This window comes from Neopelma chrysocephalum, unplaced genomic scaffold (assembly GCF_003984885.1).
Source record: "Neopelma chrysocephalum unplaced genomic scaffold, ASM398488v2 Primary Assembly neopelma1_79, whole genome shotgun sequence".
Taxonomy (NCBI): domain Eukaryota; kingdom Metazoa; phylum Chordata; class Aves; order Passeriformes; family Pipridae; genus Neopelma; species Neopelma chrysocephalum.
In genome coordinates this window covers 3,514,976-3,803,333 of record NW_020897740.1, presented here as the reverse complement: position 1 = coordinate 3,803,333, position 288,358 = coordinate 3,514,976, and the positions used below count along the sequence as shown (strand labels likewise).

The 288,358-nt window shown below is 39.1% G+C and overlaps 8 protein-coding genes and 3 long non-coding RNA genes across 39 annotated transcripts in view; 8 read left to right on the top strand and 3 right to left on the bottom strand.

Annotated features, from left to right (window-relative positions):
* Positions 1-9,134, top strand: part of PLK4 (polo like kinase 4) — a 14,365-nt gene extending 5,231 nt beyond the window's left edge. The window contains exons 6-16 of the mRNA XM_027689991.1: positions 527-627; positions 1,797-2,170; positions 2,609-2,713; positions 3,097-3,199; positions 3,653-3,802; positions 4,377-4,507; positions 4,905-4,999; positions 5,379-5,517; positions 7,067-7,204; positions 8,102-8,208; positions 8,532-9,134. Of these exons, the coding sequence (XP_027545792.1) occupies positions 527-627; positions 1,797-2,170; positions 2,609-2,713; positions 3,097-3,199; positions 3,653-3,802; positions 4,377-4,507; positions 4,905-4,999; positions 5,379-5,517; positions 7,067-7,204; positions 8,102-8,208; positions 8,532-8,631 (1,543 nt within the window). The 3' untranslated portion in view covers positions 8,632-9,134. The remainder of the gene's footprint in view (positions 1-526; positions 628-1,796; positions 2,171-2,608; positions 2,714-3,096; positions 3,200-3,652; positions 3,803-4,376; positions 4,508-4,904; positions 5,000-5,378; positions 5,518-7,066; positions 7,205-8,101; positions 8,209-8,531) is intronic.
* Positions 9,135-9,957: 823 nt separating this feature from the next.
* On the bottom strand, positions 9,958-20,571 carry MFSD8 (major facilitator superfamily domain containing 8). Of its 2 annotated transcripts, none has more exons than XM_027689994.1 (12): positions 20,444-20,571; positions 18,958-19,043; positions 17,936-17,979; positions 16,691-16,931; positions 16,342-16,455; positions 15,563-15,707; positions 14,882-14,940; positions 14,184-14,292; positions 12,946-13,080; positions 12,474-12,577; positions 12,116-12,375; positions 9,958-11,397 (listed from the first exon to the last, which is right to left on the bottom strand). In XM_027689994.1, the coding sequence occupies exons 1-12, from the start codon at positions 20,542-20,544 to the stop codon at positions 11,182-11,184; spliced, it is 1,614 nt and encodes a 537-aa protein (XP_027545795.1). In that variant the 5' UTR covers positions 20,545-20,571; the 3' UTR covers positions 9,958-11,181. The 2 variants fall into 2 exon arrangements, with proteins under 2 accessions (XP_027545795.1, XP_027545797.1); XM_027689996.1 differs by having other exon boundaries at positions 16,342-16,404.
* Positions 20,572-20,781: 210 nt separating this feature from the next.
* On the top strand, positions 20,782-40,470 carry ABHD18 (abhydrolase domain containing 18). Of its 6 annotated transcripts, none has more exons than XM_027689961.1 (15): positions 20,782-20,915; positions 23,621-23,768; positions 24,188-24,296; positions 24,761-24,784; positions 26,350-26,434; positions 26,909-27,009; positions 28,724-28,802; positions 28,889-28,973; positions 29,735-29,762; positions 31,680-31,818; positions 33,903-33,992; positions 34,274-34,375; positions 35,262-35,640; positions 37,541-37,703; positions 38,378-40,470. In XM_027689961.1, exons 3-15 carry the CDS (start codon positions 24,205-24,207, stop codon positions 38,427-38,429), a joined length of 1,419 nt encoding a protein of 472 aa, XP_027545762.1. In that variant the 5' UTR covers positions 20,782-20,915; positions 23,621-23,768; positions 24,188-24,204; the 3' UTR covers positions 38,430-40,470. The 6 variants fall into 6 exon arrangements, with proteins under 6 accessions (XP_027545762.1, XP_027545760.1, XP_027545761.1 ...); XM_027689962.1 differs by lacking the exon at positions 20,782-20,915 and adding an exon at positions 20,955-20,973; XM_027689959.1 differs by lacking the exon at positions 23,621-23,768 and having other exon boundaries at positions 20,807-20,915.
* Positions 40,471-44,098: 3,628 nt separating this feature from the next.
* LARP1B (La ribonucleoprotein domain family member 1B) lies at positions 44,099-79,636 on the top strand. Of its 9 annotated transcripts, XR_003535319.1 has the most exons (21): positions 44,333-44,760; positions 52,208-52,269; positions 53,016-53,075; positions 55,379-55,547; positions 56,977-57,120; positions 60,108-60,251; positions 60,355-60,523; positions 64,345-64,489; positions 64,677-64,851; positions 65,641-65,813; positions 65,976-66,347; positions 67,226-67,346; positions 67,887-68,092; positions 68,483-68,589; positions 69,101-69,258; positions 69,582-69,726; positions 70,235-70,344; positions 70,565-70,692; positions 70,879-70,927; positions 78,007-78,104; positions 79,260-79,636. XR_003535319.1 is itself a non-coding variant. In XM_027690011.1 (20 exons), exons 1-20 carry the CDS (start codon positions 44,532-44,534, stop codon positions 78,036-78,038), a joined length of 2,898 nt encoding a protein of 965 aa, XP_027545812.1. In that variant the 5' UTR covers positions 44,333-44,531; the 3' UTR covers positions 78,039-78,606. The 9 variants fall into 9 exon arrangements, 8 of the variants coding, with proteins under 8 accessions (XP_027545813.1, XP_027545812.1, XP_027545811.1 ...); XM_027690011.1 differs by lacking the exon at positions 79,260-79,636 and having other exon boundaries at positions 78,007-78,606; XM_027690010.1 differs by lacking the exons at positions 78,007-78,104; positions 79,260-79,636 and adding an exon at positions 71,008-72,680.
* PGRMC2 (progesterone receptor membrane component 2) lies at positions 76,192-88,871 on the bottom strand. Its single transcript, XM_027690016.1, has 3 exons — positions 88,497-88,871; positions 78,635-78,790; positions 76,192-77,909 (listed from the first exon to the last, which is right to left on the bottom strand). Exons 1-3 carry the CDS (start codon positions 88,822-88,824, stop codon positions 77,812-77,814), a joined length of 582 nt encoding a protein of 193 aa, XP_027545817.1. The 5' UTR covers positions 88,825-88,871; the 3' UTR covers positions 76,192-77,811.
* A 257-nt stretch (positions 88,872-89,128) lies between these two features.
* LOC113970766 lies at positions 89,129-101,127 on the top strand. Of its 3 annotated transcripts, none has more exons than XR_003535325.1 (3): positions 89,129-94,306; positions 94,859-95,003; positions 95,777-101,127. It is a non-coding gene; the product is annotated as an uncharacterized LOC113970766 (long non-coding RNA). The 3 variants fall into 3 exon arrangements; XR_003535324.1 differs by having other exon boundaries at positions 89,129-95,003; positions 95,777-98,764; positions 99,144-101,127; XR_003535323.1 differs by having other exon boundaries at positions 89,129-95,003.
* Positions 101,128-111,894: 10,767 nt separating this feature from the next.
* On the top strand, positions 111,895-133,961 carry LOC113970767. Of its 2 annotated transcripts, none has more exons than XR_003535327.1 (7): positions 111,895-112,006; positions 117,990-118,102; positions 120,676-120,754; positions 123,182-123,253; positions 132,038-132,103; positions 132,411-132,500; positions 133,829-133,961. It is a non-coding gene; the product is annotated as an uncharacterized LOC113970767 (long non-coding RNA). The 2 variants fall into 2 exon arrangements; XR_003535326.1 differs by having other exon boundaries at positions 111,919-112,052.
* A 4,923-nt stretch (positions 133,962-138,884) lies between these two features.
* LOC113970768 lies at positions 138,885-140,123 on the top strand. The gene is made up of 3 exons (XR_003535328.1): positions 138,885-139,236; positions 139,428-139,568; positions 140,075-140,123. It is a non-coding gene; the product is annotated as an uncharacterized LOC113970768 (long non-coding RNA).
* Positions 140,124-159,387: 19,264 nt separating this feature from the next.
* JADE1 (jade family PHD finger 1) lies at positions 159,388-238,969 on the top strand. 9 transcript variants are annotated; one of them, XM_027689978.1, is made up of 12 exons: positions 192,283-192,320; positions 193,696-193,802; positions 198,998-199,075; positions 214,206-214,288; positions 217,741-217,898; positions 220,959-221,146; positions 227,549-227,760; positions 228,789-228,956; positions 229,525-229,641; positions 232,194-232,718; positions 234,292-234,409; positions 235,279-238,969. In XM_027689978.1, the coding sequence occupies exons 2-12, from the start codon at positions 193,727-193,729 to the stop codon at positions 236,166-236,168; spliced, it is 2,613 nt and encodes an 870-aa protein (XP_027545779.1). In that variant the 5' UTR covers positions 192,283-192,320; positions 193,696-193,726; the 3' UTR covers positions 236,169-238,969. The 9 variants fall into 9 exon arrangements, with proteins under 9 accessions (XP_027545785.1, XP_027545781.1, XP_027545783.1 ...); XM_027689979.1 differs by lacking the exon at positions 192,283-192,320 and adding an exon at positions 192,357-192,527; XM_027689977.1 differs by lacking the exon at positions 192,283-192,320 and adding an exon at positions 193,133-193,152.
* A 2,590-nt stretch (positions 238,970-241,559) lies between these two features.
* SCLT1 (sodium channel and clathrin linker 1) lies at positions 241,560-278,868 on the bottom strand. Of its 4 annotated transcripts, XM_027689986.1 has the most exons (20): positions 278,599-278,863; positions 275,527-275,588; positions 274,552-274,621; positions 273,405-273,460; positions 272,920-273,037; positions 272,041-272,163; positions 269,271-269,336; positions 266,743-266,813; positions 262,801-262,891; positions 262,538-262,629; positions 261,716-261,893; positions 258,166-258,264; positions 257,589-257,660; positions 256,849-256,923; positions 256,174-256,319; positions 255,596-255,788; positions 254,067-254,263; positions 244,930-245,008; positions 243,762-243,857; positions 241,560-241,811 (listed from the first exon to the last, which is right to left on the bottom strand). In XM_027689986.1, exons 2-20 carry the CDS (start codon positions 275,544-275,546, stop codon positions 241,749-241,751), a joined length of 1,905 nt encoding a protein of 634 aa, XP_027545787.1. In that variant the 5' UTR covers positions 275,547-275,588; positions 278,599-278,863; the 3' UTR covers positions 241,560-241,748. The 4 variants fall into 4 exon arrangements, with proteins under 4 accessions (XP_027545787.1, XP_027545788.1, XP_027545790.1 ...); XM_027689987.1 differs by lacking the exon at positions 243,762-243,857 and having other exon boundaries at positions 278,599-278,864; XM_027689989.1 differs by lacking the exon at positions 272,041-272,163 and having other exon boundaries at positions 278,599-278,864.
* Positions 278,869-278,995: 127 nt separating this feature from the next.
* CUNH4orf33 (chromosome unknown C4orf33 homolog) lies at positions 278,996-285,625 on the top strand. The gene is given in 7 exon segments (XM_027689990.1): positions 278,996-279,111; positions 280,599-280,782; positions 282,030-282,039; positions 282,808-282,858; positions 283,048-283,099; positions 283,208-283,410; positions 285,046-285,625. Coding segments are annotated over 6 exon segments (567 nt in total). The 5' UTR covers positions 278,996-279,111; positions 280,599-280,601; the 3' UTR covers positions 285,116-285,625.
* The last annotated feature ends 2,733 nt before the right edge of the window (positions 285,626-288,358 follow it).

Below are 288,358 nucleotides of genomic sequence, written 5' to 3'. Positions count from 1 at the left end.
AAAAACTGGTAAAAAAAAATCTTTATAATTTTTTGGATTGACTGTATTTTATATAAATTCAAATTGTTTTAGGTGGTGGGATTGGCTACATCTTTCAGCTGCGTATGTGTTATGCTGAATGAGATCCACTGGGGTCGTGGGTGTCATGTCATCACTATCTTCTCCAAGGCTGTTTTCTATACTGTGAATTAAGAGCTAGATGTAAGAGCAGCCACTGCTGGCAGCATTATCAATAGCTCTTTTTGTCTGCTCCAAGAGCGAGTGCTAACAGGCTTAAATTTGTGCTAAAAATTAGTAATAACTTTTCACTCCATTTGGAAACAATGTTTTATTTTTTTATGCTTTACCCAATGAACATTCCCCTGGAAAAGAAGCATGTTCTATGCTGCTTAGAGCTACAAAATGCTACCTGCATTTCTTAAATGTTCTAAGAGTGTTGTGCTTTCTGCAGCTGTAACATTATACCTTTCGTTGTGCAAGTGTTTTTGATGTAATCTTGATTACATGTGTAACTTTTATTTTGCAGCTCGAATTATCTCTGCCCGATGAAGCCCCAGGTTGGTTTATTAGAGCAGAAGTCCCAGGCTGAGACAATGCAGCAGTGGCTTGGAAGCATGCAAAAAAATGGTGTGTTCCTTATCAGTTATGTATTTTTGCACTCAAGTTGTAGTAGTGACTTGTAACAGTTTTTGTGGGGTTTTCTGTATTTTATTTCTTTGTACATTGAATTGAATACTTAGTTTCCTAAAACGAAATTCTTATTTTCTATTAGTATTTTAGCAAAAACAAAAGAGGAAAACAGAATTCTAGAACCTGCCGTAATTATTCGGTTGTCACCCAAAATGTGTAAGTGTAAATACATGACAAAAGATTAGCAGGTGACTTGAAAGCCCCGTTAATTTACACGTGCAAATACACCTTAAGAAAAGATGAGACCTCAGTGACTGAGAAAGATAAGAGGCTGCAGAAGGAGAGGTGGAGGAAAGGACAAAAGAGACAGAAGGGAAGGAGGTGTTGTTTGTCACGCATCGTTACATCGTTTGCAAATAATGTAATTTAATCATTAAAATAAACCACAAGTCTATTCTGGCCTTTTTGCTTTGATATTACTGGACTCGTTCCTTTCCTGTCTGCAGGGAATTCGAATCGGATGACATATGGTCTGAATAATCCTGTTTCACTTTTGTCCCTTCTCAACTGTTCAGCCACATGGCAGGAGGAGTGCAGTAGTTTCGTGGGTGAGGTGACAGTTGATCAAGGACTTAAATATCAAAACTAGGAAAGCACTTATAGGAAGATTAAAGATAAAAATAGGTTTTGGTCTAGAAATAAAACAACAGATTTGGAGTATGCATTTAACATCTTGAGTACTAAAACCCCTGATGATAAAACATTAGTTAGATAACCTACAACATGAATGATGCTTGTTACTAGTGCTTATCTGAATGGTAAGTAAGCTGTCTTTCAACAGATTAAAGTAATTCTTGTTTAAGAATCTATTTGAAATCTTAGTATTTTGTTTATAAATGGTTTTTAAAAATTGATATATGAAGACTAAAGACCATCGTAAATGAAATCTAGTAGCAGCTTTTTTTAAGTAGTGCTGGAATTTTATTAGCAGTGGTGTTGATTGGTACTCAAGTCATAGCCTGATAATTTGGACTGAGGAATCCCATTCTTCACTTAAATAAAGCCTTCTAAGATGATCTTTTGAAAAGCTTTTAAAACCATAATAGCATTTTTTCCTTCTGGCTGTGACTCTTTGAATCTACAATGTACCTTCATGATGCTTTCAGTTCCTCTGAGACCACCTGCAGACCTAACTGGCAACAGTAATGCACATGGAGGGTTTCGGTATCATCTGGATGTGCAGCAAGATGCACCAAGAAATGCATGGAACACCTTAAAAGATATAAGGAATCATGATGCATCTGTCGACTGTCCACATTCTTTAAACCAGAAAAACCCAAAGAAATGCATCCCTGGAGTTCTCTGCAAATCTGAGGAGTTTCAGCCATCTCCCACATGTGGCCTTTGGTCAACTTCAGAACAAACCCAAATGTGGGGCCAAGAACCACCAGCACCCCAGAAACCTGCACTGCGAAGTATTGTGTCACCTCTCAACGCTCGCAGGCTGAAACCAATCAGGCAAAAAACAAAAAATGCAGTGGTATGTTCTTAAAATGGGAACAATTGAAATATTAAATATAGTGCAACTGTCTCTTAAAAATCACTTGGTAAACTAGAATCATTTGGTTTTAGGAAACTTAATTTGTAATAATTTAATTCAAAGTTATATTAGTAAGATGCATCTTAGTTTTGGCATATAGAATACTTACAAGTTAATACAGCTGACCTGTCTGTGTTTGATTTGTCACTTAAGAAGCCACACCCTCAGTGACCAGGCTGACACTCTTCAGTCATGGTGAAGCGCTCTATTTTAATAGCACTATTAACAAAAGTTACTGTAAGAAGCATTTATAAGTTTGCAATGCATTCAAGGAAAAAGAAAAGCATTTTTTTAAAGCATTTGTGGAAAAAAGTGGTATCTTGCCTTTCCAGAAAGTAACGGTCTTTTTGTTTTACTTGTATATTTAATACGTTTTAGGTGAGCATTCTAGATACTGGGGAAGTGTGTATGGAGTTTCTGAAAGAACACCATTCACAGGAACTTGTGAAAGAAGTTCTCAGAATATCTTGTGATGGAAATGTGGTGAGTATGTTTTGGATTTCTTCAGAGATATATAAAGGGCTTATAGTTCATTCAGAGGGTTTGTTTTTTATTTAAGTGATTATTTGTTTTGAAATCCAATGTTCATATATGCACAGCTGTAAACTTTTTTGTAAACTATATTTGTAAACAGCCATGCAAATACAGGGAGCAAGCAATTATTTCAGAGCAAAACTGGGCTTGACTTTTGGAATAAGTGAAGTATTGTTGAAAAAGTGCTGCTGTTAAGTAATTACCTAGAGAAATAGAGTGTTCATGGTAAATCATGGTAATTAATTAAACTGTGACTTATTTCTATATCTGTTAAAAGTACAGAGTGCTGTAGTAAGTGGCAACTAAACACAGTTTTTGTTCCCTTTTTGTAGATTGCAGTTTATCATCCAAATGAAGGAAGAGGTTTCCTTCTTGATGACAAACCTCCTGCTTCTTGTGAAGGCACCTGCATATATAATTTTGACAACTTGCCAGGTAACCTGAAATTTATTTTAAAATTACGACGATTAATGTGATATTTTAAGTGAACCTTGAGACTTTATAGCTTTTAGCCACTACTTTTCAGATAATTGTGAAGTAAAACTCCTTTTAGAATAAGATTCAAACTACAGTTTAACTGGAAACTGTTTTGAAACTTCACAAGAAAGTGTAAATCCAGAGGTTTTAATGTCTTTTATATGGAAGTTCTAAGGAGTCGCCCCTTTACAATGTAGTGCACTAAAATTAAAGCTCTCATAATCTTTTCCTCGTTCATACTGGGAGCTGTTGGTAGAAGTGAGTTTCTTTGAACATACTTGTGTCAAGAACTTAAATATTACTCAGAAACTTCAGCTATCAAATACATATTTTAAATTACTTATCTTCAAGCTGGTGCACAGTGTTTAATCTGCTAACTCTTAAAAACAGTTTTTAAATTTTCTTTTTTAGAAAAGTACTGGAAAAAATACCAGTATGCAGCCAAGTTTGTGCAGTTGGTAAGAACAAAAACCCCTAAAGTGACGTTCTATACAAGATATGCCAAGTGTATGTTGATGGAAAATTCCCCCACTGCAGATGTTGAAATTTGTTTTTATGATGGTATGTATTAATTTCTGCAATTATGCAAATAGTTGGATATTAGAGCTGCACTAAAATATTGCCAAACACTAAACAACAATCACTTTAGTTTGAAGAAAATACTGCACTATAAATAGGTTTTTTTTATCCACTCTACCTTTATTCTAGCACTTGTAGATTAGTTGATTATTCATTATTTCCTTACTTCAGGAAGTACATGTTGCCAAGGTGTTATTTATTACCCCTAGTTTTTATTCATATGCTCTTCTTTGCATCTACATTTGATAGTTAACCTGCTTAGTGAAAGGCATGTCCCTAATCTTCAAGCTTTCCACTGTTAACTGAGGTAATAGTTTTACCAAGGACACTCGAGGAGAAAGCAATTGGTTGCCTTTTCCTATCTAAGTATTGATCTTTGGCCATAGAGGGCATTCCATTAACATCACACTTTATTTCTGCCAGACACAGAACTCATGTAGGAGTGGTTTTACTTTTACGGTAATTCAGTCATGGAGATACGCTTTAGTAGAGTAGAATGTAATGACAGAAATCTGTACAATTCACACTAAAAGTTGTTACATTTTTTTTTTTACAGGAGCAAAGATACACAAGACAGCTGGTATAACTCGTGTGATTGAAAAATCAGGGAAATCGTTCACTTTGAAAGGAGAAAATGAAGCAGGGTTGAAGAAGGAAATACAAGTTTATATGGATCATGCAAATGAAGTAAAGTGTTTTACATAGACCTTTTCTAGTGCAAAGCAGTTTCCTAAACACACAGTTTCCCTTTCACAAATGTGCTTCCAGTGTTGCTTTTCATATTTTTCATTGAACTATTAAGAAGGAAGGATGATGTTTTTGGAAGAGCAAATGTCAATGTAAAGGTAACAATAACAATGCCTCATAAATAACAAAGGCTGAGAGGAAATTCTTCATAGTGTGTAAAGGAGGTTTGCCTGTCTGGTGAAAGGATTAAATAGAACTGATGAAGCTGCTTTATACAACTTGAAAGATTCAGTACCATTGAAATTTCCTTGTGTGGGCTCACCTGCCACACTAAACATGTACGAAATACTTAGACAGTTCTCAATTTAAGACTTCATTAAACTCCTTCTAATTTCAGGGACATCGTATATGCCTTGCTTTGGAATCTGCTGTTTTGGAAGAAGAAGAAAAAAGGAGTGGAAGTGTTCCATTTTTTCCAATAATTGTTGGAAGGTAGTATCTTTCACTTGAAAATACTTAAGTATTTGAATATTCCCATTCAGCAGCCTTATGCAGCAAACGTTTGCAGAAGCCAAGGTTGCTTAACAGAGGCTTACAGTCATTAGCAAATATTAACTTAATAGCATGTATGAACACCTTATTTTCGACCTGCAGAACCTCCTTTGATATCGAGATAATATGCACTTGTGGATTCAGACAAAACCAGGCCAGCAATTAGCACATGTAAAAACAATTCTACAGAAGACTACTGCTGTGCTTTGGACAGTCTGTAGTGAATTGAAGGAATTGAAGGAAAAGCTACATCTCCTCACATGTTTCTTTAGTCCCTTTTGGGCAGACTTTTTCCCAGTTTTTCTCATTATTTTTCCAGAAAACCTGGCAATACTGAATCACCACAGGCTGTAACACCTCCCCTGTTGGACAATATAAACTGTTCAAGAGAAGCTGTGGCACTGGATAGAAATAAGGTTGCCAGTTCTACTCCAGTTCAGACTCCAAACTGTAATCCTGTAAGTACACAAAACATACCATGGAAACTACTCTCCTGGAGGAATTCAAATATCACTCTTTCATTTGAACTAATGGAATTACATTTGTATGGATCTAGGCTTTTATTAGCCATTTGTGAACATATTGACTAGAAATGTTGACTTTGATTTCAATTAACTTTTGATACCTGGATTTAAGATCATTGGAAAAATCAGAATACTCCAAAACTTTACCACAAATTCCTCCTAGGAACAGAGTTTGAAAATTACTTATACAGCACAGTCTCTGATTTGAGAGCTCCTCAGTGGTGTATATTGAATGGTAGTCACAAAGGATATGGGCCCTTGAGGCTGTTGTTCTGGAATAATCGAGTGTTAGTGTGTATATAAAAAAAGGGTAAGTGAAAACACATGTGTAGCCAGTGAGGCTTTGTGAGCAATTTCATCTAGTTTGTTTAAAAGACCCACCAAGCTTTGGTTCCTGCATCACAGCCCTGATAAAACTTCCTCAACTGACTGGGGAATAAATAAATAAATATATATATATAGGGGTCTCGGCCCGCTGGGTTTGTATCATCTGAACTTTGTTGAATCTACGTCAGTCTGCATCTCTGATCTTTGATTGTGTAGCTCATGTCGTTAGTGCAGAATCTGACAACTTTCACTTGACTAAAGTGAACCTGACAACAAAAATTCCTTAGGGCTTCAGTACTGGTATTGATTTTCACACTGACTGAAGGTTACCTATCATTGGAATTTTAAGTTGAGGGTTCAACATTCAAACTCAGTCTCTATTTGCCATACAGCAAACACTTCAGTCTTTAAGAACTATATCTGTAGTTTCCTTGATACTTGAACTAGATCTGTATATCCTGAGGTACAGCTTGTTGTTTCTTCCAGGTTCCTGTAATTATCTGGATTCTGATCTCTTTCCTGACCAAACTCTCCTATTTGAGGCATTCCCTGATTTGCATCTTCTCACTGAACCTGAATCTTAAACACTGCTAAGCACAGCACCTCTTCTCTGCCATCTCTGTAACTGTGGGAGGAGGTATCTGAGTAGTAGAACATGTTCCTTGTAGGGAGTAGTTGTGGTGTTGTCCTAAAGATCTCCGACGTTTGATCCTCTGTTATTCTTAATTCATCGCTTTTGTCTCTCTAAACCTATAACAGATTCTGTATGTGCTACAGAACCCATCTATTGATGTTTTATGTTCTAGTTTCCAATTAATAGCAATGTCTGTACTTTTGTAAAATATTAGCTGAGTGGTCATCTGAATGAGGGCTGCTTTATAGTCTAATGTGCTGAAAATGTTCTGCTGAAGCTAGACAGGGTTTTCTGACAGCAAAACCACAATTGAAGTAGAAAACTTAGGGAAAGCAATTCCTTTGTGAGTACAGGGAGATGTCCTACAAAATCTGGTGGGGATTTTATACTGTAATGCTGTTAAATGAAGCATACAAGCTAAATCTGTCTGTATATATGAACAGGTGGTAATTGACCACTAAGCTGGTACATAATCAGTGGGATTAATACTAAGGCTTTATTCTGTGCATCCCTGGATTCTAGGTGGTGTATGAAAAGCCTACATTTATGATTAACACTGCTGAAACTATGTGCTCCTCTGTTCATCAAACGGAATGCAGTCCAAATTCAGCCCAACTTGTAAAATCTGTCTTCGTGAAAAATGTTGGTTGGGCTTCTCAGGTGAGAAATTAATACTGATAAAGGAGGGAAGTCTGTTCTTTTTTCCTATTAAATTTGAGATGTGTATTTGTCAGTCATTAACTTTAAACTTGATTTGTGAGGAATCATTCAGTTGTGCTTTGCTACAGTTTAAATCTAAAATGTGTATGTGGAAAGATGCTTTTAAATAAGTGTCTTAGATAAATACCATGGTGAACTACATAAGTAGAAGAAACCAAAATAATTGTTTAGTATTTCAGTTACCAAAATTTTTCTGTGGCTATTATTGCCTATTTCAGTGTCTTCCGTCATTTAAATTTGACTCTAGTAAAAAATTGAGACTGTTAAAGTTGTCTGTTCACTAATATAGATGTAAAGGTGTCATGACAAAGAATTTTTAACACATGTACAAGATCTGTACAAGAGAAATGAATCTGCCTCTACAACAGGAAAACCTGTTTCCTTACAATGACATTTTCCTTCTGCTTTTCTGTGGGAGCAGCTTTAGGTTTAAAAAATCTGGCAATTCAGATAAAACTTCCTGTCCTAACAGAAAAAAAGTTTGCTTTATATATATAAACTTTAAAGTGTGTATAGCTGTGAACTCTCACAAATGGGCCTCTATTTTATGTTTGTTTCTATTCAAAATTTCTTAAGGAGTGGTTAAGTTAAAGGTAATTCTTTAACTGTCATTGACAAGGATGACTTAAAGCTGAGCATCTGAAACCTTAGGAAGTTTACATGAGACTACTTACTCCAAAGTAGTATCCATGCAATCTTTATCTTTAAAAGACTGACCATGATACCGAAGTACCTTCAGCAACTCTGAAAAACTTTCAGCTTCAATTATTAGAAAAATTCTAGGTATGTAATTTTGTATTTCATATCCTCAAACCATAATGCAACTTCTCTCATTAGCTGACCAGTGGAGCAGTGTGGGTTCAGTTTAATGATGGATCCCAGCTGGTAGCCCAAGCAGGTGTTTCTTCTGTCACTTACACATCTCCAGATGGCCAGACAACCAGGTGAGTCTGTTCCTGCTATAAAATAGTCCAGGTAATGGTCAATGCAAGGCTGATTTTGGTTTGTAAATATTAAAACTTAGCTTTTCAATGACTTCACAGCTGATTAGCTTCTGTAATCTTAATAAAGAGAAGTACTCATAGATTTGGCTGAACTCTGGATAACAAATGCATCTACTTGATCTCCAGAGAACAGCCACTATTTATTTATAATATTTAAAACAGGAAAGGTGAGAAAACTAGTGTTTTGAAATAATTATATTGTTTTAAAATAAAACAAATTATTTAAGCATCTGCATTTTTTCTATGCTGCTTTGCCTCTCTAGGTATGGAGAAAATGATAAGTTGCCAGAATACATCAAAGAGAAACTGCACTGTCTGTCTTCTATTCTTGTGATGTTTACCAGTCCAGCTGGTCCTCACTGATTAAAGCAAACTGGGTGTCACGTCACGAGACCTTAATAAACTCACTCATTGACTTTTAAGTGAAGTGACTGATCTTACTCAGCTTATGCAGAAATTCTTCTACTATCTGATAAAAAGGTAGGAAGGGTTGCTCTGTTTATGTATAGCAAATTCTGTATAAAGTATCATACAAAATATGTTTTTTCATCAAAATGATGGATAAGCTTGCTCAAGCAAAACTTTGAGCAATTTAGTTCTTGACCGCATTAAGTTTTTGGAAATAATCTGAATCTGTTGTGTTTTTTTTCTTGCCCCACTGCTTACTCAGTGTGAACAGTCAAGGAAAATGTATCTGTGCTGTTGAAGTATTTGTAAATAACTTATATTTTTATGTGTTACAAGTAATATATGTAAATATGTATATGTTTTGTAACTTGTTTTTTATTTTTTTGTAGCAGCAGCTTAAACTTCCCTGCACAAGCATTTGATACAAAAAAAAATAAATGCAGTGGTAATTGTCCGGATCTATTTATTTGTTTCATGATCAAGTGAATGGTGAGAGGAAAAGGCTCTCAAAGTATTAAGCTCAACTTACAACAGGAGCTGAGCTGGTATTTTAGAGAAAATCATATGTTGGGAATTCAGGGCTTGGGTGAAGCTTGGGAAGAAACAAGTCTATAACTGTTGCACAAAGTTACTTCTAACTTGTTGAACTAAAAAATTGTGCTGTGCTTTGTATATTCCGTATTTTACTCTGGCCTACAGATCACTAAACCCAGGAGCACAGGTGATAGGAAAATAAACACATGCCATAGTAACTGATTGGGTTTGTTACTTGGTAGGAATTATTAACTTTAGATACCTTTACCTTGTCTTACACATTGAGTCACACTTAAAACAACTGAAGTAGCATTAACAGTAGCATTTTGCTTCAAGTGTGCCAACACTCCTGATGGTGTTTATATCTGTACTTAAATACTCTGACTTCCTTCTAAGGCAGGAGAAAGTGGGATCCAAAACGGTGCTGGTAGGGGGAGGATGAAGAGTTTCAGAGGAGCTGGTGGTGGCTACATGCAACCACAGCTCAGCTTAGACCTAAACAAGCCTTGATTCAAGTCAGTTCTCCTTATTCATCTAGTGTCTAAAAGAGAGAACGTGGATTACTTTGTCATGCCCAAATCAAGGAAATAGCTTGCAAATGAATTTAGCATTACGAACATCAAGGAAGATATAGAGGTAGTACTTACTATGAATTAGCTTATAAAAGTGAAGTGCTTTCTCATAAGCTTTTGTGATTCTGCAGTAGGAAAGTCCTGAGAGGGAATAAGACTTCTGTATTTCCTTCAGTCAGTATTGGAAAAATCATCTTTTAATTCAGTAGTCTTTTAGTGTTTGAACAACTGATTATGTAGGAACATGTAGGAATACATAATTACACTTATTACATTCAATAAGCATCAAATAGTAGAGACATTAAACAGCAGCCATGACTCTCATTGCTCCAGTGAGTAATTCCGTTTTTTTTTCCCAGTAGTATTAAAACAGCTAAAATCAACCCGTATAGAAAAGCTTAGGCCCTACTATGAGGGAAAATTACAATTTCACTTTTTAAAATAACCTCTGAATAATTAAAACGTTGGAAATTCCTGTCTCTTGTACCTTGTTATCTGTATAAGTCTAAGAGTAAACACCCAAGGAGTTTTCTCCTTTCACTTAATTACTAACGCCCGCTCAGCACACTGCATTCATTCTCACAAATGACAACAAAAGTATAAAGTATTGTGTTTAGTCTTTCCTTCTTGTAGTTAAGAAAAGCTGTGCATATTTCAGCTTGGGGCAGGTTATCTTTCTTACTACAAAAAGGCAATCAGCAAAACAGAAGAGGAAAAATTGCACATATGGTTCACCATGGTTCAAATAACAGCTGCTGATATTAATTTTCAATGGCTCTTAACCAACTTAAAGACCCAAACTACTGGTGCAGAGGGCATCTACCTTCCTCTACACTTTTGTCACACTTCATTTGAAATCCTGGAGATGTACTAATAGGTGACAGGTTCCAGAATCAAACAGTCTGTATTAACGAGTGCTTAACAAGCCAACAAACCAAACACCAGAAGGTTTGCTCAAGTAGTGATGTCTCCATACAAAGTGCATGCAGCTCAACTAACCTTGCAGTTACAAAAGAGTTACTAATCCTGATTCACAGAATCAAGATAACATTTTTTTTTACTTCTTCCTGGAAAGGATGGCTGTAACCTGTGACCAGCTGCATTCAGTGCACGGGTGCATCATTTAAACTGTAAACGCATCAAATGTGCCATTGTACCGATCCAATCTGCCACATCCCTTCCTCTGCTGCTAGAAAAGCAGAATACAAAAGCTCTACTGCAGCAGGTGTAACCATACCCTGGGATATGAACAAGTTATGTATTCTGTCAATGCATAAGTACAGGTGTACAGCTGTTAGCACACGGCCAACAAGGTCAGTGGTTATGTACTCCTTGTTAAAAAGCAGTAATAAACTAAGTATTACTTCTGGTTGGGTTTACTTTTTTTTTAAATACATATCTAACAATTCTCTTCTTGCATCCTTCCGTATCTGACAGAAAATGCAATTAGTCTCTTGTACACTATCTCCAAGAGTAAGAGAGAGAGTACAACTACTCCACAGATTAAGCTAAATGCCCAGCGTGGTCCCAGGTGAGTGTATATTTGGCTCACAAAAACAGGCCCAAGTATTCGTGCTCCACTTCCAGAGGCAGTTAACCATCCCATGTAGACACCCTACAGCAGATCAAAAGCTTAGGTTAGTGATACAGGAATTATTTGGCTTGCCAGTAATTCCAACCCATTATCCTAATCAGAAAATGTAAAAGTATTTAAATAATCACTTATCTTTCTTAACTCTTTAAGATACTGATTACTTTGTTTCCAAGAGTAGTGCTCAGCCTCTCTAAGCACTAGTTCAAAGGCTCCACTCATACATACTCTACAGCTTTCCAATAAAATGCATTCTGGCTCAAAGCATTTGGCCTCTTTCACCAAAATATAACATGAAAAAAATGTAAAAAAATAATAAAATTTTTTGTTAAGCAGTAATATCAGCTTGCTAGGTGTTTTACCACTATAAAATGTCAATAACTGGGGGCATTAGTAGCATTTATACAATTATAGTCATACAATAAACTTAGTAAGAGGAACATTATTCCATACTGATATTCCAAATATATAATTAGTTGTTAAAAAAATGATTCTTCCAGAAAAGCCATGAAATTTTCACATTCTAAGATGTGCATAAATAGCATAAGCCTTGCTTTCTAATTCCTTTAGGGACTTGCCCTGGATTTTAAGAGATTAGAGTTCCCGCCAAGTTCTACCCTGGTTGAAATGCACTATTATTTGGCTGATGCCAAAAGGAATTTTAAGTAGACCCCTCATTCTAATGAAGAGGGTGTAAGTCTTGGAGAGCAAATGAAATAAACTGTTTAGGGGTCATGCTTACCTGAGGCTTTGGTCCTAGGATTTTTGAGTATAAAGTGTAGGACATGACATTACAAACAGGATAACCCAATCCTATGAGCACATCAGAACTGAGGTACTGGGCCAGGTAGACCATGGGAGTATTGAGGCACCAGGACTGTGTGAAGGGGCAGCCCACGGGTTCTGCTGTGTGGTTGGATGGCAGCTGCATCTCTTGCAAACTCCAGAAAGGCATTAACATTTCAGTGGGAACTGTTCTGGGAATGGAGTTATTCTTTATTTCTGTAAAAATAAGTTATCCATATAGTTAAGAACAAAAATACAATAAAAGCTTTAAAAAACAAAACTATGAAGATGGGTTAGTGTGACTTGAACTATACCTTGCCACTGGATATTTGGTAGTTTCTTCCCCCAAGGCAGTAAGATAAAGAATCCAACCAAGACAATCAGTAAGCCTCCATGGAGTATGGCACGCTCACCAGTCCTATCCAACAACAAAATTGCAATTAAATGTATAATTTAAATTAAAATTTATGTCGCTGCTAATGACATAGTCCATTAGTTTGTAGAAATGATACCTGACCAAAACATCTGCAAGAAAAATTATAAAATCACAGTAACTTAAAACCTGTTTTTCTTAGGATTCAAGTGTAAAAGACAGTCAAGTAAGGGAGTTATGTTAACAGAACAAAGAACAACCACAACATCATGGCTGTGCCAAAATTGGAAGCACTTCACTATCATAGTACACCCAGACTCATTACCAAGTGAAAGATTAGAGTAACAGAGATTTGGCCTTGCCATAAAGCTTTTTATACTTACTAACATAATAAAAAAATTCCGAAAACTTACTTTTTTGATAGCGTTTTAACCACCATGAAAACAATAACTGATTCAATGCCAATCGCACTAAGGATTATTCCATTATAAAAAACAGCTTCTTTCCTTGTCCAGGAGTACATATCCATTGTCAATGGAGTAGCTATACTAAAATGACAGAACAAAAATACAGGAATTAAAAATAAGCTGCTTCTATACAGTTGTTTCCATACACATATTGTCCCAAATATCAAACACAGTGGTATACAAACCTTTCCTCTTGACGGACATATCAGAAAACACAGGCTAATTATAAAATAATTCTGTCATGCATCATCTATTAAAATTAAATTCACTAGACAAAATTCACAACTGCATTACAGCAGCCATACTCTGAAGCATCATTAATCTATTTCCAATAGTTCATGAAAAGATGATGGAGTTAAAGCCAAGCCAGAGTAATAGAGACTGAAAAGAAACTAGACCCTGTGAGTATAAAAATAGTAAACTTTTAATATTGTTTTTCAGTTTTAGGAGCCAACCAATCTCTAGGAACTCAGTTTTCTAAAAATAATGTAATTAAGACATTATTTAAAATATGAGCCATATTGTAAAGGAAATTATAGCCGTATCAGAGCTCAAAAAACTTGCAGAATAAGTTATATCCTCAAAGTATTTTGTAAGTTAAAAAAATGAAGTACACTTCAGTTTGAGGTAATTTTGTTATGTTTTACTTATTTTCTTACACACAGCAAATTTGGGAGTGAATATCACCTCTTCAGGTAAAAAAAGCCCAGTCATATAAAATAGTGTATTTAAGAATACAATTGCATTAACTATATGAAACAATTGTTTTAATTATTACTGAAGTAAGAGAGTCACTGAAGCTTTTGGAGCTAATCAGAATCATACTAAGAAATTACACAAAATTAAAATAAAAAGTATAGAACAAGATACTCAACTGAAGACGTGGTTTTCTCTAAGGATTTTAGGCAGCCCAAGTTAAGCTATCTTTTTTAGCACACCTAAGAAATTGAGGATATGGGTTTGTCTCCATTTAAAAGCTTTTCCTATACCACAGACTGTACATATTTTTATGCTAACCTTTAATTCATTACTTTGTATCAGTACATATCAATCTGATTATATATGGTTTTGGACTTATATTTATGAAGAGTTGGTTAAGAAAATGAGTGGAACAGAAAAGACTTTATATGCACCCCCAATCTAACTACCTTACAAGTGTTTTGAGAGAAAATATACAAACTTACGTTTCAAAGACAGCAAACACAAACAAGATGACAAAGAAGAGAACATTGAGTGCTACCACAGCAACATGGTCAACATTTCCTTCTGTGTCCTGATCCAGGGCATCATTTTCTGCAACAGAACAAAAGAATTATCTAAACTGCAAGCTGAGCTTTTTTTTTACCACCACAAATTACAAACAGTAATGATTTCTCTAGTTTCTTAAGTATTTAACATGCAGGTTGGTGGGCAGCTAAAGCAGTTATATTTTGACAATCTAAGTATAAAGTTTTTAAATCAAAATCGACTTGTTGAAACTTCAGTTCTTCTGACAATTAGAGAAAATTATTTCAAATTGGTTACCCCATCTGGTTTCCTAGTGACTGACAAGTCCTGAATGACAGCGAAATAAGCAAACTACTTTAAATATCTTATCAGTGGAAACCAAAACACTTGTTGCTCTTGCAAGGTCAAAGCTACACAGAAGAATTCTCAGTGAAAGTCTAGAAGGATCCATACAATTTTCTTTTTTCTTCTTTGCTACCTGACAGCACTATGGATACAACATGGATGTGAAACAATTTCTGGACCAGTCAGAGAGACATGTAGCCTATTTTCCACTTCAAGTTTCCAATGCATCAGAATACTTCTAAATGCTTAATAATAAGAAAGTACTTCAAAATTATAATCACACAAGAAGTTTTCAAGAAAACATAGGTACCTTCTCCTTCAGAATTAATACTTTTGCATTGCCGTCCCATGTCATCCACTCGATGCTCCCTAGAAATTTAGAACTGTTTTCATTAATACATATATTTATTTGATCTACTGTTGAGTCAAGTTTCTATTAAAATAATTGTTAATGGCATCAACTTATATGATAATTATTCCCAGCTCCCTTAAACATCATCTGTGAAGCTTACATTTGACTGCAGTGAACACCATCCTGCTCAAGAAAGAAAATATTCTAGTGAGAGATTATCACATATCCATATGCATCTACAGTAATGGGATAATTAATAAAAATCCCCCCTCAAGATTCTTAAAGGAAAGACAAAGACAGTGAGATTCCTACAGACAAGCCAACCTTATTTCGATTTAGATAAAAAACATGGGCAGGAACCATCAACACTAAAACTATATCAAGGCTAAGCTACTCGTCCACTACTTTAACTTTTTTAAGCAATTTACATTCTAACTGTTAATATCACCATGACTGATTTATAAGCATAATGAAAATATAGATATTAAAGAATGTAGAAACACTGAAAAAATAAATAACAGCTTATATTTTTAGCACTCCAGATTTCAGTTTATTTATTACTCTTCCTGCTGAGCAGCATATTCTTTGCTACAAATTACCCACAAAAACAAGGTAAAAATTTTTTTTTTACTTGATTACCTGAATATGGCAAAGATGAGAATAATATTAATAACTCCTAAGAGAGCTCCAAATAAAACTGGTGCCGTATACATGTTCAGCTGAAGACGGATTAATTCCCACGTTACTCCTTCTTCTCCAATAAGTGTAAAACATGTCTGAAAAACTTAAAAACATAAATGTACTGTGAAAATCTTGAGACTCATTAATATTAGAACACATGTAGAATAAACATATAAAACTGGATAAGCAAAGTTGTTCTAAGTGCCAAATAAAATTTAAATATTATACTTGTCAAACCTCTTACATTTTGAGAATCCTACTCTAAATAAACTGATGGATGCCAGTGGGGTCTCAACTAGCCAGAAAACTACTTGGTTACATAAAGATACACTGTATAAATAACATTATGATACTTAAAAGAACTGAATTCTGAGTGTACTAAGGGTTAATTTTCTTGGCAGACAGCTGATTTACTTTTTTCCTCTTTCTCCTACATGAAAATCTTTGGTCCTGGGAATGGAGTATTCCTCGTGCTAAGGGCAAACTAGAGAGAAAAGAAGCATGGGGGGGTTAAAATTAAATTTTAAACTGGAGTAGTGCAATTGAACTAGAATGTTTCATTTACATTGGCATACATGAGTATGGATGACTGTATTGATGACTATTTATTTAATTCTGATACCATTGACAAACTATGTCTTAATATCCCCACCATACAGCTGCTGAGGATTCCTACTTCCAATGCCCAATTTCATCCTAATAAGAATTAGAGAAGTGAGGAAGAAGATATGCCTTACCTGGCCCTAATATGAAGCCAACTGCTTGGCAGGCACTGGTGTTGGCCATGGCACTTGTTCTTTCTGTAAGAGAAGTGGCACCCGCAATATACGACCGAACTACAGCCACATTTCCTTAAAAAAAAACAAACAACAAACCAAAACCAAGGAAGTATTCATGTAAATATTAAGTTATATTGTTAAAATCTTGAGTGACATTTATTTTAGGAGTTTTTTCCTTATTTTGCAAGAAAATAAAACCCAGAACTCTCCAGTATTTTTACTACTGGTACTGAAATATGATGTTAACTATCTCACATGAGAGACAGAATGTAATAATTTTCAGAAAAGTAAAGTCTGCTGTGGTTACCTGCTCCAAATCCCACGAGAGCACGTGCAGTCAGCATGTAGTATTTGTTGTGTGAGTGAGGTACATGGACATAGGCATAGAGACAATTAGCAGCTACTGAAATGGCAGTTGAAACGACAAGAGGTTCTCTCCTGGGCCTGTAATTGGACCACAAGCCGAACAGGGGAGAGGCAACCATTTGGCCAATGCTGTATGAAGCTATAATCCAGCCCAAAAAACTCGCGTCTGCTGTCGGATCGATCTGCAGAAACACATTAATCAGTACTGTGGGGGAAGTATTACAGTGTTTTATATTATCAATAACACTCTTTTAGAATTAGTACCTGGAATACCCAAGACTCTGTACTGTAATACTTTGTCTGGGGCAATAAACTTTGGATAACTCTCTCTGCACCAAACCAATGCTTTGCTACAGAGACTGGAAAGGGCTCACTTGCAGCAAACTCCAATAGATTTTGTACAGCACTGCTGATGTTCTAGGCTACAGACATAACTTAAGCAGTACAGTAGACAGTTTACATGCCAGGAGCAAGGAATCACTTCAATCATCTCTGCACATGCCCGAATCTGTCCTGATTTACAGGGCTGATAATGAATTTTCTTCTGAAAGAATTCAGCACCAGCCTCACTTTTAATGGTACCTCTAGGACCCTGCTCAGGATATGTTCTTCCAGATTTGCATTTGAAACTGCCTTCTGCAATTCCAGGAGCAGTAAAATCCTAGCGCAGATTAAATTAAAGTTTTAGAGACTTTTATGCCACTTTTAACAACGCAACAAAGAGGTGAAAAAATCCCATACAAACTAAAATCACTATCCAGGAGCAATGGCAATTCCTTTTTAGGAATATCAAAATCTATGTGCAACAATGTGACATTTACAGAGCAACTTCTACCTCCAGCTTCTTTTTTTTTTTTTTTTTTTTCCAAAATGCAGACAAGTCATGTATTGTGTTTTAATAAAGGGATTTCTATTGATTCACTCTCCAACAAAACAGTGACATGATACTGGAAAACCAAACATTTCTGGATTATGATGTACCTTTTATCAATTCAGGAAATCAACTGGCCAGATTTTTAAAGAAATAATAAAAGCTGTCTAAGTGGATGGCAGAATAAAAGTCTCTTATAACCACACACTTCCCTTTACTTTTTCTTTTCCTAAATAAAAGCCTAAGTTTTGTATCACCTACTTTCTGAGCACAATTTTTCTGTCCTTACCCGTGAAGAAAAACATATTTACAAACCTTTTGGAGATATGGCCACACAGACATAATTACAATTGAGAAACCTGTAACACAATAAAAACATAATTGAAGTTATTTTATTTGCCATTTTTATCAGTACTTTGCTTTACTGAAACAGTTATTACAGGTTCATTCTTATGCCTCTATGTGTATTATAGTCTAAACCTGTGCATCAGTTTGTCATCTGAAAAAAACTATGCATTATGTGCTTTTTTTAAGGAGTGATAATTCCTCCCAACAGAAGGAACTATTTTTAAAAGGTCATTTTATAGGTGCATACACACTAAACAAAAAAACTCTCAATGGAAAGACAACAAGGTCCCCAAAGAAAAAAGAATTTCTTGATATACTGACATATCTGTATTCATTAGTAAAAGAAATTTTGATTCATCAAATTAAAAAAAAAAGTTACTGATATATTCTATGATATATTCAAGATAATTTCTAGGCCCACAGAAAATCACCACAAGTCAAAAATCAACAGAATTCTTGTTTCCAGGGGGATCTATTTAGAATACAACGGTAATTTGTTCTGCAGTGGAGACGCAAAGTCCTGTAGGAGAAAACAAGTTTTGATACATATTTTGAAATAGATAACATATATTCCCATAAAGATCTTCCCTCTCAAGAACTCTGCATTATTTGTTTTTGATCCCTGTAATTTTCACTTTGAATGATAAAACCGTGACCTTTGTTATGTTCAGTTCCAAGCAATGACCTTACCTTGCCACTACCTTTTACCCCCCTGTTATGACTATAACAGAGTCATAAACCATGGATTTATGTAATATGTCACTTAGTCTCAAAACAGTTTTATAACTTATCTCATTAAATGTAACTTTCTGTTTGATTTGCTAGTCATGCCTTCTCTTTTGAAGAATCACAAATGCTCCTTTTTGAGGTTATAAAAGAGCAGTAGCGTTAAAGAAGGTAAGTAGTTAAAATCTAGAATACCCTGTAATTTTCAAACCAAAGTATATTCATTAAACACATAACATTTAAATCCACATGTGTTTACTCACCTACACTACTGAGAAACATTGTAAGGTACATAATCCAGATGGATCGCCACCTGCTCTTATAATGCTCTTGATTTTCCACAACATCCCTGTTTTCAAACCAGAAGTCAAGAAAGAAAGAAATCATTATCAGATCCTCTTCTAGTTGGTCCCACAGGACATTGAAAACATTTTTCACAAACCTCTCAATACAATTGTGTGAATTGTTATGCAGGAGTGGATTTCTGCTCAGCAAAGACTACAAAGAATTTTTTTTTTCTAAAAAATACTAGACTCACAAATCAAAAAAATAACAGAAATGCTATCACATAACAAATGTTACACAAAGAGATTTTTATCTAGAGAGGTCTTCAATTCTGCAAACTCCTTGTACAGACACTTTGGAGCATCACAGATGTCATATAAAGGCATTAAGAAGCGTGAATTAAACTATAAAACCCCAGACATCTATTCACAATCGTGACCTTGAAAGAACCACAAAATTCAACAACTATTGATTTGAATAAAAGCTATGGCTGGTCTATTCTCACAATGAGAAAATAACGATACAGTGTAAAAGCTACACTGTGTAAAAGATAAGCTGAAGACTGTAGGGGCTGAAAAAAAATTAAAATACAAGTTACAAACTTAAAATAATCTCTGTCCAAAAGACGTAGACTTAGGTTATAGAGGCCTGAACAGTTTATAAACACAGTTTATATAGGTCATACATAGACTTAGGCATGTCTGCAATTTTAAAACTAATGTAACTGTGACTAATACTAGTAACATATTACTGGTATCTTAGTATTACACTAATCACAGCATGATTTGTATATTTAATTCTTCAGAAATGTTTACAGCATTTAAGTGCCTTGGTTCAATGATACTTTAACAACACAAACAAAGTTTCTAAATGTACTTTGCCATCTTATTGCCCATTACGGATAGGGAGAAATCTGCCAAACACATGCAAATGCTGTGTTTGGTTACTTTTGAGACCTTAGTTACACCAAGCTTCAAGTTTGAGAGCGTTTCAGCACAGACCTTAAAGCAAAGACCCGCTCGAGTTTTGCTGTCAGAAGGAAAAAAAAACCCAAGTGACCAAATCCTGCCCACACATGAAGGCTGATATTAAACACCCAGACTTCTGCACCACTGTTTCCGTGTTTTTTAGGGACTTCTCGAGTGGGTTTGTGTTCTTCTAAAAAGAGAAGGAACCAGCCCCAGCCGCGCTCCCGCTGCCGGGCCTGGGACGCTCTTGAGACCGCGGATCCAGGCTCGGCAGCGCCTGGGGACAGCGGCTAGGTCGGTTTATCTTCCGGCTCCTCTTCTCCTCTCCTCAGCTCCTCCGTGTCCATCCCCCGTGCCGGGAAGCATCCTCAGGAGCCGGGCTCCCCGTGCGGGGCGGGCGGGGAAGGGACTCGGCACCCACGGGCGGCACCTCGGGTGACTCGCGGGGGTGTCGCCCCAACGCCCGGCGCCGCCTCAGAGCAGAACGAGCCCCTACCTGCTCTCGTTCTCCTCCTCCTCCCCCTCCGCCGCCGCCTCTCCGGCCCCCAGCAGAGGTTCCCTCCCGTCCGCAGCCGCCGCCGGTCCCGCAGACGCCATGGCCGCTCCCGGCCCCGCGGGCCGCCAGAGGGCAGGCGGGGAAGGCAGCGCGCCCCCGCGTCCCCGCCACTGGGGGGCGCTGAGCGCAGGGCCCGACCCCGCCGAGCCGGGCGCGACACGAGAAAGGGGCGGGGCGGGCGACGGTCACGCGCGCCGCGGAGGGGCGGGGCCGGCGGCCTCCCGCGGGCGCTCGGCCTTGCTCGAGCGCTCGCGCGTGCGCGCCCGATCACCCGCACGCGCGGGGCGCGTTCCGTCCCGCCCTTCGCCCTCCCCCCACCCCCTCCCCCGGTCCCTCCTCCGTTCCCCCCATTCCCGTTTCCGTTCCTGTTCCCGTCCGCCCATGTGGTGCCTCAGCACCGGCAACGCCTCGGGTGAGCAGCGAGTGACCTTCTCGGGACGCGGGGGTCGCCAATTCCGTCCGCCCGCCCAGTGAGCAGCGGTCGCGGTGTCCGAGCGCTCCCACTCAGAGCAGGAATCGCCGGGGCTCCCCCTCACGGCACTGCCCGGCCCCGGGGGCGGGCTCGGGGTCCGGGGGGCTGAGGGGGCGGAGGGGCCGCGGGTTTCCGCGTCCCGCCTTCCGCCGCCCCTTCCCGGGGGCGCTGGGGTAGTTCTGGGTCCCTCTAGGGCGGGCCCGGGGGAATTTGGGTTTGGGAGCCCCACCTGCAGCCCCAGTCAGCGTCTGCTGAGCCCTGCTGCTCACGCCCCTGGTTTCGGTCCCCTTGTTAATGTTCAGGCTCCTCTGTGTCCGTCCTGTCGCGTGGAATCATTGTGGGGTTTGTGTCTGATTTGTCGCCGTGACTTCTCTGTGATTTCTTTGATTTTAAACAATCATTTCTTCTATCCGAGAAAAGGACCTGGCGTTAATTGGAAGAGATGTTTTTAAATAAAGTCGTAGGGTAGGGAAGTTAGGGATTCAGCCTTCTAAAACAGACCTTCGTGGCCTTTTCAGGTTGACTTCTTGTTGGGAGCTGTTTCACGTCCATTTATAGTATGGAAGCAGCACTCTGGGCTGTCCTTATGTACTTTCCAGGGGTGTTCTTGTAGCTGAAGTTGCTTGCACTGGATAGAAAGAGATGGCTGACATTTTATGTGTTGGATTTTGAATGAATTTTTGTGTCTGTTTCTATGAAATAAATGTGCATGCCAAAAATTTATAGTTGCTGTGCAGCATGAGAGTTCTGGAAGCAAAAACTCTTCCTAGAGCAAGAGCCTAGTTATAATTTATTTTTAGTTTTCCTTGTTGTCTTCTCTGTAAAACGCAATTTTAAAACAAAGGGGGGTTTTTAGCGGGTCACTTCTTACTGTGGTTTTTTATCTGCTGCAATTTCCACTCGCAACTCACAATTATGTAAAGCTTACCATGATAGCAGTACATTCATTTGAGATTCATAACACAGATAGTGTCTCTTGGGCTACAGAACTCTGCAGCATCTTTATCACTGCTTCCAGCTGACCTGTCTTACAAAGGGATCGGGAGGTGACAGGTGTGCTATAAAGTGGTGGAAATCCAGTCGCATTCCGAAACAAGCTCTGCTGATTCTTTCATCAAACTCTCACTAATACACTCGTTAATGTGAAGTTATGATCCTTCAGCCTCCAACAGTTGGATTTGCCTTTTCTGACAGTAAAAGTGTTTGTAATTGCCTTTCCATGTAGGTGTGGATGGGCAGTGAGAGAGGCATGTCCTACCCTTTTGTTACTGAGATTAAAAATTTGGGAGGATGGCCCCTATTCTGTCTTAATAATATTTCTGAGAAATTCTATACAACGTACTTCATCTACTAGAAATATGGGGGCTTTTTGTTTTAGTGTTTCCTGTACTCTTTCCAGTAGTGGTTTAATTTTGATTCTGATTAATTGAAATATCCTGAGTTACTTCAGAGTCTTCATTCAATCAGTGAAACAGAGGATGAGGCAATCCTTTTACCTCAATCAATGTTGCATTTAAATATAATGCACTTGTCTAGAAAGTTGTTTTGGCATTCCCTCGGTGCAGCAGACAGCTTGTCAGGCCAGACTTTGAACTCAAAGGAAAATCCACATCTTCATGTCTTCTCTCTTGGTTGGCTTTTGTTTTGGAGAGGATTTAAAAACAAACAAACAAAACAACAATCAACCAAACAAAACATGCAAGCATGCTTTGTTAAGCATCAAAACATTGAGTTTCCTTTTCACAATTGCTGGCAAGCAGTGTACCAATAGAACTGCAAAGCCAGTTTTAGTGTATTTTTGGCAACATAGATTTACTCTTGTGTGTTCTTGCTCTGAGCTGTCTTCCCAGCCTCATAGAGGGTCCACTCTGTTGCTGCTCCTGTCTCTACCACCCAATTCTCTTCTAGCACCCTGAAAATACCAAGCTATCCCCCTTCTCCAAAAAACAGAGGAGAGACCTTGCAGCAGTGAGCAAATGTTTCCCATCTGACACCCCAACAGTCTGTGAAATCAATGGATATCTCCAGAGCGGGCAAGGAAAATGATTATATTGAGATTGTGATTCTATTAGACCAAGCAGATATGGATCAGAATAATGAGATTACACAGTCAGCTTTTTGGGTCTAGTGGAGTAGGAACTAACAATTTCTATGTTTTTAAAATAGAGGGTCCCCACTTTGACTTTCTGATCGTTTCATGTATTTATTTTTGCCCTGTAATGACTGAACCGTTGTGGCTTTCTAAGATACTTTTTCTAGTATTCAAGTACCTTAAATTGTCTGTAATTTCTACTTTGATAGTAATTTGTTCTAGGTGTTAGAGTTCTCTTTTTTTTTCTCTATATTGATTCTTGAATATTCATTCTTTAGAACTGCATATGAATGTTTTTATTAATCTGACCACAATTTTAACTTGTTATACTCAAACAAGTTTACTTTAAGAATGATCGTATTAGAGTGTGGCAGAATAAATGCATTTGGATTAAAATGAAATTAAAAAACCCCACACAAATTAAATTACACTATTTTGAAGTGTGATGGGGTTATTTAGTCCATTTAGTATGGAGGGATCTGGAAATACTAGAAAATTACTGAAATGAACTTATTAACAAAGTCTTTGATTATTAAATCTGTTGTTTTCTTAGGTGTACACAGATCCTGGACCTTTTTTTTAATTGAATAATCTGTATCCTGCTGACCAAGAAACCAATTTTGAGTTCTCCTTTTTTGTTGTGGTGGTTTTTTTATCCTTCCCCATTGGAAGAGCTCAGTAGTGGCTCCCTGTTCACTTCAGTAAGTATTGATTTGAAAATAATAGCTTGCCTAAAATCTCATTGGACTTAGCTATATTTGATCTAGAGTATTTGCTGAAAGAGAAATGATACTGGCAAGGATTTGGATGGTGTGATTTCTTTCCTGAAGGGAGTGGCAGGAGCATCACTTTGAAAACCATAAGAAATGGAGAAAATTGGAAATGAATGGATAAAATAAGGATTAGGATATGTGTTTAAGACACCAGTGAAGACAAGGTTACAAAAGTAACCTTTCTCTGCAACAATGACTGGAACTATGTTTTCTTTCTTTCTTATACATGAAAAATTAAAAATGCAGAAACCAAAATAAGAAACTACTTTGTGTTATAGTGAATGAACTTGCCACTCATGTTAAAAACCCATTCTAACTATCTTGTTTTTACCTGTGCTTTTTTATAGATGTCAGTTTGCTGCTAATGGGTGTAAGTAAATTAGATGTCTTATACAGAAAGCTCCTCCTCACTAAACTTTTCATCAGAGGATGGGGAAAGCCAGAGGATTTGAAAAGGTGACTTGTTAAAAAACAACACAAACACTACTTTATATTAAAAGAAAAAAAAACCCCAAACCTTGAAGTATAAACAGTTGTTACTATCCTGTATTTAAAATACCAAAAATGTTCAAGTTTGTTTTGTTCAGGAAATCATGTGTTTCCATACCGAGGGTGTAACTGGATTTAAAAGAAGTCTTAAAGGGATTTGTTAAATGTTTCTGTTTAAAGAGGCTCTTCTTGAGAGAATGGGTGTCCAATTAAATTTTTCACTTATGCATATATGATGACATACTTCAAACAGCATCTCTGGAAGTGTTTTGTAAAAAACAAAACTTGCTGAATATCTGCAAAGGAATTGTTCTGTTTACCATGAAAGAGGATCTCGCTATCTTTCTGTAACTTCCTAATGAATTTAAAAAGTGTTAGATTTAATCAGAAGTTTCTCTCATAGCCCAAAGTAGTAAACTCTTTCTTTTTAGATGTCTTGAAAGTAAGAAAAAAATGTATGTACCCCTCAATTTTTAAGTATTTCATTATTTTTATTAATTACTATTGAGAGTAACACCTGGAAGTTAAGGACTTATATTCTTAAGTGTAAAAATGAAGTGACGGAATATATATATTCTGCATTGTGCAGTATTTAAATAGGAAGTGATAAATCTACATTTAATAAGCTATTTTTTATGTATTTGAAAATCAATAAAGAAAACTTGAAATAAGATTTTGTGCACTGTGGATAGCAGTGGAGTTATGGGGGAGTTGGTTTTTGCTTTTAAATTCAAGTGAAAGATCTGATCTAGAAATGGCACTTGGTTTGCTTTGTGTATCTGTCTCCAGGTGATTTTTCTCTAAAGTGGCAGCCTTTCCTGCAAAATGAGAATGTTGGCTTTTTTAAAGGTTTAGTTTACTTGTGTTGGAATAACCAAGAAATGTGGGTTTTCTTTTGTTTGCAGCATTTCTGTATTCTATTCTGTGTGTGTAATCAAAATGGGACATTTTAATGTTATCAAACCCTAGGTGTAATCTAAAGATTGATGTGCACACCCTTGATGTGATGAATGTTAAAATCCTCATGCTTTGTTCTCATTCGCAAGAGTTGAAATTCCTCAACACATGCAAGACTGAGCCTTCAATAGCCTCCTAACTACAGAAAAAAAACCCATAAATGCAATATTTTTAGAGGGTTTAGTGTCAAACAAAACATCTCTTCATTTAGCTTGCCCTCCACACTCGAAGTCTCATACCTTTATCCTTATTTTCTCAGAAATATTTAATGCACTTGCTATTCTGTATAAGAAAAGCAAAGGTTATATAGTAGAGCTGTTTTTGATGTGGTGGTAAATTGGATTTTCTTTCCATCCTTTTGGTTTTTTTCTGGTGTTGGCAAGGTGAACAGGTCGTTCCTCTTACACTGTTAGTCTGTACTTTTCACCCAAAACTGTTCCCTTTGATCAGGTAGCCTGTATTTACCACCATGAGAATGAGCGAGTTATTCTTGGCGTAGAGTATTTAGGGTTGAGAGGGCCAGTTTGTGGACATCTAGTCAAAATCTCTGTTTAAGACAAAGCTGAATTTTGTTTCTTCAAGTCAATTGTCACGTCATTCATTTGAGTTTTAGAAGTCCCTTGAGGATGAAGATTATTTATAGTTTCTCTGGGCTATCTTCTCATATGCTCAACTATGAAAAAAATCTTTCACTGTGCTCCCGTAGGAATTTGTTACATTGCAACACTCAGCTACTGCTTCTTATCCTCTCACTGTACACCTCTGAAAAGAGTTTTGTTTCGTTTTGTTCTGTGTGGCTCTGCAGCCCATTTAAATAGCAGAAGAAAGCAACTAGATTTGCCCCTTAACCTTCTGTTTCCCACCAAGGTACCTGAGCCTATTTGCTTTAATTTAAAAGCATCCTTACATTCCTACCCTATGGGAGCCTGATTATTATGGAAAGCTGGCTTCATAACTTACTTTTTTTGTGGCTTACTTTAGCTCCTGACATTTGATATAAATACGTCTTCTCTTTTTTTTTAGATTAAAAGCTGAATTTTCTCTACTTGTTTCCTTTCAACAGAATATTTGAATTCAGAAAGATTATTGGAAACAGGGAAACATGCCAGACTCTGGTTTCAAAAGATTATCCAGTGTTTATTGACAAGGTACTTAAAAGCAAGATATGATAAAATGTAACTAAATTTGTTTTCCTGCTGGTGTATAAAGGTGAAATAACTTGATACTTAACAGGCTACTTTTATAGGCTACTAGCAGAGGATGGAAGGAAACTGAGAGACCATGTCTGTACAGATACTGTTTTATTTTTTTTCCCAGTAGTACAATAGTTGGGGAGTGGGATGTCAAATATTAAAATTCAAAAAATGTTCAAAACTTAGTATATGTTTAAAATGGGACACCATTACACTTTTCCTTGATTCCCTTAAATAGTCATTTAAAAAAAGCAAATTTGGAAAGAAATCTTTTGACTGTGTTGATAACATGTATCCCTGTATTTGAGGACTAGACCTCATCTTTGGGTTTATTTACATAAGTTAATTCTTCTACTTTAAGAGATTTGATTTCAGAGCAAGTTAAACACTGGTATGATATATATTGCTATCATCCCATTCTGTCTGTAGGTTGAGGGGCAATCTGACTGTAAAATCCTTGAGGGGCACTTCATTTCCCCCTTGGCACATTGTGTCCCAGGTATCCTGCCAGTCGAATCTCTTGTAGCAAGGTAAGAGAAACAATGAGGTATTTCCTATCTGAAATTAGTGCTGCAGAGAAGTGAGAATGGTCTATAGGTAGTTTTATTTACAGACTAATTTATTTATGGACTAATTTAAATTATAAGCTAATTTATTGCAATGCAAATTATCCATAAAATATTTCAAAAAGGGTTTTTTTGTACTAATGTGTTAGATTTTGATTTCAAAAGTGAAAATAGATCTTATTCATGTGATAGCTTAATCTGTATTTAAAAAAAAATCCATTAGCAAAGTATAACTCTTTTGGGTGGGTTTTTTTTGAGTGTAGAAATTATATTGCACAAAGCTGTGTAATACCCTTGTTTTTTTGAAATTGTTTGTTTTTTTTCCCAAATGAGTGAGATGCTGGAAATGAGGGACAGTAGCTGTTTTGTATGTAGCAGAAGAGGCTTTTTCTGTGAAAGCATGTTATATTGTATTTGAAGGAACCATTCCAGCTTTCCATTTACATTGAATACAAAAATATTGTATGTGTGCTGAAGTAGCAAGTTCATTTAATTGTAGCGAGAGAATCTGATGCCTTTCTTACTTGGCAGGCCAAAAAAAAGCCTTCTCACAGAAAGCTGGGTGATCCCTAACAGTGATGGTTTCACACTAGCACTGCTTTGCAGTTAGGGACTGGGTTTGGAAAGGGAGCCTGATTTCTGTTTGCATTAAGTTTTTAGCTAAACTGTCATGATGGATTTTTTTTCCCAAGCTTTGTTTGTTTGCTAACTTAAAAATTAAATGTAAAAGTTTGTCAGCTGAAGTTGATACTGGCATTGTAAATTTTGTCAGTAATACTGGCTGGTGTTTTTGTGCGCTTAAGCATGTGACACTAAGGAATGTGAGAAGAAGTTTTATAGTCAAGATACCAGTTCTATTCCACCTCTCCATTGGTCAGAGAAAGAAACTGTCTCTTAACATTATTGAACTAATTACTACCATACTGGAAAATACAATATGCTGGTTGTTTCCTTATCTGTGTTCTCTCGTATCTTGTAGCCAAGTTATGCCAACTGTTACTTTGGTCACTGTTGTGTCAGTTTTGAAATGCTGTACAAATTTCCCTTCAGATGGTTGTGGATTGTATGAATGTTCTTTCCTAAGTGTAACACTGTTGTAGGTAACAGTGCTCCATCTTGTGGGGAAAATACTGGTGCCTCAGAAGTGATTTTTTTTCCAATAGTTAGACTGTAAATAACTTAAGTAGCAGCTGAAGACGTTAGGTGATGATGTTGGGGGTATAGAATAGCTTTATGGTTTGTATGTTGGGGTTTTGATTTTTTTTTTTTTAATGTATTGCTCATCTTAATCTTCAATTTCAGCTGTTGTGCCTTCAGGAGAAAAATAGCAATGCTGCCTAGGAGAGCTGGACATGCTTATTTAGGCTGCTCTTTATCTGAAGTTCCATTTCTCCACTCTGCAAAATTTAAATTGTGATGATGAGGTAGTAGTCTTTTTTAGGAACATGATCTTTCATCTTGGCTCCTTTTCTTGTTTGGCCTTCCTTCTGTCCTACTTTCAGATTCCTTTGTTTGCTGAATGTGTTGATGAAAAATGATGTTGCTGAATTGCTGGCAGTTTGCCTGCATGCATTACAAGTACTTTATTATGTCTTTTGGGATTTTTTTTAGATTAATTTCTCTTGGTGCAGCTTGTAAATAGATGTACTTACTCTACTAAAATAGATGTTTCTCACAGATTTCAGTTCATCATACCCAGAAGATGGAACAGCAAGCACAGACCTGTGTGCATTCATTTAGCGGGCACTGGAGATCATGTGAGTGTGTAAAATGTAAAATTGATTATTACTGAGAAATTAAATAATCACATTTTGTCTTATATATATTATTTGTACATCTTTAGCACTTCTGGAGGAGACGGACACTAATGGCAAGGCCAATGATTAAAGAAGCCTGTATGGCTTCCCTGTTGCTAGAAAACCCTTATTATATCCTTTTGTGGAAAACACAATAGTTATTATTAATGTTCTGTCCAGAAGGTAAAAGACTTATCCCGCTGGCAAAATATGTACTTTTTGGACCTATTTCCAGTGGACTTTTCAGTGCATAGAAGCAAAGAAAGTACGGCCACTGCATGAAACACAACGTGGAATGCAGTTAACATAATGAGCTACCTTTACACCAAGTATGGCTTTTCTGATTTTTTAAAAAATGTCTTATGCAGCTTCTTCCTGTATTCATTAAAGTTGTGATCTGAATAATGTGAATCTTTTAGCAGTGACTGACTGAGAATTATGCATTCATTCCATGCCATACTTTAGATGTAGTATGGATCTATTAACGACAGAAAAGAAAGTTGTCTCTCCTGCCTTCCATTCTCAAATGCAATTCTTCAGTACCTCAGGTACTTTTGAGAAACTTACTACTGGCACTTAAAATTTGAGTTTTTTTTGAAAAACAGTTAAGTTTTGTCCTATCATCTTCTATAACAGTGTTACTCTGTTTTATTAAATTTCTGGTCACACTTTTTTTTACCCATATGCCTGACAATGGTAAAATGTTGCAAACTACATCATTAAACTACATTGAACTTGATTAAGTGCCAGTTAAACACTGGGAATGTAAATTCCAAATTTCAGTTAATCCATGCTATTTATGTATGTGATTTATTTTATTTGATTTTTTTGTTTTGTTCTAATGACCAGTTTTTATATAGTCTTTTTTACTTTCTTTAACTGGAGTCTTTTACATGGCTGTAGAAAACCTAAGGATCAAATGTAAGTATTACTTTTACATTTTTGGATACTGTCTTTTTGAAATAATGCTTTTTATTTTCTCTCAAGGAGCTGAAAGTTGTCTAAACTTTGATAGCTTATTAAGAAAAAAAAGTCCAAAGAATGGACCACTTGTAACCTGCTAATGTGAAATTGTCTGCTCTTTGCTAAACTACTTTGTTTTTTTGTGTTAGGAGATCACAGGCATCAAGAAAGTTTGCACGAGATGAACTTGCAGTATAGAGTGAGATGCAGACACGTTCTGTGAATAAAAGCAAGTGCCACTTTATTTTCCTGATTCACAGCTGCACATGTACAAATGCTGCAGTTATATTTCAGTCAACTATGAATAATTTTTGGTCAGCTAGTGTATTTCCCTGTTATTTTTATATGTATATATTGCTAATATTTTGCTTTTTCAAGATATTTTAAGAGTGTACTTAAATTTTAAGAATTATTTTAAAAACAAATATGGTGTTGGTTGGTTTTCAGGCAGTGGAAGCCATGCAATATTGAGTATTTTACAGGATTTGTTCCCTCAGTCAGTTTCTTAAATGTGAATTTAGAAGCCTAATTAGGTGGTCCTGGTTTTTTTGCTTTTCACATTGTCCAAGCCACAGAAGTATTAACAGAATTCAACAGAATGTGTGTCTGGGGCAAAGCTGTGGTTTTAGTCTCCCAATATTTCTTAAGGTCCAAATATGAGTCGGTGTTTTAATCCTTTTTAATCCTAACTTTGACATTTAACCTGAGTAGAAGACACAGAGAAGGTGATTTATGAAGGATTATAGCAAAGTGACAGGAGAGAGTGTGTGCTGGAATACATCCATTGGTAGGTTTATTTCCAGTTATTGTTGGTCCGATGCAGAAGAATAAATTTAGTAACTCTGTTCTCAGTTGTCTAACATGTCATCTTAGTAGTTGTATGATGCAGAGAAAGATCTTTTCCAAGGGGGGTGCGCAGTCGAATACCCCAACAGGTAACTGTCACTCTTCAACACAGGGTTACACAGCAGCAGTGGTTTTAGTTAATACTCTGGTAACAGTGTTTAATAAATACAGCAGCTGGAGAGGGCTCAGGAATCTCATAACAAAGCTGTAGGAAAGAATTCCATTAGCCTGTAAATGCTGGTCTGCAGCAGCTATGTTCATTTCTGTGTGACTTCACAACAAGCTTTGTCCTTGTGCTTCAGAGTGTTGCAAATGCGATGGTGGCATGCTGGCAGGAGAGGCCTGGAGCCCTTTGTAACCTGGCTGTGATACACAGTCCCCCTCCCCAAATTAGAGGTCTTTTATTTTTAATCCCTCTGATGGTTCAGCTGAATAGCTTCCTTCTTTTTTTGTGTGTCTTCTGTGTTTTAATGCTTTGCAGTACACTACCTGAATTTCTCAGTACCGTGACAAAATTCCCACTTTACAGTTTCAGTCTTAAAGTGACACTGATGAGCACTTCCAGAGCTGACATACTGATTGCTCTTCAGTGTTGTGTACAATTTTTCAATGATGTAAATAAGGTAAATAAGAAAAAAAAAAAAGATGGTGTATGTCTAGGAGTATATGTCTAGGACTGTATCACTTTGATTCTATTTCAAAAATATCTGTTATAACTTCACAGGACAGAATATTATTATTAAGGAGAAGCTAATGTTGATAATGTCTGTTTCCAAAAGACCAGGCTGTCAGTGATATTACATTAGAAACTTAGCAGTTGCCTGTTTCTAGTCTGCATTTGGATGAAAAATTGCACGTGCCAGAGAATCTGGGCTTGCTTTTTCACCTGTTGAATCAACAGAAGTTCAGCTCCAAAATTCTCTGGGATTGTGATTAAGCTTTGTACAAAAGTATGTATAGAATGACGAGAACTGTCAGAGTCTAATCTTGGAAAATAAATACTGTATTTTCCTTTTCTGGGGAGAAAAGACGGTCATGTTTAAAAAATGTCTCGGACCTGTTTGTGATGGGAGGAGCTCTAATTCTAGAATCGGCAGCTCTTTTGCACTGGCTAGAGAGAGAAGGCTATGGACCGCTAGGGATGACTGGAATATCCATGGGAGGACATGTAAGCTTTTATATCTCTTGTTCAGTAATTTTTGTTTTAACTTCTCATTTGATCGTGTAGCATTCAGAAATAATTTGTTTTACAGTGTTGATCTCAGAAGTACTTTAAAATAAACATTTAGAGTCATGAGAAACAAATTGTTGGCAATTCTCATGTTCTGTGGTGCTGAATTAGTATAATCCTTAATAAGTACTGACAAATCATGGAGCCATCTCCTGGCAGGCTTAATAAGAATATAAACTTCTCACATAGTTGTTTTTTTTCCACAAGGGGGGGCAGAAATGTTATCTGAAAGAAAGTCTGCACTGATCGATTGCTGATTCTCTCTCTTTTTCTCCATTCTTCTTGCTTAAATCTTTGTGTTGTAATGCACTGTATGAAATGCCCCCTCTTTGTAGGCATGTTGTGACTGAGGTGACTTTTGGTGTCAGTTCTGTTCTCGACTGATCTCTTTTTTTCCCCTAATCATTGGTATTGATCAGACATTTCTGTGATGAGGTGGATAATGTTTTCTGTATGACACTGTGCATATTCAGACTAAACCAGCAGTGATGCTTGAAAGACTAATACACAAAATAATACTGCTTGTGTCTCCACAGATTATGATGGGTCTGTAAGACAGAGGTGCAAAGCTTATTAAAACAACATACCTTTGTTTGTCTGTTGTTAGGACCTAAGTAAATAATGTTGGTAATGGTAGTGTTTACTGAAAGGGAAATATTTTCCCCTAAAGCACAACTTTATAACTCTTAAATGTCCATAAATGTACAAAGCACCTTTGATTTACATAAATGTCACCCTGCTGAATCAACAACTTTTGTATTATTCCTTCCTTGGCTTATTTGTAAGCTGTATTGGCCTTCTCAGACTGGTATATGGAGCACTAACCATGCACGACAGTTCAAATGCTGTGGTAACAACCAAATTCTATATCCTGTACTAATGGTTATATCCAGCATGGGTATAGAAGGAGGCAAGATCTGAGAAAAGTGGGTTTGGAAACTCCTTTGAAATTTTTTTTCTTAGTCCAGGAAGATACGTTTTTGGTTAGTCCTGACTTACTTACAGGACTTCTGGTACAATTTAAACCAGTGAAATAAGTGAAATTTGATATTGATCCTCTATAGAATGTGTTTTACAAGGGAAGGTAGGTAGCATTGATTCAGTTCTTCTGTTGGGGAGAGCTGGAACAAAAAGAAAAGAAGTCAGACTTTCTGGCTATTAGAACATATAGATATGTGGTGTTCTTGTAACTTTTATTAATAAAAAATAATTATAGTAGAATTATAGTTCAGTTGTATAAATCCATTTATTAGAATATCTGATACAGAGATGGGGTGTTTTGTATTAAGGGGTTCTGTTTAGAGCAATAATAAAATAAAACTTGTCAAGGACATACCATATAGGGAACTTCTGTACATTGAACTTATTTGCTCTGTTTTTTTCTGGGATAAACAGAATATTAACAAAAATATGTTCTGAGAACTGATGTAAAAGTAATAATTTAAACTTAATGGACAGAAAAAGAGTTCACTTAACGACTTAACATGCTGAATTACTTCTCCTTCATATTTTGTTTCCAGTATGCAAATTTCAAAAGTATAGAATTTTAAATAGCCCTTCTCATAGATTGACTTTATTATGCCTTGAAGTAAACTTGCAAGAGCTTGATAAAAAGCTTTATAGATGTTTTTATAGCTTTAAACAACTAATATCTAGTATTAATTTTTATCATTATTATGATAATTAATGTAATTACTATTATAATTATAATTATAATTAATGGGGTTATAATTATAATTAATGGAGTATTTAGTTAATATTCCATTGGGAATTCTTACAAAAAAAAACCCTTCAGCTTGAAATGAATCCTATCCAGAGCAATGCTTATTAGAAAAATCACTGAAGAATAAATTGTAACTTCTAAATAGGTGAAAATATATCCAACTGCCACAGTCCTTAACTGCTTTGGCACTGTGTATTTGATAGATACTATATAAACAAAGAAACTGAGGATGAGAGAGTTCTTTCTAGCATATTGTGAATTCAATGTTAAAATGTGTAACAAGTGCCTTTGATTCTAGATGGCTTCACTGGCAGTGACAAACTGGCCTAAACCATTGCCATTGATTCCGTGTCTTTCCTGGTCAACAGCTTCTGCAGTCTTTACTACGGTAATTAACATCTATTTTTATTAATGTTATTGCACGGTAATCAGAAACGTAAGTTAAAAGGTTTGGGTTGGCCGCAGGGGAAGTGAGTTTCCATGCCCTGTGTTATAATGTGTGCTTATGCTTTGATTGCAATAATTTTAAGTGCTGTCTGGGAACTTGAGTAGAATTCCACTGGGAAAATAAGTCACAAGGGGAACAGATGAATTTTTTCTGTGTATCATTATTTTAGAGTGATCTCTGGGTTTTACTTGTGTGCTTGATGCTTTTGCTTATTATCTCAGGGTGTGTTGAGCAAGGCAGTGAACTGGAGAGAGCTCGAGAAACAGTATTTTACAGAAACTGTTTATGAAGAAGAAATAATTCAAATGCTTGAATACTGTGGAGTAAGTATAGTTTATTTTCCTGATTTGCTAATATTTACATGTGCAAATCTAACAAATAATGTAACTTCTTTTTACTTGCACTAAAAGTGGACAATTGTTAGCTAAAACATACCTGCATGTTGTTTCTTTATGCTTTCGATAAATTTAATCTTTGAAGGAAAACCTGAAAAATAAAGCTAATATTTTGGTTGTTTAGTGAGTGTTAAGTGTAGCCCTTGCTACAAGTTTTTCCCGTGACCACACTTAGTGTAATCTGTGACATAAAATGTGTTCAATTGAAATTCTAATAATAACTTTTTTTTCCTAAGATTCTTTGCTTTGTGACAGTTCTCTTTCAAATATCTTACAACAGGAGAAGAGGAGCTGGGGTGGAGATAGTTACTTGGGCACTTACCATTTTTAAGTCAAATACACTCCAGAACACTGATGGAGAAGACAAAATGAAAAGAAGAAACATTTCAAGATGTTTATAACTCTTGTGTCTCCCTAGTATTTAGAGACAGTTGATTTTTCAGGCCTAAACCTAACATTAGACCTGGTCACATATATTTATTTTCTTATCATTTTGTCATGTAAGCCTAAATTGTGGTAATTACAAATTCAGTTTAATACAAAATGAAAAGCAAATTTGTTTGTATCATAAGCTACCATATATATAAGTAATTCCTGCATTTTTTAAGATGATAGAAATGTAGAATGAAATTATCAAGAGGTTATGGTGGTCAGGATTTAACTGAGTGACTTGCAAACTGGAAATAACAACTACTATAATCAGTGCTTTTTATATCTTCTTAATTTTTTTAATAATGAGTTCATCTTAAAAGTAAGATTAACCAACTAGTTTAAGGGAGTAACCCTTAATAAATGACCTTTTGTCTTTGTTCAGACAGATTCTTTCAAGATGGGACAAGATTTTGTTAAAAACTTCCCTGACAGTGTGCACAGTCTGGAGGATATGGATGTTACCTCCAGGATATTCAACCTTGAGCCCATGAGCACTACTGTATCTAAAGAAGCTGTTCACAGCTTTGCCACAAATAAAAGTACTCTAAGTGCCTCTTCAGAAAGACTCTTAATACAAGATGCTCCTAAAATGCAGTGCATAAATCAAACATTTTCGACCAGTAGCAGTAGCAATAAAAACTTAACCAGCCCACAAGGACGCAGGATAAATACAAGAAGAAAGAGTGACACTTTACAGAGAGAATCCATAAGGTTCATGAAAGGAGTAATGGATGAATGTACCCATGTAGCTAACTTCTCAGGTATGTATCTATTTCTTTCAATGTGCGTTTTGGAAAATTGAGTAAAATACAGCGGAAGAGAGGTATTTTCATAATTCTCCATGTGTAAACCTGTGCTGGCCCCTTAGCTGAAATATGGAAATATTGTGAGCATTGTTCAGTAATGTCTGTTTACCACTCCATTTCGTAATTGTTTTTCTGTTCCTTCTTGATGGCCAACTAATGGCACAGTGAATTAAAAATTTGCTTTTCAGTATCTTTGCTCATTTCTCCTCTGCCTTGCTGTGCTCTCCTCAGATATGAGTTAGTGCAAATTTGTATTATCTAAAAGAACAAAACACCTGTGCAATGTGAGTGATACCTAGAACTAATCTGCTAATAAGGTCTTTCAAGTCAGTTCCATAAGGCAGAAATCTTATATCGACTTCAGATAGAAAGTAGCCTAGCTGAGAACGAAGCTTGAATGACACTGCTAGACAAGTGTGACCAGTACAAACACGCAGAGGTCCTTCTGTGATAGTGCAGCCTGGAGAATATAGTTTCCCAGGACAGGCATAGCATATAGAGGGAGCTGTAACCCAGCCTTCCTTGGCGTTTAGGACAAATCCTTTACACTGCCTGCTTGCAGCAATGCAAAAAAGTGCTTGCTTTCTAGAGCTGCCTGAAAGGGTTCTCCTGGAGTGGAGGTTTGGAATTGCTTTTGTGGCAGTCCATTCAGACAAAATGGTTCAGCTGTGCATGTACCTGCTTTGACTTTTGGTATTTAGTAATCCACTGGTAAATATTAAAATAAAATAAAATCTGAAGACCTCTACACTAGAGTAGATTTCTTGACTTGGATCACTGCTTGCCAGAGATGTTTTATGACAAATACTGGTGCAGTGCTTCCCTGAAAGCTTTCAAAGTTATGTCAGTAGACAGAAAAAGCCCTTTAAGCTTTATTCTAAGTACTCACATTCTTGTTTATCTAGACTTATCCAGGTATCACTTGGCTAAAGCACTGACCTTTCTTGAAACTTAAGAGGATCTGTGATCCTAATGCACTAGTCAGTGATGTGCTCCTTCCTGTCAGTGGTCTCTCAGGTGTCAGTCACGCTCTAGGAGACGTTGCATCCCCTGCCAGGGTATCCTTGAAATGTGGCTAGAGAGGAGCTTCAGAAAATCTGCCTAACATTCAGATTTCATGGCAAGTGGAATGAAAGACTAGAATCTATCTTAGCATTGAGTGTTGTCTATACATGATGAAAGAAGGAAGGGTCTAAGTGATTTGTGACACCCCATTGCCAAACGTCTTGTTTGGTCACTCTTTAACATACCGCGTATAGTTTTTTCTTGAAGAGAGGAATGTTCTATGTTCAACATCATTTTGCTGTCATTTTTCTGAACATCATTTTGATGTTGTTCCTGTTAATAATCTGATTGGTGCCATTCTGGTTATGAATAGTAAATATATATAACAGTATGTTGGGATTTTTATGTTGCAGCTAAACCATGTAGGAAACAGAAAAGAAAGTGAACATATGCTGCACTTTGTCTGACATTGTATTAAAAGTCTTTTTTCCTCTCCTCAAGGAAAAAAGTTTACATAAAGCTCTGTTGAATTTCATAGTTCTTTTTGCTGAAAAAAAGAGATCTCAAAGAACTGATGTGGATGCTATAGAGTTTTGTTGATAAGAGGAAAGACAATTCTCCTATCATTCCTCAAACACTTGTGAAGTTTTCTGCTTTAGGGGAGGGAAGGGATAGGATGTTTGTTTTTCTGCTGATAGCCTCACTACCGTAACATCAAAAACCAGATAAATTCTATTAAAGCTTAGAATAATTTAATTTTTTTTAGAAATAGCATTTTTGCAACAGAAATCTTAGTTGTCGTGTTTCTGTTTCTTATCTTAGATGAATTCAATTTTGATTTGTTTTTTAGTTCCAGTTGACCCAAGTTTAATCATAGTTGTACAAGCCAAGGAGGATGCATACATCCCTCGTACTGGGGTGCGCAGTCTTCAAGAAATCTGGCCGGGGTGTGAAATTAGGTATCTGGATGGAGGTCATGTCAGTGCCTACCTCTTCAAACAAGGACTCTTTAGGTAAAGTGAACAGAAAAGTTTAAAAATAGTCTAGATTTTATTAAAATATAAGCTTGGCTGCAAATGAGTAGTAGTACTTGCATGAATTCTTGCCTTATAATATTAGGTGTTGACTTTCTAAAGACAGTTATATAAATCAGTTATATAAATGCAGTTCTGTTTCTAAATGCAGTTCTGTTTCTAAAAAGTTAAATACTTGTGCTGTTAATTTTAAAATATAAGGAATTAGACTGTACATCCCATTTAGGCAGTCTAAGCAAAAACAGAAAAGAATAGCACTATGTCAAGTCAAGGTGTACTGACCACTAGTTTATTGCTATTTAAAACTTCAGCCTTATTTTATGATAGTTCATCAAAAATTGTAAGTTATGCATGTCTTTGACCCATTTTCTGATGCGTTTGAGTAGAAAACTAATTCATTAACATTTGCACTCGCATTATAGTTGGTAAATAGTCCCACTCATTCCTGAAACATAAATATATTACTGAATTGAAGTGAGAGATCCCAGAAATAAAGGAAGGAGAAAACACTACCTGATATCACATTTTTATTGAATGCTGTTTTGAACTTGTGTGATAGCTTTGTATATACATTTGTGAATATATAAAAATACACCCCTTGTATCTTCCCTTTCCCAAATTATACAAATGATCTTCTTTTTACCTTGTTTCAGACAAGCAATTTACGATGCATTTGACCGGTTTCTTCAGAAATATGCTGTTTGAAAAATCTTCATAATGCATTCAAACTGATCTCATTTGTAATTCAGTGTACTGGAACTCGTATTTGGAAAATAAGCTGTTTGCAACATTGAATAGCCACTGACTTTGGCTGTTGTAGGTAACAATAACCAGAAATGGTGAAGTACCAGCGTTACTTTCATTTCAACCCAGTGCCATTCTGACACAGCTGCTTCAGCATCACCTGTGAAAAATCAATGGCAGCGTTTGTCAGCGTTCATGTACTTTGTGTCTAATCAGGTTGTGTATTCCTTGAACTCTGAATCAATTCTGAATTGTGTGTCAGTGGAAAATAGACCAATCCAAGTTTTGAAGGAATGTAAAATGTGCTGTACAGCTAAGCTGCTCTCTTGTGTTTACTGTGTTTCTGGTTTGTTCCATATGCCTTGGTTTCCTCTTGCTTCCTTGTGCCCTTGCTACTCCCATTGTATTGTACTACAGCTTTGCCAGTGCTCAGCCTCGTGTGTTTGTCACTGGTTTTCTCTTCAATTATGAATTGAAAATGAGCTGTAATAGGAGGGGCAGCATCTAATCTTGCAAAAAGAGACTGTGACAATTCGATGAAAAGTGAGAGAGAGATGTTTTCATTCAATACATCCTTGAAGTTTTTCTGCCACTGAAATAACCGTGCCGTTCCAGAAGGATCATGTAGCAATTCATCAATCAGGTTCACAAAACTGGAATAAGTGAAAATCAAGTGTCTGGTTATTAATTCTTTACATTAATTCAGTTGGATAACAAAAATGTCTAGATTTTTTTTTAAAGAATGGTAGAAGAGATAGAGATTTCATCATTTACAGTGGCTGCTTTTAGGCAGTTAAATCAATAGCAGATTATATGGTGCTATGAAGACCTGCTGGAAATATTTCAACAGAAGTCCTTCTTAAAGTACACTCAGTGCTGATATGCAAAATACACTTTCATTGTATAATTTTAAAAATACGTGAGACTAAATGTTTTTAAAACAGTTAGGTTTGCTCCTTATTTTTCATCACTTGGTTTTTTTTAAATCAATGGAAAATAAAGAAATTCGGATCTTGAACACACTTAAGAATAAAGCCTCTTTTGGGATCAAAAATGCCAACAAAATACACTATCGTATAAGGTTGTCATGTAGTGACCGTATGTGGTATCTCTCCATGTCTTTTTTTGTGGTAATCTCCTGCAACATTCTCTTAAAGCCAATTCACAGAGAGGTTGAAAACTGGAACACTTCAATATTAATTTTAGTACAGTCATGACCAGGGTTACACTGAAACAAATTGAAAAACCCGACCATTTCTCAGGATGTTCAACTTCTGCACCTTTCCAATCAAGCACTTTTGATCTCCATGGTTAGTGTGAAGATTTTTAGTAGGCAGAGTATGGAGCAAACAAAGCTCGGTTTATGTATTTTCTTGAATTTTACTCTGACAGGACTAATAACTGTGAAGAAGTCATGGTTCACTTGAAAATCAGGTATGTTTAGGTAAAACTGAAGAGCAACAATTCATAATAACCCAAATTATTTAAGATACAAATTTGCTGAAAATGCAAAAGAAGTTCTGCTCTTTTGGAAGTGAAATTGCTTCTCTCAAGGGGTTTTTCATAATTTCTTTGGACAGCATTGGCTTTGTATATATTAGGAGCAAGCGTGAAGTGACTAACGTTTAAATACAGTAAACACCAAATATTGGAGGGTTTGAATTCAAATATAAGTTTACAAATTTAAAATTGACAGCTTGAATACTGTACTAAGAGATTTACAAGGTTTACAGTTTACAGGCTCATTCATCAACTAAGAGTGCTTTACAAGACTACTCTGCTGTTCAGCAACTTTTGTAGCTCTCACATTTTAAATGTAATTGTGTGCTTTTTGTCCTGTTTCTGTTGCAGCTATGAGAAAGGGAGATATGTGGTGGCAAGGGAAAGGGCTTGAATAAATGCAAGAGAGAAAAGACAGATTTTGTAAAGGCCAGGAGTAAGCACAAAAAAAAATCAACTACGCTACAAAGTATAACATGGCAAAGTAAATATTTTCAAAGCGCACAATACTGGGAATTACACAACTGATGGGAACTTGACATCCTGAGGTTAGTGTTCCAATGGTATTAGTAACAAGGTTTAACTTATCCAAAGGTCATTCTATTCACAGATGAAGATTTAGGCCAGTGCCACTCCTGGTTGTGAGTGTGTCTTTTGGGACAACTAGTGAAAGACTGGTTTCTGACAAGAATGAGAAATCACACTTTGCTCTGTAGCTAAAGTCGTGTTGCCAAATATGTAAGCATTATTTAAGAAACTTCTCAGGTTAGAGTAACAAAAAGGAAAAACGAGCTCTGTGATCTGTTTCTGCCAGTTATCAGACACAGGGAGCTATTAGGTGGTCTGTGAAGGGGGGAATCTTGCTGTGTACATGTGTTTAACCTTTGGAAAATTGACTTTTTAAACCAGATTTTAAGGTTAAAGCCTAAGAAAGTATAAATAATCCATTTTGATGTTAAAAGAGAATGTGATTTTAATCCAGTAATTGCATGAGAGAAATACTGGAATAAGATTCCTGCACTAAATCCATGTAGCAGGTAAGCCATTCTGTATGTCTTAAACTTATTGTAAAGCTGGCCTTGGTGATTTTTTGGTTTTAAAGTTTTTCAATAAAAGTCCTAAAAAACAGTTACATGTGAAGGGTTTTTTTTCTTTCTTGTTAACAGGTGTTCAAAGTGCATCTTGCTGTCATCCTGTAATCCTTTTTATTCCTACTAGAGCTGTAGCACAAGGAGAGCAGTTAATCTACAGGACGTGATAAAAGCTTCCCATAACAAACACTGGTACTGCTTTGATGTTTTTCTACGTGCAGTTCCTAGTAAAGAAAATAAGCTTGTATCAGCTAATTAAGATACCGTTGTGATTCCAATTTTATACTTGCCAGTGCCTTCATTGTGCTCGAATTTCCCAGACTAATTTAAAACCCTTTCTACTTTTAAAAGTGTCCAAAATACATACAACTTTTGGCTGCTGTGTTCCAAGCAAGGGTACCATACTAAACTTGGAGTGGGTAGTTTGCTTTGTCTGCATTAGAAAGGACAGGCTTAGGGCAGAGCAAGAGGTTGAATCTGGTGTGTTATCCATGAGTAACCCAGGTACACTTGTTTGGTGTTTTTGTTTCTCTTCTGGCACCTGATCATGTTCTGGAACAGAACATATCTAATAATTATCAAATGGAGCTTCTTGTACTTTCTTTCCCCAAATCAAAAAAAAAAAACCAAGCAAAAAAACAACCAACTCAAAAGGGACTGCTCAGGAATTTTTTTTAGCAAGGATAGATCACTTGTGTTTTATTACTCTAGAAAGTCTGCAGAGAGGTAACATTATATGACAGAACGGAGTTCTGTTGCTTTTCCTTATGGGAATGTCATATGCATGTATAGATATACTCTCTAAAGAGTAGAAAAGTGAAAATCCTTGGACACTCTGAATACTATTTTGTCTTGGTAGTTGCTAACGCTTTGAGGCAGCTATTTTTAAAATTTATTTATTTATCTTAATTGTTTCTGTCCTTTTTTTTTTAATGTTGATCTTAATTACGCTTGGTTGGGCAGGGAATTTTATTTATCTTAAACTGTCAGGTTCTCTGTCAGCTTGGCTGTAATGATAAGTTATACAGTATGGAAAGGAGGTTCTGTATGGTCTGTACGCATGTAATTCCTTGTGAAGAACTGTTACACGAGTAAAATGCTGCTATTGTATGGAATGCTGTAATTTGCATTGTTTCCTGGTACACTTGGATACTTCCACACAAGATAAAACATAAGCGTTAAAATGTGAAGTGTGTCATTAGAGATTGTTATTCTCTTGTGGTGTAAATTAGCCCCTTTTCCAAATATGAGTATTTTAAGTACTGTGCTCATAAAGGAAAAAGTTTTGCCAAAGAAGTTTGACTTACACTGCTAGAAGGTAACAAGAGTGATGCTACACAGTGGACAAAGTGTTAAGGATGAGTCTTAGCAACTGTAAAAGCTTTTTATATCCTCTTCAGGCTTAGTCCATCCCATAAAGGTTACAGTAAGACATGTCCTACCCCAGAGTTAGCAAAACAAGGATGGACAAAGGCTCAAGTGCCATGTTACTGCTCACCTTTAGTGCTTTTTTGCCCCCATATAATTACCCCTTAATCAGTTTTCTTTTTTCCTGCTCTGTTCAAGTTCCTGCACTGCAGTATTGCAGTGTTCCCAAAGTCCCAACTGGCCTGCTCATCTGCTTCCTTATTTTCTAACACTATGGGAAAAAAAGGAAACAGGAGGTTACTCCCCTTCTTACCAGTCACTTAGGTAGAGCCTCTGTACTTTGATATCACTCTAACCTCTGCTTAACTTCTGAGTTTGGGAAACCAAATAAAAGATACAGAAATTGTTTTCAACAGGTAGTGTGACTGATACTCCTGTTGTCAGGACTGTATGCAATTGGCATGTCCCTGATTAGTAAACTTATGGCATCTGAAAAAAAGCAAGTTCTTACTGTCAAAGAAAAATGCTTCTAAGGATTTGAAGATTTGCTGTAATTTTAATCATTCTACCTGTAATTTTAGTCATTCTACTTTTTTTCTTCTTTACTGACATAAATTTAAAAAGAATACATGTGTCACTTTCTGTACAATAAGTGCTTAGAAGCACTAGTGATTTTTTTCTCTATTTATGAGAAGAGAAATTCCTCTAATGTTTGGAGCTTAAATCTGCAATTACAGAAATTTGATACTTTCCTCTACGTGGTTTGCTCCTTGTAGCATAACAATTGTAGTAGATGTTTTAATTTCAAGCCTTTACCACAAAAGGTCATTAATTTTCAAATATCTTGAACAAAGCAGCAAGCACCTGTTTTTTTTTTGTTTTTGAGGTAGGCCTGGCCTTCTGTCAGGTGATCTGATCTGCTACTGTACCCACAGTTACCAAATAATCCTAAAAACTGTGTCAGCTATGATGGGCATTTGTTGAGTTTTTGGTGGGCTTGTTGTTTATTTTTCTGATGAAGGGGTAAAACTGCACATAATCTCGTTAGAGCAATGAATAATATTACTCCAAACAGAACATATTTTGCTGCTACAAAAACCAGGAAACTCAGCTACTTGTGACACTACTTCAAAATGTTTGCCTCGCTTTTTAAAAGCCTGTTTGAGAATTTGCTTAGTTCATTGAAGAAGTGTTGGCTCCTTTTTGGTTTTTTTGAAAGCCCTTTTGTAAGAAAGGGATTAAACCAAGAGACTGAATGAAAGAAATGGGAGAGGAACGGGTGTCTTAAGGTGTAATCAAGGAGAACTGTGGGAGCACTGGGAGCTGGCAAAGAGGGAAAGGGGTGATTAGGTGTCATGCTGCAGTGGCTTTCCTCATCCTCTGATCACTGTGCTTCTGGGATAATGCAGCGGCGGAAGTGTGGGAATGACCTCCAAACAAATCCAGCAAGCATGGTATGAGTACACATGCTACTATGAGATAATTTCTGGGAGACTTTTGGCAGAAAGTAGAAGGGTAGAAGAGAGATGGTGTGATGGTGAAGGTACCTGTCTGGTGGAATGTTTAAATAATGTGAGATTCCCTTGCTGCTGGGACTCCAGTATGTTCTCACGTGCCTTTGAACATGTTCTGTAGGCTGTGCCACTCGAAGTGCTGAACCAGAGAAGTCCCCTTCGCATCAACGAAATGTGTTCATCCTCCTGGTGCATATGGAGACCCTCGTCGCGTTGTACAGGTACGGGCCAGGCCTAGCGAACCGAAATGTCCCAAAGGCCCTGGAAAACCGCCCGGCCCATGAGCTCACAGCACACAGGAGAGCCCCGGGTCCCTCCCCCGGGCGGGCGGGGCCGGCGCGGCCGAGGCGGCGCGGCCGGAGTGCCGCCCGTCCCTCGGCAGGGCCCCGGCAGGTCGCGGTGCCTCTTACTCGCACCCTCGCTCGCCCCCTGCGGCCGCAGGGAAGGTGGAGCTACCGGCGCTCGGCAGGGCCAGGGACGCTGACTGCGGCTCCGGGGCGGGGCGGCCCGGGGAGGAGGCGGGTCCCCCTCACCCCGCCTTGGGCTCCCCGCCTCGGCCGCCCCGGCTGCGGCCCCTGCGGCGGGCGGGCATGTCCGCGGCGCAGGTGTCGGAGCAGCGGGGCTGGAGAGCGGCGAAGGAGCCCCGGCGGCCCGAGCCGGGCTCGCCCCGCGGGGAGGAGGCGGTGGAGGAGGAGGAGGGCGGCCGGAGCAGGGAAGCCCTGGCGCCCAAGGAGAACGCGTGGACGCGGCGCAGAGCCCGGCGGGACAGCCCGTCCCCGCCCGCGGGGGCAGACGGGCGGCTCGGACCGCAGGAACCAGGTGCGGCGCCGGGGGTCGTGCGGTGCCTTTGTTGAATCGGGGTGGTTTTGGTTTTGCTTTTGGTTGCTTTTTGTTTTTTGTTTTTTGTTTTTTTTTTTTTTTTAGGAGCGAAAGGCGCGTGTTTGTGGGCAGCGGAGCCGGGCCCGGGCGCAGCGCGGCGGGAGCCGGGCCGGGCGCGCTGTGTTTGACATACATGGGCAGAGGAGGGAGGCGGACGGGGCGGGTGGACGCGGGGACACGGCCAGGGAGAGGGAGCGCCGTGCTGGCTGCGGGTCGTGGGGGTTGCGAATGGTCCGGTGGTGACCTCCGGCCGGCCCCTGGTGCTGGCAGATAGAGCTGGTCACTTACTCGTCTCGTTTTGCCTCTCTTTAGAAATATCGCTTTGCCGCAGCGCTTTTTTTTGCTAATTATATAGCAAGGCCCTCGGAACGATCCGTTACTTGGTTTTGGTTTCGAGAAGATTTGGGTTGTGGAGGCTTTAACTGCTGGCAAAAGCAGGCAGTTTGCTTGCTCTCGGGATTCAGCGTGTTTATGTGGAAGGAGCGAGAGTAGCCACGGTATAATTTTCTGGCCTTTAATCACTGCATGTAAGATAAAGCTGCTTTATAGGCACCACACTGACTGAACAGGCATATGGCTTTATAGAGTTGGTCGTCAAAGACCCGACTTGAAATTATCAGGCTTTATGCTTAGGCAAGCAAAGAGTTCCTAGAAGTTAGCAGCTTCTTGGAGTATTGTTCTTGGCTGCAAGTAAACTGCTGACCTCAAAATAAGTGTTTCAACCTGCGCTTCCTGAGAATTTCAGTCTCAGCACTTGTTCCTGAAGACACCTGACAAACCTTTTTGTGATCTCACACTTTTATCCTTGAGTTAAACACATACTTCTTCACAAAGAGAAATATATAATTTATAGTTGCAAGTATACAGGTCAGACAGACAGAGACTACATTCCAGATCACAAAATCTCTACTTACCTGAGGAGCAAACCTTTTGGCAACATATATACTCATCTTTATCATATTGACTGTTTTGTTTGTGTGTACTGACACACTCATAAGTACCTATTTATGCAGAGCTTCCACAATCCAGCTTGCTGGGTAGCAGCTTGTGGTCTGGTCCGTTCATGAAAGAAGACTTGTCACTCATGTTATAATAATGAGACATCAGAAGCATTGGGAAAGCTGCTTTTGTTGCATTAGCACCTTGTGTTTCACCTCTGTAAAGTTTACTTTTCCATTAAAGATAAAGTGCACAAATAGTTGTTGAAGGAAGGAGAAGGCAGGAGGCAGTGAGTTCATAGACTCACGTTGTGTAGTTAATTTGTTGATTTTGGAGAACTTTAAGTTATTTTTCTTCTGCAAAAAGTTGTGCTTACCATTTATGAAATTAATGTTAAACTGAGTAGTTGCACTAGAACATACTTTTCAGTGGCCAAGTGTGTAACTGAGCAAATAAGGGAGTCAGTGTTGCTGGTATTGGCATCCGTGAAAAACATATACCAGGGTGTGTGCTTTGGTTTGACCACCACCGAAAGAACCATGAGGTAAAAGACAAAGCAGCTGATCTTTCCTGGCTGTTTGAAGGAAGGAATTGCCATGTGCCTCCACCTGCAATAAGGGATGTATTTTGAAGTAACTAATTGCATGCTGGCAAAGCAAAATCTGTCACACCAGGCCCTTATGAATGTTGTAGTATGGAAATTAGTCATGTGAAATAATAAGTAGATGAGCAGAAATACTACTGGGATGGAATGTAAAACTATCCGTAAAGAGGATAATAAAATGTAAAAGAATCTCACATCAAAGCAGTGACTGAATCCTGTTTGACTTGTTGATCCTGGCTTAATTTGTTGAAAGTTTCCTGAGAAATGCACATATGGTATGTTCAGTGATCGTTACACACTTGAGAAAATTGACCCCAGTCTGTCATCTTTGGACTTTCAATTTAGGATGGGATTAGTTTGCAATAGAGGCAAACCTGTTTCTTGTTACTGAAATAAACTGTACCGCCGCCTGACTCTAGAAGGAAAATGTAATGTAAAAGACTTAAAATTTTGGCAGAAGAATTTGGTGTTGTTACTACCACCTGACATATTTTTGTCTCAGATACATTAGTAGGTTTTAATAGTTATAGTAAACCAAACATCCAATGCAAACATATCTAAATTGTTCATGGGATGCTTGTTACCACAGTGTTTCTGACTAGGTCTCTTGTTAACTTCTCTTTTAAGCAGAATAATTTCAGAATTATACAGCTGCTATTACATCCTAATTTGCATTTAAATCCTGGAGAAAGACTTGTATCAGTATAAAACTGGTAGTGAAATTAATAGGTTTCTGTCTAATTCAGGAAGAATTGTTTCATTGGAAGGGTTGTTAAGCATTGGAACAGGCTGCTCAGGGAGGTGGTGGAGTGACACTCCAGTGGAAGTGTTCAAGAAATGACTGATTGTGGCACTTAGTGCCATGGTTTAGCTGACAAGGTGGTATTCAGTCAAAGGTTGGACTTGATGACTTGGAGGTCTTTTCCAGCCTTAATAGTTGTATGGTTCTAGTCCTGGTGACTGTGGACAGAGGGAGTTAGATTTTGCATAGGCTGTCAAATGATGAAAGGTCCTTCTGTGCTGTGCCTTCCTTCCCTTGTCTCCCATCATAGTGCACAGCCAATATATTGCAGTAAGTTTTAAGTTCTTCAGGCTGAAACTGTGAATTACCTATCTGCCACATAAATAATTTGCCCAGGGTGAAGTTCTTGAAATAATTTTATTTCAAAAATTCTCTCACCTCTTTGTTTGATGAAACCTCAAGCATTGCCCTTTTTGTAAGGTTGCAGAAGGGGATCTGAATGACGAGTTCTCTAGTCTTCATGTGATTTGTGTAGCTGATGTGGGTCTCTAATGACTTATTAGATAATTATTCAAAAATTGTTTATGAAATTTATGAAAATATTCAGTGAAGCAAAATACTTGTGCTGCTGAAGTGGTTAAAGTGGGTTTGCTTCCCAGTGTGCTTGAATGATGTAGTTAATTAAAAGAAAGCACACATTTCATTCCTTTATTTTGTGCTCAGTTTGTCTTTCTTCCTTGCGTTTATTTCTGGGCATCAAAGAATACGTTTTATCTGTTTGATATTTTGGTAACAGAACTAGTTCACTGCAGTGCTATTGTATAAATTAATTTGCTTTAGTCTGATAGCAAAACAGGTAAAAGTACAGTTTAGAAAAGACATATGAGTTGCTAGGAATGGCAAGCTTTGGTTTAATAAATTTGTAAATTATCTGATTATCAGGTTTTTTGAGTGTATCTAAGACAGGTACTCCCATTAGTTCTTATGAATACACTGAATGTTTTAACAGCAGCTTCTGAAAATTATTCCAAGAATTATCAGAAAGTACAGCATAGACAGTTACCCCAACCCTGAAGGGATTGCAAACATGATCTTTACAAAGCTGCTGTCTGTATTTTAGTTGTATATAACAGCATGTGTGATTTTGTATGGTAGGTTTTGGGGTTTTTTTGTTTTTAAACTGGAGACCTTATGAGACAGAAACCCACCTCTCTGTGCTCTAACGTGTGCTCCTTTTAGACTGTGAAAATTTGGTAGAAATTGAGTCAGAAGTTGCAGCTTTCTGTGAAGAAGCCAAGAAAAAAACATGTTGAGAAATGAAATATGAGGAAAATAAATAGTATAGTGGTGAATCAATCATGTATTGTGGATTTTTTTTTCCCTATTCCATGTTGTATTGAAAAACTGACTGGTTTTGAGCAGTGGAAGGATGCAGGTGTCATAACTCACTGCCTTGATTAGTTGTTCAAATGGTGTGGAGAAGGTAAATCTTAATGTAGTTTTTGCTATAAAATGCTAGAACTATTGCAGAACAGGATGTTAGCATAATCACTGGGATTCTTTTATTATTTTTCAGGCTCTTGGCTCTAAATCCATGGTCTAGATTTAAATTATTAAATTCTCCAAGGGATTATTTTGCCACATTGGCAATACTTTCACATTTATCTGTTAAAACAGTAGATTTAAGCATAGCTTACCTTGTTTAAAAATGGAATATACTGTCAAGTTTCAAACTGAGCATTGAAAAGAAAATGTTACACAAGTTAAACAAACATGTTCCACTTAAGTTTTGAAGAGCTGTTTTGCTGGGTGATTTCAGCTGCTCCCTGAAGGACTTCTGGTATTTATGTGATGTTGTTCCTTCACAAAAGGAAGCCCACGTGCAGTCCAAGTAAAAATAAAACTTGAATATTGTCTAGAAAGTCTTACAGCATAAACTGTGCTTGTATCTGAATTAGAATGTGTTCCACCTATTATGAATAGACTTTGCTTTCAGAATAAATTTGCAATATCATACCTCCCTATTCATCAGGAAAAATTACTTGCTGACAAGTTATTTGCAGAGCTTCAAACCATCCATTCTGAAGTCCTGCTACTGTAAGTGTAGTTTGCCTTGTGATCAGTAGTATTTTGGGGTACATCTTAAGTACAAACTTTGCTTCTCTTATCTCTGCACAGCCACCCAGTCTGCTTTTCCTTCTCAGTTGTCATTGTCCTAGAGGATTGCTGCAGTTTTGGTGGTTCCAAAATTTATTTTTCATTTTTCAGACCTGTCATTCGATGTGTCTTTACATGCTGCCCTTGGCATGTTTGCACAGCCACATCTTTCTACAGAAAATACTTTGTATTAGGATGGTCTACTAAGAGACTTGGAAGAACCATAATAAAAATGGCTTTGAAAGCTGATTTCTGTTTTCATGTGGATGGCATCTTTACTGGATGGAGTTCACTGATTGAAAGGAGATTATTGGCAATTAAAATGCCTCATCCTTGACTTTATTTAATTTCTCCCACACCCTCAAAACTCAGCTGAAACCCAGCAAGTCATTGAAGATAACTGAATTCTTTTATCAACACAGCATGCCACTAGTAAACAGATTCCTTGTACCATATGACAGAATAAATCATTTTAATACAGTTAGGTTGGAATAGTTAGTGAAATAGTTTATTTGGAAGGACTTATTGTATTCTGCTGGAGCCATGTACTAAAGGTGCCATGTCCGAGTACTCAGCGCTGTTATGTGATGTTGAAACCAAACCTGGAGTGATGTTAAGCACAGAGCTTTTATCTGAACATGGCCTAGAGTAAGTTTTGCCTGAACAGTGACTTTAGGTTGTTCATGGCAACAGAACAGATGTGACCTGGGTAAAACCTTTAAGTGATCAGTTGTTATGTTCTTTTGCTCTCCCACCCTCCTTTTTTGTTTTTCCTGCCCCTTTATCTTCCCTTTCATGCTTCACACTAAAATCCAACTCCCACGTGATAAGTCCTAGAAAGCCAGCCAGGAAAGATCTCTTCAATTTATTTTTGAGCATGGCTCTTTTGGGAGGACAAGGAACTCTGTGGATTTGTTGTCAGGTAGGGAAGTATAGAGTGTGATGAGATATCAAGCCTTTGAATTCAGAAAGGGCATCATCAACCAGGTGGTGTGTTGCCTAATATTAATTTTCTTTTTGTTTAATTTGCAAATGCATCTTCCAAGTCTTAGATTACTCCATTCAGATAGAAGAGATTCCTTAAAACAAGTTGAGTCTCATTCTACTCTATTCAGATAGCCTCTTCTGCTGCCTGGCATAATATCTCATGACTAAGATAGTGCAGCAACGTTGAGTCTTAAATTTTTGAATCCCTTGCTACGCCCTAGTGACACACAGAGTAGAAGTTCTGACAGAGCAGTCCTGCAGCAGCAATTTTAACTAAAAGTGCTGTGAGATGGAAAAAGGGCTTCAGTAAGGTAATTGGGCAGAGATGTGTGTTTACAGCTGTGCTATGGCCAGTCGGTTTACCTGTACAGGTAAGTGGCAGTTCTGTTGGAGAAAATTACAAATTTGTTTGCTGCTCCACCTCCATAGCCGTTTGTCTTGTTTTGTTAAGGCAATTAGTTTACTGTTGAATGACAAGTGAAAATTAGGATTACACTATCAGTGTATGTTTCTAAAAGCTCTCAGTCTAAAGTTAATTGAGGCTGAATGACACAAAAGAGGCAGTTTGGGGGGGTGTGTTTTGTCTTTGTTTTAAAAAGAAGATCTGTAGAAGAGGCAAATTCTGCTGGTAAATGATGTGGCCAAGGTGAACAGGATTCACTGAGTTCACGTCCTTTGAGATGTGCAAGTCGCATGTAGTATATACATGAAATATAATTTATATAACTATAAATTATATTAAAATTTACTGCAGAATATGGAGTATGCATTAGTTTGTGCTTCTAACATTCGCAGTATATTCCAGGAAGCAGGCAGAGAGGCTTTTCAGAGTCACTGAGGCATGAGGGTGGGGTTCCCAGTGTGAAGCTGTGATAAGGAGGATTAGTCACTGGATGTGAAAGAGATAAAGGTTGAGGAGGTGATGTTATCCCTGTATAAAATAATCCACTCGTGATATTAGTCATGTTCAGTGTTTCAAGCTTGTCTTGCAGTAAAATACTGAAGAAGTTTCAAGGAATGTTTGTGACCACTTCTGTATGGAAAAACATGCATTGGGATAAGCAGGCCTTAAGAGAAGTTAGGAGATGGTTTCCTCTTAACTGTCAGTTCTAATCTTCAAGAAAAATTGCCAGGTACTAATGGGTTTTCTTCCCCTGAATTCCCAATGCAAAAAGTAGAACGCAACTGAGAAGGGTAGGGAAAAATTGGACAGAATAAGAAAATCAGAGTCATATACAAAAGGGTAATTGCACATGTGTTAAGACATAGAAAGTTTAAATAGACTTTTTTTCCCAATGTAAATTATTGATCCCAGATTGTTAGGCCAAATATATTTATCATAAACATATCCATTGTGGAATTTGGGCATTCAAATTTATCAGTCTTAAAGTAGTTTTATAGTAATTTTCTCTTTTAATTTTTGTTTTAATTGCCTTGGTTTTATTTTGAGCTGTATGGCTAAACTTTATTTGGCATTTGAGTAATTACTTATAAAAGGAAATTACTAGGAATTTGGGAATATGTAATTGCTTCTATGGGTTTTTTCATGCATGCTTGCATAAGTATAGATTTCATAAATTCTGTCTTATAAATATAGCTTCTACTAGAAGCACTTCTTAAATGTGTTTCAGGGGCTTACTGTCTTTGCTACTTCTTAAGTTAAAATACGAGCATTTTGAGATAGTCTCGACCTTGTTAGCTGAACAAATGCTTAAATACAGTGTTAGGCAGTATCTTGTACACCTGCTTTTCAAGAGTATTTGCACTTTTTATAAATGTGACTTTTTCAGTGTAATTAGTGACTTTATGGAAATGTTCATTGACTTTGATATCAAGGCCTCAAAAAACCTTTGGTGTACTATGATAGATGGTTAAATAGAGTTGTTAACATATACCTTCCTTATTCATTTAAAGTGCAGTCTAATTCTTCACCTGAAAATATTTTTCTTCCTTTTCAGAACTAAAAAATTCCACTGTAGTTATAAAAGCAGCAAAACCCAGGACAAGGAAATGCAGCAAGGTTTGTATTTCTGGCTGTAAATATTCAATATGGTAAATAGCTGATAGTAATGTAATAAAAAGATAGCAAGGTATTTTGAAGTTACAACTGGAAGTGTTATGTTCTACTTTGGTAATAGATAATTTTGAAGACAGAGACAAATAAAAAAAAAGGAAGGGAAATTTAAAATTAGGAGGGATGCTAAATTGATGTATGTACAAGGAATAAAGAAAGCACTTTTGATTAAAAAATTAATAGGATTACATAAAAATGTGAAGGGGCTGCAAAGAAACAGCATCATTTGAGCACAAGTGGTGCTAGGTTGGTTTTGGAAATCCTTTTTGCATATTAAGTAATTTGTGTCCTTTATGTGCATAAAATTACCATTATGACAACAAGGAAACACTGAATCTTTTTATGAAAAATTAAGTTTCTAAAATTTTGTACAGCCACCTTTTTTTAGGTTGGTCCTCAAAGGTCTTCCAAAAACTGAAAGCCTTTAGCAGCAGATACCTTTAAATCAAATAGGAAGCTAGGTGTAAGACCACATTTAATCTGACAATTGTTTATGTGTGCTCAAAAGTCATAAGACCTCTTTCAAAATTTGTACATTTGTCTTCTGTTGTATTTCTTGTTTTTTAAAACTGCTACTTCTAACCTTTCTGCTCCAAGGGGTAGTCTGGCCATCTGAGTCACAACTGATGTTTTTCATGTGTTAAAAAGGACTAAATCGAGGAAGTAATATAAACTGTTTCTCATCTTTACAGGGTGATGATTTTGGTGATATCATGAACTGGCCGACACCAAGTGAAATAGCAAATAATGAAGTGAGTATCCTTTGTTATCTTCAGTATTATTTTTTTTTTTAAAGCCATGTTGACTTACCTGTTTAATACTGTTCTCCCCAGAGCATGCTTTTGGTGTTATAGGGTTTCAGCACAAGTTTTGCCAATAATTCAGGATACTGTTGTGTGCTTGACTGTCAGCGTTGGTACTGGAACCTTCACAAGCCCATACCATACACTCATTAGTGGTGTACCATGGACGTGCAATGTGCCATATTATTTACTCCACTGTTTTAAAACTTTTATTTACCTTTTCTGCAGTTTTCATCTGTTTATGCGCAGATGAGAAGGCCTTTGGAGTTGTGAACGTGCTGCCCTCTCTTATGGCTCAGAATGCTTTGTGCCTATTGTCTTAAGACAGCTTAGTTATCCTATTCCTCTGGTATATTTCCCCCCCTTTTGGATTTTAAGTTAACATCTATTCCATCAAATTATCTTCCTTTCCCTTTATCTCAAGCGATAAATGCATAATATATTTTAGATCTCTTCGATGCTATTTGAAACAAGAAGAGAGCACAGATTATTGTGTGGTGACATTTCACTTTCCTGTAGTTCTGCATCAGCATCCCTGTGATGCTTTTACTGTTTTCTTGGTGAGGGAAACCAGAACATTTGGGTTCATGGATTTGGGTTCAATGTGCATTTTGTAACTGGAAGTGTCCAAATTCATGTAGTGTCTGTAAAACAAAATAACCCTTCATTTGTATTTAAACTTAATTGTGTCTAAGGGAAGGCTTTGTGTTCAAATTAAATACAGTGTAGTACAGTGTAGTACTGCAGCATCTACTGTATGTACTCCAGCAGGTTCAAAGCTGTCTCCACAACATAGGAAAATTCTTTCCTTTGGCAGAAGCCTCCGCAACACTTCATTTTACAGGTAAATATTATAGAATGGTTTGGGTTGGAAGGAACCTTTAAAGGTCTTCTAGTCCAACCCCTCTGCCATGGACAGGGACATCTTCCACTAGACCAAGAGGCACGGAGCCCCATCCAACTTGATCTTGAAAGTTTCCTGAGATGGGGCATCCACCACCTCTCTGGGCAACCCGTGCCACTGTTTTACCACCCTCATCATGTAAAATTTCCTACTCTATCTTGTCTGAATCTACTCTCTCTTAGTTTAAAACTATTTCTAAACCATTATCCTTGCCCTGTTGCTACAGGCCCTGCTAAAAAGTCTGTCCCCATCTTATAATCCCCCTTTAAGTACGGAAAGGCCACAATAAGGTCTCTTTGAAGCCTTCTCTTCTCCAGGCTGAACAACCCCAGCTCTCAGCTTGTCTTCATTGGTGAGGTGCTTCAGCTCTCTTAGCATCTTTGTGGCCTCCTCTGGACTTGCTTCAGCAGGTCCCCATGTCCTTATGTTGGGGTTCCCAGAGGTGGATGCAGCACTGCAGGTGGGGTCTCACCAGACTGGAGCAAAAGAGCAGCATCCCCAGCCTTGACCTGCTGCCAAATGCATTTGGTTTCTGGGCTGCAAACACGTATTGCTGGCTCATGTCCAGCCTCTCATCCACCACCACCACCCCCAAGTCCTTCTCGGCAGGTCTGCTCACATTCCCTTCATGCCCCGGCCTGGATTGATGCCAGGGATAAATTAAACTTCCCACTCTTTGCTAAAATGCTGGTCATTTTGCCTTCTTTGAAACCTCTTGTTCTGTGGGATCTCTGGGAAGTGAAGATCTGCAGTATGCTGGCACTACTCAAAGGCACACAGTTCCCAGTAAATGCCATATTCTAAAGTGGGAAAAAATAAATCTATAACCATACACCTCCACATCCTCTGATCTTTGGTTCATGTTCTGTTTTAGTAGAACAGAATTGTAGGAGTTAAGATCTAATGGCTCCTTATAGTTTACATGAACATTGGGCTGTTGAGATTGTACGGCACCATGGGGATTTCTGATTTACCATTCAGTATTCTGTGAGCACAGCTTTTTAAAGATAATCAGTCTGGAATAGTGGGGACTGATCAGAATATTTCTTTCTTTCCTATGAAATAAATTTTTATGTCTAAAGGATTGAAACGTGATTGTTGTGCACTCTGTAATTTTATAACTTCTGTTAAAAACTTTCTTAGTCTAAAAATTAATTTTATAGTCTTGCCAAATTAGCAGAAGATAAAACTATTTAAAGTGAGACTTCACAAAACAGTTTTTAAAACTCGCCCTGCTGAAGAGGTTGAGAACAGGTAATGATAAAGGAGTTTTAATAGCTAAAGGAAATGCTTGCCTCTTGCTATCAGCAGCTGTACTGTCAGAAATAATTACCTGTGTCTCTTGCAGTGTAAGACTGTAGGTCACAGTAAGAAGCCAACAAATAGAAGAGAAAAGGAGGAGAAATCTGATCAAAAAAGCAATAATGGAATCAAGGACAATGCAGAGGCAAAGCCAGATGGTCTGGCAGATAACACTAGTGAAGATGAAGCTCAAACTAACAACCAAAGGAAAAAAGGTCAGTGTGGGCACTGTGTATATAATGCAGTAAGTCACTGTTGATACAGTTACATTGATTCCAGTTGAATGACTTGATGAAACTTTTCATGTTTTGCATTTTCTAGGTGATAACAGAATATTTTCTGCTTTCCACTAGAAAGCTTAAACAAGGCTTCCTTTCTCAGGTTTTGGAGTGTTCTGTTTAGTCAAGTAGGAGTTCTGGGGGAAAAGCAGCTTGTGTCCTGTTTGTGGTCCTTGAAGATCTGACAATTTCTTGAAGATTTTAGCATGGCTGTACAGTCCATTACTGTCTCTCATATGTTTATTTTCCTAAATAGGTAGCACTGTGTTAATTTAACTTTATATATATGTGTGTATGTGTGTGTGTGTTACTATATATACTAACACTTTGGTTTTCATATTCTACTATTAGCTTACATGTTGAAGTTATTTGAAAACTAAAGCAGGTTATTTATTTCCTTTTGATCCAATCTGTTACATTAAAAATGGGAAACAAACCTGTATCTCATTTAGTCAGGAGATTGGAGTAGGCTGGAGGAACAGTGGAGAGAGTTTCAAGATCTTGCTGCCATCAGCTGCTTTTTTATCTTGCTTCCCAGATGATGTTTTTCAGATCACAAAGACCCTTGCTGTTTAGATTTGTTAATCTTCCTGTATATATTGAAAAACAAATCCTCTACTGCTTTTGATTTTTTCAGTCTAAGTGGAAATCTAAAGCAAAGCATTCCACAGGTACAGCCTATTTTTCTTTTTCCCCCCATGTGGAAAGCACATTTTATGTATTTACTTATTTCTTGGCTACAAAAATATGAAGCCCAATATTATAGTTAAATAAATTTAACTATAATCAATATTATAGTTAAGGAAAAAATAGGTAGTGGACATTATAGGCCAGGCTACAACAAAATAAAGCTTTGCTAATGATTTTTGATGCATGTGAATGAACTTAATCTGAATACTTTGAGGTAAAAATGCAGTACCACAGCTAAATTCTCAGGAACATTTTTATGGTTTGTGATTGAAATCTTTATTGCAGTGGTTAACTTTAGATGTTATTTTGTTACCTCTAAATTTCATATGCAAGTTGTGAAATTATATAGTAACATATTTACTGTATACACTTACATATACTATAAATTCTTGGTAATGGAGCTTACATCTGAGAGTTCATTAAATGAAAAGGTTCACCTTTATTTTGTGTATTTAAAGGTTAGGTAAGGTTACATTTCAGTTTGAGAAATTCTTATATACTGAATTTATTATTTAGTCATTCATAATATCCTAAAAATTCCATGTTAAACTTCTCCTGGTTTTTAAACTTTGAAATTAACTGTTACTGATTTTACATAAAGAATTCTATAGAATCTTTTCAGGAGCTGAAACCTCAAGTATTAGTATAATTAAGAGTAATATATTAACTTTTCAAGGTAACAAGCAGAAATGGGTGCCACTTCATTTGGACGATGTAAGGTCAGGCAGCCAAGAAAGACCAGGCTCTCGAACGAGTTCCAGATTTCTGCTGGAAACAAACAAGTCAATACCACATAACAACAGACGGAATGAAGCAAGAAGTAAGTACTTCTCAATCTCTGGGTCTTGCTGTTGGTGGCAAATAAAGTATAATACCACGTGAGCTGGCAGTTTATGTTGAAACTTAGCTTTGCCTACACTAAGTAAAACCTGGTGTTTATATTTCCCAATAACCAGCAGCATATATTTTCCTCTTCAAGGCTCCCTACAGAATCTTGTCCCACAGTTTTACAATGTAGAATGTTTGGAAATAGCCTTAGAAGGCATCTGCTCTGTCCTGCTCTGCTGCTATTCCCAGAGCTTGTTGCTACCAGAGCAACTGCTTGTGGAGCTACACTTTGAACTCTGCTTTGGCAATTCTACTGATGTCGTTTTTACCTTTAAGCTGGACCTCAGTTCCATGACCTGTTTCTCAGCATGCCCATGTGAAAAGTTGCAATACCACCACAGCTGGTACTGTTTCAGGACATCAGGTGTTGTGACTATAGCTTGTCAGGTGGCAGAAATCATAGGCTGAATGTAAGTCTTTGGTTTAAGTTTTAAAATGGCAATATATGTTAACAGTTTAAATGTTTGCTCATTATAATAAGTACTGCATGCTACTGAGATGGTATTTATGAAGTCATTTTAGGAATGTGGATATAAGGGTTTGATCTGGATGTCTGAGGGATAGACAGGGGAAGGATTTTTACCAGTTATCACTTTCTTGAGCAGTTTTTTTCTCAGGATGGTCAAATGACTAAAAACCTGTAGTGTGAACTTTGCCTCAAGGCTCTAGTGATTTGAGACCAGTTTCAGTGTGAGAGAACGTAGAACATCTCTTGCTCTTTTCAGAAACGTTGTGTTTAAATTAAAAAAACCATTTCAGGCTAAATACAACACTTGCTCGTGAAGGTGTAATATGTGTCTGAGCCACAGGTGCTCTCAGGGTGCAAAATTTAAACTGATTTGGGAAAATAGTTCAAGTAATACATACGCATTTGGAATCTCTAAGGTGGAGGGCAACAAGTGCAAAGGTCAACATTTCCAGTGAGACACACACATACAGATTATGATATTTGTAAATTCAGAGTCTTATTTGACAGAAAATACGTGACTTGAATACATGAGCATACATGTGTTGTAGGGTTCATTAAAAATAGTAAAACAAGATGTTTAATACAAAGAACCATATCTTTAGTCAGCCCTTTCTTAAATTTAGCAATTCTCATTTTGATCAAGTAGGGGCTGTATCCTCAGCATTCCTCTGATAAAGTGGTCCCTTGGCATCTGGAAGACTACCAATTACAACTTAAAGAAACTTTAAGCAAAGGTCACTAACTGAACATGGAAGTCTCTGACAGTGTTAGGAGAAGAGAAAGAAATTGTGTGAGAGGGGCTTCCTTTTCTCTCATGAGTGAAGTGAGAATTACACCTGTCCCTAAGTTTTATGGTGAGTGGAACCAAGGTCCCTGGGGTCTGGTTTGGACCTGCTTGTTTTCCTTTCTTCTGCTTCTCCCTTGCCCTCCCTTGCTATGTTCAGACCCTGTATTTATATGAAAACCTTACATGTATTCTTACAGACTAGTCTTAGATTTGTGTGTGTTATCAAAAAGGCCTCTTTAAGTAAAAGTCTTGGTTTGGGGTACGACCAGCAGAGAGCAGACTGTTAGATGGGCAGAGTCAGGCAAGCGTTAGGCAGTGGCTTCTAGGAACAGAAAGGAGACTCCAGAAAACCATTGACATGGGAATCCCATCCCCAGTAGGATCATCAAGAGCTGGACAAAGGAATCAATTCACCCTCAGCAGTTTGCAGATGACACCAAGTTGAGTGGTTGCCACACCTGAAGGATGGGATGCCATCCAGAGTGGACAAGATCAAGAAGAGGGCCCATGGGAACCTCAAAGGCCAAGAGCAAAGTGCTGCACCTCCGTCAGCGGAACCCTGAGTATCAACACAGGCTGAGGGATGACCGGATTGAGAGCAGCCCTGCCAAGAAGGACTTGGGGGTGCAAGTGGATGAGAGGCTGGACATGAGCCAACTGTGTGTGCTGGCAGCACAGAAAGCCAACTGTATCCTGGGCTGCATCAAAGCAGTGTGGGCAGCAGGTCGAGGGAGGTGATTCTGCCCCTCTGCTCTGCTCTGGTGAGACCCCACCTGCAGTGCTGCACCCAGCCCTGGGGTCCCCAGTACAGAAAGGACATTGACCTGTTGGAGAAAGTCCAGAGGAGGCTACCAAGTTTATTAGAAGGATGGAGCACCTCTGCTGTGAGGAAAGGCTGAGAGAATTGGATTTGTTCAGGCAGGAAAAGAGAAGGCTTCAGGGTGACCTAATTGTGGCCTTCCAGTACCTGAAGAGAGCCTGTAAGAAAGACAGAAAGGACCTATACAAGAGCATGTCGTGACAGGACAAGAGCAAATGGTTTTAAAGAGAAAGCAAGTAGGTTTAGATTAGATATTAGGAGAAAATTCCTTACTGTGAGGGTGGTGAGGCACTGGAACAGGTTGCCCGGAGAAGCTGTGGATGCCCCATCCCTGGAAGTGTTCATGGCCAGGTTGGATGAAGCTCTGAGCAAACTGGTCTAGTGAAAAGTGTCCCTGCCCATGGTAGGGGGAGTTGGAACTGGATGGTCTTTATGATCTTTTCCGACACAAACCATTCTACAATTCTGTGATTTCCAGCTGAGAGTCGTCTGCAGGAGGAGACTGTATTCTCATCATCATTCCTTCCTGTCCCATGTCGATCATAGGTTCTGTGATTCCTGAGCTGGCACCAGAGTGTCCGGTTGCTTCAGAAGCATTTTGGATTGACTGCCAGTCAAACCCATTTACTCCTCCGTATTGCTAACACCTCCTGCCTGACTCACCCTCAGGCATAGCTGGCAAACCTTCCCCTTACTCTCTTGCAGCTCAAGCTCTGACCACCTGTCTCAGCCAGCACAACTGGGTCTATGGATTGCCTGGGTGCAAGCTGAGAACTCTTCTGTTACAAGGGACTTCTTGGCACCATGATGTTTAATTGTGATGTGCTTTTTTTTCTCTTCAAGATTGGCGTCGTGATAGAGAAAAGAGAGATGACCACGATGATGTGTGCAGCGTGAGGAGTGAAGGTGGCAGCATCCGAGGATTCTCCAGAGGCAGAGGAAGAGGGAGAGGCAGAGGAAGAGGGAGAGGCAGAGGAAACCATAGCAGTATGCAAAGAAATAGATACTTAGACAAAAATTTAAAACTGTTTATAATGTTATTGTTTTCTTTTTCTAATGTTATTCTTTTATGTTCTCCTGTATTTTGAAGTGAACTTTGAGTATTCAGTTGGTTATCAAGAACTGTACGGTGAAGGAATTGACCAAGTATTTCAGCCTGAGCTTAACAGTGGTGTGATGTATTACTATGGTGATGGAACAGGAGTGCAGATGTATTCTGTGGATGAAGCACTTCTCAAAGAATATATAAAACACCAAATGTAAGTAGATTGCTTAATGTATAAATATTTTTAGAGATCTAGTTAAGATAAAATAATTCATTTCAAACACATTTCAAAGTGTTGAATCCTTATCCATATCAAGATGGAGATTAAGGCATCTCAATTTAACTTTTTGAGTTAACTTTGACCATTAGCAGTGTCAGCTCAAATTTATTCACTGTTGGGGTGGAAAAACTTGAGTAATGGGGAGGAATTTTAAGGAAGCTGTTCTGCATCTTGTGCTATAGTCTGGCTTTAACTTGTATACATGTTTTATTTATGGTACACAGCCCTTTTTATGTTGTCATGTAATTGAGATATGGATGTCTCTGAGCTTGTGCTTTTGAGTACTGTTGGTCTGTTTGCCTATAAAGCTCTTCTTGGGTGACGTTTCCCTTATTTGCTCTCAATTTCACTTTGAGAAGTCTTGTTAGTTTTATGTTTTCAGTGTGTTTCACCTGAAACATGTAACTGAAAGAGAGTAGTTTTGCAATGATACTTGATTTTTCAATAATCTGAAATGTTTACTTTCTCGTGTACACCATTAGGCAATGAGAAACCATCTGGAAGACTGATTATCACCAGGAGACAAGTCAAAAAGGGCCTGGAAGCCACTAGTTCATTTTAAAGAGACAGTTTCCACCACTGGCAGATATTTCATCCTCAGTACTTGCAACAGCATTTCTCTGCGATGCCTCTGTGGTGGTTTTATTGCCCTCGTATTCCATACAGCAACTTGCTTATTTTATTCTCGCTTCTTTTGTTGCAGTTGACGCAAAAAGGAAGAAAAAAAGCCTCTTTAAGGGCAGAAAGTATCTGACATGTGGCTCTCAACTTCAAAACTTCTATTGCAGTCTTTTTTGTTACTCTTGCTGCCAGGCCCCCCTATGAGACCTGACAGTGGACATGTACTCCCATGTCAGGATAATCGGCCTGCACTGTCCTCAGACAAGTGGGGGAGGAGCACAGCCACTCCACTGTTGGCCAGATTTCTGGGCATGCAGTGTAGAATCCAGACCTTCTAAGGTAGGACATGACGATGTCCCCCTCTGCTGAGAAAAATGTCAGTTACGGCATTGGTCACATCTGACTTCTGGGTATATTTGTATTTTATTTTAGCACCAAGAGGTTGGCAGGTGTTAATAGAAGACTTGGCATGGCTGGCTAACCACAGCCATTGGTAGCTTGCCTGATATGAACTCCTAAGGCAGTTTGGTTATGGAGTTTGCTTTCCACGAGAGATAGAGAGAGAGATTCTTGAGCAGGTTTAGAACATAATTTCACTATTTTTATGCTCCTTAAGAAAAAAGTTCTTTTAATCTATTCACTTCTTTTATCACATGAAAAATTATGGGAAACAGACTTTATTCATCAGTTACCTATTGTTAACCTCTAAATGGAGGTGGCTTTGTCTACCTTTCATAATTTAGCTATAGAATATTAAAGTGACTATGCCAAAGAAGGAAGTATTTACAGAATAAAGTTACACAAAACTGTTAGGTCTCAGAGTTCCTAATGGAGTCCAAGATAAATTAGGAGATATATTAAAGAATTGAGATTGAATCCTAGTGAATGGATAAATTTTAAAAGTTTACCTGCTTAACAGGGAAAAATCTGAGAGACTGTGTCCAACTGAATTGATGTGTAATTACAGGAAAAAAACACCCTGCTATCAAGCAGCTTATGCTTGTCCCAGGAACCAGCTCGATGTATTGCATACAAAAATATCTTCTATGTTCTTAATTACAGGCCGAAGTTGTCAGCCTGAAAAGTTTCAGTGCTTAGCAGCTCCTCAGTGTGCAAAATGCAGAACTCTGTTTAAAAGTACTCTTGCTTTAGAAAATAAAGAAATAAATAAAAGTTCAAATATTAATTAAAGAATAAGCAAATGGATTCTGAGAAAAAGGAAGAAGAAAAAAGCTGGAGGGGGTGTGCGTGTGTGTGTGTAGAGGTTTGTCCCTTTACTTGGAGCAAACATGTGCATTGTCTTCATTTATCATTAATGGTCTTCCACATTCCTTTTTCTAGAGTGATGGACATCAAGTGAGGCAGTTTGAGTCAAGTTCAGTCATTGTCCATTTCTGCTTGTGGAATTTTTAACTAGGTGAATCGTTACAAGATTTTACCTTTACTGTATGACTGTAAAGGTAACGTTAGTGAAATGTTGGTATATGGCATTTGTGCTTGCTTATCTTCTAGACTGGGAGGGGAAAGGAATGTAGCAGCTCAGAACAGTAAATAGGATATTCTTGAAGGCAACTTACTCTTTGTGCACAGTTGCTTCACCGATCATACTTAACTCTGAGTAAGAGCTTAATTCTCCAAAAGCCTTATTCCCTTCTCTGTTTGCTTTGATTTAGTAGCAGTGTTTTCATTTGTCCTGTCTTGTTGTTCAACTTTGAGACTTTATATTCATTCTGTCTTGGAGCTGAGTGTTGGTTGGTGCTAATAACACCGAGGTCACCGGCCATTCACTTTAGAGTTGGACTCGATGATCCTTGTGGGTCCCTTCCAACTCAGAATATTCTGTGTGTGATTCTGTGTGTTTCATATGGCCAACTTTTGCTTCAAATTTCTTTAACTACAAAAAATTAGAGAAAGAAATGATATCAAGGTGCTCCTTAGGTCAGTGATGGCTTTGAAGTGCCCTCCTCTTGGTAACTTTGACCTTGATCTGAACTTCAGTGGAGAGACTTAGTTTTACACTTTGTTGAAATTAGAATTATCTTTATTTGCATGTGTTACTTTTTTCCTCAGCATTTTAATACCCTCTTGTTTTCTTTTTGCACTACCTCTATTTTTATGTCATAGAATTTTAATTGCTTTCTGTTAAATATTTCCTACCTGCGTTTTCCTGAACGCAATGAGGAGTAGTATTCCTTGGATGTAACGTGCAAAATCACGGGATGATGTGTAAGCTCTGTGAAAGGCCTAGATTTTAGTTGTCATGATTAAATTGGGGGTTTTCTCAATTCCTTTTCCTAGAATGTTTTCTCATTCCCTTGCTCTGTGTGACAGATCATGATTTGAATTCCTTACTTTTTCTCTTCACTAAGTGTAAAACATCTTGACACCCTGATCATTTCCTAGAGCAGCTTCATTGTTGAAGATTTGTCTTTCTGCTGTTTGTCCCTCGTCTCTTTTGTTCTGTGGTATTATCAGATTCCTGAAATGTCCTATCCCTCTTCATACACTAATCATCATCTCTTCTTTTAGACTTTTTTTCTCCATGAACTGTTATGCCTTTTGGTACAGTTTCATGACAAGTACAGCATTACTGTTCTTGTTTTCTCGTCTTCCCACAAGCATGCTTGATGATTCAGAGTATATATATGTGCCTCAACACTCAGATAGGATACTTAAACATTCTAATGCACTGGAAAGTGAGACAATAAAAGATGCAGTTCAGGATGAAGGTGCACTGATACTGCTGTGTGGAAAATAACTTATGCCCTGACTGTAAGCAGTACTTGTCCTTCATCCGTATGGAGGCTAAGAGAATGTTGTTTCCTTCTTTTCATGTAAGTAATGAGGGAGGGGGTGGGTGAAAGAAAAATGGAGCGTAGGTTTTGGTTATGTAGTTCATATATGCAAATGTAACAAGGCTTTGATTTGTACCCTTCTGTGCTGTGCTGGGTCAAAAGTCTGTCTTACTCTCTCAAGCATCCTTGCTGCTCTGTAAGTCTTACTGAAAAGATACAACTGTTGAAGAATGATTTTGTCTGTTTTTTAATGGAAGACTTTATTAAGGAATCTGAGTTGCTATTTTGGGATTTTCTTTAACCTATAATAAGCTCAGATTTGTATGTTTCGTTCTGCAGTGAGTATTATTTCAGCACAGAAAATTTGGAAAGGGACTTCTTTCTGAGGAGAAAGATGGACCAACAAGGATTTCTGCCTGTTTCATTGATCGCCAGCTTCCGTCGGATGCAAGCTCTGACTACAAATGCTGCACTCATTTTGGAGGTAAAATCATTCAGAAGTATGTATGTGGGAAGTTGCTTGGTTAATTCTATGTTGCCATTTAAAGTTAGTGCTATGAGTTAAGAAAAATTTCTGTTTGTAATGACAAGGATTTATAAAGAGGCTATAAATGGCCAAGTTGTTGGTTTTTTTCTTTTTTGGATGGTTTTAAAGTATGTTTGTCACGCAGGCCCTAAAGGACAGCACAGAAGTTGAAACTGTGGATCAGAGACTAAGAAAAAGGGTTGATCCAGAAAAGTGGCCAATTCCAGGTCCTCCTTCATGCAGCCTGCCTCCAACTGACTTTTCTCAGCTCATCAATTGTCCAGAATTCATACCAGGACAAATTTTTGGCTCACATACTGGTAAAGGATTTACTGTATAGAAACATAATTTTAGGAGTGTCTGTCTAGCTTAGGAAATTTGTCTCCTGATACCGATTTCACAATAGAAGTTGTACATTTGGTAATGGTTTATTCAGCTGATCCGCCTGCCAGCCTTGCACGTGCAAAGTCACATGGCTGATGTGAAGTAGATCAAAATGTCTCTTATGTGTTATGGCTGTGACCATTTGCCAGAATATAGAATGATGGACTACAGTCCTGTAGAATTTCTAATATTAATCTTAAGTTAGTCATAAAATCTGCTTCATTTTCGTAGCAGCTGAAAGTTGACTCTTTATTTGGTGGATCCTTGTTTTGGATGGGAAACTCATTGACATTATTAATAGGGAGATGGCTTTGTTCGCTGACAACCCTTGGCAAGAAAGTTTTTTACTAAAATGTTGGCTGGAATTAAATGGGAAGAATGAAGATGGAGTTATGCACCCATGCATGGAGATAGAGAATGGCATGGAGAAAACACATCTCTAATGATGCTGCTCTTGTTTTCTGAATAACATGTAATTTCTCACAGACTGTTAGAAACTTTCCATGTAAATAAGTTCTTAGAATTGATTTGATCCTGAAATGTTGCGTGAACTGTGAAAAGCTGTCTCCTGAAAGTGAGAAGAAATTCTTTGATCACTGTTAACCAGAGAGTTAGAAAAATGGTAGCTGTGGTTAAAAGAAAGACCAGTGAAACAATTAAAAAACCAGCAAAACAAAACCAAAACAATCCACAACAGGAACTGAACTACTGTTTTCCACTACTAGAGTCTGCACCGAGTTCTCCAAGAATGGGAAGCCCACTGAGTCCAAAGGAAAACACTGAAACAAGTAATTTTCAGACAATGTCTAAAGGACTGTCTACAAGTTTGCCCGATTTGGACTCGGAACCTTGGATAGAAGTGAAGAAGAGGCATCGGGCATCCACAGTCAAACTAAAGGTAAAATCAAAGCCCTTTAAGTTATTTTTAAATAAACAAATGCCAACTTTGAGACTATACTGTAAAACGAGATTTTTCACATCAACATATGTGATACTTGATAATGCAATACAGTTTGGATAATCATTATCCAATTCAAATATAAAACCTTTTCCAATTTAGGAAACTGTTCCTATACCTGATCAAACAGCAGATCAACACAAACCACCCCCACCTCCAGAAGAACAAGAACAAGAAGAACTTGAGTTTTTGTTTGATGAAGAGATGGAACAAATTCAGGGTCAGAAGAATAAATTTACTGATTGGTCAGACAGCGATTCTGATTATGAAATTGATGATCAGGACGTAAACAAGATTTTGATTGTAACACAGACACCACCATATGTGAAAAAACATCCTTGTGGAGACCATACTGGAAACCATGTGTGCCGTGCAAAAATTACATCAGAACTTGCTAAAGTCATTAATGACGGCTTGTACTATTATGAACAGGATTTGTGGATGGATCAGAGTGAAAATGATGCCATGATGAAGGTAATTCTCCTAATTTTTGACCTGAAAACCATGTCTGTCCAAACAGTTCCCAAATTAATTTCAGCCATCTGCTATGTAGTTGTAAAATGCTACAGAAAAGTGTCAGTAATTTGCAGCTCTGTTGAATTATCTATACAGTTGAAAGCAAACTCAAGTTTTCCTTGTCACAGACTTGACCAAAAACAATGAATGAATATTTTCTAGAACTGTTTTTAACATTTTGGACATGGTTCAAGTTTTCCAATATTTTCTTGTTCTTTGAATAGTTTGTTTCATAACAACTGCAAACCCCTACCTAGTGGGGAAGAGAGCACTGGTCTGAGATGAGATAATGATAAGAAAGTAATACAGTAATTTTAAGGTAATTTTATATTAAGATTCTGTTTGCTTTGTAGTTTGTTAGAATGATGGTTAGAATGGAGTTACCTAAACACTAAGTGGTGAGGGGAAGGGGCTTTATCTGTGCACAGAGGTGAAGTAGCTTAATGGACAAATGGAGCATGTCAGTGCAAAAACAAGCTGACAAAGATAGAAATGAATGTTGAGAATAAGAGCAAGAAATAAACATAGAATTCAGAATATGGATTTTTTTTTTTTTATTACAAAGGAAATGGACCAAGAAAACCAGCAAACATGAAGAGGACAGTGAGAAATAGCAAACAGCAAGAGAGAATATGTTTTTTTGTTGTTATGGTCTTGACAATGTTTTAACAAGATTTTTCACGCACAGCATGCACACACACACGTCCCACCTGAGGCAGGTGCATGGGTACTTGAGTGTTAATTCTGGCTTACTTTCTTTTTATGAAATGCACCTGTTTCTCAGGATGATCTCTGTTACCCTGCCTTGCATTTAAAATTTGCTTTCTCTAATTCAGCAAGAGATTGAGAACTTTAAGAAGCTAAACCTCATTAGTAAGGAAGAATTTGTTATTCTTGCACCAGAAATGGCTGGTCCAACCCAAGAAGTTCCTCCCAGACCTCCAGGGTTACAGAAAGGTAAGTAGAAGTATTTGCTTTTTAGAATCTTTAGAATAAATAACAACTCTGTAGGTATTTTAAGTCTTTCTGCCTGTGTAATATTTTAATTTTGTTTCAGTCAGCAGTCTAAGGGGCTTTTTCTTTGCTCACTTTTCAAACTGTCAGCTGTTCTTCGGTAGCATTGTTTCCATTGAATGACACGATGCTGATATTTGTACTTCTCAGGATACCTATGACCATCTGAAGGCAGTGGTCTGTTTTGTTGTCACTACATACCAGCACCAGGTGCTTTTTGTGTAATTTGGAAATTACAATGTGTAAAGTAAACTGATGTTGTGCAACATTTTATAGAAACCAGCAATTTTCTGGGACACGGGGATGGAAGGAAGTGAGATTAGAAGAATTTGCTACTTGTATCATAACCTTACTGAGCAGTCACAATGTCCAAATCTTATCTCTTAGTGGTAGTATTAACATTTACTAGCTTACATACTAATAGCATCTTTGAAGTAGTTTAATAAAACCACCTCACTTTCTCCTTCTTGCCTTCATATTTAGCAAAAGAGCTGACTTGTAACATCCTAAGTATTGAAGTACCTCCAAGAGCAGGAATAGCTCGATCACTGCCAACAGCAGTTCCAGATTCCCACCATTTTCACGCTGGCTTCATCCCGCGACCGCCTCGCACCCCAAGGCTACAGGATCCCAAAAAAACACCCAGGTTCTACCCTGTTGTTAAAGAAGCACGATCCTTTGATATAAAGGTAAATGGAAAAACATACTAAAAAAAAAACAAACACAAAAAGCCTATAAAACTCATGTTAGTGCATACAGTTTAACAAGAATTAAAAGGCAAAAAATTAAATGCTCGTACTCTTTTATAGTTTTATCTCCAAAATGTTTACCATATTCAATTTTTTTTATTTCTAATAAATTTTTTCTGAGTTTTCTTTTTTAAAAGTCCTTGCTGAAAGTTTAGTGCCTAAAAATTTTTGATTTGTTACATAAGTCTAACCTTTAGGTTATGAAACTGGAGATTTTTAACTTTATAATATGTTAGATAATAGAATATAAAATTTTTAGATCTCTGTCTTAAAAGGGAGAGAATGAGTGAAGTCAATTTAGGGAAATAAATCCTTCATTTACTTCCTTAGACTCCTAGAAAAAGAAAAACACGCCACAGTACAAATCCTCCCTTAGAATGCCACGTTGGTTGGGTGATGGATTCCAAGGACCACAGGCCTAGAACTTCCTCTCTGAGGTAATTTTTTGTTGTTGTTGTTGTGGAAAATTTGTTTGCAGTTAGTTCTCAGTTCTCATAGATAAACAGGATGTGATAAAAGACAATTTATAAATATAGTGGAAGCTAGGAAAAAGTAATCAAGGACAAAAACATGGAATACAAGGCTGGCTGGAAGCAAGCTAGACAGACTGGTGTTCATGTTATCCATGATATAGCAGCAGTAACATTACTTGAGGCACTGATGTTCACATCAGTGACTTTGCTTTTAAGCAGTCATTTAAAATCAAGCATTAAACAGTAATGTTTAATTATCCTTGTCCAAAACTGCCTCTTTTTTTGACATATTAGCACAAAATCTGATTTTCTTGACGTGCATCCAAGATCAGATGACTGGGCCCCCAGCAGGCACTGTAGCAGTCATCAGGTGACTGCACTACTCTGACAACCCTTGCATAGGTCAGGATGGGTGAAAACTGATTCTGTGGAAAAGCTGTTTGTGGGTCAGAAATGTGTTGGCTTTTTTCTTCAGCAGTTCCAATGCCTCGCCTTCAGAAGGAGCACCACTAGCAGGTTACGGCTGTACCCCAAACTCTCTTCCAAAATTTCAGCACCCCTCTCATGAACTGTTAAAGGAAAATGGCTTTACTCAACAGGTGTACCACAAATACCGGCGGAGGTGTTTAATGGGTAAGCTGCTCCATGTACTTCCTAAAATTTTAGGTAGGAGGTACCAGGTGTCATTTGATACCAGTTTTCTTCACATTGTTCTTCATCCTTAATTTTTCTTGGGAAAGGAAAGCAAAATTTATTTGATGCCTCTATTTTAGAAACTCTGCTTTCCATTTGAATTTACGTTCCCTGACAAAAAAAATACCCTCCAATCTGAACTGCAGTTTCTGGAAGGTCTTGTGTGTGTGTGTGTGTGTGTTTATTAAAGGAAAAGCACTTGAAAATATTCTGCTGAAGATTTAAAATAGTACTTTTGGTTTCCCCTTTATTTTTTCTTCCAGAGAGGAAACGGTTGGGAATTGGCCAGTCCCAAGAAATGAACACACTTTTTCGTTTCTGGTCCTTTTTTTTGAGAGATCACTTCAACAAGAAAATGTATGAAGAATTCAAACAACTTGCTCTAGAGGATGCAAAAGAACACTGCAGGTATTTTTTTCCTGGAAATTAAAAACTGTTGAGGCCTTACCATTCCTTTTAATGACTGAAGGTTATGTATATCTGAAGTGATTGTTTTTAGTATTGCCTTTGACTCTTTGTAAATCTTTAAAATAGCAGTGTGTATAAGTTATTTTAATAACAAAAATCAGTATATATTTGTGTTTTGCAGATGAATAGCTAAATGTGCAACATTTCCTGACTTGCAATCAGTCCTGAATGCCACAAAATCCTGTAACTTGTTGACTGTGACAAGTCAGCTCTGTACTAACACTCTTAAGATTCTTCCTTCTGAAGGTGAAGACATTCTTAACCTCATTCAACTTGTTCAAACTGGTTCTTGCCTTACAAAAATACCGGAAAAAATGACCACAAAGGAAATTGCTGCTGCCCATTAGCTCTGGGATATTATTCCCTTCCTTTCTCCCAGTTCCTCCACCTCTGTTTCTCCGAGCCAAAGGGACAAGGTACATTTTTGTACTTCTCTGTTCTGTTCCAGGTACGGCTTGGAATGCTTGTTTAGATTTTACAGCTATGGCTTGGAAAAGAAATTCAGACAAGAAATATTTGAGGATTTCCAAGAAGAAACAAAGAGGGACTATGAAGCTGGTAATTATCACAGGCCTGTCACTACTCACACTGGGGTAATGTTAGTTGGAGATAATCCCAGTTCCTTGGCACTGACTTGTTAACTAACCCAAGCGCAGCTTTTTGTTTGTATTTCTTTTGTCTTCAGTTCTCCCTAAACATATAGTTACCAGTGAATAATTAAGATTTTAATTAAATTTGGTATTTGTAAATTGCTAAAATTATCTTCTTCCATTACTAGGTCAGCTGTATGGACTGGAAAAATTTTGGGCTTACCTAAAATACTCTCAGTACAAGACTCCAGCCGTTGACCCTAAACTGCAAGAATACCTGAGTAAATTTAAGAGACTGGAGGACTTCAGGGTGGAGGTAAATTTCAATACCTATTTTAAATAAATATTTTTACTGCAAGGTAATCTGAAAACAGTCCGTGATTTCACCAAAAGGCAACTTGACAAATCCTAGGGGTCTAATCCTTTCAGTCCTTTAAGTCTATGGAAAGGCAAAATGGCTTTACAGCACAACACCTAACAGGCTGCCCGTGTTTATTTTCAGCCTCCTATTAGTGAAGAATCTGGCAGAAAGAGACCAGTTGCTGCAACAGGTGAGGATTCAGGTCATCGCAGACATCAGTCTAATTCTTCTAAAACACTTCCTGCCACTAAACCCACCACTCCCTGTCAGTGCCAGGCACTGGGAAGCATTACCAGTGGGAATACTGTGCGAGCATCCACGAGCTGTAGCAATGCTGCCACGAAATCCATAGAAAGTGATATACCAGAAAAATAGACTGTGGATGAGCCTGTGCTCTTGAGAATCAACCTTGACATCACTCTCTTAATTTGGAGATCTTCAAGGCGAGCCAATCTACTACATGATTAAAAACCTATGGAATGACAAAAGAATTGGATTCTCTGTTTCACAGGATGTAGTTCCAAAACACTTACCCTAGGAGAGTTGCTCTTGGTTATGGGATCATCGGAAGGATCCTAGGGAAGATTCTTTGGCTTCAGTATTGCTTTCCTCAAGCTTTTGTTTACAAAGAACTGCATTCCTTGCATATGCAAAAAATACTTTGGGGGATGCCTTACATTTCAGCTCAGATTTCTTAAAAAAGGTAACACCCATGTTATTTACTATGCTTTCCTTACTCAGATTTCCCCATCATTTGTATTTTACCAAAGCAAAAAAGATTACATTATATGTAGAATATTAAATGGAAAGGAGGGATCTCTCTGATTGGTTTACTCTTGAAGCTAACTATCAAAAAGGATGTTTTTGTGAAAAAGCACTCAAGAACACGCAGCTATATATGAAACTGCATTTCTGGATTCTGTTTAAAGATATAGTTTCTATTTTTTTCAGGGTCTCCATAGTTGGCATTTTATTAATTATGGAGTTTGAGTGGACATAACTGGGATAGTTTTGCAGATATTTCCTTCAGTACTAGTTCTTTAATAACTCAAGGAACAAAAAACTACAGGGGAAAATTAAGCTTTTGATTTCATAGTGTCTTAAATTAACATTCAGCACCTACATTTTGTGCAGGTTGTTAAAATAGCAAACTATTCAGATTATTCTGGGCTTGAGAGGTGTCTTCATTTGAATTCTCTTATGATTATGAACTCCAGTAGGAGAGGCATCATTTTTAAATTTTTTTTTCTCCATATTTCAAGTAATAATTAGTTTGGAGGGAAATGAAATATTTCTTGTAAATTTTATTTGCTTTATTTTGCAATATCTGAATTAAATTCTGCTTAAATTGTGCTAGCTAAGCGTAAATGATTTCAAACAGGTCTAAAGACAATTCACTGAATGTAAGTTATTCAAATACAAATCCATTTTTATAGCTGAAAGATGGGGATGTTTACATGTCTTACTAACTTCATTACTTTGTTTTTAAAGACTCAGAAAGAACAAAATGGATAACTTACCTCTTCCAGGAGTAGGTGAGAGGAATTCCAGCTTTTGGTTAGTTAACTGCAGAAATCACTCCAGTTAACTTCAAAGTTAAAAAGTTCTGTCTAGCACAGATGCCTTAATCTGACTGCACAGCTATGGATGGGGTTTTATTATAACAAGACTGTTAATTTTTCAGTCATTGTCTTGTGAATCTCACTGAAACAAATGATGGATATTTGCATTGAAAGGAATGGGTGGTAGCAGTGACCTTCCTACAGTTTCTACCATTTCAATACAAAATCCAGCCTTTTGTCAGTGGCCTGTTTCTAAATAAATTTAAACAAACATATACCAAGATTATAAGTAAATATCCTATAAATATGCTGAAGTGACACATCTCAATCCTATGTTTGATCCATGCCTTTTGCTATCCATGAAAATGATGCAAATGTAAATTTGGACTGAAATTGTATATACAAGTAATAAATTTAAGATATTTCCTTTCACTTTTTCATTGGAAAATGTGCAGATTAAGCTTTTAGTGTGTGTTATTTTGTGATTATCCTCAAATATTTTATAAAAACAACAACAAAAAAATCCTAATTGTGTTGTATATCAACTTCCCCCCCCCAAAGTATGAAGAAAAACAGCTTGAAAGAGTGTAAGGGTGTAGATTTGCATGGGAATTTCTGGTGCACTGAGGTATTGTGGAAACCCAGCCTGTTAAGGGCTGAAGTGGTTCTTGGGATGTGAGCCAGCTTTCTTCAAGTTCAATATTGATTTGTTTTTGCCACATGACTGGGTATTTTAGAAAAAAAACCACTACAGGTGAGTGATAAGTATGGTGGAAAGCAAAGAGAGTGAATACTTTACCTGAGAGAATGAATACCTGCTGCCCTCTAGAATTGCTTGGTGTCCCTTTAGTGGCGTGGACAAAAACACCACCCAAGTCCATCCACAACTCTGGCTGCCTTCCAGGAATGCCCCTTTCCCTTCCCATGGGCTGGAATCTTCCCCCTCTTTGCTTGCAGAGAGGTGGAAAATACAATACTTACATTGCTGCTTGTTTCTCTATCTGGCTTCAGTAACTGATGTACCTTGTTGCAAGGCCATAAATTTGTCTCTGAACATGCATATGTGTGTGTATCCAACATCCCTTCTGATGCCTTTTAGGTCCATTTAATCCAACCTTGACTTGAGTGGTTGTATTGTATCAGTGGTCTATTACTGAAGGCTCAGCAAGTCTTGGACCTTTCCTTGTCTAAAAACTCTCCCGTGTGCTTCTTGAAGACTTCCTAGATTTGCCTTCATTTCTTCTGTTGAGAAATGACCATACCAATACTTCAAAACACTACCCTGCCTAAACTCAGGAAGATTCCTGTCATGCTCAAAATATTGGATTCTAGAGGATTTTTAATAGGGAAGGGAAAACTCAAGCTGGCTCTTGTTCCTGATGGAGACTAGATATTTTCCTATAGTGAGCAGCAGTAGCCTGGTCTGTGTGACTGATGCTCCTGAACTGCAACAGGGATGTGGATTTCTGGGGGAGATAAAGCATTAGAATGAATGGAAACCAGTTTGTATTCACAGCAGCCTCTACTGTGCAGCCTTTGCTACAGGCACTGCCGAGGTGACAAATGACACTCCCTTGGCTCCAGGTAGAGGAGACTGAGCATAGCCAATGATCTTTTCCTGATAAATCCCACAGCTACATTAGGCTTGCTTGACCTGTTGTCTTAAGAGCTTTCTTCTCTGCTGTCTTCAGCCTCGGTGCTTTTGGGGTTTTGGGGAAACAACCCTTCACCTGTATTTGAGCCAACCCTGGCACACAGGTTCTATAAAAGCAACCTTAAACCCAGTCTGTGAGCACCTCTTAGGAAACATTCACCTTTAACTGTAAATTAGAAGCCAGTAGAAAGATTTAGCAGTAACATTCATACCTAATTATTTATTTGCTTTCCATATGTAAGTAAGCCTTCAAAGCTTCCTTAACTTATGTTAAGGAGGAAAGGAATAAACAGCCAAATCTTTTGTACTATTCTACACAGAGGAATAGTACCTTTTCCTAGAGGAAATAAAACCCCACAAACTCTTACTGTATTATCAAAGAGACTCAAACAAAGCCTATGCAAGGTTTAACTGCTCCCTGACCTTTGCAACGAAGACAGTAAAATCAAACTGATTTTGCAGGAAGAAAAATAAGGTTAGAAAGTGGTTTAGAACTAAGATATTTAAAGTGAAGCAAGATCAGCAGAGTGCCAAACTGATTTTAGATTCTGTGTCCCAACCCTAAAGGATAGAAAACTTAAACCTCAGCCAAGGAAAAGTAGATCTAGCTCAGTAAAAAGATACAAACGAGTACAAGCATGTGAAAGGATAATTCTGTAGTCCTTACTGGAAATTCAAGATGTTCAGATCAAGTAACAACATGGTAAATTTTTATTTAAAATCAAGAAGGTTTAAAAATATATTTCCTGCCATAATGCAGCATTTTTGGGAAGCGGCATACAAATGAGGCAGAAGTGTCAAAACAAACGATGGTTCAAACTAATTTAACACTAAGTCTAGCTTAGGAAAACAAGTCATATATTTAACTGAAAATGTATTTTGTTCCTATGGATGATGAGAAATTCTCCCTTCAAGACCCTCATGTTGCTTAAACAAAATTTAACAGAGTCAGTACCAACCTGCCCATCATTTTATTTAACAATGAATTTTGACCAAGTGATTGACACAAATGTTCCAAGGATGAACGCCTCCATCAAATTATTATAGCAGCTGCACTGAAGGTTGGATAGATCTGATGTTATTCTCAATTATGCTTTGTATATGTCAACTTTTTATATATATATTAAAGCTACTCTGTGCTTTAAAGCACTATTTTTTTTTTTAAGATTATCAGCTTTAGATCACTGCTGACTTTGTATGTAGGACGGATGACAGTAATTTAAATCCACTAGACATCAAAATACAGGATTAACTCTATGCAACATTCTGCTGCCATGGTGTAAGTTTTGTATACCTCATAGTTACCATTAAGATGTTTCAAAACAAAACTCATGCTTTACCCATCTTGTTCAGCCAATCCTAAAAGTTAAATTTTAAGCATTGTGCTTTTAACACATTTTTTAAAAAACAACAGAAGTGTACGTAACTACCTTTCTTTCTCTAGTAGGAAGCTAGTACATCAAGCAGATATAAGCATGATGAACAGCTAAAGCTATGCCAGATGTAGCAATACTAATGGCTGTAATGAGTGAAGAGCAGAGAAACTCAGTGTTAAGAACCTCCAGCCATGACTTTGTATGGTACAAGCTGTAACATGTATGTGTATTTTCATGCGTATTTCACCAAATACAATGCGGAAAAAAGTATTTATCTGATTGTCCTATGAGATAGTTGGGTAAGCTGCCTTTTCCTGCTCCACAACTAGACAATCTGGATGCCATGATGAGGTGCAACAGCTAAAAGTGAAAGGCATACTGTAAATGTAGGGTAAAACCTTTTATAGTGAGATTTAGTTAAAAGAAAAAAACTTCCTAGTGAAGCATCCAGATATAGAACTGGTGTTTCATTACTCCTAGCCCCTGTCCTATGGAAGGAAGCTTTTATTTATATTGTTAGCTTCCACTGTTCCATCTAAACCACATATTTCTGTGGTTAGTTACAGCAGCATGCCCAGCATTTCAGCAGAGTTAGATGATTAGCAGACACTCAATCCAAGCCTGGATCTTGTACTATTGCTCAGCTTATAACGATGTGACCCAAGCAGAAGCCAGTGCTTACTGAATTCACACCTCTCAGAACTGTCCAGCCTGAAGAGGACCCTGCAGCCATAACTTTTATGGAGAAACAGCTCTACTTCTGTTACTTCTTCCATGCTAAAACTATTCTATTCCAAGGCTGGATATGCAAGCAACAGCATTCAATCTGCCTTCTAGGACACTTGAGTTACACATGATTCAGCAGAGGAGTTTTTGTTTATTTGTTTCATTTACATCAATATAAATCTCTTTCAGTCAAACAGGAATAAAAAAGTAGTCAACTCTGGAATTTCACAGTTTACAGTTCCACAGAATGTGTATATATATAAATTGTTACTGTAGACTTATTACAGGTGAAATCTGCAGAGGTACACAGACATAAGCCACAAAGCTGCTGTTCTTGTCCTATTAATGCCATGAGACATATTCCTTGTACTGTACATTACACTGAGTTTCTAAAATGCTTTATTTACATTACTTCTTTTTCCCCACCATAAATGCATTGGCATAGGTTTACTCTCTTAAATACAGCTTACCTGAGTAAGTCCTCAAGATTCCTCAACACCTGGGACTTGAAAGGGAAAACAACTAGACAAGGAGCAGTATTAATAGTGATGGATGCTTCACATATCCAAGACTTCTTCCCCTTTGTATTCCATCATTTCCAGCTCTGCTTAACAGCTACTATATAAAGTCTGACAGCACATGTGGTATTGTACATGCTTTATTAAAATGGTACTTGTATTTACAATATCTGCAGAAACAATCCCTCCCACATCTTGCATTCAGACAGACACACACACAGACACACGCGCGCAACGCCCCTTCATTCTACAGGGGTGTGAAGGCTATGCTCCCAAAAGTTAGGCAGCTTCTGGAAAAGGAGGAAGGGTGACTTTTTTGTGTGTTTGTAATTCATTAAAAAGAAGCATGGGAGTATGCATTTGGCCATCACAATGCTAATTTAAGTATATGTAGTATTAACATATGGCAGTAACACTGAGTATTCCTCTTTTACATTCTATACACAGAATGACATCAAGGCTTTCCAGTCAACAGAACATTCCAACTTCAGTCTCAATGCTGCTTGTAGTGACTATGAAACCACAATTTGGGGGCTGTCCCTTAAAACAATTCAAGTCTATGTAAGCGAAATAAGGCACAATTAATATTTGATTTGATTTAGAGGATGGGAAAAGGGGGGAGAGGCAGGCTTCAGATAATAGTTGTTGCAGAGGAAACCGTTTTATCCAATCCTTCTGAGAAAAGGATGAACTTTATCCCCATCCTAATCTACATGGACTTCTCTTAGAGAACTGAAGTATTCTGCTGAGGCCACTAACGCCCACATACAAAACAAAATTGGAAATTCACATTTTAGCACCAGCTTCAGTAGTCTAACCTACTGCTGCTGATGTGCATGAGTACATCTTTCTTTAATGCTAGAGGAGAAACACACGAAACAAGATTCAAACCTTCCTCTGAGCTTGAAGACTCACATCTTTTAGAGAACTTGTAAGATACACTACTTGAAGGCTTCAGCTTACTGATAAAAAGGAATAGCATTTTTGCCTTTAAATCCCTGGCCCCTCTTCCCTAATGAAGCCTAACCAGACATTACAAATAAACTGCAAAAAAAATTTGGCAGCACAAAGAATGTCTAGTATTCAAATCTTCACTTGTGAGTATATTATTTTCCTTGTACAAAACCTGTTGAATGTTTTTCGCAGCAGATGAACTGTACCCAAAGATGCAGGACATTCTGTGATGGGGATAAGAGGTTGCAGTTCCGAAGGCCCCTGACTTTGGTTGTTTACAAAGTTCATTCCTGTTTAGTGTGATCCTTGGTATCTTCCTCATCTGTGTATTCTGATGGTTCTTCCCCTGGTTTTAGGAGTCTACCTACGTAGTCATATTTTTCTGAAAGAGAGTTATGATTCCATTACAATCAAATACAGCTGCATTTGCTTGTTAGCTTGGACTACTGCAAATTCACTTTTTCTCTTACACACTACAGTTCTTAACCTGAATCACTGGAATTGGTGGTAATTTAGCAGCAAGCTCAGCCTCCCAAACCATTCTTTCTACTACTGCTGCTCCCTTCTTTCTCTAACTGTGAGTACTTTGTTTCTGTTCTCCCGCAGCTGATCAGGCAAAGCTTTGTCACTCAAGGGCTGAAATTGCTGCTCTTCAGTCCCTCAGCCTGTTTTGATTTCAGTCAGTGTGAAAAATGACCCTCCCTCCTGACGCATATTTGTCAGAAATTATTTCAAGACAAACTTGTTCAACCCTTTATGCTAAAACAATCTTTAGTCCTAATTACAATTCCATGGCACCCAAAGCCAACAACCTGCGAGCGGGAGTTCCATCAGCTGATGAGATTTGAGAGTGAAATTCTGTTCTGAAGAGCTCAGAGAATAGTTTTCTTGTCTAAAACTAAAAGGTTGAAAGAGATTTAGTAAGATATAGTGAAAGGCTCTCTATGGAAGAAAGGCCTGAATTCCCTGGTCTTTTCTAAACGAAGTTACATTGCATTAATGATATTATTGTCAACATTTCTTTAAAAGCTTCCCAAGCCCAAATCAGTCATTTTTATTAAAAGCATTTCCTTAAGCTAAAGATGTGCTGCTAATTTGAGAATTTACCTTTAAATTGCATTTCCCACTCTCTTACACTTTCCATCTGTACAGCATTTAAGTCCGATAGGTCATCATATTCATCTCTGAGTGCATCTTTATCTAGACAGAAAGTTGCTAGTCCCCTGGAGGCATCTCTGCCAGCAAATATTCCATATGGACCCTCTGAAAACAAAAAGACAAAATTGATGCCTTCAAGTCTTTGTTTATGGTAACCAAATCTCTGTTCTTTACATTGTCTGCCCAAGCCATAAATTAAAATTCTGCAGTGATTGGAAGAGCAGCAGTTTCAATGCCACGGCTGTTCGACATTCAACAGCACTGCAATTCAATCTTTAATGTCACTGGGAGATAAAGTCTGCTGAGAGAAGCAGAACCAGGAAAATAACTTTGAAGGGATATCTGGAAAAATCCCTGTCAGTTGATGCACGTCAGTGGATGCAAATTCCAAAGGGACCAGAGGCTGGAATTCAAAAGAAATGCACTTCTATTAAACAAAACATTGGGTATTTACAAGTCAGGCATTAACAGAACCAAACTGTATAGACATCTTCGTTATTATAAATAAAGGAATTCATTATTATAAATAAATATAACTTAAGACTGCTAGTTAATAATTTCACTTCACTTATAGAACCACAAGAACTTTCTACATCTTTTGGGACATTTCTTACTTCTGTGGAAATCTCCTCACTTACTTTGGGCAGCAGATCCTCCATATCCCTATCCTGTACTGCTCTTGAAAACAGCACAAATTGTCACGTTAAGAATATAAAGCAACTACTTCCTCTGTACTTTTTGACCAATGCAAAGCAGCACAAATATACCAATAAAATTTCGACCAATGACTAAAATAAGTATTATTACTAAGAGAAATGGATGATTTGCAAACTAACAACGTTCAGGATAAGGTTGGTAACTGGCTTTCCCAAATTTTAATTAATGGAAAATAGTTTAAGCATATGTTACATTTTCTTGACCTAAAACCAAATACCTTAATTCAGATCAGTTAAAACAAACAACCAAACAAAAAAAACCCCCCACAACCAAAAAGCAAACCAAAAAACCCCACCCACTTTAAAGTTTTCTGCACTAACTGCAGCAGCTGAGCACCACGGAGATGCCCAAGGCTTGCTACAGAGTGGTTGCTACTTGAAGATAAATAGGCCAGGACCCTTCTCTGGCTTACCTCTTGACAGTGGCCGTCAGCCTGAAGAAAAGGCAGCACCCACGGGCAAGAATGAACACAAGCAAGTGGCAACACACTGTCCTTCACCCCCTCTATTGCCTGCTGGAGCACCTCAGACCTCTTCTGCACCAGGATGAGCCACGGGAAATCAATCCAAGAGGCTGGTTTCCTCCCAGGCCGCTTGCTCCAGCCACCACACCTATCTGCTCTTGCGGGGCATTGACTTCAGGGTTCAGACAGAGGCTGAATGCAGTAGGAAGAATTCCTGAGGCAAGGAACCCGAGTACCATATGGATTAGAAGAAACTATGTCCTCACCAGAACTGGTGTAGTCTCTCCACCCCAGAGTGCTTGGCATTGTAAGCTGCTTACAGTCAGACCTGAGAACAGAAGGGTGTCTTGTGTGCCAAAGACAATTCCCTTGTCTCTCTGGAAATAAACCAACTGATTTAAAAGCAAAATTCCACAAAAAGGAGTTATTGGAGAATGAACTATCAACTGGAAGTTTGCACTGTACCAATCTGGCCATAAGAGACAATCACAATGATCAACAGCATGATGTGCTCAGCCTTTTAGATATTTAGCTCCAGGAATGACATTCACAAAAACTACCTTTGGGATCAGAAACTACATTTAGAGTACTAAAGAGAAACAAAGGCAAGAGGGCTAGTGAACTCTGTCTTTCCTATTGGCATCCTGAATTAGATGTTTATTTGCAAAACAGGATTTAGAGACTGACATCAACCCTATACAAATGCATTTTGCTTACTCAGTCACTTCCCACAGAACAGGCTAAGAGGCAGTGATGCCCATCATCTGCAACACAACAGCTTCTTCAAACAAGAAGTCTTGCTTCACTCAAAATAGCAATCATTCAAGTGATCTAGTTTTTTATGTTCTGCATGAAGAACTAGAGCTATAAACAGCTCTTACAAACACCACAATCAGTAAATCCTTAAGAGCAATTGTATGTTACTTAATGTCCCCACCAACAGTATTTTGTCTCCAGTTTTTCCTTTCTCTGAAGTGTTTCAAGCAAATATTGCCATAAATCCTACTATTTGGATAATGTGTTATCTAAATTCTGACTAAACAGAGAGTAGCACACTGCTACCCTTCTCTTCTACCCTGCATTTAGTGGTTTGTGGAGTTTTACAGCACCTGCTGAGATGCCACCTCTTGGTCCACCAGCTTGATTACAATTATTTCTATTAAAAAGAGAATGACATATTTATCAGTATCATATTTATCAGCACTGAACACCCTTATATCTCAATAATACACTCAACTGAAAGCATGAAAGCTTTTAGAATGTATCAGCTTGCATTAAGATTAATGGAGGCAAAAGTTCTGCAAATATCTTTTAATCTCATATGCTATTACACCAACTTTTTTTTCTTTTTTGAAACTGAATCTAAACATTCCAGATTGTTACTACAGAAGTATTCAGAAGTCACAGAGAAACCATCGAGCCATGTCTAAGCACTCAGTGGAATGCTAGCTTGTAAAAATCAGCCTTTGGATTTGGTAGACAGCATCTCAAATTCCAGCTCTGCAAATGTAACTTAGAGATGCGTCCCATCCTTTACTAAAAGGTAAATATTGAATTATGATTATTAAAAAATGGTGCAAGCTTGGCTTCACCTTAGTTGCACAGTTGCTAAAGTGAAGTTCAGAGTACTCAGTATGAGCAATATACTTCAAGATTTAAAGCTTCCATTCAGGTACTTCTACACAGGGTTTAAGTACAGTATTTTATATTAATATAGAACAAAGAGGTCTGGGGTTCTGCTATTAGCCCATGTCTATTATTCACTTTTATATAAAATACCAGTGCAACAGTCTTAAAAAGGTATTTTGCATATCAGATTTCATTGCATTTGGAGAAGCACCTAGGAAGGTGCCAGCACAGAGAACCCCGGGGAGAAAATATCCTTCAGGAACATGATTCTGAGTTAAGAGACATTAGTGCAATCTTAGCACACTCCCACAGAGTTATTTCATGACCAGATGCAATTTACTCTGCAAGCCCTACCCACAGTCCTTCTTACCTTTTGTCTGCCCACCTATTTAGACTGGCTCCTGATGTAAATAATTGATTGCAGCATGACATGACAGACACACTGAAGACAGGGCAAAAACAGAGGCTTGTAGCATAGGTATGTAAACCAAAATGATTTTTGGAGACCCTATCACAAAATCTCAGTGGTTTTCTTTTGCTGTATCCCCAAATTAGCTATTTCATAGTCAACTATGACTTAAAAAAATTCCTCTCCCACTCCTATTTGGCATCTCACAACAATGGAAGTCAGGGAAGTGTTAAAACCAATTAAAATATGTCTGCTACATGTTACTTGGCTACATGGTGCTATGAACCTTACATGAAGGAAAACGCTGTTCCTTGAAGAATGCTTTTCTTCCCATCATGGCTTTCACATATTAAAGCACTCTGTTCAGAGCCTTTGTTTATTTTAGCCCTGAGACCAATTATCAAGACCACATATTTGCCTACATAACTCCACATCTTTCCCACCATGTTCATACACTGCATTTTCCCCTGTATAAAGTCCTCATCTACCTTACAACTCCACCTTGTATAAAGTACACCCTTCCCTAAGCTACAACACATGCAAAACATTGGTACCCACCACCTGTAGATCCTCACTTCCTTTTAGAATCCAGTTAAGAATCTGGCAGCCTTGATGAACTTGACATTGTGTTCCAGCCTGATATTTGTCTTTATTCACAATAAACAATTCACAATTGGTAAAATCAAAATCCCTTCAGACAGTAAAAATACCTTTGCAATTCCTGCACTCAGGATTTCTGCACCTCCTAGTCCTGTTTTGGTTCTCAAATGAAGATTTAATTTCTCTTTGCAGACACTTTAAGACAACAGCAGGGCAAGGAAAAATATATTTAGGCTAAAGCACCGTATTAAAAATTTTGAAGTATGAAGTTTTTATTTGGAAACAGTGCTTTGAGTCACTTCCTCCAAAACAGGCTAAACTGGATCTTGGAATAGCATGCATTTCAATTTTCAGCCAGTCTGGCCAATAGTTCCGCCAGCAAAACCTATGCTCGTATTCAACTTTGGAGTAGATATTCTTGGTTACCAAAGAGGCTACCTGACCATTTATTTCAGTTCTGTACCACCTTTGTGGAACATCCCAGACTATTGCTACAAGACTAGTGAAGAAGTGAACACTGTACATTGAACTTTGGATTGTTCCAACAGGCAGTGCAGGGATCACACCACAGACAGCCACGTGGAGTTTATGTCTAATGAAGTGATATGTAATCTAAAAATTGTATTCATTTTCACAAGGCCCATCATGTGATTTCTTTGAAGAAGCCACACAGGTTAACAAGGTTCAGTTTTAAACCAGCAGCTTTGGTTTCTTCAAGTAGGAAGTGCAATCACCAAATATGCAAAGTTTACCAGATGTTCTTTGCATCTGTTGACTCCATGCAGCCGCTGGAAATAAACCCCAGTTTTGTCTGAAGCTTAGATATTCAGGGACGACATTTGTTCATCTGCAGACAAAATTATTAACGACTGCGTTATTCCATCACTTTGCCTACTTTTTCCACTCCAGCTCAAAGCAAAAACTCCACTGGCTGTTCCACATTTTCCATCTGAATCCTGACATGTGTTTTGTCGGTGTTGCATCTTTCATGAGGGAATGAAAAAGCTACAAATTAGACAAAGCCATTTTAAGATGCAACTTGAAAGCAGAAGCTTTCTAATAACATTTACCACTGGGAATTCAAGGTGACATACTTTACTGCTCCAGATTTACACGAAAGGAAAGATGTGGGTTAATTTTAAGTTACAATTTGCATGAAAAGTATGTCGTCTTAGGAGAGCAATCCACAAAGTCCACATGCTGAGATGGAAACTGCTTAGAAGGTCTAAACCTGACTCCTCAGGCATAAGGCCAGAGGGCCTCACTCTCTTTCCTTTTTAACTCTCTGGGAAAAAAAAGTGCAAGAATCAGTGACCCAATTTCAACTTAAGGGGTAGACAACAAGCACTGCAAAGAGAGCTTGTAGTTGAGCAGTCAAGAGATTACTGGAAGACAGTTCCATTCTTGAGAAGGACCTAGATTCTACATCTTGCTTTAGTGACAAATGCTCTGGCCACTAGTTTATCTCATAATAAGACAAGCAATGCTGGCCAGGTGTTTTGATTAAATGAAAGCGATGCTGCTGTGTACTGGATTTAACATCTACATGTCACTAACAATGATGTCACTATCACATTCTAATATTTCTTGCTCTTAGCATACCTGCTTGATTAGGCCCCTCAAACCTCAGATGACTCAATGATCTCAGAGGTTTTTTCCAACCTAATCGATTCTGTGACTGGGACATGATTGGTTTAAACAGGAAGTAGGAATTTACAGAGACCTTTTATTAAACACAGTTATTCTAGTTTTAAGGAATATATTGATGTTATGAAAAAAGGAAAAAGAAATTTAAAAAAAGATAAGGAAAATGCTGACAGACACAAGGAGCAGAAGCAGAGGAGGAGACAAGTGCTTATTTTCCTGCTCAAAAGCACTTTACTGGCCGCTGCTCTCCATGAACATGGCCTGGAGGCTCAGAACAACCCCTCCATCCTGGTGGCAAAGGCAGTACTCCCTTTAACCAGAAGTATGGAAACAATCTCTGACCAATAGCATGTATACACCTTTTAGTTTTACTACTTCTGGTTGGAACTCCATTTTATCCAGAAATGCCGTTTCTCTGAAAAGCTGAATCCCAGGGGGAGAGACACCTCATTACACAGACACCAAAGAGCTGACAAACATCAAAAACGCAGAGAAGACACACACCTTAGAGAAAGCACTTCTTTCCCCCAGTTTTATCCTCCATACTTATCTGTAAGCCCTCAGCCTCTTGTGTTCTTAAGATAAGGTCACCCTTAGCAGAATTGTCCAAATACATCATATATAATGTCCCTCTTGCAACATTTCACTCTAACCATACCCTCGTAAAGGATGTATGGAAAAGCACTGTTATCATGTGGTCAACAGAGACACAATGAAGTTCACAGCACTCAATTCCAAAGGAAGTCTAACAGCATTGGATTATTTTTATAGGAAGGAACAACTACTATCTTATCTATTCCTCCTGGCAAACTTGGAAAATCAGAAATCTTCATAACAACTTGAAAGACAAGAGTGGGGTGAGAAATGAGTTGACAGTGACAACGTACTGCAGCAAAGGGAAGTCGGGAAATTGATTTTTTTAAGATCACGAAACATTAAGTCCCAAGAAGTGAGGTGAACAGGTGCATACACAGGATTGCATATAATCTTGCTTTGTCATGCTCAAAGACGTATATTTTTCATAAACGCACAAAGTATTTGCTAAGGTAATCAAAACCTGTTTACAGCATTACCTTGGTATGCCAATTTAAATGCTAAATATTAAGACTTGCTGACATAAAGTACTTTAAATCTTACAATGCCCTTCTATTGACAAATATACAACCAGAAATCTTGATAAAAACAAACATGAAATTAAATGTTGCAATAAATGAAATAGTAGATACTGTGTCTTGTTATAAGGGTACAAAATCAACACAGCATACACAAAAGTACTAATCATTAGACCCTAAGTCACGAGATGTGATTACAGATGGGAAATCATCCCAAAACAGCTTCTCTGAAAGCCTGGTTGTGTGATATTTTTAATAGTTAACCACTAATTGTCTACTTTATTTCTTTCAGAGTTTGTGTGTGATTAAGGAAAAGGCAATTAATTAAAATTAATAACCAATCAAAGCATTCTAGGACACTTACTCATTTGAGCACAAGCAGAGGTGGCATTTCATACACCTAAGTGAGGTGTTGAAACAAAGGGCATACTTGCAGGACAGAGCAGCATTTCAGAAAAGAACTTGCAAGTAAAGTTTTAAATTAAGAGTTCAGTGTAAGCAAAGTGGGTTTTGGAGGCACAGACAGGTAAATGTGCAATGTAACCTTCTCTTGCTCTTAGCTAAAAAGCCTTAGACATACCAAAGACTAAGAGAATACTGATGAGATAAACTGTGTAAGGCTTAAAGAAGACAACATGAGAAAAGCTAAAAAAATCTGAAAAACATTCTGATTAAATGTTCAAGAAGGTGAAGTTTTCAGTCATGGCTGTTTGAAAGGATGACTTCAACAGTCTATCAATATCTAAAATTACCTTAACTGTATGTATGTAAAGGGCTCTTCAATGAAACAGGCCAAAGTATAACAGGATTCACTGGATGTGACTTAAAACCATGAGAGTTTTGAGTAAAGTCAGAAGTTTGGTGGGAACTTTAATGGAATCTCAACTGTTGGACAAAAATCTACACTAATGATAACTTTGTGCATTTTTTAACTTTCTGCTGTAAGTAGAAAAATGAGAAACACCTTTGCATCAAAACTACACTGAAGGAGAAGAACCAGACCTTATTTTCATGGCATCAGAAGCCACCCGAGACAGCCACATTATTCAACATTAACCCAGCACTCCAGAAATACTCAAAATTGACAGTGAGCCCTCAGCCAATGCTTTCTGCTGTCTTCAAAGCTGACGCTCTATTTCACATCAGTACCTCAACAAAATACCAAAGGCTCACGGTCAAAGCCTGAAATATCAGCAAAGCCAGTGCCCTCAGCTCTTTCTTCTGTTAAAATCTGGTCATGCTTTGTCGGTATGCTTTGCATTTCCCTTGCCACACTCCAGCTATGAGACATAAAATTACCCTGAGAATTGCTGTGGACATCTGCCTACTCTGACTGAAGCCTTTCTGAAAAGGTCTCAACCAGCTGTAGGAGACTTTTCCACCTGACTCTTCTCAGATCTTTTGAGGCCTGCAAACTGTGGCAATGGATGTTTGGAAAGAGTCCTGCCAAAGGTGGACTGATGAATCAGAAGTTTTTAAAGACTTTTCCACCTGACTCTTCTCAGATCTTTTGAGGCCTGCAAACCACCTACTAGCATTTTCCTTTCCAGCCACAAAACAGTTGCAAGAAAAATTCTGACATGTATCCAAAGAGGGAAACCACATCAGCACGATTCAAATATCAACATGTTTGGCAGAGAACACACAGCTGATGATGCACAGGTTTGAGCTTCACTATCCTACCATGCCATGTCCCAAGTTACACATCTGACAGACAAAGATGATGTCGGTTGTTAGAAACAGGCAAGCTTTCACTACAGGGGAGAAAAAAACCCAAACACCTTTGTCTCTTTCCACGAGAAGCCTGGAAGTGCTGTTTTAAGGAAACCAGCTGCCAACAGTTATCAAAAAAGCAGACTGATGTCCTAGAACTTTAAGTTTTAGCTTCCTCACAATAACAGACCTGCAGAGGTTGACAGTGTGAACCACCAATGATATCTTCAGTGGAGAGCCTAGCATTTAATTGCTGTTTGATGCACAAAAGAGATAAAGTGAATGTTTAGATCATGGTTCAGTATTGTTTCATGGAGTAATCTGTCAACTTACTGGTGTTTTAAGGTTCATGCAGCATATGTATTACCTGCATTTTATGTCAGCACACAGGTCTCAGTTTAAAAACCCCTCAATGAAAAAGACAAAAGAACTAACCTGATTAAATGTCATGAAAGCTGCAGCTCAACAGACTATTTTTTCAGCTTTACTGGTCGAGAAACAACACAGCACGTGGCAGGGTACTTCAGATCCCATTGTTAACTTCAACAGTATCCGGTCAAAAAAGCATTTTGATTCAATTACAGCAGCTTCAGTTTGTGCAACTGGTGTCACACACTTCGAGGATAACAAGAGTTACAAAATTCTAGCCCAGTTCAACCATACAACTGCTTGTCCTTTCCCAACTAAGAACTAAAGACTTGTAACATGCCAGTACTGTGTTTTACGTTTTTTGACCTCGATTATTAAATAATAATAATAATGATTACTTAACTTGAACTATTTCCTGGGGGAGGAGGAAGTTATCCTCTCTCCCCTCCACCCTTCCTACAAGGACGCTTCCCATGCCTACTATGAAAACTCCTGCATAGTTTGAATAAATCAAGTTTTCCAAACCACCATTGTTTAAGGAAGAAAATTATCAGCAGTCATAACCCTCATTTCCTTTGGCATCAGATGAGAACACAGTGCTCACTGGTAAGTTTACCCACCTCATTATTAAGAACAGTTTGTTACGAGACAATATGCTGCAGTTTCACAAGCTACAAGGTGGGTATGAAAACATAACATTGCCTTTGAAGCTTACTTTTCTGAACCTTCAAAATACACATTTCCTCTCCAAAAAGGAGTATCGTCTGTCTTTCTGTTTAAGAGATCGGGTTGATTTCTGCACTCTTCCCAATGGCAGCAACATAGCAGTCCCTGAGCTCTCCCTGCCCTGCCTCTATCCTGATTAAAATTCATCCTCAATATGGCATAAATAAATAACCAGCTGGTTGTTTTTCTCTATTAAGCCGTAAGCGCTAGAAGAAAGCATTGCTCAGCTGCACTGGGGAAACCTACTAGAAAAGACAAAAGGAAAAAAAAAAACTGCATTAAACATCGCACATCCAAATCAAGGCACCTGGAAAAACGACGGATGCTTGAGAAGAACCCAGACCCGGTGTGCATCACCAATCTAACACCGCCGGTGGGTCCCAGGCGGCCAGGCCGGGACTGCCCCCCGCCCCCCCGCCGTCTCACCGGGCCCGTAGAACTTGCTGCCTTTGGTCACATCGAAGACTTTGCCGTTGACAGCCAAGAGGATGCGAGGGTTGCGGGCGCCGTCGAACTCGCGCAGCTGCTCCAGGGAGAAATCCCGGCGCTTCATGCGCGGCAGCGGGGCGGCCTCGCCCCTCCGGGCCGAGCCTCCCGGCCCGCTTCGCGTCCCCCAGCGCAGGTACAGCCGGTAAGCCGCCAGCAGCGCTAGCGCCAGCAGCCCAACGCTCAGCAGCATCTGGCCGCCCGCCGCAGCCGCGCCACCACCCTGGCCGCCTTCAGTCCTGAGCCGCCCCTGCCCATCGTCCGCCATCGCTGCCCGGACAGCGCGCGCCCGCCCGGGACACGCCCGCCACCGGACACGCCCCCCTGCCTGCCGTCCCGCCCGCTTCCCATTGGCTGCCGGCCTGAGGCGGCCCCGCCCCCACCCCGGCTCGCGCCCCACCGGCGAATCGTGGCGCGGGCCAGCCCCGCGACGCGCCTCAACGGCGCGCGCGCGCTCCGCCCGCGTGAGAGGTGCCGCAGCCTCCAGCGCGCGTGCGCGCGCAGTAAGTCCCGCATTCCCTTTCCGCCGTCGCGCGGTCGCTCGCCCGGGTGGTGCTGGCGAGAGCGTGACGGCGGGTGTGGGGTGCGTCTCGTGCGGGGTCGCTCGCGCCGCCGCCTCACGGCAGCGGGCGGGAATCTCCAGGAGAGGCGTGAGGGGACTGAGGGGTGAAGGGTGAGGACTGAGGGTTGAGGGGGCCGAGGGCGGAAGGCTGAGTCCCTCCGCCACTGAGGGCACTGCGTTAGACCCGCGGGGTGGGTCGCGGGAGGCGCCGGCCCCCGCCGGCACCGGGGAAAGAAAGGGTTGAAGGCCGGCGGCGTTTGGCCACCGCGGTACAGCCACGTCGTGCAGCGCCCGCAGGGCAGCTGCTGAGGGAGTGACACGTCTGCGCAGGGCTCTGAGGCAGCGGCGCTGCCCACTCGGGTGGCGCGGGGCCGGTCTTGGAAGGGAGAGAAGCCTTTGGAGGTGGCGCTGGGGGGCTGCACTTCGCTACTTAGAGTAAATGCACACTTTCATTTTCTGCTGTTAGAAAGCGGGGTGATTAGTAACAGAAGGCTGATCTAGTAGGATTACCCCTCGTGCAATGAAATGTAGCAGTGACAGCACATAGGTGGCTCTCGTATGCCTTCTTAAGTACAACCCATGCTCGGTAGTGAGTTTGCTCAGTTATGTGAGGAGAAAGACTTCTTAAAGGTTTTATTATTTTCACGGAGAGAGAGGGTTTGTGTCATCTCAATAGGATGACACCTAGAACACAAAGGCCGGGGCAGAATGTAGCCCTTCTGTGCCTTTCACTTTGTGTTCCCAAAGCAGCACTGACCGTCTCATGGGATGATTCGGAAGAGCCACTCTATGAATATGTAACTGGGCCCAGGGAATATAAGCCTGGCTCAGCAACTCTCCCTGTGGCTGGAATGTGGTACAAGAAGTACTTCGGACTTGAGAAACGCTGTTACTCCATGTAACTGCTTGGTGCTGAAGCATCCCTGCCTTATACCAGCCTTAGGAGTAATTCACAATCATATAACTCGCTTACAAAAGTTGGAAAACAAATGTTTTCACCAGAAGACTGGGAAGACAGTGCAAGAAACTCAACCCAGTGGAAAATAACATGATACTTGGCATCTACATAAAGCCTTGGGTTTTCAACATCCTGTGTAATGATTAGGTGTTTAATCTGCCCTCTGAGCCAGTTCAGTAATGACTACTTTTGTGATGAAACAGGATAAAGTTCTTCCCAGTTAAAGACCTGCAATTAAACTACTACTGTTCTCCTTATCCAAGCAGGCTCTATTTAATATATGTATAAGTAAACACTATTAAGAAAGTGCTTTTATCTCAACAAGTCACAGCTTGATTGTGGTTAACAATAGTTTTTATTACAGAATCATAACACATTTGGATTGTCTGTGCACAGCTATGGTGCAGGTCAGAAAAAGATTTCCTTCCCTCATGAGTTTAATTTAGATTTTTCCACATCATCCTAATGTGTTCTCTTAACTTCCTTTGTATTTCAAAGATGGGTTCAGAAAACACAAACAAATAGTAAGAGATGTGAAATACTTTTACCTGTCTTCCTACTAAGATCTTATCTCTGAATTCATACAGACTGGCTAAATCATTCTTCATGTTTCTTTGAGAACATGTGGTTTTCCACTGCATGAATGTGGTGGTGTGCCAAATCGTGCTAAATCCTGGCAGGAATAATTTCAGAAATCATGCACCTCTAAGCATTCTAAGCTTCCTTTTTCTGTTCTGGATCCTTTCTTAAGAGAATATACTGGTACTTGAGCTTGGCTGGGACATCTTGACTTAGTTCTGTGAGCCTTGGATCTAGTACAGCAAAATCGTGGCTATTTTTGATCCTCACATAAGAGCTGGAAACCAAGAGGAGCTCCAGGAACCTGCCCTAAGGAAATTAAATCATTTAAAAGACCAAGTTTAGAAGAATTGTACTTGAAAGAATTTAAATACTAGAAAATAGACAAATATATTAGAAACAGTGTAATACCAATACTAAGTATACCTGGATTAGACCATTTCCAAACCTGTCATCCTGATTTGGGGTAGACAAGTTTCAACTTCAGTCAAATTTTGTTACTGTGCTGTTAGCTTCACCTGCCAAAGAAATACCAGAAAACAGTTTCTCCATTATGACCACTTCAGTGTTTCTTCCTCACCTGCCTCTGGTTTGCCAAGACAAAAGTCACACAACTGATAAAGGGTCTCCAGAAGTCTCTTAGCATTATTGTGCTGCTTCTGCTGTTCTTTGTGTGCACTTCTTAGTGGTTCTTTAGGTATGAACAAGCCTTATTTTGATCTAGCCAGCTGTCGTAGATCCTGATCCATGATTGGGAAGCCCACATATAGCTAATGTACGTAATTGTGAGTGTCAGTGGAGTAATTACAGCAATATGATTAAAGGAGTGAAAGGAAAATCAGACACTGTGGGTTACCTGTGGGGAAAAATATCTCAGAATTTTCCAAATTCTGAAATCAATGCACACCTCATTCATATGAATTTGATCTGAAGAGCAAAAAAAGTAGTAATAATGTTTACATATCACAGTTTCCCACAAAGAGCTTGGTAAACCCTGGAAAAACATATATGAAAGAACATTACCAAGTTTCTAATTACAGATGTTATGGTTTTGGTTGTTCTTGAGTAATTATTTAATTTTATAGGGTTTTTTTACCTGAGAAAATTTGAAGAATACCTTGAAAATTAATAGCTCATCACTATAGTCATATGCAATTTCATCTTGTTCTGCTTCTTCATCTTTTGGATAACTTTTCCATTAGGAGGTGAATGCCTCAACTCAGAGTTATTATTCACTTTTTCTTTTCAAACATTGCTTATTGCAGGCTCTGGGAAGAAGACAACTCAGGGAAAAGCACAACGAGAGCACAGCTTTACAAGCAGAAATCTAACTCTGACACAAGCCAGTCTCATGGCTGAGGCTTATTTTCTATGGATTTTGAAGCTGAAGAAACATCTCTTATCACACAAGGACAGGCTACATTCAGTATAGATTGGGAGGTGGACTGTGTGTCAAGGAATGTAGGGATTTCTGAGTAAATTTGAAATAACAGAACAGTCAATCAGCTCCATTGATTTGGGGTATTTTTAAACCCAGCTTAATGTATGGGATGCACTGACGATTTTGTTTTAAGCTGATGCAGCTTGGAAATGCTTACTGATGAAATCAGTGCAGTGCTTGATGTCTTATTTCAAAATAGTATCTGCCTGTATTCCTTTACACATATTTATTTTAAATGCTACAATTTTTTTTTATTGTCACGTCACAGGGTCTTTTAATGAAGGGCTGCTGAATTATTGGGAAATTTCATTCAGAATTCAAAATATAGTATGAACAGTCATCTTGCAAAATTCACGTTGACCCAGTGTGCTAGTTTTGGCTAGGATAGAGTTAATATTCACAGTGGCTGGTATGGGGCTCAATTTTTCATTGGTACAAAGTGTACTGTTTTTTCTTAGTCTTTAGAAACAGTGTGATGTCTGAAGTGCTTGGTCATAATGTCATAGAAGTAGATTCAGCTCGTCTCTAACATAACAGTGGGATTTTGTTCATCCCTCATAAAGTTCTCTGTCTAAGGAGGTGTTTCACAGAGAAGTCTCTAGTCCACACTAGGACCAGCAGGAGCCTCTGAGCATCTGTCAAGCACTGACTTGTATGCTAGAGATACATCTTCAAAACCCATATCCCAATGCATTTGCACAGGCAGATTTTTAACAAAACAGCTTGTTTGGGATATTTTCAGCTGTATGTGTGTGGCTCTGTTTTCAATGGTGACTTGAGAACTACAGTAAGTAGACTGTAGTGAAACAGCAGTGCAAGTATCCAGGCAGGCCTTTGGGCATAATGATTTGAAGTCCTTAAACCAACTGCAAATAATTTTAGTATTTCCAACCCATTATTCCAACTCAGTCCTCAACCATACAGGTACGCCCTTTTGCATACTGGGCAGAGTTGTACTGTGTGTATTTTACTACAACACTGGCAAAACAAGCACTTGAGTAACCAGATTATATTTATCTGTGCAGTTATTATAGTTAAATCCCATTAAGTCAGTGAGAGCTTTTCCAGTGGTTTTAATTTCACAAATTTAATAATAGCAGTAACCTTGTATTGGTTTTTAAAAAAGCTAGGTTTGTGTGTTCGCTTCCCCCGTAGGAAACATCACTAACATAGACAGTTTTAGTATTGAAACAATATTGATTTAGCCCAATTTCAGTTGATGCTTTTTTTTTTTCATTTAAACTCCCTTGGGATTATCTTTATGAAATGCTGTTGTGTTTACATGTACATATTGTTTTGTAACATGATATCACTTATGTAAAAATTCCTGTGGTATTTTCCTTGGTTCACCACAGTCATCATCCTCTAGGTTGTCCACAGGTGTCTGCCTCAGCAGCTGTTCTCACTGTGTTAGTGTTGATATACAGTTGTCAACTGCATTAACTGTACATTAAAGATCAGAAAGAGAAGTTGGTCACAGGTCCAAGTTCCTGTATCTTTTTGTCCTGCTTACCTGCCTTCCATCTCAGTTCCATTAAGTCTATGAGGTATTTTTTATTCCCTTTAGTCTTAAATCACAATATTTTTATGGACTGTTCCGGACTACTGTTCAGAGAGACAGCCAACAAATCCCTGTTTTGACAAGCCAGTGATTCATAGTAGCTGACCAGAGGAGTAGATCTGCTTCTGGGTTTGATAACATGCCCCAGTTTTTGGGTTCATTTCAAAAATGGCCACTAGCTATCCTAGGAGATTTAAGCAACAAATTCACAGATGTCCCCTGCAGGATCAAAGTGAAGGAACCAATGTTTCAAGCCAATATACAGTTTTTAGCCTTATCTGTTACACTGTTGGCTTTTCCTAGAGAGATTGGCTTCTGTAAAGGTCAAAACCCATTTAGGCAGCTTACGCAGAAGTTTATTACCGCTCTTCCATCCCAAAGTCCACCTGATTATTGAGGGGGAGAATGGTAAATACACAGCCAAGTGTAAATGTGTCATAGTAGTGACCTATATATTTTAAATAGGCACCATTCATACCATTAGATGCCTTTTCTTTAGTGTGATGTCATAATCTGTAGAACTGCATCATTCACACATAGCGGGATACAGATTGAGATAGAGTTGTCGTGACTTGGATTACTGATTTTAGACCTCTTCATTGGACAAAGTTTGTCAGGATTCAATGTCACCAAAGATCAGTCTGTCCTCGTAAGTCGTAGTCTTTTTTTTTTTATGGAGGGGGGTGTATGAAAACTGTACACATGCAGCTCCTGTTCTTTGGCAAGCAAGGAGTAAATTGCTGAAGTCCTCTGTGGCAAAGTCCATGTTTTTTTAGATTTTGCCCTGTGTTTCTATTTTTGATGAGAAAAGAGGAGGAAGTTGCAGAATACAGCCAGATTATGTTTATCAGGTAGCAACATATGCATCAGCAACACATCAGTAGCCTTTGCCACTTTCTAATAAATAATACTTACAGACTTATTCCACAAGCATGATTTTGGTTAATTTGTTTAATGAGGTGAATTTTAATGTATCTCTCCTGTTATTAACACATTCACCAATACGTGGTATTGTCACCAGAGTCCACAAAAATCTTTTCATTGGCTGAAGAAATTCCTCTACTGGAACAGAGCACCTTTTTGTTGCTTAGACAGACAGCATAGTCATTGTGTTAAAATTTGTAAACTAGGGCCTTTATCAGAAGGCAGCTAGACAACATTCTTCTTTGGAATCTCAGATTAATGCGTTCACTTTCTCTAGTTTTGCGGCTACTCGGAGGATGGAAGGGCCAGTTAGGAGGCTGAGCAAAGCCATTGCTACAGATAGCAAAGAAATGCATCTCACTCCCAATGCCATTGCTGTGAAGATGCAGAAGAGGAACACCAAATTCCAAGACTTGCTGCAGGTACAACAGGAACAAGGGATAAGAAACTCTGACAATGTAATGGCACGAGGAAAAAGGAAAGAAGGCACTTGCTAGAAGGGCAGCAAATGCTTTCCAGTGTCTAAAGTTTATGTGCAGATACAAATTCTATAAAGACTAATTACAAGCTCTCTGAGCAATAACCTAACACAAAGAAGTTATGACAGTGCATTTGTAGACTTTATTTTCACAGATTTCACTTCAGATTTGGTCTTCCAAACTGTACTAGGAAATTAAAACCGTTTTTTTGTTAGCTGACAGAAGGTTTGATGGCCTTGCTCTTAAAACATTTCCTTTCATATGTTTCCAATATTAATGGAGTTGTTTATTTAGACATTTGTTGTTCACTTAGTTATAAAGATGGCTGTTATGCAAGAATGTTTTAAAGAAGAGTAAAGCAGCTAATCTGTAAGATCAGATACAACAGCATCCCGTGCTCACAGAAAAGCACGCGCCAAGATTTATGTTTAATTTGACATGTATTTTGAAAAAGAAATCAACCATTACCCCATGCAAACCTTAAAATTATTCTGGCCTATACAACTGTACAAATTTGTGGTCGCCTAACCTAAAGCTTGTTAAAGAATTAGCACCACAGGCCTCTATAAAGCCTCGTAACATAGAAACATGGGGGTTCCAAAGCATTTTCCTAGCACAAGCCGCCCTATATATCAACAATAAACTGTTCCCTAGAGTGGTTTCATCTGAATACATGTAGTATTTCTAATTTTAGTCTTCCTGATTTCTTGTCAAAGACATGGATGCTCCCAGAAGTGTGAGTCAGCTCAAAACAACTCCTAAGGTAAGTTTACAGGATCCAGACATTGTCAGAATACTCACTTTCAGCCTCTCAAGTAAAGGTGCAAAATGAAGTATGCCACAAATTAGTGTAAACTGTTGGTAGTGTAAAAGGAAGTGGTGTCTTGCCTTCCGAATGCATGTTCTGCTTTAGCAGTGGCTAAGAACAATAGCTGATTTTTCTCTGCAGCTCCCACACTGTCTGGGACTTGCTTCTAAAATAATGTCAGGAAAAGTTAAATGAAGTTTACCCAAGTATGTTAACAACTTCTACCCATTGCAAGCGATGGTCACTGGTTCTGAATAAGGTTCCTGTTTGTCTAGCCTCTTACCAGTGCCTGACACTGGTATATAGTGGTTTTGGCGTAGGCTTGACAAAACTCTCAAGGCATTCTGATTGGAGTAATATTTCTTCTGGTTAATGCAGGTGTTAAAACTTTTGGGAGGACGAATTCTGGGCCAACTTTTTTTAGGGGAGTACTCCCTATGCTAGATTATGTAGACAAGCCTTATATGAGAAAAGACTTTTGGGAGTAATCTAGATCCTGTGATGAGAGGCATGTAATTGTTGTGCATGTAATAGGTACTTTCTAATTCACGTGAAAAAGCAGCTGTAAACCTCTTAAGCAGACAGGTTGAATTGTTTGTGAAGTACTCTGGAACAGGTGAACACAATCTTTTATATTTTACAGGGAATATTTTCATGAAGGGTAATACTAACTAATTCTCTCATTCCAATTCATCTTTTATTTATGTCTTATAAAGATGCAAACCTTTATTCTCAACTGCCAGAAGAGAAAGCACCAAACAAAACAAAATGCTGTGTAAGCAAAACACTCCAGTGCCTGTGTTTCAGTCCCTCCCCTCAGAAGGGACGGATATAAAGATCACCAAACTCATGGTAGATAATTACTCAGGTGTCAGGAGGGGCTACACTGAGATGGCAGAGCTGCTCAGTCACATGATTACTCCTGTATCATATGAGCAGGATCATGCCTGCCATGCTAGACAGCACTGGCAAGGAGAGGGAGGTGGAGTGGGAAGGAGTTGAAGTATTTTAAAGCTTGCCCTCCTGTTAAATACACACCTTCCTCAGCACATTCCTGTCAAGTTTTTAGATGCCGTATCAACAAGTGGGGCAAATCTAGACACTGTGCAGATCTTTGGTTATTAAAACCGTTTTGCAAATAAGTAAATAATACTAATAAATCAAAATAGGAGCCCTTGACCTTTGTTTTGCACTCACCTAGCAGGCCTGCATATGACTAAATAAAACACAAGACACTGGAAAACCAGGCTTAGTGTGTGCATGTCCATATGTTATCTCTGTACCCCTGTCTCCTCCTTTTCATTCTGAATAATGATCAGGACTAGGCTGAAACTGAATGAGAAATCCATGTTCCAAAGAAGCAATACGATATTTTAGTTTAAAAATCAGTTTGTTAGAATTGAAAGCTGGGCGGATGTTAGACAGAAACAGCCTGGAGAGAGTCAGAAAGAGAGGTTGAATTTAACAGAAGTAAGTTTTTGGCAAGTTTCCTGTTAAAATCTATGGCCAATGCAATCTTGCAGAAGTAATTTTAGAGCTGAAACTTTTCCTCCAATGGTAACAGCAACCATGTATTTCTAGTGATTTGTGCTGAATAGGGATTGAACTATGCAGACAGACCAAGGTGCATATGAGAGTTCAGACACAGCATAAAGCCTATGCAGGACTATGAGCTGTTGAAAATCCGAGTAGCCTGTTTTCTCTATTCCAGTGCTGTTAGTGGGTGCAAAGAGGTGAAAAGTAGCTCAAAAATATCCGCGTTACACATGAGTTTGTCTCCAGTGATGCAGATCCACTGCCAGTTCAACATCTATTTTACAGAGGGATGTTACCGCCTCTTTTACCTTGCATGAGTTCATTTCTGTACAGGCCATATAGGTGCAAAATCATGCACACTAGTGTTATGAAAGAGACATTAGTACTCTCTGTAGATCATGTTTGTCCCTACTTGAAGAACCATTATAGTACAATAGACTCATTCGACACAAGTGTTTGTCAGGGAGATTTCAAACAAACCTGTACTCTTTATTTTTGCCCATCATAAAGTAATTAAAATTCAATTAATATGTAGAAAAATGAAGTGATATCAGGCTGTGATTCTACATTAAATCATATAGAATCTGTGTATGCTGGATTTCCTGGCAGTGAAAATTTGATCTGTTATTGGTGTGAGCACGACTGCATTTTTACCAAATCACTCAGAGCATATGTTACAGTGTTTGTATTCAGGGTTTGTGCCAGCTTTCTGTCAGTTGAGCAGAATAAATTATGCCCAAACCAGCACAGAGTTAGAGTGGTACAAACAGAAAAGATCTCATCTGATAGGACCTCTCCTGGGACAAAATTATTTCTTCAAGCTATTTACTACCACATGGAATGATAACCTACCACCCTAATAAGCTATAAACCCTGCATAGTCCTTAGACAAATCTGTTTCAAGTCAGAGCATGTCTATATCTGATTAGCTGTAAATAGACTGACAATTTTTTCCTCAGAAGAAAAGAAGGGGAGAGACACAAATTCAAATTATATTTTTCACCTTAGGCAAGTACAGAAATGTTCAAGAATATGATTTGTGTAGAAATCTCAAGTGTACTCACGTGTAAATGTAATTAATGAGATGGGAAAAAATGAGTCGTAATGATAAATAAAAACATAATTCTTGAAATTGCTGGGTTAGGTTTGAGCCCATATTGTGAAAGAAAAAGGATTTGATTTTGTGCTTCCCACCATGTTTCTTCTTTTAAGTATACAGCTGCTGTGTCGTGTTATGGATCTGTGACGTTTCATTCTGAAGCTGAATTGTCATGACAGAGGTGAAGATTGTAAACCAGAACACTGCAGTGTAAACCCAGTGATTTTTGATATTTCCTAAGTCAAAGGGCTGAATCCATCAGTAAGTGTATGCAGGTTTTACTGTCTTTGATATAAAATCAGCTGGGGTCATGTACAATTTTTGTTGGGATTTTGTTAATTTCCATTGAAATTCCATTAGAGTTTATGAACTTACTTTTGTCACTGCAGCATTGTCTGTCTTTGGCCAGGGGTTGTAAGTGACCGCAATGCAACTTTCCATGGCAGTACTGCTTAACATTGTGCAGGCCACCCTGGCTATTTGTTTCCACCTGCACCTGTACTGCAGTCTTTACTAGGCTGGCACAGTAATTTTTTTGGGTGCATGCTAGAGTAGCCTATGGAACTGATTTAACTGAAGAATAGCAGGGATTATGAAAGCTGGCATTGCCACTGAGTTTTTTTCCCTCCAAACTGCATAGTGTTATGAATACAAATGGAGCTGGGAATTTGGAGCAGACCTGGCAAAAGGGTATGATTGTGGTTTGGAATAAACTGAAAGAAGCATGATTCTTCTCAAGGTAAGAGCATACTTGTACCTCCATACCAGGAAATAAGTTAAAGTAGAAAAGGGTATCCTGAAGTAGATGCAGTCATATGAACACAAGAATTCTTTTTAAAAGTATAGCACATACTGGGGTCTGTAAATCAGCTTTGTTATGGTATGACTACATCTATACCACTGGTGCTGGTATTAACAAAGTTAGTAAAAATGTTCTCATAACTGACAGAGTGATGCTAATAAAACTTTTACATGTACAAGACCCCTAAAAATTGGAATAATCAATAAATAACATACACAACTAGTGTTAACATTGCACACCCCAAATTCAGCAAGAATTCCTATTATGCAAGTCTGAGTTTGTAGAGCTGTAATTCTACTAAACTAGCACTGTGGGAGAATGCAGAAGTTACTTTTTAGAAGTTGAAGTGCCATTTTATTTCTCTTGATACATTTTGGGGAACTTTCCAAAACTTTCAGTCTTGGCACAGCTGAAGCATCTTTAACATTCTTCTACTACTGTTTTTTCTACCACTATCACCTTTTAAAAGCTTATGTTTTTAGCATTCTTCTACCACTATCACTCTTAAAAGGTTATGTGTGTTCTCCAAATGGGACCAGATTGTACTGAAAGACTGTTATTTTTAATACAGTTTCCTGTAGAGGAATAACCCGAACTCCTGGCAACGCACCACTATTCAATTCATACAAAGCACTCACATCATTTACTCCAGAGACAGGCTTGGGCTCACAACCATTCCGATGTAATCTCTACTAGCAGTGCTATTTTAACTGCAATCACATTACATTATATGCAAGTACTAAAGGTATACAAGAAGATAACTTAAACCATCCTTTGGGGTTGAATTTTGCAAAAAGTGATGCTTCATAAAAGCTCATCAACATAAACTACTTCCAAGCGAAAGTTTGTTAAATATACTAAATTAAGGTCTGATGATACATAGCAATTTGCTACATATGGGGATACTTAAAGCAAAATGTGTTTTATGTATTTGACTTCTACCTGCAAGAGAAACATCTGCCGTCCAGTGTGTGATTCCAGTGCACTTGGGATGGAATGAGTCCAGCTACCTGGCGGCAGACATTATAGAGGCACTTTCTTAGGCTGTTATGAGTCTCAGAAACTCAGGACTGACCAAAAATCCTAAAGCTAAGAAACTACTGAAGACTATTCATATGGCTGCCCCACATACTCCAAGGAGGGTCCAATCTCATTGAATGATAGGGCCTGATAATTTGTGGTAAACCAGGTGGGAATGAGAGTCATGTGAAACAAAAACAAAAACGAAGCATGTGATTTCTCCTGATCAAGTGTCTTATAAAATAATGGCAAATTTTTAATACCATGCCCTAGGAGTCAGCATTTTCCTATAGCTCTCCTGTGTCCTTCCCATAAATGCTGTGCTGAGGTCCTAAGTGTTCTTACTCTTTGCATGGAAAAGGCAAAAAAGTACAGGGAAGACTAGTATTCAAACTTCTGAGGGCACTTGTGAATTGAGCTGGGTCACAGGCCCTCATGCAACATCCCTTTAGAGCAAAAGATGTGAAGATAATCAAAAAGAAAACTCGTGTGCTGGGCCTTTATCAGAAATCAAACTAAGGCAGGATATTTTAAAAAGACTGACAACTTACTTTTCTGGTTTGGACATGGACAGTGTGGAAGGGAATAGTTAGTGGGGTGTGATTGAGGAATATACCAAGGGATCTTTGGTATGCAGAGACTTGACTTCTCAGGAATGGATCTAGTCCTGTGTTTCTCCGCCTTCCTGCTTCCCTTCCTCCCAACATCCCTATTGCTGCCTAACCTTCTGTCAAAGAAATGCTCTGGCTGTAAATTGCACTGTAGAAGAAATTATTAAAAACTCTTTCTCTTGCCATTGTAAGATATTGATGTAATTATGATGTTGTGTACACATAGTATTTATTTATTTTCATTGCTGTAGTTTGGAGCTCTGAACATGTCATGTGTAGAGGTTTTGTGTTGTGGTTTAGCTCTTGGAAATGCTGCTTACCTCTATTTAAGTTACTGTCATCCTTACATGCTCCAAACGACAGTGTCTTTCCCAGTAGTAAGTCAGGAAACCACAACTTTATATGCTGGTAGTTTCTGCAGTGAACTAGCCATCATTCCTTATGCTCCCATGCCAATCATGTCAGCCTCCAGAGAACATGCCCTATAATCACAACACATATGAGTAAGAACATTTTGATCACACAAGAAATAATTCAATGGTTATACAATAATGTCTGTAAAACCTCACCAATGTATTTTTTAATTCAGTAAAAATCTAATTAAACTTTTTTATATATAAATCTTTAAAAACCCTACAACTCTCACATTGCACTACTAAGGCAATATGAACAGAAACATTTTACACAATTTATAATTATATACAATTATTATGAATTGTATATGATTATAATATGTTAACTCCCAGTGTGCTTAAATCTCATTATACAGCAATAATACTGACACACCTAACTTAGGATTTGCCCACAGATGATAGAAAAAGAAATTCTCCAAAATGAAGAATGCTTGGAAAGGCTCTGATGCAAGGCAAAACCACTTTCTGATTTCCTGAGTAGGTCTCTAAGGCTTTCCAGCCTTACAGAACATTAGTATAATATTGTTAATGTATATAAGGATTTATTTTATTTCTTTTTCATTTTGGAAACATAAATTAAGGCCTTTTACCTATCCCTCTCAATGTTTCCTGAATTGCACTTAGTTAAGGCCTTGCTTTCCCTATGTCAAGGTTTCACCTGGTCTCTATACTAAGTGATAATAAGAGAGAGTGAGAGCATTTCCTGTGCCTCAAACAAGCCCCCATTTCTCTTACTGCTCTGACACAACTACTAACAGTTTCAGAACTATGGACATTTCCTTCCTTAATTTCCAGAGCATTTAAAATAAGAGGTGAGAAAAGATATATGATCTTCACTATCTGGAAAGAGACTCAAAACCCAAGATGAAAACCTTTGCTACTGTTAAAATTGAAAATTGAACAGTAACTCTTCACCTTTCAGGTATTGCTTCTAGACTCTGAGGTCCTCCAAACTACCTGTGTTATCAAGTGCTTGCATGTCATACTTTCATGGGGAATTAAAGTTAAAAAAAAGAATTTTTTTTGTGACCTTAAGAGAGAAAGAAAAAAGGGCTTAGGGGAATGGATAAGTGATAAAGAGAGTTTGCTTTGTTTGACTACTGTTTCAGATTTTTCCTGAGCATTACCCAGTTTAAATCCTTGGAGCCTCATCAGTCCTACACATGACACTCCTTGGTCACAGAATAGCAGAATAATTTACTTTGAAGGGATCCTAGAGGTCACTTGGTCAATCTCAGATCAAAGCAGGGGCATTGTCCTGCTGAGTTCTGAGTATCTCCAAGGATGAAGAGTCAAGAGATACCCTTGGACAATCTACTCCTGTGTTGGACTACCTTTATTTTGAGTTTTTTTTTTCTCTTCACAACAGCTTTCTGTCTGTCCTGCAATCCATCTGTCCCACCATCCGATCCATGACCAGGGCCATTTTAGGAGATAATTTTGTCTCTTCTTCAGAATCTGCTGCACTTGTTTTTTCTTCAAGTCTTGGACTCTGATGTTAGGGGAGCACAACTGGCAGGAAATCTTGAGTCAGGACATGCAGTCAGCTTGGAATCCTTCTGGATCTTAAAGCCAGAGAGGATTTTTTTTCAGTGCTTTGGACATGGTCTTAGCATAACTCCCACTGAGAGGAACTGAGCTGAACAGTACCTTTTGCTATAGGTAGTCAGGAGGGTCAAGGTTTGTACTTCAGTGGAACCCAAATGTAGCATGTCTTACTTTTGTTTTCCTTTAGGCTGGTGATTTGCAATCAGGTGCTAAGAACACTGCTCTTAGCAGAAGGGCAGGCAAATTCCCTCACAAACACTGGGAAAGGATTTCTGGTGCCCTAAATTACTGCAGTACTTAAAGTCATGGACCATAGCCCTGGAACAGGCTGATGCACACGCAGGTAAGCAAGGGACACAGTAAATGTATTGTTCCATGCACACTTTTGCCAGCAGCAGCCTGTTTTGAGGCATTCTCAGGACCCACCTCAACTGTCAGCTACTCGTTCCTGACACTGTTTCAGCTGTGCCAAAATGACTTTATATGTGTGTGTTTGGGAACAGAATCATGAGACTGACTCAGGTTAAACTGCCTAACGAAGCTTTTTTTGCAGAATTTTTTCTTCAATACCTGTTAAATTCCCATGGCCTGATTCACAAGGTGGGCTTACAGACAGTTGTGTTAATAAAACTCATATGGCTCTTAAGAGAACAAGGAAGGAAGGAAGAAACAGCCAGGAAGGAAGAAAAAATTGTAGGAAGTACCTTAAGTCAATACCACTGCCAAAGGCAACTTCTCTTCAAACCTACAGCCTCGTGGTGCTGCTGCTAAGACCTGAGCTAAGCTATCACTGTTATCCAGAGTCCAGTGTCCATCTCACAGTCAGCATCAACAATGCTGGCACTTTCATAGCTATACTTGTATCAGTTTGCTCGTCAACAGTGATAAACTAAAGTTAAAAGAATGTAGTAGAAAGGGATCCCTCATAAACTTTTGAAGTGTTTTAGAAGGAATTCCTTGCTCTTTGCAAGCACAAGTACTGCTGAATTTGCAGAGCAACCCTCTTTAGAGTTGTGGAATAGAGTCTGAATTAACAGTGTATTTAAAATTGAAGTTCTGATTTAAATTTTTGTGTTAATTTTAGTTTGCCACTGATGTCACACAAGTCTACAGCAGGAATCATTTTACTGAAATCACAGATATTGCTGTGTCCCTCGTGAAGTAATTTCTACCTGTGTAAAATACCTATGAAATGCTACTAAATCAAGTCAGCATTTTATACTGACTTGACACCCATATTGCAGTGATGTAAATTGCTGCAATATGAGGCATAAGTGGATAAAATATACTAGAATAAAAGTCTTGTGTCAGATTTGATCCCATATAAGTGTTTTGTACTGTTGTTTTAATGGAACATTGCAAAATTGAAAAATTATTAGTAGTCCTGCCACTGCTTTAGCATTTAAAAGGTCCTATTTTCCATTTCCCTATAGTCCCTTTATGCTACTTCATTAGTTTAAAAAGGCCATAAAGAGAGCACATTTAGCCACTTCGGAATATTTTCATTTCGGTGTTGCTCTTGCCTTTGGCACAGTAGATATGTTAGGTTGTGGCTGAGGAGAAAGGGTCACGACTTGCCTGTGTCCCTGTTCCAGCTATTCTTGGATGCTGGAACAGCTCCTGGGGGCCCCAGGCTGCCAATTGTACTGAAATTGCTGGTAGCCTTAAGACTATTCAAGGAGTAATTAGCTACCAAATATGGGTTATTGTGGCAGAGTCTAGCTAATACTGCTTTTGCCCAACAGACTAATTAAAGGCTGCACATATGAGAAGAATTGAAAAAACCGTCTTCTCTTAAGGAAAAGAATTATTAAGAAAGAAATTTTGATCTGGTATTAAAAAAAAAGTTCTGTTCTTTCTAATAGGATCCTAGAAGTTTTTGATAGTTAATCTTAGACTGAAGCACAGCTAGAGTTCTTAAATTGAATTCTTTCGTTGTGGTACCCCTGCATTCTCTTCTTTTGATTTAATAAATACATATTTTTTATAAAAAGGTTGTTCAGTGCAAGAACATTTAAAAATTATTCTTGCCTATGAGTAATCAGGAATTCTATTTCTGCTATCAGAAGAAGCCCAGTTGGAGATATGTCAGCATGGGTACCTACACTCTGTTTCTCCCCCAATGAGGAAGGGGAATAATCATCTACTGGTCTGACAAGATACAGTCCTCTACACATCAGTATAGCTGTTTTTGTTGTAATTTGTACCTGTGCTCCTCCCTTCTACTGCTCCTACAATCAGTTGTGAGTAGTTCCATTCCAGCCTATATGTGTAATGTGTATTTTCAGTGGTACTTCTATATTTGCTAATACAATCGTAAAATCTCACATCTCAGCTAAATTTTCTATGCCTCCAGCTGTGCTGCAGGCAATATCAGATTTCTGAACTGCAGGAGCCCCATCTATAGCTGATTATATCTCCTCTTTCTCTACTATGAAGTGGATAACAGTTAAAAGTGCAGAAGCAGAATGAGACCCTTGCTAGAGCAGCAGCTTCAGAAGCAAACAGCTCCCTTTCGTTCCTCCTGCTCAGCTAAAACCGATTATTTAAAAAAACACTTCCCTGTGTGCTGAGATGCTCAGCCAGCATTTCCCAGCAACCAGCAGCCACCTGGCCACCATCAGAACTCTGTTTCTTTCACTTAAACTTGTAAAACATCTTTTACATATGACAAACAACTTGCAGTGTCCTGCCTTGTGAACTGACCCACATATGCAGACATTTTGCAAAGTTCAAATATGATTGAATTCCAAATATTTTACAGCCAGAAATACAGGTATTACCTCATTTTTGCAGCTGCAATTCCTTCTTTATAATCTGCTTCGAAGAGCAGCTGATATAGCCTTGTCTCCCTGTTTAAATATCTTCTTACTCTATGTTGTGAAAGTGGGTTAGAAATAACATTGCAACTCCTCTTCATTACCCAGGAAAAAAGGAAACAAAGCTCTTGTTACTGAATGCAGACGTTTACTAGAGTGGGCAGTTTATGATTGTCTTTTCAAGACAAAGCTGGTGATCAGCAGAGTTTGTGGATAATACTTGATCTTTTCTTCTGTGTCCTCTCTATTGATTTGCACTCGGAAATTCATCTTAAGTGAGATGCTCTGCCTTGGTGTGAGAGCTCCTGTGGAAGTGAGAGGATATGGTAGCTGATTCTCCTGCTCTTTGAACTGAAAATTTGGGTGACCTGACTGGCAACTCATAGAAAGACTCTTAGGAAAAGACCAGCAGTGATACTGGTTTAGCAGGACTGTCCATTCTGAAATAGTCTTCAGGTGGCTTTGACTGGTTTAAAGGCTGAGGATGAAAATTCTGTGCATGATGTCTGTGGAAAGATGTCAGAAGGCCCATGACACAGGTTTTCAAGCAGTCTCCTTGTTTACAGTCTTTATAACAGCAAATCTGTTTTCCTTGGTCTTAACAATTTGAAGCATCTTAAAAATGAAAGGCAATCATTACAGCCCAAAAGAAGGGAAAGAAGTAGAAATTGCTCTCTAGCCTCATCACTCTTTTCTGCTATTCAGGGAAGAGGAACCCAAAAATAGGAGTGGCGATGTCTGTACCTTTTCAAAAGTCTGACAGCTGGTGCTATGGCAGTGCACCTCTGCTACCTGACCTGGAGGCCTTCTGGTTGAGACAGTGAAAATACAGTCAGATTGTTGAAAAATGTGGAATATGTAAAATTTTCTTAAGAAAGGATGTTCTTTGATGTTTGATCCTTGTATACTTTCAAGGCTAAACAATCAGAAAGGAGGAGATTTAGTCTGTGAAACAGCAGCCAACAATCTCTAAATGATGTCCAGGTGTTAGAAAGCAAATTACTTGTTGGTAGAATTGCCTTGTTAAGGTTTAGGGCTGAACATGCTTCAGTGATCTCAAACCTAGGGAGAGGTTAACAAAGTTTGGGAAGAAGGATGCCCACTGACAGTGGACACAAAGAATGCAGAATTTATGGGCCACAAGGACTTCTGACGGAACTCCCAAGATAAGGAAGAAACTAATAAAGCCAACTCAGCAATTGTGCTGAAATCAGCTCCAGTTGGGGAAAAGGTAATTCTGGCAGGGGGAGATGGTGACCATTGACCCAAGAAACCTACTGACTTAAGAGAAAGACTGAATGTGCAGACTAATTAGCATGAGAAGTGAGAGAATCATTAACCAATAGAAGATAGAATACTAATTAATAGACAACTATGTAACTTGTAGCCAATAAACACTAATTCCTTTGTTTGCTAAAGTGCATAAGTAGTAAAGAGGTTGGTTTGTGGAATACCACTGAGCACCCAGGCTTGTGCAACTCTCAAATAATCAATGTCTCTCTCGGGTGTGTAATTATTGGCTTGTTGCACACCAGGTAACAAATCAATTTTTGTGAAGAATATAAGCTACATTTTAGAAATACGTGTCATTATTCACATAACTTTGCAGAGATGGAAGTAGGGGCTGCTGTGCGAGTGCTATCTTGCAGTAGGAACTGTAGGCTTGATAAAGTAAATTAATGTAAATTAAATTAGTAATACTGGATAAAGTAAACTAAATTAATAATAAACATGCAGGTTCCACCTGAGTGCGTGAAAAAAGGTTGGACTCTTAGAATTTTATAAGACGAATTTGGGGTTGGTATTTTTGTTTGTTTTTTTTTTTTATTTTAATTGAAAGTAATTAGCTCACATGTAAGAAAGCTGCTTTCTTCCCTAGTTCAGCTCTAGAGCTGTGTTTCCCATGCTTGCAGTTGGTCATCATGTCATGAAGATGAGTTCCTTCTTTGTTTCTTTTTAGATTAAAGGATTAGTGTCATGTTTCCTGTCTTGCCCAATGAGCCTGGTTTTCCGTTTTCTCTTCAAATGGCACGACTTCAAGTACCAAAAGTGCCTGACCTTTACTGCAGCCATCATCCAAGAGCAAGATGTTAGCCTAATGATCAGAGCACACTTCAGAGAGGTCTGCGTTTAGCTGCATTTGGCCAAGGAAGGAATTAGGCCAAATTTCGTACCTCTGACCAAGGATTAATACCATTTTGTAAATCAGAGCACTATCACCTTGGTGTTCTTCCCTGTTAGGTGACTCAAGCAGAGGACAATGACCTGTCCTGACTTCCTTCTGCAAATTCTGCATGGAACAGAGAGCACTGGCAATTCCCTCTGTAGGGAAGTACTTCTTAAGACAAGACAGTGGCTTCAAGTAACTTCCTGATCAGCTCACTAGTTTCTTTGAATTTCATTTTGAGGTGTGCAGGCATGCACTGTGTTAGGAGCTTAAGCATGAAAATGGATTTCTGGATTGCAGACTCACTCAAACCTCATTCATATCAAACCTAAATTCTGTCTCTGTACAAATGGTCACTGAGTTTGAGTGTTCTCTGAGCTGGCCAGATGTCAGGGAACATCTGTGTGATGGCATGGTGTGTTACAGCATTAGTGCCTGGCAAGGGAAGAGCAGATCCTTACAGACAGAGAGGGAGGAGAGGACAGGACAGCTGCATTTCATGACTGTGCAAACTTAGATTGCCTTCAGGTGCTTTTGAAACCACAGGTACAGGCTTTAGGTATTTTGAGGGAGAAGCATTGCTCTATTTTTAGATGAAATAGCATCACCACTCCAGTTAAGTAGTCTTGCTACAAAACACTGCTATATTTAGAAGTCAGTCATCTCCTTAATGCAAGAACAATATATTATAAAAAAGGTCACATTGCACTTCTCCATTCTGTTAGTACTGTGAGTTTTGTGCTAGACCACTTTATTCCTCTTTAATTACAATACACATGAATGTACATCTTCACTATGTAATTATGGCCTCCATTTCCATCAATATTTGTCTCAAGTGGACCTATAAAGACTATTCCACTGATTTTCAGAGTCACCGTTAGCTCTGAGCTCATCCAGGGGCTCTGAATCGCAGATAAGGAAATGCATACTGGTACATGAAATTAGAATGCATATTGGTACATACCAATGCATATTGGTACATAAAATTAATACCCTGCATTGTCCTGCCCACTCCTTTTCAAGGAATCCATTCCCTTGTTGGGATTGGATTGGACAGCTGATGATGGATTTACAGCATGCAATCTGCACATTGGCAAGCGCTGTGAGACTCACATTTCTGAGGGGAAAGCACACTTGCAACACACTTTCACATCTCATTTTCATAGGTCTAAATAAAGAACCAATTCATAAAAAGACATACCTCATTGTAAAGTAGTGTGGATCGAAGTCAGGCACGGATAGCTGGGACACAGGACAAGGAGTCTTAAGGCACTGAGACCAGTAAAATCAGGGTAGGGTTACCCTGGATCATGACCTGCTTCATTGCATGTGCCTGTGAACTTCATTGGTCACCTCTGGATACACATTTGCTAGTGGGAAGAGAAATCTGTTGTTACCAACTTTTGGCTTTGGAATTTGATTATGCATAAATAAAAGCAGGTGTTCCCCAAGATAGATGGTTTATCAATGTTTTCATCTGTTCAAGAGTTGCAAATTACTATTTTTCCTTTCAAATTTCTTCTTCCTTCACATTTGCATGGATATATGCTTTCAGTGAGCAAAGGCTATGTGTATGGTATCAGAAATAAAACTCTGAACTGAGTAGAAATATGTTACAGAACACACAGAAACATGTCCTTTTAGTCTTTATGCCTTTAAAAAGCTAATCTGAAATGAACACTGAAATGTCAGGAGATAAGAAACACCATCAGCACGAGGATATGTAAGCACTTTGGAGATGCAGAAAATAATTTGGCGTGAGGTTTAGACATTTCAAATGTCAGGGTTGAACACTGTGAGTACTATAATCTTGTTACTTCTTCAGAATGGCACACATGAATAGCCAAAAAGAAATCAAAGCTAAATTTCTAAATTTTAAAAATATAATTTATTGTGTGTCAAAGAACATACATGATGTTAATTAAGTGAGGGGAATTCGTATTTGATGTCTTATGTTGCCTGTCTTTGCAGTGTTCCAAGCTGTGCTTAGCCTGTGCTGCAATATAATATACACAGTGGCATTGCACAGAGCAGGTGGGATCCACAGGCCTCAACACAGACAAATCAGGCAGTCTTGGCAGCAGTTTTCCTGGTATTTGTCATTTGGCTGTAATAAGACAGATTTGCTGTAACACTTTCAGGTGTACAGTAACAGGAACAGATTGGTTACTAGTTTGAATGATTTTAGTGGTGCGTCCAATGCAAATAAAGCAATTTACCAAACAATCTGTGAGTAAAAAGATTCAGAGCTTTGCATCAGCTTTGTCATTTGTGGATCTAATTGCTTGGCAGAGCTCTATTTAAAAGCAACATTATAGGTATAGATATTTACTTCGTATTTCCTATCTAGTTTGAAAAATTTGTCACAGCAGCAGAATAATGGCGTTATTCTGCAATTGTTTGGTTTTAAAACTATAGACAAATATTCTATTTGTAGGAATAAACAGTTTGGTATTCAGTAGTTCATCTAGAATATGAAATTGGTCTGAAGGAGGACCACTTCCAAAGTGAGCTTATGTCTCTAAGCAACTTGAATTGTAACATGTAATTTAGAAGCACTTTAAAAATCTAATTCATGTGAGGCAGTCCATCATTATGTGGAGATGATTCACTTGATTTGCTTTTATAGATGATTAGATTATTGGTACTAGTAATTCCATTGGCTCTGTCTGTGTTGCCCTATGTAATATTAGGGTGCTGCCCCACCCAGTTTACTGTCCTAGCTTGGAGCTGGCAGCTCCTGGTGCCACCTACCCTGGAAGGAAGTCTGTGATTTAATCTCTGTATGGTAAAAGATTCCCAGTGTCAGAGCTTAGCAAAGGCTTTCTAAATCAGCACTGGTATGAGAAGATTGCTGCTTGGCTGGTCTGGCGTGACCAACACCTAGTTCCAGAACAACGTCAGGAAATTAAAGGAGGTCAGAACAAGCCAAGAATAGCAAGTTGTGCTCAGGGGCTTTGCAGGGGGAAGCATTCTTGCCTGAGGTATGGTGTTTTCTGGGAGGATTTTAGCAGGGAAGTGCACACCTGTGACATGATGCTGCATGTAGTGGGAAGAACAGGGAGGGGATCTCATTGTCTAGTGAGTGGTACAGGAGAACCTGATTTGTCACAGTTTTCCTTTTAGGCAATGGTATATGTCAAGCAGCCTCTGGAGTTGCCAGCCTCATTCCTAGTCTCTGACTCAGTCATTCAATATTCTTGTAGCTTGACTTCATTTCTGCAAGACTGCTGTTTCTGTAATTGTCAGAGGGGTAGGATGAGAAGTGGGGAGGGAGAGAGAGGAGCCTGGAGCCTGCAGTCTGCAGTGCCAACTGTGGGGCTTCTATGCCAGATGGTATTTCCCCATCTGAGGTCAGGACAGCATGTGGGATTCAGCAGTCCTGGCGTGCCAGAGACACATCGCATGCATTTCGTGTCCCATGATGGGCACCATGATTATTGTGAGGTGTCATTCCATCCTGTTCTATGGTCTGTGTGATCATTGCAGGCAATTAATTCATGGATATCAGCTCCTGATTTAGAATGGTGTTAAAATGCATGCATAACTTTAAATGTGGCTACTCAGTTAGTTTCTTTGGGCCCTATGAGAGGCTTTGTTTGCTTTTCTAACAGCAAACTCTGCTATGCAGAGTAGTAGGTTCCTATTCAATGAAAAGGTAAGGGAGCTTAAGCAAATACTGTTTTAACTTATGCTTAAAGAATATGGTCATTTTAAAGTGGCATAAGTTTAAAAAATTAAGCAGAACTTTAAATAACTGTGATCTGCTTCTGTTTGCAAATGAGCTATCAAAAACCCCCTAGCTTCTTTTCAGTACAATTTTTAGTGCTTTTACCCTAAAACTCTAATGCCAAATAATCACATTTGGAACTGATCTGTGTGTTCTACAAACTAATTTTCTTATCACTCTGGTTCATTTCAGCAATCTAGTTGTTCTTAAACTAATTGTATTGAAAAATAAGGACTTGATTGAAAAGAAGCTAAAATCCCTTCTTGTACCTTGCTTTTTAGGCTCAAACCTTTTTTTATAGAGAGCCTCTCCTACTGCCCAGAAGGAAAATTTCTTCCCAGTTGCTCACCTAATTGTGTATCTTGTCTACAATCAGAAAGCTTCACTGGCTCTGTAAGTCCATCCAGTGGCTGCATATGGGAATTGCATATTTTTGAGGGTAAATTCCAAATTTGTACAATTTAGCTTATTAAGTAGTGTAGTTAATGTTATTACTGGAAATAAACGTGAACTGAAATGTACAACTGGAATACTCCCAGCCTTTGCTGATAAGTAGATCTGTATCTCTAAAGTACCCTTTGGGTAATACTGGGAATTGATTTGTTATTCCAGAAACAGGGACAAGATAAAAGTTGATGATTATTTATTTGTATTTAAATTAATTACCTCCTAGAGTGAGGAACAGAAACCTTCTGAGTGAAAAGTTTTAGCTTATTTTCATTCTGAACCTGAGACAGCTGAGGTCATTGTGAATGCTAGGCTAGCTCTTGTGAGTCATCCTCTTAGATCTCATGCTTGTGTTCATACTAAAGCAAACCTCTGTGAAGTTACATCTTCTAATTATTAAGTATGGTTTTTTTGTCAAATGGCATGAGATACTACAAAAAGTCATTAAAAACTGAATGTAAAGAGGACAAGATCCGAACGGTGTGTACCTGAAGTCACATTAAGAATTTATACACAGACTATTTCCAGAAAATCCTGCTTAAGTTCAGTACTGAATCTTGATGGGTCATCAGACTAAATCAGGCCAGCTGATTGTTTGAGAATCTATCATTAGATGTAGCATTTCCCCTTGATGATGACAGCAATTTGAGCCTCAGTGCCTTGAGCCCTAATTCTAACATCATTTCCATTATTGCTGCCAGTGCTGAAGTTGTAACTGTAGAGAATATCAGTGGAATACTTTTACCAGTTAGAAAAAGCCCATTTGCTAAAAGCCTTTTAATTCTCTGTTCTTGGCAAATAAGGGCTTCCAAAATGTTCACCATCATTACTATCTTTTTTCTTCCCATGAAAGTAAATGTATCTTTAATTTTGCCTTCTAGAGTGAATACATTATGATATAGCTTACAATTACATGATAGCCTATAATTTGTCCAGCCCTGCTTCAGTTAGTGCGTAGGTTGTGGAGGCATAAAAAGGCATAAAGAGAGAATGACTTTTGTAACACCAGCCTAAATCTAGTGCTTTTAAAAAAATTAAGAGCTTCATTTTTCTATCTCTATAAATAAATTTTACCCTAGAAAGTTGCAGAAGTGTGTCTTAGATACTGTCATGGCAGGTACTTTGTGCATGTAGAAACAATCACGCAGTACCTATTGCCTGCTGTGGTACAACAGTTGCCTTTATAATTCTTTCCAGTGTTTTATACATTTCAAATCTTAATTATTTTCGGTCTAGAATTGCCACTACTGAGGTTGCTATGGTTGTAAACTCCAGCAGTTTCTCTCCAGCAAGATATCTAGTTTTAGTAATAGAGTTTTAAATTAGAATATTACAATTCCTTCTTGCTACAGTGATTACTATAAAATAGATAATGTCAATGTGTTGTGGATATAATGCAACTCAATCTGCTACAGAAACTCTGCTTTCAGGTTTGGTTTTCTTTTCTTTGTTTGTTTTTAACTAGGGCTGCAATAAATATATACCTTCTTTGTTAGCCTAAGTACTCCCCAGACCTGAAAACATAGAGCCTTCATGGAACTTTAAGTTAAAATGAGATGGCTTTGGAAAATGAATGCAGAAAGCATTCAACTTATCTCTGGAACCCATTCTAGCAGTTTTTTGCATGGTTCTCACTTCACGAAGTTGGCTGATATCTTATGAATTCACTTTCCTCTGTAAGGGTATAGAGCTGGGTGATATAGAACCACTGAATGAACTCCTGACTCTCCTTTCTCTGTAAGCTGTGAGTCTCAGTGTATTTTAGTTGGAGCACAACATAGGTTTCCCTGCTGTGTACTTGATCTTTCCTCAAAAGCTGTTGTTATAACACTGCCTTTGTCCTCTCCTTCCTTCTGAGTACAACCAGAGGATCACTTGGTTATTTTATTTTACTTGCATTTGCCAGCGTTAGGATTTTATTATTCGTGTGTCAGTTATGACTATATCATTTACCAGAACCAAAAAGACTCCACTTCTTAGTACAGTACAATAGCTACAAATCTTTCCAGAGGCATCCAGTAAATTATTTTGGTTTTGTTTGTTCCATTAAATATATAGGAAACTATTTTCCTCTAGTAATTTATTATTCTTCATGAAAAGACAAGGAATAAATACAATGTATTTCTGATTTGTTCTGAGCTCTTTACTGGAGATAAACTGGTTCTTAATTATTGCAGTTTGGAGGTAGTACCAAGTGGTGTGTTTGCTCCTGTATGGTCCTAGTCTTCCCTTGAATTAATCTTTTGACAAAACTGGAAGACTTTTGGGTATCCACCCAGTCCTAAGAACTGTTTACTCTCCCATAATCCTGCCTTCAGAAATTGATAACTGACAACTGTTTGGTGAAAGATTAAACAACAGATGATTTTCATGTTCTTGTAATTTCTATACAGTTTCTTAATTTTACTGTAGTAAAAAAAATCCATATAGCAAAGACTGCCAGTCATGTCACCCTTCTCATTTTAGAAGTGTGTAGTTTAGGATCACAAAATGTTTTGCATGTTTACATAACTGGTTATTTTTGCATCCCTGCTCTGAGGACTGTACCATAATACGCTCATTTTACAGTTGAAGGAAGTGTGGCAGAGAGCAGTGACTTGTTTCAGGGCACACATCAAGAGTGGTGTAGGCTCAGTCATCCCAATTCCCACTTATAGTGAACGCTACTTCATTCTTCACACCACAAAAACTACAACTTAAAAAAATATAAATTTTTTTTTTTAAAATTGCCCTGTAGCTCCTTTCTTGGGACAGGATTTTCAGAACCTGAATTCTGGCACCCGGATGTGCCTAATCGTAATGCTTTAGTAGTCTTTTTTGTGGATAACTTTGTGCCTTTCAAAGAGCACCTGGATACAGCTAGAAGCCCAAGGAACTAAGCTAGCTTTGAAGCAGAAGGGCTGGTTGCAATGGAAAGGAGTGGGATTATTTTAACTAAGCAGTGTTTTAATATGTGAACAATCTAGAAAAATCTTATTCCTAACAAATTACAAAAACAGTCCAGTGGCATTTAATTTATTCCTGTTATAAGCCCCAGTTTACCTCTGAAGAGGTGTTAAGAGAAACTGTTCTGTCAAGCCCATTTAATAACAAGCTTTTATTCAACATGAGTAATACTGAACTCTTTTATGAATAAGATTAGAAAATTATTCTATTTTTATGTGAGGGAAATAAATTAATAAAGAAAACCAGCACTGTTTGTGCGCAAACGAAATGTTCTTATCATCTCTGAAGTGACTCTCAAGTTACTTGTATCTTGTCAGCCTCATTTTTCAATAGTTTTGTTTTTATGGGTAATATTTAGCAGGCAGCTCCTATAGTTTTTGCTACATGATAAATGTTTTTGTCCAGGACATTCTCAAACCTGACTGGAGTGTGAGTGCTAGCATAGGCAGCTCCTTGTCAGCATGCAAGGGATCCATAGTGGCTGTTGTGCATTCGTTGGGTAGGTCACCCATGTAGAGAGTAAATGGAAGGAAACTGTAAATTACAGGGTTATAAATACATGAAGAGTCTCTTGAGCAAAGATTGAGTGGTTTCTGATGTCAGCAGAACCCTGAGATGAATTTAGTGTCCTGCTTGGTTTTGCTGTTTTTCTACTCCCTGTGAAGCAGGGCTCCTTTATAAAGAGAAGAGAAAGCCAATGGTATTTAATGGAGAAATCAAACTTAGACACTTAAATGATAACCATAAACATTTACAGGATGTCCTGTTCTGTCGTGGCCACAGACAGATGCTTAAAATTGTGTCCCATGGATGTAGCTAAAATGGGAATTCTGAACCTATTCAATATAATCCATTTCATTTACTGGCTGTAATTCTGTGGTAAGTGGATATTAAAAAGAACAATCTTGGACTTTAAAATACTGTTGGTGTAGAAATTGAAGTATAAAACCAGAAAACTTGTTAGTACAGTACAGATTTAAGCAGGCAGGTTAGGAAGATAATGAATACATATTATGTAATAAAGAATAACAGGATTATCTATTTTCATGGCAGTGCGACACAAAATAATTCTAAAGACTAAGAATCTAAGATTTTCATACAATCAGTGGTAATCAAGAAGGAATAATCTCAGTCAATGATATTCAGAAAAACAGAAACTGAAATTTGTTCCTGAAAAATTATCCATAGGCTTCAGTAATAAAAAATGGTATATTTTGCAAATTGCCAGATTTTGCAAAGTGCAGATTACTCTGAAACCTGTAGACAGAATCAGTGTGGCAATGCCCAACTGTATTTGCTTCTGACCCAGAGAAGGAAGAGTTGTGGTCTGAATGAAAAAGACAAAATAACAGCATGTCCTGTGTATGGGTCAAAGCTTTCAGGCTTAAATTCAGTCACAGCAAATAATAACCTTGTTTCTCTAGAAATATCTATTTTTCACATTGTGCAGCATAGTAATCCTAATAAATCAGTTGTGATCATTTTGAAGGGTGTTGCATATTTCCTGTAGTTAGTCTGAAGGAGCTTTAGGCTTGTAAACAGCATAATTTGTTTCAGAGGTTAAACGTCTAGACCAAAACCTCAGTGTCTGCCTGGATCAAAAGCCAGTCAGTCTATGAAAGAGTGAAGACCTCTAGGCTGAATTACCTTTGTGGCATTGCTAAAATGCAAGGTATGTCTTATCAGAGGATATTTATTTCAATTAATACAATAATCTATCAAAATCCCATAACATGTTCCTACCTCAAATCTGAAAAATTAAATAAGGATAACTACCATTATGAGGATGTGGTTATCCTGTACCACCATCCTTCCCTAGCCTTTGTAAAGTTCTGAGAAATTACAAAATATTTTGTAATACTGTTACTAAAATATAGTGCCCTGGCAAAAATCAGAGGCACTGTGGCTCAGCTGTGATTTCCAGGTGTATAGGGAATAAACTAGAGGTTGTGGGATAATTTGAGATGTTTTCTTTATGTCAGATTCTCTGTTGTGGCAACAAAAATACTCACTAGATTCAGGCTAAAATGTGAATTAGTACTGAAAGTAATTACTTCTGTGTGACTACACAGTTCCTTCTTCTGACACTAAATTTATCTCAGGCTTTTAGGAAGTCTACAGGCATTGAGAATTATATTGAACATATTCCATGTGTGCAAAAGAGAAATATTTCAGCCTCAGATGGGATATAACATTTAATATTTCCACTTCTACCCTAGACAATAGTTCTATAAAATTTCTCATAGTTTAATAAAGTTCCTTATTCTAAATGCAGGTGTTTTCTTACAGCAATCCTGAAGGCAAAAATACCATTCCTTTCCCCTTGGAAATCTTAAATGATAACTCACAGAATAGAACAATAAATCAATTATATCCAGGAAACGTTAGTTTGAAAAAGGAAAAAAGCCTACAAAATACTGGTTTGATATTGCTTTCCAGATTAATGCAAAAACTTGACTGAACACATGGCTGCATTGTCATACTGTGCTTAAAATGGGCAGTCCCACATGGCATTGGACACAGTCCTGTCACTGGGTCCAGCCTGATAAGCAGAGAACCCTCAAACACTTTGGCTCATCTCTAGCAAAATCTTTCTATACTTGGGTTTTCCCCCCCCCCCACTAGGTTGCTTTTAAAAAACACTATGTTAATAATATTTTTGGAATTAGGCACATTTCAGAGAAATGCACTATGCTGTACGGAGTAATAATGCCCAGAAATTTATCTGTGTATAGTATTTCATCATATATATTAGGATGATATTTTAAAATATAGATCTTGGTGAAATAATTGAAGTTATTTGACTGAAGGAATACAGGAATAAGCATACAAAAAGAAACTCCTAAAAACTTCAGGGTAGACCAAATTCTTACATGTGTAGCATCTAAAAATAAAGGATACTAATTATAACAACAGAAGATACTTAAAAGTGTAGATGAACACACCTCTTTTTTTTCTCTTTCATTTCAATACATTTGGGAAGATTTGTGATGGAACATGCCTGCCACTTTCACTGTTAATGGAAAGTATCTGGCAGGATCAGTTACATTAAGGTGTGATTTCCTGCTGGAATAAGATCTGGAGGCCAAAGGGGAGGTGAGTACTTTCTTAATAATATTTATTAATCTTAGTAAATGCTTTAACTATTATGTTACCAAGTATTGCAAATTGGGAAACACTGTGAAATCCTCTGTCTTATTTTTTATGAGGAGGGGCTGATGGGACAGCAGTTCTAGAGGAGAGCCAGCAACTGAGAATCCTGAATAAAGATAAGCCCCTAATTGTCTCTGGGGGGACATATATTAGATACTCTCCTTTTTTTTGTTCATCTTTTACTGGAAGCTTTGTCTGTTAAGTTTACTGGTTTGTACGCCTGAATTTCCTGTGTTTTATGGAGATTCTGGGTACCTTCTCTCAAGAAAGTGAATTTTATTGCAACACACACATCCATGATGGAAGTAAGCCAAGTTAATGTTTTTCTAGTCTAGAAGCAACTTGAGTTTTTTCAGCAAAATAAAATACCAGTGTTCTTTGTACTCCTTCAGCATCAGGCAGAAAGCAAAAATGAGGCTTTTTAAAAGTTCAGATGTGACAATTTGTGCAGAGCTCTGCTACAAACTAAAGGAATGTGAAAAGTTTTAAGCCCTGGTGTCGTCTGATGTGGCAGACTATATTATTGCAGAGTTTGCTGCCAAATCCTAATCTAATCAAGGCAGATACATTTCCTTTAACCAAATAGTTTCCAGTCATGTCAGAAAAAAAATTAAACGAAGCAGTGAAGGAGATCATGATCTACCTAGGAAAACAAAGTAGTTCTTAATCTGGATAATATATTATTACTTTGTTGTAAAAGGTTAGATTCAGACTGAGTGCTGTTTTAGTAGTTGCTGATTAGTGATGCGTTATTATGGGAAGTAATTAAAAGCTTACCAGACTGACAAAGTAATATCTGTGCGCAGTCAAAGTGGGAATTCAGAAGCATGGCAGATTAGATTTCCAAAGAAAGTCTGTGATTTTAAATCATTTTAAACAAACATTGTTTCACTTCCCATTGGAGTAGAATAGGTTCATTTGGAAATACTGCGAAATTACTTCATCAGAAACAAACCAAGGACATATTGTCTTTCTTAGACTGCCAAATTTGTGAAGTAAAACAAGTTTTTTTCTAGGTTTCTCTGGTACCTAGTTTACATAGCTGTTTTTTGGGTAAATTAATAATTTTTAACTGCATTAAATATGAACAATTATGCACAAATAGTAATACCCAATAGTAATTACATGGAAGGACTATATTAACCCCATAGATCTCTTTTATTTTAGTAGGGGTTTTTTAATGCCTTTGTTATTTAGAGTTACTCGTGATTTAACTTCAAGTTTTGGGCCCAGTCTTCACATGTTTTATGTCTGAGCTTTCTGGAGTGGTCACAGCCCAATTTCATATCCATGTTGCCTGAAAAGACCATTAAAACACTCAAGGGTAAACATATGCAATGGTAATTAAGTAATCAGATGCCTCTACATTGCTTTGAATGCTCTGCTACATCAGGAACAGAGCAGATGAAGCGGGGGTTAGTTTTTTTTCTGAAACACCTGTTCTCTCTCCATCGTCCTTTCCGCCTTCCCTGTCTCCTCTGCTTTCTGCCAGGAACTGCTGGAGTCCATGAGATGGCACTATGCCATAGCAGGGTGTTGGGACATCAGCTCTACAGCTTCAACTTTATAGCATGGATAGATCCCTTTTTAAACTCTAGAGATTTGTTCAAATTCTAGTTTCCTTATGCCACAAATATCCTGCCTTTCAGACTGTCATCAGTTGGGAATTGCGGGTGATTCCTGCTAGGGGACGTGGGGGAATTCCAGTGTAAAAAGGGATCAAGTTACCAAAAGGTTTGGGAAAAATGTTTACCCTAAGCTCCCTCTATTAAACTGTTAGGTGAAGGCTCCTCTTTGGAACTAGAAAGAATGTCTCTGAGGAACACAGTTAATCAGTTAAAAAGGGCTTTAAAATATTCAATTCATATGTTCTTGGCCTATCTTCAGATTCTAATATATAAGGCAAAGGTTGTTTTTTGATTAAATATAAAAAGGTTAAACAATTTAGGAGAGATGTCCTTCAAGTAACTTTTATCCAGACTAGCACACAGAGAGGAAATGCCTTGTCAAGCCCCAGCCACCTGAGACCCACTGGGCTATTAAGGCCAAGTTAATTGGTTCAGGCAGGGTGATATAAGCAGTGAAGAGCCTGCAAGATCAGCATCCCTCCCTCCCCAAAATGAGACAGAAAGAGCAAAATCCTTCCTATTGTGGAACTGCTCTGCAACTTTGCAAAGAGGAGAGCAGGAGAAGAGCTCTTACTTTCTGGAACAGGAAGCAACCTCTGCAGCTGTGAAACCTGAGAGAACAATGGAGATTGTGTAGACGAGCAGTTATGGGGGGCTGCTCTTGGCTCTCTGAGGCTTGATGCCAGAGAGGTCCCACAGCAGCAATCTTTTCTTTGTAATAAATTCTAAACTTCTGTTGACCTTATTGCTGTGCTCTGGGCTGAAATGCATGTGAACAACTGACGGGACCATACCCCAGATCTTGTAATTGTGGATGCTTACTGAATGCCAACAGAACTCTTCTGGACAAGACCAAAATGTAACTGAAAGCATTTTTCTTGTTTCCAGACTGAATGTGAACTAAGCTGTTCATTCCTGCTTTAGCCATGCCCTGGAAGAACATGTCATACCACTCAAGTCACTTTAGGTTAGTGTGAAAAGTAGCTCTCATTTTCCCATTTTCAACCCTGTATTGCTTTGTATTAAGATTGGCTTATTTTTTTTAAATGAAAAACCCCCAACCTTCCAGCTTTTATTTTAAAAAAGTCTGAAGACTTCACTTTTTTCTCTACAGAAACATATTGTCAACTGCAAATATAGAGAAAGTAAAACCTGAAGGTTATTATTTATACTTTGGTATCACTTTGAAGCATTTGTTCAATTTAAAGTCCTTGCTTTTTACTCCAGGTTCTGTGGAGAACGTGTCTAGTCATTACAGACCGTTCTTCTTCACTTTGTTGTAAACTACTTCTATCCATGTAAATACTAAGGCCATAGTTCTTCCAACTTTATGGATATGCCTCAAATTTATTTATGTGAACATTCACATTGATTTTTTTTGGTATTGTGTGCAATAGACACGTGTATAACTTGTAAAAATCAGAACAGAATTATTACTTTGTCCTTAGAGGATTAAAACCATTTGAAATGTCTACTATTTGCCAAATGAGACATAAGATCCTGATTTACACCATCAGTTTTCTATACATCACAAGACCAAATCTATTTAAACAATACAGTAAAATAATATTGTTCCCTGTTACATGTAACAGTGGACTTTGATAGTAAGTAGCCCACAGCTGTTGGATTAATATATGTAAGTATTTATAATACGTTTTAATTTATATACCAGGATGGACTGTGTATTTTTTATACATATATATGTGTGTGTGAGTATATAGTCTTGGACTGTAGCCAAGACTATGTAAGAAATATTGTGTGTGTAGAAGCTCCTTCACAAACATCATCATGCAGGCATTTTCCCTGTTTTACCACCCCTCAGTGCTCTTTCCTTTAGTTAACTGTATTTCTGGCTCATATCACACTAGAATATATTCCCTCCACTGCCTATCATCTGCTAGGATTCATTTTAAATGAGGTAGTCACTATCCTTATCTAATGAATGATAGTACTTTGGCCGGTGCAGTTTAAGGACTGGGAGGATTTATGGTTCAGTTGTCTGAACACAATATAAGATTTTTTGGCAGTGAAATAAATATTTGAAATTCAAATTTTATAAATGGGTTCTTTAAAAACTATTTGATGTTTAATCACACTGAAAAAGAACTTTATTACGTGAGTGGCTGTAAGACTTTTGGATGCTGTGTGTATTTATACCACACTATCACAAGAGAAATTATTGTTACTTACTGAAGAAATAATCTCTGTTCTTTCTTGTTGGATTATATTTAAAGCCTAGAAAATTTTGACAAAAGAGGAAGATGAAAGCTAAAGTCAGTGATAGATTCAGTCTGGAAATAATTGAAATGTGTCTTGTGGGATAAATGTTTTTTTATATTGACTGCATGTCAGCTCTATATTAGATGTGAGCATGACAATAGCAGAGAAGACGACTACCATAATTTACCTACTTTTATAAAAACCAGATGTTGCCAGGTTACCCGTGCAAGGGTGGTGTTATTTTGTAATTTGGGTGCTTTTCACACAGCCTGAATCAAGGCACTCCATGGCAAGTGCCTGTGTTGGTTGATTAGCCTTCCTAGAATCCTCAAAATTTGTTAGGAGAAAGAGATTTCTACCACCCAAAGGGCAATTCAGAGGAAGGATTCACCACAGATAACTGAATTACTCTCCTGGAGAGGCCTTTTCACCCTGCTGATACACAGGAAACCAACAGCATCCAACTTCCTACTTTATTGTATAAACAGAACAAAAAAATGGCAATGTCAGGAATAAAAACCAAATCAGGATAAGTATATAAACCTGTAGTGTGCTGAATGTAAAATGAGGCACTTAAAGCCAGATATTAGAAACCTGAATATGCCTGCTTATGTGGTACCAATTTCTAGGCTTTCTCAAACTGTGCCTGTTGGTAAGTCAACGGGCATGTCTGCAACTGCTTGAGATTTGGTAATGCTGGAGAGACAACACATGCCATACCTCGTAGTCCACATACAGAAACTAGATGTTCTCTCTATTATAAGACACATTCTTTTCCTTTAATCTCTTTCCATGTCAAGACCATTACTAATTATTTTAGTGGTTAAAACAATGATTAAAAGGCCCATTCTCATTTAAAAGTTGATAATACAAGCATAGGGACATTTTAAGCATTTATAGTTAAAAATTAACACTGTGATTGCAATAGATGCTGCACAGTAATAGAAGGGAAAAACTAGTTCTCACCTGAGGAAATTGTACAATGTAATAAGATACAAAACCTGGTTTAGTTCAGAACAGAAAAAGTTTAATCAGACTCGAGAAACTGGGGAATTGGTAATGTCAGCACCATATCGATTCCATCACTGCAACACATGTTTGATGCTTCTAGTGGAACTAAGGAAAACAAAGATTATGTTAATAATTTTGTTAACTTTTTTTCTTTATTCCTAAGAGACATTAAAAAAGCACTAAGAAATAGTGTTAGCAAAGTCAAGACAAATTGTGTTCTTCTGGAGAGTTAGAGGTACGTTGAAACTGATGTCTTATCATTCCTTTTTTTTAATATGCATCCAACTACTAAAGAAATCCAGACAGGTCTGAATGAGTGTCTAGAGATATCACATTAAAAAATGCATATATAACAATGCTGTTGTAAAGACTGCTCAATAATCACAGCCTACATTAATTCCAGAAAGCACACACAACTGATATTCCTTGGCTTCATTTTTAAGGCAGCATTTTGAAAGTTATGTGCACTAATCCTGTAACAGTAATGGGATTTGTGTTTCCAACACAAGCATAGCTTTGAAAATATAACCATAAGAGTCCCATGCAGCAGTCAAAGTAATCCCTGGCTTCTGAGAAAGAAGAACAACTTTGCAAAAATTTTGTCACCAAACTAAAAATACATCCTGTATCTTGGGGAATCCTCATATAAACATTCTTTTTCTGGCTGCAGGGATGTAAGATCACATGGAAATGGAGGAGAAAGAGCGGTTATTGAAAGAACCCAAGTCTGCTTCTTAGCTGTCTGAAAATCCCCAGTGTCCCCATCTTCCCACAAAAGTGTTATCATAGAATGATTTGGTTTGGAAGGGACATTTAATGATCATCTAGTCCAACAGCAGGGACATCTTCAACCAGATCAGGTTGCTCAAAGCCCCGTTCAGCCTGATCTTGAATGTTTCCAGGAATGAGGCATCCACCACCTCCCTGGGAAATCTGTGCCACTGTATCACCATCCTTATAATGAGAAATTTCTTCCTTATATATAGTCTGAATCTATCCTCTTTTAGTGTAAAATTATTACCCCGTGTCCTCTTGCAACAGGTACTCCTAAAAAAAATTATAACCCCTGAGAGGTGAGTGGTCACTTTGAGTACTTCATGATTTAAGGTAAGGTAAATATGCTACTTTACTCTCCTGTTGCCTGACAGGGCAAAGTAGTGTCTGTTCTGCTTCAATTCCTATTTACAGAGAGTAGGACCTTTGGAAATTTTCAGAATTGGCATTTTTCCTCTTCTCCCTAGAACAAGAGTTGTATGTAAATCTTACATGTGAATAGGAAGTTAAGTGAAATTCAGTAATTCATATAGGGAAGTAGCAAATGCAATCTGAAAAGTTTCAGCCTGGGTATTTTTATTCAAAATTCCTGTTGACTTCAGAAGAATGAAAGATGTAGGTCTTTTTCACAACAGAAAAACAATCCTATGTGTTAAATATCTGTTGGAATGAATGGATGTTGCTGGCTTTTTGTATCATACTGAAAGTTGTCAATTTCTGAGGATATTGGTTTCCACTCTTGTGGTTGAGAGTGGGGTTATTGGTCATTATTATTTGTGACACCTATTTTAAATAAGGACATAATTAAAAATTCTGTCCAGGATAGCAGTATCTAAAGATTGCAGTCACATACATCAGCATTATTGTGAGTCTGAATAAAACTGCAATAGTATTGTTGGGTTTAGGATTAGGGGTAGGGGTAGGAGCAGGGCTAGGGATTAGAGTTAGGGGGTAGGGGTAAGGATAGGGATTAGGGGTTAGGGTTAGGTGTTAGGGTTTGGGTTAGGGGTTAGGGTTTGGGTTGGGGTTAGGGGTAGGGTTAGGGTTGGGGTTAGAGGTAGGGGTAGAGATTCAGGTTAGGTTTAGGTGTTAGGTTTAGGATTAGGGTTTGGGTTAGTGGCTAGTGTTCAGGTTTGGGTTGGGGTTAGGGTTAGGGATTAGGATAAGGGGGCAGGGTTAGGGTTCGGGTTTAGGTGTTAGGTTTATGGTTAGGTTTAGGTGTTAAGGTTAGGGGTTAGGAGTAGTGCTGGGGATAGGGTAGGGGTAGGAGTTGGGGTTAGGGTTAGGGGTTATGGTTAGGAATAGCGGTGGGGGTAGGGTAAGGGTAGAGGTAGGAGTTGAGGTAGGGTTAGGGTTGGGGAAATCAAACACAAAGCCTTTTTAACATTGTCAAAAAAGATGATGGCCTAATAATCAAGAACAACAAAGAGTATTAAATATCCTTCCAAATATCTCTGAGTTAAAGAGAGAGAATTTCCAAGTTGGAAGGATTTTTTGGAATAAGAAACATTGTTACACACTGATGAGGTTTTAAAAAATGAGGAAATCGTATTTTTCAGGAAATGACCAAGAGGTGGCAGCACTTCCTGAAATGCTGAATGCCTGGAGTTCTCAGAGCTGTCCAGTGCTCATTCCCAAGGGCTTGACAGCCACTTTTCTTCAAATACACCCAAGGAGATGGTGTCCGTAGAAAATCAACCTTGTTGTGGCTACATTTGGCTTTTCTAGAAGTACACAAGACTACATAAAATCAAATCTTTTACTACATCTGAATATACTTGTTTGACACTGGCACTCTGGGTTGCTGGCTCTGTATCTTGCTGTAGTCTCACATGGCATGTTGCTGTATCACTAAAGTCAGACACATATGCTTGGGGCTTAATTGGTATCTGTCTGGATCCATAGGAAAATTTAACAAGACTAAGACTTGCTTGATCCTTCTACTTAAGAAAAATCCAGAATACAGCTCATGTAAAATCATCTTGTATTTACAAAAGTCTCTTCAGGGAACAATTCAAACAGGTTGATTCTTTATGCCTAGAGAAGTCACACCATAATGGAAATACACCTGCAGGTGTTGATGGCAATAGCTTTGTTTTATTTCCTGTGGCCATTATCCTCCCACAATCTCCAGACAGTCCTGTTGAAAAAAAAACAACTGAAGGATCCTTGCTATTAGCAGTGGGTGGTTGCAGCATATGGTGATATATGGTAATATTTCAGCTCTAAATGTACATGATACAGTTAATAGTTCATGCAATGCCAGGATTGTATCTGTGGCACTCGATTTTGCTGTGCTCTGTCACAGTCTGGCTCTGAGCGTAATTTTGCCTTTTCTCTGTTCCCTTTTGCTTTGGCCTCCTCACAGGGTTGGTTCTGCATTATCCCTGTGGTTGTCTTCCTTTAATGGAAATGTTCCCTTCACTGTGGCCAGGAGTGATGCTGCTTTTTCCAAGGGAAAGACCAGAAGAATACTGAGCAACTACACATTTGGTGAGAGCGGAGGTTTGTGTGTCCTAGAAGGCAGTTGGGGATGATAAGCAGTTCAGTGAGGGGACAGAGGAGCAGGGAAAAAACTCCTCCATCTGAGAAAATGCTGTGTATTGATCTTAGTCCAAAAAGCACATTCTTAGCTGTATCTCCTCACCTATTACTGACACAAATTGTATTGTGTACTGACACAAATTGTATTTGTAACTTTTGCATTACAAATACAAAAGTTACAAAAGACACAAATTGTATTCTCCACTGCTGCTGCCTGCCATGGTGCGGAGTATTGCTTTTATTACTAATAAGATGGGCTTCTCTAACTGAGAACTGCAGTTCTTTTCATGTATACCCTTTATACACAGAAGAGGTAGAAGATGACAAGACTGACTTTGAAAAACTGTTAAATTCAGCTGTTTGGGCAAATATTACAGCCAACAATAACTGATCCGTTGGTTATTATCTTCAGTCAGAGGGAGACTTTATTCTTTTTCTGAGGTTTAGTGGCTTGCCACTACTGAAAGGGTCAATTCAATTTCTCCTTTCTCCTGGCCACACATTCCTGTTGCTTCTCCGATGCTGGCTTGTGTTTGTTTGATCCTACTATAATCCGGTTCCACTCACTAAGCCAGAGAAAACTAATCCTGCAAAAAAGTGACTAGTGCTCTGTGATTTGGTGGAAACTGAAGCACCTCTCACAAGGCTCACACAAGTGCTGCAAGAGGTACAAGGAAGAAGGGAGTTAATGAAGGAAGCAAGACAGCCACTTTGGGTGACAGAATGATGTTACATTGGCTCAGAAAAGAAAAAGAAGAGTCACTAGGAAAGTTTATTTTGCAAAAGTAGGTAATTAATAAGCACCAAGGTATGCTGCCAGTGAAGTAACTGAATTCAGAGCTGTCTGAAAGTACATGTGTGCTAAATGGGCAGGCTTGCGAGACACTGGTTTTCCCAAGAAAGCCAACTTAGGAAACTCTGTCTCCTTCTCTCAATAGCTTGTTTCCTTATGTCCTGTGTTTAAATTGTCTGCCTCCTGTGAAATATTATTAGAAGAAATGTCCAGGATGGATCATAAAACTTTGCACAAAAGAAAAATCATAAGGTGAAAGCACAGAGCTTCCTCATTTGACAAGTATTTGTTGGTAACAGAAACAACACCAACCACTGTGTGGTAAAATTAGTTGTAATGATACGAAATTGTATCCCTTAGAAATTGATATCTGGCATTTTTATTGAAATAAGCCATGTCACCTGTAAATTTGCAATTACGTATACTAGTGGCAAAATGATGTCAGACCTGTAAAAGAGAAAACCCTTAATGTTTGGAATAAGTCATGTTTTATTCTCATGACTTACAAGTCATACACACAGGCAAGCAGATTCTGACATTGTATCTGGGAGTATATCTGTAGTGTTTTTGAAAGTTAGGATGAACTTTAATGGTGAGATTTCCATAGGAATACACAATGCCAAATCTCTATTCCCTCAAAAGCCCTGAAGTACATGTTCAAAATCAAATATGAGATTTGTACAGCGGAATAAATTTATAAAAGCGCCTACATTTAGGTGTGTACCTCAGGGCATTGTTGAATATAGGTCTAGATATTTTAGCCTACTGAAGATGCTTTTTATTTCAGCATATCACTAGTAAGGTCTTTGTCTGAAGAGATTATTTAAAATGTAGAATGTGTTTAGATAGATAAATAGACAGACAGACAGATACATAGATAGGTTTTTTTCCCCTGTCTTAACTATGACAGATATATGAAATACTGTCCAGTCAAGTTATATTCGAAACTAATTTCTTCTGACTACCATAATATATTAATGATGTAGAAGATGTTTCAAGAGCAAAACATAAATGTTAAGATTCTAGATAGAAAATATCAGGAAATTATTATCTTTCAATTAAAAATAATGAAATATTAATCTCTGAGGAGAATGTCAAGATTTAGTAACTCAAAGAGTGTGTATTAATGAAAACAAAACTACCTAACAAAAATTGCTGAGCAATCACACATTAAAATGATCTACAGAAACAATTAGGTAACTGTTGCAGAAAGCACCATTAAAATGGAAACCTGTAAAAATAATCTGTCTGTGGCATTTCACTGAATGTGCATATTTACTGTCTCTTAATTACCTTGAAAATATGTTTAGTTTACACCTAAAGAAGATAGGTGTGTCTACAAATATGATTTAATTATTATTTTTGCACTTCCTATATCAGCTACATAGAAAAATAGAAAACCACCACAGAAAATATATTTGGTTAGATTAATTTCATTGTACTTGCTGTTAGCACCCATAGGCTAGTTTCTTGCTGATACAAATTGTAATAGTTCCAATAATTTCAACTGAAGTATGTTTTTTGCCAGCTGAGCACCTAGCCTTGTTCTCTTTGTTTTGTTCTGTTTCAATAACTGGATGGAGACAATTTTAAAATGCAGATTTGAAACTTCTTAGAGAAATTATTAACATTGCATTATAACATAGTGGTGGTTTTAAGATGAACTGTAAAATCAGGCATGAAAATAATTAAGATTTCAGACTTGGAGTGAACTCACTAGTTTTGGCCTAGTTTTTTAATATAGATTCCCCTTTCACTTGAGCCATTCAGAAATCTCCTTTATATATTCAAGTGTTTCCTACAACCTTTGCTGTCACAGCTCAGTTCCCATTCCTCTCCAGCTGAACTAACAGCTAATGTCTCGATAGTACCGTAGCTGCATTTTCCTAACAAGATACAAATTCTTGGATAAAGTAGAAAACTAGTCTCAAGAGTGAGGGAGGAACTAATAACTCAAGGAACATGACATTTTTATTAAACACTGTGGTCTAAGTTTCTTCAAGAACCAGCTTTAATAATTTGGTTGTATATTGCTCTGAAGGGATTAATATTACTTAATTATAAGCATGGCTTAAAGCAGGATTGCTAAAACATCCTCTGCTCTTTCATCAGTTCTGCATCCGACTTTGGCTACACATAATTCAGAAGAATCACCACAGAGTGATTTCCCAACTATCTATGTGCCTCCAAGCACAGGCAAGGGAAAACTCTACCAAGCATTAAAAATGGCCCTTAGTATCACCATACAGCTTTCAAGATATTTCCCTAAACTAATTCAGAAATTCTATCTGTTTCTTCAGAAAAATATTGCAAATTCTACACTGTCATGTATAAGAGGATCAAACTGGGACCATCTGCAGTATTAATCACTGCTCTCCATGTAAACTTGAATTCTCCATGTTTTGTTAAATATTTGATAATAGTCCTGACTTTTCACTGTTGATAGTTAGAGGATGGCAGACATTTAAGAAAATGGCATAGTTGTAACATTTCAAAATAGTGCATTAAGATAGAAATAATATATTCAAATGTGCTCTTAATGTGTCATTGATGAATCTAATCTTACTTAAGTTATAATAATTTCAAAATGCCTTATAGAAATACCTACTTTTAAAGGTACATCAGCATCAAACTCTTACAGAATCTGACATGCAGTTATCAAACATCTACAGTTATGACAACTGAGTAGAAGCAATATTTCTCCCTATTTTGAATTTGTTTGTTTTTGTTTGATTATCAGAAGGATTCATGCCTACTGGAGTTCATAAAAAAAGGTTTAAGAATACCATTTTTAGGCTCTTTTAAACTTAGGATAGGTGACTGATCTCCCTTTGTCACAGTGGGAATTCAAGCAAGAACTTATGTTTAAATGATGTAAGAAAAAATAAAAATATGTCTTTTCCAGTGGAGTGTGTTTGGCACTTTTTGTAACCTCAAAGGCAAAAAATGTGAACATATGATATACACTTATCATAGCACCAAAACACTGTGTTAATGCACAACATGTGGAAAATGGGAAAAATATGGAAAAATAGCATTATAGGCCTCCAAGTCTAGTACAGTCATTAATGTACACAGTCTATTCCATCAATTAAACAGTTTGAGATGCACAAGAAGGTGAAGTACTTGGTTTGGCTTGAGTCAAAATAAGAGCTTAATACCACCAAAAGGGTAAGATCCTGCTTTTCTTTCCTGCCTTTCATTCCCAGCCACAGAGTGGATTTTTAAGCCAGATCATTTCAGTGATCCAGTTTACAGTGCTTCCTAAATAGTACTATATTGGCAGAACTGAGGAGGCAGACCATCATGGATGGTTTTGTGAATGCTTTCCCTCAGTTTTCTCCCCTCACCCCTGGAGCATTACTGTGTGGTTAGTCGCATCCAGTGTCAATATATTCTGGTCAGATACTTGGAATGCTGCATTGCTGGAGTTACATTTGCTCACAAAACAATAGTCTTCCTCTCATATGTTTGCACAAACTTAAATAGAATTAGCATGTATATCATCCTGTTTAGTGTGGGGCACCAAAAAGTGAAGATCTATCCAGCTTGGTGTTTCAGACACCTTGCAGTTTGGTAAATTAGATGGGATTTTTTAAAGATTCAGGAGAAGCTTTTTCTATTCAAATGTCTTCAATTTTTCCTTAACAGTCTGAATTCTGGAATGCTTAGTTAATTGTAGGTCTGTTATTTTCACTGTCAGGTAATAGCTGTCAACATCTTTAATAGACTGCCTGAAATAAGCAGCATTTTAGACATGTTGGTGGTTTTCAGCATTAAATTACATTTTGTATGATTCTAACAGCAGAACCCAAACTTCCTGAATTATGCCAAGAAGGAGGAATCTGCTACTTGTTTTGTAGTCCATATAAAAGACATATGATTTAGAAGATAAATGTCCATTCCCACTGATTAGAGCAAAACACTTTCTAACTTTTGTGAGTTCTGCCTCTCTATTTAAGATTATATTGAAGTTACCCACAATCTAAGCTAAATATACTGAGCCCATGGAATAACTTTCTCTTGTAATTGGTAGATAAGAAATTTTATAGTTAAAAAAAAAAAGAAGCAGGAGAAAAAACTTTGTCTGCTTCTAGAAGACCAACAATGAATCCTTCCCAGCAATCTCTTCAGTAATGTGTAAAATTTTAGTAGAAATAGATTTTCTTAAAAGATGTAGCAGCTCATTTTCTGTTCCTTTTGGTTGTGAGAGTCTTTTCCTGTCAATCATAACTTTCAGAATTGGATGTTCTACACTGAGATTCTTTTCTTGGCGACTAACCTGTTTTCTTGCATTAGGCCAGAATGGTACAACTAAGCATATGAACTTGGGAGATAGTCAAGTATTTTCAGTTAAGAAATACAGATTCTGAAATGCAGATATGCCAAAGGCCATATTTTCTTTTGGGTGAAGTGCTCAAGCACAGGATAGGCTTAGATTTATAATTTAGATTTACAGGTAGCATGCAATACTATTTTACTTTGTGAAAGCTTGTCACGTGAAAGGTATGGGAAGGGATTCACCTGAATTTGGATTTGCATATGAAAACCTGGTACTAAATAATAATCAATATGAATCAATATATGAATCTCCAATTTAAAGCCATAAGAAATTTTATTTCTTAATATCCCACATAATGGGAATGAGTTTAAAATCCCAAATAAGAACATTGTAATTCAAATATTTTGCAGGTACCAAAACCAGATAAACTCCTACAGGATTAAGATCTTATTTTCTTACAACTATAAAATGTAGTCTAAAGATGAAAGAAGAATGCTGTACTTGCCTACCTCACATGGTGAAGAATGAAGAGAATTGCATTTAACAAACTGTGTTATAGGTGGGACAAGTAAAGGGACAGTCTGTGGTATTCTATAAATTCATGAATTCTCCATTTATCTGTTTAGCCATGGAAACCTGTAGTTAATACTGTTGAGGTGCTAATGAAGTTGATGGGAAGGAATCCTTTAAAAGTAAGTTCAGATGAAACAAAAATCCCTTCCATTTGCAACAAGTGAATTGCACAGGGCTTGAAAATGAAAGAGTTATGTAAATATATTTCTCTTAATTTAGAATATTTTTTTTCTCTTTTAAAAGCTTCAAGATTTCAGTTGTAACCTTCTGTGACAACTGCCCTTAATGTATAACAGATTTAACTGTGGGTTGCATCTGTACTTGCAGTAATATTCTCCCTTATTCAGTTGTAATCTAGAATATGTAATCTAGAATCTGCTGCTGGTAGCGTGCTTTGGGCTGATTCAGACTCTTCTCAACTTCCAGGGAACTTGGATTTGGATGTAGAAGGACTGTGCATCTACATAGATGAGGGGACCAAAGGATGTCTTTTTGGGCATGGTGTCCATGGGCATGGTGAGATGATAAAGTTTATATATTGTCAGAAAAATTCATGTGAAACTCCTCACCAATTTGGTCGCTGAAGCAAAAACCCTGTCATACCCAGCATTGTAGCTATGGAAAATATGCATCACTGCTTTCAAGGTCATGTCTTCCATGAGAGCATTACAGTGTTTCCAGCGTGTTTCCAGACTTTCAGTCTGACATCTGTGAGGCAATACACTTTTGAATGCAGATGCACCTTCCTTAAATTCAGTAATGAATATATCTTTTGTTTCCCATCTTTTATAAGGGTGCAAAGTCCAGATGTGGACCCAACTGCCACTAAAATCCTGGAGGGATGGGTTTTTTTTTTCTTAAAATTAAATGGAGAATTGGCAGTGGTGCTAGAAATTATTTGGCAATTCACATATCAAGTTGTCTAAGTGATGATTGCCTTTTAGACTGAAGTTCTGTGAGAAAGATAGCTCTTGAGTTTTAGTTAAAAGAATGTTTGGAGATACATAACTGAAAGTTAAAAGACAATGAAGGATAGCTGAGAATGCTGGATAGCATAATCGTAGTGAAATATAGGACTGGACTAATTTTTTTAAAGTGTTTCTATTAATGAAACCCTGGCAAAATCACCCTAATCTTGTAATTCAGGGTTGCTCACTCTGCATAGTATTTACTCTTCTTTTAAAGGCTGTGTATGTGCTAGTGATAACATAATAAGGCCGCATGGAAATCCTATAAAGATTGGAGGGAAAAAAAATCCCTCTCATGAGAAGAAAAACAGATGCAAAGCTATAACCTTGCACCTGGAAGTCTTTCACATGGCAGTTCTGTGTGTTTCCAACCACCCCATAAGGACAGAAACAACACAAGCAGCTGATAATGTGATTGTGAGGAATGTGCTGACCATGGTGGTGACAGGGTGATATATTTACCCTCGAGAGCGCAAGTGCACCTGTGAAATATTAGACTGTGCTTTTTTACTACAAGATCAGTTTAGAAATATTTAAGAGTAAGCTACAAGATGGAAGGAGAGGGCAGTTAAAAGAGGCTGGGAAGAGGTAAGTGATAGACATTTGGGAAAAGCAGAGTGTGCTTTCAGAACAATTTATCGCAGAGCTTTGGAAGCTTATTCCACTCTCATTAAGAAGAGATCCTTTGGAAGGAAGTGTCTATCAATGCAGCTAATTAAATACACTAGAATTAGTAAACTAGGAGAGAAAATTCCTAGCTTATGTTAAAAACAAAATTTAACATGCAATTAGTGATGCATACTTGAGAAAATAAAAGGGATGTTTCAGATGGCTGACTGGGTTGCACTGGCTGTGTATTTCTAATTTATGTTTTAGGTTAACACACCAAATGGTACAGAAAACATTACATGTGTGGAGAGCATCAAAACTGAAATTACTGTTGATGTGGTATCCTCTGGGTTTCCTGAATTCTTGGAATTTTATCTTTAGTACTCACAAATAAACAATGATTATGATTATATTTAAAGAAAGCTCTGCATGCTAGTATTGCTGTTTCCAAATGATCCTTTTCCATTTTGGAGTTCTCCTGTGGGAGGAAAGAGAAAAGATGTACTTGTGGATTGGTTTCTTGTTTGGAGTTTTCATTTGTTTTTCTTTTTTGTGCTGTTTAATGTAGCCTTATGGAAAACTTAGCAAACTTTAAGCTGGCTTGTAAGGGACACGTGTGGATCATGATGTTTTGAAGGGAAGATTCTTCCCAGTTAGCTGCTGTTGTGACTGGGAGATGTGGAAATATGTTGGTCACTTTACCTACTTCAAACTGGATGAAAATGTGTTATCTTATACTAAGCTGATAAAAAGAATATAATGCCATCTGTATAAAATAGGGAGTGTGTTTTTTGCAGGCTTGTGAACAGATGCTAGCTGACATGTTTTAGCCAAAAACTATGACATTAATGATAAGGTTTCCTGGGAAAAACACTTCTGTGAGTATTTGACAAAAGCAGTTTTGAGCTTAAAATGTCTTTGCAGTCAGTTGGATGAGGACTGATTTGGCCTGTCACCAAGGAGAAGTAGATTCTTCACTGGCAACACCGGAAAGGAAAGTGCTGAATAGAGAGTTTAATGCTGAAGCAAATAGCTGTCAGGAGCTCAAAGCCAGGTTTCTTAGTGTGAAGGAAAAGATACCAGGAAGCAGAAACAGTAAGACACCTAGATGCAGAATACATTTTTGGAGACGATAGATGAAATTTTCTAACTCTTTCTGTTGGAATCAAGCTTAGGAAGAGAAAAATGCAGAGAAAACAGATTAATATTTTGGCAGTCTGTCCAACGTTACTTTGCTATTGAAGAGGAGGAAATCAATACTAATATATTTAGGAGTACATTATGCTGAATTATGCTGACCTCATTAAATATATCACTAGCAAATGACTACAGTACAATCAGTAGCAGGACAAAATTGGAATCCTAGTCTGCTGAGGTTTCCTTTAATGGCAAAGACATGAAGGAGCTCCTTCAGGACAGGGCTCAGTGAAGTTTAGAGGAAATTCTAAAGCTGGTTAGAAGATTAGCTGCTGTCTGCTGAAGAAAGGGAAATAAACTAATTGAAATCTCAGTGCACCAGGAGCTTAGTAAATGTCAGGCTTCCCAAGCAGTCCTCAGAAATGTCCTAAAATGGGTCTGGTCACACCCTTCAGAATAATGGAGGGGAAACTTGGTGAAAAGGCTTTCTGAGACTCATTGGCCTTGTGCTTCAGGGCATGGGATATCTGGCTCCAAGTAATGCCTGGGGACACTGGAAACCGCTGCTTTACTGAAAGCTGCCTGACTCAGAGGAATACCATGAATATGTTTAAAAGGAGGAAATCAAGTATAAAGGTATAAAGGAATAGTACAACTACGAGTTCTAAATTAAATGGAAAAGGAAGTTTTGCATACTTGATACTTGATTCTTGTGTTTATTAATTTAAAACTGTACTAAGTGGATGTGGATGGTCTTCAGAAATGGGATAATATCCCTGATACAGGAATGTAATGGTTCCAAGTATAACAAACCAGAGGAATCTGGGCTTAGATTAGAAAGAAACACTTACTGATGTGTTCAGTAAAGAGAGGAGATTCTAAAGAGAGGAGATTTAGACCAGAAACTCTAGAAAAGAATTTTTTACTCTCTTGGAGAAGAGCTATGTTCAACACCTGAGAAGGGTCTGTGAAATCATGTGTCACCACTGCCTAACTTCTACCATTGTTTCTGCAGCAGTGCCCAGCTATAGTGAGAGTCTGGTTCATTTTACTCTGGTTAATTAGGCATGTGCTGCTTTCATACTACGTAGCACTTTCACACAACTTGTAGTTTTCTTTATTATTTAGTGGTTTGGTGGTTTGGGGTTTTTTGTGTGTTTTTGTTGTTGTTGTTGTTTTTTGGTTTTTTTTAATGGTGTTTGAAGTTGAGGCATCTGAAAAAGTCAGTTTGCCAGCCTGGAATAAGATTTCCACTGGGATGTGTCATCTTTGAGGTTTCTGTGAGCTGAGGGGGAAACTGCAAGTATTTGCAGGACAGTCAGTCTGCATGTATTGAGTATTTTTATTGAGGGGAATTAAACTCCTTAGAGTAAGGAGTTCAACAGTTGGCTGTTTTTGCTGAATAGGGCCCAGGTCAGACTCATTTGACAAGGTTCTTAGTTTCTCCTAAAGTAAATACATTTTGAAAAATTTGAAATGCAGTATGATGTATAATAATCAAACAGGTGGAACCTATTTGAAAGGTAATATGTGGTAATAAAGGTGTATGTGATAATAAACTAAACATTACAAGCCTTGTTTCTTTAGGAAATGAGAGTAAGAGTGTAATCTCTTGGTGTTCATCCCTCCCCTAACAACTTTTGATGCCATTCATTAATTTCAACAGAAGCTGACAATGGAGATCAATCTTTAAGCTACTTGATTTCTGTGAGCTTCATGAAAATACATTCTATCTCTCCTTCCCACCTATCTATCAGTGTTCTCATTAGGAAAGTGAGTGTCAGCTCAACCCTCATCAGTTACCAAATTGTCTGTAGGTGGCAGCAATGGTATGAAGTGCCCTGATTGCTTCTGTCAGTTCAGTGCTTTTGCAGGCATGGCAGAATCCAGTGTGAAAGCTAAAGCTGTAGGAAATCAGTATTTTTTAATTCTGCTGTCCATATTTCAAAGCAGTTTCATGTCAGGCACTAGTATGAAGAAACCATAAAGGTGATTAATATTTTGTAATGAAGCTATTGGCACCTAATAAGCTATCCACTTCTGTGGACTTGTTACTAAAAATATTTAAGAACTTGAAGGTAAATGTGACATTCAGTTTTAAATACATGCATTTCGATACTAGATCCTTTGTCTAAATGAGTTCATTAGTATTGACTGATCAATTGCCTTCCAAGGAAATAATCAAGGGGTAATCTTGTTGAAGACAAATGGACTACTTAGCCTGACTCAAATGTCAAAGGGCCAAATCTTGTTTTGAGAGTGGAGAATAACCTTGTGGTTACATTGGGGCTGTTAAAATGAGAGAGGTGAGAGGGACTCATTCCAAAAAGGAAGTGAGTTTTTGCTGGGTCTCTAAGTCAGAGGAGCCTGCAGCTGGCTGGTCCAGCAGCTTGGCTTTAATAGACAGTGCAGAAGGGAAACTGTGCAGATGAGGAGGGAGAATCAGGCCCATTTTGGTATCATGCAACAAGGAAAAATAAGGTCACTTGAGCTATAGCTTATAATTGATTCCTGATATTGTTAGTTTTTAAAAAGAAAATGTTGTAAATTTTTTTTGGCAAATGTGGGAATTAACTATATGGATAATTCCTAATAATGGCCACGAATCATCTTTGTACGCTCTAGAATGGGAAGCTCCTGAATCCTGGGAGCATTTGATTCTGGCAATAAGAGTGACCTGAAAACTCTCTGTGAATAAAAGGGACTCCAAAATACTTTTCAGTCCTCCTGATAATGAAGGTGGTGCATGGCTTCTGCAGTCGGATTTACTGTTTGTCTACAACTCACTGTGTGTTTTCTGTTGCTCACTTTATGTTGGGGGTAGAATATTGACAAGGACTACTACATTAAGCATCTGCAGCTAAACTGCTGAATGCACAGGACATTATTCTCTACAAACCTTAAAATACTACTTCAGAACTAGAGCAATAGAATAAATAGCTTTTCAACATGCATACAGCTGAAGCTGGCTAAGTTTCTCTCTTACTCCTAACTTTTTTTGCCTTTTGCTGAGTAAAATCTACTGGGACAGACTGATCCCTTTTATAGGGGCAGACTGCAAACTGTTCTGCTAAAACAAAAATGTCTCCCAAATGGTTGAAAAAAGTCTTTTAAGCTGTCTTTTGAGTTATAAAAACCTAGAGTGTGCTTTATGGCAATTTCATTTCAAACTAACTTGCCTTTTTTTTGGCGTCATTTTGGTCTCATTTTTTGGTGTCAATAACTTTTGCATTTATCAAGGTTTTATGTTTGTTGAAGAAGGGGCTGTGGCTTAATGGTACATAATTCTGTATATTTGAAGAAATGTCTGTGACAAACCAGCTGGAGCGTGTGGATTAGTTCTTCAGTAACTCATCCTGCTTGGAGAAATTTCTGCATATGTTCTGATGCTACAGGTAATCTCCTCACCCTGATACACCAAACTGTGTTTTTAAGGTCAGGCACCTCATTGTGTGTAATCTGTGAGGATTTCCAAGCAATAAGGCAGAATAAAACACTTTACATTTCAAATTATTTTGTAATATTCCTGCCTGTGTGTCGTGGCTTAGGAGTGGTATTCTCCAATTTAGTACCCCCACTAAAAACCACCCTGCCCTCCACTTGCAGGCACAAAAGGCAAAGATCATGAGCTGAGATAAGATTACTGAAAACAGCAATGAGACAAGAAAGCAAACAGGAACATCGACAGTATTAATAACAAAAAGTATAAAAAAAGAAACAATTCACAAAAATCCTGATCTTGCAAAAAATTAACCCTGTCCTGGCTGGACCAAGGACATGGTGGAAAAGAAAGGAACATGACATAAATATATTGCAAGACTTTAAAAACTGCAAAACTGCAAATACCTTTTGGAATATGCAAATGAGCTTGCTTGCTTTTTTTGTGTGTGTGTGTGTGTGTGTATGTGTGTGAACTGCTCTTCATCAAGCTTTCATTTCTGTGGTCCAATTTCTACATTTTAGGTTGTAACCTTTCAGGAATCTGTATGAAACGTTTACCTAGGAATGTGGAATGCAACATTCCACCTGCTTCATTTTTGAACCTCTCTTTTACACAGAGGTAACTCAGGATTGCATGTCTGTCATATGCTGGGACTTGAAGCATCAAAATTTATGTGGCTGAGAAATTGGTCTGAGTAGGTACTGTTCATACAGATGGCAGCTTTGGTTATCGCTGCATCAGGGGTTGGCATAAGGTTAGGCTTTCCCTTTTGATGTGATCTGCAATGAGCTCCGAGTCTGTATTGGAGCAAGAGATTGGGTATAAATACTGTAGAAAATTCAGACTCTGTCTCAGGTCTGTGTTTCAAACACAAGTTAAATGCATTTAAATTGTTCCCCTTCTTCTGGCATCCATGCTGAGGGGTCAACTTGTTGTTCTTTGTGTCTTGATAAATATTTAGGACATGGACAGCAACAGCAGCAACAGAAGAACAGTGGCTTGGGGTTCAGGTCTTGGGCCAAGAAAAGTTTTGAGCCTATATGAATGTCTAAATTACTGAGCTATTGAGTATGTTTCTGCCTAGGAATTCCAAGATGTAAGGATAGCTTCATTTTTCACTATTGAAGGCTTATTTGCAAAATTTTTGTGTACAGGCTTTTGTTTGGGATGTGTGTTTGGGGGGTTTTGTTTATTTGCTTTGTTGTTTTTGTCCTTCCAAATGTGTAAGTGAATGTTACATTGTTCAGTCTGTGACTGTCATGATCCGCTTACCCTTCCTTGTTCCAGGCGTTCAGGCTTTGGGATATCTGTGCAGTTGGGTGCTGCCTGTCAGCTGGAGGTACAAGGACTGATCCTGAACTGATAAGGTTGGCTCTAAGTGGTGACTTTGAGGGCATGGTCTAGGCTATGTTAGCTGTGTCCTACCAGGTAGGATTCCTCTGATCTAAAAAACAACTTCTGAATGTGTTTTTGTGAGTGATGACTTGCACAGAATGAGCAGAGAACGTAGATTTCAAGTTTCTCACATGGCCGGTTTCTAACCATGCAGTTTTGTTGCTTCTTTTTTGCTAAGACAACTTCATTGTTTGATTTAGTGGGGATGAACTTGAAAGGTTTGATGGCTGTATAGGATCTGATAAATCTGCAACTAAGTGTTAATTATGTCTGGTGATGAATCTTTCTTTTTCTTTTATTACTAGTTGTAAGTGATTGTACATGGCCCCCACCTTAGTGACGTGAGGACATGGCATTGAGCACAATAGAATGAAGGGGATTCGATTTGTTTCTAGATACAAGTAAAATGTTGGCTTGTTTATGGGCACAGTCTGATGAATCAATTAATTGTCTGGGATACAAGGAATGTGAGTTTTATTAGTGGCTTTTCCAGCATCAAGTACAATGGCCTTGGCAGATGAATTGTCCTTTTTTTGTAGATTGAAAAGTTGAGACTTGGAGGAGCAAGTGATAATTACCTCCTTTTTGTAAGTTATAGAAATAATTTTGAGCTACATAAATATTTATAAAATAAATGAAAATTATCATTGATATTACCACAGCATTTCCATCTCAAATTATTCCAGACAATTTGTACTGCAAAGATTTGAAACAGTTCTATTTTAGAGATGCTTCTTGTGCTTTGTGGTGATAGAGATCCCTTTCTTCTTTCCAACCTCTCTCTGTCTCTTCATTACTACTCCTCAGCCTCCCCCAAAAAACTAGGATTGAGGTGACAGTTCTGATCCCTCCAGCTTCCACAGGCTACACCAGCTTCTTTTTTCACTGTAGCCAGGGTGCATTTGTTTGTGTGTGTTTCTCCAATCAGTGATCTCTTTTTTTTTCTGAAGTGACCTCTGCTGGGCATGAGATTTATGGCAATGTGTCCATTCATTATGTATCAGTGTTACTCTGTGAGCTCCCTGCATCTCGGTCAGAGGAGGAACAGCTTCTCAGAGCAAGCCCACAGTAGTATCTTTGAGCATATGTTGTCTATTAAGTGAGATGAGGAAGTCACTTAGTTTTTCTTCCATTTGGAGGTTAAAATGGAGGGCTTGTCTAAAAACAGATTATGGTAAATTGGAGCTTTATTTGAACAGTATGTCAACATTACTAACTTGAAAATATATACTAAATTGATAGGTTTCCTTCAATTACCTCATCTTAAAAGCTGTTCTCAACAAATAAGCAAACAGTTCAAAAGTGATTTAATCTGTCTGCTAATGAGAAAGTCAGATGAAAGCACACAGCACTTTTGTTATAATGAGTGCTAGATAAACTATGACATGTATTTGGCCCACACTGCTTCTCCCTGTTCAGAAGTAATAACAAATTGAAAAAAATTGTGCATGTCCGGGTTCTAGGGTTATCCTGCAAATGTGCTAACGTAGGCCCAAAATTTGGGCATAGACAGCATACTGTGTTGCAGACTGGCCAGCTTTTAGCTGTGACCATTTTGCAATAAGTTGTGTGACTAGGATCCTGGATCCTGGTGTCACTTGGCTGCACTGACAGATGTATAAGATGGCAATGCGAATGCTTCATGTGTGAAATGCATTACACAAATATCTGTGAGACTTCCTTGCTTTTAGACGTTATTTTGAAGATTTTAATGATATTGTATATGTCAAGAAAGCCAATTTTCTTTAGCATTCCACATAATCATAGACATTTCAGCAGCATTTACTCAGCAGTGCTTATGTATGTGCTACCCTTTCACACTGAAGAGCTAAAGTTAGAGGCCTTTTAGATTACCCCATTGCAAAGGAGAATCTAGGAATTTCTAGAAAAACTGAGCTTCTTTAGCACAGTTAATGAGAAAAATGTGCCAAGTCTGACTTTCTTCAACACAGCACATAAACAGAGACAGTTTCACCATTTGGAGCTTTGAAACTCTTTCAATAAATAGTCCATTGTCTTGGTTTTAAGACAATTTTTACCGGGGAAATGGGACCTTAGATGGAATAGGGACTCCTACCTCCCAAATTTAATATGAATTCAAAAATTAATTTCGACTTACAAGGAGATGAAGTAGAAACAAAATTAACGGTTTTACTGAAAACCAAACGGCAAAAAAAACCCAGACAAAAAATAAACTACAAGCACACAGTAAAGGGGAAGAATATCACTCAGAGAGAGTCTGTGTTGTTGAAAGCGCCTGTTGGGAGTTTCCTGCGGTGCAGTCGCGATGAAACCACCATGGAACCGGGATGAAGCCACCTCCACGCTGGGCGAATGGCACATGGAAAGTTCAACAAAGGGAGCTCTCAGCTGAGTCCCCTCATCACGGCTGCAGTGGTGGCGGGCTCACCTCACACAGTGGGAATTCCCACTGGCCTGTGGCTGCTGCGGGGCCTGGGAACACAGGGGCTGGAAACACAGGGGCTCTGACTACAGTGACGTGGGACCAGCCACGGAGTCACTGGGCTCCGGAGAAAAGTGGCACCACTTTAGCTGGTGCCGAGCTGGAGCGGGGTAGTAGCGGTTGAGAAGCAAGGGCAGAAACGCAGGGACTGCAGGAACTAGTGCTGCCGGGATCGTTGCAGATTGTGGTCCGAGGTGGGTGGGTTGCAGCAGCAGGCAACCCCCAAGTCTGCAGGCAAGCCGAGAGAGAGTAATGGCGAAATGACAGCGCTTTTTATCCCTACCAGATGTTGTGGGACTCTCCCTCCGCCCTCATTCTTGGGGAATCTCTTCTTCAACTTCTGCAATTTCATCTCCCCTGCCAACATTCTCCCCCCCAGTGGTGACAATAGGAAAATAACACCCATTTTAAGAATCCATTTGTTCTTCACCAGAATGGGTCAGTAAATGAGCTGTTTCCTTCCAGATGGATCTCTGGTAGAAACTCGTCCACACTAGAACTCAATAGCACCTCCCTTTGTGAACGCAGGTTGTCTCAGTTCTAGGCAACCACCAGCTATCTGGTAAAGGAACCCAGCAGAAGTACCACTCTTTGCCTTTGTACTTGAAAAGAGAAGTAAGAAATAGCAGGTCTTGACCTACGTGAACATTGTGGTCTGAGTAGTTTTGGCAGTGGTTGATTAATCATTATGAAGTTCTTCACAAGAAAGAGTGATTGGGCATTGGAATGGGCTCCCCAGGGAGGTGATGGAGTCACTGTCCCTGGAGATGTTTAAGAAAAGACTGGATGTGGCACTTAGTGCCATGGTCTAGTTGACAAGGTGGTGTTGGGTCATAGGTTGGACTTGATGGCCTCAGAGGTCTTTTCCAACCTAGTTGATTCTGTGATTCTGTGGTTTTGTAATCAGTTTTCTGTTATTTTAAATATTGAGTTTATTATTGAATCTGCATCCTATTATTAAAAAGACAGAAATACAACTTTATTGTTGTACAAATTAGTTAGTGTATGACAGTGAATCTAGCTGAGATTCCTAAGCATTTAGGCAGAGAAATCTAGTGATGGTGCACTAGATAGTCCTGGTTTGTCATGTAAGGTACAGACACCTTTTTTAGTGGAAGAGACTGCACAGTTTCCTTTATAATTTGTGACTGTGCAGAGGACATAGTATGAGTAACCTACATTACTGCAGCTGAAGGGTATGGTGGTTCTCAGATAAAAAACTCTAATTGATATTGGAGGATAGTAGTTTGTACAGGGGAATTTGGGACCCTGTTATAAAACATGGCAATTTTTTTGGGTAAGGAAAAAATAGCTTGATTAGTGAAAGGCTTGCACCAGGCTCATCAGTCACTGATTGTGTATCTAGCCTGATAATGTGCAGAACACATTTAGGGTGCCTAAACTGCTGAATAGGGGCTAGTTTAGAGGTTATAGTTGGATGACCAAAAGAAAATTCTTCAGAATGCCTCTGGATTTTTGTGGTACTATATTCGAGGAGAACAAATATGTTTAGAAATCCTGAAAACCTGTGATTGAAATAGCAATGAAAGAGAATTCACTGAAGTTGGAGCATCTTCCTTACTTAAAACTGTTTTGGGATCTACAAGGTCAGAATTTGTACTTGAATTAGCATTTAAACAATGTGACACATCACAGACTATTTTCCAGTACTGCTTATTACAGGGTGCTGTATTTCCAACAGGAAGCCATAAACCCAGACAGTTGTACTCACCTCTCCTTCCCATATGTACGGCACATGAAAATATTTTTTCATCTTGCCAATTATTTTTCACACTAGGAGGTTGGGCTGCTCATCTTCAGTACTTCTGTGTTAGTCTGTGTGATACTTCAGTTTGTGTTGTCCTGTTTTATGTGGCAGTGTGTCACTAAAGATCCCAGTGATTATCTCTTTGTACAAGCCAGCCAGCACTATGGCCTCTGCTCTATGGCCAAATTGCAATCGAGCAGTTCCAGTTTCCCAAACTGTGAAGTATGAAGGAACTGAGTGGCATCAAGCTTTTCCTCTTATTTTGTCATTTGGGACCCCTGGTGGCCTAGTGGTTAGGATGCAGCACTCTCACAGCTGCAACCCAGGTTCGATTCCCGGTCCCCCGGGCAGATGGAGCTCGTTAGCCCTGTGAGGCCATCCATCTATGAGAAGGTCACTCTAAACAAACCTACGTCCTGAGGACCTCACTGCCATTGTCCAAGCTTGCTTGGCCCTGGCAGATGAGCCTTAGGATTAAAGGGTGGGCTCAGTTCAGCACATGCTGTGTCTCACCTAAGAAATCCATTGCGCAGGCTGGAAAGGTAAAAGACCTTTCCCAAAATCTTCGTTTGCGAAGACTGGCCATTATTTTGTCATTACTTTGCAGTAGTTATGTCCCCCTCGAATGTATCCAAACTCCCTCAAACTCTGTATCCAAGGGTTTCCTCTCATTTTTCTAAAAGTATAGAGGAAAGCTGAGATGGAATCAATTGCTATATTTACTCATTTTCCCCTCTTAGGATTTATCATTGACAGCTTCATGCTACATATCACATGAAAATATAGACAGATCTGTATCTCAAAGAGCTTATTATGCTCCTTCTGCAGAAACAATTCATTGGGAAATCCTTATACCTTCACTAAAGTTTTGGTGTCTGCCTTTCTCTGTGTTCTGGAAGCTGGTACCTAAATTTACACACACAAATGGGTCAGGTACATTACCAGTGCAAGCAGGACTGAAACTATCAAAGCCTTTGTAACTTTACATGCATATAGCTGTGAGGAATGTAAACTTATTTTGTGACATAAAGAGATGGAAAAAGAAGGCTCATCTTATAGCACATGCCTTAATAAAAAACATTTGTGCATGTGTTTACTTCCCAAGCAGCAGCACAGTAGCGAGAGACTATCTGATTAAAAGCCTCCATCCTGCAATTCCCAATATTAGAATCAATCATAGAGCACTGTATACATGACTCGTTGCATTTCCTGTCGTGTGCTCACATGCAGATGTTTTTCATCATTTATTGCTAATAGTGAGTATGTTTTAAAATTTTCTATGGATTTTTGTGGCATTTTGTATGTTTAAACTTTTCAAATGTAGAATTGGGATGATTATGTATTTTGTCTGAGGGAAATGAAACTCGTCCTTGGGATACTTTTTGGGTTGCTTTCTCTGCTTATACAACAGCCTTTTGCTGTTTTAGGAGAAGAAAGAAACCTTTCACCAGCTAAAACTTCTGCCTTGCATTCCTGGATTAATAATGCAAACAGAAGATATATGTCAAGCGTATTGGGTTTGTGTGCCAAGGTTTTGTTAGCAGGGAATTACAGGGATGGCTTCTGTGAAAAGCTGCCAATACCAGCCAAGAAGGACCCACCACAGGCCAAGGCCGAGCCCATCAGTGATGGTGGTAGTGCCTCTGGGATTCAAGGAAGGGGAAAAAAAACCCCTGTGCAACAGCAACTGCAGCTGGACAGAGGAGGGGGAAATATGTGAGTGGAACAGCTCTGCAGACACCAAGGTCAGTGGAGAAGGAGGGGGAGGAGGTGCTCCAGGTGCCAGAGCTGAGATTCCCCTGCAGCCCATGGTGTAGACCATGGTAAGGCAGCTGTGCCCCTGCAGCCTATGGGGGTCCACAGAGGAGCAGAAATCCACCTGCAGCCTGTGAAGGACTCCATGCTGGAGCAGGTCTGAAGGCAGTTGTGACCCCATGGGAAGCCTGCACTGGAACAGGCTCCTGGCAGGACCTGTGGCCCCATGGAGAGAGGAGCCCACGCTGGAGTAGGTTTCCTGTCAGAACTTGTGACGCTGCTGGAGCAGCCTATTCCTGAAGGACTGCATTCTGTGGGAGGCACCCACACTGGAGCAGTTCCTGAGGAACTGTGGAAGGACTTATGTTGAAGAAGTTAGTGCAGAACTGTCTCCCATGGGAGAGACCCCACACTGGAACAAGGGAAGAGTGTGAGAGGTTTTCCCCCTGAGGAGGAGGAGTGGCAGAAACAACTTGTGATGAACTGACTGCAGCCCCTCTTCTCGATCCCCTGTGCTGCTGGGGGAAGAGGTAGAGAATTCAGGAGGGAATTGGAACAGAGGAAGAACATTTGGTTTTATTTCTCATTATTCTACTCTGATTTTGGTGGGTAGTGGATTAACCTAATTTTCCCAAGTAGAGTCTGTTTTGCCCATGACAGTAATTGGTGAGTGATCTCTCCCTGCCCGTACCCCAACCCATGAACCTTTCCTTACATTTTTTCTTCCCTGCTCAGCTGAGGAAGGGAATGACAGAGCGGCAACTAGGATCAACCCACCACATGTCACGTGAAGAATATCAGGATGACAGAAAGTACTGACACAGTGCAAGGCAGAGCTAGTTTGCTGAAGCACCACGGCAGAATGGAATTGATTTAGCAGTAACTCCACACCTCAAGTCCTTCGTGTATTAAAAGGATTCCTTTATTAAGAACTTACAAGGCAAGAGGCACAGGGAGTCAGATTTTCCAACTGGTTTAAGTGACTGTAGCTCCAGTAGTGATTGAGTGGATGAAAACCTGCATATGGTTAACTGGTCTGAATTACTTGAAGAGATGGTTGAGAAGATTTTTCTAAATGAGTAATAGGGAAAGCATAAGGAACATAGTTTTGAAAGAAGATAGAAAATTCTGATTTTTCTTCCTCCTCCTCTTACTTGGGAAATAACTGCAGGTAGCTGGTATGAAGTCCTAGCTGAAAAGCTTGATTTAAGAGAGGATTTTCAGAGTGGATTTCCTTCAGAATAGAAAGCTCTATTGGGTCTGGCTGAGATGGTGTTCATTTCCTCATAGTAGCCCTCACAGTGCTGTGCTTTGCACTGGTAGCTAGAAGGGTGTTGATAACACACCAGTGTTTTGGCTGCTGCTGAGCACAGCATCAGCACTGTAAGATTCCTTCCTCAATCGAGGGCAAGATCCTGGGAGGGGACCCAAGTAGGCCAGCTGAGCCAAACTGACCAAAGGGATATTCCATATCATGTGACGTCAGCTCAGATATAAAAGCTGAGGCAAGGAGCAGGAAGACAGGCATTCATTGTCTCCAATGGCTGCCTGCTGAGGAACTGTTACGTGTGCTGAGGCCCTGCTTCCTGGAAGTGGCTGGCCATCGCTGCTGATGGGAAGCAGAGAATAAACCTTGCTATCTTTCACTTCACTTTTGCGTACACAAGCTTTTGCTTGGCTTCTGCTTTAATAAACTGCCTTATCCGTACCCATGAGTTGTTTTCCATCTGTCTCTCTCCCCTGTCTGGCTGGGTGGGCATCTGGCATCCAGTCAAGGTCAACCCACCACAGAAGCAAACCAGAAAATTTTTAACTGCTCTTACAGGAGAGGGAAAGACTGATGACCGATTAATGTCTTTGTTCAGCCTTCACTTATATTAGTATATTAGTTAGAAAAAAAAATCACTCTTCTTCAGGGTAACAGAATGTTGAAATGAATGCTCAACACTCCTGTAAGTGTCCTCTACCCCCTTTGCTTTCACTCTTTCCTCCTAAGCAGGTTCTGGAAAAAATGACTCCATTTTGTGCAACAGGGTTTTTTTAAATGTTTTTTATGGTTTTGTTGAGGTGTGTGTATGTGTATATGTGGGGTGGTGATGTTCCTACCACCATCCAAGTCTGTAGCAACTGTTTCTGAGTTTGGCCAAGAACTTCACAGCTGCTGCTCTTCTTCCTAGTGTGTTCAAAATAAGTTGTGAAGGGTTTTAACTTCATACAATGAAATAGGAGCCCCTAAATGCCAGAGAAAGGTAAGAGAGAAGGTTCTGATATTGTCAGTCTGAATGAATGAATGAACACATGCTTGTGCTCCTCATTGAAATTAATCTCAAAGCCCTAAAAAAGGGACAATTCAAAATATATTTGTTTAAATTCATGACTTCCAAAGAGAAACTTATGTGTTTTATAAATAAGGCTTTATTATGCTCAGCTGCCCTTGTGAACTGTTTCTGGTATTCTTGAGAATTTAACTCTAAATTGTGAGCTTTCTTTTCTCTAGGGTTTGAAAACGAAACAAAAAGGTATATGGACAAACCTGCAGCATGTCTGGGATGGATCCAAAGAGACTAGTAGGCCCAGAGTTAATGGTCTGCAATTCTTCCAAATAAATAGAACTGCCAATGTGGAATAAATTTGAAAAGCACAATCTGATTTTAGTAAATGCTGCAGTACTGTGTGTAGCAGGAGAGGTTGTATTGTGCTGTGGGATTATAATTTAGGATTCTTTTCAGTGTTGATGTTTTCAAAGCTACTCAGTTGCTTTCATTAGCTCTTTCCTTTTCCAATTGCTTCTGCAACAGCAGCAGGAACATGACAGAGACTCTCTCGTCTTTGCTGGTGCAAGTAGTAACCTGATTCTGTCCTTAATCACTAAGGTGCTTTATTGTTGCAGTTCATGTGTTTTAATAAAAATCTCTTAGATTAAGCAATATACTATCTAAGCTTCTAACTTACTTTCCTTGTCAGTCCCTTCTTGGACACAAGGAGGAGGTTGAGGAAGAAGCATTTAAGTACACCTGCAGTCATGCAGCTGTCACGGGGTATCTTTCATATTGGTCAGGTTTGGTCAGTAGAGAAAGTAGACACGCACACAGAGAGAGATGAGACAAGGGTGTCTGCCGCCTAAGTGCAGCAGGCAGCTTTATTGAGGTAGCTAGCCCCCACTTTCCCACACGCTTACTGTAAATATATTTTTACAAAAACACTCAGGAATTAACACCTGCGCCCTGAAACACAGTCAACGGCCCTGTCCTTGCACTGCTTATCATCTTTCCAGCCCACTCCCTAATACTCAAGGCTGCTCTGTCCATGGGAACAGATTAATTAACTTCACTGTTCTCATGGGAATGGCCTAACACCATCCAATATTTCAAGCCCCTCAAGCTCCAGGGGCTCGGCGGACCTGCCACTTCCCCGCACACGCAGCAGTATATAAAATGCTGCCAGCTGCAACAGATGTGCCTTACACCTGCTAAGCCCTTGCTAGCAAGCTGGCCTGGCACCCTCTGGTTGAAAAGCAGACAGGATTACAGTTTAAACACACTCTAATCTCAGTTTTTATGAAAAATGTTTACTAAGTGAATGTCCTGATTGAACTGATCATCCTGTCTTCTTTGCAGAACATAAGTCTCTGGTATCCAGACTTGTGACATGAAAGACAAAAACCATTATCAACGTAAATGCTTCACATATTCTACGTTTGGAAGCTATATGGATTCTATATGTACGTCTTCATACGTGTGCCTGTATGCCCAGCTCTCTCTTCCCAGAAGAATAAGGGGAGAATTGTTCTGCTCCAGAATAATTTTTTCCTGTTAGACTTCAAAGTGTTTGAAAAAGAGTGGTAAAAGTTGAATAGGAAATACCACACTTCTACAACTGTAGAAGGAGACAGGAAAATGGATGATATTAAATCTGGATAGATCTGAAAGAATAACATGGAAAGGTGGAAGGAGGTACTTGTATGTGAAACAGTCAGACAGTATCTCATTTTTGAAGAAAACATCTGTCATACAGTTTCACAATTCTGACATTTTCCTCTATCTTTCAAACTGTTCTTAGTTCCTCACTACAAAAGAGAAGTTTCTTATTGGATGGAGTGACTTTTAATTAGTGCTTGTCTTCGGTGAAAGCAGCCTGAGGTGGGTATATAGTTATAGCAGACTGATTCAATTCAGCAGACCTACCGTGTGACCAGCTGCTAGAAGTTGGACTATGGAGTCACAGGAAAAGGCTTGTAATCAATTTAGAAAAGCCATAGCTGGGCAGAAAGAGAAGTGTTTCAGTTTTAGTTTTTAGATGGTGATTTGAAGAACACAGAGACAATTCACATGAAGGGAATTGATTTTTTCCCCTCTTCTATACCTAAGTGAGCAGAGTTTAACACTGTTGAAGGATTTTCTGTGAGATGTTCATGCAGCTCTGGTGGTGACAGTATCTTGGCTTTGGTTCTGAATTTTGTTCTAAATTTAGGATTCCTCTTTGCCTCTCTCTTGGAAAGGTAGTTGTTCCCTTCCCTGCTTGGTATCAATAACAGTCTGCCTCCCTTTTAGCATTATTTCTGAACTCAGTACTTGCACAGTGTGTGAATCTCTTTATATCATCTGTGACTATCACCATTTTGGGGACATAGATTATTTTTGCTTTCACAGAAGCAATTTACAGTAGATGGATAGATGTTGACAGTTCTGGGAAGCCAGAGAAAAGTTGTATCACAACAATCTTAGGATCAAAGAAATGTTGTCCTTACTGCCTCCTACCACATTTCCAAAACTATTTAGTTCAAGTTATCCATGTTTCCTGTATTTTCTTGGCCAAAAGTAAACAGAAATCAAATAGAAAACTGTCAGGAGGTCATTCCTGAAGGACAGATTATTATTATTTTTTAGTTTCTCTATTCATCAGATCTCTTGTTAACATGTTGCTACAGATTAATATGTAGCTGCAATAGCACCACTAGCATTCCTGTTGTATGAAATGGCTTGTCTGCCATCAAAAATTATGAAGAGACAGCAGGCAGCAAGACAATAGATCAGCCAGAGTGTCTGCAGATGGTTTTAATCTGATCCTGTTGTTTATACAGTGTCATAGGTATGCATGTTGTGTTATAGATATTTAAACATGAGAGTTTCCTGTCCTGAGGGGCTTACAACATACAACGTTGTAAATTAAATCCTGAAAGATTTCTGGTCATACAGTGTGTGTAGCTTACAACTGCAATATGGAATATCCCCACTCCTCACTAGCTGCATGTGTAAGGGCGAGAAACACGTTTAAGTGATGCACAGTCAATAGCAAGTGAGACAACTCCAGTAATGGATCTTCAGGGCTTTTAATAGAGAATTCCAATATATGAACAGAGTTGGGGGTTGGTTTTGTACATTTAGTTGCTGTGGAGGAGCTCAAAAACATGCCTAGTTTTTCTGTTTCAACTGTGAATGTGTGCGTCTTCCTGTGGAGGCACTGCAGGGTGAATTTAAGAACTGAGGAGAAGAAGAGAGACAACTGAATAATTTCCTTACTAATGAAATGAGATGACCATTTCAGAAGCCCTTTCTTAAGTTCTGTTTTAAGGTCACAAAGTTATAAACCCATGACATACTTTTGCTAGCATTTTACAGTTACTGTTCTGGTAGAATTCATACCTTCAGAATATGTCTGATGGAGATTTGTGCACTTTGGACTGTAATCTTCCTTCTTTGTGCTATGAAATATTGACTGGAAAATTTGACTGTGAAATTTGTTCTTCTTTCAATATAAAGCAAGTTGTATGTTAGGAGTGCAATCGAGAAGCAATTTTATGGCCTCTACTACTTTATTTAGAAGTTCTTGACTCCTGACAGATAAGGATAATTTTTCTAGTCCTGAATTCTAGTTCCCAAACCTAGGAATGGGCAATATTGATCTCATTAACTTGCTTCAGGCACAATTCCCATTTTTCCACGCTACTTGGGAGTGATTTATGTACTTCAGAGTATCTCCACATGATATAGACCTTGAATTTTTTTCAGTCATTTTTGATTTGTGGGGTCATAAAAATAGTTGCTTAATATCTTTTGTGTATAAATATCTCTCCTACCACCTTCAATTTTATTTTCCATCTTTCATGATATTCCTCATTTTTAAGATTTGAAAACAACTGTAGGGCAGAGGGAAATAGGAAGAAATCTGGAAGTTGAAAGCTCAGAAAAGAGTTAAGTGGGGTTTTTCCTTGCCATAAAAGTATTGGGCAGAAGCCAGGTGCATGATAGCTGGAGAAGAGGAATTGCAGAAGTTGTTTCTCTGTGTGTTGTAGTCTGGGGGAGGAAAGACAAGTGGAGTTAAAACAGGGCACGACTCCAGGGAGGGAGCCTTTTATGACAGCTTTCTGGGAGAGTGGAAACTAGGAGAAAAGATGGCCAGAAGAATGTGTGTGAAACATGTTTGTTTTACTTAGCTCAGACTGCTTCTTAAAAAATTTAAACTAGGTTAATTAGCACTTGCAAAATGCTGCTCTAATTTGCTGAATTGCTTCCTGTCTTTGGGCTAGTTCATTTAGAATTAGCCAGTTCCAGGCTGAGATTGCCAAGTTTCTAGCCTTGACTGAGAAACTGAGTTAATGGGCTTATGCCTATTTAAAACACCTCTGTGCCTCCCGTCTGAAACTCAGCACACTTCTGATGTTCACTTCCTAATTTCACATTGCAAAAGGCACAGTGACAACTGGCAGGGATACTCAGAGATGTGGAATGGCTTCTGCACAAACCCCAGTTGGTTAACCTGGCCTCCTTAAGGCTGGGAAAAATGAGACTGTGAAGAGGACATGACAGAAGACTGTAAAATCCTAGGTGGAAAAGGAGACTAAGGAGCAAGTAACCACACTTTCTCATAACACGAGGATTGGAGATGGCAGGCTAGAAATGCACAAGAAGGAAAGATAATTCTGGGGAACCTGTTGCCATGCGGTAGTTATGCTTGGGTAGGCTTGGGCTCAGAAGTGATGAAGCAAATGAAAGCTCACGAGGGCCTTTTGAAGGCAAAGATGTCCTCTATGGCTTCGAAAGTGCCTGAAAAACAGATTACTGTGCTGGTGTATTGCTTCATGCTTGCCCTGTTCTTGTGCTCTTTATCCAGATATCTGCCACTTGCTGTTGTCACGGAGAGCCTGGCTCAGTGTGGCCATTCCTATGGAACAGCAAGTCATATGCAGTAAATATAATATGAAATAATCACTTTGGAACAGTACAGATTTGCTTTTGGATTCTATTAAAGTGTGTAAATACTTTGGATGCTATTTGAATTCGGTTGAATAGCAAAGTGGTTTTGCCTCTTTTTCTGAGAGCTTTGTTGCTTTTAAGCTGAAAGAAAGTAATTGCTAAAATCTAAGGCTATTCAGGCAAGATTTTATTGCTGAAAAGAAGGTTATGCATCCAAATCTTCATGGTACACATTTGATTTGATGTCTAAGTAAGTTTCAGATATGTATCTAAATGTTACGATGCTGGCAGAGATTCAAACAAGCCAATATCAAACTCCAGCTGTTGCTTCAACACACTAGATGTGTATTTTGCCTAATTTGTGTTTAGTTCCAACAGTGGCAAGCTGTGTTGCCCTAACTGTAGAGTAATTTCAGAAAAAGCTGTAGTCCTTTTTTTTCTTTGTTCTGATGTTTTGTTTTCCACAAAACAGCAAAGTTACTGTGAGGGTTCTGGGCTCCTTAGAAAGTTAAATTTCTTTTTCTTTTAAAAATCTTTTTGTTTGCCTTTACATCCATAAGTTTTGAGCATAAAATAGGGGCCATTGAGTATGTTTTCACTTCTGGACCTAATTTTTTGTTGACATAGAGAGGTTACTATATACTGAAGTACTTGACTGTGCCAATGTTGATATTCTGAGATAGGATTCAGATAAAAATTATTTCTGAAAATGTAAATCATGATGGTCACACCAGGTAACTTTAGTCACTTAATTTCAGGGGTTACCTTTTACTTTAGGCTGGTGGAGAGAAAGATGCCTGTAGGACTTTGGGCTGTGAACCATTTTTGAGAGGAGATTAAAGTAGGACTGTACTCTAGAAGTGTCTCATCTTATTATCTGTGTATAAGCACTTCTGCAGGAGTATCACAAAATTGCTCTTTCCTTTTATAAATAAAAGTCAAAATCCCAACGAGTAGGAAACTAGATGATAATTGGATGTTTTAATGAAAATCCTACTACTGTTGTCATACGTTTGAAAAGAGATGTTGGAATTTTTTCCCTAGGGTCTCATTTTCCCCACCCACCACCCCTCTGTTTCTTCTGGGATGGTGGGATTTGGGGAGGAGGGGGGACTGAGCAAAGCCACATGCGCCTCCTTTTCTTTTCCTGAGAGGAAGTTTTTTTCCCCCCAGGACACCTCGTGGAGGATGGCTGAGAGAAAGAGACCAACCCATCTGTGGCGGTATCAGGGCTTGTGGCAGGTGCACTTAACACTTCTTCCTTCCATATGTTTTCCAAGAACTTTTAGTGTCAGTAGAGATAGTAAGTGTTTCCTACAATTCAATTAATGCTTATTACATTTTCCTTCTCATTACGTACAGTCAGGTTAATTCTGAGGTGATTGCTACGTGCAGTTGCTTAGCCTGACACAAAGGAAATGCAATAGTAGCAAGCAGAAGAAGAGAAGAAAAAATTTAATCAATTTACAAGGGAAATGCTGTCTTCCATTAATTGAAACTATGAGAGAAATTAAGTGCCCACATGTTCATGGCCAGTGTAGAGTCTTGCCTGTCTTTTCAGTTCTTCCCTTTGGAAATACCAAAATTTGTGCTGAACTTTTTTTGAGCATGACAATTGTTATTTCAAGAGAGAATGTCTCATAGCTCTACACTGTTAATTCTCGTGCCCCAAATGCTTTCCCGAAGGGAACATGAAGTTGCAGGTGCATATTGGAGGAGAAACACTTTTAAGCATGTTATTTTAAAAAAAGTAAGAAAGACATGAGAAATCCATAAGACATGGCATTCGCATTGCTTATTGAGGGAACTTTGTTTCCCAAAGTCTTCACAAAACCTTTGATATTATTTAGTATGTCTGCTAGCACAGACAGGGTTGCAAAATTAAGTGCTTGAAAGTTAAAAAGTGACTAGCTGACCTTAAACAGCCATCAGTGTTTGTGTTCTTTTCACAAATTTTGATAAATTGTACTTCTGAACTTTGCTTACAAGTATTCTATGTTTCAAGTATACCATAGAGGAACACTTCTTCCTTGTCAAATCTGGTAGAACAGCTTTAATCCATACCCTAATTTTAGGCTACACTCGCTCAAAATTGCACATAAATAAATCTAAGGAAAATCCACCAAGAGTGGGCTTCTTATGCAGCATGGTTGTAGCTGTAATTAAGTAGTAAATCACAGGAAAACCTTTCTGGTCTTTGATACAAGAAGTGGCACTTAGCAGACTCACTATTTTCACATATTGCTGTTTGCTAATAATACTAAGTTCAATTTTTAGCTCAAAAAACCTGGATAAGAGACTGTGGTGCTAATTTGAGTATTACTTGAATCATCAAAGCTGTTCTAAAACCAAACCAAGCTCCACAAATGGCTTAGTCTTGCTTGTATATGGAGCAGAGGGAGGTGAGAGAAAACCTATTCATCTAATTATGAATTAATTGTTATTTTCTTGCACAACAGCACATCAGGATGTGATAATTCATTTGCTAAACTGTCCTTTCAGTTATGGCGGGAAATGGGCTGCATGCAATTCCCTTAAAGCAGGATGTAGCATGAATTATTTACCCAAAGAGTAACTCTGGTTCTACATGCAGACAAAACTTGCAGTGCTGGGTATGGCTGCCTAGAGTCCTGGTCATGCCCCTCTTGGCTATTGGAAAAATTAACCCTGTCCTGGCTGGAACCAGGACACTTGGACAACTTCTCTGGTTGCCAAAAGTAGTACAGTTTGGTTGAAAAGCAGATACTTTGGCTATTGTAGATTTTTATTTCCATTCTAAAAACATTTCACATTTTTTTTAGTTTTACCAACATTAGTAATGAAATAATGACTGTGACTACTGCAAGTTCTTAGAAGAGTTTTGCATACATTTTGCGACTCAGCTATCTGAGTGTCACTCATTTTGCCACTTTGCTACCTGAGACACATGGCAGAAGACAGTATGAAGAGAGGCATCCATATCATCTTGTGCACTCCATCATAATTGTCATGTGCTCAAATTACACGGTAGGTTTTTTTCATAAACTTTTATGTTATGATGCACGGATGGTTTTGAGAATGTTTTCCATAGGAGGAATTGTTCATATCCAGTTGTCTTGCAGATGTGATGAATGCTGCTTGTGTCTTCAAAGCAGAGATAAAGGCTGCAGTAGTGAAAGATGAGGAATAAAAGGAATTTAGATTAACTAAATCAGATAATTAGACCAGCTGCTCAGCTATGTGAGCTAATTGAACTGCCTTTGTAAAAATTGTGAAAGCAGTCCCTCCTCCAGCAGCAGAACAAATAGACCCTGGTTTCTTACAGATTTGCCTGAGTAGCTGACTGTTTGGGAAGATGTGAGATCCAGCTGATCCTTTTTTGCAGATGGGATGATTTCAACACCTCTGCTATGCAGGCATTTTCAGGTGTCTAGTAAGGCTGGAACAAAAGCTACAGCCTTTCTCTCTGTTGAGGTGTTCAGACTCTCCCTCCTCAGCTTAACTACCTAATATTATGCTTGATGAAAATCACTGTCTTTGAGGAAATTAACCTGTTGATTCAGAAATTCTTTGGAAGGCCTTGGTATAAAAAGTTATAAGATAGTGAAGATGAGTATTGGGATAATTATTTTTAGTGCACAAGAATTCTGTTTTTCTTCTTTCCTTTATAATGTATAGAAGTTCAAAATGATTATGGTTGGTTTGGGCTTGTTTGGGGGATTTTTTTGTTGTTGTTCCAGGTCTCGGTTCTTGTCTTTTTTTTTTTGTTGTAAATCACCTTTAAAACACACTGCTTTGCATACACTGGAAGCTATAACATATATCAGGATATGCTTGTAGTGTGCAAATTGTGTGCTTCCATTCGTTTCATAAGGTTCAGCTTTATAGGCAAGGCCTCAGTGCAGCTGCTGCTAGATGTTTCAATCAGCACATATTCTTCTGAGAGAGAGAATACAGGATGGAGACATATATCTCTATATTTACAAAGGTAGAAAATGAAGCACATAGAAGAAGAAGGAAGAAAACTACAGGAGAAAACGAGGTCCTAACGTGAAGGAAAATGGCTTTTTCTAAGTGTGACATAGGCATTTCTCCTTGCCTGTTGCTTTGGAGAGCTTCTTCCATACCACTCTTGAGCATTTTCCACTTTTTTAGTAAATACTCAAAGGACTGTAACTGAAATATGTTACTGAATCAGTCCCGAATCACAAAAAAACTCTATAAGACAAATCACACCTTCCCTTCCAAATGTTTCCCAAAGCATGTAGCTCTGAATTAAAATTGGTGCAAGGAAACATCAATAGGGAAAGGGAAATCCAGGGAAATAACAATTTATATAGAGTAAATTAATTAGCATAATATGTAAGATGAGAAGGAAAGCCAAATTATTCCCTTTGACATTCGAACATCAGGATAGAAACCTCCTAAGGTTCAATTCGTTCAAAATAAGGTTCAAAATCTCATGTTACAGATGTGAACATCTTAGATCAATATAAACTGTATTTTTTTAAATTTTTTTTTTACAAATCAAATGTAAATGAAATGAAAATCAGGAGACTGAAAATAAAAGGAGTGAGGAGTTGCTGACAGATTAGTAAAAGAAAGCATTAGTAGTTGATCCAGGTTGTACCAAAAGAGGCCAAAACTTGACGTGCAATGACAAGCAATTATCTGAATTTTTTCCCCACATAAGAAATTGCCTGCTCTAAAAGATTACAGGCTCATGCCTCACAATTAAAAGAAAATAATCTACTTTCACCCTCACGTATTTTTGTCTTGGTTGCTAGTCATGTCTCTAATGTACTTGGGTAGAATCCTCAGTCTTGTCAGCTTTCAAAACCTTTTAATATAGTATAAAAGCAGCTGATTGTTTCTGGCAGTAGGTAACTGAGTATTTGACCTATAATATCTTTACTGTACTCTTTGCATTAAGAAAGCTGATTTTCATTTAGTTATTGAGGAACTCCAGTTGCAGAGCTTTGACTGATTAATGTCTTTAAAGGAAGAATTTCTGTAAATTCAGGGTTTGGTTCTTTACTTCAAAGTGGGCAAGACTTTCTTACAGATCCTCATATAATTGTTTTTCAGGCATGCATCAACTACTTTCCATAAGTAAGAAGACCTGAGTAAACTCTTCATTGGAATTACTTTTTTTTAATGGGATGAAAAATGGAGAATTTCTCCACAGGGGATTCAAAATAGAGGTTTTCATTTAAACAAAACTCTTTGTTTAAAGTATAATTATGGGAGGAGGCAAGGAAACTTGGCAAACTCATCTGAAGCTGCCCATTCTGACAGCTGTTTACTCTCAATCTTGGAATATGTGTAAAGCAAACAAATTACATGGAATATTGTTCTGTGTAATTTGTTGTGGATGAGGCAGTCTTTTTTGCAAGCATGTTTTTAGCAGGATTCTAAAAGCTCAGGCTGTCTTGGCAAAAAAATAATCCAGATGTAGGTGAGATGGCTCAGGAATAAGGTGGTTAGATGTCTAGGCACTATGCAGTGTGTTTGGAGGAGTTTGCAATACAAAAATAGGAAGAAAATGAGAGTTGAGATCCTTGTTCAAAATTTATGTGTGATTTTTAAACTAACTTTCAAATGTGTTTTAGTTGAATCTCATATTTCCCAACAGATGCTGGAATCTTATGGTATATATATATATATATATATATAGACTTGCAGTTCTGAGTTTGTGTTACCACCGGAGAGGAGGTTGCTGCAAACAGTGTTGGCGGAGAACAGGGATGTAAAAGGGAGAAGGTTCCTTTCCAGCCATTTAACCAAAATGAAGTAAAGCTGAGCAAATCTAATTAAGAAAATTTCTCAGAAGACTTGTAGAATTTTTGTATGATTTCTTGGGATGGTATTAGCAGGAAAGCTCTCTTAGATCGTTCTAGAGTTTTCTGTGGTTTTCTCTGTCTTCTGTGCAACTCAGCACTACTAAAGCTTAGCTAAAGAAATTATTTAAAAATAGTTTTTATTTAAGGAACAGACAAAGCTCAGACCCTTTTAAAAACATTTAATGCTTGATGAGCCATGTTGAGCATATACCTTATTTGTGGATTATAACTTGTATTTTATTTTTACATATGGTATACAGATTTTTTGTGAATTTGTCACACTAGTGAAGATGTACATCATTGCACACTTAGATCCAGTGGCTCGTGGCACTGCTTTGTTGTAGAGATCCTGATGCTTACTCTATAGTCAAAAATCTGTGTTTTGTCAGCACTGGATATGTAAAGGTATCATTTTTGAATTGTGGAAACTCACCTTTTATATAGGTTAGTTTATCTCTGAATTGTGTCTTCTGCAGCTTTGTACCCTGACTCCCATTGTATCAAATTGGTATTTCACTTATAAGGCCCCGAACAGTTTCATCCTTTTCTGGTTTACTGCTGGTCTCCTTTATTACATAAGCCTCTTCTGCTGAGAGATGTAAAATAAATCAGCTAGCTACCATGACTGGGCTCATAAAGCCCTTTTAAAAAAGTCTATTCACTACAGGGTCTGTATTAATCACCTGAATACTTTAATATAGTGTCTTAATTTACAGCTATCAGCTTCTATCGTCTTTTGCACAGGCAGGAGTGGAGTGCCTTGCTTGGCACATACTTAAATCCTGTCCTAGTTTGTTGGTTTTGGGTCCCCGGACTTGTTACAGGCTTTGGTCCCAGCTCTTGTGTCTTTCTGTCCCCTGCACCGGTGAGTTGCTTTTGGGAAGGAAGTTCTTTTGCTTCACTGTCTTCAGTGCATTGTTTATTTGTATGCACTGGGTTTGGATCCCTCTTGAGGACTGGGGCTTTGAATTTGGTTTGCAGTGCTATGAAAGCCAGCATGCCTAGTGGGGGATACACAAATGTTTTTGTCCATATCTGTTCTTTTTTAAGGGCTTCTTATTCAGGGACAGGGGCTATTGTTGTTTCAGTCACACCTTCGTTCCTCTTGGGTTTGCTATGTAAATAATTGTAAGAATGGGGCTTATAGTTGATGCAAAGTCTACTCTTCCAAGTAGTTAATTGTGAAAAAAAATTCAAGATGAGCAGCATTAAATCCACAATAATTCAGAATGAGAGTACCCACATAAAGATTTAGTGGTTTAAGTATTTTATTAGATTAGTTTGGCTTTCTGAGTGTACTTAGGTGATCAAGCTTTCCAATACATGCTATGAAATAATTTTCTGCCAGTTTCAGTACTGTGGAGATTTGTGACTTGAAGATGTTTATACTTTTTGTTTTTTTCTGCCTCTTAACAGCACTACCAAGTACACTCTGAGACTGTTGTTACTTCTCAGCTCACTCCCATGTGGTATCTCTAGGTAGCTGTATTTGTATTTGAGGTGGCCTCAAAATTTGCCTTAATGCTTCAAGTTTCTCTGAACTTACGTTATTTCATCAGAATGCCATAAGTTTGTCACTTCAACAACCCAGTTGTAGTGCTTTGGCTGTACCAAAAAGTTACTTTTATAAAATCTGTCTCTCTTCAGATGCTGTTAGATAATGGATAGCACCTTGGACTGTTGTTGAACAGATATGCTCCCCAATTTGTGGTGGTTGTTTTCAATAGATGTTGACATGGCACAGAGGCTGCTGATGAGACATGAAGAACAAGATTTTTTTTGTGCTTCTCAATGCCAGTGCCTAAGGTAATGATCAGTAGGTTTCTAAGGGTTTAGCCAATTGTTTGGCTGTGATTCGAGGACTTCAGCGATGTGTTTTGGAAACACAGTTCTGTAGCACGCACGTGCTAAAAACAATCTGTTTCCCAGTGTTGGTGCAGGGAAAGGAAATGAGTGACAGTGACTTATTCTACATGATATATTTACATGTAAATTCTACTATGCTGGTTCATATATAGGACTATTCACAGAGGTATCTTTTGGCTTCTTTTTAAAAGTCAACATGATTTTCCCAAAGAATAGGACTGTTGTTTATTGGTGCTCCAGACTGCTTGTATATGCTTATGAAGGACCAATGTACACATTCTATTTCCTGACAGCCAAGGCAAGTTCTCCCCAAAGAGACAAACAGCTGAGCTAAAGACTGTAGCTGATACAGGAGAGTCACTGATGTGACAGTACTGTGGCTGTTAATGACAGGTTTACTGCTGTTCTTGCTGCCCTAAGGCGGGGTTCCCCCCCCGCCGGAAGCTCCAACAGAAACTTCATGACATCCAGAACAAGTGGTTTATCGATCTAACTGCAAAAACTCAACTATGTGCAGATACGGGAGATCACAAAGGATTCTATGAGGCCCTGAAAACAGCATACAGGCCTACATACCAGGTACAAAGCCCTCTACTCAGCGCTGGTGGGCAAATGCTTCTAACAGATAAAACCTCCATTCTGAATCGATTCGGAGACACACCATCTATAACGCTGCCATTTCCTTTGAGAACGCACGCAGGATCACTCTTGAGGAGAAAAGACAACGCAGAAAAAATCGTGTCTTGCTGAATATACCAAGACTGCTGTGCCTTTTGCAGTCGGACATGTCTATCTCGTATTGGCCTCATAAGCCACCAGCGTGCTTGTAACAGTCGTGGATAGAGCCTTCCTAAATCTTCGTGCGCTAAGCCTAGCCATGATGATGATGATGATGATGGTGATGATGATGATGCCCTAAGGGATTTTTTGCTGGAGGTAGGAATATAGTGCAGGCAGCAAGAATTAGAGGGCTGCTAGTTCAGACTGCTGGCTTTGCTTGTAATACTGCTTGGCATAACTTGTAAGGAGATCTTTTGTACAGCATGAAGTTTGTCACTGTCAGCTCAGCTGCAGGCAATTCCCCTGTCTCTGATTGTAGATCTTTATTTGGTATATGAATGTTACGATCCACCCCAGAAGGGGAGGGTAACCCAGGTTCTTGATAATAAATCCCTTGGAGTGGTTTAGAGTGAAACGACACTGAATAATTGGTGTTTGTAAATATATATATATATGTAGGGTTTATTTTAGAACAGTTTTGTTTCAAAGGTAAGCAGGTATGTTGCCGTTTTGGGTGTTATCATCTACAGTAATACAGCAATATTAAAGAAATGTAGAAGGAAAGGAACAGAAAGAAAGGATAAAAGTGGAAAGGTATATATACTCACCACCCACTAGATCCAGCGATGAAACTTGGTAGTTGCAGCTTTCATGTCTGTTGATTGAAGTGATGGTCATGATCTGTTGGGGCTGGGGGAAGCCCCCCAAAAAACTCAAAGATTTCATGAGTTATTATACACTTCAAGCTCAGGTGGGAACATACTTCCTCTGGGGCGGGGAGTTTTACAATGGATGATGTCACAGGACATGTCACCGCTCTTCTATGCTCTCCAGAAGGGTCTTCACAGCAAAGCCATCATGTAAGGGAGAACACTGGCATGATAAGAAGGATTATCCCACTTTGTAGGTATCTGGCAATCTAGTTTGTAGCTTCAGGTATGCATGCCCTTCAGCACTTGGGATAGTTGGACAATGGCACACACTTATCTGAAGGTCCTTTCACAGTAGGCATATTCAGGGACGGTAGGCTTTGCTGGTTCTGCAGCTGTTTCTTTGCAGTTTGACAAAAGTCTTCTTTGTGATCTTAGCAATGTTTAAACCATTAACTATTTCAGTCTCTGACAATGAAGAGCAGAGAGAGATTTGGGGGTGAGGGAGGCATGTAGGGCCTGAGGCAGATGGAGAGAACTTCACTGTGCCAGCAACAAGGAATTATTATCCAGGCTTAATAATCTGAAACATCAGATAAACGAACAATGCATCATGTTGTTCTCTAGAAAGAAAAAAAGGGTTGACTGAGACATTTTTGAGTCACCAGAGGTATATTTGAAGTGCCTTTAAAATGTTGACTCCGATGTTCATCTTCTCCAGACTCTGAAATGTGGGGGGGTGGGGTGTGTGTGAGGGGTGCTGCTTTGACTCACAGAAGTAAATGTTTAACTGTAAGCAGGGCTTTTTTGGTGAGCTATAATTTTCAAAAATTATTCCTTGAGGGACTACCAGCAGTGAATTTGTTCAAAAACCTGGAGCAAGGGCTTAAATGAATTGCAAAAAAAAGGAAGCCTTGTGATGCTGAAAGAAGTTCATCAACATGCTCTCAGTGTGTCTCTTCCCCTCACCCTGCCCGCTGTTGAATGTCCTGTTGCTTGATCTTGTAAAATAAAGGTGGGCTATGCCTAGGACTGGGAATAAACTTGGTTCTTCCTCAACCTTCCCTTTATATCTTGGGAAAAAAAGACATTTGTTTTTGTAAAAAGGTATATTCACACAAAAACAAAGAAAACCTAAACAAAATCCTACGATAGCAGTTTTTGTGAAAGAAAAGTGATTACAGGAATAACCAAGAATAAACTTGTTTTGTTGAACTTGGTGAGAGGAGCCAAAAGGAAGCTGGAGGTGAGAGATGCTCAGTGTTGAGCAGGTGAAGGGAGGAATGTGAATAAAACTTATGTTCTATTTCTGTCAAGTTAAACCACTTACAACACTGAATGCAACTCATCAACTTGAGTGTTGTAACAGACCAAACAGCAAAGCTACACTTCAGAAAAACAGTATTCCAAATGGGCTTTGCAAATACAGCCACTTAAACTCACAAGTTTTATATATACAGTTATTCAAGTGTCTCACTATGGACTGTATGTTCATAAGGAAGCAGTAAGTCCCTTCTCATGTTCTTTTTTTAACCTATTCTTCTGGTTGTGTCACCTGATAAAGCCTCTAGTCCTGCAGTGGCCTCCTCTTCTGACAGGCTTTGCCCATGGCATGGTACCAATGCTTCCATTAAACTGAGCCAGACCCTTTGATCTCATGGACAGGAACCAGGTACTGCTGATTTTAGTGGAGACAGTTCCTGCTCATATTAGTCTTTGGGCTTCTCTGAACTCTAGCAACTAGGTTTGTCACAGACTGGTGTTTATTCCATAATTCTTTTTCCTCGTACTACTGCAGGTTACTTTTCTGTTGAAGGAGCTTGCATAGACACACATGTACATGTTCTGCTATGCACATAAGTACTATTTTGTTGGTGTAGATCACTCCCTTAGCCCTATTTCTCATTCCCTGCAGCCTCTCAAAATGGCCAGGAGCCACACATTCAGGGACTGAAAAACTATTGTTACCAGAATATGAATATCTATTTATAAAAGAATTAAAGGGAGTCAGATGCCCAAAACATTTGAATTTCAATTGGAAATATTCAGTCTTGTTAATTGAATGCATTATTTTGCCAGCTTTCTTTAAAATGACATAATAATAAAAGAACTCAACCTGTTTTTAAAAGGCTGCATGTTAATAGCTTTGAGCAGGTGCTGTGGAAATCAGGGGAGTATATGAAATTTCAGAATACCCCCTCCTCCTATAGAAAGCTTATTTCTAAAAAGTGCACGTGTTTTCAGTCTGGTGTAGCAAATGTGTGAGACTATGTTCTCTTTGTACTTCTGCTGTTTTTAGATTGGTATTTTTGTAAGGATTCAACTTGAATTTGTCTCAAGTGGAAATTCTACTCAAGCTTAGTCAAAGCATTTCTAAAACATATCATTTTAGGGTCGCAAAAGTGCAAAACCAGTTAGCATAAAGCTTCCAGGAAAAGAAACCCACCAAACAACAGAAAAAAAACCCCTAAACTCTCTGAAATGTCTTTTGTCACCTGACCTGTAATTGCTCCAAAAAGCTGGCACAGAAAACTACAAAACTGCAGTTCATCTGCAGTTACAGACTGAGAAATAATCTTCATAGTTGACAGTAGGCACTGTCAACTCAAGTAAATTTAGGTCAAACTCTCAATCATGTGATCACATGCCTGGAGATGTAATACATTTTATCTAACAGCCAGGGGAAACAATCATTTAACCAAGTAACTGTTTCACTTCTTTAAGTGACTAATTTGATAGACAAGGCACAGTTCATAGGAAAACAATGGATCCTACAAGGGGATGTTCTTAGCCTGACCTTTCTGCCCAGCTGGGCAGAAAGTGGGGCCTGTTAACATAGAGATGTTTGCCAGCTTGAGGGGAGTGTAGCAACACCATACATATAATACAGTCTAAGTTATATCATGCATCGCATTGCATCATGTGTCTACTACAAATAATTTGCCTCTTCCTTTTCCTGCCACAAGGTTTGTAAAGTAGGGTATGAAGGAAGAGCATTTAATTAAAAGAAAAGCAAAGGGTTTGCTTTACCTTTAGTTTCAGAATAACAGGGGCTGGTGTATTCTGAAGACTCAATTCAGTACTTTATTGCACAGCTAAAACAGCAGGTGGATTTAAAATGAAGAGACAGCTGTATGGATGAGCTGCTGTATAAGCAGATTATGAAATGTGCAGTTTGTAGAGGTGGAATTTATCTACCCTCAGTAAGGAACTCTTTGCTGGTTGTTATTTGATAAGTTCAGCCATCATCTCTTGAAGATAAATGATTGTAGCTCTGACTAATTCCACATCGGGCTCTTATCATGATTTTGACTCTTTGGAAAGGTTTAGTTTATAATGGAAATATATTTTGCTGGTCTACTTTAATCATTATAAACCCCCTGTACTTGCAGTTTAGCGCTGTCAACTGAGCATTTGTAATTCATTCAGTACCTCATGTTCCTCTCCAATGATACGATTCCTTTCTGTTTGGTGATGACCCAGGAGAGAGAATCTGCATTTATATCTAAACAGAAAACCACTAGAGGAACTGTATTGTTAAATTGGATACTTTTATTGTCAGATTTAACTGAAAAAGGAATTTCTACTGCAATTTTTAATTTAAATGTGGAAAATAAGTCTGTACAGCTCACTTTGCAAATTGTTGTAGCCATTTGTTCAGGCAGAACAAGTGTCTGTCTTTGCTGTTGTACTATCACACCTTTTCTCCCAGGCTCTCATTGATGTATCTCCTTGAGGGAAGGTCTTTATTGTACCTTCATCTGGGATGAAAGTTTGAGGCAATTACCTCTCATTCTCTTCTTTCTCTAGAGCATAATATGTACAGGATTTTGCCAAATACATACCACCAAATAAACATATTTAAAAGAATGAGTACCAAGAACTGTGGAAAAAAAATTAATGTATACAATTTAGCTTCTGAAGATCTTTGTTTTCAAATTCAAAATTTATTTCACTGTTCATCATATTACTTTCTTTCCTTGCACTTTCACTTCACAAAGGTTCTTAATGCTGTTGCATTTAAAATCTTATTTTATGCTTCTTTTTTTAGTTCATGAAGGTGCCATGATTTTATGAGTTAATTTGCCAGTGGTTCCTAGTTGTGCATTAGACTGCCTGCCATGATGCCTCTGGTAGCTCCTCCCTTCCAGTGACAACTGCTGAAGTCCCTCTGCTCTGTGTGTCCCTACCTAGTTTTCACGTGCTCCTTCAGCAATGCCACTGTTACTAATTCTTTCCATTCCTCTTCTCTTTCTCACCAAAAATTATTGGGGTCCTGCACACTTACATCTAGAATGTTAGAAAGAATTCTAACTGATTGAATGCATCAATTCTCATGTTCAGGTAGAGAAATGCTTTTAACTAGAACATCTTCCTTCATCTTCCTCCCTCCTCCACTTACAGTTGCTTTCATCCATGTTCAGTTCACAGCGAAGAAAAGATCTCTAACTTGACTGAAATAATGAAACCAAGTGGTGTTACCACATTTAAAACCTCTTATGGCTGAAGGAGTGTACCAGTTGTGAGAGACTGGAGCACTGGAAAATGTTGTGTAGGCAAATGCAGACCTATGGTTCTCTTAAATTGAGCACATGTACTAAATTAGTGTAATGGTTGGTATAGTCTTATCTTCCTGCCTGGTCAAATCAAAAAGTTGAGCAAATGTGATGTTCTGTACAAATGACTGCTGGGCAAGCATGATTTGTATGTGATTTGTGCATCTCTGAAAATAAGGGAACTTATTTATTTAGGCACCAGCATGAATTTCTTTCTTTCGAACTCAATGTTTAGAAATTAAGTGTCTGGCTTTGTTTCTAACACACTTTGGGAATAGTTCTACTCACAGGCTTCTCTAGAGTTTTCATATTATTAACATACAAATCACTGCTGTTGGAAGTGAAAATTGAGTCAATTTTATGATCTCTCACCAGAGTCCTCGCAATCTTCTCACAGCCAGGGAGAACAAATGGGTCTTTTAGTGTGTCCTAAAAGTCAATAAACTAGAACTAGTTTGTAAGTTCCCAAACTGGGGTGACAGCAGAGAGGGCACATCTGCCTTTTAGTGGTATTCCTGCCCTAGTGCTCAGCTGCTCGTGGTCTGGTACAAAGTTTTTGTTTGGTTTGGTTTTTACAGATGCATGCTTTTCTCAATTATTTTAAGGCAAATTTCCCAAATACTTTAATAATTTAATCAGCAAAAATAAGTTCCTTAAAAACCATGGCCAGAAGAGGTAAAAAAAGGATCAAAAATGCATTTGAAAAGAAATGGGGTGCTGATGCTACCTGGCTTTGTAAATGGCTTTTGAATTGTACACAGTAATTCATCTGGAAGGGAGAAACTGCAGCTGAGAACTGCAAGATATGACCTCTGGTAATCTAATGGCAGAGAAAAACACTGATTAGGCTGTAGCTGTTAACATCTTTCAGGTTTGGGGCAGAAATCCATTGGCTCTTTCTTTTCTATCTTGTAGATGCAAGTTTAAAATTCAATACGATATCACAATTTTTTCAATGTTGTAATTTATTAAGTTTCTATGTACAAAGTCACGATGATTAAAGAGACAAGGAAATAAATTTGAAAGAAATTACTGTACGGCTGTTCCTAGAGGAAAAGGGGAAAAGGAATTGTTCTGATTTTTGAGTGTGACAACAAAGCAATGTTCTTATATCCTCAGAGAAGTATGAGGAGAGAGAGGGGCAGTAGTAGCTTAACAATAAAAACCATGTCTAAAGCCAATGTGTTTACCCTTAACAGTTGAGATGGATTAGGCAAGAGTAAGTTACTTTATTGCTCTCAGGCATCATCATCTTCTTTAAGCTGACTTCCAGCCCAAAGAGCTCAGCAGTGTCTGCAAAGCAGGATGTTAAATGCTGCAGAGCTGCTTCTGTGTGGGCCACATAGGAGGCATCATCAGCGTAAAGCAGCTCCCGGACAAGATGATTTAAGGTCTTGGTGTGGGCCTTCAGTCACCTTAGGTTGAATAGGCTTCCATCAGTACGACATCGAATGTAGATACCGCCCTGATCATCGAGGTCTGCCCTGGCCCTTTGGCCATCATGCTGAAAAAGACTGTGAAAAGTGTTGGAGCAAGAATGCAGCCTTGTTTCACACCATCCTTTATTAGAAAGGGCTCAGAAAGTGCGTCGCCATATCTGACTTGGCTGCGCTGATCCTCATGGAGTGAGATGATCATTTTAAGGAATTTAGGGGGACAACCTAAACGTTCCAAAATCTGCCACAGACCTTTTCTGCTCACAGTATCGAAAGCCTTGGTGAGGTCGACAAAGGTTACATAGAGACCTTTGTTCTGTTCCCTACACTTCTCTTGCAGTTGTCTGAGAACAAATATCATGTCTGTGGTATTCCTGTTGGCTCTGAAACCACATTGGCTTTCAGGTAGAATTCCTTCTGCTATAGCGGGTATTAGTCTGTTCAAGTTCTGTTCTGTTGCCAGGATTTTGCCAGCAATGGAGAGCAGAGTAATACCACGGTAATTTGAGCAGTCTGATTTAACTCCTTTCTTCTTATACAGTGTGATGATGACTGCATCTCAAAGGTCTGATGGGAGTTCGCCTCGTTCCCAACAGTGTACCACAAACTCTAAGGTGTCGGATGATGGTCCATATGTCTTGCTGTCTATTAGAGAAGGCTGTGATCCAGTGAACAGACTGTGGTACTGTGATCTACAAAGAGAATCTCAGGGTATATCAGATATGTGTTTTCTTGCTTTCTAAGCTTTGCTTCATTTTAAGGCAATGTAGGACTTAAATTACTTTGTTTAAATATATGTATTCCAATATGTGTATTGCTTAACCTCCTTAATGCAGAGATTATGAGAAAAAATAAGCACTGCTTCCTTCTGCTAGTATTCCATTTTCCGTTATATATCAGTAGATGGAAAGCTTTCAAGCAAATGATGGTAAGAACATACATCTGCTTCAAAATGGCATGATCTCTTTTCTAGTATGAGACAGATTTCCTCTGGGCTCTAGGAGTTATCAGATTGGGCCTTGAGGATGCTGTGGGCCACAGGTTACACTGCTGTGAGCACCACAACACGTGAGCATGTCGAGGCAGGACAGGCTAGTCTCAGGCAAAAAATGTCAACTCACTTAGTACAACAAGACTGCTCCATTTTCTGTCTGGTTAATGATAACACAAGGGTTCTGTCTCAGTTCTGGGGCTTTGTTTCTTTGGTGAATAGTTTTGAGGTAATGTCTGTTTTTTGTGTTCCTTTTGATAAAGAATTTTTTTCTATGCTTCCTTCCTAGTAATGTCAGAAGTGGTCAGTTTACAAGCCATTGGGCTTAAGGACTCTTTCATTTACTTTAAATTTGAGTAACAGAGTTGTTATACCCATGCCACATACACAAAATGTATTTGCATTGCATTATATTAACATAAAGTTTTAGATGCCCCTTGAGAGCTAAGACAAAAGGCCTTGGTTGCATCACTCAATTTTTTATGCTGAAGTACATCTGCATTAACATATCCTTTTCATTCTGCATAGGGTCTATCTTTTCTCCAAAAAATTAATTAGAAATTACAAGTTCTCAAGTACTGGGTTTTGCCTTTTCAGAAAAAAATGGATTTTCATAGAGAAAAACCCAGTTCTACCAGCAGCAGTAATGTGGTTTCAGGCTTTGCCTACCTGTGATAGATGAGCCACCTACTGTGAAATCCCCAAGGGAGGCAGGCTGTTGCTGAGGGGCATTTAAGGACAGGGTTCACTGCACTCATTGGCTCATGGCTGACTATCTGGTTTGTTTGATGATAAGACTGAAGACTCTCTATAGACTAGAAACTGTCTCTACTAGTGAAAAAAAAAAAGAAACCAATTTCTGGCAGTCAAGACAGCAATAATGTACCTGATGACCCGCAGTATTTGAAACAACTCTAACATTAACTACATACTGTGTTTCAAAAGCTACAAGAGCCTTGTAGGGTTTTTTCTTCCCTCACCTATTCTTTTTTTTTAAAGTTTTAATTTTAAGATTATTTGACAAAGCCTATTGTTAAAAAAAAAAATTGCAAAAAATGTGGCACTTTGACACCCAAAGTTCAGGAGGCTGCAGAATTAGCCAGACCTTACCTTTAAGTAGTGCTCTTGTGGTAATCTCATCACAAGAAAAAATGCCAGGTTCTGATATTTGTAAATGATACAGGCTTGTCTTAGTGTGTATGTATGGTCCCATACCTTTTCCTATGTGGTGTCCTAAATATTTTTACAGAAAGAGCTTAACAGAAGTGCAGCATCTTGAGAAAAACCTGCATTCTGCCAGATAGAGTCTTCCTAAGTAGCAATTGCAAATCTGAACTTTCCCTTTAAAGGAGTTCTTCAACAAGATAGACAAACAGGTTAGGAACATGATGCAGATGAATGGACAAGTATAATAATAGTAGTAAAGTCCCAAGCAGTGCTGGAAGCAATGTATTTGCTAAGAGATGTATAGATCCCAAGTTAGAAGTAGGAGTGGGTAAGCAGATTGAGAGTGCAGGAGGGCCAAAAGGTTAATTTGATTGATTCTTTAATTTTCCTTCAAGATTCTTGGGACTCACTTAAATCAATGGAGAAGATGTATTATTTAAAGGTTGCTATTGGAAAAAGAACTACTGTCAATCTCTCCTTGGCTTTCAACAAAACTTTGAAAATACTGGTTTTAATCTAATTGTAGCTAGACTAGATTCAATCAAAAATTAATTTACCAAATTTGAGTGAACATGTGTGTAATTATGGACAAAACATTTGGCAAGATTCACTTGGCATATTTTGGCCTGCACTGTGCTGGTTATGTAGATTATAGTAGATCCTAATATGATGATGAGACAAGCCACAGCTACTTTTAGTTGATTGGATGAATACCATTATTTATTGGCATAAAAAGTAGAAATGACTACAGCTTAGTGAACAATAGTTAAAGAAATTCCCTGTGGGACCAACATCAGTTGGAACTGACCTTGAGTGTAGTTACAGTATCTCAAGGACACTGAAATTATGTGAGATTTTCAGTTCTATTAAGAGAATTATTTTCTATGTGTTCTTATCAGCTGCTGAATTGCAACTTGCTCTTTTCATTTTCCAAGTGCTCCTAAATCCACAAGAAGATCAGTAGTGTTTTGCAATTAAAGGTTTTCTCAGGTGTACTGTGCACAAGAGCTATAACCAATAAGATTTGTACTTGGCAGGTAAACTTTGGGGATGGCCCTTCTTTCCTCTTTTTTCAGAGCCCTGTGCCCTTGGATGCATATGTGGTGTGACTATGTAGATCAGATATTGCATGTGACCCTTCCTACCACAAAACTGAGGATGTTGGTTAGACTTCACAGTCTTTAGGATTTACAGTAATTGATTTTTATTTTTTTAAATGAAACTTGAAGATGCCTTTTTTTTCCACAAAAGGTGAAATTACTATTTAAAATATGGATAACACAGACAACGATTTTACAAGTTTACTTACACTGCCTAATACATCCCTTCAACCCTGACTCTAAGAGCAAAGTGAAAAACTAACACACTCCACCTACCTCTCCCAGACAATTCAAGTACTGTGATCCAAAACCCTGCAATTTTTTTTGTTCTGAAAGCAGGGGAACTAAATGGATTGGATACCACATTTATACAGTGACAAGTGCAAAGGGAGCATAATCCTTTAGTCTTTAGCTGCTTTTCAATAGAAACCATATTTTTCACATAAGATTCTGTGTCTATTTAATCCTAAAACTAAGAGATTAAATGACTGTTTGGAGACCTGTGGTGATGGGGAGAAGGGATGCTTGCAGTCAGGCAATGGGTACAGTTCATTTAGTGGTGGATAAGAACGTTTGTAAATATCAAATACTGAGTTATCCAGATATAAGTACAAGAAAATAATTACCTATTTTTAAATAAAAACAGAAGAGAGAAAATACCTGGCCAAGGTTTAGAACGGTAATGGGGAGACTAAAGCTGTGTCTCTATTAGCAGCTGGATTTTAAATATGAGTATGGATTTGAAATGAAGCCCTTGATTATCCCAATTTACTGCATATGGATTCAGTTCTCTAAGGCATCTAGGAACAACTGGATGCCTCTAGGAAGGATCTGGCATGGAATTCAGGTCTGAATACGCTCTGGTTTTGGAGTTTGTTAGGCTCTATCCCTCAGTTTGGGTTTTGCCACTGTGAGGTTATCTTGGAAGACATGAGGGTCAAGATGAGGCTCTCAAATGCTGATGGCTCTCACAGCAGCCAGAGGAATCCTTCCTCATTCATCTGTATCTATTTGGAGTTGAAATCCTTTTCCTTCTGTAACTGTCCATCTTTCTCTTTCTGTCTTTCCGTGCTGAATTCCTATTTCTCTTTGTTTCCACTTTGTATAATGCCTTTTCTGCTTTTTTCACCATCTGCTGCCAAGCTTATAGTTACCTGTTTTACTTCATAAAATTCAGAAACCCTCAGCTTTGGGGCCTCAAGGCTCTGATTTGATCTGTGCAAGGACTGGGATTTTAGTGTCATCAAATAATCCTGCTGTCTCCCTGGAAGTCATTAATCTCATGATGGCTGTTGATAGAGGAGACTGGCAAGCAATGAGGAATTCAACCAGCTAAAAAAGTGAAGGTAGAGCCCTTGAAGGTCAGGAACAATATTCGTGCTTGGGAACACCAGAGCAGATGTGCACTCTTTATGTGGAGCTTAAACGGATCTTTACTTGGGAGCATTCCAGCCATCTGGTGCCATGGCTGAACTCCCGCATCTCTATGACAGAGGCGCCATGTAGGAGAATCCAGACGAGAGTGCCTGTTCTGGTGTTTGCTCCAGGATCCCACTTCCCTTAGAAGGGACAGGCCAAGAAATACCTCCTTCCATACTTCCAGCCATCCCTGGAGTCAGTGAGCCCTTGTGCCAGTGCCCTGGATCCCAGCCCCACAAAGTGTGCTGCTTTTTCTGTATGTTGCTCTAGGAGAGGGGGAGTTGATGCCTGACCTTTCTGGTAGGCTCAGAGCCACAGCGACACTGTGCACTGCTGGTCTGATACCTTTAAAACACCTCCTTCAGAGCCATCAGCTGTGGAAAAATTCCTCCATGGAACAGCTACCTCAGGAATTCTCTCCCCAGTCCCAGCTCTCGGGTGAGTACCTAGCTGAGCCCCAGTGTTGGGGAACTGTGTTTAATGCACGCTGCAAAAGCACGGCTCTCCCAGGCTTCTGTGCTGAGTGCCTACAATGCAGCCCCTTTCTCACACCAACTGCCAGAGATTAGCTCGCTCACAGGGCAGTAACTTTGTGGAGCCTGTCCCTGACCCACAAACACAAGAGTAGGTACCATTTTTCTGACTTACAAAGCAGTTATTGGCTGAGGGCTGGTGGATTGCAGCAATCCCTCTCTCCCCTCCATGTCTCAACAAGCAGGAGTTGCTGTGCCACCCATCAGCCCCTCAACAGGACCCACAAGGATGTGACCATCTGTAGTTGGGACTCCCTCTGCAGAAATACTGTGCAGCACAGGGTCATGCCCCTTGTTACAGGAGCTTTGTTGGTTCCTAGTTTCAGCAGAGAGCTCACAGACAGGGTCTCTTCGGATGGGAAAGAGAGAAAGGGCTGTTGTTGGCTATTGTGTGCTGCCGGGCTATCACTCCAAACAGGATGTTGCATTCATGTAGTACCATAGTTTTACCAGTTTGGGATGGATATATAGGCAGGAATGCCAGAGAGAGCAGCCCACAGCATTCTTCCGAGTTCCCTCGCGTGGGAGTCTGCAGGGAATCAAGCAGATTCCCAGCAAATGCTGATAAAAAGCTGCTGCTGGGCTATGATCACCTATTATTCTTGGGAAACAGGAGATTTTCTACCTCCTTCCTCTGTGGCAAAGGCTACACAAAGTGTGTGTAGGAGGTGCTGAATGGGACAGAAGTTCATGTCTCAATAAAAGGGAGAAAGAGAAGGTTTTCTTGCTGAGAGGGTATTATCCCTCCCACTCAAGCTGACTGCCATATGATTCCCTGTTATTAATTTTCCCTCTGCTATGCTAAGGCTGCTGTTTTACCAGCTCTTATCAAGCTTTCCTTCACCTGTGCTTTCTTGTCCTTTTTCACCTCTTCAAGTTTGGAGAGACCCTTAGTTTAGGTTGTGAAGCCCTGGAGAATAGCTACCCTTCAGAAAGTTTTGAAGTTTTGTGAAGATGCTTTGGCCTTAGGCCAGCGTCTGATCCAGTGCAACCCTCCTAAACCAAATATGATGGAGATATGAGGCATTTCAGCGCCAATCTCATAGATCTGCTAAACACTCTCTTTAGGCTAAGATATTTCCTGATGAGAAATAACTTAAAAGCCAAGGTGCTGGCCCTCAGTCCTTTGAGCCATTTAATGTTTTTCCTCTAAGTCATTTTGTTTGCAAAGTGCATCACCCTGTTTCTGTAGCTAAATACTCACAAAGGGATCTGGTATGATTTGTGAAAACGACACCAGTTTTTACTGAAAACCTCTGTCCCATGTTGTGACTATTTTCTTAATGAAGCAGCTGCACAGCTGTTGGGATCCTATTTATATTGATATACATTACTGATGGGTTAGGACCACTCTTAGTTTTCATTCTCAGGTTTGGTGTGGGAGGTGTTGCTATAGTGAGAGATATATATATATATATATATATATATACACAATATAGACATATTATATCCATCCTGAATTCCCTGATTCAGAATTGGCCATCAGTCGTGCTCCTCAAGGTTGTGATCCTGTTAATGTTTTTAAGGTAATGGGATTTGGGCAAAGTCACTATTTGCATGGGAAATGCCCTTGGAAAAACCAAAAGTGCTGAAGGAAGGTGGTCTGAATTGCTAGACAGTGGGTTTTCCTTGCTACTCAGTACATTAGTGGTGTAGCTGGGAGGCGATTTCTAACTTGGTATCTTTTAAATGTCAGACTGTTTTAAACTAGTTGTGGTAATGCGATACCATGGTGACATTTACCATCAGCAAGAAGTGTTAGTCTGGGCATCCTAGCCTTCTCCAGCAGGCAAGAGGTGAACTTTGAAAACTTGCCTCTTTGGGAGGTGCCAGTTGCACAACACCACACATGCTGATCCGTGTTGGGATAACCCAAGCAAGCAGTAGCTTTTGTAGCTGTCAGGTTTTCTGTAGTCACATAAGCAAAATCCAGAGTTGACAAAATATTTAAAATGCAAAACAATGACAGTAAATCCAACTGCCTTTCCATTTGGCACTGTAGCTTCTTAGGCAGCTCTGTGGGATTGTGTCTGTCTTGCTCTGCTGGATTTGGAGGTGTGTGGGACTGAGAAATGATGTTTGATGGCTGGCTGTGTTGTCAGCCTTCATAAATAAAATTCTGGGAATGGCAGAGGGTCCAGTACTGTGCAGAGAAATCTAAATAGAACTAATAACTCTCCAAAACCTGAAAGAAGGAAGTACATCTCCAGGGGCTCAAACTGATCTATCTGGAAAGATGCTTAAGGGATATTTACCTGTTTTAAAGGTTTCTTTTTCCAAGAAAACCAAATTAATTTGAGCAATATGCAAGTACTCAGAATTCCTGGAAATAATGAAATAACAAGACTGTTACGTATTTGTCCTCTGTCTAAATATCAAGAATCAGTTATTAACAAACGACTCCTGCATCTGTGTGATTTTTGCACACACTCAGTGACCCTTGAATGTGGATTTTGCATACCTAATATGCGTTTTCTTCAATACACAACAGAAGAGAACAAGCTCCATACCAAATAATATCACCTATAACCTACACACCAAAACTTCACATGGCTCTTTGGCCGGTATATAAACATACATATGAATTGATGCCTCTTAATATGCCCAGTTATTTAAATTGATTGATATTGAGAGGTATAAAAGTAAATTGGTATCAAAATTCATAGGTATTTATGCCTATCAATTGGTATTGATATCTTACTGATGACTCCTGTAACAGTAAGTCTCTCTGTCTATCAAAAGGTATCAAATTGATAGGCATTGATATGTATCAACGCTTATCTAAATCAGTCTACCAATACCTACCTCTCAGTAACTATTAAAAAATATAGATATTATGGAGTATTGCTATTGAAAGTATCAATATCAATAGGTATAGATGCCTACTGATATCAAAATAAGTATCAAAATCAATAGGTATAGATTACTATTGAAATCAGTAGCTCTTGAAATTGAGAGATTTTCATGCCTGTCAATGTCTATTAATGCCTATTGATTTCAAAATCAGTATAGAAATTGATAGGTATCAATTCTTACCTTTTGATATCAGTAAGTATCTATGCCTAATGATATAAAAATAAATTTTGAAACTGATAGCTATGGATGCCTACCAATATTGAGATTAGCTTTGACAGACATTGATATTAAAAGGTATTGATTCCTTTAAAAAGGTACCATACTCTTTATACGCCTGTTGATGTCAAAATTCATATTGAAATAGGTTTTGATGCTACTAATATTGAAATTTGGTTTCAAAATCAAGAGGTACTGATAACTGTACTTATCAGTAGGTATCAATGCCTTTAGATAGATATGGAAATTGGCATTAAAAAATACAGGTATTGGTGCCTATTGATATCGAAAGGTATACCTATGTGTATAGGTATCAATGCCAATCAATATCAAAGTTTTGAAGTCAATAGTCATCAATGGGTAGTGATGCCAATGGATATTGAAATCAATAAGTAGCAATGCTTGGTATTGTAACAGACAGATAACATACAAATGCCAAAAATTATATTTCGCCATTGTTTCTACCTGTCAAAAAACTTCCTACCAAAAATTCTGTGTCAGTTTTCCACCAGAAGTTCTCACCAGAATTTTCTCACTGGGGTTTTCCTGCTAAAGGATCCTGTTATTGTTCATGGTTATCATATCTCTTCGAACATCTGAATAGGACTACGTGCCAAGAAACCACACACAACCTCCTCTGAACACTATAAAAGTTGAGGAGAAATTTGGGAAAAGTAGGGAAAGAGGAGTGGGAAAGAGAATTGGCTATAGCAGCTGAATGTCTCTCCCCCGCCTCGCCCTCACCTTCCCTCCTGCCACCGTATGCTGCCTGCCCGTCACCAGAAGACTGGAACTCGGCTGTCTTGAAGTGGACTGGAACCCACCGTGCCACCTGCGTGACTTCTCCACCCTGACCATATTTCTGAGGGCCGAGAGGTGCGGCTGGACTGGGACCTCCGCATGGCCTGGGACACGGCCGGTGTGAGCGGTAGAGCCCACATCCTGGCTGCATTCCAGAGAATTAGAGCTGTGAAAGACCCCCTGCAGCTAAAGAGATAACATCGAAAAGTGGCAGAGACAGAGAAAAAAAGGCAGAAAACTGCTTCTCTCTCTCTCTCCCCCCACCCCACAGACCAACTCGATGGAAAGGTAGTTTTTGGTGGTATCTTTTCTCTGCTTCTAAAAATAATCTTAGCATTTTCCAACCTTTTCTTATTTTTTCTTCTTTTTCTTTGCATCTCTTAGCAATTAATAAAAACAGTTTTGGTATCAACAGATAACTTGCATGAGTTTTAATTTTGCTCAAGGGAATATTCGAATCTGAAAGTTCTTTCTGCAATATTTAAGCAGACTGTAACAGGTATCAAAATAGTATTGATATCTTTACTATGCCTAGATCCATGGGCCTGGGTTCAAGTTACAAGCATGAGATGGCACTGGCTCAGTATGTCAGAATTCCTGTTTAATTACACTGATTTGTAATATCCCTTCAGTTAAGTGGGGATCAATGTTGAATGGTCAGACTTACTAGGAGAGTTCCTGGCACAAAAATTTCTTCAAAAAGGGAGTGTTTTTGCTTAACTAACTGTGCTGCATTTAGTACTCAGGGGACCACGAGTGTGATGCTTTTGACTTGTCAACAGAGTCCAAGTGTCATGGCAGCTGCTGGGAGGAACAGCTGCCAAGAATGGAAACAACATAAAGAATATCCATGAGGAACAGGAGGAGAGGAAATAAGAAGCATTAAAATGAAAGAAAAGGCTCAAGATAGGTTCTCCTCAATGAATAGAAGAATTTTGATGAGGAAACTTTATGTTGACTGAAACAGAGTAACCTTTAAGGGAACATATAGTTTGTGTTCTGGCAGACAGATCTAGCCTGTGATTTCTGGTGAAAAGTGCCATCTACTTTGACCATGTAGATTATAAATATATTGGTTAAATGCTGTTGTGCTTTGATTACCTATTCATAGGAAGGGATGGCTCACCAGATTTTGGGTTTAAGCTAGTGCATTTTCCAGGAAAACTTTTAGCCAGTTCCTGCTTTGAAGTAAGAAACCAAACTGCAGATTGTTTTGTTAGATGGTTGGAGCTTCTTATATGTAACTAACATTTTCTCCTGAAAATGTTATTGCTTCTTCAGTTCATTTACTTTCATAGCTGTTTATCAGAGGACTTTTTGTTCATTCAAGAAAGATTTACTGTAATCATAGCATAGATTTGGACATTAAACTAAAATCACTATAAAGGTCTGGAGGATATGGAGTGAAAGAGTTCAAATATTCTGATTTTCTTTTAGTTATGTCAGATTAAAGTTGTTTGATTCATTTGACCTTTAATTCAAAGTACAAAGGCTAGTATGAATAAAATACAAGAAGGGCTTTGACCTTGTATCATGGGGCACATTTAATATTCAAAGAATATTCCAAGAAGATTCTAAAAATTACATCTGAAAATTGGGATTAAAAAAGAGGAGGAGACACATTTTATGTCTTTTTCCTTTCAGAACTGCTACTTTAATACTAGAACAGAAGAAGTAGTCATTCCAAAGTCTGGCACCTAAAGCAGCAAAGAATAAAGTTGCCTCTCCCTATGAAATGTAGCAGTCAGCAGTTCTTCCATAGATTTTTAAAAAAAGGAAAAAAGTGTTAGGAAATGAGGACATTCCAAACTCTGGATCACACATTTTGCACATCCACTAAGGGACACGTTGTGGTTTATCATTTACCACAAAATAGCTGTGGAATTGTCCTTCATGTATGTTCTCTTCAGTTTGGGTGGGTTGGTTGGTTGGTTTTTGTTTGGTGGGTTTTTTTGTTTCGTTCTTCTCTTGGGGTTATTTCACTAATTTCAATGCGATAGAAGTTTCTTTTGATTTCTACTGTACTAGTGAGATCACAGCTTTCATCCTTTTATGATCCTCTTTGCCACTAAAAGAAAATTGGGAGGGCTTCTGAATAGAAAAGCAGCAATTCTACTGAATAGAAAAGCAGCCCTGGGAGTACTTGCTGCATCCTTCAGTTTAATTTGCTTAATATATGTAATTAATTAAGGAACTGCAAAGTGATAGAAATGTATTTGTGGATTCAGTCTCTGAAAATTAGTGATAAATTTGATAGTGCGGGACATTGGTTCTTTCTCTGTGGGACTAATAATCTCTAATGCCTCAGGAGTCGTTTGTGGAGCTCATCATGTTTACCTATTAAAATGAAGTCATTACATTTTGCTGTAGAAATCTTAAAATGCTTGTGGTACTACCTGCTGTGAATTTGGCTGTGAATTTCCAATAATGAATAGGACCTGAATCCACGTGGACAGGACCCTGTCCACTAACATAAGTATTTTCAACAAAGGCAAAAAGTGGTCTCCTAAAGGGTGGAGATCATTTAAAATGCTTGGACTGAATAGCTGGAACCTGTCTACTTGTCTACAGAGAGCTTTAGTGCAGCAGGTGTTGTGCCCACATTGTGTATAATCTGGGCAGCTACACATGCAGCTACTAAGTCTGCCTGCACAACTGATAAATTTTTTGTATATGAAAATGTGTAGAACAAAATTTGGAGGCTAAACTGAAAAAATTTTTGAAATTAGGCTCAAGACCAATCCTTCCTACTTCCTTATACAGCATTCTTGTTGTTTTTCTTCCCTCCAACTATTTGAAGGAAACTGATAGTTTAGCTGGAGTCCAGGCACACGGTTATTAGTGTCATCTGTGCCCAAGAGATAAGTGACGTACCCTTAGTGCAAAGAAAAAAAAAAAGGCAACTTCACTTGTTTTTTGTAAAAGTGGTTTTTTTCCATGAGGAAATTCATGTGGTTTGTTGTCACTGTCAAGCAGCATAACAAACTTATGAACTTAACCACAGAGTCATTAGGGTTGGAAAAGACCCTTAAGATCAAGTCCAGTCAAGATGGCAGTTAGATCAGACTTCAGTGGATGAACCATTTGGAGCCTGGGGTCTTGACTGTCTCTGTAATTGTCCCATGTTTTAACTTGTTCCACCTGCCAAATCTCTTAGAAAGTGGATTATTTGTTTATTTTTGAAGCTGCAGGCAAATATGCAGCAGATTTTCCTGTATGTGAAAGAAAATGATTTCTCAACAGGGAAGATGAACACACTGGTATTATTAATAGAGCTTAAAGTCCAAAAAAGTTAAGATATTTTAGCTGGTGGCCTATGTTTGTAGCATATCTAGCAAGTCTTATGCAATTCTCAGACCTAAAATATGTGTTGTTTTAAAATAGGAGTCAAGCATTAAGAGTTTTTTTCCGCCTGTTTTTAAAAAGTCATGTAGTCAGAACAAAGCACAAAGATATGAAATGATTTAGCCCAAAACTTAGGCTTAAATGTGCATTCTGCATCTCTTTTGTCAAAGTTGAGACATTGTGCAAGAGAGCACGAGTCAGGAAGTGGGATGAGAACAAGCAGTCCCTTTGGCTCTGCAGCACAGTGTTGTGAAATTCAGCTAGGAGAAAGTGGAAGCATCTAACCCATAGGTAGCCCTTGACCATCACGTCTGGCTTTGCTGGGCTCATGCTGAAGCCATGACCTCATTATGCAAACTGAGGCAGTTTAGATCACACCAAGAAAATCAGAGCTGGAGATCTTCAAGGAATGTAATAACCATGCAGGGAGGAACTAAGTAAGTTTAGACTATGCCAGAACCAGACAAATGTGCAAGAATTTGCTGAACTACATTTTTAGCCTTGGGCATCAAAGTCCTTTGAACCTGGTCTTGGTAACCTAGCACATCTTCCACTTGTGCTTAATGCTCTAAGACCTGGCCTAAGTTTTCACAGTGTTGAATGTGTCCATTTTTCTTCCCCCGAAGTGTGAACGGGGTTGGGATAAGCAAACACCTCGTTAAGTAGGATTTCATTTGGTACATATGCTGGAAATGACATGCAGCTTTTAAATTTGTTGGATGTTCAGGTTGAGATGGTGGTTTTCAATCAGGGTATGATGTGTTGTGTTTGATACATCAGTTTATTAAGAAATATCATACAGATAGAATGACAATGGCTATATAGAATTCTCTGTAATTATAAAACATAGGCTGGGGAAAAATCCTAGCTCCACAAAAGTTAGTGGCATAAACACTCATTCCCAGGGAAAAAAGACTTTCAACTCATGCTTTTGGTTTCAATGGTTGCTTACAAACTGTAAGTACATGGAAGCAATTTGTTAAGTAAGACAAGTATTGGTGTCTTCGTTCCTTAGCTGGGCTTTGGAGACCTCCAGACTTTGAGATACTTGTGAAAACACAGCATGCAGGTGTGTATGGAGTAGCAAAGGATTTTGTGTGTATGTTGTAGCTTCATTTTCTGGACTGCTATTTTTTCATGGGAAAAAGACAGAACTCACGATATTAGTGCATTTTTGTCAACTTTTAAAAGGATTTAAAACATTTAACCAGGTGATGTTAATTGCATTCTGAAGGATAAGCATCTTAGTCGGTCAATGGGACTCCCTCACTGGGGATAGTATTTCCAATACTTATTCATTTCCTTCACATGAACTGACAGGGCTCACACAATCAGTGATCTTGGTCTCTTATTACCTTGCCCAAGGTTTGGGACTTTCTTGCTGTCCCTGATTTCCCTCACTGAGATCAAACTCCTGCAAACAAGCTAACTAGGATCTCTGAGCCACGTGTCAGGCACTACTGAGTGCACCATACCCACAACATTTTATTAAGGTAGTCATGAAGGATGTTTAATTTTCTTGAAAGAGATAGACCCCAAAGAATCCACAGGAGCAGCTCTTGGAAAAGATAAACTTGTAAGGGTAGAGGCAAATTGTGGCTCTAGGCTCCAACATCAACATGTTGGGACAGGAAAAATTCCTTTGCTCCCTCTGTGGGCCTGTCCAGCCAGTTAGTCAATATGTGCTTTATTGCACATATTATTGATCCAAAGCACCACACCAGAGTGCCAGGACGCGGTGTACTCTGGCACAGCACTGGCTGCACTGGGTCTGGCGCTCTATCAGGCTTTCCTGAACTTATCTTCCGTAAACTCTTTTTTCCCATCTGTGCTGTGGCTGGAAACTCTGCCTGGCTCCCTTAAGTAGTCGGGCCCTTTCCCAGAAGAGATCTAAGTCATTGCGGGCTCACCTTTAGCTTTGGCTGGGGGCAGAGATGCTGCTATGGCTGGCTAAATATTTGAGAAACTGAGTAGACTGGAACTGCAGGTTTGGCACTTATATAAGGATCTGTGTGTTCACTGCAGGATGTGCCTGTTTCTCCCTTAAAGACACTGGATTACAGTCAGTTGGCACATTTACTTTACCCCAGTACTTGCTCTTCCACATGAAGAAAGTAACCTGCCTCAGATTGTCAAAGAAACATAAATGTGTGATGGTTTCAAAGCATGTCCTGGATGAAAGAGAGAGAGAATCTTTTCTGACTTGTGCAATTTGAGGAGCAAACATGGGTGTTTACCCTGTGCCAAAATCTGCCCACATAAGCAGATCAGACTTTTTTTTTTCTGATGTTGTTCTGGAAGGTCAGAGACTATTTTGTTTGCTGCAGGTTTTTTTTTTTTTGCTTAGTGAAGCAAAGTTCACAGGAGCCAGAGTAATGATCTGATTTCCAACTTTTCTTCATTATTCCCTGTGTGCTTAGTTAAATATAACTGTGGCAGTCTCAGCTTTGAGCAAATAAGCTGTAACTTCAAGTAAGCAATAAACTCCTTTGTCCATTAAAAAAAAGTAACTTCAGAATTACTGATATGAATGGTATGACGCATCTCGAGGGCTGTTGACATCCTGAGCATTTGCTTTATGTGCCCTGAAAAATCACCATGCAGCTGTTTGGGGTTCTGCCTCTGAACGTCTTCATGTGCAAGAACTGTGCCACCTCCTGTAACTCACTGTTCTCATAGAGTCTGAAGCAGAAATTTGGCGTTAGACACATCCACTGTGCAAATGCAGTGTTAAGGGTAGTTGACCTTTTGTATTGTGTATGTTTCAAACAGCACTGAAGAATTATTCTGTTGTAATTTGTTAGGGCTGAATAATGAATTAGAGTCTCTTTGCTTTGTCAGGGGCATTTTTTATTTGTATCTCTTTACAATTATGTCTCAATGTCTTATTTGCAAAAGAAATAATAATTCTCCACCTGATAAGGGTATTGAGGCTTTTCTTATGTTGATGGATTCTTTACTGGGTATGTATTTTTGATAAACTCTTAGCAAAGCAGAAGCATAACAGTGTGAACTGTGTTGATTTGGGTATGTGTTAATGCCAGACAGATAGAGGACAGTCAGCCCATTTGCTGCAATGTTATGTGCCCCATGATTATATGGGATAAACTGCCCTTTTTATCCCAATAGCCCCCGCCTTTTTTTGGTGTGAGAGATGGAGGGAGGTTAGATAAGGGCTCAGCTTCCCCTATTGTGTAAACATTCTTTTGTGCTGGATATTCTGAGCCTCTGAGTCCCATTTGGTACTGTTGAACCTCTGCATATATACAACGGTGAAATGGAAGTACAGGAGATAGCTTTTATAACATTTATGTTGATTAAAACTTTCTAAACTGGTTTTTGTGCTTATTTACACAATGGAACCTGTAGAAAAGCTCAGCAATCAATATTGCCACAAGAAAAAGACATTTAATATAGTTTTCTCAATAATTTTTCCTACTTGTTAAACACTGAATAATTTAATTTATAAAACATAAAATGGGTAAAGTACTATAGCTGAAGTAAACAGCAGTTGCCTGTTTGACTAGCATTTCTTTTATTTAGTAGTGATGGCTTCTTTACACCCTTGGTGCCTTACATCTGTGTACTATTGAGTGAAATTACTAATATTTGACGTCAGCTTCAGGACAACTGCATCAGTGGACCTCTGTCTATTTAGGGAGAAAATTTGCCCTTTGTCGAAATTATGATTGACACATCCCCTAGGAAGGAAGCATAGAAACTGAGGAAAAGGGGTTATACCTATTGAGGACAAGCAGAGTATCTCCTCTGCATTGTAACTTATGGCTAATTGTCCTAGGTTTGCTTTTTGCTGTGGAGGGTGTAGGATTTCTTGAACCTTGTGGCAGACGTCAGTTTCGTGGTCTGGAAACAGGTTTAAATTCAATGAACTGTGAGTCACTGCATTTGGAAGATGTCCCAGGAGAGACCACAAATAGAATCAACTCCGGGGCAATTCAATCAAGTACCAAATGGAATCCAAAAGGACCATGTGGGAAGTTACTTTCTAGAAATGTTATCACAAACTGCTCAGAGCAATTTCAACATCTGATTTTTTTTTTTTTAAGCTTAATCTATTTCTGACTCCTAAAGATCCAGAGCTGAAGTTGCAAATTTTTTTAAAAGTCATTTCGGCACTAGGTTGTTACTGAAAAAAGAAATTGATTTTTGTTGTACTTCCCCAATAAACTGGTACCGCTACTCCACTTCTAGCAACTAGCTATCGGCCCGCACTCTGCAATCAGAAAATCTAATCAGATTCCCTTGAACTCTTCCACAAGTCTTGTCACAGCACCTTTTTTTCACTGTGTGATTTCTGCCTTCACAAACACAATTTAATATTGAAGTTCATTTAGATTAGTGGGTGTAATATTGCTTGATGAGCTGCCAGATAGGCACGTGTAGATACTTCAGCTGAGATTTGATCTGTTGCTGCTAAACTCTAACTTGCCTGAGGTTTCTATAATTTATTCTCCCTGCACTTAGGCCATTACCTTGGCTGCTGATTACTTCACTCATCCTGTACAAAAGTGTTGTTGTTTCCCTTAAAGGTGATGCATCAGCTGCATCCAGCTTGACTTGCAGACCTGCAAGGTAACTAACTGCCTGCTTCCAGTTGTTCCCTTGAGGTTCTTGTTCTACTGATTTCCTGTCAGTTTCCACTTTTCAATTACAATAATTTGGAAACACTTGATTTCAGTAACTGTACTTTTAGGTTTTGAAATCTAATAAATTTTACATACTGGGCATACCTGTTCCTGCTTCCTTTTCAGATGAATGTACAGTGTCAGCAGTTGCATATCTGTGCAATGATTGTATCTGATTTGCAAAAATATTTTAAGATCCCTGTGTGCAAAATGTCACATACTTTGTACTGTGTTATGTTCTATAGACCAGGCCAAAGGAGAGGATATAGTTTAATCATTAGAAACCTTGGACTGAGAGGCATTACTTTAGGTTTCTATTCTTGGTTTTAATGCTGACTTAACTTGTGAAAGATACAACCTTTGCAATGCCCCTACCTACCCACAGATAAAATTAATATTATAATCTTTACTTCTCAAGTTTTATTATTAAAAAGACTACACTAGTGTCTGTCTCAAGCCCTGTTTGATAGCCTGTCAAATGTAGAGGTCAGATCTAAGGTTTTATTTTCATCCCTCTCCATCCTTATCCCTTAATGGCACAGCTTCTACTTACTGGGGTACTGGCTCATACACCCAGTTAGTAATCTCTCACAACTACATTCCAATAAACCAAAGGAACTATAAACCGGAAGAATAAGGACTGTGAGCCCAGGAGAAATCACATCTTTGGTGTATGGCCTATAAATAAGCAATTCTGGTAGCTGTAAACCTCAGCTTCAGAGTCAAAGGAAATAACATACTACCTGAGCTTAGTCTTTTTGACCTCCCTAATCCAGACACACCAGATTCGGGTGGTTGTAGATAAGGAGAAGGACAAAAAAGCCAGAGCACTAAATAAGGGGGGGGGTTGTGCATAGTTCTGTGAAGTGGTCAGGTGCCATGTTGCATAAATGATGTATTTGGGTTAGACAAAAGTGTGACAACTGTGTTCCTCTATGGTCCATGCATAAGCCATGTGAGCAAGTTTTATTTCTGCAGGAGTTAAAAATAATGCACTTATGTAACTTGTAAGTGGTATAGATTTACATATGCATGAGTCAAAATCTTTTTTTTTCCCCTTGCTTGTGTGAGTAGACCAGCTAGAGACAAAATGGACCTCAACAGGATTCGGCTCAACTGTGCATGTCTTATCGCTCTGCTCTACAAAACATCTCTCAGAGGAAACGTAAAAGCTCTCTGGAAATTCTTACTCTTGAAGATTAAGTACAAGCTAGTGTTGACAGTGCTGGTTTGGATCTTTACTGTTCTTCTCTGCAATTTTCTGATCTTCAGAATAAAAAATGAGAAAAAGCTGGAGCCAAAAGAGCAAAAGAACAGTTTTAAGAGATACTTGGGCTAAATTTAACAGTGGGGAGAAACTCAGCTTTGTAAGCTACATCTTCATGTGCGGAGACTGCAAGAATTAGTGGAAAAGATTCCAACTGTAAAAGGAGTATTATCAAATATTAAAAAAAAGGGGAAGAAGAAAGAAAGAAAAAAGTAATATTTTATCAGACACTACCGCAGCAACAGATTTCCACAAAAAGCTGGAAAAAAGTGCTAAAAAGCCACATATTCTTTTCTTGGCTTTGTGCGTCTGCTAAAAAATAACATTCAAGAGGGAGACACTAAAAAACTAATCAAAAAAATCAAAAAATAAATAAAATTTAATATATGAGTGACTATATCTGATGAAGCAACTTGGAGAAGGCACAAGAAGTGCTGTGTGTTAGCACAAAGCCTAACTCTAAGCCTGATACATATTCTCTGAGTGTTCCTGGAACGAGTGCTAATACTGATATAAAGATGAGTGAGGCACAGAGCCTAATGACATTATTTATTCTAACAAAAGTGCCTGCTTTGCTGGGAGGGTAAATACCTATTAGAGATGAAGGCTGATGCCAAAACTTTTACTTTTAGCCAGTGCAGATAGCAGAAGACGACTGTGAAGTTGTGTCCCACTGCTTTGGTTTCTAATCTTTAAAGTTAGGCTGTGGTTTAATGCAGAATTAAAATTTCTTTCTTTGCCCTGAGTGGCTTGCTTTTACCATCCACCTCTATTTCTCTGTTGGCAGCCTGCCTGCTCTGGCAGGTTAACCTGGGCACGGAGTTTGTAGAGAAGCAGGTGAGGATCACTCACACAGTCCATCCTGGTGCTCGCTGCTGGCATTTTCAGGCTAAAGTCGTAACGGTGTCTTGAGCTGCTAAAGCTGATTCTGCAGTGAACAACTCATTGCTTTATGTAGATTATAGATAAATCCATTTTTAATAGCATTGTTTCATATTAATGGTGCCAGTAGCTTGCTCTGATATACTCTATTGTGTTCTCTCCTGTTTGATCGTAGCTATATTGGTATACAACTTCATACACGTAATGTTGAAGTAGTGCAGGATGTAGCCTTTCCTTTTTGTTTTCCACTAACTTCCAAAATTATACTTCCAGCTACTAACACTTCAATTTTTTCATATTTCCTTTTAAAACATAGTGCATTATTCCAGAAGAGTCTCCGTGAGATACTGTACTCAGAGACAAAATAGCATCTTTGTTCCAGTTGTGTTACCTTCCAGTAAAGACTGGGCTAGATAACTTGTACAGCACGGAAGACTCCCATTTCGGGAGTTTTTTACAGTAATTTAGATAGTCTCTAGTTTCTAAAACACAGTCTGCCATTCTGAAAACATTCATATTATGTTCTTAAATGTATGGCTTTGCGTGGCTTCCAGCAGAAATGTTTCCTCAAATACAGGTGTAGCTTAAACTTGGCTGTATATGCAAAGAAAAGCTAATTACAGAAAAACAAAAATATTGCCTCAAATCCAAAGAGCTTGAGACAGAAAAGTTTCTATTATTCCTCCTGAGGAATTAAAGCACATTCACATTTAAGCTGTTCTCAGAAGCTTGTTCTGAACTTCTTGGAAAGAATTCAGAAAAGCAGGACAAATAGCATTTCTTACGATTCTTCAGTCTTTTACAATGAATAACATTATTTAAAACTGTTTAAAAGAAAATAATAATTTTAATCCAGTAGAGGTGCATACCTGTGTATAATAAATAACAACTGACAGTAGCTTTGCTAATCTTAATCACTTTTTATGAATTTATGAGAAGTAGTCCATGAGGTCCTGAGGGGTCTGCAGATCACTAAGGGGAAAAACTCTGACCTATCCTGTTCTGGGGTTTATACTGTAGCACAGCAGCAGGCACATGCTGTTTAGATAATACAGAACAACTAAGTCTCCAGTCAGTATTGAAAATTAATGCCCTTGGAATCTCAGGGGTAAGGTCATGGGTGTATGAATGTAACTCTGGCAGTAAGTGGATTATTATCAGGTAATGTGATGTGGTGTATCACATGGATGACCACAGCTGATGGCTGTACCAAGAAAGGCAAAAAGCTAAGGCCCTGATCCTACAAATATGAATGGCATCAGTGGAACTGCTTCTAATTAGGCTGCTATGCCAACTGGTATCTTTACAGGTCTGGATGCCAAGGCAAGTGCAAGAGAGTGTAGAGAAAGTGTGCATTTTCCTATTTTCATGTAGTGGAAAACAAGGGAATCAAAGCCTTAGGCTCTAATATCTGAAGGTGCTTCAGACTGTTCTGTGAATCAAACCCCAACTGTCTGATTTTCACAGTGAAAAAATATCTCCAGGGGGAGGATGTTTTTGTAGTAAAGTACAACTTTTTAGGATGTACAGCAATGTTTCATTATTGGGTAGGTGGGTGGGTGGGTGAGACAGCAGGATAAATGACTTGGTTTGCATGGATGAGTAACGACCCAATTAATAATACCCTCTAAGGTATGATTCTCTGGCAGACCAATATTGCTGTGGAGGCTGCATTAATTTATATTTGCATACTATGAGAATTTCTTTGCACAGATTGCCTTAATTCTGTGTCTGAGCTTATGTTGAATCTTCTCTGTGGTGTTTATTACCTCAGACTATATTTGCTCAGGAATTCTGCTCAAATGGGAGTTCTTCACGCAGGGAGCACAGGTGCATGGCATGAGGTAAAGCGATTTATGTGGAAAAATAAAGAAATCTACATTCAAGCATGCTTTTTTTGATAATGTCAAAGGCACTATGTAATTTGGTGCCAATTTAAGATAGTTTGCTTTCCTGCTAGAAAGATGTGAACTGAACCACAGTATGTGTTGGCTCTTTCTAGTCTTTGAAAAGTATCAAAGTTGAGGAGCCAGAGGGATAACGCTGGGGGCTGAGAACAGAGAGCGTGCAGTTTTATTCTTGCCCCGACAATTATGCGCTATGTATGTGGCCACAGCGTTTAACTCTTACATATCCCAGTTTCTCTGCCTGACAAATAGTGACTGATGCGTTCTACATAGGGAGCCAGTGCAGCACTAAAATTCCTGCTTTTGAAATCCCCTTAAATGTTTTGGAGAGAAGAGTTAATGGTTGCAGGGTTAAGAACAGCAGTGCCGCGGGCGGGATCCGGGTGCGGACACGTATCATTTCCCAGCTGCCAGTCGCGCAGCGTTGCATCCCAGCTGCATTTCCGAGCCCGCTCGAATACAAGCAAGGAGGCGGCCGGAGTCGGGCGGCCGCGCACCCCCGAGCTCGGGGAGCGACGAGCGGCGGGAGCGCTCGGGACCGCCAAGAGTTAACGGAGGCTCCCCCGGGGCCGCCGCCGCCGCCTCCCCACCCCGGCGCTGCATTATTATTATTATTATTATTATTATTTCACCCCCTTCCCTCGCCTTCCAGTTTTGGCAGGGGATTAAAACAGCTCCCCCCTGTGGCAGCAGTGACCCAGAAACGAGTTTGATTCACGGAGTCCTTCCTCCATAACAAGTACAAACGTCAATCAGAGGGACTCCGTGCGTGTGTTTTGTGCGTGTGCGTGTGTGTGTCTGTGTGTGTCTGTGTGTCTGTGTGTCTGTGTGGCCGAGGGAGCCGCTCTCCGCGCCCGCTCCCCGACGCCACGCCAAACTCATGCGGCGGCCCCGAGCCCTCCGCGCAAGGGGACCCGGCCGCGCCGCCCGCCCTCGCCGCCGCGCCGCCGCCAGCAGGTAACCGAGCCCTCCGCCGCGCCAGCCGGGGGAGCCGCCAGCACAGCCATATTTGATGGGGTTTTTTTGTCGCTCCGGAGGCGGCGGGAGAGCAGTTTCGTGCCGAAGGTCGCTGCCTAGTGGAAATAAGATAGTACGTCATTAACATGGCGCCAAAAGCCGTGCGGTTCGGTACGGGGCGAGGGGAGGTGGCCGAGTTGCGGCTCAGCTATCCCACAAGCAACTTGTGCGGGGCTGGGGCGAGCGAAGGCGGGAGGGAAGGCTGCGCTGCCGCTCGGCGCGGCGGGCCAGTGCCCGGGCAGCGGCGGCCGCCTTTTTGTTCCGCTGCGGGCAAAGTGAGGACCGCGCAGCTCCCCAGGTGCAGCGGCCAAGTGATCTGCGGGCGTGCCGTGCCTGCCATGCTATGCCGTGCATTGCTGTGCCGTGCCCTGCCGTTCTGCGCCGCCGGCCCCGCGCCCCGGGCATCGCTGCAGGCTGTGCCGCGGGGGGGCAGCGCCGGGGGGCAGCGCCGGGCATCATCCGCCGCGGAAAGTAGGAAGCGTTGGAGCAACTTGGTAGCCAGATGGCAATGGCAGAGCTCAAGGTCCTGCTCCGATACTGATGAGTAGGAAGGGGGTGGGGGAAGCCATGGCCACTGTCTGTCACTGTGTCACCCACATGTCCACCAGACCCGTCGCCTTTCGCCGCGGGCGGGGAGCGTGTACATGGGGGAGGAGGTGTTTGTCTGCAGAAGCAGCTTTTAAGTTACACTGATCTTTCCCCCCCCCCCCCCCCCCCCCCGGCGCACTTGGCTTTGGCTTATAGGAGAAAATATGCTTAGAAAGCATAAAAACTGCTCATCGGTGAAATTAGACAGAAGTTGCCTGTCGGAGCGAGAGAGCCGCAGCCGGTTTAGCCGCCTACTCGATGGGCAGGATGGGCCTCTGCTGGAGGCGCGGACCGCCGGGCTGTCAGACGTGCCCCGATCCCCCCGCGGGGGCGCGTGGTGTCTTCAGCTGGAGAACAACTTCCCCGAGGCCCCCTAAGTGCACGTGTTTGAGAGTGGGATAAGGCGGGGAAAGGCGTCAGGCGCTGCCTGGGCTCGCCGGGGCGCGGGGCGGCATCGGGGCAGCAGCCGGCAGGTGCACGGTGGCCCCGCAGCGCCCGACTCCCGCCCCGGGTCCGGGAGGTGAATCGGGAGCGGGGCGGGGGGGCGCGGTGCTAACTTCGGCGGGGCGCAGAGGGGACCGGCCCCCTCCTGCCGCTCGGGCCGTGCCTGGGACAGAACGCCGGGGCTAATCCGCGTGGCCGGGCTGGAGCTTGTAGGCGCGGGAGCGGAAACGCTGCCGGCGGTGTCGGGGCGCGAACGTAATATCACAGGAGAAGGAGCGCGGGGAGCGGCGGCGAACGCCCGAAGTTGCGTGGGCGGCGGTCGGGGCAGCTCCGCGATTTGGCTCTTCCTCGGTGCCTGGCAAGCGGGACGAGTCCGGGCTGCGGCATCTCGGTGTAACGGGCCGGCCCGGCCTCCCCGGGGAGGTGAGTGCGGGTCCAGCCACCATTCCACTTGCTCCAATTAGACAAAGCCGCCCTGATGCTGCTGCCATCCTGCCCGTCCCTGGGCTCGGGTAGTCGCCTGCTTAGAATAGGATTTTGGGATTTTTTTTTTTGTTTGGGGGTTTTGTTTTTCTGTTTTGTTTTGTTTTGCTTCTTTCTTGCAGTTCGCGCCCGCCCGTTCGTTCCCGATAGGCGGTGGGATGCTGATGATTTTGGGGAGGGTGGAGGCAAAGGATGTTTGTTTGTTTGCACCGCTTGTTGGTTGGTTTCCCGTCACAAGAGGTGATAACACAGTTTCCAGAACTGTCTGGGAGTGGGAGGAGAGACAGACACAGAAAATGAGCTCAAGTCTCCTTCGAGCTGCCGCTCTATCCGCCGTCGCGTCCCTCCCTCCATCTCAGCGTAGCGACGGGGGCGGGCGGGGAAGATGCCGTGGCCGTTGTCGTCAGTGACAGGGTTTTGGGGGGGGGGCAGCGGAGCCGGGGGGGCACCAAGTTTGATTTGCAGCCGGGGCCGAGCGGATTGGTGGGGCCGAAGGCAGGGAGGAGCGGGAACGGGAACCGGGAGGGAGGAGGAGAAGGAGGAGGCGAGCCGGGCCGTTTCGTATGGAAACCGAGGCCGGGCCGCTGGCCAGGAGGGTAACACCCCCGTGGGGGAGGTGTAGCCTGGCGGCACCCGGGCCAGGAGGCGGCTCCGTCTGCTCTCCTGGGCGCCGGCCGTGTCCCGGCGGCGCTACCGCGAACCCTCGGCGGGCGCGGTGCGAACAATCACCGTGCGCCGGGGTGGCAGCTGGGATGGCATCGCTGCGGGAGGAGGAGGAGGAGGAGGAGAGCCGCCCTGAGGGGCACCCGGCCGGCCTAGGGCCGGCGAGCGGGGTGAGCATGAGGCGCCGCTTTTGAATTGACTCCCGAAACCTCGTTCTTTTCCCACCCCCTGGAGAGGCGGCCGCGAGCCCGCAGCCACTGGCGCGGCTCCGCGCACCTGTGAGCAGTGCCTGCTGCCGGCCAGCTTCTCTCTCCGTGTCTTTCCTGCTCTTCAGCTGGCTGCTTTATTTTGAGAAAGTTTATTAGATTCACCCACAGGTGAGATCCAGGGGATCCTGAGACCTGTCAGTCGCCCAATAAAAGCGGCCATGTCTGACCTGGTCTGAATGGCCGTACACAGGCGTTAAAAATAGATTGTCTCTCCTTGGGTAGCTGTGAGGGAGTATTAGAAATTACGGTAGCATTTAGCAACACGTTTTAGTGGACATTTTAACGTAAAAGGCTGAAGATGTTTTTATGCTAGCCACATTTTTAGAGGAACATTTAGCTGTCACTTGGAATAATTTCCTTTTTAAGCAGGCCCTGTCTTTTAACTAAGTCATAAGCTGCCCACACTTGCAAACCTAAAACCTTCATAAAAGTTAGGTCAAAATATGCTTGTTATGATTCTGCTTCTACAGGTTTCTCACACCCAGTGGGATATTTTTGAAACAGCAAGGATTGTACGTTTTAGTGTCAGGATTTTCCCTCTGGCTTCAGATACCACTTGGTCCCTGCTTTTGAGCTATGTTTGATACATATGCTTAAAATAAAATCATAACAATAAACTCCCCTTTCCCCTCACAGCTGCAGATTTCCCTTCCAGCTTCTCTGGTTTCATTCCCGATTGACAGACTGAAGGAAAAAAAACCTTCAGTCTTTTCTCAAATGTTTTCTCCATGTGGTTAGTACTGCTGCTTCACATTCCTGTTTTCAGCTGTAGCTGACCAAGTTGACCCCTTTTGCTAGATGGAAGAGATGAACTGCAGTGGGTATAGGTTGGGTTGCATTAATTCATGGAGCCTAGTTGGTCTTTGCTCAAGATTTTGGGTAGTCAGTTTCACCACCACAGTTTGGGAAGAATTTGCTGCCACTGCCCGGGTAGTAAGGTGGCATTATGACCCGGCTTGAAAAGGTGCATAAATGAGCATGAGGATTCCTCAGAAGTGTTGGGCTGATATGTCCAGATTGCGCTTCTCTCTTTCCTTGTGAAATTTTGAATGTGTGCTGAAGTCAGTAGAAATATTCCTTGTGGAGGACACTCTTGTCCTTAGACCATACTGGTTTTGTGCTCCACAATACTGTAGTACTTAATTTAAGAACTCTTCATGTACTTTGTGACTATAAAGTGTTGCTATCAAAGCTTCATGGATGGTAAAGAAAAATTTTAAAGTTTTAAGTGGATTTTAGTAGTATAACTTCTGATGCAGTTCCTTTTTTTTTTCAGGTCTGGGATAGAAGCAAAAAAACTTTTTGCAATGTCAGGTGCCAGTGAAGACTGGGGTGGTGTCATAAATAAACTATTTAAAAGGAGTGCAGTAATAGAGGCCAAATGTCTTAATCTACTATCCATTTTGTTAAGCTGTGTCACACTTTACTTCCGTTTGTACAGTAAGCATTTTGAAGTGATTTCTTGTCTACTAGAGATAATTAGGTCTTCATTTCATTGCAGTTACTGGGTTACTTTCAGGAAAAGCCAGTTTTCAGTTTGTCTTCAGGGTGTACATCTGTCATAATTTTGCTTTCTTCCCATTCTGTCTCTGCAGCTGTTCAGTGCAGTTTGTTGTTGTGGCACCCGTTAACACAGTTACAGTTAATTGTCTGTCAGAGTTTGAATGATACACTCTTTTTACCTGGAGGTTTATACAACCCTTGATGTGCTATGTAAAACCTTTGACCTGAGGGTGTAGATTTTTTCATGTGTAATTATTTTTTACAATCTCATTCTGTTTAGCTATTTGCATAACAAAGACTGACACACTTTACGTCTTTCTCTTTGATCTTCACTCTACTTGGGGTCAAACTGAGTGAAAAACTATGTGGTGTTCCTAAATGTGTGGTGTGTGGCACGTGAATGTATGTGTGCACGTTATGCCATGCCAGTTTTATGGGGTAGTGTCTGGATTTCTGCTCTGAGGAAGCTAGGAAAAAGGGCTTGGATGTTTTTCACTCTTATCTGCACAACTCCTGGGACTTTGGTGTGGAGAAAAAAGGAAGGGTCTTGGCGTTGCTGTCCAGTGGGGTCTTTGGGTTTTGTTGATAATTTTATCTCTTGCAGAGTTAAGAATGGAGTAGCAGGGTAATGCATACTGCTAAAAAGTAATGAATTTGCTGTACTGTGTCATAGTGCTGAGTCTAACCAATTGCACTGTATCTGCCATCAAATATTGGGAAGTGGTCAGAAAAGTCTGTGTTCCTACCTGTATTTAATAAATTGTATAGACTTAGGTGCTTGTTGCTCACCTCCACATGGATATGTAAATTCGAGTGCTGTTTTGTGCCTTTGATTATATTGGATTATCATCCAGTCATTTCATTTACATAGCATTTTACAAGTATTTTGAAAAAGGCCTACTGCTGTCTCCAAAATACAGTAGCCAGTTTCAGGCAGTGTAATCTTGCCTTTAAAAACAGTCTGAGCAGTTGTATCATTGGAGTCCAGAGTTGCATTTGTATGTTTAAAGTTGATACCTAATCAATGAGTAAAACCCAGAGCATAACTTCCAGAGCAAGCATGATGCAAAAGGACAAAAAGCCACTGGTGATGTGTCTCTGTAAAACAGTCACAATCTCTGTCCCTTCTATGCCATTTATCATGGTGGTGTGATTGCATGAAGTGCTTTTACATGCTTTGTCTGCCCTTGGAGTTGGAGTAACATTGCCAGCAGAGTCATGGCTGTTTCTCGAAAGCTGTGTTTGGTTAAGGCTGGCATTACTCTGAGTCTTTTGGCTTCCTCTCCCCAGTAAATGGGTAAATGTTGTAGTAGAGTCCTCAGGAGAAAACACTGTCAGCATGCTATGTGTTGGTCTGTTTGGGCTCTGAAAGGATGGTTTTAACACAAAGAAACAATCATCTTTCAAGGAAATGAAACTGAAAGTTTACCTACATTTTTAAATCTGAGTTTTTAAGACTTCACAGGTTTCACTGAAAACTCATAGAATGTTTGGCTTATTAGTGCAGCTTTTGTCACCTTAGTGTTGCTGAACTCTGTGGTAGCTTTCCTAGTGTTGGGCTTTCTCTTCAGCTGAACAGTGTGTGGGCAAATGCCCTTTTGGGAGTGGTGTAAGAATTTGGGAAAAACAACTGTAGAAACATTTGATAGAAGATCCAAGATTCAAGGGCACTGCTTGATTGTCTGCTTCCTTGCTTTAGAGGAGTGTTTCTTTTTCGAAGGGGGTTGGGAAGTTACCCTGTGGCATGTGTGGGTGCAGTGAATATTTTGTGGAAACTTCTGGGCTAGATAGCAATTACGTGGTTGCATGCAGTTGGGAATTGAGCTCAGTAACCTGCATGGTCTCTTCCTGTCCTGCAAGTGTTGCAGGCTGGGTGCATAGTTTTTACTTACTCTTGCTATGAATCTTAAAGCTGGGCTCAAATGTTTTACCCTTTTTATGCTTACACCTGAACTCTCTTTGCTTATAGGCATTGTGATCACAGTGTGTGTCTCTACTTAAATAGGAAAAACCTGCACCCCACCGTCGCTATCCATAATCTGTGTATATTTTTAATGCGATTCTCGTGTGACTTTGACTCACCAGCAACCTGATAGAAACCAATAGTTTTTGGGGCAGAGACACTGTGATACCCTTAAAAGCAGCAGCATTTAAATCTGCGTGGTTTTATTAGCTGTTCCAGTGCTGTCTCTAGAACCTGTGTTCTAAACTATGGATATGAACATCTGATGAGAGCAGTTTAAAATTATTTTAGAAGTTGAAAAAATGGTGTTTTATTACTTCTAATGACAAAAATTCTAGGCGGCTAATTTTACAAGATTTGAGTCTTGCTCTAAGAAGCCAAATGATTCTTTTTCATCTGTGATTTAGCTCCCTGTAAACTCAGATTAGGATCGAAGATGGGAAAATGAGATCTCTGTGTTTTGATTTTTTTCACATGCACACATAAAGCAATCTCACAGGAGCTTCATCAAATGACATATTTCTTTTAGTGTTACTATTGAGAACACAGGCTTTTCAGCGTGACCAGTTTCAGAAACCTGACTAGAGTGGACAAGAAAATTAGCTACCTTATCTAGTACTCTGTACTCCAGGAAAGTGGGTTCTGTTCTGGCTTATTTCCTGAAAAACTGGAGAGTGCTTGAATTCGGAGGTGTGAATACCACTCTCTTCTTGAAACAGCAAAGAGATGTGTAGTTTGTTTTTTAAAGACTGTGATAGGAAGAAGAAGCCTCCATCTCTTTACTAATTTTTTTGAATTTGCAGAAAGTGTGGCTAGGAGAAGATCAACTCAAAATGCACTTACCCAGGAAGATGTGGAAGAACAGAATTTAGAATTTTCTTGTTCATCGCAAGTTCACAAGTGTGTCTCAGTGTATATACACTCTGTTATATTGCTTTACAGTGCATCTTTTCAGACTCTATGGGAATGAACCAGGAAGTGAGGAATTGGAATAGAAATATACAAGTTACGTTTCTGAGATAGAGCAATTTTTCATTTTGTTTCATATCTTCTTTGCTTTGTTTATGGGATGTTTTCATTGGTAGTGAGTATCTTCTTTTATATTGCTATTAATAATAAGTGAACTAATAGAAAAAGTATCTTACAGAATAGATAGTTATCCCCCTAGCTTTGTCCTCATAACAGTTAATTGATTTTTCAGTTCTGTCTTAGCTTGTTTTGGATCTGAATGTTGGCTTTCTGTCTTAATAACTGTATCAGAACTGCATTTATATGAGATCTGTACTCAGAAGATTTTGATGATCCAGACTGATCTGTGTGTGTATTCACTTGCAGCATTTCCATCTGCCATACACACAAAGTTTTGGCCTGCTTCAAAGCAGTCCTTTTGAGAGAGTTCTTCTACCACTGTAAGAGGCTGTCATTTATGATTCTTTATTCCTTGGCATCAGACATTGTATGTCAACTTTTACTCTATGAAATGGTGACAAAAGGTCTTGGTAAGGTGAACCATTCAGTTTCTCTTTAGTGAACAAAGTTTGCAGCTCAAAACTATTACATGTTTCAAAGACAGAGGTGTTAAATCCCACCCTGAAAAGCCACTCTGTGGGAGGGAGCCTTCCCCCTAACTTTGTTTGCAGGTATAATATGAAAAAGGAGGCAATCCTGCAATGTTTGGGCTCTTAGAACTGGATCAAATTCACTGGAAGTGTAAAATAGAATCTCAGGTTCAGCTGCTTGTGATTTGCTAAAATGAATTCCCTCAAAAATGCTCATTTCTTTTTACATTAAGAAGAGCAGATATTTTTGTACTCTTTTGGAAATAGTGTCAGGCTTTGGTTAGGCTTTTTGGGTTTCCTTATTTTGGGGATTAGTCTTATAAGAGTGTGTAAAATAGTCTTATAAAAGTATTATTGAGTTTCCTACAATGAGCCCTATTGTCAGTGAACAAAGTTGAAGCAGTTAATTCTTATACTGAAGGGTCAATGAAAACAGTTTTGTTGAGAGGTTCTGAGGAAATCCGAACGCGTGTGAAAATAAGAAGGTTAGATTTTCTACACCTACCTAGAAGCAAAAAAATATTTTGGCATCTGATCTCCAAATCTGCCCCCCAGAGGCATAGCAGAATGCCCAAACCTTGTTGATATCTCGATTGATACGTGGTAAGCAAAGACTTAGGGGTTTTGATGTGCATGTAGAGTCCTTGTCAGTTTAACTTATGGTGGATATGCCTTTCTGCACTTGTCTTGTCATGTTTTTTCTGCTCTTCAACTTATACTTTTTAATAGCTTTTTACAATACTGACTAGCTATTTACAGCTTCCTTGATTTTTCTGGATTTGGTTTTCTTCCAGAGAGAATACACACGAAAGTACCAGCACCTTGAGAATAGCAGTTAAAAAGATTGGGAATTTTTCCCCTGTACATCACTGGCTCGTGTGCAGTTGAACTCAATATGGGTAGAAATCTGATGGTTTGGGAGAACTTCTGAATAATCAATGTTATTCACAAAGAACAGTTAGTGTTAGGAATGACGCTAGAAATGTGCCTGCAGGAGGAAGTAACTTTCTTACCTTAGAGAGTGGTGCTTTCCAGGGCATAGATGATGCATGTTTAGTTAATCTGGGAAAACTGGGCTTGCTACTGCTGATGTTTCATTTTTTATGTATAAGTGGATGGCTTTAATCTCAGGTATTGTAAATCTGGCATTTTAAACAGACGTAAAGTGGTTCTGAAAACATATTAGCCAAAGTAAATATTTACACAAGCAGTAAAAATGTTATTGTGTTGCAAATCTAATGTCACACTGGGCAGAGGAAGTTTAGCACATTGACTGTAGATATTCAATGATTGTAAGACCTCTCAGGACAAAATAAGCTTTTGTTGTGGGGTGAAAGGATTGGTGGGGTTGTCACTGATACTCTCCAGTGTTGTTCACCTGCTCATGTGATGACTGCCTAATTAAGCATCCTTGAGAGATTCACTGTTCATACTTCAGCTGCTGCTTGAAGTTGTTTGTTTTCCTTTGTGTAAATCCTCACATTCCATCAGAAACACAACTTGATGACAGTGTGTTATTACCTCGGGTTAAGTGCTGTCTCATTGCTTCATAGGCTACCTGCTGTTTTCCAAGGAGATCATGAAACGACATCGGCTTCCCAGCAGCAGCGAGGACTCTGATGACGATGGCAGTAAGTGCTCCTTTGTTGTAGAGTGCAGGAGGTTATGAGTTTGAAAACATGTTTTAATGCAGTGTTTTATGCGCCAGAGGCATTTTGCGTATTTGTTGAACTGGTAGAAATGTGTATGGTAAGGATCTAGTTTTGAACTCAGTTATTCTGAGCACAGATGGACAGTAGATTCAGGATCCTCCCATTGAATTAACTGTATGGTTTTAGTTGATAAGAGGAAAAGTCAGTGGTCATGTTTAAAGTCTTTGCAAGCAGCATAGTTTATCATTACAAGGACAGAACAAGCATGGAGACATCTGCTGACATTGTCCAAAGAATTTTGCATAAGGATTTTAAATTTGCTTCAGTGTTCTCATACTCATTCTTATACAGTGGAAAGGTATAGTGCTTCAAGCTTAAGCAGAAAAGATTGATGGAACATAAAAGTGTTCCTTACTTCATTTGAAGATTATCTTTGAGGAACAACTTTCAAGAATTCGAATTCAGTAAATCAGTAATTTGGATACAGAATGTATTTATGTTTTTTAACTGTTTCTGTACTGATATAAATAAGACTGAGCTCTGTATGGTTGTAGTGGGTTGACCCTGGCTGGATGCCAAGTATCCACTAAACTCACTCTCTCGCTCCCCTCTGCAACTGGACAGGGGAGACAAGACATAACAAAGGGTTCATGAGTTGAAATAAGGACTGGGACAGATCACTTACCAATCACCATCACGGGCAAAACAGACTCAAAGTAGGGATATTAATTAAATGTATTACTAACAGGATCAGAGCAAGAGAGTGAGAAGTAAAATAAATCTCAAAAACGCCTTTCCCCACCCTTCCCTTCTTCTGAGTTCTACCTCCTCCCCCCTGGTGGCACAGGGAGACAGGGAACTAGGGTTGAGGTCAGTTCTTGTTTCTCCTGCTGCTCAGGGAGAGGAGTCCTTTCCCTGCTCCCTGTGCGGTCCTTCACGAACCTCTCTGGCATGAGTCTATCCCACAGGCAACAGTTCTGCACAAACTGCTTCAAAGGGGGTCATTTTTCCACGGGGTGCAGTACTTCAGGCACAGCCTGCTCCAGCATGCGTCCCCCACAGGATCATAAGTCCTACCAGGAAAACCTGCTCCAGCATGAGCTCCTCTCCACGGGTCAGCAGGTTCCTGCTAGGAGCCTGCTCCAGCATGGACCTCCCACAGGGTCACAGCCTCCTTCAGATACCCACCTGCTCTGGTGTGGGTCTCCTCCACAGGCTGCGGGTGGATCTCTGCACTCCTGAGATCCTCCATGGGCTGCAGGGGCACAGCTGCCTCACCATGGGCTGCAGGGGAACCTCAGCTTCTGCGCCTGGAGCACCTCCTCCCCCTCCTTCTCCATTGACCTCGGTGTCTGCAGAGCTGTTCACATGTTCTCACTCCACTCTTCTCTAGCTGCAGTTTTCATCTGCATGACAACTTTTTTCTCCTTAAATATGTTACCTCAGAAGCGTTACTGTCATTCTGGATGGACTCAGCCTTGGCCAGCAGCAGGAAGCCCATCCTGGAGCTGGCTGACACTGGCTCTACCGGACATGGGGGAGGCTTCCAGCAGCTTCCCACAGAAACCACCCTTGTAGCCCCCCCCACTACCAAAACCTGGCCACAGAAACCCAATACAGTGGTATATCTTTCTCTTGTGTTTGGATTCCAGTGATTGATAATCTTTCATTTAAGCAGAAAAAGGAAGGGGGAAGACAAAATGGCAGTTTGGGAAATGTGCTGAGGTGTTTTATTTGCCCAAATAAGATTGTACTTGACAATAGTGCAGCTTGGCCTGTTGTCAGAGATTTTTCTAGTTTTATATGATCTGTCTGGGTGCACGTCTTCAAATCTGAAGTCTTTTGTAAAACTTCAGTCTGAGATGTGACAGAAAATGGTTGAGGTGGTTTTCCAGGTGCTTTTGGAAGCTTTGCTCTGAGAACTTAGCCCTGTGCTGTGCTGTGGCTCTGTACATGACTGCTTCACCCACATGCATTTCTAGGGGTGTCTTTGCTGCATGGGAGTCTGCTCAGGTATGGCCAGATCTTCCTCTTAAAACAATCTTAGGCAAAGTAGTGCTGAAATGAAGCAGTAAATTATTAAAGAAGGTAAGAACTAGCAAGCTGATTAGGAATTAGTCCAAATGAGGATTGAGTAACATCTATTAGAGGTGAGGGATTTGGCTTGTTTTTGGAGAACTACCTGCAGTTGGGGAATTTTGGAATAAGAAAAACAAAATAGACCTGTTTTTCTTGGTTAGAAGTTTACTTGGGGTTATAAAAATTGAAGTTGGTGCATTTCCTCAAAGGTGATGTGTACTTCCCAAAAACAAAGCTGTGTTTTTACTTGTAAAATAGGCAAGTAGCAGCAAACATGATGTCTTCCATTAGAATTTTGCTTCAACCATTTTTTATTCCCTAGGAGCTTTATAAAGTGTTTCATATTGATAATATTCTTTATTTCCACTCCCTTAGCTGCATTTTTTTCATTCTTTGATCCCTTCATGTACCTTGTGTTACGGGCTTTACCAAATAAAATCTGAAGCAGCTAATTTTGTAATTGAAGTCCTGAAATAGATACAATTGACTGACCTGTTGCTGATTATAGCACTTGTTTGTAATGTCATTTGATATATAACTATTCAGAATAGAGTTGTTGACTTTGGAAATATGTTCTCCACAAAATCTGTTTCATAGATCAAGATCTAAGAAAATGAGTTCGGAAAAGAAAAGCAAACGCCGTGTCCTTCTAGGGTGTCTCTATTTTAAAGCCTACTTATTACAAATAACTTTGTTGAATAAATGGCATGGCAAAGGCAGTGAAATTTAAAATATTTTCAAGTATTATTTGAAATATATACCACTTCCCTTTCATTACACTTTTTTTTCTTGATTATGTTTTTTTTCCTCTTTTGAAGTTAGTTGGCAAATTCAGATACAGGTTCCTGCATATTCATTCTATTACTTTATACGTGTTCAAACAGATCAAGGGTTATTGATCAGAAGCCCAGATAACTTTGAATGTGGGGTCAGCACCTCCAGGGCTTTTTGTCATTCATGCTTCCCTGAGAAGAACGACTGACGCTCAGATCCTTTCTCTCCACTTTTCCTGTTATAGAAGATACTAGTTGTTCCTTGCAACTATGTTTGAATGTCAAGGGTCTCCTCTTACAGATTCACCTTCACAGGCTCTTTTCTTGCCTTTAGTAGAATTACTGATTACTCTTACTGTTCGTTTCTGTATTCTTATTCTGCCAGTAGTATCTCCAATCCGCTGTACTTGCAGTAATGTTAGAAGGGTAAGCAAGTTTTTTTCCCTAAAAAAAAAAGAAAAAGAAAAATTCTATGAGTTTCTGCACTCACTGTTGAAGGCTTTAAGTTCACTAGCTATTTTTCCTTCTTGGAGTTTCCAGAGACAGAAAACAATTAAACTGACTATTCTGGGAGCTTCAGGCAGATGTCTTTTAATTGAAAAGTTGAAATTTTAATCAACACTTAGTTGGAATCCTATTGCCAAACATCTGCTTCCCTTCAGTCAGTGGCACCCCTTGACCCTCCTGTGGGCTTTTTGCCTTCCCATCATTCTGAACTCAATAGTCTTTGAGTTTAGGGCTCAGCACTGCTCTCCCTTATCTCTCAAGGTGAGGATTGGGCCTCCAGCTGTTGCGTTTCTGCAGTTCTGAAGCTGAGTTTTCATACTGTGCCTTACTAGACTGATCAGGCATCTCAGATTCATCATGAGTGTCACTGGATAAATGTGGTTGGAGTAACCGAAATCGTGGTGCTTTTATGGAGTGAACTCCAGCATGTAGAGTAGTGCCACCAGGAAAATACTTTGGTATGAAAAAATCTATGATTTATTCTGTTTAGCTCAGGAACCTTAATATTTGTAATACAATAATAATGATGCTACTAATAATAGAATTTATCTTTAAAAAAAAAGTGTTGTTTTCCATTGGGTCACTGAACTTCCCTTCCCCCTCCCTCATTCAACATCTTTCTTTTACAGCAAGACAGGGGAAAGAAAAATTCCTGCTTGGATTTTTAGAACAAGTAAACCTATGACAGTTTCCTTGATAGTCACAAGGTGATAGAAAAACAAAGCTCATACCCCAAGCACTAAAAATACATTATACTGAAAATATAATAGTTCTTCAGAGGAAAAAAAAGGTGCCCTCATTTTGTGAGATAAAAGAAGAGAGAGTGGTTTTCATTTAGGGGTGAAATACAGAAGAGAAGAAAGCTTAACAACATGACTGCAGTCCTAGAGTATATACATGTATTTACTGACTTATGTAAGTTATTTTATTTTCGGTGGTTATGTGTTATTTGCAGTATTTTAAAGCCTTGCAGCTTAAAGTCAGCACCCTTACTTTCGTCATCGCTTCTTTGCCCTCAGACTTGATTCTTTCCCAAAAGCTAAGTGCAGGCTTTAAGCTCCCAAAAGTATTTATTTTATGTCCTTCAACCTAACTACTGAAAATTGTTAGGCTGTGTCCCCTTAAAATCAGAATTCCAAATCCTCATTTCAATATGAGGCCAAAATAGCATATTTGAAGCACTGGGCAAGAGGTGTCAGTGCCAGTTGTGCCCAACAGTTCTTCACTTAGTCCCTGGATATCCAGATGTTTTCTCAGGGATTTTATTTTCTGAAATTAGAGGTCAGTTTTGAACATTTTATCCATGAAATATAATTGAATGAAAAATGGCTGCAGGCATTACTCTGGATCTTGAACTTTTGGCTTAATACAGAGGAATGGTATTGAAAGGGACCTGGGGAACTGTTTATGAATGTTGGCTCCTGTGATAAATAAATAATTGTGATTCATGAAACAAATGGGTGATTACATCAAAATAAAACAAACGGATTGTAAAACTTAATTACACCCCCATAAAGAAATAAAACAGACCCTTACAAGTTCAAGGGGCCCTAAACCTCCCTACTATCCTAAGAATAAAATATGGTCTTTTTAGGCGCCTGTTCGTCCAAGAATGCATGAATTATGACTGGTTGTAGAGATAATCGTTTAGCTTTAGCTGTAAGAAAACCCATATATTAAATACTTAGCAAAAACCTGTAGAATGTATGTGAATATGATGTAATTAATATGCATGAAGTAGCTAAGATAAATACGAAATGTACCCTGTAGTAGGTGTGCAGATTTGGGAAACTTGTCCCCATTTCTGTCACCCAGCCAGCTGCTTGCTTTTACCATATAATAAACTCCTATTCAAAAACATATAGAAACTCGAGACTTTGTTTATCACAGCTCCTGGAAGCTTTCCTTTTTCTGTCACCTTGCAGCTTTTTAGTTTCTGTCCCTTTGCAGATACTGTAGTACAGCAATTATAATAGACATTAATATTAGCCAGGCCCATCATAAAAGCCTTGTGATGTACATGGTAACTTCTTCAAAGCCTGTATTAAAGAAATTAGTAATTGGTTCATCTCAAGGCAATTATGCCTCTGTTTTCTGGTGGCTGGATAGGGCTTTGATAGTTTTTAAGCAATTTTTGTTACACTGCATTTCAGCTTGCTCCTCTGTTGCTTAAACCTTCTCTTTATGGTTCCAAGTCTCACTTCAATTAAATACTGAAGCCATGTAAGCTTTCCTGATCAGTGTTTGACCTGACTTTTTTGCCTGGTTGGTCTGTAAATCTGCAAAGGTGGTTTGTGCTGAATATTCCATATGCTTTTTTTCCTGGTGAGATCAAGTTGTGGAGTGGATTAGTTCTCATTTATAGCTTCAAAGTGTTCTTTTTTGCACAAATTGGTTGGACATGTGGACAGATTGTGTTTGAGAAATGTCTGAAGCTCATGGACAGTTGTACTGTAGGGAGATAGGGTGAAATCTGGGTACTCGATGTCAAAGAAAGTTTGTTTGCCATTTTCCGTGAGCAAGGAATTCAGAGCATGATTTTCTTCACACTTTACTTACTTCCACAATGCTTTTTCATTTTTTCTTGGAGAAGTTATCAATTTATCATACTCCTACACGAAGAGTGTCTGAGAGAAGAACTGAAGACGCTTGCAGATGAAAAATACTTGTAAGATGTACAGAGGTTCAGAGTTCTGAGAAATGAAAGATTTAATACTTACAGATTATGAAATAGAGCTCTTTAATTTAGGCAGACACTTATTCTGTCATTGCTAAACAAATGTTATTTTAAAGTTAAATGAATTTTGCCAATATCCATTGCTCTGACTGAATGATGGGAATCTTAGATTTAGAAAGGGCTTTGAATCCCTTTGAATCTTTACAGTGGATTCCTGTAGTGTTTGAGATGGACCCCAGAGTGCCTTCACAAAGGTTACTGAGTATGTAACCTTAGGGGTGTGTGTTCTTTACTGTGGAATTGTAGCTGCTGCTGGCCTGAAATGCGGTGATTACATGCTGAAATACTGTGCAGTGTTTTATGAAAAAGAATGAAGAACATTTTTTGCTTTTCAGTTAAACTGGCTGGTAGGTGAGGGATGGTGATTAAATAACAAAATGTAATGCAATTACAGTGCTAAGAATTTGGGCAAAGCAGCAAGTTTAGCAGTCTCTACTGCGCTTTTGAAAAAGGCATTTAGAGTGATGACAAATCTTACCTGAAGGTTAATCTCACTGAGGCAGGGTGGCTTTTGGTGAAGTTGTTTGAGCACTCTGGAAGAGAGATTTGAAAGGCTTATCTGGACTGATAGGGTATCACATCTGAGGAAGGGACTTCACATAATCATCACCGTCATTTGACAGGAAAAAATGTTGACAGGAGGAAAAGTGCCAGTAAAACTTCAGCTCTGGACATGAGGAGAACAGACTTTAGGCTGCTCAGGTAACTAGTAGGTAAAGTGCTCTGGGAGAATGTTTTTGCAGGTGTTGGGGTCCATCAGTGCTGGTCACTTTTTGACATCACATCCTAAGGGCACCAGAACAGCAATTCCCAAATGTCGGAAGTCAAGCAGGCAAGGCAGAAGGCTGACTTGGCTGAGCAGGAATCTTCTCTTGGATAGAAGGCAAAAAAGGAAAGTGTATGCCCAGTGAAAGCAAGGTCAAGTGACGTGAAGAATACAGAGATTCTGCTTACCACCGTAGGGAGAAAATTCGTGTGGCCAAAGCTCAACTGGAGTTGCAGTTGTCAAAATGTGGGGGACAATAAGAAGAGTTTTTTCAAATATATTAATAGCAATAGGCAGTGTAGAAATATCATAGACCTGTTACAGGATGAGGATGGTCACCTACCAGACAGGGACAGAGACAAGGCAGAGGTGTTTAACACTTTCTTTGCCTCTGTCTTCAACACGGATGATGGACCGAGGGGGTCTCAGTGCCCTGAGTTGGAGGGCCATGACTGTGAGAATGATCAACTCCCAGTTGACCCTGAAACTGTGCAGGATCTGTTGCTCCAGCTGGATCTTTACAAATCTATGGGATGTGATACAATCCATCGCAGAATCCTCAAAGAGCTGCTGATGTCATCACCAAAACTCTCTCAATGATTTTTGAGTGGTCTTGGGAATCCAGAGAGGTCCCAGTTGACTGGAAGCTGACAAACATTGTCCCAATTTTCAAGGAGGGCGAGAAGAAGGACTCCAGAAAATACAGGCCTGTCAGTCTCTCTTCAGTGCCAGGTAAAATCATGGAAAAGATTATTCTGGGAGGTATTGAAAAACACCTGGAGGGCAACGCAGTCATTGGTCACAGCCAGCATGGTTTCATGAGGGGTAAGTCCTGCTTGTCGAACCTGATTTCTGGGTAATCCACCTACTTGATCTAGGAAAGCCAGTAGATGTAATCTTTTTGGACTTCAGCAAAGCTTCTGATACTGTCTCTCACAGCATCCTTCTGGACAACCTCATTATATCCAACAGCTGGATAACCTCATTATAAAGTGGGTGAGCAATTGGCTCATGGGTTGGGCACAGAGGGTTACAGTGAATGGGGTAACATTGGGCTGGTGAGTGATGTGGGATCTGCAGGGCTCCATCTTAGGCCCAGTTCTCTTCAGCATCTTCATTGATGACTTGGACACAGGACTCGAAGGAATACTATGTAAGTTTGCCAACGACACTAAATTAGGAGGAGCTGTGGACTCCCTGAAGGACAGAGAGGCCCTGCAGAGAGACCTCGACAAGTCAGAGGACAAACACCAACTGTTTGAAGTTTAACAAGGGGAAGTGCTGGGTTCTGCACCTGGGGTGGGGCAACCCCAGGTTTGTATGTTTGTATGTATAGACTGGGGAACGAGGTGCTGGAAAGCAGTGCTGTGGAAGGGGACCTGGGGATCCTCATCCATGGCAAGCTGAATATTAGTCAGCAGTGCCCTGGCAGCCAGGAGGGCCAACTGTGTCCAGGGGGGCATCCCGCCAGCCAGTGGAGGGAGGTGATTGTCCTGCTCTGCTCTGCAGTGGGGTGGCCTCACCTTGAGTCCTGTGTGCAGTTTTGGGCACTACAACATAAGAAAGATATTAAGCTGTTAGACAGCTCCTCCAAAGGAGGGCCATGAGGATGATGAAGGGTCTGGAGGATAAGCCTTGTGAGGAGCAGCTGAGGTCTCTTGGTCTGTTCAGCCTGGAGAAGAGGAGATTGAGGGGAGATCTCATTGTGGTCTTCAATTTCCTCACAAGGGGAAGTGGAGGAGCAGGAAGCGGAGGATCTCTTCACTGTTGTGACCAGTGACAGGACTCAAGGGAATGGCATGAAGCTGAGTAAGGGGAGTTTTAGGTTGGATATCAGGAAAAGGTTCTTCACCCAGAGAATGGTTGGGCACTGGAACAGGCTCTTCAGGGAAGCAGTCACAGCACTAAGCCTGACAGAGTTCAAGAAGCATTCGGACCATACTGTTGGGCACATGGTGTGATTCTTGGGGTGTCCTGCTCAGGGCCAGGAGTTGGACTTGGTGGTCCTGATGTGGGTCCCTTCCAACTCAGCATATTCTATGATTTGTTTTTGGAGAGACAGATTTTTCTTTACAAGACCACTAGTATTGAGTACCCCTAGCTCCATTGGACTTTTAAGGCCTGACAACATCATGATATCAATCTAAAAATGCTTACATGGGAGGTCTCAAATTGATAACCTGTAGTAACTTGAGTTAAAACTGTACTGTTATGGTAAAACATGGCTACCATGGGAATTGAGCTGGGCAGCTAGAATGGCACTTGAGTCTTGTGCTGAAAAATAAGATGGGGTTTAGGAATTCCTGACTGTTAGAAGAGCGACACGTGCCTATTTCTGGTTCTGTGTGTGTTCTTTGAGATGATAAAACTCAAAACGTGTGCTACTGAGGAAAGGAATGACAGGAGGGAGTTTGTATTAAACTGCTGTGGCAGGGAGCTGCAAGGACGGTTCATTATGTGTGTCGAAGACTTAGCAATTGTGCTGTGTTGTTGTAAAGCACTGAAGAAATTATGGTTCAGCAGCTGCAACTGGGGAGTTGTCAAATGACACTAAATTTTAAGTAGCATGGCTGTTGACAAGAGATAAAAGGTCGTTGCTGCTTCTATTTTGATCTTGAATGAGATTATTGTATAATAATACACTATAAAGATAAGAAAGATAGGTGGACAAGTCCTCTAACAACAGAAAAGTGAGAAGGGAAGTTTCACTATATGAAACGGCATCACAGGTTGTGTTTGCTTGCATGCTGCTTTCTCTGTGATAAGGCCTGAAGACTACTTCTGCCCAGCCAGCTCTTTCTGTATCTGACATAATGGAAACTGCCCATAGAATAGTCTGCTTCTTTTTGCTTTGTACTGGAATTTGGGTCTAGACATGGAAACATGTCTAAGTTGCCATAAGAGCCCCTGCTGTAAGGAGTTGTGGGCCAGGCATTAAATGGGGAGACTGAGCATCTCTGTTTTCTCCTCCGATCTTTTTGACAAAGTGTTGGCAGCAGCACCTCATTGGTCTTGGTATGGCAAAGGCATCTGGAAACGACAGTGTTAAGCAGAAGTGACAGCCAGACCTAGATCCATGTCAGGGCTGTTTTGCTCCTTTGTGCTGGGTAGCAGGAGTGTATTTACGGTGCGAGAAGTGCTTACAGTGATCTGAGGCTTCAAAGTGTTCAGAGGCTGTGGCAGCAAGTAGTTCTCCAGGGACACAGCTGTGTGCCTACAGGTGTCTTTACAACAGCCTTGTGCATGATACCCAGTAGCTGAGCCTTTTTTGCTCATAGAATCATAAAAGGAGCTGGGTTGGAAAAGACCTTTAAGATAATCAAGTCCAACCCTTGATCCACTACCACCGTGGTTACTAGACCATGGCACTGAGTGCCACCTCCAGTCTCATCTGAAAAACCTCCAGGGACAAAGAATCCACCACTTGCCTGGGCAGCCCATTCCAATGCCTGATTACTCTCTCTGTAAAGAATTTCTTCCTAATATCTAACCTAAACCTGCCCTGGCAGAGCTTAAGACCATGCCCTCTTGTCTTACTGAGAGCTGCCTGGGAGAAGAGACCAACCCCCACCTGGCTACAACCTCCTTTCAGGGAGTTGTAGAGTGATGAGGTCTCCCCTGAGCCTCCTCTTCTCCAGGCTGAACAACCCCAGCTCCCTCAGCCTCTCTTCACAGGACTTGTGCTCCAGTCCCTTCACCAGCCTTGTTGCTCTTCTCTGGACCTGCTCCAGCACCTCAATATCCTTCCTGAACTGAGGGGCCCAGAATTGGACACAGCACTCGAGGTGTGGCCTCACCAGCGCTGAGTCCAGGGGAAGAATCCCTTCCCTGCACCTGTTGGCCACACTGTTCCTGAGCCAGGCCAGGATGCCATTGGCCCTCTTGGCCACCTGGGCACACTGCTGGCTCCTGTTCAGCTTCCTGTCAATCCAAACTCCATGTCCCTTTCTGCCTGGCTGCTCTCCAGCCACTCTGTGCCCAGGCTGTAGCGTTGCAGGGGGTTGTTGTGGCCAAAGTGCAGGACCCGGCACTTGGCCTTGTGGAACCTCATCCCATTGGAATCAGCCCAACTCTCCACTCTGTCCACGTCCCTCTGCAGAGCCCTCCTGCCTTCCAGCAGATCGACACTCCCCCCCAACTTAGTGTCATCTGCAAATTTGTTAATGGCGGACTCAATCCCTCATCTAAATCATCAATAAAGATATTAAACAGAACTGGGGCCAGCACTGGTCCCTGGGGTGTGAAGGTGCAAGATTCAGGATGGGAGCAGTTCCAGGCTTGGAGAAAGACATACAGCAATTGACAGGACTTTATTATCTGGACTTTACCGTTATTATGTGGTTTCAGATATGTGTTATCGCATTGTATCCACACTACACAGTGCACAGCCTGGGCATGCCGGGGCTTGCCACGAGTTTTGCCTGCTCCCTGCTTCCCTGCTCCCCTCTCTGATAGGCTGAAGAAGCTGCAGAGAGGAGACAGTTACTATTTGCCCTTTCCTTCCCCGGTTCCTCCCATGTTCCTCCCCCTTTGCCTGTGTCCCTACCCCAATTTGCTCCCCCATTTGTCTCATGCTCCACCCCATATTCTAGCCCTTTCCCCACCTAAACTCACAAAACCCCGGGCACACCTCAATAAAGTGTTGCATTTGCACCTCTACCTTGTCTCTGGACCCGTCCGTGCTGGGTCACGGCCCCATCCCCCCCGGTACCGTGGCACTGGGGGACACCACTAGTGACCGGCCGCCAACTGGATGCAGCACCATTCACCACCACTCTCTGGGCCCGGCCCTCCAGCCAGTTCCTAACCCAGCAGAGAGTGCCCCATGCCGAGCAGTATATTAGTTGTGGGGTAGAATTACCTGGAGGCTTGAATTGTTTTATTTATCCCGAGCAATTTTCTGTTTTCATGGGCTTTTTTGGAATCAAAACATATTCTTGACAGATGATTTAATAAATGGATACAGTTAAAATTGCTTATGTTTTTCCTTTTGGGAAACGTCTTCTTCATAAGTACGGAAAAAGAATGCACACTCCTTGATTGCTTTCTTTTATTATCAGAATGTGGTGATATTATAAAAACACTGTATTTACAGTGTAAAATGTAAAGTAGCCTTGGGAAAAAGAAAAAATTCCTACCTGAATCTTAGAAGTCGCCTTTGCAGCACCAGTAGTGTGTTAGAGCTCTCCTCCCCTGCTGTGAGTTACATGTTTTAAGTGGTTTGGGATTTCTTTTTGGGTTTTGTCTTTAAGTAATTAAATACAAAGGGAAAACTGAGGCATATAGTATGAGTATGATCGCTCTCCCATTGTTCTCAGTGACAAAATCCTTGGCCATCTGAAAGGATCCTAACTAAAAGAATCCAAATGAGCCTGGTGTATCTTCTGGAGTGATGATGTTAACTAGGCTTCTGTGTTCATCCTTAACTTGGATGATCATGTAACACTCAATAAGATACCTTTTGTCTCTGATGTCTAACAATGATGGTGATGCATGTTTTGGATGTGTTTATTTAGCTTTGTGGTTTGGAGTTGTGTGTTTCTCATATTTACTGTTTCTCACGTGGCTTTTGGTAGTATGAGCTCACTTAACAACTCGTTATATCTGCTGTGGAACTCATTCTTGTATATAATGTTATCTTACAGAACTTTTATATCTTCCAAATCCCAGTGATTCAGACTTCCCTTATGATTTTCTTTTTTCGAATTTAAATTTTATTTTGCTAAAAGTGAGTTTAACTCTTGTCTTGATCTTTAGTTGTTTTTCTAGTTTTGGTGGTCCTAGTCTAGTTTGGAACGAAGGCTAGTATTCAGAAAACTATTGATGAATATAGTAATTTTGGATACTTAATGCAAGAGGATAGTTTTGTTGAGAAGTGTTTGGAATCTTTCTAAAATAACTCAAGTTCATGTGCTTTCATAGTACAGAAGAGATGTTTTAAGTCCTGTGTTTGTTTTGACCGCAGTAGATTGTTATATTCCAGGAATGGTTCTTACTTCGTGCATTTACATGTAAAAATCAGATCATTGATCACTGAAGGAGTTTTAATTGCCTGTGAATTTTTGCTTTCAGTGAGGTGTCTTGCCTGGATTATGTATGAAAATAGGGAAAGGATGCTTAAAAGACAAATAACATCCTTCATTTCCCTCCTGCACTGCTGTATTCAGAATGGGTGGATTGCTTGTTAATGAGAGCAGCTTTGAGAAATTCAGTGACCTGGGCTTGGCATTGGTGAAGGCAGTGATATTTTGCCATTAGCTTTGATGGAAGCAGAATTGAAACTCTTTTTTGAGATTTCAGAAGTAGTTAAATTCAATACTGTTATGGGATGGATATTTTACTATCATTTGGCTGGCTTCTTCAATTTCTTACACTTTTGTGTCGAAGTAGTGGTGGTAGTTTGAATCTTTGAATTCAAGGCTTACAGTTGGGCTTTGTTTATTCAGAGTAAATGTTTTCCCTATTGAAGTGAAGCCCTTGCCAAAGGTCATCTGTTGGCTGCAGTGCATAGTAAAATCTCAGTCCTGTGAGAAATTCTTCCACTGTTTTCTCCTAATATTATGTACAGTTGGTCTACGTTGCTCAGAAAAATACAACAGTCTCTTCAGTAACTTACTGAAAACAGTGTGTGTTTTCACTGTGCATTCACCAATTTTATGTGCAAGGAAGCAGCTATTAAAGAACTATGTAAGAAACAATTTGTTCCCTTATTCAGTGTAGGAAGTTAGTTGGCATGGAAAAAATACTCATTATAATAAATCATGAGGAAGACTGGCTGAATGGCAGTCAGTCACTTTTTTCCTTTTTTTTTTCTTTTTTTCCCTTCATAGAAACAGCAAATGGTAATTGTAAAATAGAGGGGCTTAGGAAGAGTGCTAATAACTTCACCATCTTTTACATTAAAACATTAACATTTGCTTAAAATAATCTTTTCTGTATTCTTACCTCAGAAGATAAGATTTTTAGCTGTTTGCTGTGAACCTTGCTTAAATTTTGACCATTATGCATGTTCTGTGTAGTATCTGTTATTTATTGCTGTGTTCCAAAGAGTTTTTACTGGAGCAGATTCCTCAGTACATTACTAACTGAAAGGAGAAGGCAGATGGGTAACTAAAACATAATGAATTCTTCTGGTGACTTATTATTCAGTCATATCTTTCCAATGAAAGTCTCGGACAGTTACTTCACTTTTAAAATTATTTTTTGTTTTTAGTAGAGACCTTATCTCATCCTGTGCTTTTTGAACAGTGCTTTCTGATCCCTGAGAGGTTTTTGCTGGCTGTATGCTGCCCTTAGAGGCTGTAGCCGTACTGTTTTTTACTCCTTCTATGTATGTGCACAGGCTGTGAAGGAATGAGCAGTGTGGGAAGGCCTTTGCATCAGTTTGGTTTGATTTTTTTCTACAATTAATGCCCAGATTTGCAAAATCTATGTGCATCCTTCAGAGCTCGACATATAGGTCTGAGCTTCCCTATCAGATAAACCTATTCCAAGTGCTTCATCTCTCCAACCCAGAAGGATTCGTTGGCTCTTTTTTCATTACCACTGTGTAGTTGGCAGTGGAAAATATCTGCTGTACCTGTAAATCTTACTGTGTTGAAATTAGATGATTTGCACAGATATAATATATTCTGGTGTCAAAGCACTACTTTGTCATAGGAGTGCACATTCTCTCTCTTTTCCTTTTTCTCCTGTTACAATATTTCTGAAAGCTGACAGAGACTCTGTTGAAAGGTTTCAAGGCAAAAGGTGTAATTTGTTTGGAGTGTAGTGAATAATTATGCAGACAAAAATCGTACAACCACACTGTGAGATTTGTCAGGAGAAGAGACAACAGCTTGTTCTGTGGGCTCTGCTGTGTGTGTGTGTGGTACTGCTTCATTTTCAAAAGGCTTGTGCTGACAGAAATCTGGTAAACTGATATAGGTATCTAGGACATCAGTACGTTGACTTCAAAGACTGCAGTCAGGCTATTGGCAGAGCTTCTGATCAATCTCAAAAAGTTGTTTATTGATGCTCGGAGGGAAGGATGTTATGAGGTAGTTTTCTTCAAATGCTGGGTGGAAGGCAGGTAAGTGCAGTGCAGCCAGTACATGCACACCTCAGTTAGGGAATGAGAAACAAAACAGAACCAGGAGAGTCATCACAGAAGCTTAGGACTGAGTAACTTTTATTGTCTGCTACATTTGAAAGACTTTCCTGGGGGTTTGTCATAGAACTCTGTAAATGGTTATTTCTGTATTCTAGGTCTGTCTGCCTGGTCCCAGCATTCCAGATCTCGACATCATAGAACTTCATGCTCCAGAGATGAAGATCAGAAACCTTCTGAGGTATTTCTGAAATTTGATTTGTATTTTGTTACATCTGTCAAAGTACATATACACACAGTGTATACGTACGTGTTCTGGTAATGGATCCATTTCTTCCCATTTAGGTTTTCTTTTCTTTTTGCTACATTTTGGCTGGCACATGCCCCTCCCTCCCCAAAGATTATAGAGTTCAGCTGTTGGCACAGCTACTGCCAGCACCAGTTTCTATCTGTGAATTTTGTTGTAGTCTGACACCCAGTCAACATAGCTGCAGAGTCTTTCTTGTACTATTTTAGGCATTGGGGTTTATTTGTAGTTTGATTTGTGAACAGTGGAAATTTACCTTAGTTGCATTTAGTTCATAAGTTGGTATTGGGTCTTGGTATGTGATTTTTGTTAAAGTGCTTGTCAAACTAGAATCTGCTTCCTGAGAGTTCTGTCTCGCTTAATGCTTTGAAGAAATCCTCTCAAGGGAGATATAAATCTTTAAACTTTCCAGGATGGATCAGCTATTAGTAACACACAAACGTGATCCAGTTCTTTGGAAATGTTCTTGCTGAATCTCCCTGTCTTCAGGCAAATACTACACTGCAGACTTTGTAGAAGCTTAGCTCTGGGAGATGGAATTTCTCATTTAACTTACTTGTCCCGTACATGTATTTCTTATGCATTAGCGAGTGACGTTGAGGAAAACATGCTTTATTAATCTGCCTAATGACAGTATACCTAAGTCTCAGAGAAGAGTTTTCACAAGGAGAATCCCACTCATTGCTCAGTGTGAACTACACTGAGTACTGGTGGTTTCCAACTTCTTTTTTGATTGTAAGCCAGTAAAGACCTTTTTTTTTTTTAATGAATGTGGAGATCCCTGGTGAATTTATTCTTGCTAGAGATAGCCTTGTTTCCCTTAGTTATCATTTGTGCATCCCTTAGAAGTAGCCCCTTATACCTGGTTTTGAGAACTACCTTATGAAAGGCTATCAAGAAATAATCTGAGATAATTATGAGTTTAGCTGTTGTTTTTTGTGTGCTTCTGTTTTCTTCTCTCCCTCACCTTGCTTCTGTTGTCAGAATCTTTGCAGTTTTGTGCTGTTCACTCATGTTTCTTCAGTCTGGATGAAATTCTCTTATACTTCCCTTCGACTCTGTTTCACAGCCTTTTCCCCTCTTCCTTCCTCCCTGTACAGTGTCCATGCTCACCACAGCACACTATTGTGATGAGAAGCACACTGGCAGAAAAGTGACACTTGTTAAACTCCCCGGGTGAAATCCTGGGCTCATTGAAATTGGTGGCAAAATTCCCATTGACTTCAGCGTGGCCAGGGTTTCACCCTTTAGCTTTGAAGTCTTCAGTGCTTCTGAGAGCCAGCACTTCTGTAAGCTCAGCTTTGCTCCAGGCACTCTGCATCAGAAGTTAGAGCAGAAAGAATGGTGTCACAGGGCAACTGGCCTGGGAAGGAATTTCTTGGCTGTCAGGTGCTGCATTAGCTTTGCTTCTGAGGGAGTTTTGTTACAAATTTATCTAAGAGCCAGAGATATTTTGGCTCTGAGATTGAGCAAGGTTTGCATCCCATTTTGTATTTTTAGTCTTCTTTTCATTTGACTTTTGATTGCTTTAATTCAAATCACTCAATAGTGCAGAATCCCCTAGCCAGCTGTGCTTGTTTGTTTTGTGAGCCCATTTACTTTATGGCTTACTTTTCATTTCTTGATTGAAGACTCACAGGACTTGTAATTGGATTGTTTAAAACATTTCATTATATTTCATTACCTATATTCACCCTGTTCTTCATATGGTAATATCATTATTTACTTTTTAATGCTGGCAGTTTTTCTGAACATGTCAAGACAAATGTTAAGAAAAGTGTCATGATTTTGTGCTGTTTTTATGACAAAACCAGAGTGGAAATGGAAACATACGGAGACAGAAGTGGGATAGTTATGTCTGTGTTGGGAGGGAGGAAAAGTTTTCAAGATGATGCAGTGTTGTAAGGCAAATCACACTTGAAAATTTTCTCAGAAGTATAATTAACCATCAGATACACTGTTCGCTTAAAATACTTCCCCAAAATCCTGGGGTTTTCAGGTGTGTGAACAGTGTGTGACAGAAATGGCTGTCTTGAGGAGGCCTGCCTAGTTAGCTCTCTGTATCCATCTGGTTCTTCCTCAGCCACATGAAACAGCGGGCTGAAGCTGAGCTAACCAGTGTGATCATTGGTTTGGGGATGGGAGGGTGGGTCACTCTACCCCCTTAGCAGCCTAATAAGGGAATCTAGGAGCACTGCACTGAATAAACCATCTTTTCCTATATAACTGCAACATGGGGCTGAGTGGATGTTGACTCTGACCACCACAAACTGAGAAGTCTGCAGGAGGTTCTTCTTAAGATGTTACCCGTCTTCTCGTTCTGATGGAGCTTATTTTCTGTCACCTGGTTGCTTTTTGACGCTTTCCTTTGAACATGGCATTGTGTAGTTACAAATTAGTGGTTGTGGAGGTGAGGAGTGCAGTGTTGGAGCCCTATAACAGGCTTTCCTTTTGTGGGGAGCAGGGTGGGGAGGGCGGGGGCTGGTGTCGGCAAGTGCGGGCTTGTAGTTGGGATGCCTGTGATAGCAGCACCCTTTGCTTTCTGCAGCACCCACAGGTCGTGGCCAGTCAGGCTGAAGCTGCCCCAGCAGTGCCACAGCACACCTGCTGCAGGAGCAAATCCCTTTTTATTTCATTCTGTGGCTTGTTGAAGACAGCATGGCTGCTTATTCATGGCTGCTGGCCCAAAAGTTGCCAAACATTCTGCTTGTTTTAGAGCTGGATGCCTTTGCCAAGCCAGAGTAAAATTACAGCTATGACAGAGGTGTCTATAGCTGATAGAATAACAAGCACCTGTGCTGAACAGGGGAGCTGCCACCAGAATTCTAGTTTGGGTCTTATTTCGTCTTTTGGGTTATTTTTTTAAACACTTACACAAAGAGTCATTTCCTTAGAATTTCCTTTTGCAGCTGGTCATGGTGGAATCACGCCTCGATTTCTGCCATGAGGAATTTCTGGAATGTTTTAGGATTAGTCAGAGCTCCAATAATTAAAAAAAAAAAACAAAACCAAAAAACTTTGGAACAAAAATGGATCTTCCTTATGCTGCTGTTTTACAACTCAGAGCTCCTGTAGCTTTTATTGCAGCCAAAGTGGAGGTGAAAGTAAGTAACACCTTTTAGCGTTATGTCTCCAGTGCAGGGGGAATGCCAGGACCTGTAGTGGAGTTAGCTGGAAGTTATCCTGTCAGGATTTGTGCCCTCAGCCACCCCCTTCCCTGCCATGAAGCCAAACTCCTGTCCTGCAGTGGGCTGGGTTAGTGCACTGTTGGTACAGTGACCTTGTTACACGCTGTGCTCCATGGTTACCCTGAAGCTGTGAATCGTAGAGTGTAAATATCAAATGTCAGTGTCTCTGTTTTTCTCTCTTGGTCACTCTCTTTGCAGGTGTTCAGAACGGACCTGATCACTGCCATGAAGTTACATGACTCCTTCCAGCTGAATCCTGATGAATACTATGTGCTGGCAGATCCCTGGAGGCAGGAGTGGGAAAAGGGAGTTCAGGTGCCAGTTAGCCCAGGGACCATCCCAGAACCAGTAGCCAGGTATAGTTTGGAGGAATGTGAACAAATACATACACGTTTATGCTAGCAGCTTATGCCCTAATTGCCTTGACTTCCTGAGTGTCTAGCGAGGAAGGTCTTGGTTCTTGGAGACAAAGAGCAACCTGCTTCAGCTTTTTGAATGGTCAGAGAAGTCAAGAGTTGTGCCTGTTCTGCCTGTGTGAAATACAAATGTCAGAGAACCGATTTTGGCATTACGTTAGCATGGAGTATGATGACAGAACCTTAAAAATATCTTCTGTTTTTAAGCCCAGACTTCAGCTCACTCATCGTTGCTGGAAGAGCCCTTGTGTGGTGCTCTCTGTTCTTAGTTCCAAGCCATAGGTTGCTTTCATGGTACATATGGACAAACCAAGCTTAAGGGCTAAAGAAAATACAGCATTTATTTTGTTTTCCTGTTGTTCTTTTTTTTTTTTAATTTCATTTACTAAGCTAGGAAATGGATTGTTGTACAACATTTCGTCTGTTTTAAGAACCATCCAGATGCGCATGTAACTAAATAATGTGAGCTATCCTACCTCTTATCCAAGAGACCCTTATTTTCCTTACCTTGTTTGTTACACTTAGATACTGTTTCCTGTTTCAAATTAAACAGTATAGTTGCAAGGGCGGGAGTGTGCTGCAGCCTATTTTATGCTTAATTGGGATGGAGTTGGAGAATGTAACAACAGATTTTTGCCATTTAATCATACTAGATCTCTTTTAGGAAGTCCAGGCTGGCCCATAAGGCATTATTACCAAATGACCCACCAGTGCTGGTGCGACCAGAACAGCCTGATATGTAGCAAAAAATTTGTGATGATGCTACACTGCTTCTGTTAGGTTTGCATCTGTCAGCTTGGATTAGAGGGGCTACAGGAATATTTCTTAGTGTTGTTTGTGTTCTGTGCAGCAACCTGCAGACCTCTATGCAGCCCCACTAGGTCTGTACAATGAGGAACTTGCCTGTTCATCAGGTAAACCCTGTACTTCCTTATTCTGAAGGATTGGACCTGGAGCTCCAAGGAGAATCCAGCATTTTCCCCTCTGCTCTGCAGTTTAGAACATGGGAACATACCATTTCCCTGTTCCACGTTGACCTCACCCAGTCCCTGCAGAGATGCGCACTCATGTTACATGTACTCACATTGCCTACTGATTTCTCTTTCAAGCATCTCCCAAGGTTGTGGAGGGATGAGAGACCTGTGGACTTGAACAGAGGGAAACCTCCCAGGGGATTTCTGCTGTGTATCTGTCAGGGAGGTGGTTTGGTGACTATGTCAGATCCAGGTACTTGCCTGGGAGAGAGCTTTGCTCTGCCAAAGGCCAACAGCTGTATTGCTCCAAATTTAAGATATTAAAGGATAGGGAAAGGAGGCACCTGCAGTTCTAGGTATCAGCACAGCAGGCACCACTCCTTTTTTAGTTGCTGAACTAGTTGCTGTAGTCCTGCTGCTGAGCACCTGCTGGTCAGAATGGCCCTCTGATGCCTGATTATTGTCCTCTTTGCTCCTGCTCAGAAGACCCAGAGAGTCCTGCCATGGTGGTGCTGGAGTACAGGAACTGTTCTGTGCCTAACTTTGGGAGGGAAGGGGGGTGTTCTGTACATTGAATAAGCAATAGACAAATCATACCTGGTGTAGGACAGAAGCCAAGACTATGCAGGTAACTGATGCTACTGAGATACATAACAGCAAATAAAAGGTTCGGCCTTGTAGTGACTGGTAAGCGCAGATTGGGGGAAAGGAGTGAGGCCGTTTGGAGAGTCACTGGAAGCGTGTGGTCAGATGGATAATTCAGTCGAATGGTTTTCAGTATGTAGTAAGGGTTGTTTTTCTTTTCACTTCTTTCTGTCACAGAAATAATGCCAGGAAAGGGGTTTGTTTTGAGGTCAGAGTAGCTGCGCTTGTTTCTTCTGTGACACTACCATGATATTTAGACAGCATGTGCAGGGTGCTGCCCAGAGGTTATGATTTCCACATGGAGAGGTACTCAGGAAGGAATTTACAATATGGAAGATTTGGAGAGCAGTGCCCAGTTGAAAGTAAATTCTCTGTGAAGATGCAGTAGTCTGTGACATTTTATACTGTGCGGTGTGACTAGAAACAGTTCAGGGAGTGCAGTTAGGCTGGCAAGGTCATTCATATTTGTATTTTTTCACAGCACCTCAAAAGCCCCAAATTCATCATTTGGCTCTTGCTTACCATTTCTGTTCATTGTCTGAAATAAGCTAGAGAGAGAAGTTTTAGTGCTGGGCAGAAGACTGAAATAGGTAGAGGATTTGCTGAGATCTGTTTGTGCAAATACAGTAGTGGCAGATAAGGGTCTTCTGCTAGGAGAAGGTGTTCGCACATTGGACCTCAGATGGGGGAAATGTCCTGCTTATTGTGGAGCTTAGGTTGTTTCCAGCGTACAGTTGCAGCCCCACAGTGGTACAGTCTCCTCCCCTGTAGCCCTAGCACAACAAAAAATCACCTCCACTGGTACTGCAGGAGGCAGACATTTGGCAACATGGCCTGTCAGTCATGGAGGTACCAGGGTTATGTCATGAAGGGCGTTTCATCCAAACTGAATTTCAGTGCATGTTGTTAACTAATAGAAAGTGCAATGTCTGCTACTGAGACAGTTGGAAATATTACTTTTTTTCTTGAATCTTCCTGTTCTCAGTATTATAGTTAAGCAGATTGATTTAAAAAAAGACTTAAACCAGAGTTTAACATCTGTGTGTATGGCAGCCATCAGTGTGTAAATACAGCATTCCTACTTTGGCTTTGAACAAGTGTGAATTTCAGATAAGACTAAGCACAGCTCTGTCCTCTAATACTTAATTTTATTTAGAATGCTGGTAATGAATTGGATTTCTAGACAACTCCAGTTCCTGTAATGCCACCAATCTGTTATGGAAGTGCATGGTACTGTTTTCTGATCTCAGTGGTGGCAGATGATTGCTGGGATGGTTAGATGGCTGCTCTGATGGTTGTTAGTCACTTAGACTGAGGCATTTTGAATTCTCTAGAAACAAGCCTTTCAGCAACCTCACGTCTGCTTGTCTGTCTGTTTCAGGATTGTGTCCGAGACAAAAGCTGTCACATTTACACGTCCCAGGAAGTACATTGTTTCCTCGGGTTCAGAGCCTCCAGAGCTGGGCTATGTTGACATTCGAACCTTGGCAGACAGCATGTGTCGCTACGATCTCAATGATGTGGATGTAGAATGGTTGCAACTTGCCAACGAAGAATTCAAAGAAATGGGTGAGCAACAAATGTTTTGTTGCCTTCTTTTTGCTTTTTCTTTTTAAAGCTGACAATCTTAAGAATAATTTTAGGGAGGGCAGCAGTAGCAAGAGATGGTAGAGATATGAGGAAATAGTACTCATGTGAGTTGGAGTAGCCACGGGAAACCAGACCTGATGTGATAAAACCCTAAGATAGATACTGTGTTGTATCTGCTTAGACCTGGTCTTAATCTGGCCCTATGTTGTTTTTTTTCATTCTGCTGCTTTCCCTTTCACAAAAGAATTCTGACAGAGTTCCCATTTTGCCATCCAAGTTCTCAAAGAGAACATCAGATAGACCATTCTGGTAGTTTTTCCAGGTAGTCTTGCTTATTTGTTTTTATCTTCAGCACAAATCTGTATCATCTTTTTAGCTAGTGGTGTTCAGTATGAAGAAGGCAAGATGATGAGTCTTGGGAGTTTTAGAGAATCTATAACCACCTGAATGGCACAGGGAATGAGACAGTAAGGAATTCCTGAGTGACTTATTGGAGGAAACTGCCAAACCTCACTGTGACTGTGTGCTCTAGTTCCAAAGCAGGAAAAGGAGCTGTCACAAGGGAAGCAGCTGTTACTCTTTTTACAGAGTGGGTTGTGTGTGGGACAGGACAGGGGAGAGGGGCAAGAACAGGAACATTTCTTTGGTAAGGTGTGTGCTTCATGAGAGGATTTCAGTGGAACTAAATAGGATGTAAGTCAGCCCAGAACTTTCACCAGATTGTTTGGATAAGGGAAAAGATGCTGTCCCAGATGGAAGAGGTTGAGACATGTTAGTGAACACTGCTGGTTTTTGTTTTGGCATTGTGGCAGTTCCCTGCTTTGGGTTGCAGTTTAGTCAAATGTTTTACCTGGCTGTAGCCCATACCTGGCATGGCTGAAAAACTGGTCAACCACAAAGTGACCATTTACAGTTATTTCTCCTTTTTAAACGCACACATAAAAGAAACAGTCTGGACCTAGTCTCTTAACCAGGTCTTTTTTCCAGATCTCACATCAATCCCGCTCAGGTTCAGTGTAGGGCTTAGAGGATTTCAGTTACGATTCCAGAGTTTAGCTTCCCTTTCCAGCTGTCTTCAGGAAAACAGCAGCAGCAAGATCCCTTAGATTTCCTCAAAGCTTGTTTGATATCCATCTATCCAGTCTGTCTGTCTTTTGCCAAAAGCAGAGGAGAGCTCCCACAGTGTTACACTGGGGTATGAGCAGCACAAGAGGGACTGTTCTTTGAGCAGATTTGTACCTCTGCAAGAAGCCCTGTGGTAACCATTCTGCTACACTAGCATAACCTTTAAAAGTGCATGCTGCATATGACACATTGAACACTTGAGCTTTGGCCACATGAGTTTTCTCCCTACAGTGGTAAGCAGAATCTCTGTATTCTTCATGTCACTTGACCTTGCTTCCACTGGGCATACACTTTCCTTTTTTGCCTTCTATCCAAGAGAAGACTCCTGCTCAGCCAAGTCAGCCTTCTGCCTTGCCTGCTTGACTTCCAACATTTGGGAATTGCTGTTCTGGTGCCCTTAGGAAGTGATGTTTAAATTGTGACCAGCACTGATGGACCCCAGCACATGCAAAATCATTTTCCCAAGGGACCTTACCTACTGATTCCCTGAGCAGCCTGAAGTCTGCTCTCCTCATGTACAGAGTTGAGGTTTTGGTGGCACTTTTCCCCCTGTCAACACCGATTTTAAACTCAGTTGCCCATGGTTGCTGTGGCCAAGACAGCCACCAATCTCCACTTTGCTCACAAGGTTGCAGATCAAGGATAGTGTCTTTCTGAGTTTGCCCCCTTAGGACCTGTTCCATAAAATTGTCATCCAGCTTTTTTTGGAATCTTCTGTTCTGGGTTGTACCAGCTGTGTGATGCTCCCAGTTAACTTCTGGTAAGTTGAAGTCCCCCATAAGGACAAGGGCAGTTGACTTGGAAGTGTCCCTTAGTACCTCAGAGATAATTCGTCGGTGTCATCGTCCTGGCTGGGAGGTCTGTACCAGACTCCCACAATGACATCTGCATTGTTTGTTTTCCCCTTGATTCTTACCCAGAGGCTCTCAATTGTGCCATTGCCAACTGTGGGCTCCATGCATTCTAACCCTTCTACATTCTAACCCTTATATTACATACAGTGCCAAGCCCTTACTTCTTCTGCCCTGCCTGTTCCTCCTAAAGAGCCTGTAAATCCAGTCACAGGATTCATCCCACCAGCTTTCAGTCATGCCAGTGCTGTCAAATCTCTGGGACTGGGCCAAAGCTTTGAGGTCCTCTTGTTTGTTCCTCATGCCATATGCATTAGCGTAGAAACATTTCAGGAGTGGTACATTGTAGCCAACACCTGCTGAGGCAGATTGAGGGATCCCTTTAGTGCTCCTTTCCTCAAGTTTCAGCACACCATCCTATCGGCTCATCACTGGCAAGCCTGGTTTTGTCCCTTTCCCCCTTCCAAGCTAGTTCAAAGCTCTGTCAACAAGCCCTGCTAGCTCCTGTGCTAGATAAGTGCATCCTGTCCAGGTGTCAGTAGACCAGATATTGAATAGATCATCCTGCAGTCAAAAGCCCAAAGTTTTTCCCATTACACCAACCTCGGAGCCACTCATTGACCTGATGGATCTGCCTATTCCTATCAGTATTACTCCTTGTTACCAGAAGAATTGAGGAAATCACTACCTGTGCTCCTTATTCCTCTACCAATTGTCCCAGTGCCCTGAAGTCTCTTTTCGTCACCCTGAAACTTTTTTATTTTGTCTCTACCATCTTGAACAACCCACAGTGGATGGTAATCAGAGGGCCTTATAAGACTGGAGAGTTTTCTAGTAATGTCCCTTACCCGAGCCCCTGGGCGACAGCAGATTTCCCTCTGAGTTGGCTCCAGTCTGCATATTGCGCCCTCCATTCACCTTAGAATGGAGTCTCCTACAACTACCCTTCTTTATCTCTTAACAGAGAAGGTCTTGATGCAGAGTGGTGTTGCTTTAGGAGGCCCATTACCCCAAGAAGGATCTTTGCCCACCTCATCAGTTGTCTGGCCTTCTAGTTCCAGGGCCTCATATGTGTTGTAGAAGATTCTACTTGTCAAATTCTGAGAAGGAAGAGGAACTTACTTCCTGTTCCTGCAGTGACCAGCTTCCAGCCTTCATCTTTAACAGATCCTTGATTAACAGTCTGTTGACTAATTACTGTGCAGGGTTCTGAGGTTACCTGCTTCTCCACTACAACAGAGGTTCAAGACTCCTGTTATGATCCGGTTATTAAACTTATTAGAAATGCCTCTGCCTGAATCCTGTGGCATCCCGTCAGTCCAGTCCTTCTGGTCTTCTTGGTGGTGAGGGTCCTCCAAAACATAGAGTTCAGTGGATAAACATATGTTCAAGAGATGCCCAGGCACCTGCCCCGGGGGCGGGGGGAAGCTTTGCAGTCTCTTGCAACAGGCTCTGGATTTGTTGCCTCACTTGAATCATGTGTAGTCCTTTGGTGGTAGAAGGCCTCAGGAATGAGTTGGAGGGACACTTTGGGGGTCTTTGATGGTTTATGATCCCTTCTCAGCTGCCTCTCATGTGAATGTCCTGTGTGTACATGGCCTTCCCAGAGGTTGAGGAGGGGGTTACTCCTTTGGTTCGGTGTGGAGAGATTTCACCATCACACCCCCAAAACCCTTTACCTCTACCACCCCCTGGGCCTTGTTTACTTCTCCTCACAGCTGAGATGATTAGACAAGAGTCTTGTCTCAAGTCTCCCTTCACAGTCCAAATAAATTCCAGTCAGGCTTTGGTGGTCTTGGACAGGCAGTTGCTTCCTTGTAGTTCTTTCTGTTATTTGACAATGTTTAAGACATTAATAACATTTCAGTCCATCACAACTCCCAAGAGTCTTGAAACTGTAGCATCTCTGAAAATAACCAGTCAATCTATTTCTCATTTGCTCGAATCCTACATAGCCTGTTCACTTCCTCCTGTATCTCCTTCACCTGGCAACACAGCTCTTCAACCACGGCACATGTTCTGCAAATGAACTGTTTGTCGGCCCCAGTCTCACAAAGAGAGGCACTCCTCTGCCAGGCACTCCTGGCAGCCTGTGTCCTGGAGACCCGCATCTGCTGGGGCCTTCTCTGGCTGGAGGCCTCTGAAAATGGCTGGTTCAGTGACTCCTGCACCTCCAGGGGATCGAGCTTTATGGCCTGTCAGTGCCATAACTGAGGAAGATTAAACTGGTGTGCTAATAAGGTTGGATCTGAAAGGATCTCTTTACTCTTCCTTACTAGCTACTGAGTCTGTTTGCTGCCTTTAAATCTCCCTCAGATGCTCTCAGTACTGCTGCTCCTCTCCAGGTTGGCTGCTGAGGGTTTCTGGGTACTGATGAGGATTGGGGCTGCTGCTCAGATGTCCCTGAGATCAGGAACCACCTTGTACACCTCAGTCTCACCCCCAGTCTTACCTCAGTTGCTGCCAAATACTTAAAAAGCCATAGCATTTATGAGGCTAGAGTTCAGTTGCAAACTGTTGTAAAACCTGCCATCACCTGCTTTGCTAGTGCAGTAGTTCTGGCCTGCAGGGCAAAATTCACTCTCTTATCAGCAGGATTTTGGATGTTCCCTCTTGCTACCTTTCAGCTGCTCAGTTTGGGTAGTATGGGATGCACTGATCTCTGCCACCTGTCAGTAAGGAAAGCTGAAAGTACTTTTGTGGAATGTTTGTCTTCTGATTAGGGGGAGCTAGAGAGGTTTTTAATAAAATAACCTTTGTTTTGTGGAATTTGTGGCTCAGTTATTCACAGGGAGAGCCGAAAGGAAGGTTTGCTAAACACCCATTGTGAAGTTACCGTCTCCTATATGTCTGTCCTAGTTTAAGCTAGGATAGAGTTAATTTCTGCTGCGGTTTGGATTTGGGATGAGGATGGTGTTGATAACAGACTGACATTTTGGTTGTTGCTAGGTCACGTTTATGCTAAGTCAAGGACTTTTTTTTTGTCTCATGCTCTGCCAGTAAGGAGGTTTGCAAAAGAAACTGTGAGGGAGTACCTCTGAGACAGGTGACCCAAACTGACCAAAGGGTCACACCACAGAACATCATGCCCAGTATATAAACTAGGGGGAGTTACCCAGAAGGGGGGGGCTGATTTGGGTTCAGGAAGGGGGTCTGACATCAGTCAGTGGGTGGTGAGCAATTGTATTGTGCATCACTTGTTTTTTCCCTTTTTATTATAACTATTATCATTTGCCATTATTACTGTATTTTACTTTATTGTCAATTATTAAACTGTTCTTATCTCAACCTGCAAGTTTTACTTTGATTTTCCTTCCCATTGCACTGTGGTGGGAAGGAAGAGAGCGGGGTTGAGCGACTGGCTGTGTGGTGCTTCATTTCCAGCTGGGCTTAAACCACAACAGTGTTACAGTAAGGGAATTAGACCAAAAGCAGGATATCCTGAGCCTACGCTTCACTGTAGTGATTTAAGTCTATGGAAATTCTTGTGCTAAACCAACCTTGCAAAAGGAAGGTGATTCTTTGCAGTAGCAGAACTTGCTTGGTTTCACAGGTGTTTGTGTGGCGTGATTTTGTGGGAAAGGTTCGTGTAGTACCAATTTGGAAGCATTACAGCCAGCTCCTTGTCACAGCAAGTGGGAGATGGAAGCCAGAAGCACTGTGCTCTTTTTTGATACTTTTCTTGCAATTTCTGTGATAGATATTTTTTCCAGGTATATAATAGTCATTTAATATAATGAATGATAGACTACCATAACATAATGAGCTCTATGTCATGATTAATTTTCTGATGGATTCTGTTGGAAAAGAGCAAATTCCAGATTTGATGTTGCATTTATTTCAGCTGTGGTTTTCACTTGTTAAAACAAGTTAATTTACTGGTGTAGTAGGGTCTGATGGAGACCTCAGTTGGGGTTGCACCCTGTTGGGTTGGAACTTGTGATAAACCAACAACTGATGTTAGAAACTGCAAGTTTGCACCAAGTATCGTAGCAGATTCTGGTATTGTTTTCCTCTCCCTGCCCCATCACTTTCTGTTCAAAACACTTTCAAATCTTTCACCAAAGAGTCAACATCTGGGTAGCAGAATTGGAGCAAAAGCCATAGATGGTGCTGTCCCAGAAGGACAATGAGAACAAAACCAGGAAGCCAAAATCAGTTTATGGAAGGTTTTGTCAGAATTTTGAAATATTCGGATACTCCACTTTTGTTAGTTTAGTACAGAACAACTTTGACTTTTTTTTATCATTTCCCTGGTTTTTGCTGGAATAGGCATGATTTTCTAGGAATGAAATGTGTACATGTGGGGGTTGGCTGTGTCTACTCAACTACTGAAAAAGAAGGTGAAGTTGTGTGTGGCGATGGTTATCACTCTTTCCTTTAATAAACAACTCCTGTCTTCCAGGGATGCCTGAGCTGGATGAGTACATGATGGAAAGGGTCATGGAGGAGTTTGAACAGCGCTGCTATGACAACATGAATCATGCTATCGAGACAGAAGAAGGACTCGGGATTGAATATGATGAAGATGTTGTCTGTGATGTCTGTCAGTCTCCAGATGGAGAAGACGGCAATGAAATGGTGTTCTGTGACAAATGCAATATTTGTGTGCACCAGGTATGGCAGCCCAAGCACAGCAGGGGGATGTAGGGTGGTGACAGAAACTTTTTCAAATCACTGAAGATAACAGGTTAGATTTTTTTTCCAGTGACAGACAGCAATCTGTTAAGTTGTTGCAGGGTTCACCATTGAACAATGGGATGAATTCAGAAATTATGTAAATAAGAAGGAGTAATTCTAGAAATGTTATGCTAAGAAGGTTAAAAGTGGTATTGTGCATGTGTGGAGGAAGCTGTGAGGTGACGAATTGCCCTCCCCAAAACATACATTGTGCATTGTTGTACATTCTCACCTGGTCACGTCTTTTCCTGTATTTTCCTCTCCTTGTGCAGTTCTGGGGCTAACACACCTTTAGGATCAGCAGCTTAGGCTCAGCAGGGAGGGAAAAAAAGGCAGTCAGTAGGGACACAGGATTTATTACAGATAATTTAATAGAGAACCTACTGAGCCAACCTAAGGAAGCACCACTATGTGATGCCTTTTTGTGGCAGTTTTCTTAAAAGGAGAGATACAGTTTTTGCATATCTGTTTCCATGGATGCCTCTTACTGTGGCAGATGCTTTCCTATCAGTCTGTCCTTCCTTCCCAGCTTTAACAAATTTGTGTTGTCATTCTGTGTTCGGAAAACTGTTGTCTGGTGAGCAGGAAACACATTTTCTTGCATGTTCATTACTTAAATGCGTTTGTACTAATGATAAAGAACCAAGCCTAGAAGACCTGTAAGGTACAAGTGGCTACCCTATGAGGTACGCAGAGTAAAGCAGATGTTTTTAGACCTGTAGTGGTTTTCTGATCACATCAAACCTGAAACTTAAGTGCACTAAAACTGACAGTAATTTGGATAGAGGTCTCCATAAAGATGCAATCTTCTGAAAAGTGTGATCTCAATCGCTTTTCTGCACTTTTCCCTCTGAATGAAATAATTTTGAGAGTTGTGAGAGGCTGTGTGTAAACAGCTAAGAAGTACCAGAAATTAATGTTTTTCTTTTGGTTTTTTTTTCCCTCTGCTGTATGTGGGAATGCAGGCATGTTATGGGATCCTCAAGGTGCCAGAAGGCAGCTGGCTCTGCAGGACCTGCGCACTGGGTGTTCAGCCCAAGTGCCTCCTGTGTCCTAAGAAGGGCGGTGCCATGAAGCCAACCCGGAGTGGCACCAAGTGGGTGCATGTTAGCTGTGCTCTGTGGATTCCAGAGGTATGTGCTGATCCTCTGGGAGTTTAGGGCTGTGGTGATTCTGGGAGTTGCTTCAATGTGTGTAGCATAGATTTAGCGGGACTTAGGAAGGCAGTATAAAAGAATTTTGGTTAAATATAGAGTCTGGCGGGATGATGCTTCATCAGTAAAGAAAGTAATTACATTTCCTTTGTCAGCCAAAATTAGGCTTTGGAAAAATGAGGCCTTTTCTGCTGGCAAAGCTCATTTAACAAGGACACAAGGTATGGTTTCATTTTGTAAATGGAACTGTAGAAGTGAATCAGGAAGGTTTGGATGTGACAGTGAAAATTCCTCCAGGTTCTTATAATCAAAGTATTCATCTTGTATGATAATCTTAAATTCATGGGCTTCGCCTTGAAACTGGTTTGTTCATGAAGTGAGAAACCGATTTTTTTGAAAAAAAGAATTTTAATTCCTTATAAACTGAGGAATTTGGAACACACTAAGTTTGCATATGCACACAGTGAATTCGATTTCTTTGATAAAATTGTTTCTCTTTCCAGTTAACAGTGTCATAGTCACTGTGTTTTAACCTTTTTTTTCTTAGGTGAGCATTGGAAGCCCAGAAAAAATGGAGCCCATCACAAAAGTTTCGCACATTCCCAGTAGTAGATGGGCACTTGTGTGCAGCCTTTGTAATGAAAAAGTCGGAGCTTCTATACAGGTAATTTAATCATACAAATATCCTGTGGGGTTTTTCTAAGTTTTTAGTAGATAACAAAATGTGTTCCTGGTTGTTCCTATGGACTTAAGTGCACACAAAGGGCTTTGGAGTGTTAGCGTGCTTTTACTTTCTAGTAAAATTTTAATAATAATAGCCAGGTCATCCCATAAGAGTTCCTAATTTGTTGATAGGCTCATACTTTTATTACTACGCTGAAATAAAACTTTAATGTTGTTGAGGGAAAAAATATATTTCTGTGATATACCACATGGGAAAATGAAGCTTGAATACTAAAACCTATCTGCCTGTCCCTATTTAGTGACTTCTAAACTGCTGAATACCAACAGCTCACATTCTTGGGTCAGTGCCTGTTTGTCTCATGGCCTACCTTCTAAGTTCTCTCTGCAGTTTCAGTTGGATTTAGGTTGAGCTTTTCTGACCATAGCCTCTGAATTGTCACTGTTAAATAACTGAACTGATCTGCACCAGAGCATTTCAGACTGGGCAGTGTCATTTCATGTGCATAGTTGCATTGGGTTGTTGCCATTAAAACACCTGCAGATCCTTTACAGTGGAAAATCACTCAGAAATGGTAAATAATCCTTTAAGAACAATTTTAAAATCTAGAAAGATTGAGAAAACACAATTCCAAGTCTTAGATTTTTGAAAGAGGGGGTATTTAGTTTCCTGAGACACTGGACAAAACTTTGATCTCCTTTATTTGAGAACAAATGATGAGGGAGTGTAAGGACAGGTGACCCTTTGGGGCAGCATTGTGATTGTGTAGAAGATGATAGTAAGACGTAGCTTTGTTGTTGTGGTGATGCTCTTCACCCTCAAAGCACCTCCAGTACTTCAGCAAAGTGATCCTTAGGAAGCTCCCTGAGACAGAGAGGTTGATACTACAGTCTCATAAGGAGGTTGAAGTAGAACCCTTTCTTTTTGGGGTCTAGCCCGATGTTACAGGATCCATGGTGGTCAGACCAGCATTAAGGCACACAAATTGCTCAAGTCCCACACTACTTTGAAATTAGTTTATATCCATTTCCCTTTTCCCCCCTGTTCCAAGTCAGTTGATGAGGTTGCCAGAAAGAGCTGTAGACCAGCAATGCAGCAGTAGTTCCAGTGAAACCTATGAATCTGCTTCCATGTAAGGAATGTCTGAAATACGAAATGTTAACTAGAGAAAATAAATCTGTCCACAGCATATAAATTTGCTCTCATAGTACCTCCTTGCAGAGCCGTCCCCTTCCTCTTGGCCACTGTTTCATAGTTGAAACTGTTTTGTTCTGTTCTCCAGACCAGGTTGTGAGATGTGCCCAACAATTAGGAAAGCTAAGAAACTGTGTGTTGGGCTGGGCAGATAGCTGCTGCAATAAGCTGGGAAAAAACAAGACTGCATATTCTCCCAGGTTTAGCAGATTTCTTTCTGACGAGACAGGTTTTCCCCTCTTCTCCCAATTAAAACCTGGTCTGCAGTAAGAGCTAATTATAGCTGAAGTACTCCTCTGTACTGCTCAGTGTTCCATTTGGGATGCTTCTGCCCTATTTGTTAGTAGGAGAGTAAAAGGCAAAAGGTGCTTTGATATTTTTTAATTCCTTTTATATGTTGATTTTATTAAAGATTGTTCATTTGAAACCTGTGCAGTTTAAACCAAACTGTACCTTTATAAGCCATCTGGCTGCTGAATCAACCTAAGCAGGAAAACCCAGACGAGAGAGAGATTTGGCTTCTTTACAAATTGCTGTATAAACCTAGTGCAGTGTGTTGCTCTTTCAGGGTCGATGGCTTGGGTTAAGCATAGTTTTGTTTCCTAGTTAGGAGCACTAATATTCATTTCCACTTTAAATCCTCTTCACCAGAGGCGGAGGTGTGAGTAGATACAAACACATATGTGTGTGTATACTTTTAAACCTTTAAGTTGGTGGCTGGCAATAGCTTTGACAACGTTTTGCAAAAGGAAGTTAGATATGATGGAAGTGAAGTGCCAAATCAGCTGAATTATTGCCCATCACCCCATGATGGCTGGGTTCACTGGGAGGCAAGAAAAATGACAAAAAGTTGAATTTCCTATTCTCCTCCTCATAACAGCAGAAAAAAATGCCTCTCGATTGAGGCCTTTTGTGTAGCAAAAGGTGCTAGGAAGGACTTTTAATTAAAAGTCTCAGACTGGCCTGGAGCCACCAAGATGTTTTCCCCCCCTCATACTGGCACAGTCCAAGGGGGAACACTTTCCTTTGGGTAACGCTGCCATAGACGAGTGGCTCTGGTGTCAGTAGGAACGCTCCTTTTGTGGCTTTGCTGGTTATGGAATAGCATGATGGGGCTGTGAGAGGTTAACCACTCCTGTCCCTCTGGGCCACTTGATCCTTTCCTGACCTGAAAGCACTAAATCATAAACCTAATTAAAAAGGAACAAGGAAGTATGTGCAGCTTAGAAGCAGAACACGGTAACAGCATTCTTCTTCCAAAGCAGCCCTGGCTACTTGAATAGTTTTGGGCAGTGTGGCTTCTTAACATTATTTGTTTAACTTTAATCTAATTTCTGTAGTGTTCAGTGAAGAACTGCAGAACAGCCTTTCATGTCACCTGTGCATTTGACCGTGGCTTGGAGATGAAGACCATATTGGCAGAGAACGATGAAGTGAAGTTCAAGTCATACTGTCCCAAGCACAGCTCCACCAAGAAAGCTGATGATGAGATTTCAAATAAAAGCCCAGGTCAGGAGAAGGGGATTCAGGACAGCTCTCTTCCTGCCTGCATTGACCCTTTCCACAGCATGGATCAAAACCAGGAGGAGGCCCACAGAGTCAGCCTTCGCAAGCAAAAGCTCCAGCAGCTGGAGGATGAGTTCTATACGTTTGTTGAGTCTTTGGAAGTGGCTAAAGTGCTGCAGCTACCTGAGGAGCCGGTGGAATTTCTTTACCAGTACTGGAAGCTGAAGAGAAAAGCCAACTTCAATAAGCCTTTGATTACCCCAAAGAAGGATGAAGAGGACAATCTGGCTAAACGGGAACAGGACGTTCTGTTCCGAAGGCTGCAGCTCTTCACACACCTCCGTCAGGACCTGGAGCGGGTAAGACACAACATCACCTGTGCCAGCTGGAGTTGGCCAAGATGCCAAATTACTCTCCTGGTGAGGGCCTGTGTGTGCAGGGCACCTTTTGCTGCATCTTAACTCAGAGCTGCCTTGTCAGAAAATATCATTAACACTGAATTTCTCCAGAGCATAGCAGTTACCCTTTGCACACCAAGAGTCAGGGGCCAGCAGGTCTTGGCTTGTGGTATTCAGTCTCCTACAGGCAGACTGTTGGATTTTTGGTTTTTTTGTGATTTGTTACTGATTTTTTTTTTAGTGCTTTTTTACTTATTAACACTGATGGCTGTGGACTGTACTGCAGCCCTCAGCTGGAGCCTTCTTTGCCTTTAAGGCTTTCCATGTTCCTTTCAGCTGGTGCACAAGAAGGAAAAGATTATTGATTTGCAGCAGATCTAGTTTTCATTGGCACAGCAGAGTAAGATGACATTTCCCTGGACAATCTGTGTAGTAAGTTTGGGAGGCAAATGATGTTTGAGTCATTTAGGTTTTGAATGTTTAAAGAACAGTTCAGTAGGATCATTTTGGTGTTTTAAGTACATCTGGTCCTGTAATGACCCAAATTCCTTCCTTTTCTGGCTAACTAGTAGAATTTAAGAGCTGTTAGAGGAGACAGAAAAAGTACTGAAATTAGTTTTTTACATCCCTACAAGCATGAGTCCTACTCAGTAACCTGTAGGTGAATGAGAGCCTTTCTTCCAGAATACTGTCTAATCTTTAAATCAAGACAGCAGGTGCTTATGCATCTACTGCATCCTTTTGTAAAGGATCCTGATGACTTACTCTTGTCATTGCTGCAGTTCTTCTTCTATTTTCTAGTTTCAACTCCAGTCTATGGGCCTTCTCTAGTTCAATAAGATATTAGCTATTATCTGGGATCTTTTGTTCCTGCTCCATGTGCTCAAGATTTCTTTTTCATCCTCTCTTTGATCTGCTAAATAATTAAGAGTTTGTAACTATGTTCTCTGGATCTTAAATTATTCTGTATGTATCCTTTCCATTTCTACGTGTGATATCAAAACAAGACTTTTATAATATTTTTAGTATTTTACTACTCTGTGTTTCCACTGATTGTACATCCAAGATAATTTGGATTTTTTAAAAAAGGGACTTCTGCAAAAACACACTTTTTACATTTATCGAGATCAGCCTGCAAGGTTCACAGGGCACCACGATGTATGTGGCTGAACTGAGTGAGAAGCCTCGGAATCATCCATGTGTACTATTCGGTGATTCCCTCATCTGGGAAATATTTAATATTTGAGTACATTTAAGGATTTCCAACATTTGTTTAAGTTTCATGTTTGTGCGATTTAGGTGTTCATAGAAGTTAGTTCTGTGCTGCAGCCCTCCAAATCTGATAGAATATTCTGTCAGTTAAATGGTATTTAAGACTCTTTTCTAAGAAATGTGTTGAAGGTGGTTACATTTAAATACGTTACTAACTTGTTTAAATGGTGTATAGTACTTCAACTGAATTAATTCAAAGCACAGATAGACAACATCATAGAAACACAGTTCCTGTAAAACTCATTGACTTGCTGCCTTCCAGGTGCGTAACCTCACTTACATGGTGACACGGAGGGAAAAAATCAAGAGATCTGTTTGCAAAGTTCAAGAACAGATATTTAGTAGCTACGCCAAGCAGTTGGAACAAGAAAGAGTTTCAGGTATGCTTCAGTGTTCTGTTCCCCATGTAAGAGCACAGGCACAAGGTTTGGTTACAGGCTGACAGCTGATTGTGAAGGGCAAACAGGACCTCATTTGTTCTCATTAAAATGTGGTGGAGTTCACCATGCATCAGGAGAAGGAATGAGAATGTGTGTAGCTGAAATGGTGGGCACATTGTTGTAGGAACTGCTGTGTCTGTCCATATCCATGGGGCACTGCCTGGGTTGCTGCTTCTGCTCCTGGCTGGTGTGATGCTTTAATGACTCCTTAGGACAGGGAGACCATGACTCACATTCAGGGGCCATATGGCACCTTGCAAGGCTGTGCTTTGTTAGTGCCGCTGCATTAGCTTTTAGCATGTGCTGCTCTGCAGCATCCATGGCAGTTTAAAGACATGAAAAGATAGCACTCTGTTTTTCTAAAGCTGTGGTTTTTTTCTGCCTAATCTTATTGACAGTCTTTTCTCAGAAAGATTAATACCTTCAAAATTAACTGCATTGACTAGATTATCCCTTAAGTATTCAGTAACTAATAAATGATATTTTAGATGGAATCAATGAGATCCACTTTCTGGTTGCTTTTTGCCTTCCTCTCTTGAGAAGTATCTCTGTCTTAGTGGATAGAGTAACGCTATGACTTGTATTTGCTACACGTGTAATAAGTGCAGCATGGCTACAGGAAAATAAGCTACACCAGCAGGATGTGGTGAAACTACAACATACCTATGGAGCTGTGGTGTAAAGGTGCAGGACAGGCAACTAAATACCTATTTCTAATATGGAAGTCAGGCATGAGGAACTGCTGTTCAAAACTGCTATTTACACAGATATGGAATTGCATGACTTGAACTTAATTTGTTTCCATTCAGGTGTGCCTTCCTCATTCTCTTCAGTGGAAAACACAGTGTTGTTCAACAGTCCATCTTTGGGCCCCAATGCCCCTAAGATCGAGGATCTGAAGTGGCATTCTGCATTCTTCAGGAAACAGATGGGCACATCTCTAACCCACTCCTTGAAAAAATCGCACAAGAGAGACAGGTCTGGGAGTGACAGCAAATCCCTGCTGAGGCAGCCCAGCCCGAGGGAAGGCAGCGCTGCTTCAGGTAGCTTTTTAAATTTTGACAAGACCTTTGCAGAAACACGGTTTGTGTCAGCACAGCAGAAAAATGATATAGTTATACCAGACCACAGGAAGAGGAGAGACAGTCGCTCACAGTGCGAGGTGGCCAAGGCCGAACTAAAAGAAAAGACTTCTAAACACAACCACAAACCACTGAGACCCACAGAACTCTCTCAGAGGCAATCAGAAAACAAAAGGGCTGTGAACCACTCCAGTGGTAGGTCAGAACCTGGCACTCGGAGGGATATAGTGCCTAAATGCAACGGGGGTCTCATCAAAGTAAACTCTAATCAGAGAGTAGTTAAAGTGCCTATGACGCCCACGAGCCCAGTGAAAAACTGGGGTGGATTCCGAATTCCAAAGAAGGGAGAGAGGCAACAGCAGGGTGAAAACCTGGAGGAGTCCTGCTGCCAGAACTCCAGCTACCCCTACATGGGCATGGGCAGAGTTCCGACGAAGGATAGGACAAAAAGGAAGTCAAAGCCTGACAGTGAGAATGATGGATATGTCCCTGATGCTGAAATGAGTGACTCGGAGACTGAAGTGGTTGAAAAAAAGTGCAGGCAGCAGAGGCTCAGTCCAAACAGCACTATCAGCAGGAGGACGGACATTATTAGGAGAAGCATCCTGGCATCCTGACTGGACACAGGGACATGGTGTCAGTAGAGTCACTGCCTACAAGCCAACTCCATGTTTATTCATTGGTGCGAGAGAGGAGCATTCTTAGACATGGCTACAGACTGACAATAACCCATTCTTTCTGAGTTGTTTAAATATGTTTACATGCACTTAAAGCTGTTTTAAGCTTTTTGTTTTTTGCTCTGCTCCATCCCCCCACTCCCTCACCTCCATTTCTCTCACAGAAATGAAGTTTGAGTCTCCTTTATTTGCAACTTTCCTGAGTAAGAGAGAAATGTCATCACTACTAAAATAGGATTTGGGATGAACAGTAAAATAACTCATAGAAATCTTTTAGAAGGGGCTAGGGTGGGTAGGAGGAATCAGGCTGCATTAATCCCTTTTAGCTAAAAGGCACTGAAAATTTTACTTCCTTCCCCTGCCTTCCAGAAAAGCACAAGCTCTTAATTTAACTCATGTATTGAATGGAAGATGGTTGTTAGACCATACTGCACTGCACTGCTAAATCCCATTACATATGGTCACTGCCCTTGGATGGTGGCAGCTCTTTCTCCTCTCTTTGCAGCATGTGCCTGTTGCATTCAGTTTGAGCACAGGTGCAGCTCAAACCCCTCTGTATGCTCCAGAGTTTACATGGAAATGATGACCAGGGGTAGCCATGATGTTGTACTGGAGAAGGAGGAAGGGACAGGGCAGGGCTGGAAAGACTCAGACCAAGCACAGAGGATGCTCCCAGCTGGCTCAGTTCTGAGCAAGGGGCAGGTTTGTGGGTTCCAGCACCCCATGGAATAATCCTTCACTGTTAGTCAGTCACTGTCCTCTAGGCTTGTGATGACAATTCAAGACAGAAGTTTTCTAAAGCACTAGTCAGGAGAATTTCCCAAAGGCCACCACAGATGCACTAATGGTATGTACTGGGAAAGCCAGGCTAATGACACTGAAAAGATTGCTTTAAATGGACATGAATATATATTTTTAAATAGAATAAAATGCAAAGGCAATAAATTGTGATTAGCTCTTTACAGTCAAATGAAGAAAAATTATTTCGTTCTATTCTGGACTAGATTTGATGGAAGAGGGAACTCATATTCTGATTGTGTACTTTTTTAATAATTGCAAATGGCAATAATTATTAAGCTGTCAGCAATAATATTAACAGGTTGTGAAGACACTGTTTTGTACCAAGTAGAGCGCACACAGCACAGTGGACTGTTAGGAGCCTGTAGATTTTTGGAATTCTGCATAGATGTAAGACAGGTATGTACTGGTGAAAAAGTTTTAGCAGCAATGAAAAGGTGTAAAGAACCTCCTTCTCCCCTTTCCTACTCCGAGCCTGCTGTTGCAGTGTTCACTCACTTCAGAATGTCAGACCCTTGCCTCCTGTGCAGGGAACACTTGACTACACAGAATTCCTCTGCCATAACTGAGTCTTCCAGAGGGTTCAATCAGAAAATAAAAAAGGCTTATTAACACCCTTTCTATGCAAGTTATCATTATCAAGTAAATATTTCAGCAGAATGCATCTCTATTATTACTGTTTAAAACTCAGAAGTCTTAACCTTTCGAGGAAGGGGAATTTTATGTACTTCTAAATTCCTGTTGCTGGTCCCAAGTTGTCAGACTAATTACATGACTTGCGAAGGTGAAAGTCAGGAGGGCACTGGTGCCTGAGATTACATAATCACTCTTGGGATGTGTACAAGTACAAACAGCAGACAAGAGGTAAAAGCAGGTAAGTTCTACTCAACATCCAGCAATGTTCTCTAGACAGGCACTGATAGATAGGCTGCTATAAGCAAGCAGCTCATAATCACATGAGAATTGTCAAGCCATAGATGGAGTAACCTAAATTTGGATTCTGAGTAAACCTTTAACCTCACGCCAGTTGGACAGAGGTACCTTGTTAATTTGCACTATTATGAATGCTAATGTTGTGCAGAGTTAATGCCTTACCTGTTTTGTCCCCTTACATTTAGGGTAAAAAGCTTTGTAATGTTTCCAGTTGAGTTGAAAGAAAACTGAAAAGGCTGTGAGCCAGCTGTGGTTACGACCATCTCGATAGGTTAGTTTTGTCTCCATACTTGCTCTCAGCAGAAGGTGTTGTAAGTACAGCAGTGATAGTACAAACCCACCCCTGTGTTTTATTGGGTTTTGCTGGATTTCTGTTTTTAAGCGTTCCCTTTCCTTGTGCAGACTGACCAAGGAAATATATCAAGACTTTGATATGATCAGTGTGTTCTGTCAAACTGTAGGCTAGTTGAATGTCTGTAAAGTTGCCTGGAATGCCATTTGTTAGGTTATAAACTCAGACAAATGTAAATGAAGGGTTCTGCGTGTTGTGTATAAATCCTAATTTCAGAAATCTAAGAAAATTGTCATTATATTTGAAAAACTTGTACAGAAGATTTTTCACTATGTGCCTAGCTTGGGTGTCCATTCAGCTGAAATTAATTTAAAAAAAGGTGCATGAAGAGAAACAGATAGAAATAAAAAGTATATGTAGAGATGACTATTTTATATGACATGGCCCAATCCTGTATTTATTTTCTCCCTTTTCTGAAGTATTTCTAAAGACCTAGTTGAAGACAGCTGTATTTTTTGTTAAAATATTTGGTAGAATTGTGCCTTTGTCTGTATGTGAATAAATGCTGTACATTTTTGCAATATCCTTGCCAGCAGTGTTTTAGACTTCTCAGTATTTTTGTTTGGGTTCTAACAGAAACATTTCACTGCAATGATGTCAACAACTTTCATGGTTAAAACAAGCACTTAATTTGGATTAGTACAGATATCACAGTGCACACTGCAATTGCAAGATTTTCTAATTTTTTTTTTTAAGACTACTTCTTACTGACAGCTGTGCCCATCCCATCAACAGAACCCCGTTTTTTCCCTTTAGATCCTTCAAGAGATGTTGCTTACCTCAAAACATTTAAATTTGTTGATCTGTGATGTCCATCTAAACTCCATAATCTTCATTCATGTTCCACTGGAAGAGGCAGACCAGGTTTTGTACCTGTGGATTTTCAGAATAATTAGGCTGAATGTTCATTTCACATTCTGAATTGCCTGGAGTCAAGCATTGCTGAGAGATATCCTGCTATAGCAGGATTTCTAGAAGATTAGGATTCCTCTAAACTCCTCTAAACATGCAGAAATGCGGAATGGACTTGAAGCAGAGCAAGAAAAGGACAAGGCTGTAAAGGCTCACATCTAGCAATGCATCTTGAAAAACACCACTGATAGATCTTTCACTGTCTGGACTGTTTCACAAGGGGTAGGGCTCTTGGGAAGACGCAAAATGAAATCTCGCCTGTTGAATGCAAAGAATCTGATCACCTAGAAATGTTTCCTAAATAGTCAAAAATATTTTTAGTCAGTGGGAGGCAGTACTATCACACTAAGGAATCTTTAAACTACTCAAAACCTGGTGCCGGGGGGTGGAGAAAGGAAATTTGCAGAAACAAACTTTCCAATGGAAGAGGGACAAGAAATATGCAGCTAGAAACAAATGTAAAACAACCAGGACAGCTAAATGAAAAGCTCCATGCCGTGAAGCGTCTCAAGGAAAGGAGCAAAACTTACCTAACTAGCAAGTCTCAAGTTTTAATTGCCTTAGCAATTGCCTTTCCTCTGAAAGTCCAACTTGGAACAACATGCGAGCAGTCTCCTCTAGACACCAAAGGCAAATGAAAGGAGTTGGTGGTAGTACGATGAGCTCCATGTGACCACATTCCTGCTCGTGGTTCAGCCAAATGCATTTGGTCTGTTTTTAGCTGCTCAGAGGATTAGGCAGACAGGAGGGAAACCTTTTCCTTTCCTGTGTCATGTGCTGTAATTGCTCTCCTGCCCCTTAACTTCACTATTAGGTGCTTGTGTCATCACTGCAATTTCTGTTCTGGCAAACAGCCATCACACAAGAGCTAGAATGTACCCATAATTAATGAGGAACCACACAGGTGCCCTTCTGTGCCCTGAAGAACAAATACACAAATACTCAGACTTGCCTGATGCTTCCAGCCAGCCTTCACTTCACAGCCAGAGCCTGTCTTAGAGGAGTGAAGGGGATTAATAGCTCACACAAAATCTCCCAGGTGGTTGGTCATCATCTCAGCTGTGCATTATGGAAATGAAAATAAGGTGCTTGGTACTTGCCTCCTTCTGTATCATACACATGGCTGATTGATGAAACTCTGACCCCAACAGAATTCTGGAGCTTTTGAACAGTGTATCCATGTCGCTTTGAAGAATCTTCAATATCTTTTTAGCAAAATTAGACTGCAATGAGTACAGGTGCATATCGAATGAAGAAAGCACTAGTAAAGACACATGTACCACTGTAGGAACCAGCGACTTCCCCTTGCAGTAAGGAGTTGTTCCTGAAGTTGCATCCATCTTGCAGGCTCTACCTGCACAGTCAGGGTTTCAGGAGGTGGCACAAAGTCTTGAGGTGATCAACCCAGCTCTGCCTTTTAAAATACAAATATGGTGAAGATCCACTGCCACAATCATACAGGTTGGTTAGTCCAAACCAGCAGTTTTGGGTAAGCACTACCCATCAACTGAAATTATACTCTTGACATTTAAGAGGAAGGACAAGAAATTATGTCACTTAAGGCTAAGATGGGAGTACTTCACAATCAGTTAACACCTATCAAGTGCTTATGTGCTGAAACATAAAATGGAGTTCGGCTCTGATTTTAGAATGATAGATATGAAGTTTCTCAACTATCAAGGAAAAACACGTAGACAAGAGGAATCCCACATACTGGCATCTGTAGAATTCAATCCCACTATTTCAAAAGGCATAAAAGCTGGATGATGTCACCTTTGTCCAAACTGTAGTCAGAGAATGGATGTTCCCAGATACGTACAAACCAAGGGAGCAGATCAACAGAAAAGCAAGGAATTGTAAAGTAATTGCAAAATAGTAACTAGGAAGAAAAAATACAACTGCAGATATATGACAGTCCTTAGAAATGAGCTATCTGAGGAGCCATGGCAGCATTTTAGTTACTACCTGTATGCCAGGGGCACCAGACCAAACTGAACAAAATTCTTAAAACTGGAAGGCAATGGAGGCATCTTGCAGCTCAAACACTGACCACAAAACCAGCAACTATTTGGCATTCGTTATGTAATTAGTCTTGCTACGGCTCATAAAGGCTCTTTAAATTGTTCCCAAGTTACTGCACTATAAAGAAAAATTAAAGGTATTGACTGTACATGACCAAAGCCAAGATGAATTTCAGTGTAAGTGTTACCTACTCTCTGTACACAATCTTGTCATAGTTGGAGCTGGTACATTTTAGACCAAAAAACCCAAATATGCCACAGCATTGTGTCAGATTTTTTCATCTGCTATATTAAAGGACTTTACCAACAAAACTCTGCATTCTTCTTCCAATCTTTATTGTGCATACAGAGACAGGACCTTCATCCGCTCCCTTTCTTACCAGAATAAACCAGAGAATGTTTAAGTTCTACAAGCCTTGTTGTGTATTTTACTTTATTGCTCCAATATGAAGTTTCTCCAGCAATCTTCTTAACTCCAGTATGGTGAATGAGCAATACATATGTTTAAATATTTTCCAGATCCTTCAGAGAAGCAGCTTTTTTATTCTGTGCAGTTATCAGGCTGAGCTGTAATGAAACACAAGCAAACAGTTTCTTAATAATTCTTTGTAGGATCAAAGTAACAGTAGAACTTCTATATTGAAGGTGTTACAAAGGAGAGAGAACAAGCACAGATAAATGGGAATTTGGGATAAACAAGAGAATTTACAATGTGCTCTGTAGATGACTACTGCTTTTGTCTTATTTTAGGTCCCAAAGAATTAAAGATGATGAAAGATCAGGTATCAGGAGTACACTTTAAAGAACACCTACAGAATAGACATGTTTTAAACCTATGCAGCCATTATCCTGTATTCTTTATGTTTCTTGTTGAATTACTATTATTTCAGAATAAGCTAAAATTTAGAGTAATTGAACTGTCCACAATAACAGTGTAATTTCTAGGCTCCCTACTAGTCCATCTCTAACCTATATTTGATTTAATTTTACAAGTAAGCTGGATAATATAATGAGAACACACAGTTAAGTGAGAAAGCAGCCCTCAGCCTACAGATTGAGAATACAGAGAATCCCACTCTAAATCTGAGGGAACACACACACAAGCATTCAGTCTTTGGAGACCTGGAAGAGAATAAATACCCAGATTCAGAAGAGTGGACATTCTTGCAAACACTACTCCTGGGGACCTCTTTCTCCAGACTTTAGTAGGACACTGCTGGTATGTCTTTTCTTGGGGCTTGGCACAGCAGTTCTGAGGTCATTACAGAGCAGCCAGGCCTGACAGCTGACAGCAGTAACCTCTGTCAAGCTTGAAGAGGGCAAGGCAGTTCCGAACTCTGGCAACAAGATATGGGCAACAGTTCGGCTGCTGAACATCTATCAAATCTCTTTGTTACCTTTCAGAGGGAGCCTGGTGAGGAACAGCTAACTACCAATCTTTGCTGGAACAGCAGGACCTCTTTATGGGCACGGAGGCCACAAGTTTACTCCCTTGAAATGTGACATGACCATTTTTGATTTTTTATAGGAAGACAGCATCCCAGAAGTACGAGAGCTGAACAGATCCCTATAACAAACATGAGGTTAAATAAATAAATAAATAAATTACTCTTTCAGAGCAAATCTTCAGCAGCTGAGTAGACCTTGTCATGACAGAGAGCATTTAGAGCCAGGAACCATAGCTTATGTTATGACAGCTTGGCATCTATGCCCTCTTATTCTCTCCTGTTGAGAAAAAAATGCCATTTGTCTTAAAACTGGACAATTTAGGTCAGTCAAATATTTTCTCTCTGCAGCTCACATGGGGTCACCCATATTAACAAGTTATAATTTGCAAATCAGTTTCCTAAATCACTGTAAAAATAAGTGGGAGGCAGAAAGACCATCTTTACTTAACAGGAGGCCAACTTGAGTAATTAAGCTCCTTGGAAAATAAGTGATCCCAGTGTATAAACATCCAGGGGATTTGTTTAGAGTTGTATAGCTTAAAGAGTATGGAAAAATTAAACAGTGACATACATATACACCATCTCTCTTTTGCCTCTTCCCATGGCCTGGAAAAAACCAAGGATTTCCTATTCTCTCTGCACAATTTTCAGTATTTTTGTCATTGCAAGAATTATTGCAGCTGTTATATGTAGCTGATGGTAACTGCAGTGGGGTGTTCTTCAACAGATAAACAACCTGCTCTGTGCAAACAGGAGCTGCAGTTAGTGAAAGGGTTTCTTCTGTCTTTGCTAGCTTGCTGCCATTTCTGAAGCTGGAAATGATTGTACACCTTCATTAACACATTTTAAAGTTTAATTCACATCGAACTGGTTTCCATAAACAAACCTACACTGTCACATAGGGATCCTGTCAGAAGGCAACACATTCAAAATACAAGTTTGTTGTTAAAATTATATTAGCAATAATGCATGCAAATGATAATCTCTGCCTCAGGAATGATGCAAAGTGACTACTTCTGTGCTTTTTGTATTCAATGTGCTTAGATAACGTTTTCTGTGAGTTGTGTACCTGTTGAGATGCTGTGGCTGCCCTCTGTTCTGCCTGGCTCAGTCGTCTTTGGAGCCTATCGATGTATTCACGATATTCCATCTTTAATGTCTCATCCTGTATAAATGGAATACCAATGCCAAGTTCTTTTCACTGAATCCACACATACTGCAGCAAAAAAGCTTAACACAAAGGAATGTCAGAAGTGGAAATGTTTTCCCTTTACAGTAAGCCTGAAGGCAAACTGCTGACACATTATAGAGAATTTCCAGCTCAAATATGACATGAAATGACTTTTCCACTCAGACTAATCTGCAGGGGAAGTTTTACTTATTTCACCATCTTGAAGCAAGATGCAAAAAAGCTGACATTTTAATTCAAGTAATTTAATTCACCCAACCTTGTCAGGTAAGGTAAAACATGTAAATGTTTTAGCTATACTCAAAAGGAAAAGGAATATACTAGATAATACAAATGGGCTGATAAACCTGCTACAGACCTCCTCTGTTCTCTTCAAAGGGTCTGCACAAAGCCTTTCTTAACCAGAGTTTACTCAAAGAAATCTATTCTCGCATCAGGCCCAATTTTCTCCTCTAAGTAACACAGCACCACAAAAAACAAGATAGAAGACTTATCCTGGGTAGAACCGGACGTTTTTCCAGATTTATGAGGCTGACAGGAAAGCCCTTTTTTAAAGTGGACCTTAATTATTGAACAATGCACATTCCGAAACAACCCTGCCCTTAATCTTGATGGATAATACCTTTGCTATATGCATATATGGACACAGAAGGTAAATTCTACTGTCCACATAGCTATGTGGTATCTCTGTCTATGCCACATTATCCACAATGTCAATGCCTGCTTCTGTTTAGAGGTTTGCATGAATCCACAGGTGTAAGTAAGTTCAGAAACACTTCCTGAATTGCCTAAATTAGTCATCTTAAAGATGATCTCTCCTTTAACTTTGGTAATTTGAGAGTAAAGCTCATTTGTCTTCCTGCCGTTTGAACATGTCAGTCAGCAGAAACAGTGAGGCTTTCCAATTATTTCTGACTACCCCTGTCAAATATCCTTAATTTTCTCTAAACCAGCAACATAACTCACCTAAATAGGTTTTTTTTAAGATCCAAGTGTACACACATCAGGTTGTAACTGAAAGTAGCTGTCACATCAGTCACTATCTTACCTCAGTTATCTTCTTATTTGCTATTTCCAGCTGGGAAATGAGTTCCTGGCTACGAAGTTTTTGTTGACACAGCTCACTTCTGTGAATCAGAAGAAAAGATGCTGATTAGCACACAGTAGTACTTCAGTTATCGGAACATAATTTCATAGGTACTTTGTTGCATTGTAGGGGCTTATGGTGGATTTTAATTACAGGGTTGCTCTTAAAACACTGATTTCAAAAGCACCACACAGCACTTCTTCACGCTGTGTATTCAAAACTGTAATGGCAGAGGAATGAGATGTATTTGTTGGAATCAGCAGGAGTTTGTCAAGAGCACTTGACATTTTACAGGGGTTTATTTCTGTTTATTGAATCTTATTTCGGAGGCATGATATCTAGTATGTAATAAATATAAGCTGCATTTGCACAGTGCGTTCAGTATTGAGATTAACATTCTAATTAGTGTTCCTTTACCAGACTTCAACGTGGGCATTTTAAAGGTGCTTTGAAGTATCCGAAAATAAATCATTCTATACTTGTGAGACAGACAACAATGTGACACTTTATGAGGAAAAGGAAAATACCACCTACTTCAAAGCAGTCTTTTTACTTTTATACTGAATGAGTTTTTAGTGATCCTCAATTTGCATAGTATTGAAGACAAAAAACATCTGGGTTATGACAGACATCTTTGACCTAGTGCTTAAAGGAAACAGTCCTTGCCTCCTGTCATCACAAGGCACAGAAGAAGAAGGATGACTAAAGATGGAACTTTTGTAATTTTAGCCAGAGGAAGGTGCAAAACTGAACTGATCTAACCTTTGACCAGTCTCTACTCCACTACCTCACCTTTAGATGCTCTACCGAAACTACAGGCACTGTAATGGAACCTAAAGCATTTATTCTTTTTGAGGGAATGGGGGTAAAGTAGAAGATACTTTAGCCTCAGATGTTAATCTTAAAAAGCCTCTGATGTTTTAATGATGACACTTAGTTCTCAACAACAATTTACTCATAAACTTTTAAACCTGGTATTTCATAGAACTTTGAAAACTCGATATACAGCACTTGCAATACAAGGTTGCAATGTATTTGTCACATCAGGTCACCACTGTACCAGGTGAGTAGTTTCCACTCCCCTGTTCTCCACCAACCCCATTCACCAATCCCAGGTAGATATCACAAAAACAGCTCAACAACTTTTAACTTTCATAAAAATAAAAGTACATAGGCAGATATTTAAAATCGTGTTAAACAGTTAAAGTTATATAGAGATTATACCTGCATTACCACATGTGAACACTTTCATATAAAGTAAGAATTACAGATGGATTAAGACTGCAGGATCAAGAGAATATGTTAATATGTAACACTATTGCAATTTGTCCTTCGTGATCAATATCAAGCATCAAGATGAGGCATTTTCAATATAGGAGACCAATTTTAAGGTGCCCAAAAATTCTTTGTTACTGAAAACAGTCTGTCTCCTATGCTTGCACTTGAGTATGGAATTAGCATGCTTAGCAGCAGAGCCCATAAACAGAGTTTTACATGCTCATATACAGCTGTGGTCAAGGAGACCACACTGAACACATATTTAAAGAAAACAGTTTAACCTTGTAAGCATAAGGAAATGTGATGCCTATTGAGCTAGACAGTGGATTCATTCTGAGTGTTAACCCTCCCCAAATACACATTATGAGATCTCAATATTAGAATTGAGCAATTTCCCCCAACTGCTGAATAATTAAATCAGCCCCCACTGTACATTGTCTTTGCTAAGTGAGTAGGAAACAAAAGGTGATCTTTTAGCATTTTGGCAGATAGGTGATAAATCCACCAGCTGCAGCAAGTACTTTCTGCAAAGCTCTCATGACAAATATAGCATGTGCCAGCTGGTTTTTTTTTGGTTGAATTATACTATAATATGATTCTGTTACTCTTAGTAATTACGAATTTTGTATACTACCAGTACCTGCATCTGTCTCTCATCCTGCTAATTTTTTTCTTTAATGAACATCTTAAAGTAAGCAGCTACAGCTGCCAAACATTACACAAGTGCAGCCAAGAATAATGTTTTAGAAATGGAGGAAACTTCTTCATCTCAAGATGCTGTGCAATTCACTGCATGTACTCTACAGGATGCAGGGAAAAGAAGGCAGTTGTGGCCAACATTTCATACACTGCCACCAAAAAAGGTCATTGCTCAGAGGCAGATTCTTTTCAATTACAGAAGAGATAAAACTGAGAACTCCAAACCCCACACATGGCTACAGGGACTCCCAACTATGACACAGAAATGTGTGAGAGGCAGAAACTAGAACACAGACACCCAAAATAGCTGCAATCAGATGACTTAAGCCAAGTATTTCAATTTAAAAACAATATGGCAAGGATTCCTTTTTTTTAAGTACTGACAATAATAATACAAGTGAATATTAAAAAAATTAAGCCATTCAGTATAGTTATTCAAATATAATGGGTTTATGCTACAACAAGTATTTTTGTTTTTTCCCCCCCAAAAAGCTGAATTTACTAGACATAATGGCAGATGGGTAGGATTATTAATTTACTAATTAATACTATGTATTATTATTATTACATTTTATTACATTTTTATTTAAAGAGTTCAATTTTTTAAAGCTCCTCAAATGTTACATGGAAGTACACTTATCATCTATCATTTAAGGTAACGTTTATGAATTGTTTCATGTACTGTTTCGTAGAAGAACAGACCTGTGCATACCTATTTCTACCCAATTCAAGCTAAACCGTACCTTAACCAAGCAAACATCCACATCTGACAGGCCAAAGCAATATTCATGGCAGAGCTGAGAGAACTGTCAATGCCCTGTCAAGTTTTCAAGTTAGAAGACCTACCTTTTTCCCTGTCTGCAGTTTTCCAGATCTACTCCAATGAAGTGCATTCTGTGGATAGTTCAGTTATTTGAATCAGTATGCCACTTTGCTTATCCAAGTGAATCTTATCCTGATGCTTGCTCCAACCAGAATCATGTTCAACAAAAATAAGCTCGTGTTGTTGGCCACTGGTGCAGAGTCTGGTAAGAGTTTATCTGGTTATCTGCAAAATTCCCTCTCTACCCCAATTCTTATCTTCATTCCCAGGATTAGGACATAAAAATCTATGGAAAACACTGATATGCCAATTAGATGGGATTAACCATCTATTGTATTTGTGCATTCATTTTAGCACAGACCGGTCAGGGTGGACTTTACAGAATGAATGAATAATCTACCCTTATTTTTAAAACCTGCATACAGTCTTGGCACTTTATTTTCTTTGAGCAAATGCTGGCAGATTGAATTACCCTAGTTTTGCCTACATTCTGTTGCTAGAACTGTCTCTCTCATCCCTTCTCATTCTGTACTGTGTTCTGTTGTTACTGAAGCTTGTTTCCTTCCAATTTACAGATTTCCTAAATGCTCCTTTGTTATTGCTGATTCCATTTTCTATCTGCTGTCATTTATTGTTCTCAGCTGAAGTCTGAAGAACTACAGAGCAAGAGCCTGTAAAAACTTGCACATGTATTCCCCACTTCTTTCAAAAGTAAATTCTTTCAAATGAAGACAAGAAAAGTAAAAAGCTGGAAGCACTTGTTACAGATTTTTTTACCACAGTTTTCAAAGGCAGATCACCTTAAATTTTTGGAACATTCAAACTGATCTTAGAGCCTACAACTTTACAACTGGAAGCTCTATACCCTGTAGATCAGCAACAGCAACTTGGATTACTTCTAAGTCTTATCAAATTCTACACACATTTGTGTAGAAGTGACACCGAAGATCAAAATAACATTTTCAACATTAAATCTAGTTCTGATTTGTTATTTAGATTACTTAGACAACATTCCCAATTTGGTTATTTAGATTACTTGGACAACATTCCAGCTATATAGGGAGAAGAATAAAAAAGAAATCAAATAGAAACTTAAGTATCAGTTACTAAACTAATGAACATAAAATAGTTAAATTATTCACCAAGACTTAAAAGCTCTTTTTGTGTTATGAATTAAATTACATTTTGAAATAAGTTTGATAGTTTTATAAATTTTTTTTTACTTCTGTTTTCCATTTAAACCCCTATAAAGAATGTGAAAGTTTACCTTTTTTAAAACCTTTAACTGTAATCACTCTATTTTGCTACTACTTTATAATTGTAAATATTTGCTGTCTGTGTTTAGTACATGTAGTTAGAACTCGAAGTATCTACAATGGATGCAATCACAAGTCAGAAAAGTTTTCTTTCTGACTGCCAGACTAGACATTTTGTAGGAATAAGGGAACTAAACTAGCCATGAGTTGTTAGCCATGCTGTCAAGAGCAGTGTTTTTATTTGGAACAGTGATCCATGTCGCAAGCAGCACTGACCTTCTCATTTACCTTCAAGACTGACTTTGGCAGAAGGATAGTGAAGCAAAACCGGTTCCTTGCCCTCCTGCAAGGTGAAGGTGAGGTCTATGATTAATAAATCCTCTTTAAGATGCATAAAGCATCTTAAAATGCTTAGAGGGAAGAAAACTTCTCATAAATTAAGACTATAATATATTTTTATGAAGAAAATGGTGCAATTTAGTCTACAAGTTCAACGCATTGCCTACTGTTTCAGCAGTGGTTCTGAATTTCAAATTCAGTTTTATCAGCAACACTTACATGTTTAACTTGAATGAGATCCAAACGTCTAGGAAAGCACAGAATAATTTTCGATGAAGCCTGGAACTATCAGTTAACTTATCAACATTTTTATCTACAGGTTTTTCATGGATCTACTAGATTCTCATTTAATTTACAAAATCATTACTCTGTTCTATTGTTACGGGTTGCAAAATTTACTTTTCCTTCTTAATTTTTTTTAAGTAAAAAAATCACCTAACATTCACTGATGTTTCTTCATTGCTTAGAAGTATTTATTTAAGGCTGCTTTCATGCATATGGATTACACTTCACCAACAGAACACTGCTAGACTTAAAAGATGACAAATGAGGAGCACAATGTGGAAAAGTTAGCAGCAGCCGCTGGGAACTTAGTAAAGAAGCCACAATGTTTCCTTCACATGGAAAATGAAAACAAGGAGGACAGAAGTGGAGAAACACCAAGAGACCATGAATTTAAGGTAAAGGAATGGGAACTACCTACACTAACAAACAGGACACTGACTCAGTGCTTATGAGAGCTGCACTAACAGCAAACTCCTGGTGAAACGTAAACTACCTCCTCGGTATACAAGGATAGGACTTTCTTAGGAAGTTTATAACTTCCTGAAAAACACTCAGTTATAAAACACATTAGTATGCTTCGAGAGTAATGCTTTTTGTTAAAACTGTGTTGTTGTTAAAAACTGAAATTCTGCTATAAACCACCAACATGATCTCTGCATTTCCTCATATATTTACATGAATCCCGCATTCTCTTGGACCCCACTGTGAGACTTGGTGAGACCATTTCCTTCATTAGCCTCAAGAGGACTTTCAAACAGAACGTTTAAATAATAATAGATTAATTAATATATTACCAGTATCAGCCTGGTTTTAGTGTTCTGTATTTAGTGCTCTTACTGAAATTTTTCTGGTAAGTGCATTTGCTGCAAAATCATTCTGCTTTTTAAAAAATCAGCAACGTGATTTTAGTTCACAACATAGTAAGAAGTGATTTGCTGTTCTGCACTTGCACTCAAAATACTCAAATTGTTATTGTGGTAACATTAAAAAAAATATGATAAGTACTCGTTTATATTACAAGCAAGGACTTTCGTGTTGAGTGTAAGTCAGGAGCTAATTTTCATACCAAGTGCATTCCACACTATATAACTTGGTATCTGTTAATGTATATAATGTGAAAAGTAGGCTAATTTTAGTATTTTCAGATATCATCATCATGGCTGGGCTTCACGAACGAAGATTTGGGAAAGGTCTCTACCCACATTTGTCACAAGCGCGCTGGTGGCTAAAAAGGCCAATACGAGAAAGGCATGTCCGGTTGCAAAAGGCACAGCAGAAAGACTCCTTAGGTGGTATATTCTGCAAGGCTCGATTCTTTCTGCGTTGTCTTTTCTCCTCAAGAGTGATCCTGCGTGCTTTCTCAAAAGCATCAGCAGCATTAAAGATGGTGTGTCTCCAGACCTCCCGAGTGGAGGCCAGAGTAGACCAGTTATGTTGATCAATATGCCCGAGGCTGAGATGTTGTTTCAGGGAGTCCTTTTATCTTCTCTTTGGGGCTCCTCTCATGCGGTAGCCGGAGGCAAGTTCACCATAGAGCAGGATCTTAGGGAGGCGGTGATCCTTCATCCTGGAGACGTGCCCTGCCCAACACAGCTGTGTTCTCAGCAACATGGCCTCAATACTTGTGATTGCTGCTTGTTCAAGAACAGATGTATTGGTCACATAGTCTGACCAGTGGATGTTTAGGATTGTACGGAGGCAGCGTTGATGGAAGCGTTCTAGGAGTCGCAGGTGGTGGCGGTAGATGACCCATGATTCGGATCCATATAAGAGAGTAGTCAGCGCTATGGCTCTGTAAACACTGATCTTTGTGCTTTTCTTCAAGTGTTTATTTCGCCAAACTCTTTTATGAAGCTTTCCAAAGGCACTATATGCCTTTGCTAACCTGTTGTCTATCTCTCTGTCAATCTTACTGTCCAAGGAGATGAGGCTACCTAGGTAATTAAACTGCTGGACTGATTTGAGCTCTGATTCGCCAATGGTGATATGGGGATGATGGAAGACTTTCTAATAACTAAAGGTGTGAAACAAGGCTTGCACCAACCCTATTCACAATCTTTTTCAGCATGATGCTCCAAAGGGCCACAGCAGACCTCGAGGATCAGGACGGTATCTACATTCGATACCGTACTGATGGAAGCCTTTTCAACCTATTTTCAGATAATACATATAGCTTCTGTTATGGCCACTTCTCATAATAATATCAGTGCATCACTGCACAGATTTAATATGCAACTCCTCATGTCAGTCTAAATGACAACCTTCCTGTTCCTACTGCCAGCTTCCTTGCAAGGTAGAGCACATACCTGATAAAAACTTCTATTTCTAGCTTATACAGTCTGAAAAAGCATAACATGCAAAATCATCTTAAAAAGTAATCAACTTGGCTTTTAGACTTGCACTAAAATATCTACTGAAGTCATGTAAACAGGGACATTTTCAAAATTCACTACCTATTCTACATCCAAATTCACAAAGCAGACTTCCTGTCAAGTCTGTTGTATTTTCTATGTCAGCATTTTGCTGCAGATAAATGAGGTCTAAATTTTTTGGTCTGCAGTAACAACATTTTAACACTTAACATTAAAGGTTTTAGAAGGAAACCAGCTGTTTCACAGACAACTTTAACGGGTGAAAGTCTGCAATTTTTCCCTTTTAATTGGAACTTGCTGAACTACATTCAGGATCTAGTTATGAATCCAGATGGCTCAACTGTGAGTTTTTGTATTTTGATTACAGAAAATAAACTACAAGTTTAAGAGCTAAAATTTACCTTAGCATGAAACATTTCAAAATACTTTTCTTCTCCAGTTACTGCAGCATTTACAAAAAATGTTAAAAAAGTATTAGTAAGAGCCAGTGAAGCTATTAAAACTGTCAGTGAACAGGCATAGCTCCCATTGCCTTGCAGACATGCTCAACACTGATGTTGAGTCTCTTCTGAAAGAGACTTTTTCCTTTTTAAAGAACTGTTCTTTAATATTGGCAAAATGCAATATATTTTAAGGGAAAATAAAGCCAGCCTATATCTGAACAGATAAGGTAAAAAAACCCTGTAACAGTTTACTTTGGAGAGGTAAAGATGACCACATACTTCTCTACAAAGATGGAAGACCAGGTTGGAGTAACGGTAGGGTAGATTTTTTGTAGGCAACATCTTCAGGAATTTATTTTCTTTGCTCATGTTTAGAAAATTGGATTCTAATTCCACTCACACCATTGGCATTCTGACAGCCAAGAAATGCCAAGCTACGCTTAAAAAACTGTGACTTCAAAAATTGCACGAGATACTGGAAATATTATGGTTTGAGCTGAGACTATGTAAAGCTTTATAATAATAATAATAAAACACAAAAAATTCCAAGATTACTCTAAAGGAAATGAAAGGTAGCATTCCAATTGTAATAGGGCAAAAGCTTTGCTTTCTTGTTAACATGATAGTAAGCAGTTTCTAAAATCAATCTGAGCCACGAACCATCCAAGACTGCATCCTGTGCTTTAAGTGATTAAAGGGTCATTTCAAATTTATAAAGTTAACAGAGTGGCATATCCTTAATTTTTCTTCTCAAAACCCTAAACGATAATGATATATGCAATGTTGTATTCTTCTCTAAACATTTTAAAGAAGTGACACTTATGAAATCAAGCTTCCTGGTTTAGAAGTTACTGTGTACTGGTCTGTCAATCTCTTCCAACTTTCAACCAATTTTGAAGAGGAAGAGATCTTGAGGATATAAACTTCTATGCAGTTCTATAAAAATATCAGGCTCATCTCTAATTTATAGTCTACTTGAGCTGACAGAGTTTCCTGAGCTTAGAAAGAAATAAAGCATAAGGCAAAATTGCAAAACTGAAAATATTCTTATATTCTGTGCTGCAAATCCAAGTATCAGCCAGTTACTTGGCAATAGATGAACTAGGATAAAGTAAAGTTTATAACGTATTTTTTCTTAGGACAATCACACAACCCATTTGTATCTTCAATTATGACAGCAACTGCTCAGAATAGAACATTAGATGTGTATGCCAATAGGTTTTTGTCCAGTTTATTCTAGAAGTCTGGACACTAATTCCACAACTAATGTTATGGTGACTTTTCTAAATAGGTATAGAAGTTCTCATAATCCAAAGCTAAAATTCTCTAAATTGACTGTGCTGTATCTTGAAAGAGTAAATGAAAAGTAATATATTCCATTTATTTTGTCATTACAAAAACACATTATCAACAAGATGTGAAATTTTTACTTCAGTGCTAACTTCACAGAGAGCATCAAAAGTTCTGTTTAGATCATTCTTCCTTGTTTTGTTGGAAGCACATCACCTAGTCCAATTGGTTTTTCACGACAGGTCTACTGCCCTATACCACACAGTAACTAAAACACTAACACTTTGCAGAAGAGGAACAAAACTGCACTTACTTTAGCTTTCTGATCCTGGCTTCTGCAGTTTCGGTAAGATTTTTTGTTTCTTCTTTCCACTGGTTGGTTGCTTTTTGCTGAGCTACTAACAGACATCGAAGTTCAGCAGTGGACTTGTGACTGGTGTCTTCCATTTCCTTGAGTCGAGCTTCATACCCATGTTCTTTCACAGCATGCTCATGCTCCATTGTGCTTATCTACAAGAAAACACAAATCTGGTACAATCAAATCTCTCACTCTTTACTTTTTTTGTTTTGTTTTACAATGCTTGAGGTAAATTTATAAATATTTACTGAAAGCATATAACATACAATAATTACACTTGTAATTAGATGCTCAGATACATGTTCCCAAAGCTAATTTAAGCAAATGGTATAATTGACAATAAGGATAATGAGTTGTGTATGCTTATTTTTTGTAAACAATCTTTATCCTTCTCCCTTGTGTTTTCTCCACAGAAACACGTTCTTCCATTTTTGTCTAGCTAAAATGTGTTAGGAGTTTCTTAACTGCATCTGAAATCCTTTGTACATCAGCGGGAAATAGGAGCAAGCAGTAAATGTTATCTGTGACTATAATGGAAGCCTGTCTGACTAAAATGAGACAGACAAAGAGTTTGTATATGCTTTATAGCCACTGCCTATCTGTTACAAGACTCTAATCCTTTGTTTTTAAGCTATGTTTGAGTAAAGGGTTCTGGAGTTGGACAAGACTTCCTGTTAAATTTGACAGCTTCCTTTATATCTTGTGGTGTAAAGTGGAAACCAGATTTGAGATGGTCCCCATTCATAACTTGAAAACTGCTTACTGAGTTTGTCTTCACTGCTGCAGATTCTTAGATCCCTTTTAAGTATCTTTACATTTCAGAGAGGAAAGTACCAGCTATATATGTTCAGAAAGCACATCAAGGATCAAAGCTGTTCCTCCCTCCATAAGCCAAAGGTACTGTGAATTTGCTGAGGTTACTACTGATTCATTATCCTACATGCAGTCTGTTCAGGTGCACCTAATGGAACACGTTCAAAAAGAACAACCATCTTTCATCTAATTACCTTGTTTGCAACTTCTCTGTCCAGAAAATACAGAACCAAAGTTTCCCAACCACTCTATTAAGTTATTTATTAGTTACACACTGCCCTGGCAACATGGTGGACACATAAGTAGAGGAACACTCTGAGCTGAAAGTCAGAGAGATATTTCTAACACATTAGAGACAATAAATAAATGAAGATCTGGAACTGCAATATTATTTAATCTATTCATCTTATAAAAAACAAAGAATACTTGGGGTCTTCTTATGAAGGAGAATTTAATACACATTGAAATACAATTTAATTAGCAGAGACTGAGTTACCCAACAGATTCTGAGGACACAATGCTACAATAAAACTACTTTTAAGCAGCAACCAGGAAGCACCATTGAAACTTCTAACCTTAATTTAAACACTTAATGATTTTCTCTTAGAACTGCTGCCTTGTTAAGCAAATATAAGTTTTACATTACAATTAAAATAACATATAATGCATACCTTTATTTTAGCTTTTTGTTGAGCCTCTATTGCCAGTTTTCTCAAACCCTCTATTTCTTTTTGCAATTGTTCATTCTCTTGCTGAAGTTTTAGTCTTTGTTCACTGACAAAGGCACTCTTTTCTCGTTCTGAATCCAGAATGCTTTGCAATTTACAAATAGCTTCCTGGCAATGAGATTTCTCTTCCTCAGAGCTGAAAGAGAAGGAAAGTCCTGTTGGAACTCAAGAACTGAACAACTACTGAACAAGAGAACAAAAGATATAGACCAGAGCAGATCTTTGGTATGACCCAGTACAGCTGTTCCCCCATTTCCTTCTGAAAGTTTGTATTAGGTCAGCATGTTTAATGGGCTTGACAGCTAGAACTATGCAAAAGTCAGCAAAGAATTTTATCAAGATGATGGAATTGATAAAATCAATCTAATATTAGATTTCAGAATTACGGTATTTTGATACTATATTTGCTACTGATTAAAAAGATGTGACAAAACCCTATCACATATTCAACAATTTAAACTGTCAGAAATAATTTCCATGCCTTTCTCTTGTATTTCTGTAACATCTGTAACATCACTTACTTAATTTCCAGTTGTTTCAGTTTATTTTGTGTTGTCTGTAGACTTAGCTGAAGGTCATCTTTTGCAGCTTCTGCAAGTAAGTACTTCTGATACAGCTGCTCTAGTTTCCTACTGTTAGATTCCTGCCCTCTGTCTTCCCTCGAAATCTGAAGAAGAGTAAATGTACACGTAAGATCATCTTTACCTTGCCCTGGTGACTGGCAGTGTAGTACTGACAAGGAAGCTACTTACTCCTCATTGCATCCTATTTGCCAGTGATTTAAAACAAAACTGAATTTCTATCATTGTATCTGTGCTGCTCCTGCTACTTGAAAAAAAAGTTTTCAAAGATCTGATCTGACATTTATTTAGTTTTCTGTCTATTGAGTTTAACTGAACCAGTATTCTTTCAGATTATGTTAAATCTCTCTCTTTTACTTTTTTACGTTTTTCAAAGAACATTCTTTTTCAGTTTAGTGTTGAACCTTTAAAACTCTTTCTGGATTAAAAAAAAAAAAACAAACCAATCAACCAACCTTAAAGTAATTACATGAAAATTTACAATTAAGAAAAGATAATAAAAAAATAAAATAAGAAAATTAGGGGGAAAACACATGAAAATGGGAAAATCAATATAACTTTTCCTTCTGAAAAGAGATCTTTAATATGATGTAAAAATACATACAGTTGCCTTACCTTTTCAAGTTCTTCTTCCACTGCTCTCTTTTCTCTAATGGCTCGTTCAATTTCATTCTGTTTTTCTCCACATTCCTATTTTTAAAAGTAATTTTTAAATAGATCTAATAATTCAAAGTAAAAATTCAAGAAGTGCCAAAGCCAAACCTTGCCCACTGTAAATGTAGTTCTTGCTGCTGCTATATATGCATTTGACTATATTTACCTGTTCGTTATTTTCTCTATAGGATCATTCAATGTACAAATTAAGAAACGTAAAATGAAACCTTTTAAAAATAAATTTAATGCATAAATAGGCGCATTAAGCACTGAGTTCTTTCGGTCACCTGCATTGAATTCCTGGTTCATTCAAGAATACAATGATTGTGATGCACAGACTTTGTCTTAGGATACTTTATCAGCTTTCATATACTTAATTTCTACATACCCATCTATAGATATACAAATCTCAGCTTTCTATGCTTATCCCTGAAAGAAACAGGGATACTTAAGAAATGCCATCACAGAGAAAATATTTTCTAGAGTACAGATCTCATTGACAAAATGTTTGTGAACTAATGTCTGGAAATATACAGGATGCATTGTGCTCTATAGTAATATCATATTGTCCTTACACAGTTACTCATTAATCAGGTTAGTAGGCTTTCTTTTACTGGAATATAGTATTTTATTTGATTAGCAATAACTAGAAGTCTCAAATGTTTTGCTATCAAAAATGTTTTTATCAGTCAACTCCTTACCATCTGAAGAGCTGAAATTTCTTCTGCTAGCCGAGAAACCTGCACATTACATTGCTGCTTTGCAGCATTTACCTGTGAGTAAAAACAAAGTCAAACCAAAACATTAGTCCCACAAACTAGTTTTCCATCTTGCTTTTTGATATACACATATATAGCCTATACGTGGTGCACGTATGAAAATATCTGGGACTGCAGTAACTGACAAATCTTATGACATAAATGTTAGAAGAATTATTATTATCAATACTACTTTAATTGAGGGTGTTGAGAAAAAAAAGCACACATGAAGACACCACAAGTATCATTCTTTACATCTTCACAGTGCAGCCTTGTCTACACCAGTGTCTGCACAGCCATCAACAGTTTTGGTTCTTGAGAGATTTAAGAATACCACTTAGTTCAAGGAATACATGTCTAGACAACAAAGCTGAAGAGTATGTACTATCAGCATGCTGCCTTGTCACTTATATTATCAAAACATTTTTAAGAAAACTGCTCATGATGACCATGTACCAGCAAGAGCTTTTCACCCTGAGGAAAACCAAAAAATCTTCCCATTCTAAACATCGTAACTTACTGCCTTTCTAATTCTTGCAGCAGTATCTTCTGCAAGTTGAGACATTTCATCTTTCATTTTTTTGATCTCCTCTTCCTTTTGTTTCTCCCCAAGGAGTGCCTAGAAAAAAAAAAATAACAAATTTAAATATGACTGATATTTTAGTGCGACATAGCACAGAGAGAAGAAACCACATATAGTCACTGATCAAAGGACACTTTTTCTCCTTTTTACTTTGGAGCAGTTGACACCAAGACTCAACAAGAAAACAAGAACAGTGAAAACATGTTGCACTAAATGCACATTCTTGTAAATCAGAATCACACAAAGAGTTAGTATCAGTAGGTGCCTTTTTTTATTGGGACTTGCAGGTTTTGGCTGAGCATGGAATTTATACAGAAGCAAGCACAGGAACTCAGAGCAAATGGCAAAGCTACTTTCCAGTGTTCTATCTCGTGCCAGTATCTGTAATAAAAACATGCTGACAATGATGCATGCAAAAGCTTTCTATTAGGAAACTGAATACCTGTATACACACATACACTCCTACATAAAGCTAAGCATTTATTATGGTTCATATACTACTCATCTCCAGAAAACTAAAAGTAAAGGAATAAAAATGTATAGGCAACTAAGGAACAGGTATGCAGATCCTTTCATGTGAACGAAACAGCTCTTTAGTATAAAAAAAAAATTGGGAGAATTACAGAAAAAAGTGTAGCAAGGAACCTTTCCTCTGAGGGATGCAAGAAAGTTACTGATGTTACAGTATAACACGAGATACTGGTCTGAAAAGATTACAGAATATAGGATTTTTTATGTCACCTATCAAGAATCCTAGGTGACACACAGAGAATGTGTATATGCACAAAGGGAGAAAGACATAAAAAAGTCCCTAATGGATGAAATAAGCTAAGCCTGTAGAAGGTTACTCACTTCAGGCAATAACATGCCATTCCATTGGTCATAATCTCCTTTACTGGTCCTATATAATTCAACTTTGTTCTTTATTGCTCAAACTACGCTTAAAATTCTTCTGATGTCCTTTTATAAGCTTAGCTTTCTGTGCTTTTCAATGTTAACAGAAGCAGCATTATTACAATTTCTACCTTAACCTCTGCTACGGTTTTAGATTCTCTTGTAATTTTCCCACGCCACCATTAGGGGGCACCCGCTGGTAACACCCCGGCCTGCCCACACAGCCCCGGCACACCTGCTGAAGAGGGGGTTATCGCCTGAAGTGGCATGGGAGTTTGTGGGGGATAAAACCCACTTTCGGCGGGATAAGGGAAATGGGAAAATTCTTAAAAATTAAATCTTTTAGGGCCATTTTGTACCACGAGGTTCTTCTTCTCTTTGGGCTAAGAACGAAGAAAGATCCATCACCTTTGACAGGGGATGGCTTGCAGCCAATTGGGATAAAGGGAAAGCCCCTTTTCAGAGAAAAGCAACCATTTTAGATAAAAATGAATACATTGAAACTTATCTGAAAAGGGTGGGATTTTGTGAAACTATAAAATGTATGGAATTTACACCGAAGGTGTCTTTTTCCCCGGAAACGCGGGGCGAGAAAGATCCAACGCGTTGAATAAATTCTTCCTTGTTTTTGTTCCCTAAGTTTATTGCCGTCTTTCTAAATTTAAAGAGAGGGATATTTCCCGCAGGGGCTCCCCCGCCCCCTGTCGTTCTGCACTTCCCACTGGTCCCAGCCCGCTCTGCGCCCTCCAGTCCCCACCGCTCCAGCACCGGAGCTGCCTGTCGGAGCTCTCCCGGCCGCTGCTGTTGCCGTTAGTGTTGCTTTCTGTGTGACAGTGCTGCAGGGGCCACGTGAAACTTCTTTGCTGGCTCAGCAACACCGAAGTGGACAGAGTGAGTTTCTGGGTGCTATTCTTTATTATTGTGTGTTTGTTGTTTTATTTTGGTTTTGCCCTTTTTTGTTAGTAAAATTTGTTACTTTGTTTGTACTCCTTCCTCGTAAGTCCCATTATTTATTTTTAATGGATGGGATGTAGGACCTTCTATTGAAGGTCCCACCTCCTCAGTAACATTGTCTTTAACCCAAGACAACCCCTAACAGAGCAGGAAGAAAACAGTTTATAACACAAAGCATTCACAGCTATGTGCATTTTTTTTTATCTTGTTCATTAATAGACTTCCCAGTTTGATAAATTCAGGATGTTTTAGCCAGAGCGCTAAATTAAGAATTGTCTGCTTTGTTTGGTCTCTGAGTTTGAAGAGCAACTCCAGGCTAAAAGGAAGTGTTTATCTTTTTAACTGCTCAACAGTGTTGAACTGTTAAGCTGAAACAGAATCAATTCTAAGATCCTGTGCTTATTCCCACAGACTAAACTGGGTTTCACCTGCTGATGGCTACAATCTCTGGATGGGCATTAAAGTTCTGCCTCAGAACCAGGCACAATTTTCCAAAAGTCTGACTGGAACTGAAGCTTAGCATTAAAACACAAAGAGCCCATATCAGACAAGAGTTTACCAAGCCCTATATCCTATTTTCTAAAGGGGCAAAGAGCAGATACTTTAGGAAAAAGTTAAGAACTGTGAAAATAGGGGGTCTAATTTTTTTTGATCAACAGGCTTATCAAGACTTGCTGGATTAGGTCCTGTACTTTAGGAAGTTTTGGTGGATCGCCCTGTTGTGCATGTTACTGTTTTCATATCTATACTTCTGGTATACACATCAACCTATGACAGTTTAATCACACATTGTATATAAAAATTTCTTTTAAGGCCTTTCCACATATCTAGATTTCTTTGTTGACTCCTCCTGCACTTTCCTAGTTTTCCTATGTCTTGTCTGAAATGGACTGATCTAAACTGCACATGAAGGGGCATTATGTTTAAAGGCCTTTTTTTATTTTTAAACTCCCATTATGAACATCCTATTAATTGTATCGAGCACCACTGAGGATTGTGTGAATGTGTTCTTAAGAGAGATCCACACTATCTCCTAAATCGGTTTTTGACTGGTAAGACTAAACTCAGTAGCCAATATGGTATGTTTGAATTTTTTCTGCCATTTTGTAATAGACTAATAAACATATTTTCAAATTTTTCCTGACTGCAGACTTTACCCACTCATTACTCAGTCACTTTTTAAGATTTCTGAACACAGATCTCTCTCTCTCGGTGCCTTATGTCCCTCATAGAACAAAAAAGTCCCTTTAGTTTAGCTGTTCTTTCCTAGCCATTTTTAAGTGATAAATTCATAACAGAACCTTCCTTTTCAGTCTGACAGAAGAATTTGTTTGTATATGTGTGATAAGAAACTCTGTCAAAAATTTTAGAAAATTCATGTTCAGGTACAGTATTATCACTTAGATCACATTTATCCAGGCACTCAACATATTGTTTGAAATTTATACTCTATGACAAGCCTAAGTAATGTCATATCCCAGTTTGCTATCTATGCATTACTAATTTTAGTACAACAGACATAAAGGAAGCCAGCTTGTGCATGCATATATGCCTGTGAGAATATGCAATCAGGCTCTTCACAACAGTAAGTGATGAAAGTATTCTAATTTCTAAGAAATACCTTTATCCAATGACTTACCTGACTTTTTGCCAAGTTAGCTTCTTCCAAGAGCTGTATGCAGTCTTGGACTTTTACAACAGCATCATACTTCTCACTTTCTAGATTAGCAGCCTTGGCCTGAAGCTCTCTGATTTGTTCCTCCAGGACTGCTCTTTCTATTCTCAGCTGTTCAGCATCTTGGACAGTAACAAGTAATCTATAAGACAGTAGTAATTTTACTCATTTAACAATAACATGGCTAATTAAGACACTAATTCGTTCAGACTGAACTAATAGGAAGCATCTATTCATGAGCTACCAAAACTGCATTGGTTTTGAGTTTGACATTAATCAAGTCCTAGAAACAAACAGAATTAAAGGAATTAACTCAGATATCTATTTCAGAAGAATGTTGCTGTCCTGGGATACATCTCTGAAAATGTTCTATATTAAACCAGAATAGAAGAGCTCCAAAAGAAATAAAGTTTTCCTCTGTGGAGGAAACGGAATAATTTGATGTGGGCAATGAATTTGCAGCTATACTATTAGAAGAAAAAAACAACAGCTCAGAAATTCCTATTGTTTAATTATGATTGTACTGGTAGGCATGAGAAAGGGCAAGAGAGCCTCAGAGTGATCCTCAAAAAAATCTTGAAGTTCACAAGTGCTGCTGGTTCAATGAAGAGCACAGCTCTAAATATCCACAGCGAGCACTTCAGCAACACTCGGGCTGCCTTCCCAAGCAGCAGTGCTTTGTTACCTTCTAACGTGTTTGTCATAAAACAACCACTCTATTTTTGCAGAATCAAGGCATAATTTTTGCAAGTATCCTGTTAATAACACCCAATGAGTTATCTTTACCTGGTTTCTAATTGTTTTAAACTAGATTGCATTTGCTGCAAGCGTTTGTCAGATGCTGTTTCTCTTTCCTGAGCAGATATCATGTCTTCTTCCTAGAAAGAATAAATGTATTCTCCATGACAGGATCTGAGCTTCCCTGAACAAAATAAAGATATACTCACATAAAACAAGCTAAATAAAAACTTGCAAATAATTTAACATCAGCATTCAGAAACTGACTGGCCATTCAGTTGCAACAGAAATTATTCCTTTCTCTAGAATACCTTTCTCTCCAATTGGCTGTGAAGCTTCTCTCTCAATTTGGTCATTTCCTGAAGCTTAGCATTTGTTGCCTGCCCATCTATTTTGGCTTGCCTGTATATAAAGAAAACAATTATTATAGACGAAAAAAATGGCTCCATTACAACTTTGTTGAAATAGCTGTGAAGGGCAGTCAGATTTCATAATGCTGTTCTTACAAGGCAGAAGAGGTTTCCCCCTTTTCCTTCTTACTATGTGGTACAGTGAGAGAGCAATACCAAATTCCAAAGTCCTGTGGAAATGAATTCTCAAAGTCAGCTTAAAAGGAAGCTGTATGCATTGATTAAATATTTGGAAGGACTAGGCAATCAAAAACTTTAGGTGATTCAAAAGCTTAAGTATAATTAACCACAGATACCTAACAGAGAAGCCTTTTACAGAATTAGATTTGACTTTTTAAAGTAATAGGACTAGGAATTAAAAAAAAAAATCATTAAACACTTCTAAAGAATTTAAATTATATGCTTTGTAATTTGAATAGTTTTTACGAGCTGAAAGAGGAAAAAAATAAACCAGTTAATGAATCAAGTTAATGATGACTAGTGGTTCTTCATCCTCAGTAAAAAAGCCTATTGAAATCAGCAATCCTCTTACTCTTCTGACTTGCCCTTCACCTTGAGCGTAACCCAATTATTCAGGCTGCATATTAGGCTAAATCTAAAGACCAGTGACTGACTGTTGACAAAGTTAAAAGAGAGCAAACATATTAGATTAGCTAACGCAAACTGGAGCATTAATAGTCTTGAAAGAAGCTAGAAACTACTTAATACTTTTAACAATCAACTTCAAGCAAGAATTTCTTATAGAAATAAAATTTTTGAATTAACAGCATAAAAGACAAGCATATTATACCTACATGAAAACCTTAAGCAAAGTATACATAATCCAAGCAATTTTACAGTGAATGCTTTATTTCAGGCTAATTAATTGGGAAAGTTAAATTGATTACAATTTTTTTAAAGAGAAAAAACTACAATAAAAACATTATTCCCAAACACAGGTCTTCGTTGCAGGTTCAGAACTTTGATCTTAGTCCATCTGAATCACGCATCTTTCTCCTACAAAAGTACTGTTAAATTCAGGAGGTCATTAAATTGCTCCCCCCAAAATATTTAAAAGGTGTTGTAAAACAAAATAAAAACTCAAAAGGCAGCATAAGAAGGGAAAAATAAGAAAAACATAAAAAGGCCATAAAAATGAGAACTGCTTAAGTATTAAAAATGCATTTTAATGACCAAATTCAGATCAAACGCAGAGGTGTAAATTTTACAGGCAACAAACTGATTTCAAAGATGCAGCTTTTATTTTTTACTGTACAGTGCATCTTTAACATAATCTTGGCAAGTTATCTCTGTTTACAAGCTTTAAGATTCTGAAATGCGGATACATGCCCTAGTAATGCCAAGTTCCTGAGTTTGTGTGTTTTGTCTAGTCCACACAAACCTAAGTCAAACCTTAATTCTCTAATACACAAGTTGTTTTTTTAAAATCTCTTTTTCCATTCCAGACTTACTACTCAATCACCATAAATCATGTACATCTATTAAAAATATCCCAAAGGATTAGAATTGTCTGTGCTAGATGCTACATAATCCATGCGACCTATGTCTGTGTAACTTCATGTTAGAGAAGCAACCAGTGAAAACATTCCAGACTTCTTGGAGAACCACTGCAGCACTTACTTTAGGGGTAGGTAGAGCTGCTGTCATTAACTCTGGGAGTAAGACATAGTACTGTTTTTAGGGTTGCAAGGACTTCTAGCTGAACTGAGAGGAATATAGTGTAATCAGTGCCCGTAATTAGAGAAGCAAAGTTCATCTGGGAGCCTCTTTACCCAAACTGAAAATACTATTGGGAAGTAAAAATTTCAAAGGTTGCTCATGATCATCACCAGACAAACTAAACAGTTACAAAAACACTCAAGACAAATGTGTTGAGCAGTCTTGTCCATCTGGAACATATTAAATCAGAAACCTAACATTCTGAAGTGAGGACAATGACTAATCCAGCCCTGTGGATGTTCAAATGAAAGGGTAAATTAACTCACAATTTCACTAGTTATAAAACAGCAACTAATGAAAAATACACATACATATTTGGGCATGTGGGAATAGAAGTTCAGAGCAAGATAATCCACCAGCTTTCAGTAAGTCACCTTATAATATACCTTCTTCCTGAAGCTGTAGTATAAGCAAAAAACATACACTTCTCCCTTCTACTCTCTTCTAGAGAGTAGAATAGACAGTCTTACAAATCCTTGTGTGTTTTAATAACTGTGAATCAAAGAGTTTGGCCATTTTGGTTGTCATGCCCTATTCTAAATTATTTGATCAAAGTGGTATCATTAAAGAATGTCAGGTAAGCCCAAGGATCGAAAAAGGGGCTTAAAAAGGGGCTCCCTTTTAAAAATGAAACAGAGACGAGACCAAAGGAAATCATGATTATCAGTAATTCTGACAAAAACACTCAACTGCTCAACCATAACCTGAATGGTTTTAAAGTTTTTGTTGGTTTGTTTTTGGTTGTTGGTTTTTTGCTGTTTTGTTTTTGATCAAAACCATTGAGTGGTAGAAATGCATAAATAAACTAAATCTTGATAGAATTTACTGGATGTCTAAAATGGGTTCAGTGAATGGTAATTGCTTTTGTCCTCACTAATTACATGAGTAATTAGTGATATGTAAGCATATCAATGCAAGACCAAAGATTTATAGATTAATGAGATGCCAAAACAGTATTTGTATGTTCTGCAAGGAAAGAAATTTAAAAAAATAGAGGCATGGCAATAGTGTTCATTCCCTTGAAGAATTAAACAGTGACACACACAAACAAATTGCAAGAGATGATTGAGTTTGGAAACATATTATTTTACTAGATACACTGTGTACCCCATTAGTCTTGGATTGCTTATCACAGCATTTTCCTTCTTCAAAACACACTACTCTGGAAAATAGTTTCTCCATGGAAAAATCTTGGATAATAAAAATGAGAGGTGCTAACAAGTAAATCCCGCATAAAAACTCATCTTCAGTGAATGAAGTAAATCAGCATTTGTAACCAGATTCTGGTCATAAAGGTGTTGTACAAAGGAAACATAAAAATAAACAATGTTTAAAACAAAGTTTAAGTACATTATACATTTTAAGTTTATAAATTTAAAATTTCATTTTAAAAAGCTTATTTAATGCTTTAGGTAATGCTATAAAAGAAAATAAACCATTGGATAATGACTCCATTTCTTTTTCTATTCTCAGTCCATAAATCGACTATACTGAAATTAAATTTGGATGTTGACCTCAAACATCACTAATTTAAAGAAAGAACAGACATAGTAAAATGGCATTGAATAGATTTTGGCTGTAAACACAAATAATCATGAAACTGTGTCACAGATATTGTTCCACATTTTCCTTGATATACTCCAGGAATGTAATTAACAGTATTCTTACCTCTAAATTCCATAGAACCTATGGTTTAGGGCTCTTTACTGATAAATTAATGCAAATTTTACTAAAAGCTTTAAAACTTGAAGCTTGTTTGAACGTTCAAATTTCAGAACTGTAATGAGCAACCATGTAATTGGATTTTGAGCAAACTGTATTGTAATGAAAACCTATCTTCAGAGTCAACTGTGCTGTGATACTGACACTTTGTTCCTTTTAAATCAAAGGTCAAATCTTGAATATTTCAGGGAAAAGCTGAACCAAACAACACTAACTGGAAATGCATTACCCTAACACTAATGATGTACACATGTCTAACAAGCTTCAGAGGCATTAACTGGAATCATTGTAACTATTAGAATGAAATTAGCCTGCAGTACAAACAAGGCCCATGATAGAGCAGCAGGCTAGGAAAAGCTATAGAAAAGATATTAAATATGTTTTTAATTGCCTGGTTTATACCTCAGTTTTTGTCGTAGCTGCTCTAGTTCCACATTCTGTTCTGTCACAGTTCTCAGAAACTGTTGATTGGTCTGCAAAATAAGGAGATATTTGTAACATGTTCCTTATAGTATTGAAAATGTTATGTATTCAGGATTTTTATAGGACATTTCTACAGAAAATTGTATAATAAAAATAGCCAATAAGGTCTATTTAACACTATGGCTGGTCTTCAAGTGCCAAGGTTTGTGTAGAGTATTTTAGAAAGGCAAAAGCAGAGTGATGTTCCTTCCCTTCTTTGTCCATATTTTGGTAATAGAACAACTTCACGAGACAAAAATTGTAGTAGCTCAGACCTGTCATCTGCACTTCCATGTAGTTTAGGTGCCTAGAATCCCTTGTGACACTTAGTACCACAGAAGACCACAAACGCTGCAAAAAATTCCTGTGTTTTAGGGACAAGGAACAATGAGCAATTGCTCCTCCTTCATTCTTTTGTATGCAAGCCATAGTGCTGGAGGTGTCATTCTCCTTCAACTGTCTTCCCATTTGAGAATCATTTCATATTTTTGTTAGCCTACTAGCCTTTTCTAGAGCTTACATATATCTTTACATTGAGATATTAAAGATGACTGTAATGGCAGGCAGCATTCAAAATGCACAATATTCCCCTTTTCCTCCCCTCTCCTATTAATTGCTAATATTCTTCTTGCTTTTTTGACTGTTCCTAAGAATTTTTTTCAAATACTTCCTACTTCTAAAATACCTGTTCTGAATGGTAAGTTAATTTCAAGACCATCATGGAATACCCAAAGTGAAAGCCCCCTCTTGCCTATATGTATTACTTTGGTTTTATGATACCAATAAAATGTCTGATAAAATTACATCAGATAATCAACATCACGAGATCTTTCTACAAATTTCTGCAGTTTACTTCAGTTTTCACTACTCTAAATATTTTAACATCAGCAGCGAACACTGTTGCCTTAATACTGAATCTCATTTCTACAACACACATAAATATACTGAACAGCTCCAACCTGAGCACATCTAGGAAACACAGCTGGTTTATCACAATAAAAAACCTGATTAATTACTCTGTCTCTTCACTTTCTATTTTTCAGTTTGTTAGTTGAAAAAAAGGGCATGCTGCTTTATCCCATGACATGCCTTTGGTAACAGATGGTGCCAAATGTTATTGGATAATGCAAACAAACAGATTCCCTTTGTCTTAAATATTGTCTGTTTCATCTCTTTCAATTAGTTTAACTCTTTAGTTTAACTTTTCTCTCAACATCATTTCTTTCCAACTCTATGCTTTTAAGCATACAGTGAGTCTTTTTTTTTAAGGTAGCTACTACTGATTTGGTTGTAACAACAGATCAAACAGTTGTTAATATCCAAATCCTCAGCAAAACTGCTTTAGAGCACATCATTGTATTTATTTGAGACTGTTTTCAGACAGCAACCCCCAGTAACTCTAAGGTATCTATCTTTAGACAATAGTTAATTTTGAGAAAATCACTGACTACATAAGGCAAAACTTCCTCTTTTGGAGTAGTGTACTGTTTCCAGCACCACAGTTGAAGAATGATGGCACAATTGGAAACAATTCAGACGTCAGCAAGAAGAATGATTAGGTATCTTAAAAACATTGTCAAATAACATTCAGAGACTTGACTTGCTCTTGACAGAACACAAAACCCAGGGAAAGGAAAAAGAGGCAATATACAAGTTTTCTGTAACAGAGGCATCATGACAAAGCTTGCAGTAATCTTTCCTTCCTACCTACAATGTTTCACACCAAAGAAACAAGCTTAGATTTTAACATGAGGTCATAAGTGAGGGAAAAAAGTCTCGTTGATAAAGACAAAAGAGACTAGACTGTTAAGAGTAAGTCAGGAGCCTTTTTGCATTGACAATATTCAAAACAAACATTAAAAAAAAAAATCACACAAGAATCATGTCTTTTGAAGACAAAGCCATTCAGTCAAAAGCTTCACTCCATCTTTCTCTACACTTTTTCTACAATACTAAAACTGTCAATTCTGGAAGTCCTAGGCTAAAGCTTAGCAACTAAGAAGTCTCACAGTCTAAGGCTGTGGAAAAAGCACTGGAAGATTATTAGAGCTCAGAAAAATGTGCAAAAATGTCAAGACAAAGACACTGAAGTCAACAGTACCAAAATAGTAGCATATGAGAGAGGGCATCATTTAAATAAATTTTTCCTTTGTGAAGATGGTTTTGAATATGTAATTGAAGTACACTAACCACATACTATAATTCTGAGTGTAAGCTTACCACTGAATTCTAGAAGAAAGAGCTCACATATATTAAAAGCTAACCTCTCAACTACGTTGACGTGGTGTTTGGAGTTTAGGAATAAAGCCATCACTAATTGATTTTTGTCTGGTCCCTGGAGAAGTTTGCAAATTTGAGTGGCACAATTTCTTTTTCAACCAGATATTTACGAAGGCCTTTTTGCTTTTGTTTTATACTCTGAGGAAAAAAAAAAATTACTAGCTCACTGTTCAGAAGGTTTTACTTACCAACTCTATTTTCTCATTGGCTATGTGTAGTTGCCGAGTCAACTGCTGAAAGCTAGTGAGTTGATCCTAAAACAAGAATTCAAAGCTTCTTATAATCATCATAATAATAAAAAGTAAATAATTAGAAAATTTCATAGTCAACTGAAAATATTTTCAAAAAAAACTCTACATGTAGCAGGAAATTCAGTATGCCTTTGTAGATTTTAATTAGATTGCTTTTAGCTGTTGACCTCATAATTCAGAAAACTAGATATACTACTGAACAATGTATCTAATTGTCACTCAGTTGCAAACTGTCTCCTTCCAAAACTCATAACACACTTACTCTCAAAATATGAAAGCACACATCAGCAGTGTCTATAAAGAGCCACACAAACTATGATGCTACTACAAGCATTTTTGCTAAGCACAGTAACAAACATGTACCCCTTAATTAAAAAAATGCTTGTACAGACATGTTTAATTTGCTCTTTGCCATATAGGATGTCTTGAGTCCACAGAAAAAATGGCTCAATCAAGCTTGAGTTCCTGAATGTGAAATCTGTCATCCTAGGAAAACTAGCGTAACACAGAAAAATCATCTGCAGCATGCCAAGTGCCTTCAGAGCATAGAGAGGACTAAAGCCCCTCAGCTGAAATATCTATTAATTGTGCTGCATTCATCTAACAGTCTCAAGGCCAGAACCCTATTCCTGCAACTCGCTTGCCTACTGTATCCAATCCTTATGATATCCTCTCTTTGCTTTTTGTCAATTCCAGTTCTAGTTGGTCTTAACTATTTCTATTTACCTCTGACAGCTATTTTATAAAAGCAACCCTAAAATAAAAGTTTATTTAACTAAAAAGTGTTTTCGCTGGGTGACCAATAGCATTTAAGAATAAAAGGCTGATTAACCTCACTCTTGTTCCAATGGCACTAAAATCCACCAAAAATTTAGTTACTAAGGAAAAGTGGAATCTGACAGCCGTAAACCCTTCAACAGCTACCAATGGATCTCTACAATCTACTATGTGAGTTACCAGTAACTAACAATACAACACAAGAAATAACTTAATAGAAGAAATAAGAGCAGAAAGATGGAACTACACAAAGATAAGAGTCCTCATTCCTTGAAATAATTATGAAACTTGACAGAGCTCAATAGCTATACGGATATTTATCCTGTTTCTCAGAAAAGATCACATTGCTAAGGTGAACTTAATATGAAAAAAAACCCCCAAATCTGTAAAAAAAAATTTCTGAGGTAACTGTGCCCTTAAATCAAGTGCACTTGAAAATAGAATGGAAATACTAAAAATTTGTAGCTTCTCTTTACAGACATAGAAATACATGTAGCAAGGTACACACAGGCATAAAGTTTCTATTAGTTCTTCACACACTGAGCATCTTTATATAGCTCATCAGAGCAGAAGAGCTTTTCTAAGATTTCCCGAAAGCCCTTCCCAGACACAGCAGAAGAGAAACAAGCTAACATTAGACAAATACTGGTCAACTTCATTTTTCATCTGTTTACAAATGCTTCCTTACTGAATAACAACAGGGAATGGAAACTACTTCTCCCACTATTCAAACACAGGAGAACAGATGAAAGACTTTCACTTCAGACTTAGAAATCTCTGGAAACTTTTTCAGATGTTTTACTCTACTAAAGATTTCCAACCACGCAGTTCAAATACATAAGTATTTATATGCACATGCATATCTTGTGCATATATACATATACATATATATGTACTCAGTCTCAGTGCATTCCCCAAGGTTTCTGCCCATGTTTTTGGAATAAAGAACTTTTCCAATCATAATGGTGCATTTAGTTGATGAATCAGTGACCACATCTGACCACTCAACTTTAGATGACTATTATGGAAAATAGTTAACAGTACTCATGATGGACTGAAATGTCAGTAATGTCTTAAGCATTGTCAAAATCACAGAAAGACTTTTTGCCAAACAAAGAAGCAACTGCCTGTTTGAGACCTGACTGGACTTTGGACTGTGACTGGGGATTTGAGGTAAGACTACTGTCTAATCATCTCAGGTCTGAGGAGAAATAAACAAGGCTCAGGAGCTGGTGGAGGAGAAGGGGTTTGGGTGTGTGATGGTGCTTTCTTAAATCTCTCCACTTCAAACCAAAGGAGTAACCACCACCCCCCACCCTGGGAAAATCACGTACACATGGGACATTCACGTGAGAGGCAGCTGAGAAGAGGTCATAAACTATCAGACCCCCAAAGCGCCCCCACAACTCATTCCTGAGGCCTTCCCCCACTAAAGGACTGCATGTGATCCAAGTGAGGCAACAAACTCAGAGCCTGTGGCAAGAGATTGCAAAGCTCCCCCCCCACCCCCAGGGGAGGTGCCTGGCATCTCCTGAACATATATTAATCCACTGGACTCTGTGTTTTATGGGACCCTCACCACCAAGAAGACCAGAAGAACTGCACTGACAGGACACCGACAGTTTACACGGAGTAGTGATACATTTTCTATTTTAATCTCTGTCATTTTCTTTCTTCCCCCAACTCCTTTTCCTATTTCTTTCTCTCTCTCTGTCTCACATTTACCATTAAATAAAACCCATACCACTGACTTGGACATCTGGTCTCATTTGTACCCTAATTCAGGCAGAGGCATCTCTAATAATTTCAATAACCAAGTCATAACAGTACTGTCAGAACCTACCCACTTCAGTTTGACTACACATAGATGCAGAATCTCTACAGTATAGGAAGACATACCAAAATTAACAAAAATATAAATTAAAATTACATTCTGCCTTTTCCTTTCAGTTACGTGAATCTGCGTTTCAGTCAGGCGTTCCTGGTACTGCTGCTGAAGTCGATCGTGTTCCTGTAACAATGTCTGCCAGAGCTCAACTGCTTGTTCTTTTTCCTAAGTTACAGAACAATACCTTGTAAAAATATTCTATTATAGCATATTTATCTTCATCTATCATTCTCTAAAAAGAGAGAACTCCTATTTTGAAGAAATGCCGCTACCTATACTTTTCTCTGCTCGCATTTTAAATACACAGAGCAAATTCAGATGCAGAAAAACATGCTTAGGATTTCAAATTCCACTTACAAGTGAATCACAAGTTCTCTGCTTTTTTTTTTGAAGAGCTCAAACTTTCACAGGTTTTAAGGTAGACCTACAGTATAGATAATATTCAAATACCAAATTCAGCTATCAAATTAACTTCAACTTAATCATACACAACCGGATTGACAGATCGTTGGAATAACTTGAACAAAATTTGATTGTATTTTCAGATTTAAATATTATTTTCTATATCCCACATATACTTGGTCTCCTCATAGCACATTATAGTGGTTTTGATTAAAATGACAAACTACTAAAAAAACGTGAATTGAAAAAAACATGTCATTAAGTTGCTCATCATGAATTCAACATACAGATCAAATCAACTAGATAAAATTGCTGGCACAAATTAACATTAAAAAATTCTTCTATGAATCTAGGAAAGAAGTTCCTTCAGGTCTTTAAATTCCATGTCAAGAGGGCCTTGAAACAGTTTCCAAGAACTCTGAAAAAATGAATTCTGAATCAAGAAATAAAACAGTTTTCCCTAATCTGTGAAGGCACAACAAGAGAAATAAAACAGTATAAATCTGTCATCTCACACACTTGCTTTGCCAGTCGTAGTTGTTCTTGAAGGTTTCTCACTACGCCCTCATCTGAAGGAATATCTGGAGGAAAAGCCTCCAGTTGCTTCTCAAGAACCTCTTTCAACTCTGCGTGCAGCCTGAAATTCAAAGAACTAAGTTCAGGAAAGTATTTCTTTAACAAGTATTTTTTTAACAACTGAAATATACTGTACCTTCCATCTGTACATATTACTTCTTAGTCAAATTTAAATCTATTAAGTTATGTTCTATAAACACAAAAGACAGTTTGAAATAGTTTCATATCTAGTTCTTCTAGTGATATGGTTAAATCTCCTATACCTGGTGCTGTAATCTGTATTAAGCATTTTAAGACTCTAACATTAAGATCCTGAATCTACTTAGTAGTTGAAGATTTCAAAGATTTCAAGGTTCTAGAAAAAAGGCTTTTAAATGTTCAGAAATCAAGAAAAAGAGCAGTAGTAACACGGAAGGGCAATTATTTACCTTTCATTTTCCTTGGTGACTTCTTCCAATTTTAGCCTCATCTCGCTCATTTGTACCTGACACCAACACATACAAGAGTAAGCATTCATTTCAGTTACACAAACTCTGGTAATTCTTTCATCTTTTATTTCTGAGTGATACTGTAAAAGATGGACAACTTAATTCAGCATAATACAGTAAATTAAAGTCAATTTCTTTTTTAAGGGATGCCACTTAAATTTAACAGCTGCAAAGTCCTGTTATACCTCAACATTCAGATGTTACTCCAGGCATTAAACTTAACCTTTTGAAATTCTTATCAGTCTTACAGTTTGATTTTTAATTAATTCAAGATCTTTTAGGGGCACAGTGGATACCTCTCATCTTTCATGCCATAAGCATTTGACAAAAGTTTAGGAAACTGAGGAGAAACTTCAGTTACGTTAATCAAACTGGCTGTTCTGTTAACTAGTGCAACAAAACCTTATTGCTTCTGCTGCCTTCTGAAATCAGCCAAGCTTGAAGACTTTATTTGCAAAATCTTTATGATGGACAGATCAAACAAATTCAGTGCGTTAAACCAAAACCACTGTATAATTTCTGCATGTAGATCACAAGTAAAAAATTGCTTTCTATATGTCACAGGTTTTAAACATATCACTTCATTTTTCAGTCATGTTACAAAGCATTAAAAAGTTTCATTTTCTGTGACAGAATGGAGGACAGTTCCCTTCCACTTCAGTCTCCATGATAATACACATTTAAAGAAATATTTGAATCTGAAGAATTAACAAAAATGAAGAAGGCTGGGTGTATTCTATACTTGCAGGACTGAGTTGGACTGCATCAGATCAGACCTGAAAGGAAAGAGGGAAACAGCTACCTTCTCTCAATGTTACCTAGAAATATGCCTGCAACCATATCAGAGCATCTAGAGAAATAAAGTGTGCATGTTTCATTTCACAACATTGCTTCTCCAAACAGTAAACTGTTGCAATGTGGACAATGTCCCAATCTTTTCACAGAAAGCTCTCCATTCATCTGCTTGAGGCAGACTGCAGTCCAGCAGGTTTGTGGAGTATGACAAAGTGGCCTAGATATTAAGACCACCAACAATACACAGTCTGAAATGTTAGGAATCACAGTGCAATGTTAGGAATGTCCATACCTGATAAAGCTGCAGCTGTTCTTTCATTTCCTCCAAGTGTTTATCATACTCTGTGACTAGAGTTGACACGCTAAAAAGTTGAAAAACATGCTTAGGATAAGTTTTGTAAATGCTGAAACATTCTGATAATTAACTATTTTTAAAGAATTCTTAATCTAGAGACCAGAATGGAACAGTCACTTTTCTTGAGTTCCAAGCTTGACATTCCCCAGAATCTAATGAACAAATTTAATTACTACATTTAAACTATGATCATTAACAGCATGAGTTCTCTATTACAGAACTAGAACATGAGACACTATAAATGACCATTAATACAACATTAATATTTCATACATAGAATTCCAAATGTTAAAAGACTAGACTTTATTGCTGTTTTCACATACAACAGTAAGGTAGCCTATAAGACAATGTAAAATACTGTAATTCTACTTCTATACTTTTTCCTTCCTAATATTTTCATAATTGAAAGTAATTCTCTGAAAATTCTATATTTGTCTAGAGTAATAATGCCTTAAAAGCTAACAAGAAAGGCTAGGTTATTTTTGTAACATGAAATTACAGTGATTATGAAACCATTTCCTGATGGGCAACTGTTAGTCTAAGACTGTCAAATAAACTTTTCTAAAAACATCCACCTGACCTCAACAGACAGCAGTTACCTGGGTTACCTGGATCAGTGCAATCCTACCAGAACTTTTGTTTATTATCTTAAGATTCAGAGTAGAGAATTCCTTCATTCATCTCTCATCCTTTATGTTCAAGATTGTGGAAGCAAAGTCAGTAATTTAATTTCCTGAATAAATACACTACTATCTAAACACAACTGCTACGGTAACACCTCTACAGACTCCACTCATAAGTTCTCAGACCTTTGAACATTTGTACATAAGACCCAGTTTACCTGGATATTTACACTTCTATGAGCATTCAAATCCATTGTAGCACTCCAACTTATCACTTGAAATCAGTTACCTTTGGTCCCTTTGGTCCATCACCCTGGATTCTAATAGGTCATCACCACCAAGGGCATTTTTCTGTAACAGAATTATTCACATATTAGTACTGGCACATAACTGTATGTAGTTTTAACCTTTTATATGTAACCCAAAACTGTCTGTACTGTAATTGTACACAATATCTTACAGAATCACTTTCAGGTTTATGTTTAAAACCCCTAGTGTTCTGGCCCAATATTTAAAAATACTATTTTTTTTTCCTGGAGATATCTGATATAAAGCATAATTGCATCTGAAGAGGAACCACCTCAAACTTAAAAGAACAATCATAAGTTTGTCTAAGTGTTAAGTCCATTTCCATGTACCTCAGCACCAGGAATGTGCTGACTCCCTAACTTCTGCACAGACTTTCAGACAGGCTTATGGTACCCAGCACAAAAAGTTACTTCAGCATGAGACCAATCTATTAGAGAAGAGAAGTCTATAAAAATAAAAAAGTTACAAATCAAATGTTCTTTCAGGGATAAAACTTTTGAAAATGCACCAAAAATACCATAATTCACTGTTAGGACAGTTTTGTTCTGCTGTTGCTGCTTGGAAAAACAATAAGCAACTTGAGTTGTGTGACAGACCCAAAGCAGGGCCAGGCCATGTTGAAGTGAGCTGTGTTCTATGTTGTTTGTTGCAAAACCTCACTGCAAAAATTCTTACTACTTCCATTCCTGAGTTCATATACCTGCTCAGCAATAACTCTCAAAAATCTCGTGTGCTTCATAGTGTCTAAGTGCCATATTTGGCCTCGAATCTGAAAAATACCAAGTTTGAGAATCATGGCTACATCACACATTATTACATAAATGTGACTGCCAGTCAGAAATATATTTAACAGTATAGTCCTTTGAGGGCAAAAAAAATGTTTCTAAAATTCTTCTATTTAGCACAATTGTTTAAAAGAAAACAGGATTTGAAAAAGCCTACAGAGACTGTAATAATAATGAATTCCATTCCTTTCATATTCCTTCTGTTTTAAGAAATTCTAAAAAATGAAGTTTCTGCCTAGAAAACACACAATCACATACATAACTTCATGATTTGCAAGGTCTAAGGGCAACAAATCACATTGTGTATCAAATTCAATTAGCTGGATTCTGGGTTTGTCTAGTTTGGAGGAAAGGAGGCTGAAGAGCAACCTCACTGCTTTCCACTGCTTCCTGAGGAGAGGAAATGCAGAGGGAGGTGCTGAGCTCTTCTCCCTGGTATCCAGTGATAGGGTGCCTGGGAGCAGTTCAAAGCTGTGCCAGGGAAGGTTTAGACTGGACATTAGGAAGCACTTTTTTCCCGAGATGGTGGCCAAACACAGGAACAAACTCCCTAGAGAGGAGGCTGAGGCCCTAAAACTCTCAATGTTTAAGAGGTATTTGGACACTACACCAAAGAACACGCTTTAACTTTTGGCCAGACCTGAACTGGTCAGGCAGTTCAATTAGGCAATAGTTGTAGGTTTCTTCCAAATGAAATATTCTATTTTGTAAAAATCTGAATAACACCTTTGTAACTGGAATGGGGAATGAAGAATGATTTACACAACTTCTTGACTATTTTTCTTGAAACATATCCCACGGTTCTTTTTCTAGTTCTAATCTTCTAAAGGAGGGTATAGGAAAAAGATAAAGGTGACAGAAAGGAGATAACAGTAAAAGAATGTAAGGAACAGGAAGGGGAAAGTTGCTGCCCTTACCAGCAAAAGTATGTAAACATGAGAGGCCATAGGTGCAAAAGGGGGCAAATTTTACACACCCCTTATAGAAGCTCATCTTCAACACTGAATCATTAAATACATTCTGGTAAAAGGTCCACTGTATCACAAAAATATGTAATATAATGGAGGACTATTATTTTTAGTTTTGGATGCTAATACTTCAAAAAACATTCAGGTAAAACCCAACTTTTAAACTGATCAGTTCCAGAGACTAGAATTTCACTCCAAGAACCTTCTTTACAGGTACATACTTAACACAACAAATACTTATTCTAAAACATTAAATACAGTACTGCTTAGAGAATCTCTTTTTAGGTGTATTACACACATTCAGTGTTTTAGAACCTTTATTTTACATTCAGGAAGTAAGAGAAACATCAATCCATATATCAGACTCTGAGTAGGCCTCAAACAACTTTGGGCTCAGTTGGCATACAGGACAACTTCAAATTTGTCTTTTGGCACCCATAAAAATGTATAAATATTTTCTTTAAGAGAGAATCAAATTCTTTGATAGGAAAGGCAATTCTTACCACTTCACAGTCTGAGTTTTATTTCAAGCCTAAAGATTTATAAAATAAGAAGGTAGAGCCAGACAAAGTAAATACATATGGAAAGGCAAAATTCCAAATATTTGAAAAATCATGATTTGTTCACGTAACAGCATAATGAACACTCTTGCAAAGTTCAATAAACATACAGATTTTCGAACCAGAATGACTCTTGGTTCAAACAGAAGCTTTTCTGCTACTGAGGTCTTTGGAATCAAGAGCTGGTCTTTCACCTTTGGCCACCTAAAGCCATCACAAGAAACTTGCTACCAATTCAAATTCTAAGGTTTGAGTAATGCACAGCTATAGTACTTCAGGTACTGTGATCTTGTCTTACTACTGTCCTATAAAGTTTTCCTGCGACACTAATTAGGGACAGTGACAGTTCTTCGGACAACACATTTCCTATTTACAGGAATATAAGCTGTGCAGGAGCAACATCTTTTTGCCAGTATTTTGCTAAGGTGTAGTCTGATAGTCATGTTAAGAAATATTAAAACTATCAAAATTGTATCGTGTAACTAAAAATACTGATTTTAGTCTGTAAAGCAAATTTCATAAGTAAACGGCAAGAGAGCTTTTTCTACCTCTGAGGTGTAAGCCAAGCACAGGAAATGCCGTGGTTTCACAATTAACGAGGCATTGACACAGAAAGGCACGTGGGTTTGGCTACTACCGTAATTAGCAGCTTTTAATTATTAGTGTTAAGTTAACTAAAACTATTATTCACGCTGTTACTCGATGAAGAATATAAATTTTCATTGCCACCAACGCTCACCTGGCTGTGCCCGCGTTTCCCACCGCAGAGTTCCCCTCGCCAAACACCCGGGGAAAAGCCACTTATTCCAGCCGCTCGCGAGCAGGGAAGGCGAGAACCGTTCTGGATGGGTGGAGGCGGCAACTCGCGGGCGCCGGGGGCGGGCTCCCCTCACCCAGGGACGCGCTCGGGCGGGGCCGGTGAATGGAGCTGCCCCTCTGCTCCCCACCCTCAGCCCCGGGAGGAAATCAGCCCCGGTGCCACCACGGCCGCCTCCGCACCCCGGCGGCGGAGCCTCACAACGGCGCAGGAGCGCTCCCGTCCGCCGGCGCCTCCGCCCCGCCCTCAGCGACGGCCTCGGTCACGTGGAGTCCAGACAGGGCGGAGCTCTGCGGCGGTGAGGGAGAGTGGGATTAGAGGCTCTCGGTTTCCATGTGGAGCCGGGCTTTTTTGTCGGGAGCCGCAGCGGCGGGGCGTCTGAAGGTGTAAGGAATCCCTCGTTAAAACTTCGCTCGAGGAGTTTGTGGGCTAAAGGTAGGCGCTCACGCGTTAAACTCCCTTTCAGGAAATTAGTTGGTGGCTAGAGTAGCAGAGGCGGGAACCGAAAGCGGGAGCGATGTGGAGCCCTCGGGAACTCGTGCCTGCCTGTTGGAGGTTGTAGCCAAATGGCGATCGGCCTCTTCTCCCAGGCAGTCAGCGAGTGGACGAGAAGGCACAGTCTTAAGCTGCACTAGGGGTGGCAGTCCCAGAATCAATTAGGTTGGAAAAGACCTCCGAGATCGAGTCTAACCTACGACCAAACCACCACCATGTCAACTAGACCATGGCACTAAGTGCCACATCCATTTCCTTAAACACCTCCAGAAACAGTTGTCCAACCTAATTGATTCTGTGATTCTAGTAATGAAGTCTTAAATACTGTAAAAGCTGCTGTCTCTGACTCAGTTTCCAACTTTTCCCCTGGAAGCAACTAATAAACAGAGCGGTTTATTCCTTCCTGCTTGTTTCTAGCCTTTTTGCCGTCATAAGTACAGTTTGGGATGGAAGAGGCAAATTCCCTTGGTTGGGTGAAACATGAGTCAATGACAGCATTACAGCTCACCTTGCTGGTGAGTTGTAATGCCGCTGTGGCCGAGGTCTGTGATTTCCAAGAAAATGGGTATCTGAGTAAAGTAACCCAATCTAGTGCTTCCAACTGAAGGTGGTTACAATTTAGCTACAGAGCCAGCACCTCTCTAGTCACAGGATTTGACAGCATGTGCATAATTCTCAGTCAGGCTATACACTGCTAGTTCTCTCCTATGGCAGGGAGATGAGTAAGGAAACAAGTCAAGGATACTTTTTGTAGAGATGGGCATGAACTCATAATACTGAGAAGGGTAGGAGTAACAGGCCATAAAATGGTTGTAAACTGGGTACCACTGGTTCTTTTGCTTATTAGATTGAGGCTATTCTTAAGGCTTGTACAGTTATTTCTAAGTAACATCAGCTGTTGATTGCAGTATCCTCTATTCTGGCTGCTCTGCAAACATTCAGTGTGTTTAACAAGATGTGCTTGCAGTTTTCTGTGAAATCCCTTAGTTTGTCTGGTTTGCAATGACCACAAAGAAAAGCTTTGGCTAATTGCTTCATTGTCTTGTATCTCGAACATTTGTTAAAGGTTTTTCTCAATCTATTTTTCTCGTGTTACCAAATCTTCTAAGACTATGAGGTGGAGACTGTTTTGTTTATCTGTTCTCTTGATAAATATTTCTAGTGGGTTTGGAAGGTTTAGATGCTTGGTTGAAAAGCTTTAAGTCTGATTAGACTTCAGAGTGATTTGTAGCCCTGCAGGTATAAAAACCTATGAGAAGCAGCCTTCATGTAACTTTTTATTTAGTGCTTTTACAAAGCTAATCTATTTCAGTTTTGATGTCAAAAACATTATTTTTTTGCTTTATACGAAAGCATGTCTTTTTTTCCTGGGTAAGCATGGAAACTGAGATCTTCTTTGACAGAACTTTCTTTTCTCATTTATGTAGTATATGGAATTTAGAATTAAACACACGTGGGATGGTTTGCCTGTGAGCCATGACCTGGTTATGATTCGGCTGAGGCCAGACAATGCAGGACTGCTAATGGAAGTTCATGGTCCCTTCTGTAATGACCCTCAAGCACCACTTGGAGAGCCAGGGAAACCTTTTGATAGGCTGTGAGACTATGAGGGTAAGTGTAACTGTTCTGCTGCAAATAGATCTGATTTCTGTAGACACTGATGTTCCTCTGCAGTTAATATGCCTGGTCTTTATTTAAGAGTCTTTAAGGGTTGTTTTCTCAAACTGATCTAACAGTTGTGTCTGTATGACATCTAATCCAGTTTCTTTGGTCACAGTACTGCTTTTACAGGTCAGATCTAAAATGTGAAGTAAAAATTTTCCTTTCTGCTATATCCTGAGGAGTCTGTGAAAGAATACTGGGAAAGAATGCAGTTGTAATCATTGCCTTACCCTTAAACAGCTCCTCAAGTAACTATAAACCTCCTGCTATATTCAGATGAAAACTACTCCAGATTGACTCAGGAGTGATGCTCTTTTTGTAGGTGGGGAATTGATTTTCATCACTGGCACTGCTGACCGTGAGTTGTAGGTCTGTAGTAGTGCAACAGTACAGACGACCGGGAAAAGAAGTGAATGTATTGGGTCACTCATTGAGCTGCATTGACTTCAGTGATGTTCAGGTTGACTCTTCCTGATCTTGTCAATAGTATATGCACTCAAACTTAGTTTTTGCATAACTGATATAACTTGTGGACTATCAGAGGCTTGACATATTTGAATATCGAAATAGTTTTGTGGCACATATATATAAATGCCTTTGCAGGAACTAAGTAGAAGTGAAATCCTAAAGATGGATTCTACTTTTACTTTTAGAAGTAAAGTGTTTTAATTGCTTTTCCAAAGTTTCTTTGAGGAGTAGGAAGGTGTAAAACACAGAAGTTGCAGCTCAAAAATTACAATTCAAAATTGTACCCAAATGTAATGGGGAAAATTCTATAGTAATGCTGTTTTTTCTCCTTTTCCTGTCACTTTTACTCATTGCTTTGAGTAATGCAAGAATTGAATGTTTCCAGAAGTTCTCTACTTCCTAATTATTGAGCTATTCTGATTAAAGCTCTACTGAAACAGTATTAGCACCTCTTTGATATTATTATAATAGGCTTATGTAAAAATAAATATATCAGTCATATCTAATCATAATTCTAACTAAAGGTTTCTAATAATGTCCTTGCTATGAGGAACACCATTGTAGTTCTACTTTGTGTTCCTGAAATGTGATTCAACTGTAATACCTGAGGCCTGAAGTTGTGTCAGAGAAGGTTTGGGTTAAATATTAGAAAAAGGTTCTTCACCCAGAGGGTGGTTGGGTGCTGGAACAGACTCTCTAGGGAGGTCACAGCACCAAACCTGACAGAGTTCAAGAAGCGTTTGGACAATACTCTTGGGCACATGGTGTGACTCTTGGGAACGGTCTGGTGCAGGGACAAGAGTTGGACTGAATAATCCTTGTGGATCCTTTCCAACTCATCATATTCTATGATTCTGTAATAGGTGGCTTTCAGGTATACCTGGTCAAAATATCACCCATCTACAGGGAAAAACCATTTAAGAGCTAAATGTTTTCCCACTGTTTCTGAGATTTAGCAGTCATAGTTTTGGGGTGTGTGCTCTGCTGTGTCTGATGCTCTGAATCCTCAGGCTACCAGCAAACACAAGACTTACCCACTTAAGTGCTCTACCTGGAGCTCCTGTTGAGAGTATGATTGAGTAGGATTACTCTGTCTTGGCCAGCTTTGTTCACAGCAAGTGTACAGGATGAAATAACTGTATGCTTAATGTGTTTCTTACTCCAGGGAGAGCTAATCTTAGTAGATTTGCCTTATTTTTCTGCCAGATCAAGGTGAGTGTTTTCAAAGCTGGAGTTGGTAAAGTTAATAAAATTAGTACAGTACTTTATAACACATTTTGTGATAAAAGAAAATGAAAAATAAAAGATCCTGAAGTTAGAATTATGGCACAGCATTTTGAGTAGTTAGGAAACCGTCAGTAGCATGTACACAAGCAAGTCAAACTCTGGCATGAAACTCATGAAAACAGAATTGTTTTAATGGGATATGAAGATCTCAGGACATTACAAAGTAGTTAATATAAAATACTGACAGCCTGGTTTGGGGTTTTTTTTTAGTTGTAGAAGCATTTTTCCAAGTGACAGAACTGAGCACTCTTTAGAAGTTGACCTTTGTCCGTAAGTATAGCACTCTGAAAAAGTCACAAATGTTAATTTACACTTCCAGTTCTTATGCTTGTAATATATATGTATGTGGAAGACTCGATACAGAAATTGTTTAAATATGGGGAATGTACATCTTTGTGGCAGTATAATACACTAATAACTTAACATCATTTTAAGAATCATTTTGTGATTTTTTGACAGCCACAGGCAGCACTTACTACTGCTGCTTTCTGGCAGAAGAAAAATATGGAAAGTAAGTAGTAAAGTACATTCACAATGTGCAGAAAAACTAACTATTTTTAGGTACCTGTTTTCTGATCAAAAGATGACATTACCTCTTTTTTTTCCTCTCTTTTAACAGAAAGAACTTCCTTTAGAGTTTGAGGTGACCAGAATGAAAACCAAATGGGAGGGTAAAGCTCATCTTCCTTGTAAGTACTTTCCACCATAATTACACTAACAAGTTCAATGATTTGCAATTCATGGCTCGGAAGAAGAGAGGAAATACAAAGCACTTTATCCTGTGCCTCGACACGAACTACAGGAAGGACAGAAAGCAGATTTGTAAACATAAAATTAGCTCTTTTTTAATATAGTTGCACTATTGTTGGAATACTTAAAGAAAGCCAATCTAGTTTTAGGACTGAGTGGCACTAGTATTTTAATTATACTGCTTAGCTCTGGATCCACTGGTGCTGTATTTTGTATAAAGCACTGTGGCAGATAGCTGTAATCAGTACTTGATTTCCATGTTATCCCCTAGGTGCATAGAAAACGATGCATTCAATACTATTGACATCTGCTTGATCACCTTCCTGAGCTAAATCATAGATAGGTTATTCTACTTTTCCCCTGCCTCCAGCACCTCCTGAAGTGCCATTTAGTGATAATTTCACCAGATACATTTCCAGTAAATCTCTTTTGCTACTCCCCTACTGTTCTAAACAACTTCACCTCTACAGATGGCTCCATATTGTAGAAAAATTTGAAAAGGCAGACTAAACCAAAAAGCATAATAAAAGGATACCCAGTATCATTAGAATAACTAGAGAATCTTGTTTTTTAAATTGTGTTTTGGGCTTGTTTATTTTCTTTGGCTGTGTGGCTGAGACGGTTGGTCTGATAAAACTGTTACTTCTGTTCATTTTTTATAAATTAACTAGCTTTAGAGGACAGACTATATTTCTTATGCAACCTTGTCACACAACATACAATGACAAGTAAGGTAAAGCATAGATAAATTACTCTTTGTTGCCTTTTTTTTAAGAAAAACTTAAGTTCGGTTCTGCAACTGTTTGTTTTTGAAAATTCTAAGCTATTGCTGATAAAATACATTAGCAGTGTTCTGTGAGAAAAAGATATTTTTATTTCTCTGTAATAGCCTGTTATATTTTTCATGAAGGGATTCTTTTTACAGTATCGCTTTCAAAAAAAAACCCTTGTCTTTTTCAGACCTTGGTAGCAGATGCAATTATGTGAAGAGGCTGTTCCTTGCTGTTTTCATTATTCTTAGTTTGTCTTTACTCTTACAAATTACCTTCTAATACGAGAGTTCCATTCACCTTTTTAAATGATTAATGTGGTGTCAGATGTTCTATTTACTGTTTGGTTGTTGTTTAATGTAAGTATTTATTAGCAATTGACTTTGGTGCCTTCCTTCTATTGTTTCTGTATGATAGCCTAAAGAAAAAATTCTTAACAAGGAATGGTTCATAGTATTTAAAAGAAAATGAGGTTTCTAGTCTTATGAAAAAAATATATTTACTAGCTTCATTATCCCATCCAGTCTTCCTTTCCTCTGTAAGTTGGTCAAGACTTGTAAATTTTGGCTCCATTGGAGTGCGGATATGTCATAAAGCAGGATGTCATTGCTCTTGCTCTGCCAGCGGTTCCAGGCAGCATAAGCTGAGGGAGTTTAAAAGGCAAGCACTTTGTTAACTTCACTTTCTGCTGGGTGATACTTGTTCATAACTGAGGATTTTGCCCCGTGCTTTACAGTACAAGGTTTTCAGAAACACAGTAGTGTTTTTTATTTATAAATTCAAATTTTGGAAAATGAACACGTGGAATGCCGGTTACATTCCTGTCCAAGAAAACCATAAAATAAAGATGAATTGAGCGTATTGAGAATACTGTCTTTTGTTAAGACACGTTTACAAGACTTACGACTTTTTTTGTTTATTTCTCCTCTCTTTGCAGTCATTGTCTGGAATTTTTCAAGGATTTAGACATGAAGGAACTAATAGGAGAAGACTGGAAGCAGTTGTGATGGACTGAGATGTTATTAATGTCTTAAACTTTGTCAAAATCATAGAAAGCCTTTTTGTCAAGCTGCAAGGAAGCAACTGCCTGTCTGCAACCACTGAAATCACCCCATCTTCCTCAATATGCTTCTTGACTGGAATTTGGACTGTGAAGGGAAGCTTGAAATAAGACTATTGTCTAATCATCTCAGGTCTGAGGAGAAGTAAACAAGGCTCAGGGAATCTGTCCTAGCTGAGCTCAGTGGGTGGCAGAGGAGAAGGGTTTTGGGTGTGTGATGGCAAAATCTCTCCACACGAAACAGAGTAAACCGGCCCCCCCCAGGACGACCATGTACACATGGGGCATTCACATGAGAGGCAGCTGAGAAGGGGTCATAAACAATCAAAGACCTCCAAGGCATCCCTCTCACCACCAAGAAAACCAGAAGAATGGGGCCTATGGGATGTTGCCGGATTACATGGAGTGGTGATACCTTTTCTATTTTTCTCTCTCTCTCTCTCTTCTTCCCCTCCCCACCCTTTTTCTATTTCTTTCTATCTCTCTCTGTCTCAGATTTACTGTTAAATAAAACCCGTATTATTGACTTTGGCATTTGGTCTCATTTGCACCTTAATTTGAGCAGAGGCATTTCTCATGATTTTAATAACCAGATCATAGCAGCAGCCTGAATCAGATATATGGAAGTCTGTCACTAACTAAATAGATCAATCCATAAATTTTTATAGCATTGAAGTTGTATGAATCTTTATGGAAACAACTTCTTCCTTCTGAGCAGAGTTTGTTAATATCAGATTAGTAAGGCTTTCCTTGACACCAAAATCATCAATCAGTCTTAAAATCAACAGTAAAGTAGGTGGCTCAATTGATTCTAAATGAATGAACAGCTCATGTTTCAATTCATCTGGGTATGGAGTTTTTCATCTGTGCAAGAGATAAATCTATTGCTACCAATGACAGTGAAAAAATGCTAAAATTACAGCTGTGTTTTCATGAGAGCTCTAGAGCCTGATAAGGCCAATACCTGGCTTGAAGTCTTTTGGTTTCTGGTAGTTGCTGCATTTCTGCTGTATTTTCACTGCTACTTGTTTGTTTCTTGACTGCTGAGTGACATTCTTATGTGCCTAAATTTTTTGATTAAAATCAGCAGAAAAAATGCCTCCTTCAGAAACAGAGAGGAATGTAGCTTTCATGGATTTTGGGGGCCCAGTACTTGCCCTACAAGAGGTATAACACTACCCTTTCCTCTATGTTCTTACACTTGACATTTTCCCTAGCCTGGTGCCGAAGTGAGAACTTCATCTGTATTACAGACATCTCGGCTTCACATTCAGTGTGGAGTTTCTAGTGATACTTAGGTACAGAGGATAGATTTAGAAAAGGTATTTCAGGAAAAGTTTCTGGGACACATAATATTCAGTAAAATCATTTGATAGAGTTGAGTGCCTAAAAAGATGGTTTGTCCTGTTGTAGCAGGATAGCCCACCCTGATAAGGCCTAGAATCTGATCAGAGAATGCATGCAATGCAAACCATCACTCAAGCTATCATGCAAGTTCAACTGCTGGTGCCAGGTGCTGTCTTGGTATTGAATTATGCTAAAACCAGCCTGGTTCACCAGATTTCGAATACACATCCTGCTTTCCTGAAGCAGAATTTGACAGATAAACTAATCTGCTTGCCTGTAATCTGTGACTGTAGGTATATAGTCTGGTATAACTATAAAAGCCCGGTCCACCTCTCATTTGGCAGACGCTTCCACACACTTCCTTGAAGTGTGGAGCTTCTCCTTGAAGCAGGGATGCCTCTTCATAGTTACTCCCCAGGGGTTAAAAGATCTGTGTGCTATCTTATCTCTACCAATCTCTACTTAATGATTGTTTCCTTTGTTAGCTTTGATACAATTGCTTTAATATAATTGCTTTGTTACAGCTTTGTTACTTTATGTTATATGATACCCTAATAGGAGATTTTTAGCTTTTATATTGTGTAGTATATAATTCTGATTAAGATCTTTCTTCTGTTCACTTGTCTGTTCATTTGTCATAATAGATAATTCATTTTATATAAATATATCCATTTTGCCATTATTAAAAACTTGCAGGACAAACTGTTTTAATCACACCTCTATAATTCCTTAAATTTAAACTGTTGACACAGTCCAAGGCTAAGAGAGGTTTCAGGCACACCTAAACCCTTCTCTGAGAAGGAGTTTAGAAAGCAAGGGAGTCCTTTTTGCACCTTGTGATCAGCAGCAGGGCTTTTTTTTTATAATTTTGTCTAAACCTTCCACTCTCCCTTGACCATACATCACCTTAAGGATATAGCTAAGATGTCTGAGAATTTTTTTGCATGCCCCTTAGAGTTGGAAATACTGTACATGTATGTAGCTATATTTTCTACATGTTGGCATGAATAATTTAAACACTAGTGAATACTGTTAGATGGTAACATTTAATCTGTAAACTCTCACAAGATTTACAAATTACATGTTCCTTTTATTTTGTCTAGCGTAGCAAGTGCTGCTTGATTGTGGCTACTGACTTAATCCTATATAAATTAACTTAGAAAATTGGAAGCTTGCCAACTAAGCAAATTCTACATCTGAAATATAGGTGACTTTAAAATCAAACTACTTAGTTCAGTGAGAGGATTCAGACCAAGACATGGTCCTCAGATCTTTAATAGAAAGAGGACACCCTGCATCCTGTTGAAATGTCATCATCACATCACATCATTTTGTCCTTTCTCTGTGCATATCCAAGAAGACTGACTTTGTCTGTTGAACTATTGTTCAGGTAGCTGAAGATAACTTTTAGCTCCCATAGATTTTTTTAAATGTTGTCATTCTCAGTTTGCCTCTTGTGAATCTCGTAAGTAAGCACATTCTACTTAGATGATACTGACAGACAAAAGTGTAAATTGGCTTGTAATTTGGGTTGTAACTCAGAGGCTGAAATGCTTCCAGGCCTTTTTGTTTATTTAGATCATAAGTGGTTCTAAAAATCTTCTGTGTTGCTTTAGACATCAAAATGCCTGTGAAACTTTCCACAAGACTGGACTCTCTAAGTCATATTACTGAAAGTATTCTCTGTTTTCTTCTGAGCTTGTATGCAGTAATAACCACAGTCTGATGGTCATATTTTCTTTGCTGTCTTTCATTTTAGCTGTAAGTGAGAAGAAAAGAAGATGGGAATATTCCGCCTTTGGAAGAACATGTCAGTGTGATTAATATCTGAGAGAGAATGTTA

Bases quoted from the DNA above. Each gene is read 5' to 3' on its own strand.
- SCLT1 (XM_027689986.1), bottom strand. From the start codon at position 275,546: ATGGACCAAAGGGACCAAAG. The intron at 256,320-256,848 runs GTAAGGCAACTG...ACTCTTCTTCAG, and splicing joins TGGAAGAAGAACTTGAAAAG to ATTTCGAGGGAAGACAGAGG. The intron at 245,009-254,066 runs GTAAGTGCAGTT...TCTGATTCACAG, and splicing joins GCCAGGATCAGAAAGCTAAA to AAGTGAGCTGTGTCAACAAA.
- ABHD18 (XM_027689959.1), top strand. From the start codon at position 20,885: ATGTGGTGCCTCAGCACCGGCAACGCCTCGG. The intron at 31,819-33,902 runs GTAAGCTTTTAT...CTTTGATTCTAG, and splicing joins GAATATCCATGGGAGGACAT to ATGGCTTCACTGGCAGTGAC. The intron at 37,704-38,377 runs GTAAAGTGAACA...ACCTTGTTTCAG, and splicing joins TTCAAACAAGGACTCTTTAG to ACAAGCAATTTACGATGCAT.
- JADE1 (XM_027689976.1), top strand. From the start codon at position 193,673: ATGCAGTTCCTTTTTTTTTTCAGGTCTGGGATAGAAGCAAAAAAACTT. The intron at 229,642-232,193 runs GTAATTTAATCA...TAATTTCTGTAG, and splicing joins AAGTCGGAGCTTCTATACAG to TGTTCAGTGAAGAACTGCAG. The intron at 232,719-234,291 runs GTAAGACACAAC...GCTGCCTTCCAG, and splicing joins TCCGTCAGGACCTGGAGCGG to GTGCGTAACCTCACTTACAT.
- MFSD8 (XM_027689994.1), bottom strand. From the start codon at position 20,544: ATGGCGTCTGCGGGACCGGCGGCGGCTGCGGACGGGAGGGAACCTCTG. The intron at 15,708-16,341 runs GTAAGGCATATC...TATGTTTTTAAG, and splicing joins TGGCTTCATATTAGGGCCAG to TTTTTCAGACATGTTTTACA. The intron at 11,398-12,115 runs GTAAGCATGACC...GATCTGCTGTAG, and splicing joins TCCTAGGACCAAAGCCTCAG to GGTGTCTACATGGGATGGTT.
- LARP1B (XM_027690006.1), top strand. From the start codon at position 44,532: ATGTCCGCGGCGCAGGTGTCGGAGCAGCGGGGCTGGAGAGCGGCGAAG. The intron at 64,490-64,676 runs GTAAAATCATTC...TTTGTCACGCAG, and splicing joins ATGCTGCACTCATTTTGGAG to GCCCTAAAGGACAGCACAGA. The intron at 67,347-67,886 runs GTAAGTAGAAGT...CTTCATATTTAG, and splicing joins ACCTCCAGGGTTACAGAAAG to CAAAAGAGCTGACTTGTAAC.
- PGRMC2 (XM_027690016.1), bottom strand. From the start codon at position 88,824: ATGGCGGACGATGGGCAGGGGCGGCTCAGGACTGAAGGCGGCCAGGGT. The intron at 78,791-88,496 runs GTGAGACGGCGG...TTTTGTTTTCAG, and splicing joins CAGCAAGTTCTACGGGCCCG to AGGGTCCATATGGAATATTT. The intron at 77,910-78,634 runs GTAAATTCTCAA...ACTCTCTTTCAG, and splicing joins GTGGGAAATGCAATTTAAAG to AAAAATATGACTACGTAGGT.